Genomic DNA, 288,358 nt, shown 5'->3' with positions numbered 1-288,358 from the left:
TTGTGTCGTATTTATTTTTGTTGCTCCGCAAAATATCCTTCATTATTTTTGGAAGGTTTTTCGCGAATGGGAGCCAGTGAGGGAGATAATAAATATCAGTAGGTATCATTGTAGATAGATAACTATATATATCAGTGTATATAAATAACAGTATAAATAAATATCAGTATAGATAAATAACAATATAAATAAATATCAATATAGATAAATAACAATATAAGTAAATATCAGTATAGATAAATAGCAATATAGATAAATGACAGTATGAATGAATGTCAATATAAATAACAATAACAATATAACTAAATATTAGTATAGATAAGTAACAATACAGAAAAATGACAATATGAATAAATATCAGTATAAATAAATAACAGCATAGATAATAACGACAAATAAATGTCAATATAAATAAATAACAATCTAACAAACCTCAATATAGATAAATAATATAAATAAATATCAGTATAAATAAATAACAATATAACAAAACTCTCCATAGACAAATAACAATATAAGTAAATATCAACATAGATAAATAACAACATAAATAAAAACCGGAATAGATAGATAAGAATATAAATGAACATCAGTATAGATGAATGACAATATAAATGAACATCAGTATTAATAAATAACAATATAAATAGATATCAGTATACATAAACAACTAAGTGAGAAAATAAATATCAATGTCAATGAGCAAATGATGAAAAACACGACGAAAAAAGAAATGAAGATGACCCCTCTTCCAGGAAAGGTCAAAGTAAGGTCATCAGATTACGCGCTATTTTGCTCGTGACCATTAAGTAGTTTCTTTCTGCATTTTTCCTATATATAAAAAAATAGGAAATCAAAGTGATGTTTCTTGAAATTTGAGTATGTGATTTTTCGCTTTTTAGTTTTCTGCAAAACGAATACTACTCTGTCCGTCCGCACTGTATTCTGTCCGTACTTTTTTCTGTCCGCACTTTTTTCTGTCCGCCCTCGGATCTTAAAAACTACTGAGGCTAGAGGGCTGCAAATTGTTGATCATCCACCCTCCAGTCATCAAACATACCAAATTGCAGCCCTCTAGCCTCAGTAGTTTTTATTTTGATTATATAAGGTTAAAGTTAGCCATAGTCGTGCTTCTGGCAACGCAACAACGCAGGCTGAGAGTTTCATGGGCCGCGGCTCATACAGCATTATACCGAGACCACCTAAAGATAAATCTATTTTCGTTGGCCTTGATTATGCGCAGTACAGAAAACTCGATTGCGCCGAAGAAAGTTCGGCGCATTTTTTACTTTTTTCTAATATTTTTGTTTTTTAATCCTTGTATCGGTTTCCGGGCCTCGTTGTGATTCATTTTTTGTATTATTCCAAATCGTACGATACACGTACACGTCGTTACCGGGGTCTAAGGATGTCAGGCAGGGCGGCCGATCGAGGCTGATTCAAAGTTTTGTAATATAAAAATGGGAAAAAGCACGTTAAAACGAAGAAGAAGTTGAGGTTTTGTTCTAAGCTTCTGCGAGATTTGTTAATCTTGTTCGCAAAGAAATAATGTAGAGACAAAAAAAAAAAAAAAAGAAACGGTTTCATGGGGTATCTGATGTCTTCCCTTTATATCCGTGTCATTTAAGATACCATCAGCAACATTAATACCAGTCTCAGTCATGTTGATTCTCCTAATACTTACACCAGATACATTTTCTCCCGGAGACATTTATTGTTTTGTTAAGGCACTTTGGAACAATGGCCACTGCTCGAAAAAGAGGACAAAAGAGGCGATCGTTATCACCCGAAGCTATGAAAGTCACTCTTGCGAAACTGGAGCAGGTTGGCCGTCACGACTGCCGAAAATTGTTGTTGGACATATGCTTAATCCAGTCCGCGATCCCTCTTGTTTGGACAGCTGACTTATCAATATTCCGTAGGAGGCCTTCTCCACTTTCTCTGTCCACTACGAAGGGGGACCAACCTTCGTGACCCCTTGCTCTCTCTCTCTCTCTCTCTCTCTCTCTGTTGTCCATTACTGAAGGGACCAAGCTTTTTAACCTATCCTCTCTCTCTCTCTCTCTCTCTCTCTCTCTCTCTCTCTCTCTCTCTCTCTTCCACTACATAAGGCATAAGGGACCAACTTTCTTCTCTCTCTCTCTCTCTTTGTCCTTTACAAAGGGGACCAATCTTCTTGACCCTTTCTCTCTCTCCGTTGCCCCATCTTCAAAAAAGGGGCTTCTTTGGCAGCTGCGTTCAGCTGGCGATCTTGTCTTTATTTTGGTGTACTCCTTCTTTTGAAGGAGTACACCAAAGTTTTGGCGCGTTCAGTTGACTTTTCGACCGGGCGATCTGCCTCTCGCGTTTCCCAGACAGGTGTGAGGCCACCAATAACTGTTGCTTCTCGAAGGTTGCTTGCGTGGTGTCCTGATCCTCTCACTGACGTAAGACCAGCTGTCTGGTATTCCGTTTGGGTACACTTTATCGCAGATTTGCTCAGTATAAACAGAGTTTTTCGTCCGTCAGTATTTTTGTACCGTTAGGTTTGTAACTGATCGTATAATCCTGACATTGTTAAAATATTTCCTCAGCTTTTTTTTCTGTTCAAATTCCCAAACAGAGAATCTCATCTGCCAATATTTTTTTTTTTACCATTAGGTTTGTAATTGATCGTATATTATTAAATTTTTTTTTAATATTTCGTTAACTTTACCTGTTTCCCTGCCAAATTTCCTTCCTTTTCAAATAACACCAAATTATTTCATCAATTTAATGATAATAATGCTTTGCCAGAATTTCGTGTCAACGTCATTTTCAGCTGTAATTCAGAATTCTGTGACAGAATTGTCTAATGGTGTACAAAATCGGTGATTCATTATTCCTTTTGAATTGATTATTTTTTCAGTTTTGATATCTGCAGTTTTATAACCTTAAGCGTTGCACCAAACTTTGACTCAGTTGAAGGAACTAGCACAGTGAGTACTAACGGGAAGGTGAAGAGATATTTCTCGCTAGTAATTAACAAGAAAACGTGCTTTACGTTAAAACAATTACTCTCTCTCTCTCTCTCTCTCTCTCTCTCTCTCTCTCTCTCTCTCTCTCTCTCTCTCACATAATTATTCTGTTGTACAAAATCAGTGACTCGTTATTCCTTTTGAATTGATTATTTTTTTCAGTTTTGATATCTGCAGTTTTATAACTCTAAGAGTTGCACCAAATTTTGACTCAGTTGAAGGAACTAGCACAGTGAGTACGAACGGAAAGGTGAAGAGATATTTCTCGCTAGTAATTAACAAGAAATTACACTCTCTCTCTCTCTCTCTCTCTCTCTCTCTCTCTCTCTCTCTCTCTCTCTCTCTAACGAAGAGGGTTTCCCCCCTTTAGCTTTTCTTGCTCCATAATCTCTTCATCAGCGTCAACTGTCCTCGCATCCCCTAATCTGATTCTCATGGACCATACCCTCGTCCACCCATTGCAGTTGCCCCTTAGTAGCTAGGGTCAACGACCCTTTTGTTTATTTACCCTGGCAACTTCTGTTTTTCTTTCTTGCGCCCAAAACCCCATTCCTGTTTCTGCGAGGATCCTCACGGGGACACTGTCATCTCCTTGACCTTAATCTTCTTCCCTTTAATGTCTTTCTTTCCGCGTTTTGTGTCATCAAGAGTTGGCCCTATGGGGCGAGGTGCCATTTGATACCCTCGCAGGGACCCTTCCTTTCCCCCTGACCTTATTCTTTCCTCGTTTTCCTCAACGAGAGGGTCACGTGGTGATTGACCTTTCTGGAAAACAAGACGAGAAAGTGAAGAAGAAGAAGAGTTTGTTTTGCTTCTTCGAGGATCTAGGGTAGGAGAAATGACGCAAAGGCACTCAACCGAGGGAAAGTGTCTTATTTTCTTAATATCTGCAGAGAATCTTGACCGAGTAAACGAATGACAGGACTTGGTAAAAAAAACAAGGTCACTGTTGATGCAAGGAAATGTGGATCTCGTGGGAAATGTTTGCTTTCTTAACTGTTCAACGCCCACTTCCAAAATGCTAGCAGTGACACTGATTGCGGGTTACAAATTGCTAACACGGTAGTTTATCGCGTATCTTGACTAGCAAGGAATTAAGAAAATATGAATGAATAAGTGGATGAAAAGCAATAGGCGATAACGCTTGGGCAAGAAGTTTTTATAGCAGTAGTCCTTCAGTGTTTGGGTTCGATGTCCCACACTTGAATTTAGTGTAGGATGTGACCTGTCCTTATATAATAGGAAGGAAAGTAGGATGTAACATTCAGTTTGATATTATTATCGTCAATGAAGTCAGAGGTTCTCTTGCTGTTTAAAAAAAAGTGACATTTTTTAATGGGCGAGAATTTTCAGTTTACAAATTTTACAAAACAAGATGTAATTGTAAGGGACATTTTAGGAAAACGTCATTTTCAGTTGTAAATCAGAATTCTGTGACAGAATTGTCTAATGTTGTACAAAATCAGTGATTCATTATTCCTTTTGAGCTGATTATTTTTTTCAGTTTTGATATCTGCAGTTTTATAACCCTAAGAGTTGCACTAAATTTTGACTCAGTTGAAGGAACTAGCACACTGAGTACGAACGGAAAGGTGAAGAGATATTTCTCTCTAGTAATTAACAAGAAAACGTGCTTTTTACTTTATTACTTTTTTTAGGATGTGGAAAGGGTAAAATTGATCTTCTTTCAAATTTTATTTCTCTAATAGTTTGTCACTGGTTTTTAATAACAATACAGTTGCTGAAGATTTTCATGATTTAATTGCTCCACGTGCCAAAATTTAGGGGCCTATGCAGGCCCCATCCCCTATCCCACCTTGGCTACACCAGTGGTTAACAAGTAACCAATAAGAATCGGTTCATTTATTTTTTTCATTTCTTACCTCTGCTGCGGTGGTAAATGAGAAGCCAAAATCTATTTGAACAGATGAAATGGAATGCCTGTTTCTAATTACTTTGACGGAACGGAAGCTGAAAACGTAAGCTTTTTAATAATGATAAGTTTCACAAAATTAGGTAAGATACTGTATGAATAAAAATGGCTTGATATATCAATAAGATAATTGCTTGATATATGAATAAAAAATTACTTGATATATCAATAAAAGAATTACTTGTTATATCAATAAAAAGTTACTTTATCAATAAAAATTACTTGGTATATCAACAAAAAATGACTATATATCAATAAAAAATTACTTGATATATCAATAAGAATTACTTGATGTATCAGTAAAAAATTACTTGATATATCATTAAAAATGAGTTATACATAAATAAAAAGTGACTTGATATATCAATAAAAATTACCTGATATATCAATAAAAGTGACGATATGCCAATAAAAATTGACTTGATATATCCATAAAAAATTGCTTGATATATCAATAACAGGGACTTGATATATCAATCAAAAAGACTTGATATATCAATAAAAAAGGACTTGATATATCAATAAAATTACGTTATATATCGGTAATTTTATTGATGTATCAAGTCCTTTTTTATTGATATATCAAGTCATTTTTATGATACATCAAGTCTTTTTTAATGATACATCAGGTAACTTTTTACTGATATATAAAGTAATTTTTTAGTCCTATATCAAGTCATTTTACTGAAAATTAAGTAATTTTTTATGATATATCAAGTCATATTAATGATATCAAGTAATTCTTTATTGATATATTAAGTCAGTTTTATTGACATATCAAGTATTTTTATATATCAGTAAAAATTACTTGATATGTCAATAAAAATTACTTAAAATATCAATAAAAAATTACTAGATATCATAAATATGACTTGATAGATCATAAAAAAAATACTTAATATATCAGTGAAATGACTTGATATATATCTAAAAAATTACTTTACATATCAATAAAAAGTTACTTGATATATCAGTAAAAAGACTTGATATATCAATAAAAATGACGATATATCAATAAAAATACTTGATATGTCAATAAAAATTACTTGATATATCAGTAGAAAATATCTTGAAGTATCGATAAAAATTTTTTGATATGTCAATAAATAATTATTAGATATATCAATAAAAATAACTTAATATATCAGTAAAAAATTACTTGAAATGTAAATAAAAAATCACTTGATATATCAATAAAAAAAATGACTTTACATTTCAGTAAAAAATTACTTGATATATCAATTTGAAAATGACTTTATATTTCAGGAAATAACTTACTTGATATACCAATAAGAAAACTTGATATATCAGTACAAAAATGACTTGATATATCAATAAATAAGTACTTGATACATAATAAAAATTACGTAATATATCAGTAAAAAGTTACTTGAAATGTCAATAATAAATTTCTTGATATATCAATAAATAATTACTTTATATATCAGTAAAAAAATGACGATATATAAATTTAAACATTACTTTATATGCCAGTAAATAACTTTCTTGATATATCAATTAGAAAACTTGATATATTCGTACAAAAATTACGTGATATATCAATAAAAATTACATATATATCAGTAAATAAGGGACTTGATATATCAGTAAAAAATGAAAATTCATCAATAAAAAACGACGATATATCGATAAAAATTACTTGATATATCAATAAAAATGACTTGATATATCGATAAAAATGCCTTGATTTGTTATTATATCAATAAAAAATAACTTGATATATCAATAAAAAAGGACTTGACATATCAAGTCATTCTTTATATTGGTCATGAAATTGGGGAATGCAACAGAAATGGGAAAAAAGTGCATTTTTTACGTTAATATTCCTCTCTCTCTCTCTCTCTCTCTCTCTCTCTCTCTCTCTCTCTCTCTCTCTCTCTCTCTCTCTCTCTCTCTCTCTCTCGGCGCTGTGATAAGTGTTCGGCTTATAATCCGAGGAACTTGGTTCAATTCTCAAACCGGAAAAAGGGGACGAATATTCGGTTTCCCTAAAATCCAGTATAATTTTGTAGACCTAAGCTGTTGATTAGGTACCCAGTTGTTGGTCGGCCGTTGGAGAGAGAGAGAGAGAGAGAGAGAGAGAGAGATAAAAATAACAGACGTAAGTCTCCCTCGGCTAGGTAATCCTCACTCTACCTGGGCGAAATCATTCACAAGGCATTTTGATTCTCCACCCATCGATAAGCTTTTTTCGGTTGCATATTCTTCCAGCTAATCAAATCTCTCTCTCTCTCTCTCTCTCTCTCTCTCTCTCTCTCTCTCTCTCTCTCTCTCTCTCTCTCTCTCTCTTTACGAGTAGAACGTTTATTCAGGAAGACAGCTTTAAGGAACGCCGATGATTTAAGAGAGCGACTGCAGAGTGAAGTGCTTATCGGGACGACAGACTGTTTACAGTTCATTAATGTAATAGACATTCACTGTTGTTCTTCATCAGTAGACTCAGGTTTGTCCTTACTTGAGTGAATTGCCTTGATTCCTTTTTATTCATCTTCTTCTTTTTTCTTTTCTCCGACTTATCCTCCTTTTTCCTCTACCTCTTCTTTCTTGTCTTTCTACATTCTTAAACGCCACTGTGATTGCTTCACCCTCCGTGAACTACTGTTCTCATTTCAGTTTTCTGTCAGAGTTTTTTCGGATATTTCTACCCGGGATAAATGGCATGTATTGTTTAAGCAAATTTTCCTTTTGTACATATTTTGCTTATTAAAACGAAAGTTCTCAAGATCTGAAAGGTATAAATCTTAAATATATTTTCCAGGTACTATTTTTCTTCATGAATTTCTCCTTAAACACGCCATCATAACGTCTATTGTTTCTACAAGAACACTAGGTCAAAAGGCCTAACAGACCTGGGCTATAAAGTTCGATCCCATTCCTGTCGTGTTTGTGTGGGGGGTTCAGATGTTTATATTCCGCCCAATCGGTGCACCCCTTGCCTGAATAAAACACACTGCAGTACGAAAAAAACACAATACAATAAACAAATAAACCCGGGGGCATCCGTTTGGCAGCACTCGTACCATACGTAGTTTCTCATTTAACTTTGTTTTGTTAGAGAGCGTCGCAGAAGTGCTGAGGTCACCCAAAGCAATTTTCGTTCCATTTTACGCAGAACAGATGGGAGAGGTGGTTACAAAGTCCGTAGGAGAGAGCCTTATCTCGCGGCACAAGTACAGAATATGAAGCTCTTCTGCGCCGTGCCTTATGCAAATAGCAATCATGTGAAAGTGCAAAATTTTATTTCCCTCCTACGCGCATGAGTGGTATTGCAATGATTCTCTCTTGCTCCTCTTCTTTTCCCACTTCTTCTTCTTCTTCAGAACTACAAAGGGGACTCGATTATCAATGTCCGTCTCCTTCTTCTTCTTCTTCTTCTTCTTCTTCTTCTTCTTCTTCTTCTTCTTCTAAGGACTTGATTATCAGAGTCCGTCTCGTCCTTCATCTTCTTCTTCTTCTTCCTCTTCTTCTTTTTCTTCTTCAAAACTACAAATGACTTGATTATCAATGTCCGTCTCGTTCTTCTTCTTCTTCTTCTTCTTCTTTGCAAGACATTGTCTTTCTTGTGTAAACACAGCAGTCCCTCTTAATCAAACTTGTCGCGTTTTACTTGAGGGTCTTGGGCGTATAAACCCTAATAAACATTGGTGAGCTGATATGCAACATCGTTGTCAGGGCGAGTTCCGAGCTCAAAGTCAAGTAAACAAAGTCCTGATCGTTGGATAGGAGTCAGGTTTTTTTCCGGTCAATTCTTAGAATATATTCTATATTGGACACTTTAAAATACAGAAAAAAGACATTTCAGGAGATTAAGCACTTTAAAATAAAGAAAAAAACATTTCAGGAGATTAGGCACTTTAAAATACAGAAAAAAACATTTCGGGAAATTAGGCACTTTAAAATACAGAAAAAAAATTTCTGGAGATTATGCACTTTTGAGGAAGAATAAGTTGAATGTAATATTTATTAACACTAACAATGTATGGAAAAAACTCTAAGAGTCACAAAGCAATATTCTTAGATCTTTCATTACAAAAAATACAGAAAAAACCTTTCAGGAAATTAGGCACTTTAAAATACAGAAAAAAAACATTTCAGGAGATTAGGCACTTTAAAATCAGAAAAAAAAATTTTTTTCGATTTCAGTAGAATTCATGTATGATTATCATAGGAATTTATACCAGAATTTCCTCACACTAACGAGGCGATAGCTGTCATCTCAGAATGTTGTAGGAAAAATGACAAAGATTGATCTTTGAGATATTTGTCGACATTCCAGCTGGCTGTCCAAAAGCAAATGGTCATCCTCCGTTAATTTGCTTTCTTTCCTTGCAGATAAATGAGAGAAAGAAAACTTCTTTACAGATGCTCGTGCCAAATTCCTTTTATCAGCTAGATAACAGATAACAGAAATTTTCAGTAATGCTATAGAGCACTGATAAAGTAAGTCTGGTTTGATTTTGCACTTTTGGGATCAATGAAATCATGAATTTTAAAAGGGAATAAATCATCAAAAGCCTTTCTTCATATTTTAATTCCGACAGTTAGTTTTACTTTATGTATCAAACAGTTCTGAGAGAATGAATATTTGCATTTTTAAAAAAAAAAAGCGACTTACTCTGTAGAACAAACTACGGCCTTAATGAACAGCTCATTAAGAATGTGCTTTGCAACATTGACACATTGACACCTCATCAAAGGACAGTCATTATAGTACAGAGAATTTTTCATGTAACGTATTCTGTTCTATAAGATTGGTATATTGTCAACTAACAATTATCACAGAATAAATAATTTTCCTTCCATAACCATTCCACTGAAACATTATATGTTTCAGGTCTTTTTTATCTGCATAATTATGGGGTGTTATGGAAGAAACTTGCTGAATTATAAGGAGCCTTTATTCTCTTTTAAGTTGGGCTAATTACATCACATAAGTCTGAGAGAGAGAGAGAGGGGTGGGGGGGGGGATTTTTAATAGAAGAGTTTCTTAGTTTTAGTAAAAAAAATATTTTTCAATAAAAATATTTTCCATATAAACAATTTATAAATGTAAAATTTCACAAAATTAAACATCACGGCGACTATTTCATTTTGAATCATTTCCAGTGTATTTTTACTTGGGCACTTTAAAATACAGAAAAAAACCTTTCAGGAGATTAGGCACTTTAAAAAATACAGAGAAAACCTTTCAGGAGATTAGGCACTTTAAAATACAGAAAAAAACTTTCAGGAGATTAGGCACTTTAAAATACAGAAAAAAAACTTTCAGGAGATTAGGCACTTTAAAATACAGAAAAAAACTTTCAGGAGATTAGGCACTTTAAAATACAGAAAAAACCTTTTAGGAGATTAGTCACTTTAAAAATACAGAAAAAAAACCTTTCAGGAGGTTAGGCACTTTAAAATACAAAAAAACCTTTTAGGAGATTAGGCACTTCAAAATACAGAAAAAAAAACCTTTCAGGAGATTAGGCACTTTAAAATACAGGAAAAACTTCTAGGAGATTAGGCACTTTAAAATACAGAAAAAAACATTTAAGATTAGTCACTTTAAAATACAGAAAGAAAACATTTCAGGAGATTAGGCGCTTTAAAATACAGAAAAAAACATTTCAGGAGATTAGGCACTTTAATATACAGGAAAAAAACATTTCAGGAGATTAGGCACTCTAAGATACGGAAAAACCTTTCAGGAGATTAGGCACTTTAAAATACAGAAAAAAAACATTTCAGATCAGGCACTTTAAAATAAAAAAAAACATTTCAGGAGATTAGGCAACTTAAAATACAGCAAAAAAAAACATTTCAGTAGATTAGGCACTTTAAAATACAGGAAAAAAATTTCAGGAGATTAAAGACTACGTTCGTGACACAGGGTTCCAAAGCTTGTGATGAAAGATAACGCGATTCTGGACACAAAACCATAGAACTATCCACGTATTTTATGAACGTCAGCTTTGATTCTTTGGAAGTCAGTCACCGTGAGACTTGATTGATTTGCCTGGCAGGACACAGACCATCCCCGTAGGTGGGGGGGTAGTGCCATCAGACTATCAGGGGCGTCATTTCAAATTTTTGTTGGGTGGTCAAAGACGATTTGGCGAACGAAGCGAGCCTAATCAGCTGAGGTTTTGATTTTGAGCTATTTTATGTGCTTTTGAAGCACATAAAATAGATCGATAGATATAAGTTAATGTGATAACACATTTTGAATTTTGTGGGAATAATGGAAAACCAGCTGCTGTTACTTCATGGGGCTTGGGGGGTGAGGGAGGGCAAGTTGAGGCTGGGGGGGGGGCAACTTGAGTCTTGGGGGCGACTGTTGCCCCTCCCAGCCCCCTCTAAATGACGCCCCTGCAATCAGTGCACCTCACGCGATGCACTGTAGGCATAATCTAAGGTTATTTGCAGCGTCCCTTCGGCCCCTAGCTGCAACCCTTTTCATTCCTTTTACTGTACCTCCGTTCATATTATCTTTCTTCCATCTTACTTTCCACCCTCCCCTAACAATTTTTTCATAGTGTAACTGGGATATTTTCCTCCTGTTGCATCTTTCAAACCTCCTTTACTCTCAATTCCCTTTCATCGCTGAATGACCTCATAGTGCACAGCGCTTGGCCTTTGGCCTAAATTTTCTAATATTCCAATTCCGATTACAATGACACAAACCAAGGCCCTCGACACCAAAAGATAATGACAGAATTGGCCGGAATAACTCTTCACACTAAAAGAGGAAATCGTGTAGTGTCCACGCGGAGGAAAAAAATGAAACTCCCAAAAATGAACAAAGTGGACAAAAATGGACTAGAGGCAAAATAACAAAAAAAAAAGGGGGGGGAACGTGGGAATCAAGAAGACGGAATAAACGATTGAAACATCTGAGGAAGGGAGGTTCGTATCCGAGCTGAATGACACCCAGCGAAAGATGGAGACAAAATGAGCAATAGTGACGCCGAAAAAACACGCGATTCAGGATGTTGACAGTGTAAACACGGCGCTCGCATTCCACGGTGCCCCTTGGTGATACGTATCCCATGTATCCCCCACGGCACTCGCAGGTTGCTTGAAGGAGGAGCTGTCTGTCCTCTGTGCTCAGCACATCCTTTCAAGTATTCCGGTCTTGTCTCCGCTTCCTTAAGAGGCTTTAAACAGCTGATACAACTCGGGGAGACAACTTACTTAACTTTTACTTGGTATGCTTTGGCCTCTGTGCTTTGCCCTCAGTTAAAATCTGGATTGGGATTATGTAATGATAAGGACCTAAACATATCATTGCATTGACACATTACTGGTAAACAAAACTACGGTGGCAAGTAGAGTTTTATAATATTTATTTCTTTACAATGATTAATCATAAACAAATGATTAATGATAAACAAAGCTGCCTTATGATTGCAACTTTGGACTTGAATCATATTTGAGGCTGAAAGCCTTTTACTGTAATCTAACAGTGTACGATGTAAATAAAAAGGCCTATAAAAAACTATTGCAAGTTGCAACCATATATTTCGGATGTCAAAACTTTTGTATCCCTGATCACTGGTGAAATTTGACAAACTTCCTAATCCCACACCTATAAATGCCATATAAATACTCTTGTCACTGACTAACTGTCCACGTTTCACCATCGATCAGGGATACAGAATTTTGGTATCAGAATATATGGTTGCAACGTGTAACAGAGTTTTATGGGCCTTTTTATTTTCTACTTGATATATATAAATATAAATATATATATATATATATATATATATATATATATATATATATATATATATATATATATATATATGTTGTGTGTGTTCCTTTCCTCGTATCATATTTTAGTATTCCCTTCATCAAATCATATTTTAGGACTGACAGTCTTATAAAGTAGATTTTTGTTTTTATAAATGTGGATTCTGATTCTTTTTTCATGGTGGCCAAGGGGATTATAATATTCCCAGAGTATGTTCTGAAAAAAAGATATCAAAAACTCACATTTGAATCTTGATTTCTCAACTACAAGATTGTCAGTACTTAGGAACTGCTTTCTTGGTTGGCTGTAATCCAATGTTTGATCTTTTTCATGATTTAGAAGGTATTCAGTTATTGTACAAGAGACTGTTTTTCCATATGTGCACATTGTTTTCTTAATTTATGTGAATTTTTCTACACAAACCATTAACAGGAACACTTGAGCAGATGACTGACTCATCTCTCGGCCGATATCCAGGTACAACCTTCAAATCTCCTCGTGTTTGACGAGTACGAAACCAGTAATTCCTAATTAACTGATGTCTCCCTTCCTTCCCAGTACCGGGAGCGACATCTGGACGTATCCGTGGACTGGGAGACAACCGTTCTCCAACTCCTGGAGAAACTGGGTTGCCCTACTGACGAGGAGACGGGCTCCGTCCAGGCACAGGCGAATGAGGTCTATACTTACAGACGAGGTATTGTCGCTGTTGGCTTCGGTTCATTAACATTTTTAATCTAAAGGCCATAAACCAGATTTTCAAAATTTTTCCTTACTGATGTTCTGTACCTTTTTTGTGTACTTAAAAACCTTTTAAGTTTTTTTATTAATCCTGGATGGTGTTAATTATTTAAATGATCTCTAATTGCACTGCATAAACGTTTCATTAAATCTTTAAAAAAAATTTAACCGTAAAGTACCTAAATATGTTTTTGCACTGTCTTTAAAATTAAAGTGAGTAAATATGTAAAGATAATGAGATTAAATTCAAAATAAAACATCCACGGATCAAAGAGTGAAAGTCTCTCAGAAAGACGCCACCGCAAAAATAAATCTATTGTAGTGTTTCATTAATAAATTTTTTGTCTTGGAAAATATCCTCAAGGGTTCGATTTGAATTTTTCAAAATCACAAGCAAGACTGACTTTGCAAAAAAGAATGTAGAATGCAAAATAAATATAAAATCAACTGATTTTGTTGCCAGATCAGTTATTCTGGACGCTGCTGTTCTGAGACACTCTTTGATTTATAAGACTTTACCTCTTCTAACCAATCCGTACTTTATCAATAGCTTTTAAGGTAAAGGAGATCCTTCATTATAAGTGTACCCAAACTGTCTATAGATATTAGGTTAAGAGTCATTCATTATATTTAGATGGACTGCTCTCTTACACTTGATACAGTTTTCCCTTTACTACAATCTTCTGCAGTTACAACCTTTAGAGTGAATTCGAGGTTTTGGAGGTTTCTGTTCGTGCTGTGATTGTATCTAACAAGGACTGGTTGCCTCATAAAACTTGAATTTGTTATACTAACTGGGTTATAAGGTTGATGCATTTCATTGGGTTACGGGTTCATATCATGGATTAAGGTGGATTAAGGTTACCCTCCTTTAGCTTCAACAGTCATTTTTCCTTGATTTGTTTGCTTCCTAAAGGGTAGAACAATTTTAAAGAATCTTGCGGAAGGTGGATTAAAGTTAATGCTTATACAATAGTACCATAGCATCAGCCTCGATAACAAAGTGTGAATATTGAATTTGTACTTAAAAGGTTTTCACTTGACAAGCCCCTGGAACAAGAAGGCCCATCTCACGTCACAGTAAGTGGATGAAATTGACTAGATCCAAGACCCAGTTCTTCCTTACAGACAACTTAATGGTCTTTCAGTGACTTGAAGACCTTTCATTTTGACAATAGATTGATCCATCGTCAGTTTCAGCGACAACTAATTTTCTCTTTCTATCTGTACAGCTGGCTAGTCTTTGCACTATTTTCATTTGAAATTCAGTTCCTTGACGTCTTTATTATACTTGATTTTAGGATAACTGTAAATTAATACCTTTTAGCAGAACAGAAGTTCTGTCATACTGAGGTAGCCTCCAGTCCTATATCGAAAGTCGAAGCTTCAAGAATTCACTATGAGGGTTGTGGAAACCTTATTACCATCTGTCTGGAGTTACATTAAAGGAACCCTTTTTCTTTTTGCATCTTTCATTCTTCCCATATTCTTCACAGTGCATGTTTTTACAATGATTTGCCTGATTTCCCTCATGTACATGACAACGTCACCCAAGATTTCAGTTTTCTTGAAGGCAATGACTGCATCTTTACGAACAACACTTTCTGAATATTTTACCTTCATAACACACTACAAATAAGGTCTTCCATGAGTTCTTTTGGTTTTTCGTAGTATTGAGCCATGCATCTGGCCCCTCATGACGTGTAGTGGCACAGTTATTCTTGCTTAGGTAAGCCATGAATGCCAGCTGTGGCTGCCATCACTACCACAGCCACTCTGAGGTTGCCTCTCCAGTTGTAAAATGTAGGAACATCCACAGTTGTTACATAACCATACTACCACTGTACATGAGCAAATGTGTAACTTCTTAAAACAAAAATACAGTAGTGTTATAGTTGAGGAACTACGCCAAAATGTAGCCATACAGTAGACGGGGCAGAGACAGTCGTTCCTCAGGGTGGTGATGGCTAGTGTGACTGAATCTTCCTTGAGGTGAGACTGGCCGTGACTGAGCCTTCCTCTCTCTCCCTCTCTCCTCCCATCGCCACCCAAAAGCTGTGAGGTGTCAGAACCTACAGTACGGGGAACCTTGTCCCACTTTCACGCAGCCCATCACCCTTCGTGACCGAGGTAAGGCCCAGGCACCAAAGTCTCTCTCTTCCTCTCTCTCTCTGTCTCTCTCTCTCTCTCTCTCTCTGCCTCCGCTTCTCCTGAGGAAGGCCCTAGCGACAGGCTGTCTCCATACCAGTAATGGCTGTACTTGCTAAGTCCAGAAGACTTGCTTCTACCTTATAGAAATTATGTGCACACAGGGTATCAGTCTCGCATGTGACATACCGTATATCTTGCTCACCGAAGTTTCTGTAGCTGTAAACCAAAGGTTAACTGCCAGGTGACATTCAACTGTCTTTGTTTTAAATGTCATTTGAAAATGCTACATTTTACTGTGATGATAATATTATACTTCAGGTTCAGAGTAGTAAGTTGTGTTTCATCTAATTCTTACTATTAACAACTTATTTCAGTTCAAGAGTGAACCAAAATTTCTTGTTAATATTAGTAGAAGCATGAAGCGATTCGTGTGTGATAATCAGTAATTCTTGTAAGATGTTCAAGAGATGAGTTTTTTTTCCAGCATGTGACCCATCAGAGTATAGTATGGGAAACAGTTACACGACCGTTGATTGTATGTAACTGCGGTCTGTTCAAATAACCTTCTTGTTGATCTAAGTAATTGTTTAGCACTGGTTTCATCTACAGTTTAGTTTAATAGCCTAGAAACTCTAAGCATGCAAAAACTAACTTTTTGCCATTTCTTGTCATGGACAATGACTGCATCTAACATCACAACCAATTTATAACTTGCCGAGCCTGATTTTTGTAAAGCGCACCTCCAGTTTTCAGTAGCTTTTGTGTTGTAAGAATGGAAATGGAAACAAGGCATCCATGGAGTGGCCCACGAAAAGTTGAATTGTACCTGCAACAATGAGTAGTTTTATACCTGTGTTATTGGTCTTGAGTAATGCCCGTTTTCTTTAGCACTTCTGTGATGGTTGTGTCCATAAATCTTGAGATGCTTTGCATCGTATGTAATTCTCCCAAGAAGTTTTGATTGTCTGAACTTGTATCTCTTCATTGTTGTTGAAAGTGGTGCTTTGCTGGTAATTTTCAGTGATAAGCTTTATATATCTGTCAGTCTGTACACACATGCATATAAAGTGTTTGAACGTATATGCGCTGTTTATGCGTGTGTGTATCTGAAGAGATGCCAGGTTCAGTAGACTGAACGGTATGAGTTCATGCAAGAAGAAAATGGCGTTTATTTGTACAAGAGCTTAACCTAAGTCTACCACCCAGCCAATTGCACAAAAATGAAAGCTATTCTGCTCTGCACTGATACTGAGATGTCCGCAAAGTAATTGGTTATTGTTTTATATAGTGGCATTCAAAAGAGCTTCAGTGACTATGAAAATTGTGGGACCAGTAGTGAGTAAAAGCACAGCGGCATGATGAGTTCTCGTACCAAGAAACTTTTAATTTCTTGAGGGCGAGCGGGTCCAGAAACCCACCAATCAAGCTCATTAACTTGTTCGAAGCCTTTGGATGACCGAAACTAAATATAAACAGGAACCTTCATTGTTCTTTCACTTCTCAGTAAATGAACTTAAGGAATACATTACACATATGAATAATAATTTCTTGGGATACTTGGCACCTCTTCCTGATCATTGCAAAGATTAAATTCTTCATCCTGAACGAAAATACTTGGACGTTTCAAATCGGATTACAAATCTTTTAACAGTTAATCTAGTTTTTGTGATTTTTGGTTAATTGTTTAGTATTATATTTAATGAAGAACTGGCAGTTGGATGAAAACTCTATACTGAAGAAAAATCGTTTTATTAGTTACAGAAATACGTTGCTAAGAATTACTTCCTACCTTCAGCGGTGGATCTTAATCAAAGACAACTAATAAGAACAGAAATGTCAGAATTCTTCGTACTACGGACAAAACCAAATGCCCTATTATTGTGACACTTATGACAAAGCGGAATACTGTAAATAATAGAAAACAAAACCCCGTAGACTAAACAAGTTAAATATTTGGTCGTATGATTCACTTTGAGCTTGACGTCAGTTGCAAATCTTTAGATAAACTTACGAGATGCGAAGATGTTATCAAAGAACGCATAAGTGAAAATATGGTCATCAAAAGTAACATGACCTGGAGCAACTTAAGGGTTTCTCCCAGATCGTGTTGTTTTTGACTTTACATTGGCCGGAGTAACTAATTACAGGATTAGAAGGATTTTGTCATCCATCAACGCCAGGGTACCCCGTTGGAACCAAGAGGGCGGTTAGTTGCCCTGTTCGTACTCAGCTGTCGAGGACTCCCTTGTCCATTTAGAAGAGGAGTGAATAGTTTGATCCTTTTGATTATATGTACTTATATAAATGTTTATCGTACAAACGCTTACGTAAATATGAGGAAAGGGAGTACCAAGGTCTCACGGTCTTAGTCTTGGGGAGTACCAGCGAAATGACCTTATTCTGCTCGAACGCAGAGCTAAAGACAAATAAGTGAAAGTATTGGGAAAGTTAATGGAGATAATGAATGTAGACTGTCGTAAATAGAAGCAGACTTGTTACATGGTTTGTCCAAGGAGCAAGAGCGTGTGATGACACAAGGCCAGCTTCATCGAACAAAAGCACAATATTTTACGCAAATCAAGAGAATTAAAAGAAACCAAGGCGTTTTAAACGCGGTGAAAAAGAAACAAACGTTCACAGAGCAGATAAACCTGGGAAATACTGTTTCATACATAGCGAACATGGAAGGACCCCACGATGACTCGTGGCAGGAGGCTCTTGATAGCAAACATACCAAAGAAAAGTCTGCAGCAGGGTCTAAACTGAATAGGTCTAAGAAGGGCATTGTGATAGAACGCTGTACTGACCCTAGTACAGAAAGTGACGTTGAACTGCATTTTGTGTTAGTCGGAAAGCATGCAATGAGGAATTACAGTGCTTGAATGTAATAAAGCATGTGAAATGCTAGTATATGAATACAGGGAAACCATGTGACGCGGAATCACATAGCATGTGAATCTGAAAAATGCACGTAACAAGTTAAAGTACAAGGGTTTAGGATGCGTATGCAATAAGGTGATTACTTTGTAGTGTAGGATTTCAGAGCTTTCACTTGAGTTTACTTCGTGACGATGAATGCGTGTCTGCCTGCCTCTGGTGCTGTGCTCGAAGAAAGCTGCCTGCCCAAGCACATTTGATGATGCCTGAAGTAGTAAAACTAAAGCAGTAGAAATGCCAGATGCAATGAAAGCACGTTGTTCATCCAGGGTCATCTGATGAGTCTCTGGAGGCTTCGATGCCATATTCTGCGGAGCATTTCCCCGCCAAAAAATAACCCTGAGGTAGACTTCTGGGGGTGAAACACAAGCGTCAGGCCATGGAATAAAATATTCCCTTAAAACCTTCAAAATAAAAAAAAACAGCTTTAAATCCAGGAGACCAACCTCCGTCCCCATTTTAAATCTGAATGATAAATTGTCATAGCATTAAATCAGAATGTAATGGAAAATGCCTTCATTTATATGGCAAATATAAAAGCATTCTTATGCTTCTGTATCTAACTACAGTCACCTACACTGTCCTGAACTAGTTCAGACTTAATAGACTTTCTGTTATGAAATTAGTCAAAGGCCTGAGGGAGCCATGGATTACTATTTCAAAAAGTGAACACGTTGCTTTGTACAGCAGGTGTTTTGATATATATAAAAAAAGAACTTGATTAGTAAAGTGAGGAAGCAATGGACCACATCACAGTCAGAAATGTTTATCTATCCTTCCAATAGATGGCGGGTCACAGAGGTTTCTAGAGGTTGTAGGACCAAATCAACTTTTCGTGGAATACCCTTCATCAGGTCAGTTTCGTGAGCAAAGGAGAGAAAGAGGGTGATAATAATAGTTAATAAGTTTGTCACTCTCTCTCTCTCTCACTCTTTGCTCAAAGAAAATTAAAAAAAAAAAATCTTCCATGAACAAAAAAAACTTTCATTCCGGTAATCCCTGATGGTGAATGGATGCAAAAAAAATTATTATTGTTTAATCCACATTCTTTTGTTTTAGCCTTGTTTTCTCTTGTTTCGTTTTGTCTAATAATTAGTTTAATGCCTTAGATGGTCTTTAATATAATGGTTAATCAGACTCTGGAATGCGTAGGAAGTATTCCCCCATATATATATATATATATATATATATATATATATATATATATATATATATATATATATATATATATATATATATATATATATTATGTATATGTATATATATGCATGTATGTATATACATATATACATATGCATATACATACACCAAATACTTCTATATATATCATATACTCATATGTATGCTTTATGTATATGAATATATATTTATTGTATGAGCACATACGTCTCTCCATACTTACAATTGCATTCGAAGAAAATACCTCCATAAGCTAATGCACAAATACTTCAAGTGATGTTAAATAACTGTAATTATCAGGTTTCAGAGACGATTTATCTTATCTGGTGTTCCAGCAATCCTTTCTTATTAAAGTAAAATTAATTATCGGTTAATAGACCATTATATTCTTACATGACATCATTAATGGAATAATTATTTTGTCTGCCAGAGAACAGAACAGAACAGGTTACAGGCTGGCCTCTCCAATTTCAAGTACCCATGTTTCTGTAACTTCTTTCAAATGGACACCATATATTCTTTACAAGTTTGAATTTCAAGTCAGTGGCCCCTGTAGGGTTCTTCCATTTGAACAGGGGCGTATCTTTTGAATATAATAATAATAATAATAATAATAATAATAATAATAATAAAAGTTTGTATCCCATGTTTGTTTAAAGTTAATCATTCAGACCGTTTTGTAGAAGGGTCAAACAGCTGATTTTCAGCCGCAAACAGCTCAGGTTTTCGTTCCAGAGTCTTCATGCAATGTTATCGTTCATTACGTTGTGAATAAATGTCGTTTCTAATTATCCAAGAGACCAAGTCACTTCGTACTCTTTAAAAAAAAAAAAATTTACTCTAAGAACTCTCACCTCGCTTCCCAAGTTTTGTAATATGTCCACTGCTGGCTAAAAAAAAAAAAAAATATGTCTTTTTGTCAAGCTTTTTCTAACTCTCTCGTAAACTATTTTATTCTTCCCGCCATGTTTGGTCACTGAAATTCTTCTGACCCTTTCCAGGAGACATACCTATGATGCACGAAGAGGAGACAAGTAAGTATTTCGCATCTTCTTTCCAGGGAAGCTATCCCTTTCACACCACATGGACAGGGGTCCTGTTTAGCACTTTGTTTTGCATGGGTGTTGACATTTAGGGTTTTTTTTTTTTTTATCCATTTGCTAGTGAAATTTTATTATCAGTTTTCTACTACCTCTCTCTCTCTCTCTCTCTCTCTCTCTCTCTCTCTCTCTCTCTCTCTCTCTCTCTCTCTCTCTCTCTCTCCCTTATTTATAGTGCCTTTAAAATTTAACATTAAGCCAAACCAGGGCATTATCTACGTTCTCTCTCTCTCTCTCTCTCTCTCTCTCTCTCTCTCTCTCTCTCTCTCTCTCTCTCTCTCTCAGAATATATATAATATATATATATATATATATATATATATATATATATATATATATATATATATATATATATATATATATATATTTATATATAAATATATATATAAATATATATATATATATATATATAAATGTGAAAATGAACAGGAAATTTATTTTAACCATCAATTTTAACTTATTTTCTTCGGAGGGAGGTAGCTAACAAGATGACACAAACTTCCAAGGTCTTCCACTTACTTTTATGACTAGACTTAGAAATATATTCCTTTTCGTGTGTGTGAGCACCCGTAAAGAATTAACTTACTAATAGGACAATAATATTCATCATTATGTTCTGCTTTGTTTTTTATCTTAACACTTTATTGCAGAATTATTAAAAAAACATTCATCATGCTTAAGTTGTGTGCTTCGTTATAACCGGTAAATTACTTATCAAGTTATTTATATGTAAGATATTGTAGTCTTAGTTTGAAAAATAAGTGTAGATATTTTGATATTTAATTTACCTTCCCCAGTGTAAAATTCTGTTTTTTACAGGTACTTTGTTGGTCAAGACTCTCACTGAGCTCATAGAAACCATAAAAGAGTTACAAGTGGAGATTCAAACACAGGTTTGTTTTTGGACTGTACATTGAGAAGCTTTGGCTAGTCTGTTCCCAATTAAATATTCAGTGATCAGATGCGTCTCCGTTTGCTTAAGTCTGGTAATGTGGAAAGTTTATTGGATAATCCTTTGTACTGCTGTATTTTCTAAAGGTGAATTCTTTGCTTCCACAGCGTGAAGAAACCATCCTCTTGCGCGATGCCATCCTGAACTGCGAAGCTTGCAAACCTGGTAGGAAGAACCTTGTTGGGCGTTAAAGTATTTTGCTTTTTTACCGGTTCAGCTATAGGGTGTCGGCTGGTTTATGGCGGAAAGCAATGTTCATTTAGGGCCAATGAAACTTTTTCTTCGCTCAGAAATGCTCAGAGGGGTTGAATGATAGCTATGAACTGCAATGTCTAAGAAATCTTGCTCTTTGCTAGCTCAGATATGCTTAATGCAGTTCTGTTATTTGAATGCAAAATTTGCTTGCTTGGTTGACTGTTCTCTTAGCAGTACAGTATAATCAGAGACCCTTCATTGTTGAGAATAGGGACTTGTACCCTAGAGAAGTTAGGTTTGAATTAGAAGACATTAGCTGCATAAGAAAATTTGTAATAATCAGAGCTTGCCAGTGCTTTTATTCAAGTCAATCGCTGTGTCTTTCTGTGCAAATTCACGGTAATTAGTTAGGAAGCACTTTGTTTTGGCAGTTTTTCCTGGTGATCAGGAATGTAGTTTGTGTGATGCTTTTAGTATTAGCTCTCATCGGGTAATGATTCGTCTTTCTCTCAAATGGAGATAATCATTAGGTATAAATCTCATCATCAGTTCTGTCGAGTAAAATTAAGGAACAAACTTCTGTTTTCAAAATACCAAGAAGAGATTTTACAGCTAGTTTGTAAGGGAGGACACAATATTTATAAGAGTATCAGTGAAGACTGTACTACCTAATTAGAATAGAATTAAGTTCTCTTTAGACTAAAACACAAGAAAAAAAAAAGACAATCACCAATAAAGACAGACGCTAGGACTGCATGCATTCTTATCTTATAAGAGCCTTGGCTATGGTAATTCTCATGTAATTAACTCCTCAGTCATTTATTTATGATGCTATGTAGGATGATTTGAACCGTAGTAAAGATGTTGAATTTCAATCCTAGTTTCTGTTCAACATCCTCATAGCATAAATCAAGGGTAAACTTAACACATTTGCTACTACTGTCCAAGATTCTTGGAGGGAATACGACTATGACCTTGGCGAATGGGTGCAATACTTCCGTAGGGATCCCCACGAAACTCCTTACAATACCCGCTACAGCTCCCGACACAGTTCGACTCCCACGAGTGTCCGAATGACACAGCGGATGAACTCCTACTTTCGCATGTCTCCAGCTAAGCCCTGGAATAGATACTGGTATCAAGATGCCTGTAAGCGGGGGAAAACAACACGTTTATTGAGCATTACTTCATTTGTCAGATTTCTTCCACCACAACATACCCACCCGAGACTGTGGAATTTGGATTTCCCTGTCACGCAGTATATTTCTCAATCTGTGGAATTTAAAATGGGACATGTCGTAAATATTACTATTATACAGTGGAGTCTTGCTTTTTCATGCTTTTTCTGTTTAGTATTTTGACTGGTAAAAGCCGGATGCCATGATTTTACGGATGTATGTATGTATATAGGTGTGTATGTATGTATATATATACACACCTATATACATACATAGATACATATATATATATATATATATATATATATATATATATATATATATATATATATATATATATATATATATATATATATGTGTGTGTGTGTGTGTATATGTATGTATATATATATATATATATATATATATATATATATATATATATATATATATATATATAATACATATATATATAAAATTATATATATGTATGCTTCTGTGTGTATGTATTTATGTATACATATATGTATACGTGTGTATGAATATGGACATGTTCTTAACCATCCGCAACAAATTGATTGCTGGAAAAAGTGTAGTATAAAAAAATGAAGAACTTGGGAATCTACTTTCACATTAAATAATACGCATAAAATCGGACGAAATACTCTACTAATGATACTAATTTAATAACCTGTGTTATTTTGATGTATATACCGGTTGCAATTATTACGACTTTTATTGCAATGCTGCACCTGCTTATTCTCTTCGCTGACTTCTTTCCAGATGTTTATTTTTATTTTTGAATAATCTTTGCAAACTAGTGTAATGTGTTTTAAGTAGAGCTAACTTGAACATCCCTCTACTGAGTTATCCCCAGCATGAATGTTAGAAGAGCCTTTTGTGGGTTTCTGGTTGCACGAACATCAGTCCTCCCACTTCTAGGAGGAAAAATATTGCTCTGCTAATACAGAGCAAGGGTATGTTGTGTAAACCCTTCAATTAAAATAATACCTGACTGAAGAAGATATTTGCTGGATAAGTGCACCAAATGGCTTCTGATCCAGCCATGTAAAATGATCTCTGTATTGTTTTAGAATATGGTGAGAAGATAAAAATGGTGGTGATGATCGAGTTCTAGGCAATCTTCTTGAATGCTCTCATACTAAAGTGGAAAATAGCGTTTAAACTCCAGGAACTAAAAGTTTTCATGCGGCTGTTTACTCGGCGAAACCGGTCTTACCGTGGACTTGGATTTTTATGGTCTCTGGCATTCAATTTTTCGTCATCCCTTCACTGACCGAAAGACCAGAAGTGCAGAGCTGTCATACTGTTTAGCCACCGACCCTAGTCCTGAAGACCATGGTGGTAAACATTGGCATTGACCAAACAGCGTATACGTCGCCGTAGCGAGAGTGGTATAGCTTAAATTAAGTCATATTTTTTGTCTTCAACAGCAGACAAGTTTCCGTACGAATATTTCACGAAATAGTTACCCATTTTCTACCGGATGATAAAAGCAGACATTTGTTTTTGGAAAATGTGCCTACTGGAATCTCTGCAGCAAACATTCTTTTAATTAATTTTCTCCCACGTAATAATAAGCCTAACATCAATCAAGGACTGAGACGCCTCGCAAATGCTAAGATTTCCAACCTTAAATCTGTCTTTGCTTTCAGTTGTTCACTGTTGCAATCTGAAGCATGCCTAAGGGTAATTGAAAAAAAGGAAAAGTGCACTAAGAATGTTCCCTGTACATCTGTAGTCTCAAGCGTTTCGTCTGGGCTGTCTCCTTGAGCTACCAACCGACACGATTCAAAATTCAAACAGTGATAAATGTTAAATACAATATGTTTACCATAAAGAAACTTTGTTTATTGCAGAATTTGGCAGTTTTAAATGTACAATCAAGCGCCATAAAAACATTTGCTGACCACTCAATAGAAAAATGGCTTTGAGATTTCGATAATCTCCAAGAGGATAACATTTTATTGTGAAGCCTTATGGTCGATTTTAGCTACGTGCGGAGGGAAGGAGAAAAATTAATCAAACAGTACATGAGTCTTTCCATCAAATAGCCCAGCACCGTAGTTGCTCAGAAGGTTATGGTTCATTTCCATGAATACACATTACCATTTTGGAACCTCAGTCTTTGATTAAATTAGTTCTACTTGTTCACTACCTAGAAATACACGCTGCATTGATTTTGATCATTTCATTTATATTAGAAGTTGCTTTAAAAGTTCGCTCTGCATGTATGGTAGGGTATTCACTTTTACCTTTTCTAGATGATGTACTCCTTTGCTTTGTATTAACTTGTTTTTCTGTACTGATAGTCTTCAAGTGCGGCACTGATATCTGCCAAAGTATGACTTTTTTTATGGGAGTGCATACTATCCTTAGTCCATAGCTGTATTGCCTAGTATTAGTAAAACATGATTTCCATCATTAGATAACTATCACTTTGCTATCACTTTACTATTTTTATGGAGTTAGTGATTTCTGCAAAGTGGGTTTGTTTGGGGTAATACAGTGATGACCAAGGAATTATTCAAAACATCAGACAAATACTGAAGTGACATTAGTAGTGTAAACAGAACGAGATTTTTTACATGCTTCTGATTAGAAAGTGATTAGCCGACGACTGATACGTAGATGAAATAATGAGTTATGTTCCTGTTGGAAGATGAAAACTCATATCTGAAAAACGGTCGCAGTACATGGAAAATATACACCTTTTACAAGGACGTTCTTAGTACTGTGTACTTTAAAAGTTATTATTTCTCTATTTACCACAAGACCTACTGAATTCGTAGTAACCACTGACAGATCGTCATGAATTTTGCTTGGGGGTATTATTTCGAAGCCCCATTTCTGCAGTGCCTTTGTAGGGAACAACTCTGTGTCAAAGCAAAGTCTCTTTACAGTTCAATTCAGAAGTGCTGATACTTGTGAACTGTAGCTAGTAATAGTGTCTCATTGCCTCTGAAATATTTACTAGAATCGTAGTCCTTTGATGTTTGTCATTTTCTCTTATGCTGTAGTGAATAATGCATGTGCACGAGTAGTTTTAGTCCTTTTTAATCTTAATGAACGGTTGTGTACAGTAACAAAATAATTTTAGGCCGGTATAGAGCTAGAAATGCAGGTGATCGAGCTCAGAGTTGTCGTAAGTAATTAGAATTTTGGAATGATGCGAGTCAATATTCTGAACATTTTTTATTGTTTTATGACAGTTCGTCAGTCAGTCTCAACGAAGATTAATACATTCCAGTTGCTCACCTTGAGAGAAATTTAGTCTCCAGTAACGTACCTGATTGCTGTTGCTCCATGCAAGCTAACTAACTGATCAAGCCCAACCCATCACCCCCCCCCACAAAAAAAAACTGTAAAAACATTAAAGATAAATAACCCATTATTGTCATTCAAAACTATTTTACCTTTTAGCTTTATATCGGCCTAGTCGTTTAAACATTGTATTTAGAAATGAGTAGTAGAGGAGTGTAGCTTGAGATTTGGTTCCGTCACTGATTTCACTAACACTTGTGATGCTACGACGCAGACAACGACCCCTGTTCGCCTAATCCTTGCTTCCCTGGAGTGGCTTGCACCCCTGGACCAGACGGACCCAGGTGCGATAGCTGTCCGAGAGGATACATAGGCGATGGCAGAGACTGCGTTCCAGGAGTCACTTGCGCGGACCGTCCTTGCGCCAGAGGTAAGGCCTGCTAAGTCAACTCTCTTGTCCTCTTTTATAGATGTCCTCTGTAGTACGATGATTTGTATGCTGAAAACTATATGCTTCTGATATTCATACTCTGTAATGCAGCGATATGTTCGCTGAAAACTAGATGATTCTGATATTCATTCGAGTACATGTGTACCACAAGGTTTTGGAATGACTTTTCTCTACTACTTTTAGGTCATTCTGGTAACGAAGTCTTCTTCCAAAAATTTTGGAGAAATGTGGTCCTTGTGATTTATTAAGTACTGAATTATTAGTTCTTTAAAGGGATCATTCTCCTCAAATCCTTTTCACACTTCATGAAAAAAGACATTATAAAAGTAAAGAAAAAAGTTTTTAATGTGTATTTTAAAGAGTCTGGAAAAGCATATTCTGAATATTTTATGACTTGATTGATAAATACGAGCCTATTGGTTATGGCGCAGGCTAGCCTCGTCTTTGCTTCATTTAGTGTTTAAAAATGCTATTATATATTGTTTATGTTGTATATGTATTTTATAAATTCTTCTTTCCCATATTTACCTTTATGTAAAGTAGCTCTTTATGTATAGCACTTTTGTAGTACTGTTTTTATTCAGAATTATATATTGACCTCATGTTATTAATATACGTAGACAACCACATGAAAGGTGAAAGTTAAAGACCAGGTATTAAGCGCTTTCGTGTATTGCGTACCGAAGCAGTGTACGTAATACACGAAAGTGCTTGGTACCTGGTCTTTAATTTTCGCCTTTCATGTGGTTGTCTACGTATACATTTGTCACGTGCAATTTGGTGACTTATTGCTGAATATTAATATTATGAAATGCAATTGATGCTCACGTAATAATGGACATAAGTCACGTCAATGTGCAGCCGATGACACAAACTTAACCTTCTGCGGCGCTCTTTGAACAGCACACTCACTGTCACCCTTTCTCTCTTTGCTTCTTCCAGCCCACATCATCATTGTGGAAAAAAGACGGAATCTTACACAAACATTCCAAAATCCATTGCTCTTTGAACCGCCTGTTCGAGTCCCGTACTGGACTTTTCCTTGGCCGTAATCCGTTCTCGTTTGCATAATGTTCATCACGCTTCATTTGAATACGCTTGTTCCTCTCTGTTTTTTGCACATTTATTCCAATTCATTCAATTCTTATGGCGAAGCCCAGTCAAACACGCTGGGTTTTCCGATGCAGTACTGTATACTCTGTACAAAACGCAGTATAAAAAGTATGTAATTGTCATTTTTGTTACTGGCATCAGAAGTGAAAAAACAAATTCTAATCGGAGGTCACAGTAATAAACGAACATGTTGTATACAGTACAGTGCTTCCACAGGCGTTATTCCTGATACAACACGATCAGTGCAGGAATATTGTTTTCATTATTCACTCGCCAAATACACTGTGCTGGCAGTCTCCTTACACCCTTGTGATCAAACAAGTACTTCTGTGTCAATTAGCCAAGGACTGGTTAGTTCTGACACGGGGTGTGTCCATTTTTCTTTTATTTTGCAATCATTTTTTCACCTACCACTACTTTGCTTTTCATGCCATTCATTTATATTCAGTCATGTCTTTTTATGCTAAGTCAGTTCCCCTTTCCCACAAGAACCATGGTTTTTCTCAGTTATGCAAGGTGGAACTTAAGATTGCTACTTTACGAGTTCACCTTGCAATGTGAGCTGCTACCTTTAGCGACACCCTTATTTATTAGAGGCAAAATAAATTTCTTTAATGACCTTAAGATGCGCACTGAGTTTACGGGAAAATTAATGTAATGGCCCACTGTTCTAACTTCAATGGCTATTTTTATGGTTCATGTAAGTGCACCGTATTTAAAATCCAAACGAAAAATTACAGGATATATCAGATTAGGATGCTTGATCATCCCAGCTCATGAAAAATCAAATTTTTAATTGAATTGTTACTTTAGCCGTTTTAGAGCATTAACCTTCCGGAAAACTTTTTCTGTTAACTACTGAAAAAATTCAAATTATATCTTTTTGATAACTCCTCTCCGTTTTATCAGTATCACTGATGACGGCACAGAATTTGCAAATAAGTATTACCACTAAGTGTATGTCTGAGTCTCCGTTCCCTTTTAGATAACCTGTGAATCAAGCTGTGTAGATACATTCTTAGCTTTACTCAAGATAGGATTTTATTACCAACTCAAAATTTGTCAGCGGTACATATGAAATCCCAAGAACAATTCTCTGATTATCAACTTCGGGATTCAGATGGCTCCTTTGAATATACATTTTACATGATCAAAAAAAAAAAAAAAGATAAGCAGCTCTTCTGTCCTCATAACTGGGCTATTCACTGTCAGCCATCAACAAAAGCTACATCTGGCTTTCTTCATCAACTGTCCGTCTGTATGTTGTCCGATGCTCTGGGCAAATCCCTTCTCCTGTTCTGTATTCACATCCCTTTTTATGATATCTAACAGTTCAGAATCAAACCACAACACACTCTCCAAATGCCCCCCGTAGGAGTGAGGTGTTACGACACGTCAGACGGGTATCGGTGCGGACCCTGCCCTCCCGGACAGACTGGGGATGGAGAGATATGTAATCCTATCAGTGCATGCGACCCAAATCCTTGCTTCCCTGGGGTCCAGTGCTCCAACACCAACATTGATCCATATTTCCGCTGTGGTCCCTGTCCACCTGGCTTCACCGGTAATGGCTCCACTTGCAGGGATATGGACGAGGTAACTATGCAGAGTAGAATGCTTCCAAATGTACATCTAATGTTGAGCATACTGAAATATCATACTCTCGTAGTTCTGCTTAAAGTACTCTGAACAATTCTCTCGATATCAGCTGTCACAATATTTATGACGAATATTTCCAAACAGTGTGATCTAGCCATGCCATGTGACCAAAGAGTCCGGTGCATCAACATGCAGCCAGGATTCAGATGTGATCCTTGTCCCCCTGGTTTCACCGGATCCCCAGGTCTGCAGGGCATTGGCCTCCAGTTCGCTCAGCAGAATCGACAAACGTGTTACGACATAAATGAATGCGATGACCAAAACAATGGAGGCTGTGTGGCACATTCTCAGTGTCATAACACAGAGGTTTGTAAAAAATCAACAATTCTAAAGATACAAAGTGAAATTTAAGAACTCTGGCATACACTGAATTAATTTTATTGAAGGTTGTATGTGTAACTATTGAAATCTTGTGCCTGATTCTTGCTAAATAATTTCAGGGATCCTACTTTTGTGGAGATTGCATTGATGGATTTGTTGGTAACCAGACAATGGGCTGCCATAATCGACCTGGTCTCTGTCCAGATGGAAGACAGTGTCATATAAATGCTGACTGTATCAAGCCATTTGGACTGAACTCCTACGTTTGCAAGGTATCTTCATAACTCACGCTGCCTGTGACTGTGTATAAAAAATCTGTGATAGTTTTTCAGTAAAATCCGTAAAAAAATTTAAACACAATAGACCAAACTAAATGAATGTATTTTATTCTCAGTGCAAAGTTGGCTGGGCTGGTGATGGGGAAACTTGTGGTCCAGATCGAGATTTGGATGGCTGGCCTGACTTCGACCTAGGTTGCGATGATCCACGTTGCCGTCAAGACAACTGTGTTCAGACTCCAAACTCTGGCCAGGAAGATTCAGATGGAGACAAAATTGGAGATGCTTGTGATGATGATGCTGATAATGATGGTATTCCCAACAGTCCCGTAAGTTATGAATTATTGTTTGTTTATTGAATTTGGGAGTCTTTTAGAAAACACTAAGTAACCTATAGAAATTTTATGTGACCTCACTTGTGTGATGAAACTATGATCGTCCCTGTAAAAACATTGTGGAAACATGTCTGTTACATTTAATTATAACGATGGTTTTTCTTTTTCCAAAAATTGTCTAAGAACTACTTTATATAATCTTGGGCTGATAACTGTGGCTACTGTGATTTTTAAAAAAAATAAGGAAGTGGATATTTTATTTACAAAGTCTAAAATCAGTTGACCCAAAAAATGTCCTTCAGGGTGAAAGCACTCTAACATAACTTGAATAACTTATCTTTCATTATGGTGCTAAAATAACTAGTGTGCAAACTAATGTAGAAACAGTGACCTTATATGATAAAATGATAGGCTTCAACCCAGGACATCAGTGAGTTTTCTCATATTTCCTCACAGAAATACTTTGGTAATGAGATTCTCTGGGATGACTTATAAATTTAGGACATGAAATTTCTGATTAACCAAATTTCCGCTCTGGTACTGTTCTTAAAATCTAGGCGTATGAACTTGAAGATTGCAAAAGTTGAGATTTTTAGCCCTTAGGCTCTAGAGCAGTTGATCCAATGGTAAATAACTTTTAAATTTTCATTCACTGGTGTGCAACTATAGTACTAACTCCAGAATCAGTAGGTTTTAGTTGAATTCTAAGCCAGTGATGGGCAGCTACAGTACTGTTTCCATAATCAATAGGCTTTGGTCACTCGGGACGAGTGATGGTAAATTTTCCAAAAACTAACATTGACAGCTTTCTACTGTCATAGAGTATGCATGTTACCCTGTTATGCCTAAAACTAGCAGATAAATTGCGCTAGTTTCACTATCAGTAATGAATCTTTACCTTTCGACAGGACAACTGCCCTCTGATATCCAACCCAGACCAGAAGGATACTGACCCATCCGGTCCTGACAAGCAGGGAGATGCTTGCGACAATTGTCCTACCATTCCAAATCTTGAACAGGAAGATAACGATAAGGACGGCATTGGTGATGCTTGTGATCCAGATATCGACAACGACGGTAAGTCCTTAGATCTTAATCAAGTTTGTCCATCTAAGCTGGATGAAAGATTAAGACTTCGTAAAATGCTAAGGTGATGTTTCCCTACTGTTCCACGAAGTGGAGTTGATTCCCTAGCTGTATCCTGTAACCATCCGTTTCTTACAGTTTTACTCATGTACGTAATACAAAGTTTCGTCTTATCTTTAGAAATGTCTGTGTTTTATTTACTGTAGACTTTAGACTCTACATGTATCATTCAAATTTAGAGCTTTTAAAATTACCCAGGTTACTTCATGTTATGTTTATTTTATAAATTCACATTACTCTTCTGCTGCTGTCTTGACATTGCCCGCCGTACTTTTCAGGGGTGCCAAACCGTCAGGATAATTGCCCAAAGACTCCAAACCCCGACCAGAAAGACACCGACCGTGACGGTCTGGGAGACGAATGTGATAACTGTCCTGATGTACGCAATCCAAGCCAAGATGATATCGACAAAGACTTGATCGGTGATGCTTGCGATACTGATATTGATCGTGACAGGTGAGACATTCTGGTAGAATTTCGTAATTTAAGCTATAACAATAGCCTGTAGAATAATTTGAAAGAACCCACTGAAGGATCCCTGCACCTACTACATTTGTCTTCTTTTCCCCAGGGATGGCGTCCAAGACGACATGGACAACTGCGTAGACACACCGAACAGTGATCAGCACGACGCTGACAATGACGGCAAAGGTGACCAGTGTGACGCTGACGCAGACAATGATGGCATTCCCAACGAAGCCGACAACTGCTGGCTCATCTACAACCCTGATCAGAAGGACTCTGACAGTGATGGCAAAGGCGATGCTTGTCTCGACGATCAGGATGGAGACGATTTTCTGGACTTCCAAGATAACTGTCCCAACAATTCTAGGATTTATGCGACAGATTTCAGGTAAGGAAGCCTGTTATTTTACTCATAATTCCAGACACTTTTGTTTTTTAAGGCCTCTTAAAATTAATGCAAATGTGCCTTGCTGTCGCTGAAACTAGAGTTGCGTGAAAACTTGAAAAAATTACAATTGTGGACACCTTAAGTTATCTGAAAGACTAAGTAATAAGAATGGGAACTTCTGTGCAAAGAATAAAGAAGAAACACTTTATATTTTTGAATACCTTTAATCTCAAAGGCCTCAGATAATGTTCATCCAATTGGTAATTATATTTTGGTGTCTCATGATAGGTCACTCATTGATTCTGAATGATTATTTCATAAAACAGTACAATTAATGTTCATGAACTACAGGAGCCCATTTTGTTCGTTGGTGCTGTATAGACCTTTCAAGCAAACATTGAACCTTAAGTAATGATATAACTTTATATATAGAAATCCATATAAATATTTTGTTTCATAGCCAAATGAGCTTGAACCATAATAATCACAAGAATGTCAGTATTTTATCAAATTAAGCAACGAGTGGAAACGCTTTCCTGACAATAACACCTTTTCTATTAGATAACTTCTTCCAAAATTACATTCTTCAGGTCACAAGGTATGGAGCAAGGTTTAGAGAATAAGTATGTATGTTCTCTATACTTGGCATGAAGTATATGGGATTACTGTAAATAGAGTTTTGCGATCAGTACCTAACTTCCTGGTAGCAAACATTCAAATGCTCAGAATTGGCAAAGGCAGTGTTTCCAGTATCCTGCTAGTCCTAAGGTGACTGAATGGTATGAGATCGGCTGATCAATAGTCTCAGGAGATACAATTGCCATGCAATGACCTCTTAACTTTTCTAAAGCTCAGATGGGGAAAGTAATAAATTCGTGTAATTTCCCATTAGTTTTCACAAAATGATCTGTAGGAATTAAATCCGGAAATATAAGGAAATGTAAACGTTAAGGATACCAGTTGTATTATCATAGATCTGGCGAATATAATCAGGTTGCCTAGTTAAAGTCCAAGTATCACTCCAGTTTAGCTATTAAGACTATAAGATAAAAATCCCTGTTGCATCGTTTATATTGGAGATAATGAAATGGCGCATCTTTTTCATCAGAACCTATCAAACGGTGGTGCTGGATCCAGAAGGTGATGCTCAAATTGATCCTAACTGGGTTATTTACAACAAGGGAGCTGAAATCGTTCAGACAATGAACTCCGATCCTGGCCTTGCTGTTGGTAAGTAACACTTAATCAAGGAATATTTATGCTTGAGTATACTACTGTCTAAACACTGATTATAATTGCCCACTTGTGCACAACGTGTTGTACATTAGGCTCAGTGATGAAATAAGAATATTGACATAGTTTGTGAAACTTGTAACTAATATTCTTGATACACAAGACATTTTGTGTTATCTTTTTAGGTTACCACATGTTTGGAGGTGTTGACTTCGAAGGTACATTCTTTGTTGATACAGAGATTGACGACGATTACGTAGGCTTTATATTCAGGTAACTGTACTGCACTTTCTTAGAATTTCAATTAATGTAAACTTCTTGGTTTTAGGTGGCCTTGACATCGATATATTCTTATTTTGCAAATGTCTTCCAAAGCAATCCATTGCAGAAAGTAATTTTCTTTTATATTCTTCCACAGTTATCAGGACAATTCGCGTTTCTATACCGTCATGTGGAAGAAAAATACCCAGACCTACTGGCAGGCGACGCCATTCCGAGCTGTTGCTGAACCAGGTATCCAGCTGAAGAGAGTGTCATCTGACACCGGTCCTGGACAGATGATGAGAAATTCACTGTGGCACACGGGAGACACAGAGGATCAGGTATGGGGAATGCAGGAAAATAGCAGAATATACTGCGGAATTCAGTTTGTTTCCCAGCACATATTAATATTAGGTTTCAAAGGCAGAATTTTATATTTATGAGCCTTTGCCCGTCTCTGAATTCATTTTATAGAGTTTCCATGCGTCTCCAAAAAAGCTGTTGTTTCCGCTGTTGGGTATTCAAGATTTTTCGTTGGGAATACCTCATACGCCTATTTTTTTGACAAAACTGGACAAAAAAAAAAGGAAAATGTATTTTCGAACTGGGTTTTTTAATGGCAAATACCATAAATTCCAATATTTTGCATTTTTCACGACTCTAGATGTGTTCCACTACCAACTACTCATGACTAGTTATGAATGCTTTTATTCCGCTTCAAAGGCTTAATAACTGAAACCTAATATTTTAGTTACTCATAAAATAAATTCTCATTTTCTTTATACCTAGCCATTGGTGTTTTAAAGAAAACTACTTTTTCATTAGTATAGCATACCATTAAAAAACTCTTACCATAGCTATCAATGAGTTGTATTGGTAATTCCTCGAATAAATAAGGGTATGTACTAAGCGCCATTGTAAAGTAATGATTGGCCGCGCGTTTAAAAGGCAGATTTTGTGTTTTCAACGAGTGCACGCATTTAAATATTTACTGAAATTTACACCAAGACTAGTACTGTACACCCGTCCTGCGCATAATTATAAACATGGTCACGCATTGCAGTATATTACACAAAGATTTCATGAAGTATAGAGAGCACAATTAACTCTCCTTGCATTGAATAGACACTAGATATTAAAATCTACCCCGTTTTATCCTTGTTTCAGGTGAAACTGTTGTGGAAGGATCCCCGTAACGTTGGCTGGAAGGAAAAGACAGCTTACCGCTGGCTGTTGTTGCATCGACCAAAGATCGGTTTGATTCGACTCAGAATTTTCGAGGGCGAGAATATGGTGGCGGATTCTGGCAACATCTTCGACAACGAGCTTAAAGGAGGCCGTCTAGGTGTCTTCTGCTTCTCACAAGAAATGATCATTTGGTCAGATCTTGTATACCGATGTAATGGTGAGTCTGACTTTCTTCTTTTTGAAACCTTCATCTCGAACTGATTTGTGGAAAAAATATATTTATTTTAACCAGAAGTCTTTAAGCAAGCATGTCAACATCACTTTGTTCAGATTTCAGATTTTTCTAATCGCCTGTCACGCCGAAAAAGAATATTCCTCAAATTAATATAATAAAATGAAGGGAACATTTCTGTAATCTGACCTCCCAAGTAAATTTGCCACGTTTTCATATGTACAAAACATTTTCTTGTCTACCTCGACAGACCACGTTCCTGAGGCCATTTACAAACTACTACCACCACGCCTTCAACGTCTTGTGGAGATTGACGTCAGCAGGCCTGTTCCCAATGGACTGTAGTGCTGGAGACGTGTCAGGAGTCGATCTTTCTTTGTCAGTTTAACATGATTGGGCTTTTTCCTTGCACACAACTAAATGTAAGGAAGTTCCAACTGTCAAAAGATAGAAGGACTGTTCAGTGTGTACTCCTTATCCACCAGCCTAATACACGCAAATAAGTGCAATGTTCCAAAACGTTTGTTTTAAGGGAAAATTAAATTTGATACAAATGTCTTCAAAATATATCTGCATCGTTGTTCTTAAAAACACTGGTAAACTCAAATGTATCATAAATTACACTAAAAACCTAAGACCTCATAAAATACAGCAGATGCTGGATTAAAATATTGTAGTTATTCTAGTAATATATCCCAGTACGAAAAATTATAAGGAAAACGAAATTTCCAGCATCACACATGTAGTACCTTGTTGTACTACAGGATTGGAAATGCTACATCAATACAAACAGAAGGTAGTAAATATGTACATTTTGAGGGTAGGGTTTTCACATGTAAATAGCTTGACTTTCAACCGGTCCTTGAAACAAAATGTATGCTTGCTCTAAAATGTCAGAACCCTCGCTTTTGTATAGTTATTCATGTATCGCTTCGAAACCCCTTTTGATCTGCACAGCATTTCTGATTAAACCTTCGGTATTTCACAAACATTACGATAACCCCGACTTCATCCGATTCATATCATTTGGTACTTAATCATTTTTCTTGTTGCTATCCAATGTACGGTTAATTTGTCAGTTGCTATACTGCGGTAAAATCCACGCTTATGAATGGGTTTATATAATGTGGACGGTTAAAGGAAAGATTTATACCAGTAATAATGCTTTTTCTAGGTGTTGTGAAACTAAAGTTTGACCAGTATTGAGATGGTCAGTGTTTCGTGTACTTCCATTGTCCAGGGATCAGTTGAAGTGATTTAAATGCATTTCTCCTGGATATAGTTTTATTTTACTAACATTGTTCACAAAATTCGTATCGTGCATATTTCATAACTGTCATTAATAGGATATTTGTATAATTTTCCAGGGCATCATGTTAAATGCATGAAAAATTTATTTCGCTGAATGAAATCGGAGAGTTTCGTAATTTCAAAAGTAGATAGTCTGTGTCCTGAAAAAATCAGCTGATTCCTGGACAGTGCTATTGGACAGCAAGTCACTGCCGTGGTAGGTTGCCAAAGATTGCTAGGAGAAGGATTGATAACGTCCTGTATATGATATTCTGTTGTGAAAGAGGATCAGTGCCTCGCGCAGTGGATCAGCCAGGTTATAAATATCTGTAGCTGATATCACTGTAATCAGTGGAGGATGCTGAGCAGCCAGTAACGATTAGCTCCAATGATATTAGCTGCTGATATTTACCGTCAACTACAAAAGAATAGGCAATAGGTAAATCCACTGTTGCATCCATTTTTACAGTTGTAACCTACCTTTACTATAAGAATATCTTGCTATCTTTTTATGAATATAACGACTGTTATTTTTTCCTTTCACGTCTAATCCACAACGTGGTTACGCCACGAAGATTTTTTTTTCTATTTTTCTAGGACATGTATTTATAATAATTTAAAATAGTTGCCAGTTATGTACTGCAAGCACTTTCAAGTGCTCACTGACACGCCATAACAATTCTGTTGCTGTTGCAACGCTTGTCATCTCTTCACTCAGCTTTGTCGTTTACTCATTCTGAACATATTGTCTCTGGTAGCTTGTGACAAATCTTTGTTAACTATTTATGGACGTTTTAGAATAAGTATTAGGTGAATAATTTCACTGGGGAAGTCACTTGACACTCGGTGCGGTACTATTGGTCAGAAAAAGAATCGGTGAGATTTTGGGCTGGAGAACCACTGTAAAGCTTTCGTAAGGTTTTCAGAAATTTTTAGTAAACTGCAAACCCTTTGATCTGAATCGTTATAAGTTTAAATATTTGTTTAGAAGAAAATGTAAATTGTCTGACCTAAAGTGTTTAAAATTATATTCCTCTCAATGCAATAACTATTATTATTATTATTATTATTATTATTATTATTATTATTATTATTATTATTATTATTATTTACCCAGTCTGCGACAAAAGTTTGAAATACAGAACGTCATTATATATATGAACAGGAAGAGTTTAAATATTAAAATTCTTAGTAGGTCATTTATGGTCAAGTAATTTTATGTAGTATGTTTACTGATTTACTTATCTAGTTGGCCGAACTGTAAGGGCAGTAAAAGCATTATGTATGATCTAATCTGAATTATTTTATATATATTAATCACCACATATCAAATTATATAAATAATTCTGCTAACATTCACTAATGTATAAATTTTACTTCGTCCTACACTTACAAAAAACAATAAAATATTAAAGAAGTTGTTTTATTTTACCTTCCGTGAGTTGCACATCTTGAAACCCTCTGTGCATACCTGTTAGGAGTAAGAGTAACATGAAAATAGTAACGGTAGAATCACAAAAATATCTGTATTTCTCAGGTATGTGAGTAAAACTGTAACTTCATGGTAAAGACCGAGATAGAAGAAATGTAAATACTTTAATATGTTGTGGAATTCTCAGATTTTTTATTGATATTGAACTGGGAAAGTTTATAAATAATGATGAACGGTAACAAAGCGCCTGAAGCCTATATCTGAACAATACTGGAGAGGTATTGTAAACCTTAAGATCTGGTAACTTTGGTCAGGGAGGTATACTAAACTTCTGAGTTAGCACGTCCTTGGTAATGGTGTTATATTTTGGAAATACCATCAAGTCTGCTATGTCATATTTTGCGTTATTTTAGACCTCTCTTAATCAAGTAAGTGTTGTAGGAATGGAAATTCTTTTGGTGTAAAGTTTTAAAATATCCATCCCGAAAAGCGTGGTAGAAGTGATGTAAGCAATAGATACTGACAAGGTAAAAGTAGTAATCAAACAGAATGGACCACAATACTTTGTGTGCAATAATAAATAGTGAAGTATATAAGCATCCACCTAAACATTTAAAGACTATTATCTTGCTACTAATTAGGCTGAGGCAGATCTACTGCAACACTCCTGGGACAGGTTAGTTGTAGCCTACTAGTCTTTTGTTGGCGCATTAGAGGATAGGCTAGGCTGGTGTTCTCGTCACTCATTGAGCGAAGGCTCTCCTAGGTCAAGTTAGGCTCGGTTTTATATTTCTTTGTAAAAATTTATTGTGCGACATACTTGAGGGCCGCTTTTTTCCATATTTCAAATATATTGTAATGCAAGTGGTTAACTTGCATTTAGGAGAAAATCAATTTAGGTTTAGGAGTTAGCCCAGTGATGGTTGAACATTGGTTTTATAAAATGTGAAAGACCAAAGTTAAGTATATCTTAGTTTAACCAGACCACTGAGCTGATTAACAGCTCTCCTAGGGCTGTCCCGAAGGATTAGAGACCAAAGTGGTTATCATTTTGGATGGTGAACTGAAGCAGTGTGGTTCGTAACCTAAGGGTAATTGCACGAAGTAATTATTGATACATAACAAAGACGGAAAAGTGTAAGACAAAGCTGTAAATAAATTTTATCATGACTTGTGTAGAGGACACAGTCTGGGTCAGATGTCTTTTTGCTCGGCATGGTTACAAGAATCCTACGTAATTTGCGAATGAAGCATTTAAGGGAGAGCATTAGTATTAAAAATGAGCATTTTGTGGTTCGGAATAATAGTCAGTGAGAGCCTAGACTAGAATGAGATCTGCCGTAAGGGAGGGGCCCTGAGTAAGAGGCGCAAGTTTTAGATCCATCAGTAAAAAAATGGGGGGGTGTGTGTGTGGTTAAGTTGGGTTAACAGAAGTTGGCGGATGAAGAACGCCATTAAGAAAAAACTATATTCTCAGTAAAAAAAAAAAAAAATGCATATTTACGCGAATCTGTTTAATCCAGCTTGTGGGCACATAAAAGGTTTGTGCTGGCATTGTAAATATATGGAAAATTGGCAACTTCTTTCAGTATCATCAGATAATCAGAGACAAGGACCAAGCGAAAGGTAAAACATTTCGGTGATTATAATAAAAGGGAATATATAAAAAAATGTTGCCAGCTAGTTTTGAACCGCGTGTCAAATATGTGCTTGCCATTTGTTATCACAGCCAGGAGTCTTTATAGCGACCGATAGAAGGAATTATTTCATACGTGCCCCAAACTCCCTGGCAACTCTCTCGTGTTCATCCGAATCCACGACCTTTGGCCAGTACAGATGGTCAAGAAAACGACCTAGCCACTCTGCATCTCATGGCTAATGTATCACATATTCAAAGATTTTCTTCAAATTAGGTTGTGAGAATACATTTAAATTGTCTGTTGATTTCCACAATACTTGTCATAAGCAGAAACCCAAAATAAACAATAGATCTATAATTATTAAATAGCCAAACCATGACTAATACTTATCTTCTACTCATTTATTAGTTTCTGGCTTTTATTGAACCTCATTTTTTGGGTTATTTTGCCTTATCTTACGTTTTTGTTAAGGATGTAAATGTTTTCGCTTTATCTGTTTTTTTTAACAGAAAAATGGATTAAACCAGGTTTCGTACAGTACTCTTAAATTATATTAAATTTTTTTTGTATTTCTTAAAAAAAAGAAACCATGGTGAGGTAACGGGAAAACGGTGAATTGTTACTTAAAAGCATTTTGTTATGTCGAATGAAACAAGGTTCTTGTCGCAGTTATTTGAAATGCAAATAAAAAAGCAGAAATTAAATTCGAGGGGATCTATGAATGTGAATCACATACCGATATTCTTTCATCTATACTCGAAAGACTATTAACGACTTAACGTGAAACACCTGCTCATCCTCCTTAACGTTGAGAGATTATTATTATTATTATTATTATTATTATTATTATTATTATTATTATTATTATTATTAGTAGTAGTAGTAGTAGTAGTAGTAGTAGTAGTAGTAGTAGTAGTAGTAGTATTGTTGTTGTTGTTGTTGTTGTTCACTTAAGCATATTATGTTAGCAGCTGCCTCTCGGGCTCGAGATTTCCAAGATAAGCTTTGATTTGTTTCGGGCTACGATAATCTAACTAGCCCTCTTTCTTCCTTTGAGGCTCAAGGCACGGTCCAGATGTTCAACTAAACTTTTTAGTCACTGGCAGTATCGATACGGGAAAAGAAATACCCATCTTATCTCTGATGTTTATGCATCGCGTGAGCGTGTAGTTTGTTTACATGCATTCATTAATGAGGTATAATGTCCACACAGCCAAACAACATAATGATAACGTTTTCAGTAAAGGATTGCCGAGGTAATTTTACTTTAAATTTTGTGATAGTTTATGCGTTTTATATATTCTGTCTCCTTTATTATTGTTATTAGCCTTTCATTTCAGTCTTTTGCTATTTTTCTTGTTTCACTTTGCATTTTGTTCAATCACATTGCTTCAAATCTTATCTGTGAGTGCATCAGTCTAACATATTTTTTAAGTCTTTCGTAGGCCCTAAAGAAGCTTTGTGTCCTTGCTTTAGGTAACTGGTTTTCTTATTCACTGCTAATTAGGTCTATACTTAATATCAAAGGAATCTCTTATAGTAACATGTTTGATGTGTATAATAATTATAAGACTGGTAAAAATATATAATTTTTTGTACTTTCAATGAAAAAGGGATACTGCTGATTCAAGCTGAGGGTTATTATTGTTTGATGAGTAAACTAGATGAGCTATGACGAAAAATTATAGTGAAAAACTATCTTAATTATGCGGACAAGGAGGAAAGATGTATGTAAGTGGGATAGTTTTTTATAGCAATGTATTTGCATAATGAATATACAGGGGCGTGGACTTTATTCACATATTCCAGTGATATTTATGGTAACTTTTATCCAGAGAAATGCATAAATAATATTTCTGCACTTGGCCAAAAATAGGTTATAATTGGTTTGATATCATAAGGTGAATCACTCCCAGCTTTGGACAATATGTTTTGCCCCTACGCAGCTTCTCTCTGGACAGATTTTTTTTCACAATTTCATTATCACTTTAATAAAATCAGAACTCATATCATGCATTATAGCTAAAATAAAGACCAAACAGCTGACAGTACGGTTCTGCTTGGTGTCAACACACTAAAAGGGAGTGTTTATCAATATAAAGGATTAGACATTTGTTGACTGACCAAGATTCTTATGGTAGGTATTGGGTATTCATACAGAAGTATTGTGAACGTATAAGGAGTTAAAAGTTTTATAGAAGTAAAAAATATGTTTAAGAAAAACACTAGCATGATATAAACAAAAATCCGACTTCGATGTTAGGCAGTGAAACTGGCCGGCTTCTCCAAGTTGCCTTTGTATTATATGGCTCTGGGTTGTTTTCCAAAACAATCAGACAGGTGCCCACCCAATAAACACCCTTTTCGAGCCAGCTACTCCCTGAAAGGATTACACTAAGAGAGGGAGAGAAACGGTTAGACGCCTACATTTTGTTACTTCATCCAATTAATTCTATCCTGTCCTTCCTTTATGTCAAATACGTAAAACACTATATAAGATTGTAGGTTATAATTGGAAAACTTAGCAGATATCACACTTAATTTTACAGTCATTTCCAGTGTTATTTTTACCTTGTCATTTCAAAGTTTTAAGTGCAATACCTCATCAGTGTTTGACCGTGAATAATGTTTATAGTGCACTTCCATGCACAAATATGGTGTTAAAATTTTATATATTCCATGATTTTTTAAAACGGAATTGGCATCCATCAGCTTTATTATTCTTGACTGTTTGTGAATCTTACATAATTATCCAGTTGCCCGATTTTACAGTCACATTTCGATTATAAGAAATTACACAGTGTTAAAGGAAATCTACTTATTTAGTTTACTTTTCTGAACCCAGATGAAAGTGTGCCTCCTTTGCAGATGGCGACGTCCGAATTTCATGTTAGTGAGAACTCTAAGAACAATGGGTGATATCGGACCCAACGTCAACGCCATCTATACCCGCAGAGAAGAGAACCGAAACCGAAAATAATATTCACGAATCTATACTGTATTCCACCATACTTTCGCCATTTTCTGGACCTACCTGGAAAATAAAGATTCCAATGACCCTCAGCATCTATGCGTAGGCAATAACTGGTATCACGAGGTGTTAAAATGACTATTCTCCCTAAGAAGAAGCCTCAGCAGGCCTCGTCCGGCGGCGGAGAAGGAGAGACGGTCGAGCCACCGAATTCTGTCCCTCACCAACACCAGTTGCCCATTGGCTCGATTCCTAATCACATTCAGGTAATTACGCACATTGTTTCTCGGTGTATTGTGTTGCGATATTTTTAGGTTGTGATGGAGGCACTTTTCTTGAACGTGGGCACCGTTATACCAAGAATTTTCGTAACCTACGGTAACCTGTAGGCTACCCGAATGTAGACAATGGCAGCCCCGTTAAGGCTAGCCTGTGTTTGCTTAATAGCGTGAAGAATTTATGCAAAGCCCGAGGTGGGCTGATTTTTATGCAGAGTGATGGGTCAGGGCCACTGTAGCAGGCATTTCCGCAGTAGTTATGTCAGAGGGACTATGACGTAACCAGACTCGCCTTTTCCTAACCTGGCCAAGGGTGCTTTGCCCTGCTGGACCCCCCCTTCCCCAAAGAAAGACGTGAACCCTCACTCTACACTCTACCCCTGATGCATAGCTTATCTTTTTCTGTAAGCAGAAGCAGTTTATTTTCTCATTACCTGAAGATTAGCCCAGCTTAAGCAAAACTTTGATAATAGGGAAGCATACATTAAGCCTGAACATGGGTTAAGGTTATTGCTTGCTAATTTAAGCCAGCCCATGAAATTCACAATGTCTGATGGAATTTATTGCAGAGGCTAACCCTCAGTTCCAGGGGTTCTTCATAATTCTGATGATTTGTCTGTGAGAGATTACTGCATTTCTAATTGCATAGTTTATTGTCTTAGATTGCTTACAACATAAGGCTGTTAGCCTGATTAATGCCATTGAATGGGCATTTTGGATTCTTACACAAAGGCAGTTCATTTTAAACAATGTTTTATGTTGGAAACTTGGAGCCAGAAAGCTTTGGGAACTTCATCAAGATAAAAACTTACTTAACTTAGGCTATTCCCTAACAGAAAAACAATAATAGACAGTACAGCATACTGTGCCCATGAAGTAACATAACCCAATCAAACTAGCAACAGTGGACAAGTCATCATATTCCCCTGATATACACTTGAAAAACTGCCGGGATTCCCCTGATATACACTTGAAAAACTGCCGGGATGACCATTATTCAACAATTTATTGTATTAAATTCTTCATTGTTGAGGCAGTAAATTTCCATGGTTTTATCTATGGGGCACACTGTTACCCTATGCTGTCTGGACTCCAGTGGAAAACCATGGGTTTTGGTTGGAGGTAAATTGAAAGGGGTACAAATGTAAATCAGCACACTGGAAGCCTTATGGAGGAAAAAACCCAGTATTAAAACCCCTAATGTCATTGTTTTGCCAAATCAGGAATAGAAATAGACAAAAAAGCTGTTTTCCAGAAAATAGTGGTTCAAACATGCATCATCCTAAACTTCTATCTCAGTCAAAATTAAGCCAAGCAGATGACATTTCTAACATAATATTACAGTATGCTTAATTAGCTGGGACTTTTGCCACAGGACCTCTTATATGGCTCTGGAGATAGTCCCCCAGACCCATGCAGACTTTCACCTGTCTTAATCACAGATGCATTCCAAAACTTAGCCTGGGCCTAGGCCTCCATTCTAATCGGTACATAATCATGATAAAAACAAGTTGTTGAGCGAACCAATTCGGTAAAGGAGAGGACTTTTATTTTTTACAGTGAGTCAAATTATATAATTCTTTCATTCTTGATTTGCTGCTGATATTGAGTTTCTTTTTCATACTGTGAGGAGAAAGAATTATGCAATATTTTAGTCATCACATTTCCTCCTATACCCATGCCAAACTTCAGAACATCCCCAACTTTGTGATTGCTCTTTTTAACGCTGACATAAGCAAGTTGCAGTTCAAACCTCTCGCCATTACCTGATTACTTGGTTTACAGTAGATAGCAGATATTTTAGTAAGTATCAGGTAAGCTTGGATTGATTAGGTGCAGGGGCCGCAGCTTGGCAGTGTGCAAGAGTGAGGGGGGCTAAGAGGATCTTTTGGGTGTTTTTTTCTTAAGTTTCCTTTTCAGTAGCTGTTCTACTTGGGTGTTTTCTGTGTTTAGTCATTTTGTGCATCTGGTGTGATGCCGAGTGCATACGTCCTTTGTAGTTATACTTTATGCTCTGCATAATTAATTATAGGTGTGATACATAATTTTTGGATGTAAAAATCTCATTCTCAACTTTTTGATAACAGGCACTTTTTATTTACATGCATTCTTAGCTTAACCTTAGTGGATTCTGTTGTTATTAGGCTGTAGGCTATTCTAGTGAAGAAAAATGCACTATTGAAAATGCAAGTATTGTAAAGGTTAAAATCAATCTTGAATGGATTTTGGAATACTATTGTAGTTTTCCAGTACTGTAGGAGAATGTGATTCAAAGGTTTTGTTAGCCATTGCTGTTGAATAGCCTAGCTGGATGATTTTGCTTTCATGGATACAGTAGGGCTTACAATTAGTTGTGCTGGATATTACAGTACCCTTTCAGGTGTTAGGCTACTCTGCAATTCAAAATATGCACATGGATGATTTTGCTACACAGTACACAGCATTGAACATGAGATATGTGAATGTATCATCAATGTAGCTTTAGTAAAAATAAACACATGGACCTCATCAGTAGGTTTCCAGTTCTTCATAGAAAAAAGAACATTAGTAATGTCAAGTAGAAATGCAAAATAAAAAAAAAAAATGAAATTGACCTAAACATTAGACATCATATACTCATGAGCCAGACAGCATAGTTCTTAGGCATAATTTTCAACACTCTTCTCAACTAGGAGGTGCATAAAGCTTTATGAAGGCCATTGCAAAAATATATTAAATTTGGTAAAAAAAATTTCTTAACTTAGGAAGCTCACAGACCGACCTTGATATTGCTGTACAGAGAAGCTGTTGTATTATATTGAAGACTTGCCATTGTAGTAGTAATCATAAAATTATTTCCTACAATAGAATAATTTTTTTTTATTGCTTTTTGAAGCCGAGTTGTTATATTCTAGCAACGTACATTGTGCTGTATTTGTGCAGGGTATTACAGGTAAATTAACCCTTTCAGGTATTGGGCTACTATCTAGTTCAAAATGTGCACATGGATGATTTTGCTACATAATACACAGCATCGAACAAGATATGTTGAACATATCAATATTGCTTTAGTGAAAATAAACACATGGGCCTCATTGCTAGGTTCCCAGTTATTCATAGAAAAAGAAAAACAGTAATGTCCTTTAGAAATGTAAAATGTGGAAAAAAATGAAGAAATTGACCTATACATTAGAAATCATATACTCATGAGCCAGACAGCATAGTTCTTAGGCATAATCTTTAACTCATCTAAACTAGAAGGTGCACAAAGCTTATATGAGGGCCAGTGCAAAAATGCATTAAATTTGATTAAGACACTATTTTAAATTAGGGAGCATATAGACCTACCATGACATTGCTGTACAGAGCAGCTGTTATATAGTATTAAAGACTAGCCAATTCTGTCTTAGAGTTTCTCAGATTCTTAGTAATTGATTGGAGCAGTAATCATAAAATTATTTCCTACAGTGGATTATTTTTTTTACTGCCTTTTGAACCTGGATTGTTATATTGTAGCACAGTACACTGTGCTGTAGTATTTGAAAAAGTTTAAGTAATGAAACAAAACTGAAAACAGGTTGTAATTAGCCATGTTTTGAAATACATCACTGCAGCAATACAAAAATTCCTTAGAAACTAATAGGAGATAAGACAGACTAACCTCGAGGAACTTGGATTACTTTTCAGTTGACGTACAATATATAGTTCTTCACTTGGACATAAATTTATTATGCGTTGAAATGAAAGACAGAACATTCAGGATTATCTGTCAGTGTGGAGGTTGAGAAAGGACTAACTGGAGGCTTGATGGCTTCTCCCTACTTCCATCTACTCAGCCCCTCGAAGATGGGCCTTCCCCAGACAAACTACATATGTCATATTTATGCAGCCATGTGCAAGAGTATTTAGGGAATATTGTTTTCTACACAAATGTTGTTGGTATCTGAATAATTGAAATCTGAAAGAGTTGATATGCTTGTATAAGTTTGGTAGGAGGTAGTAACTTTCAAGAAAGATTGTACATATTGTATAATAATAATGAAGGATATCATGTGTTATCCCTTATCATCAGTATACAGCCAACCCCCGGTATTCACGGAGGATGTGTACCACAACACCCCGTGAATACGTGACACCCCTCTAAAAATGCTTATACCTGAGTATTTTAATAGTTTTATCACAAAAAATTCATTTAGTCATGAAAATATGAAAAGACAGTAATTAGTGAATATTTCTCTATGAAAAATACCACAAATAGGTGAATTTGCCGCGAATAGTGTGTATATACGGTCCCCAGAAAAATCGGCGAGGAGGCGGGAGTCCACTGTATTGCTTCATGTAAATTTCACTTATTTTTTTTTCTTTCTTTCTTTTTTAAAGGCTGGTGAAGCATCATCTAGAGGGCCCTTATATCTAGCATCACAGTCACCTACCCCTTGTTGGCCACCACCACCACCTTCAGGTACCACTAGAGAAGAAAAGCGCCCACCTCATACAACTCCATCACATTATGAAGATGCACATGAAAGTGGCCCATCACACAGTAAAAGGCGCTATCGGGCTAGTCCACTTAGGTAAGATTTAACCCAGAATTAAAATTACTTGTACTGACAGGTAAGATTTAACCCAATATTAAAATTACTTGTACTGAGAGCATGTCACCTAGTATTGTAAAATTGTAACTTTTAATTTACTTATGGTAAAGTAATTATAATTGACAAGTAAGTACAGGCAGTCCCCGATTATTGGCTGGGGTTCCGTTCTGAGGGTGTGATGATAACTGAAAATCGGCGATTTTCGGGGCTTCTTGGCACCGAAAAGCGCCGATTTGCGGTTAATGGTGCCTCTGTTAGGCATGTATCGGTGCCAGTACCCAATTATCGGTGCTGATAAGCGGAGATTTGCAATTTTTTGCACCGAAAATTGCCGATTTTCGTCACTAGACAAGCGCTGTAAAGCTGGATCGGCAGTAACCGAGCCCGCCATTAACCGGCGACTGCCTGTACTTATTGATGTATATATGGGGTGAAACCACGGTAAATAATAAAATGACAGATTGCAATAGATATAGTTTTTCTATAGTAAATCAGTGGACATTCAGTAAAATTGTGTATTTGGCATTTAAGCCTTTTTAAAAAGAAAGAGTAGAAAAATTTATGCAAGGTGGCCTAATTGACTTGTTTGTTGACAAACGTTCACACCATAAAATAGAAAAAGGGCCTTATGAATGATTTGTTTAACAGACCTCTGAACCCTTTTATGGTTCTTCTCGGGCTGGGGAAAAAAAGGCGGGGGAAGAATACATAAAAATTAAATAATTAAATAAATAATAAAATATAGGAAAAAATTAAAATAAAATAAAAAAAATTGATGAAAAAAAGAAGAGGGAAAAGGGAGAAAAAAAGAGGGGGAAAATTATATTTTATTTATTAATTTAGTTTTGTTTAAGAAGAGAATGATATTATTAATTGAAAAGTTATTACCTTCAGCTAAAATATCCTTTATTGATTTATTTTGTAAATGAGTATTTCTTTCACATTGCCATCTGGGACAGTCAATCAAGATATGTTTGATTGTTATTGGGATGGTACATCTTTCACAAGTTTTTGGGTTTGTATGCGGAGTTGACATCAGATGACCATGTGTGAGTCTGTAATGTGCTATTCTGAGTCTTGTTAAAATTACTTCATTAATTGTTTGTTTTTGGGTAGAAGAATGCTAGTGCACTATTTGTTAAAGAGGGGACCCACTCTACACCAGAGAGAGGATCTTAGTAATAATGGAAAACTGATAACATGAGAACCACCCCAAAACAAGAAATATATTCTAAGTAGGGAAAAATAAACCCAGTAAAAACTTGAACAAGGGAAGTGAATAATACCATTGTGACTTTAGAATGTTAATTTTTACAGGCATGTTGGATAGTGCCTTTGTGTTTTTGTAGCAGATTGAGTTTTTCTAATTTTTTTACTTTTGTCATATAAATATTTTTACATCGATTTTTATGAAATTTGTAAAATTTCTCCCCTGACATCTTTAGATGTAAGAGAAGTTCTATTAACTATTCGCTGCCATGTACTTGTTCCACCTAAACTTCCATCAGCTCTTGTGCTTTTTCTGATGAAATATACTATGTACTTTATGTTTAATTTTGTATATCTGTAGAAGTGTCCGCCCTAAGCACCGTGACCACAGAGAACATAGAGGAAATACCTCACCTCCGTATCCAAGCACCAGTTCAGGATGGAACGTAACATCAGTCAGTCATACTCACCAGCATCCTCATACTCTGCCAATGTCTACTTCCATCACTCAAACACTGACCCCAGCATTGTCATCTCAAGTAAGTTTTTCTTTAATTAATTTGCAGGGTAGAATTGAATTTTATTTGTTACTCATTTAAGTATTAGTTCATTAGCATATTGTTTTAGGTAGAAAGGGGTATTTATACATTCAACATGTGAAGAAGGAAGTATTATTCATAACTTATTTGCTACTGTAAAGATGTATGAATTTGTAGTTTTTGTGACCCAATATATTTGAAAGCTGGTTGGTAAAACTTTTGTTAGCTTTACAGTAATTTTGTTTTGCTATAAATCATTCATTCATATTCAGTTTAATTAGTTTTTCCTTGGGTAGTATTTTGTATATTCAGTATCAAGTAAATTTCACTGTTGGTGTAAGGAATTTTTTGTTGATAAAAAGTTGTACAGTACTGGTACCACATGAGCTTAAGTATTCCTGTTTAACAGAAAAATAATTACAATGTTATTTGTAATTTTTTCCAGTGTCATTTTCAAGTGGTTATGGTTTTGTTATGTACCATCATGTTATAAGTGCTTCAGGAATACTGCACTGTGAATTGCTGTGTTCCATAATGTTAAAAAATAATTGTCTTTCTAGAAGCTGTATACATTACAGTTTAATTGACCTTACGAAATATTCAAGATGTGTTCTAGAAAAGTTAATTTTTGTGGGAATAAAAAATGAGAGAAGAAATGTCAGAAGATAAAAGTATGGCAGGTAGGGTACTATATAGTCTCATTCAGCTCTCAGCTCTCAGCTAATATGAACAAAATGTGACCTTTAGCAGGCTGGACCTTCACAAGCTCCAGAAGAAGAAGACAATGATCACAGTGGCTACAACAGTGGTGATGAATATGAACCTTGGGGTTGGAATCTTACAGCAGAAGAATGGGAAGAGGTAAGAAATCTTAGTGTAATTATATCTTGTGGCAAGTCACCAAGGAAAGTTTGAGATGAAGTGTATGCTGAATTTTGAAAATTTCACACATACAGTATTGTGTATGTATTTTGCTTACTTTTCTCATCAGTAGTGAAATGCTTTGTTTATATCACACATCTTAATAGACATATCTGGTGCTGAAACAAACACACCAGAACTTGCCTGTCTAACCTTGTAAGCTGGCTTCTTTTGTTTCCAGGGTAACAGACCCTTCATGCCCTGCTCTGTAGTTTCCTCCCATTCTCTTGAACATTTAGCATGTGTTGGTGCATACCTTATAGGCCAGCATTGTTAAAGCTGCGTAAATTAGCTCAGAGGTTTGTTTAAACTGTTTTAATGATATTGCACTTTACGGCAGGTGCTACTGTGTACTCAGCAGGGACATAGAACTTTCAGGCAAAATGGTGAAAATTTTGAGCAGTAGTGACTTCAGAAGTGCTGAGATACATAGCTGGAGTGCATTGGGAGGGTTGAAGGGCAGATGAGGAGAATGCACAGAGATGTAGTGATTTAAAGCTGGGAAGTTGATTGAAATCCTAAAGACTGAGATGGCTTGAGTATGAGATAAAAAGCCAGTAGGAAGCAGTTAGCTGGAAAAGTAGTAGAAATGAAAGCAACAGGATGAAGACTAGTAGGAAAGCTCATGAATTCGCAGAGAAAATTCATAGATGAAGACAGACTACAGAAATTTATGTGGAAAGTGTTCATGATAGAAGAGAGCACAGCAAATCTGTTTTAAGTCAGAGTTTGCACAGAAGTTATCTGTTGAATGTGGACAGTAATAATGGAGCTAAAAGGGTGTTACGTATGCCTGTAGTTCAGGAATTTTTATAGTAACAGTATTTATTTTGCTAAATTTTATCTTTTACACCAAAAGTTGGTTAATATAAAAATTTCTGTGACAGATTTAAACCAGAGCCAAAAGATTCTTGTCAGTTGAAGAGGAGTTTTTTATCCCATCTGTTATTGTGTACAGTGATACAAATAAAAAAAATGGAGTAAAACTGAGAATATGCAAAATCTGTTTCAGCCTAGGCCAGTTGTTTGCAATTCATAATAGGCCATTGACCACCATTCCAATAAGAAATTTCTAAAAATCTAGGACCAGCTCCTCAAGTAATGACAAAAAAAGAGAAGACATTAGAGTGCTATGTGCTGAGTATGAATAATCAACAAAATTATGTTATGATTTGAAAATTTTCTTTAATATGCAATTTTTTGTAATTTTAAGTGTATATTGTATACAGCATACCAATTAACAATTTTGCATGGTCAGTAGACCTCCAAAAAATCATCATGGAACATGAGTTCCACGAACCACCTGTTGAGAACCCCTAGTTTCAGTCCATTGTAGAGGCAAGAGGAGTAATAGTGTCATATACAGTGAAGCTGTTGATTGGGAGAGAGAGTTGGAATAAATAGGATTATTTTGTGTTGGGTAAATACTTCAGCTGCAACCTTTGTTTCAAGAAATTTCTTTGCTGATTAACCTTGCATATTTTGTTTTTGTGAATTATCACTGCCTACCATGAAACTGTTGCATTGGTCTCTCTCTCTCTCTCTCTCTCTCTCTCTCTCTCTCTCTCTCTCTCTCTCGTGTGTGTCTGACACACAATTGGTGTTACTAAAAAATACATCACTTTTGTTTCTCATTTTCAGAAAGAGCGAAGGTTTGAGAAAAAAATGAAAAAGAAAAATCTTATAATTAAAAAAATGAGGGAAGATGGAGCATGCCTGTTTCGTGCCATTGCTGACCAAGTTTATGGTGACCAGGATATGCACAGCTGCGTACGCAAACACTGCATGGACTACATAGTAAGTAACTACATTATACCTGTTCCAAATCTTATTTTAATAGACCATTGTTATTGCAAAACCAACAGCATTTTATTTTCTATCAAGGCAGTGCAGTTATATTGATATTGAACTTATCAAAGTCGTATACGTATACACTTTAATACAGATTGAAGTAATTTATTTGAAACTAAGCCGTATTACTTAGTGAGTTTTTATCTCGGGTTTAAATACAGTGTGTATATATTTTACTATTGAGGCTGTTTTTTTTTATCTAGGCACGGAATGAAGATGCCTTTGCTCCATTTGTATCCGAGAACTTCCAGACTTACGTAGCAAGAAAGCGTCGTGATGACTGTTTTGGGAATCATATTGAACTTGCTGCCATGTCTGAGATGTATAATCGTGTAATTGAAGTGTATTGCTACAGTGTTGGTGAGTATCAGTTACTTATGTACAGTAAAATACAGTGCCTTGTGAAGTGTCATTTTGTGTTAAGTTAGGTACATAAATGACATCAGATGTCTTGTAGAATTTTGATTTTAGATTTGCATTCCCTGTTTTCAGAATTCTGTAGAATCGGAAAAATTTTCATTGTTGATGTGCTCATAAGTTTTTCAAATTAGGAAGTAAATTTAGCTATTATCAGATTGTAGTTTTTTTTTTTTTTTTTAGTAGATCTGTTATATTAAGATTTTTCTAATAATTTGGCACAAGTTCTAGTGCAGTGAGATATTTTTTACATATGGAAGACATTTAATTATTCTAATTATTCCTTGAGCTCAGAAATACTGTGACCAAATTACACACAAGTTTGTGGATGCTTTCATATGTTATGAAAACAATCTGCAATACAGTAACAGTGCCATAGATTCAGGATTGAAGTTGTTAAACTAAGTGTTATGAGATAACAGAGAGAACTACTGACCTATGTGCAGCAGTAAACTGCTCACTAAAAAAAAAAAAAAAAAAAAGTTTTAGTAAATGCACTATTGATGCATAAAGGATTCTGTTCTGCCAAGATTTTACTCGCCTTTACTAATCAAAGGTGCCATACTTACTAGCTTTTAAAGTAGTATACAGTTCATTTTCAATTGCTTAACAACAGGTTACACTGCTGTGTATATTTTAGTACATATGGGGTTTAATTTTTTGTGGATAATTTATCCAGAAGGTTTATTTATTACATAAGTGATGTGAAAGTTGGTTGGTGTTTTAATGCCATTTGGTTTGAATTATTACTGATTAATGGGATCTTTTCCTTTTCAGAACCAATCAATAGTTTTCAAGGTTCTCTACAAACTGACAATGAACCTATTCGTGTAAGTTACCACTTTGGTACTCACTACAATAGCCTGGTTGATCCTTTCAAAGCTACCATTGGTGTAGGACTCGGTCTTCCTGGGTATCAACCTGGACTTGCTGAAAAGAACCTCATGAAAGAAGCTACCAGGCAAAGTGAAAATGTTGTGTTAGAGCAGGTTTGTTATTTAACAAGATTGTTGTGGTAAGACTACATGTAGTACTACAAATTTTACAAAATAAAATTACTAATGTACTCTATCCATAGTATCTGTAAATTATAGCAGTGGAGTGCAAGGAGTTGTTCTTAGTATAAATTCGTTATATGTTAAGAATAATGTGTATAATAGACATCAATATGCTTTAACTTTGGAATTTGGCATTTTGGCTTTCAGGCTATGTTGGAGGACAAAATCAGAGCCACAGATTTTGAAGCTACAAGTGAAGCTATAGAAGAGCAGGTTGCCCATGAGAGTTACCTACAGTGGCTACGTGAAAATGAGAAACGCTCTAAGGGCCAGGTAAGGTATTCATTTGCCTAAATGCATGGCCAGTTATGACCTGGAGTTTGAATAGTTAACCAAACATTTAGTTGTATAAGTAAGTTAGAGAATTTTTTTAGAAAAAAATTTTGGTAACAAAATAAAAGATTGTAATGAACAAGAGTTATGGGGAACTGACAGGTTGACCTTCAAAGTAGCATTAGGAGTATGGAATACAGACTGAGCAAAGACACAGAAGGCTAAGTTGTAGAAGTGTGAGCAAGATTAGAGTTCTGTGAATAATATGCTTTTAATGTTTGTTGGTACTTTGTATAGTTTTATAAATGGCAGAGGTAATGTGTAATGCGAGTCTCAGAAAGGAATGCATAGTTGTTAAAGGTGTGTATAGTTTTATAAATGGCAGAGGTAATGTGTAATGCGAGTCTCAGAAAGGAATGCATAGTTGTTAAAGGTGATAAATATCAGAGAAATGATAGTGTAAAGGTTTAAAATTCATAGATGGACAGTGAAGTTTGACTAATTGTCATAAAAAAGATATGGTATATAAAAGAATTGACCAAGTTAATAAAGAAATTGGGAAGTGAAGGTTATTCAACATTGTGCAAAAAAATAAATTAAAAAGTAAAGACTGAAAAATGGAATTATAAACAGCTTTATAAGTGCAGGAAAATAAAGAGCAACTTAAAAGGCAACAAAAAGAAAGGCTCATTTTAACTGAACAGTTCTGGATCGATTGGGAAGTTACCTTATTCCCACTTATAACGTGTTGCAAATTACATAAATTTTCCAAGTTGTATTCTATCCCAGATTCATCAGTTACAACAGTTAAATTTTGACATCAGTAATTTAAAGTTGCAAATCTTCCTTTCAGCGATCCCCTACCTCACCTTCTGGATCTGGTGCTAGTGACCGGTGCAGCCGTGGCCGATCATCACCTCTTCTTCAGGGCCCACAGCCAGAGTCATCTTCAGATTCCTCTCGCAGCTCCCCAAGATCCAGTGATCTTGCAAGATTATCACCCAGGGGCTCAATGTCTCCCCGGGGATCCTCGTCACCTAGAGGATCAACATCTCCTAGAAGTTCATCATCTCCGAGAGGATCTACTAGTTCAAGTAAATCTTCATCTGGACAGGAAATGGACCCAGCCATTCCTGGATCTTCCAAAGATCCCATGCCCTCATCGTCAGGTTATTCATCCTTAAGTGACTTTGAGTTGAACGAGACTGCTTCTTTTCTTAATCAACTTCCACCAGACATGTTTGGTAAGAATAATGTGAAAGTTTTAATGTCTCATGAGGTGCACAAAGGCTTAAAAAGTTTATCTGTATTGGGAATGCATTAGTTACTTTTATTTTGTGCCAATTTGATTTTATCTTTTTTTAAGAAAAAGTTTTGTTCTTAAGGGAATACAAACCTTTGCTTTCGTAAATGGAGTTTCTCATGTAAGACACACTTGGCTATTATTGATAACAGGAAAAACAAAATCTTGTTGGGTAGGTTTACAAGTCATGTGACCTGAGATGCCCTAGCCTATCCACTGTGTTCTCAGCTGCTTTCTCGACCGGTCATTAATACTTTTAAGCTTCTTGTTTTAAAGTAGTTTTTGTGCTTATTTTCCAGGCATTCCTTATGGAATTTTTTGCATATACAGTGAACCCCCCATATTCGCGGGGGATGCGTCCCACACCCCCCCGTGAATAGCTAAAATCCGCGAATACTTAAAACCCCTCTAAAAACACTTAGAACTGCCCATTTTGATAGTCTAACACAAGAAAAACCCTGTAAAAATGCTTATACCTGAGTATTTTAATAGTTTTATCACAAAAGGTGCATTTATTCATGAAAATTATATGAAAATACAGTAATTAGTGAATATATCCCATTGAAAAATACCGCGATTGGGCGAATTTTCCGCAAATAATTGGTAGATATGTTCCATAGAGAAACCCACGAATGCGTGAGTCCGCAAATCGTGAGAACGCGAATACGGGGGGTTTACTGTAAATGTATATGTAGTATGTTTTAACTAGGTTAATACCAGGCTCAGAGGGATCAGTGCCTTTTATTGGTTACATGTAAAAAGCCTTGAAAGTTTGCTCTCCTGTGAGGTTATAATCACTTACTGCATTTAACTAGCAACAGGTACCATGTCACTGTTAGTCAAAAGTGTGCAGTTTGAACTTAGGGTCATATATAAAGAAAAGATGTGAATTTCAGGGCCAAGTAAAATCTCAGTTTTTATCTCAAAGCTGGAAGAAGAGGTAGTTTTACCTGTTCTCCCTTGTCTTTGTCATGTGTGTGCTGCTATCATAAGTGGTTAGATATTTTCCTGTTCCAGTTTCAGAGCCTTGTGGCAGACTTACTTATAACATGGATTTTCTGGGACAGTATTGTGCATGGTCTTTCTGTCACCCCATCTGCATGGGTGCGTGGTCAAGCAATGGATTGTACTTGTGCCATTGGAACCTATTGTGGAGTGGAAAGTTCCCTTAAAGTAACATGAGAAGGCTACTACTGCCATCTAATAAAGGAAATTATTCCTTTTCAGTGTTGTATGAACTGCTGTTGAAAGTTGCTATCTTTCTCATGTATGTTCCTTGGGGATTATCTCCATAAGAATTGATTTAGGATAGTTAAGTAAAAAGTTGGGTAGCTTCTTGTTTGTAGTATATGCTGATTTGAAGAGCTAAGTTTGTCTCGTGTAAGGATATGGGTTTGTATGCTGAAAATGGGAGGACTCATGAAAACCTCACCTGGAGTACATTGTTATTTATTTAGAAGGGTAAGAGCAGTACTATATAAACATAGCCATGGTTTATGGGTGCTGTAAAACATGGTACTTGTTGTGACCAATTGTAAAAGCATCAGTTTTAAGTTGACTGTTTAGGTCAGAGGTATTTTTGACTAGGATGAAGTAAGGTATTTGAATGTCATAGATACCTATAGCTAGCCATCTTGTTACTGTTAACTTACACACTATTTGTTATTTAGACCTTGTACTTCAGGAGGTAGTTCCTCTTTGGACGGGTCGATATCGTTCTTGGCTAGCACTTTGCTGGGCCTGCATTCGATTCTCCGGCCGGCCAAAGAAGAATTAGAGGAATTCATTTCTGGTGATAGAAATTAATTTCTCGGTATAATGTGGTTCGGATTCCACAATAAGCTGTAGGTCCCGTTGCTAAGTAACCAATTGGTTCTTAGCCACATAAAAAGTCTAATCCTTCGGGCCAGCCCTAGCAGAGCTGTTAATCAGCTGAGTGGTCTGGTTAAACTAGGTATACTACTTACTTCTGGAGGTTTTTAATATTTAACCAAATTACATTAATGTCTGTGTGTATGAAAATGCACTGTGATTAATGACTACCAGAATTATAAATTTTATAAGTCACTCAAGCTTTCACTTATAAACAAGCAGATAGCTTTTATCCGTGAAAAGTGGTAATGTGTATATGCCATGCCTTCAGGGTTGTATTTCATTTCATATTTTGTATGAAATCATTTTACCTTTCTGGCGTTGAAAATTTTGAGACGAGACCATGAACTATTTTTGTTTGATTAGTGAAACATGAAATGAATAAATTTTAATGTGCTTATCTTTTTTTTCCATTGGTAAAGTAAATGAAAATGGCTACAGGAAAATAAATATTGCCTTTTACATTTGCATTAAAAAATAAATAAAAATGGAATGGAGTACAAGGTTTAAAATATGGCAGATAGAAATTACTAATTTTGAAAGATAAAATCTATATGCCTGTTAATTGCTTGTAAAATATATTCTTTTATATTTAACCTTTTTAAGTAATTGATATTGTCAAAAATATTAGTATTGGTAATTCCTCTACGAAAACTTGAATGAGCAGACATTTTTATTGCTTTTATTATACAGTATATTTTTAAATGATATCTTTTACTCCTATACATGAAAGCAAGCCTTTGCAGTTCCATAAATCGGACTTTGTTTTAGAACATGGTATTGTTTGTATATTGCATCAGTGTAGTTCTAAAGATTGAAATTTTGAAGTTCCAAAAAAAGTAAAGTTAATCTCTCAAATGACTTAATATGTTGTAAGTTATTCCATATCCAAAATGACAGTTTTTGATGGCTATGTTCTGAAGATTGAACATAGTTTGTTTTCAGTTCAGAGGAGAGGATTGGGGAAGTTGTGTACAGTTATGGCCATGGTATCACTAGTTGGTCATGTGCACTTAATTGCAATAGTTTTTCATGGCAACATTAGTCTTAAAAAGTAAACCGTGGTTAATTTTTTCATAGTTGACTTCCTCTTAAATATATATACTGTGTTTAGAATATTTTAATATTAGAATATTTTAATATTATTAATGATTAAAATTTACATTTCTGCATAGTTCATTTTTGGTTTTATATTTTCAGGACTAAGTGAATATTCCAATGCAGAGGCCGACATCCTGGCTCAAGTCCTTGCAGCTAGCCAGCAGGAATACTTGGATTCGCTAAAAAATATTAAGGATGAAAATTATGACTCTTCCTCCTCCTCCTAACATTACCATTATTAATAGATTGGTTTAAAAAATGTAGATTCACTTGGCAATTAGCTCATCATATTCTTCAAATGAGTGTAGTTAAGAATATTGATGAGCATGAATATTTTGCACTAAATCTTTTACTATTATTTTGTTGTGATAAATTATGGATAAATATAACCTGAAGTGAGTCTGTATTGTCTTATGCATAAGGTATTTCATCCATTCACTTCTTTTAACCATGCAACTTCAGGACAGTATGCTGCAGATTTTAATGTGGTTTGCCAATTTTTTCAAGTTTAGTTCAAAATTCAGAAGTAACTATACACTAGTAATGTCTGGACAGTACGCTGCATATTGTAATGAGGTTTGCCTTTTTTCAAGTTAGTCCAAAAATACTGTATTAATTTTATTTGATTCAGTCCAGTTCTGCTTTACTATCTGGTATGAATATCAGTCATTTACCAAAATGTTTTGATCGTTGGTAAAGTTAGCATTACTGTAAATAGTCATATCTCATGAATCATACACATACCATATCATTGGAACAAGCTGTCTGATATCAGATAGAAAGGCTTTATAAAGATGTAGTTTTTGCTGCTGCTGTTGTGCTACTGCCAATTTACCTTAACCACTTGTGAAATCAGTATTTTAAGGTTATAAATACCAACTAAAATCTTCAGTTTTGATCAAATATTGGCCATGATCAGTCAAATTATATTAATCAAAGCCTGTATTTACTAAGAAATGTAGCTTGATACGATTTACGATTATCACGGAAATACAGAGGAAGCAGTTATGTCACATGATTTTAATTACCCTATAACTATAACTAGTACAGTACAGTACTTACAGAGATTGCTGGCACTAGTAACAACTTACCTTAATGTTGGAAACGTTGTGCTTCCAGTCAAGTATTCGCATCAATTGCAAGTTGAAAAGTGTGGAGCAAGAAGAACAATCTGCTTCAAGCTAAAATCAATTGGTTACTAAAGTAACTATTTTGTCATTTATTGTATATTAAAAATGACTACAAAGTTGGAAGTACATTAGTATAAAATATAAACTCTTCATCATATATTTTCAAACTCATAATAATAAAGCTGCTTGATATCACAAGGAATGCTATTCGTGTATATTCAACATATAAATTATACTGATCATTTTAGCGCATGAACATAATTACAGCTTAGAACACCTAAAGGCTTAAATTTTAAGAACGGATATAAAGAACAATTGTATTGAAAGTTGTACTGTACAAATCTATGCTGACTATGAAGAATCTGTACACTAACCAGTTTTTAAGTTGTTAAAATTTTTGTAAAGCACTATTCACACTAGGTGAAAGTAAACCATGTTACAGTAATTAAAACAATAACACTAAAAGGAATGTAACTGAAGATAACTGGAATCAAGAAGTTCTTATACTTGAAAGTATTACGAGGTTACGTCATGAATATTGCAAAAAAAAAAAAAAAAAAAAAAAACATTTTCAAAGCAAAATATTTACAAAAACATACACATGACCTTAATTATCAAGTGTCTGAGTAATATTTACCTTAAAGTACATTAGAAAAATTATTGCATTTTTAGTGATACATTCCCTATACATACCAAGTTTATATAAACTGTACGTCATTACAGAAATGCCAGATATGCAGTTACAGTAGGCTTTGAGCATGGGACAATTTACAACTCATGAATACCAATATGACAAAAGCTTAGAATCAGTAACACAACTTGCTTCTAAGGTTTAGTTCAGTTCAATTCCTGGAACTATTTAAATGAAATTAGTTATAATTATAACTGTTATCCCAAAACTTTTTTCCAAGCATTGGTATGACCATGAAAACCTATACCTAACCCTATCACTCTCCCATTTCCTTACTTGGGCTGCTCAAGTGTCCTTGCACTTATATATGGTAAGTATACAAAGTTTAACTTCCTTGACAGCTCTGCCTTTTTTTGGGGAGATGACTGACTTTCAAAAATGGAACTCACTTTGCCTGCACAAAAAAAAAAAAAGCCTGATGATGCAGGTTTAGAGCTGGGAGCCACAAGTATAGGAAAACTGGATAGAAATTTACATCAGTGGTTCACAAGTTTAGGAAAACTGGGTAAAAATTTACATCAGTGGTTTAATCTAATGAAACAACCAGCACCTAGACTGGAATCTTAGTCCAATGAGGATTAGTGCCTTGTGCTTAGTTTAAACTTTCCCATATTTTTCATCCCTAAGTTTTACTGGTACAGCACATTGTCTAGACATAAAATGGTATAAATCAGCCATTACTCGTGTTAATCTTTGAACCACTTGAACTTTGATAAGACATCTGGGGGTTTTGTACTAATTTGGAATGTATGTACCAGCCACAGGTTAAATGTTTTTTTTAATATATTACTTCCTAATAATAATGGGGAGGGGTTTACATACAAAATTTACAACTTCGATATTGACTTACACTTCACACCTCTTGAATCTTTCAGCACAAAAAGAGACTGGTTTTTACTAAATCTCTAAATACTGAGAGTTATGACATACAGTAGAACTGTAGTTGAAGGACACAAGTCTAAATAACTATAAAATACACATGCAGTCTTTTGTCTAGTTTTCAACATGGCATTAATGAAAATGAGAAAAAACAGGACCTTCCTAAAATTGGTATTATGTTCACAAAAACTTCTTATATAAATAATTATCGAACTCATGATGAATAATCACATAATAAACATGCATACAATTAAAAAAATATATCTAGAAATTGTGCAATGTCCACTTTAATCAGTCAAAATCATAATGAATAACTTTTGTATAGTGGCACCAATAATAAATCTATGAAAAATATAAAACATGTAAACAAAATTGTAGAAAAATATATGTTGAAATAAGAAAAATAACGGGAGAATAAAAACACCTCGACTAAAGATGTACAGTGCTGTACAATGAAACTGAAGTATACAAGTGCCAATATTAATTAATATTCAACAGAAAGTTTACTCACTTGCAAAAAGTGTGTCACTTCATATCAAATTTTCAGCTTATTTGGAGAAAGACTAGAGGGAATCAATGTACTGGCAAACTTTACTTATCCTAAAAAAATTTCTGATCGAGTACAGCACACAAATCATCATCAGTCCTACTGGCTAATGAATTCTATTTCTACCTCTGTTTTTCCACTTTCTCTACACAAGCAAATGTTATTCTTCCACTTTATGATAAAGCAAAATCAACATTGGTTATTTTTCCTTAACACCCAGAAACTTGGTTATTTTTTCTTAACACCCAGAAACTCAGATATTTCCTTTCTTTCATCTCAGACATTGCAATTACAATCATACTAGCTTGTAGCTACTGTAATATTTTTAAAATGACACCATATGCAAAACCTCTATTTATCCAAGTGTTCTCTAAAGATAACTTAAAAATACACTATGAAAACAAAAAAGCCCAATGTTTACATTTCAACACCTCACAAAATTTTATCTACATGATTAACAAGGTCTGCCATTTCAGTTTGAATAGATGTTTGAAAACGTTCATAATTAAGGACTGATGAGTAACCATTATATTCAAAAGTTCTACCCAATCACTGGACATAAATGGAAAAGCAAGGTGAATAAACTGAAAATCAAACTGCACTTTCAATGTAAATTTCCCTTTGGCCGATAAATGATACCCAACTACCTTCTAATGATTTTTTGAGCACATTATTAAGGAATCACTTCAGTATGTTATACTACCTCTTAATGGTAGCCCTAACAGCATCTGCCAAAGTAGCACTACTTCCTGCTGTATATTCTCAATTTGCAACAATAAAATATTGTGGTTATGTCAATTGAAAGATAAAACCCAACTCACTTTCACTTAATTGAATGCCCATACCTACCATGTAAAAAAAATTCTTAACAACTAACACATCAAGTACAGTAAGCCTAGCTTTTTCAACAATGAAAAATAAACTTCATCTCAATTATTTCTAACAGTAAAAAATTATTTAAAATTTTCAATTACCTACATCTAAATATACAGTATTGCTATTAACACCTTAATTTTTCTAATTGTTCTGGCCAGCTTTCAATCTAATTTGCCAGTTAATAAATATCTTTAACTGCTTCCTGCTTAAAGCCTTAATCATTCATTCACTGGGTTAATAAATACTCATAAATTACACTTAAAAAGTGAATGTCTTTTGACATCCTATAATCAAAGACCCATGAAACAAAGAATTTACTGCATAAAAAAGACCATCTCCACTGCAAAAGAAATAATTTTTATCAAGGTAGATCTATTACTGAATAAGGGATTCAATCTATCAAAACCTTTAAAAATCAAAAGGTTATACTGTAAACATTATTGCTTTCATTCAAGATGCACATCAAGTGTATTTCAGTAATTTTGAAACGATCTTGCATCATTTTTCATATGGTATCCAAACATTAAAACAATGATTTTTAAAAATATATCGATAAACCAGGTTGGAAACTTCAAGAGCAACGTGCCTGTTCACTATTGTACTTAAAGTGAGAATCTCAAAAATGTGGATAAACAGTTAACACTATGCATATCAGTAATTAAAAAATAAAGCAAATATTAAAAGATATTTTGTTATCAGACACATTTTTGATCGTTCCACTGAAACTCTAATATTGCACTCCCTAACCCCTCTATATTTCATGTAAGCTTGTAGCTCATTTTATAAAATGAAAATTACCACAAAGTCAGTTTTAATTAGTAAACAACAACTGCCTGTAAATCACAAAACTATACAATAGCAATTATGGAACCATTAACATTATTCTTCCCTAAACATTTTTAACACTTGGACTTTGTAAATTATCTCAAGATGAGTCAATGAATATGAACAAAAATTACACAGAATTCTGAAAATATTTAAATATTGTTCAATATAGGTAACAAATATATTCTTAATATCTTTACTCTTTCACAACAAAAAAAGATACAAAATAACTATCCCACTGGTCATCACTTACCTTAGAACTAATAAATAACAAAACAACAAACTATTACTGTACTCATGTAATAACTACTTTCTGATTAATTAATTCTACAAATCTCATGACTTTGTTCATCGCCATCTACAGAAAATACCATCTGATCTACAATTCACAGAAATATTATATAATTTTACCTAAGGTCCCTCACTAGCTTTACTTGCCCTGATTTCAAAAATATAAAATAGACCTCAAATATTCTTGATAATGTAGTCATTTGTACTACCCTATATTCAACACTGAGTACTATACTAAAGAGCAAAGGTACTGTAATTACAGAGAAGTAATTTTGTACTTGGTTCTTATTATGGGAAAGTTTTTAAGTGTTATTGTACTTTAAATCTAAAATTTAATTATAGCACTACGTTCCAAGATGAATACCACAAAAAAAGCAGAAAGGATAAGAGATAGGAATGTTTTACAAATAGCCTAGGTGGGGTGCTTAACAAGCTGGTGCTACAGAAAACTCCTAAAACCATAATTAAGATACTGTCATTTGACCCCACAACAGGAATGAATTATGTACCTCTACATGATCCAAAAGCAAAATACAGTAATGATTGTCTCAGGACATACAGTACTGTACATCCTTTTACTGATTGTAACCTTCAGTAGCATAGAACCACAGAAGCATTGCTACATATACAAGAATGGCAGCTCCCAGGAAGCCACTGACAATCACTTTCACATCCTGAAAAGATAAATAGTACAAAAAATTTACAATAATTTTATTTTACCTTCATTTTAATGCCCAGCAGGCACAAATAACTGTAAGCATACTTCCTACTCGTACCAAGTTTGGTAGACTTGTGCCAGTAAGACCTCCCTCCAACCATCATCCAGCCTCTCCCCATTTCTGACTTTAAGGTGATTATTGTTAAAAATAAGGAAAAGTAAGTATGGACTTACATTAATTTATGCATCTTTGTCAGTCAACAACAAATGTCAAAATGCTGTAAAAACATAAATCAATAAAAAAGAACCAAATCACAGGAAAATAAATGTTCAAATATAATTATATCTGTGATAAAATGTAAAGTACAAAATCAATTAAAAGCTTAAAAATGTTAAAAATATTTTCTTATTTACATGATTTTCGGCTTTACAGTACATATTGTATATTGTACAGTTGTACATATGTACATACTTCCAGCATTCATTCATCAGACACAAAAATGAAAATCAATATATAAGCACCAAATACATAAAAACTTATGTTAAAATATACAAAATAATATACTTGTACCATAATATAATGCATACACAGGAAAACACCACTCAAAATTATTGTCAGCACAAAAAAACAATTTTGAAGAGCTATGCACTTCTCAAGTCACAGAAAATTGCAATTTTCCTTGGTGGCATGTTTTAATCATTTTAACTGCTGACCATATCGCAATACAGTATAAGGAAATGAGAACAGACTTGTTTCATTAGAAGATACTGAAGCAAATCCTACACCAGAGAAAGATAGTGATCCATCTGTACAGCCTGAATAATGTGAGCCTTTGCATCTTATGTTGTTTATGATGTTTAGGGGATATATGCAAAACTTTTGGGTAGATAGCAAAAGTGTGTACAGACGTACTTCATGCTAGTAAAAGTGTGTACAGACGTATAACGCTAGTAAAAGTGTGTACAGACGTACTTAATGCATAACCCAACAAGGAAGAAATTCTAGTTATGGAGGTATTGTTATATTTACATTTAGAACCAGAAAAATTCTGCTAGCGCTAATGGGAGTAGTAGTGGATGACCATTAACAAAAATGTCTCTGTAACTGAAAAGCTCTTTAGCTGGCTAGTCATTTGACTGAGCCTTTATTGTACTTTGTACAGTTACTACAGTTTAATTCTCAGAGAGAGAGAGGAGGTCCACCACTTTCAACTTGTATGGATTGTTTGGGGAGTATTAAAATTCTCCAGTCCTGGTTCTGAGTCCTTCATTGTAAACTAGATCTAAGCTTTTTAATACCAAGTCTCAAGCTGAGCCACATATTTGGTATCCATAACCTAACACAGACAGAACAGTTGCTTTGTAGAGTAACATCAGGGTTCATATGTCAGCCCCCAAGCTATGATAGCCTCCTCATCAGGTTTAATGTACTGTATTTCTGCCTTTGCCTTTTTTTATGCAGTGTGCCTTCCAATTCAACTGTGTATCAAAGATTAAATGTCTTCTAATTCACCTGTGTAGCAAAGATTAAAACTAAGAGCTTTACACTTTGGCAGACAGGAATCAGATTGTTTCTAATTTTTAGTTCAACAATACCAATCTTTTTCCATTGATATTTTTATAAAAGTAGACAATACTTAAGTTTTTTCGGCAGAGAATTGAGAGACTATAGTAGAGACCCAAGTGCAGTATCTGCTTTTGTGATGGCACTGTTACGAATACAATGAACGTGTTATAAGTTTAAAGCACTGAAGAATGTAACAAAGTCATCCATATAGAAACTATTTCTAATTCCACTAGGTAACTGATTATAATGGTTTATTTCAAGGAGGAACAAGGTGCAACTCCAAACACTCACCTGTGGGATACCATTTCCTAATTCATGTATCTTAATAAATGTATTCTATTTGCAGTTGAAACATGAGGTCTGTTAAGAAGTTTTTATGAATAAACGTAAGAAGCTTTATGGTACCATTGTCATATGGTGTTTTCAATATACTGTAGCATATCTCCACGTGGTATCATAAGCCTTTAGGACGTCAACAAATGTTACAGTAGTTATTTGTTTCTGTTCAAATCCTTTTGAAATACAATCTTCCAAGTGACATAGTGGGTGAAGTGTCGATCTATTATCATAAGATCCAAATTGGGTTGGGATGATTGTATTTATATATTTGTTTCCAAGTACTATGTTAACCTTGAATTCATAATTTTTCCATCACTTTGCACAGACAGCAAGTTAAAGATATTGGTCTATAGTTTGATGGATTGCTGGGATGTTTGCCTGGTTTGGTTACTGGTATGATGATGGCATGCTGCCATCAATCTGTAAAGTGTTTCTTAGTCCAAAGTTAGTTGTAAAAATGTAATAAAATTGCTGTGGTGGCTAGATGAAAAACAAAGATTAAACGTAAGCATACAGAACAGTATGGATGCAAATTTACACGATATAAAAACTTCTGAATTATATGGAAGAAACAAATTCTTACCTTGTAAACTTTAGTAGTCTTTCTTTTCATTTCATGTTGCTTTTTAATTTTTTTCACATCCGGTGTTGTATGCTTTCTGTTCTGTTTTCCTGAAATCATGGAAAAACTGATTATTAACAGCTAAATTTCCTTCACACAAAACCAACCATCAATTACCACTGATATACATCCTGTACAAAGATAAATAAAAATGATTTTTTAAAAACGAAATTATTTTTTCAATATACATCCATCATCTGCATTATCCCACATAAGTGGTCTTCTATACGGTCATCTTGCCCAAATGGATCCTCATCTTGCATAGTTGCAGCTTGACATCAGATAAGCAGGGATGGGAGGTGAAATATTTGATGTAAATGATGAGTTTGCACTGAAAAACTTTTTATAATGATATACTGTATCTGTTTCACAACAAACCCAACATTTACATTAATCTGCAATGCAATTTTGGTCAGAGAAACAAGCTGCTGAAGAAAACCCCAAGAAACAGCTAACGGGAATAAAGAGTGAAACCTGGACTTGGAGTTTGAATGCATGTACATATCCCAACAACAATCACTCAACTAGGAGCCAAATGATTTTAGGTTCATAAAGAACCTTTGAAACAAATTTCAAAGCTGATGTATTCGCTATAGAGCAACTAATTATTTCAACCATCCACATTCTGAAGGATTTCATGATGAAACAGAGAGGCAGTTAAAGATGATGAGGGTAGTAAATAATTTTTTTTTTTTTTTTTACAAATGAAGCAGTCCCCGACAACTCACCCATACTACCAGATCAGATGGGCCAAGACCTGGTCATACTCTAGGCTACATTCAGGAAGCCAACACTTCTGTACTACTGTACCAGAGATACAGATCTCAAGGTGTGGCAACTGATAATAGATGCCATGCTGGCCTTCACTTACAAAACGATCTGCTGTATACTATGAGAACTTAATGTTTCTCATGATTTGCAAACACTAATACACTAGGCCATTGTGCATGCCAGCTAGATTAATCTAACCTTACTTTATACAGGACAGCTTCAATAAAGTGGTTGGTCAATGGAACCCAATTAATGTAGGCTGTACAGGCCTGGCCAAGCATTTCATCCAGTGTTACAGAAAATTTAACCTACTTTAATACAAAATAGTAAATGACTAACTTTTTCAGTTACTCTCTATGAAACGCCTCTCAAAATGATAATTTCAACTCACTGGATGCAGAGACTTGCTAAATTTTTTACAACACACAATTTTTGGGAGTAAAATAGTTTATCTATTACTTAGTTGATCGTAGTGCAAATTACCCAGTCAAGTAGCAGATGAGATAGATGACCAGCACATCGCTGTGGCAGAGACAAGTCTTGAAGCAACTGGGCGTGCATTCTAGAACTCACAGCCAAATAGCCATAGAGATACAGTAAAAAATGGGTTCACAGCAAAATAGCCACTGTCTAATTTGCTTTTAAAATTTTTGCGTTCCTCTATAACATGAAAAAAAAGGCTTACACCATTAAATAAGACATGCAAACTGATTTGAGCCAAGACACTTGGTGCCAAGAGATATCCATATGATCCATATGGAGTCTGACCATATTGCATTCTGCATAAGCAATAACCATGAAAGCTTGCTCTACCTGACAATCACTGCATAAGAAAGCTGAATGAAAATAGGATACGTGGATAGAAAAGGCAAAATGATCTATGCAGCTATAAAGTCAATAATGATGAAATTCAGTTTGCATGACAAAAACAGAAAGAAGTGAGGAAACACTCTTAGGACGAGGTGGCATCTAAGCTGCTGATGTTCCTGAAGTAAAGTGCTGTAAGAGAGATTGATAAGACTGAATCCTGTCTCAACGGATTCAAAAGTCTCCAAAATTCATAAACTCTCCTAATGGTTCACAGACATAGATTCTTTGTATTGCATGCCATGAATGCCTGGCACAGGGATATGAGACTAATTAATTTACATATTTAAAACAGCCACAAAGAGGTCTTTTGGTAGCTCTTCTAGTATATAAAGCCCTAGACTTATAATCTGCTCAACTAACATCCTTCCTTTAGGGTAAAGCACCCTAGGGTGTTGGAAGAGGTCTTACATCAATATCAACAGTTTTGGGGAAAAATCTTTTAATAATTTAAGATAAATGCCAGCCATGTTCTTATGTAAGCTAATTAACTGACTTATTCCTTGGACATGCGAAAAACCAAATACTACTGTACCTAACCTTAATTACCAAAACCCAGGATTATTAACCCCCACTGAGCAGCAGACAGGCAGCACAACTGCAACATACCAGACGGTCAAGTAGTCAAAAGATCAAGCAGAACCTGATATACATAAATCGTCAATACAGAAATTCTGATTAAGTTCCATTCCCTCTAACAATGAGGACAATAGTCCTCATGAAGCTTTAAGGATTAGAATATGGTATTGTTTTATCCTTAAAAACAAATGCGCTGGATCTGTCTCGAGGTTAAGTCAAGAACTTCCATTCAGTACCATGGAAACTCCAATTGTGCCACATATTTCAGGGAAAGCTTAAGGAGTAAGATTAAGCTTAAAGTGCATGATTATAAAATACATGTACAGTATACAATAATAATAACTGTATACAGCAGTTATACACCAAGCTTGCTTCTCTAAAGAACCAGTATCTAAAGGAGAAAAACAAGCAAAAAAATTAAAATGCTACATTTTTGGCTATACAGTCTTAATCATGTGTATGAAAAAAAAAACAAAACAAAAGATAAAACTAAACACTGACATACGGTGTACTGTAATAGAAAGACAGTCAAATACAGAAAACCACAAAGCAAATATTGGTGAAACAACCATCACAAACATAAGTAATCTTTGCAAGTGGAAAATACTTAAAATACAACAAAACTAATTTCATAGTTATACCTAGTGTTACAATGTTAAAAAAAAATTCCAATGAAAAGGATAAAAAATTAAAAGGAGAATAACCATTCAATATATATGCCATTTTGTTACATGAAAACAAGGCTGCAAGCAAATACATTTAGCTGGTGAGACAGGGACTTAACCTGGTTGGCATGAGGTCTTACCTAGATTTAATGAACACCTTTCTTATTACAAGTACACAATTAGTATATGTACTCAGTTAACTGCATGTCACTAATAATGCACATAGTGCAAGATATTTCTTCACTGTACTGGTAAAGTTATGCTTTCCTTATACAGGTGATGTCGCATAAACTAACAATCACTACCTTATGTTTTCACTCCTTGAAGAAACTTGAACGATTCACAGTATCTTACAAATCTGACATTCACAAAGAAATTCTTTTATGAAACTCACATGAATGGCACTAATTAAGACTTACTATTCAGACTCTTCATGAGAAAAAAACAATTCATAACACACTGATTTACCTATTTGTTTCCTGTAGTGATCCACTGGCAGTCGAGATGTTTGACAATCTTTCTTGCCCATCTGAAATATATAAAACACCATATCATACAAGATTGGTACTATTTACCCTACGAGATTTTTGAATTTGGAAGTCAGAAAACAGTTAGCCTAAATGCTTTCCTTAGAATATAAAAAACACTACAAAAGGGAAAGCAGTAACATTACGGTCATTTCTATAAACGTACAGTAACGCCACAGACAATCAACACTACACCTTTGGAAAATGGCTGCTAGCTCCTACTGAAATTTATATGTACGCAGAACACCAGTGAATGCTGACAGCTACTCACCACATGTACTGACCAAAAGGAACCATCCTGTTTCTCATTTCTTATATTGTGCAGTATAAGCAAGGATACGCAAATACTGTACCATGGAATGTTGGGATAAGAAACAAGAATGGAACTTTTCTTTGATCTTTAAGAAATTTAAAGTTTGATTTCTGACTGTATGAGCATTAACAAATCAACACTTGAGCTGTAAAAGCGCCTTACAATAATGATATACTAAGTAAAACAGGGCACACCCTATGCATTGTTTTGCACAGGGTGCACGTCCTTTACAATATTTTTTTTATTTCACAACTCTGAAAACAGAAATGAATAAATTCTAAAAGCTTTTCCTCTAACATTTTCATCATGAAAATGACAAGAGGAAAAGCTGTGTTTTATATGCTTAACTGCACACATCTTGTGTTAAGCTTGATGAAGATACTTATAATAGTTGAATGATGCTAAATACTAATACTGTACAGTAAGGAAATCCATTGTCAGCTGTAGATATTCTGTCAGTCAGTGTTCTTGATAAGGGATGGTATCCTTCCTAATAGGCTGAACAGGAAAAAGATGGAAAACACTAACCAGAGAACCTGTGGTTCAAGCACAGAAGGTCTTCTTCAAGGACAAGGCCTATTTTTCTAGTTACAAGAGCCTTCTGATAGCACCCAGGAAACTTGGGAATAGCAGCATGTTTCCTACTTGTACCCAATTAAGAATCTGAAAAGTTACCTTGCCAAGAATCTCTTACTTAGTTCATCCTGATCTCTACGAAGTCAATCCTGATCTGGTTCTGACTACAACTGTGCAACATTTAATCTGGTTCAAGAATGCCTGAATCCAGCATCATTAAATGAATAAATAGCTCCATCAAGTACTATGATCATAGTAAGTGCACAAATTTGTCTCATCAGCAGGCACACAAGACTGCAACTGCCCCACTAGCCCCTCATCTAAACTAGTGACAATCACTTAAAGGCCTCTGGCATGTGCATTTAGACAAAATCTATAGAGACCTTATTTACCATAGTCTATCTAGTTCCCTCCTAGATGAAACCAAAACTTCAGTGGCAATGCAAACCAGGGCAGCTAACCAGTGGGACCACTGGAACTTTTGCTGGGACAGAATTGGAATCCTCTTACACATCCACAACTGTGAATTTTCTTTTGACTGTGATCCTATAGCCTCTGAATAAACTAGTCTTCCACACAGCAGCCATGCTACCTCAAAAGCAAAGGAGGCTTGCCAAACATACACCTTGCATTAGTGATTCACACCTAACAGCAACACAAAGTAACACTATCCTATCCTTGAACATGAACTTTGCGACCTCATACATTTCTTCATGTCCAGCAACAAACAAGTACAGTTCAAGCTAGCTTGTTTGGTTCCTACAGAGGGTTTCTTTGAATAATAATGTAAGCAATCTAGATTGCTTGGTAGTTGACCCACAACAATCTGCAGAGAATTTTATGACTATTAGTCCTTATGGTAAACCGAGGAATGAAGAAATAAATAGAACACCTTTGATGTACAGACAGAAAATGTATTTAAACAGTGCTCCTTCTATGAAAAGGAAGATTTGCTGAAAATTATAATAGGGAGAATATCATGAAGGACTTCCCCTCTGTACAGTACAGTGAAAAGACTCTTAGTTACTTATGTCAAAGATACCAAATCAAATGTACTAGATGCATGGGATTTTTGGGGAGTGAATCCATTAGGTCAACACAAGACCTACCAGCTTTTTGTTGTTATAATACAGTAATAATGTTTAAAGAATCCTGGACATCAGTTCCTTTTTATTAAAATAATCATCAGTAATCTAATTGGAACTTTACTTCAACAGGTAATAGTAATAATGTTTAAAGAATCCTGGACATCAGTTCCTTTTAATTAAAATAATCATTAGTACTCTAATTGGAACTTTACTTCAACAGATAAAGCTGGATTACTTTATTTTCTATTGTGCACTTGGAAAAGGTTTCACTTAATTAGCATTGCTATATATTTTATAAACATTTATAAATAATAAACTGCCAAAACCTCTCACAGACCTATTCTTCAGAGTTACTATCCATGAAAAGGGTGAAGAAAACACTACAGTACTAATACTCCTGTTTTGGAATACTTACAGTTGAGAATGCTAAGCAGAGAAGAATGTCAATAAAAGGTTAACCAGTAACATGAACAAATACAAGAAAAATTGAACAAATGGCGACAATTCTCAATAGATGGCCTGGTAATTGTCATATACAGTATATATATTCTAAAACCCACAAGAATTACCAATTTTATAGTGGCCTGACCCCCAAGGTGCTTTACCTCTACCAGACTACAGTGCAAGTGTTAGCTGTAAATGTACTCCACAACCAATAAACCTAATATGTATAAGAAGCCATGGCCAGACCAGGAAATTTATTCCCCAAAACCACAAGAACTGCCATAAGCATCCTTGTCATCCCCTAGTCACCATACCTCAGTTTCTGTTTACATTTTATTGTTTTGCAAAAACTTTCAAACAACAAAACTTAACATATGCTTATAAAACACTTTCCTTCTACACTTCTTCCCTCCCTGAATTTCAATGTACAGTAATTGTCATAGACACCATCTGCCTTCCTTTAACCTTCGATAAATCAAACCCCTCAATTTCCCCATGAAAGAATATTACTCAAGTCACTTGTACAATCATCTTGGAGATGTGTAATCATTTTAAAACCAAGTGACTACTTCTGTCAATCATAGAACAAGATTGGGATTGCCTGCCTCCTCCACCTTCATTTATGATTCAGATTCAGTTCAACATTCAGCATTTCTGTGCTCTTCGTATGAGTTTATCTAGCTCTCCACTGAGATATTGTTTATTAATTAATTTTTTTGACTAATCAGTATAGAAAAGGGTGTACATGAAGGCAGTAAAGGTAAGATAACTTGAGAAATTTACAAAAAAACAATGGGATAAATTTACCGTCTTTTGTTTTTAATCTTTACACACATCCCTGAGGCGCTCGTACTAAACATGGCATTCTGCAGAATGTTTCTGCATAAAAACATAAACAAAAGATGGTAAATTTCTCACATTATTTTGGTAAATTTCTCAAGTTATCCCACCTGTACTACTTCATATACAGTACACCCTTTTCTATATTGTTCAATAAAAAAATTCCATTAATAAACAATATCGCTATGCAGAGCTCTTCCTTAGAATTACCATAAAAATTTGCACACAAAGATTTCCCTATCCCTAACATTCAAAGGAAGCGCTGTCTGATTTATAGAATATAATAGAATGCAGTATTTTGGCTAAAGGCCAAGCACTGGAACCTGAGGTCATTCAGCACTAAAAGGGAAATTGGGAGTAGATGTAACAGGTGGAAAACCTTGCAATTGCACTATGAAAAAATTGCTTGCAGTGGGTGGAAAGTAAGATGGAAGAAAATATCAACTGAGGTACAGTAGAAAGAATGAAAACGGGTTGCAGATAAGGGCCAAAGGGACGCTGCAAAGAACCTTAAGTAATGCCTACAGTGCACCGCATGAGGTGCACTGACAGCACTACCCCCTTACGGGATATATGATTTACAGAGCTATGGGTCAAGTTAAGTTTGAAGTGATGCCTCCTGGTCAATTTACAACTTACTGCCCCAGATTAACTTAGGTTAGCAAAGGTTAGGTTAGGTTATCATGCATCCTCTTGAAATATGGCTTTTCTGGAGCATTTCAACATGTCTTCAATTGTTTTTGTATTCATTTTCTTTCTGGAAATTCACTGTTTCTTGAGTTATAAGGGTGGGTCTACCTCAATATCTATGGATACTCAATAAAAAAAATATGTCAAATTAATTTGAAACATGATACCAGAAAAAAACCATACGTCAAATTAATTTGAAACAAGATAGCCTACCACATCACAAAAATGTTTCAATCACTTTCCTATTCCTAGTGCAATATTATATGATACAGTACTCACCAACTTCTTTTCTCGCTTTTTGGCTTATTATGAATGATATCTATAGCTAAACTACCTAGGAAGGTCACCTTTTCATTGTTAACTGTAAAGCTACAATGCAGATCGTAGCCTACCTAATGAATAAGCTCGGTCAGGCTAGCTTAAAATGCTTAGCTTACTATAAGCTATGATTTAGATATCGTGAGAAAAAACCTTTCATTTTGTTTAAAATAATCCAGCCATAAGTAGCTTGGGGATACCTTAGGTCATGCTAATGTAACCTTGCCCCAACTTAGACTGGCCTTCAGTCTTGGCTTTAAACTGAAATTCAATCACAACTATGGGCTGGGGTAAGGTACGGCAATCGCCTTAAATATTCCGAAACTTGTGTAATTTGGGGCACCGGTAAGTGGGGTCTGATATAAGAATTAAATGGTTCCCCGACGTAGAACGCCTACGATACTGGGCTACCTCCATATCATAGGCGTTGCTAGGCACAACTTCGCCAATATATTTACCACATAATCCTGCATGTCATTTTATTAACCTTTTCCAAATGATTAACAAAATGACCTACTAGCATTTCTGTATGTAACTTACCTTGTCCGTCTTCGCCAACTGTGTTTAATTTTTATCTATAGTTGATAAACCACCGTATCACATCTTCAGCCGTAGATACTACTTGACACATCACCCAAACACCCACCTACGACGCTACGCTTACGATGACAGCTTTGTTGTCAGTCACGAAGCGCAAAGATGACATGACCTGGAGTCAAGTTTGTGTTTATTGTACGGTAATTACTTTCGTTGTTGGAACACCAATGTGTTTTGTCTCAATATAGACTGAGAGAACCATAGCGAGGGCAGACTTCCTATGTGCAGCATAATTTGGCCGTCATTTTGATTGTGTGTAATTGGAGCTGCAGTGACAGCAAGTTTTGTAAACAAACATGCTCTGCGTGCACTGCAAACAACTGCGGGGCCAACAGTTTGGCTTTATGCTGGAACACAACAAACTGCCATGCTTATTTATTTGACAGCTGTTGAGATATACTGTATGTGTATTAATAAAAATCATTTTAATTTCGTAAACAAAGTGCTTAATATCCCGGTCACATAAAGGTTCTACCAATACAAATGAAATGCTTAAGATACAATTAACACATTTTTTTTTCATATTGTGTAATAAATAACAGGCATAAGCGCTGCCAAGTTCTGTAGCAAAGGCACATGTTTTCGGTGTCCTCTCCAGCAAATGTGAACGAAGATTAAGAAAAGATACAAATTTTGTCGATGATTCTCATTAAAAAAAACCACAGTAATGCAAATTTATACTTTAAAAAGTTGGTACTGCAAAAGGATGATCACTTTTAAGCAACTATACAAGAATTCTTACTAACTCTGCAAATTACATGAAAGCACACAGGGAATAATGAGAAACTGAACTATCATTGTTGATACAAAAATATTTGCTCCATTATCAGAAAAAACGAAACATTTAAAGGACGAAATTAACTAAGTAATCTGAAAAGACTAAACACTTGCAGCTAAACTGCCATACTATCATAACGTCTAGTTAAAATAATTTGTTAATATAATAATGAGCCGAATGAGAAGAAGACACCGTACTGATAAAAACACATTCATATATATATATATATATATATATATATATATATATATATATATATATATATATATATATATATATATATATATATATATATATATATAAAAAATGTGGCAAAAAAGTTGATTATATGGACAAAGTGGACTGTATGCTTAACGTTGTTACTTGGTCAAAAAACCTAAAAGCCTTACGTAACAACACCACGCTCCCTTTGCGGTTTCTAAATTACGGGGAGGTATCTATCAGCCCAGTTCATTACTAACGAGGATAACACACTAATATCATCACTGATTAGTACCACAATTAAGTACTGTTACTTACTGAGCAGTCCCTATAGACATGAACTCAGATCAATCATAAGTTGCTGCGAGATACGACGAGAGGTACGCGCCTCTCTCTCTCTCTCTCTCTCTCTCTCTCTCTCTCTCTCTCTCTCTCTCTCTCTCTCTCTCTCTCTCTCTCTCTCTCTCAAAATCTTACGAGTACTCACGGGTTGATTTTCAGACCTTAGAGGACAGCTACATGTTACCTCGTTTCTATAAGTTACTTGCGTAACCTTAAAGTATGAACACAATACAAGTTAATCAGATCAAATTATATTCACCATTCTTAAAAACTGAAACACAGGAAAATGAAATAAAATGGGGTGATATTGAAACGCATCTGTTGAATTTAAAGTTAAACTAATTTAATAACTAAAGGTTAAACATATCAAAGAGCAATTACATAAGAGACAAATAAAATGAATTACTCAAAAGGGGATTATAATTATAACTCAATGGCACTCAAATGAACCAAGTTACAGCACAGTTCAAAGGATAAGGGCAATCACCCTTTCTAAGTCCACACACACACATCACTACACGACACTAGATATCAGGTCTACTCAAAAGTTGAGCCAAGAAGCTGTACGTTCCGTCCTGCATTCAGGTTTTATTGGGGAATAAGAGACAAGTTATACAATAACCACGAATACAAAACAGACTTACAAAGTTTACATGTACATAAAAAGCTTTAAGACAATTCCCAAGTTCGTTATCAAAAATAAATTCCAAATATGATATTGCGCAATTTCAACATATTGGTTAAATGTAGTGAATTAATTGGTGGTGTGTGACAATACAATTTTGGGCGACGTCACGCCCATACAGTGCACGCACATACGCATGCACGCCCGAAGAGGGGCGCGAAGAGGGGCGATCGGAGGGCGAACAACTACCCTTCCTTTCCCCTCTCCCGAACTCTTGACCTCGGTTAATGGCTTCTCTGGCGAGAGGTACAAACAAGATCTAATAACACCTTCAACTATTACTATACGTGGTGCAGTGCATTCACTAAGAGTTATTTCAAACATAAAAATGATTTATGATAACTAAAACAGTACTCCAGACTTCACGCTAGAATCATAATAAAAATCAGGCAAAATAATGTAAGAGTGTCATGCTCGAATTAGATGTGGTTCTTTCACCCTTATTACGATAAGCAATAGAGACGTAAATATTTCTACAAAATACATAAGCATGCGAATGAATATATTTGGATTTCGCATGAATACAGATACAAATACAGTAACATAGTTCTGTCTGTCGATGACCTGACAGACGGCAATTCACAACGAAAACTCAAATCAATAATTTCTTATGAAACACCCGATCCTAATAACTCTACAATAAGAGATAGATCGCTTGAAAAACAATGAATAAACAAAAACATCAGAAAAATTGTTGTGAGAAGAATTTCTCACAATATATATACAGTATATATATATATATATATATATATATATATATATATATATATATATATATATATATATATATATATATATATATATATATATATATATATATATATATATATACGGAGTAAACTTATTGAAATATAAAGCAAAACACGACTTTAAAGCAGGAATCACAAGCACGCAGCTTTGTTTCCATCGGTCATCGTCATTCAAAATGAAGAAAAGGAAAACAAACTCATTATCAAGACGATGGAAGGTAAATTGAGATGGTGAATTAAGTACAGGGTAGAGAAAACAGCTGCTTTCCGATCAGCGAAGTTAAGCTGCTTTGGGTGTGGTCAGTAACTGGATGGGTGACCGCCACTGAATCACGGTTTTATGCTCTCTCCCGATTTTTAAAATGGGTTCTTTTGTTTCGTTTTGAGAACCTGTTGCATATATGCATCTATATACACAAATAATTTCTAAAATAAAGAATTCAAGAAAAAACTGACGTGCGTGGTGAGAATCGACCTTGACCTGCACTGAAGTCGGCCCTCATGAGCAGGGTTCGAGTCCATGACAGACGTCATTTTTTTTTATTCTTCATTTTATAAACTGTTTACGTGTATATTTACATACATATATATATATATATATATATATATATATATATATATATATATATATATATATATATATATAATAGATTCTGATAGTGTAACAAAAGAACCCGTTTAAAGACCGAGAGAGAGCAGAAGACAAGGATTCGGTGGCGGTCACCCGTGCAATTACTGAACACACCCAAAGCAGCTTAACTTCGCTGATCGCAAAACAGCAGTCGTGTCATCTTAAAACGCAATTTGTATCGCAAAATGAAGGTTATTCTATCAAATAACATATTTATATTATATAACTTTCGTGTGCGGCTGTGAAAAAATTCCGGTTGTATAGGGTTACGCCTTATACAACCAGTATTTCTTTTTTTTGGGGCCTTACTGGTAGAGAGATATGACCACTTGGTTATGCCGCTCTACGAAGGATTCTGTCTTGGAACTTCTACTGTATCTAGAAATTAACCCTATTCCGGGTAACAAGGGCACCAACGCCAAATCAAATCGCCTCAAATTCCAATTATATTACTTCCCGCCAACATTTACTATTTCCAAAACACTTCTGCCACCAACACATCTCTTCTCTTAATAAAATCACGCATAAAATCCACCTCGTATTATATTAATTGCATAGAAAGCATTTCATCAACAAAGCACTTTGCCATCGCCTTAGCGATGCGCTTTTGTTTTTCTTTTCTTCTATGAATGACGAACAAAGATGGCTGCTTGTGATCGCTGTTGCGAGTCCTCTTTGCTTTTCATTTCGATCAATATGCACGACATACTATATTATTTTCATTTTCAGTCTTGCAGTGACCTCAATAAAAATAGCATGAATTATGTAGTTTCATAAAAACGTCTCTTTACAAGCTGTAGATTTCTAAATTGGGAGAGTGTAGAGGGAGTCTGGTGCCCACCCTCGGTATCGTTACACCAAGCTGTCAAAATAAAACAACCACGCTTCCGAGTAAATCGCCCATTTCTTCCATTTTATTCTCGTATATCATATTACCTCTAAACAAACTTCTATTCCTCCAATTATAAGGTTTAACGAACCTTCTTAGGCTGCATTTAGGATGCAAAAAAGATAGAAAACCATCGGGTATAAGTCAAGCACATATACAGTAGTATGAAAGGCAAAAAAACATTAAGCCAGTTTAAAAGACACTATCTTGTCTGCCATTTTTCCTATATAATAGACTAGATTAGGCTAGAAATACTGTACCATTTCTAGAAAGAAAGTTCGTTTTCTAAATTGTAGAAGATATTGGCCTGTACATGCAAGTCTTTATGGAAGTTGAGACTAGCTCATATTGTGGACTCAATAATTATTCGAAACATTGGTTTGTAGGACTATTTGCTTTCATATCTTTGTTTAGTTTTGTTTTAATTCTAATGAATAGTTGATGATACAAGATTCACTTATACGATAATCAAAGCTCAGCAGTTACATAAAATCTTGCGCGTCAAAATTTTGATTTAATTTTTTAGCTCAGTATTGGTCTTTGCATACCATTAAGATTTACGTTTTATTCCCTAAAATAAATAGCTACAATTAGTGTGCAGTTTATGTCCACTGACTAAAGCATATATACTTCAGCTTTGCCCGTTTCTTTTTGTGGTCACTGTTTCATTTCAGCCTGCTCCTCCTCCTGTCCAATGCATCCTGACTTCTCGAACCAACGCAATTTATTTCTCTCCCGCTGCCGAAACCCAAATGTCAACGTTTGCTCATAACCCTCGAGTTCAACATACTTCATGTCAAAAATAAAATGAAAATATTCATTGCCGTTTAAAATTATTCCAAAAATTTCACAATATATCCTGGAAACAAATACTATTGCTGTACTGTTTTTTCCTAACAAAAGACTATATTTTTTGAGGGAGGGGAATGCAGGGGCAACTCAAAAGAGTAGTAACCGCCACAACGCGCCTAACAAAAACAAACACAACCTACGCGGCAGAAGCAATTTACAAATTACTTTTTAATTATTGCTAATTTTGCCATTAAGTTGTGTTTCCTAATGACGTCCTGAATATTATGTCGTGTACTAAAGGTTTGTAGACAATGAGGTCTACAGCTAACAGTAACTTATACGTATACACAGTAAAGTTGTTTTTATGTAAGAACGTCACTACATGAAAACAATAATGGTTTTGTGGAAGACATGAAACAACACTCTTGTAAGAATTGGTTCTGTCTTCGGCAAGGTTGACCATTTCGAGGCCACGTACTTATGTTAAAAAATAAAACATAAAATTCAGTAGCAAGCAAAGAACAATACCGACCTCAAAAATTCAAACAAGATTTTATGTAACTGCTGAAAGATCATTAACATATAAATGAATCTGGTATCATCAACTATTCATTGGAATTAAAACAAAACTAAACAAAAATATTAAAGCAAATAGTCCCACAAAATAAGGTTTCGAATAATTATTCATTGAGTCACAATATCAACTAGTCTCAACTTCTATAAAAGACTTGCATGTACAGGCCAATATCTTGTACAATTTAGAAAATCAACTTCTTCCTAGAAATGGTATAGTATTTCTAGTCTAATCTAGTCTATATATGAGAAAAATGGCAGCCGAGATAGTCTTTTAAACTGTCTTAATGTTTGTTGCTTCTCAAACTATAGGCTATGTGCCTTATACCGATGGTTTTCTATCTTTTGTACATCGTAAATGCAGCCTAAGAAGGCTCGTCAAACCTTATAATTGGAGGAATAGAGGTTTGTTTAGGGGTAATATGATATACGAAAATAAAATATAAGAAAAAAATGAGCTATTCACTCGGAGTCGTTGTTTTATTTTGACAGTTTGGTGTAACATGATAGCGAGGGTTGGCACCAGACTCCTCTACACTCTCCCAATTTAGAAATCTACAGCTTGTAAAGAGACGTTTTTATGAAACTACATAATTCATGCTATTTTTATTGAGGTCACTGCGAGACTGAAATTGAAAATAATATAGTATGTCCTACAAATTGACTGAAATGAAAAGCAAAGAGGACTGGCAACAGCGATCACAAGCACCCATCTTTGTTTCCATTAGGCTTCGACATTCAAGGAGAAAAGAAAAACAAAAGCGCATCGCCAAGGCGATGGCAAAGTGCTTCGTTGATGAAATGCTTTCTATGCAATTAATATAATACGAGGTGGATTTCATGCGTGATTTTATTAAGAGAAGAGATGTATTGGTGGCAGAAGTGCTTTGGAAGTGGCAAATGTTGACGGGAAATAATATAATTTGAATTTAAGGCGATTTGATTTGGCGTTGGTGTCCTTGTTACTCGGAATAGATACAATAGGAGTTCCAAGACAGATTCATTCGTAGAGCGGCATAACCGAGCGGTCATATCTCTCTACCCACTGGACCACAAAACAAAGAAATACTGATCGTATACGGCGTATCCATATACGGTCGGAATTTATGCACAGCCGCACAACAAAGTTACATAATCTGAGTATATTCATTAGATAGAATAACCTTCATTTTGCGACACAAATGGCGTTTTAAGATGACACGACTGCTGTTTTGCGATCAGCGAAGTTAAGCGGCTTTGGGTGTGGTCATTAATGCATGGGTGACCGTCACCAAATCCTTGTCTTCTACTCTCTCCTGGATTTTAAACGGGTTCTTTTGTTTCATTATCAGAATCTATTATATATATGCTATGTAAATATACACGTAAATTAGTTTATAAAATGAAAAATAAAAAAAAAACTACGTCTGTCATGGACTCGAACCCTGCTCATGAGGGCCAACTTCGTGCAAGGGTGAAGGTCGATTATCACCACGCACCTATGGATTTTTGAATTCACCATTTTAGAAATTATTTGTGTATATAGAAATAATGATGGTTCTCAGGATGAAACAAACGAACCCATGCTTAATATCTCGGGACGTCATAAAGCCGTGTTCTTCACCCATCCAAACTGAAATGCAGCTAACTTACAATTAAAAAATTTTTTCTACCCTTGTTAATTCACCATCTTAGCCTAAGCTTCCCATCGTTCTGTGATAATGAGTTTGATTTCGTTCTCTTCATTTTGAACAAATGATTAAGGAAACAAACCTTTGCTTGTTGATTAGTCTACTCATTAAAAAAACACACAGTAATGCAAATTTATATTTAATAAGTTTACTTTGCAAGATATGATCACTTTTATGTATATGTATATATAGATTATTTGCGCGATTATCAGAAAAAATAAACATTAAAATATAAATTATATATAATCTGAAAAAGGTTTATCAGTATGGTGCCTTCTCCTTCTCATTCGGATCATTATTATATTAACAAATTGGTCTAACTAGACGTTATGATAGTATGGCAGTTTGAATGTTTAGACACCAGATTACTTAGTTAATTTCTACTTTTTAATGTTTCTTTTTTCTGATAATCGCGCAAATATTTTTGCATCAACAATGATAGTTCAATTTCTCATCTCCCCTCTCTCTCTCATCTAATTTGCAAAGTCAGTAAGAATTCTCGTATATGATTAAAAGTGATCATCCTTTATATAGTACCAAATTTTTAAAGTATAAATTTGCATTACTGTGTTTCTTTTTTTAATGAGAATCATAAAAAATTTTCTATCGTTCCTTCATCTTTGTTCACATTTGCTGGAGAGGAGAGCGAAATCATAAGTGTCTTTGCTACAGAACTTGGCAGCGCTTGGCCACTGTTATTTATTACACAATATGTCAAAAAAATGTGTTAATTGTATCTTAAGCATTTCATTTGTATTGGTAGGTACCAGCCCTGACTGGGATATTAAAGTGTTTTCCATTCTAGAGTCATCACTGTTTCTGCCTTAATTACAAACTGTGAATTCATCCATAAGGACATAATCGCCTTCACCACTTGCCGATATCAGCGCAGAGATCCAGGGTAGGGACTTTCCCACCACAGACGTAGTTTTTATTCTTTAACTTTTTATATTATAGATAATTTAGGTGTATATATTTATATGCATATATACAGTAGATCCTCGTAATAAAACAAATATATACCATTTTTAAAGCGAGGGAATGCATAAGACAAGGATTCAGAAATTCACCCATTCTGTCTATATTTGTGAAATGCAGCTTAACTTCGCTGATCAGAGCAAACAGCAGTCGTGACATGTTAAAACGCAATTTGTGTCAAAAATAAGGTAAATACAAATAATATTTTGATTTATAACTAAATGTGCGGCTGAATATTCCGAAATATGATTATCTATCCAGTGCTTCTTATTTTGGGGATTCTTACAAGTAAAGAGAAACCCACTTGTGGTTATGCCGCTCTACAAGGAATCTGTTTCTTGGAACTTCTATTGTATCTAAAGATTTTTTTTTTTCGTTGATTACACCAACGCTAAATCAAATCGCCTCAAATTCCAATTATTTTGTTCCCGACATCATATCCCAAGACACTTCTGCCACCAACTTTCTCTTCTTATGTCTTAATAAAAATAAAAGTAAATGAAATCCCTAAGATTATATTAATTACATGAAAAATCATTTCATCAACGATCACCATCTCAAGCACAAGGCGATTCGCTTTTTTTTCTTTCTTCTTGAATACGCTTCAAAGATGGCTGCTTGTGATCTGTAATGTTCTTTGTGATTTCAATCATTTCACCACTGCTTTTATTTTCAGTTTTTCTGTAAATAAAATAGCTACTGAATTATGTAGTCTCATAAAAACGTCTCTTTTCCTGTAGATTTCTAAATCTTAAAAACTAGAGAGAGTCTGAGGCCCATCCACGGTATCATGATCATCCACCCAACTGTCAAAACATAAAACAACTATGCAGCCCTTGCAGTGAATAGCCCATTTCTTTTAATTTTATTCTCATTAATATTACCTCTAAATAAACCTCTATTCCTCCAATTATAACGTTTGAAGTTAGGCTGCATTTAGGATGTGGTTAAGATCATGAACCATCGGCTCATGCTCATTAAGCACGTAGCCTATAGTTTAAGAAGCAACAAACATTAAGATGGTTTAAAAGACACTATCTCTGCTGCCATTTTTCTCATATATAGACTAGATTGCGCCGAAGAAATTCGGTACCATTTCTACTGGTTTTTTGCAGATTAGTGTCAGGATGCTTTGCCAGATATCTTGTCTTTACCTGCCGTTGAGACAACCAGATATTCAATGAATAATTATTCAGAAACAATATGTAATTCCAAAGGTCCTTAATGATTTTTGTTTAGTTTGTTTTAATTCTGGAATAGTTCCCTGATACAAGATTGTGTAAATAATCCCTTCACCAGTTACAATAAATCTTGCGCCTTAAAATTCAATGATTTAATTTTTTAGCTCAGTATTGGTCTTTGCGTGACCTTAAGTTTTTTTATCTAAAATATTTATTGAATTAGTGTGCATGTTTGCTCTTTTCACTGACTAAAGCATATGATAACTGATCTCTTATTTTTGTGTTTCACTGTTTCATTTCATCCTGCTCCTCCTCAGGTCCAATGCATCCTGACTTCTCGAACCAACTAGCAATTTATTTCAGTCCCTGCTGGGATCTTAAACCATATGAACTTGATTTAAATCTTTGCTCAATAATAATAATAACCTCGAAACAATAATAATGTCAATAATAATAATAAAATAATAATAATAATAATTTAAAATAATAAAAAATTCAGTGCTATATCATGGAAACAAATACATTTGCTAATAATAATAATAATAATAATTTTTTGAGGAAAATAATCAAATAATAATAACCGCCGCAACCCGCCTAACAAAAACAAATGACAAAGAAAGAGGAAAAATTGTTACTTTCAAGACCTGAAAATCGAAATAATGGATATGGGATTATGTCGTGTACTAAAGGTTTGTACCAATAATCTACAGCTAACAGTAACTTGTCCCAAGATCCCTGAAAGCTGTTTTTATGAAAACGTCACTGGATGAAAACAATAGCTTTGTGGACTGAAACACCATTCTTGTAAAGTGGTTCTGTTTAGAAGCAAGTTGCATCATTTCGAGAAAAGTGATGGACTATGTTATTAAGAAATAAAACAGGATGCAACAAGAACCCCACACTATAAAAATTCAAGTCAAGAATTTACTGTGATGAAAAATCATTATAATAATAATAATAATAATATCATCAACTAATCATAATAATAAACAAACTAAACAAAATAATAATAGTAGTACAAACCCATTCAAACAATTATTCAGATGTATTTAAGAAACTAGTTGAATCTTAACACTTGCATGTAGTGTGACTGTACAAAAATTAACTGTGAAATAAGTATTTCTTGCCTATATTAATGGCAGTGAGACGGTGTCTAAAAACTTACAAAATTAATAAAACTATATATTTTAAATGCTAGTAAAAGTGGTTTTCTAATGTTCATAAGAGGAGAAAGTTACACAAACCCTATGTGGAGAATAGGAGGTTTATTAGAATGGTAAATGGGAAATGAAAAATAGTCCAAATTGTAGTTTGGGATCATTATTTTAAAAAATATCTTTTCCAAGCAATTTTGTTTGAAATATAATCCCTCTGGATATCCCAATTGAAATCTAGACAATGAAGAACAAAGACACTTTATGAGATGGATATCTCTGAATATCGGGTCACTGCGAGACTGAATCATTATATGTATGTTTTTTTCAAGAGGACTCGTCATATCACAAGCAGCCATCTTTGTTTCCAGATCTCTCTTAAGAAGAAAAGAAAAACAAAAGTACTTCCATGGATCATTAAGAGATATCTGAACGTTGATGAAATGTCTCACCAATTCATATAATATGCTGGATTTCATTTTTTATTAGAAGACATTCAGGTTGGTAGCAAAGTGCTAAGAAATATCGGTAGAACGTAATGTGTTCATGATTTGGCGCTGGTGCAACACACTGGAACATTTCTTTAGACAATGATTCGAAATCATCTACAGCAATGTCTTCCTATTAGTAATTTATAGATCTATGAAGATTAAATTATCACAGAATTCCTTTACAAATTATAGAGATTTGAATATATTTTTATGATTAACAGCTTTTGCGACAGAAAGCACTATTAAAAGCAATTTTTGAAGATGGTTAATCTGCTTGAGTGTGTTCAGTAACTTGTGATTGGAGGAAATTCTATATTTTTAAAAAAATTCTTTTGAAAATATCTAATGTATATAAGCATGGAAATATACACCTAAATTATATAAATAAAAGTTAAAAAAAAACTTTTAAGGTCTGAATCAGAAGCCCTCCCCTGCGCTATCGACAGAGTGGTGAAAACGATTATGTCCTTATGGATAAATTCACAGTTTGTATTAAGGCAGAAACAATGATGACTAAGGAATAACAAATGCTCCTGTAATATCCCCCATTATAAAGCTACCAATATAAAACTGTGCTCACGATGCTTATTTTTCACATATTGTGTAATAAATAACAGTCTAACGTCCAGTCACAAAAAATGATTTCGCTCTACTCTAATCTAAATAAACAATTAAGGAAAGATCAAATTTTTACTGATTCTCATTAAAAAAAACTTTATAATATAAATGAAATCTAAAAGTTGGTAACAATGGTTGATTCATATAAAGTTTCCAATAATTTCTTACTAAATGACAATTTACAATCCCTTTTTTTTTTTAATTCATTTATTTGCGCGATTATCAAAAAAACAGAAACATTAAAAGAGGAGAGGCTGTAATCTCCCAAAGACTAAACACTTGTAGCCAAATCTGCCACCATCCAGCGTCTAGTTAGGCCCCCAATCAGGCCAAAGCGTCGTTCAAGGAAGACACCGTATGCAATAGATGAATTCGAGCTTGTAATTAAAGCAAAACAGTGGTGACTCTTAAGTTTCACTTTGCCTTTTCCTCCTCACCACCTAAATTTTTAAAAATAAAACAACAATTAGCACATTTTTTTCAATATTGTGTAATAAATGGTTATTCATTTTACAAATGTCTTTAGCAAAGAAGTGACAACAATTCCAGTATTGCTAGCAGTTTAACATTTCATGTCCTGTACTGAAAACTCTGCAAGGATATGTTCTCAATATAGTTTTCCATATAAGGTTTTGATTTTTTCCTTTTGAATTTAACAGTCATAATAAAGAACTGCACAATTCTTCATTCATTTGCATTTTACCTCTGGAACACGAACCTGAAGCACGTGAAAAAATAAATATCATAATTACAAGCCGTTACTATTTCAAAGGGACCTTCTGCATGCACATAAATCAGTTGCTGTTTTAGATATGATCTCAAACTTTTTCTATATTCTCAAACTTGTTTTAAGATACTGAGTTACCGAAAGTGATGATCATTTAATTTCAGTACCTTATCTAAGATATGTTTGTACTTATGAAAACTTATTATCATTCTGCAAATGTGGTATATTCTGAGATTCCTTTGATTTTTTTTTTATTTATCACCTTTGTTTATGACTGCTATTCATTACTTTTTCTCTTCGGTTCTACAGTACATTTGCTTCGCAAGCTTAAGACCTTTAGCCTCATTGTATCTGACTGTTTACTTATGAATAATAATTAAGATAACGTATTTTTGTTCTGGGTAATGAGTACTCTGTTTAACAGTAATTCTAAACTCTTCGTTGGCCGATTTGATTGATTTATCTCTGGCCGGTTGATTTCTCCCAATAATTAATTATTTCTGGTGACAGAAATTCAACTATAATGTGGTTCGGATTCCACTAGAAGTTCCCGTTGCTAGGTCTTGGTTCTTAGTAAAATAAGTCTAATCCTTCGGGCCAGCCCTGGAGAGCTGTTAAATCAGCTCTAAATATACTTCATTTTTACAGTAATTCATTATCTCCACAGTCGAGCAAGATCCCCCGCACTTGCAAGTGTCCCTGGAATCGCAACACACAGGAAGTGAGTTGCTGAATGTGGTGGTGGACCTGCCCTGCATAGACTCTGTCTTTACGATTCTCTTCGTCCAAGAGCAGTTCATGGCTGATGTCTACAGTATCACGCCAAGAAGACGAGTGGTAAGGTTCGGGTTTTTGTTGTGCTGTGGTATATTAAAATGTCTTCTTTCTTCCAGTATGACTATATTAATATCAGGATATCCATGATTATAGAAGCCTAATATTCCACAATTATTATATATATATATATATATATATATATATATATATATATATATATATATATATATATATATATATATATATATATAATTTTAACTTTATACTATATTATTATATAAAAGGAAATATTATATATTATTTATTATTATATATATATATATATATATATATATATATATATATATGAAACTTTAAACATTGTTTAAATAAATATATATAAATATATATATAATATATATATGCAAAAGTGAAAAATTTAAATATGTGTTTAAATAAATATTCAAAAATATAATAAATATGCGCTAGTGTTTCTTTTTAAATATGTGTTTAAAATTTAGTATAATCTTACATGTTAGTTTGAAAATACATAAAATAAGTTACAAGAATAAATTATATTTTTACAGCATATGTAACAGTACAAATAAACATATTATGCCTATATATACATACATATATATATATATATATATATATATATATATATATATATATATATATATATATATATATATATATATATATATATATATATATATACATATATATATATATATATATATATATATATATATATATAAATATATATATATATATATATATATATATATATATATATATATATATATATATATATATATATATGCATGTACGTTAAGAAGAAAAAGATGGTCGTCACATATTAAAAATTCTAAAGGGAGTAAATGCAGATCCAAAGTGCTACGAGATATGCTGGTGCTTGTCATGCACTGTTAAAAGCAACTGACATTCACTGATCAGGATAGTTGAAGAGACAACAACAGAACTAGGCTCGATAGGTCATAAAAGCCTCTCTCTCTCTCTCTCTCTCTCTCTCTCTCTCTCTCTCTCTCTCTCTCTCTCTTTTTCTCTCTCTCTCTCTCTCTCTGATCGTCATTTTCCTATAATAAATCATTCCTCCTTTTCTGTGAAAGTGATCCTTATTCTATTTTTAACATCGCCTTGCTGTTGAACGTTAAAAGTCGATAAAGCTCTCTATATGTTCATTGTCATTTTGCCTCTTTGTTTTGGTTCCGAAAGTAATAAATCTATTTTAACAAAAGGAGTCACTGCCTTGAGAAAATAGAGATTATAGAAGAGAAGACCCCCATTTTACTGCTGTTAAACCGTCTCCACTCACGATCACCTCGCAGTTAAATGTCTACGCCCACTAATCAGTCCAGAAAAATTTCATGCTCTTGTCTAGACATCACTTTTCATATACATTAGGGAAAGACGGGGACAAGGATCTCAGATGAAACTGGATGACCATCTAATGGCGTATTTATTCAGAAAAGGTCTCTTTTCACGGAAAACCAGGTAATGATACCATCCGATGACTGATCTCATCAATTCTTTATAGCGCTGTTAAGACAATCACCTCTACTAATGCGCTAGCGGTTCCAGATTTCATGTGTATGTGATAAAGTTAATATATACAAACATACATAAATATATATATATATATATATATATATATATATATATATATATATATATATATATATATATATATATATATATATATATATATATATATATATGTATATTTTATGAATATATACTCATATATACCATCCAGTTTGAATGAGGTCCTGTTATAATTCTACTAATATACAGAACCATTGTGTATGTGATAAATTAATATATTTACATACCCATATATTATATATATATATATATATATATATATATATATATATATATAAATATTTTCCCCCATATATATATTATTTACAGTATATATTTTTTTTTTGGCATTTTTTTTTTTTACATTTTATACTGCATTTCCGCCTTTATGTTGCTACTGAGTCTACGTTTTAGTACGAATGCATGTCTGGGTTTTTGTTAGGATTTTTTCAGTACATCATCGAAGAAGTATCTTAGAGAGACTTTGAAATGAATATCATCTTTGATCAAGTTAGAAAGCATACATAGGCTACATACATAGGCTACATAGATTTCGAACAACTTTATGCTGGTCACATGGTTACATTTATCACTAGAAAAAATTATCTGAAATCAATTATGAATTAGTCATTACTTTAAATTTAATTTTCTAGCCATTTGCGGTCTTGAACTACTATGTACTGCAACTTTCTTTGATTGCAGATTTTATTATTGATTGGATTATTCTAGACGCTGTGTTCAAGCTCGTTCTGTTGTAGTGTCAAACAGCATAAGAACTAACCAATACACTGCACTTTAACTTTAATTTTACCTGCAGTTCAGGGGTTTGAATGCAAGTGCCAGGAAGGATTAAACTTATTTTGTGTCTCACTGATTTTTTTTTGTCTCACTGATTTTTTTTTTTGAAAAAATTTTTTTGTTGAGTCTCACAGATTTTTTTTTTTTTTTCCAGTCTATACCACTTTCAGGGGCGGCGTCTAATTCAGCTCTGGTTTGTTCGCAGATTCTTCTCTCTCAGAGCAGCCCTGATGATGGCTACATCGTTGAGTCCGAAGCGTTAAATTCGGGCATTCCTTACGGAGACGCATTTTACGTCGTCAAACACTTCTGCATTTGCCGACAAGAGAAGACGCCAAGACTGGCGTTGTGTGAGAGAGGCATCAGAGAAGTTCAAGAAAACTATCTATATATATATATATATCATATATATATATAGATATATATATATATATATATATATATTAGATATATATTATATGCTATAGAGGAAATAATCACACATGCGCACCTCTTTCAAACAAATACATCTCTGACTCATCGGGATCGAACCCAGGTCTCTCAAATGAAAGACCAAGGCTTGTCACTTGAGGACATGAGTTCGACCCCGACGTGAGTCAGAAAAAATATGTGTATATATATATATATATATATATATATATATTATATATATATATATATATATATATATAAATGTGTAAATGTATGCATGTATGTATACATATATGTACATGTATATACACACACACACATATATACTGTATATATATATATATATATATATATATATATATATATATATATATATATATATATATATATATATATATATATATATATATATATATATATAATTCAGACACACACACACATATATATATATATATATATATATATATATATATATATATATATATAAATTCCAGAAGAACTTTCTTGAATGAAGTTGCAAGCCCAAACCCTTTATTTACCCTTCCTGCGACCTACCACATTCGGCTAACCACCGGATACCTAATTCACTCCTTAGGTCAACAGAGGTACAACAGATTTTTCAAGCAACGGCCCCAAATATCTCCGGCTGAAGAAGCCAGTTCTTGAATCCCTGAGCTGAGGATAGATACTGAATAAATTATACTGATTTATCATTAAAGAACCACTTCATCACTTACCACAGGTTATTGGACGTTTTGCTCTCTGTTTGTTTTTAGAAACGTGATTCTAAATACTGAGTGGTCTTGCGGATGTGTGACGTATATAGATTTTGTTTGATTGAATTAAGAATCATTAAAATTATTTTACTTTTTTTTAAAAAGTTAGTCAGCACAGTTACAATCAAACCTGTTTTACCTGCAGCCTTCTGGCAAAATAAATTTCATAGTAATTTTTCTCCAATGTTAAGAATCGTTTTAAAAACTATATGATATACTGTATATTGAAAGCAGGCTTAGAAACCTTGCTTGAGAAGGCTGAGTATTCCCATCGAGAGAATTCTGATTCTTTCAAACTTCATATTTGCTCACCTCATCCCTGCCCTCTTATCTTTCACAAAATGACAGAAACTCGTTCTTTTTCATTTAGTTGAGAATTTGGTGCTCATCACGTTCTCCTGGTACATATCATATTTTCAGGACGGCGTATGTAGCTTATCGCTGAGTTGAGGTAAGATAAATTATCAGTACGGGAAATTGGTGTAGCCTAAGTGATTCTGGGAGTTTTCCTCTTTCTGGTAAGAGCAGACATTGACCTGACATATTTTCTTTCAATCGTAGAGATTTACTCAGCATTCTGATGTGTTGATCAACACTCGACTCCGTACTGTTACTCTGATTTCTCTCTCGTACTGATAACCCAGATTTCTCTCTCTGCCCCAAGTCACTGGCTCCGGTACTGATAACTTATCTTGCTTCAACTGTGCGATGAGAAGTGTATGCCATTTTGAAAGCAATGTGTACAAGGAAAATGTGATGAATATTTAACTCTTTAACTAAGCGAAGCATTAAGAGTCTTGTCGGCTCGTGTTAGATAAGAAGACAGAAGAAAAAGTATCATAAGCGATGAGCAGATGAAAATTTGAATAATCTGTGGTAAGCAATAAAGTGATCTCTGTATTGTATGATAAATCCGTATAATTTAGTCACTTTTGACCTAAGGGTAAATTAGGTATCTGGTGATTAATTGCTTATGATTGGTTGCACTAAACAAGTGCTTGGGCTAATAAATTCATTCAAGGAAGATTTGTTTGAATATATATAAATGCATATATATATATATATATATATATATATATATATATATATATATATATATATATATATATATATATATATATATATATATATATATATATTATATAACATATATATCACTGGAAATATGGAAATTATTTGCAAGCAGGACATACACAACCCTCTGGAACACATACTGCAATGCCGCATATACGCTCATCTGGACAATGACCCCTTGGACAACAAAAACCATAATAAGTGCAGCGTTTGAGAGAAGAGAATCCAACATCTTATGGAAAGATAGCTGGCAAACACAATCTGGATCTTCTCCCCCTGCCCCCCCCACCATTGTCTAGGTTATTTTTTTACCGTATTGGTTCCTGAAGGAAAAATCTTATATTGCAGCCATGATCGAAAAGAATACGTGCTCCGGGATAGAAGGCGTGATGCAAGAACTGGCATCCAGGCTCACCGCTGAGGCTGAGAAAATCAACAATCCAGGCCTCGTTCGAAAGCGCAGAAGGGCGGCTGGAGCATCGTCACCAAGGGCGAGGTCACGTAGCCCTTCAAAAGCACGAGGAAGCAAAAAGGCTCACAAACAAGGTTGGGAAATTGTTTGCTCTCATTCTTGAAGGGTAAATGAAGCATATTTTAATGCCCTGTCTTTTCATTTGATTTCTACTTTTGACTATACCAGAGGTTCCTCGTTAACCCATTCCAGTGGTTTTCCTTCTATTACTTTTCTGTCTCAAGTTTTTCTCATTCATTTTGTACCTACAGTAGGTTCCTGTGTAAGGAAAACTGAGTGAGCAAGTCACACTTGTTAGCTCAAGTTTTCATTTTGGTAATAGCGGCGGCTCCACCGGCCTCTTTTTAGTTTTTTGTAAAAGAAAACTGTTGTGCTGGCTTTGTCTGTCCATCCGCACTTTATTCTGCCAGCACTTTTTCTGTTCGCCCTCGGATCTTAAGGGGAGCGCTGACTGCATAAGGCCCCATTGTGCTTATAACTACCTTATGAATGAAGAGATTCGCTTCAAATTTTTACCACTATTCTTCAATTAATAATGAAAATTGTCATCGTGGGAAATTTAGAAAATCGAATTTTGCATTTGATAAAAAGATTTTAAAACTTTTTAAAAATAATATGCAAAAAACAGTTTCACTCAAAAATTATATAATTTCCCACTTACAAAATCAAGATATAAAGTTATATTACACTCTATAACAGTTTCAAACTTGGTTGTCTCCTTGGAGTTATAAGCTTTTATTTTGAAAAAAAAAAAAAAAACTAAGGTTTGAAAAATGAAAAAAAAATGGTTATTTTGCAATAACTATGAAACTATGACAGTTAGAAGGATGATTTTTGCACAAAAACTATTTTGTCATATAAGAAATATGCCCCTCAAATTTACAATATAATCAAATGAATAGAAATGTGCTCTCTCTCTTGATTTATATGCATATACCTAAAATTTGCTTATATAATATATATATATATATATATATATATATATATATATATATATATATATATATATATATATATATATATATATATATATATATATATATATATATATATAAAATATATATATTACACACACAAATATATATATATATATATATATATATATATATATATGAAGATAAAATTTGCACACCCATAATATATATATATATATTATATATGCAACCATATATATATATATATATATATATATTTATATATATATATATCTATATATATATATATATATATATATAACAAGTAAATATATATTCATATATATATATATATGAAGATAAAAAAGAAAGCCATATAAATACTATTTATTATTGCAACCATATATTTTTACGGCCATCTTCATCAGCTGACCTTCTGTAACCATGTTCTCTGGTAAATATGTATACATATATATATATATGTATATAGGTATATATATATATATATATATATATACTGTGTATATATCGTCTCCCCAATCGAAAATATTTTACCAGTGAACATCAGTGCAAGTTTTTCACCACAACATAAAAAATTCGTTAAACGACTATATAAATCAATATAATTTTTCTCAAAATTTCTTCAAAAAATAGTATTTATGGGTATAAAATAAATTAAATCTTCTATTATACTGTTGTATTTTCAGTAAAAATAATAAAAATAAATGCCCATATATATTATATATACATGGTATTATATAAATATTTATTCCATCGTTTTACATACTCCCCATATATATTCTTCATAACCTATAAAAATATATTTTATCAATATAAATTTTCTATCAGTAGCAAAGTTTTTATATAATATAAATTTTTAATTCAATATTATATACTATCAATACTGATGTTTTAAACTCCATAATCTATAATAAATAAACGCTAAACAACAACGCCTATAAAAAATCATTAGGTCTATATACAACTCATCAGTAAAATCAAATTTTTCAGAACTATATTATAATTTATAATCAAAAAATAAATGCCCTAATGAGGTTAGGACAGGACATGGTATTCTAGAAAAGGTTTGTTCCTAAATGCCCTACTCGTTTGGCGCTGCACTCAATTAACTGTAATTAACTTCATAACCTATAAAATATTTGCTATCAATATAAATTTTCACAAGACATAGCCTATATACGTTTTTGGTTGCCGTACATGTTTTCCGTTCAGATTTCATATAAGACTTGAGCTCAGATACTGGAATCAAATAAACAAACAACTGCGAGGGACATTCCATTTAACAACAAACGCTGAACAACCACTCAGTATTATGAAGTACACAAAAAACCAGTTGAAAGACAAACACGCGGTAAAATCAACCTTTGCCTTATACAATTATTATAATATTATGAAAAATAATAACCACTAATTAGAATATCACTAATACAGGAAAACAAATCCCTTACTTAGATATGGGCGTTCTGGTGTTGCTGCTAATCCCATGGAGGCTTGACAATGCCAGTTTGCTTCGTCCCTCTTGTAACAAACTTACGAGACGCAATCGTTCAAATTTCTCCCTCATAAGGGCGGTGCTTCTTTTGCTTATGGCAATGGAATTACGTGAATGCACTAGACGGTAAGAAAATCCGAAAAGGAAATGCATCACAAAGCACTAACTAGGTCACCGACTGCATCAGAACCACAGTTACCACACACAAATCGGGACGGTTGATTGGTAAAACTCGACTCTCTGTTTGGAACTGTTACGTACTTATATAATTTCATGTTTCCGACAATACGCAGTAAAAATATGTCAAGAAATATAAAATATTATATGTATACTAGTTGTCATGGTACATCTATGATATGACTATGACGAATTCAAAAATATCGATACATAGATATATATTTACTTGATTATTTTAATATTTTTCTTAGAGAACGAACAAGCTCTTATCGTAGAAAATGGGCAGTTTTAGTAGGTAACTGAAGTAAATTTCTCGCTTTCTACAGTAGGCTACTATCCAGAATTGGCAAATCATACGGACATTGTGCAACAATTTGTCGCTCAGTGTCGCTCATACAGATAAATATTTACTCTGATATTAATTTTTTTTGAGAGAGCCAGTTTTCATCATAGATAATGTGTATTTTAGTTGGAAAGTAAAGTATATTTCTCACTTCCACCTATAAAGTCATAATAAATGTTTGCGACAATTTTTCGCTCAATGCCGGTAAATGCAGCGAACAAAAATGTAAAAAAACACACTTAAAAATTTTTGTAGCAATAACATTTCAGGACATGTATATTTAGATATATACAAGTCCAAAACTGTAAAAAACTAAAAGTCGATAATTCCTCGAAATTCGGCGATCAGCGCTTGTAAATAAAATAACAAAGTACTGAGGCTGAGAGGCTGCAAACTGGTATTTTGATCATCCACCCTCCAATCATCAAACAAACCAAATTTCAGCCCTCTAGCCTCAGTAATTTCTATTTTATTTAAGGTTAAAGTTACCCATAATCGTGCTTCTGGCAACGATATAGGATAGACCTCCACCGGGCCGTAGTTAAAGTTTCATGGGCCACGGCTCATGCAGCATTATACCGAGATCACCGAAAGATAGATCTTTTTTTCGGTGGCCTTGATTATACGCTGTAGCGGTTGTACAGAAAATTCGATTGCGCCGAAAGAAACTTCGGCGCATTTTTTGACTGTTTTCTTTCGTTTCAGATGTCACTGAAAGTAGGAGTAACCAATGGACAGTTGTAGTCATGATGATAGCCCTGGTTACCCTAGTCACAGGAAATATAGTTCTATACAGAAGACTCTTCTACCTGGGATAAATTGCAGCGCTTGTCAATTCTTCAGTACATATTATACCCTTTCCGAGGTAAGCAGTATCGATCCTGTAAACTCTCTGTTTAGCTATCAAACTTTCGTGAGAATCATTTGAAGAAAAGATTTTAATTCCTTTTGTATACTTATATCCAACTTGCTGCCATTATGTAATAACAATTCTTTTGGCATAGCAGCACAAAAATTGGACAGTTTTGTATCAATGAGTTTTGAAAGATTTTTGATAATTAATGATAATAGGCATAATCTATAATAATAAAATCCGATGGATCTTGTTTGTCCCCAACCCAGGGTGACAGTAGGGAGAAGTGACACATACCCACCCACAAACCAACTTGTCTGGGCCCGCCCCAGGAAGGAATGGGAGGGTGGGGAGACATCCACCCCCTCATGCAAACCACTGCCCCGGGTGGGGTGGGGTAGTTAGGGAACAGGAGGGTAAATCCGCCACGGGTGGAGGCAGGGTAGGTAGGGAAGAGGGTAAAGGCGCTAAAAACTCGTTTTGTTAATAATAACGATAACTAACAAGAACAACAGCAATAATAGTTACAGTAACAATAAGCACCTCGATAACAACATATTTAATGAAGTCCGGAGAACACTTATATTTCCCAACTCTTAAAAAAACATCAATTGAAAACCATTTCAGTAACCAGGAACATTTAAAACGTTAGTACATTGTGACATTTTTCTATAGATTCGCCGTCCTAAGGGACACTTCGTCAGCATTAAATCTATCTTAAAGGAAGAAAGTATAAATAACAGCTTCCTCGACAATGAAAAAAACCCCATCTAAAAAAAACCATAACAATGAAGTATAAAGCTAAAAGCATTGTTGTCAGGTTGTTAGTTGGTTGTTTCCTACCAAATGACATTCACTGCAGCAACAGGATTTGGTGCTTTAGCTGCCACGCAAGAATGACTTCAGTAGAGTCATGCATTATTTCTACATTTCACATTTCTTACCAATTTAAGTTTCTAGTCCAATCAAGAGCGAAAGTGATAAATGAATATAACAAACATTCAGATTAAAAACCAAGATATTCACTTTTTCTCATTGCATAATTATTTTTGTTCTCATTTCATGAAATCTTCAAAATCTTGATTTTTCTTACATTTCTGTCAGAAGCTAATGAATACAGTACAATACCTACAGTCCCCAATGCCAGCATAACTTCATGAAGGAAATGTTAACATGATACATAACAGCAACAATTCTATTAATAATGCCCAGAAAACCTTTTTGAAGTCTCTTATGCTATCATTGTAAGTGAGGCTAGCGTGTTTATATAAAAGACAAACACAAGGATTACTGTGTCTTTTTAAGGATTTTGAAGGAAGGAACGATACAAATCGCAGCTTGAATAGACAAAGAAAGATAATAGGAATGCTATGAAGGTAAAACAGTGATTTTGGTCAAAATCCGTACAAATTCTTTTAATCAAATTGATACCTTCCATGTCTTTAGAAAACCAAACTGGTTCTACTGGTTAAAATTATATCGCCTACGTCTAGAGTAGGTCCAGATGTTCATCTGCCTTACCAGTTGGTTCTAACATGTTCAGCCCTCTCTCTAGGAGAGCTGTTACTCAGCTCAGTGGTCTGGTTAAACTAAGATGCACTTAACTTTTTTTCCCATCTGCCTTACCAACAGCCATAAGAAGTTTTCTGCTTCATAACAGGGAATATACTGGCCGGTAAGACCATTCATCTTAAAATCTAAAACCAAGAGTAAAGGTAATTCAGTTGTTCTCTTGAAGGTGGTTTTGGTGGGTCCTCTTCAGAAATGAATAATCAATCTCGAGGGTCGTTCGTGCATTTCCATCTGAACTCTTGTCTCAATTCGTGAATCCACAAATTGGCAACTGAAAGTGAAAAAAAAATCGTTAGGCAATGAAAATATTTCAGTGTCAAACCTACAATTATTATTATTATTATTTGTCGTCAGATTGATGTATGTTTCTCTCTCTTGGGGGAGGCAAAGTTTGCCCCTGTTAAGGGCGATAAGCTTGCGCAATAACACTTCCCGAGCAGCAGAACATCATTAACTGCCTGAAGAGGATGGAGGAGAAGGATGCCCTTCGTAGGAGACGCACTATATTATTATTATTATTATTATTATTATTATTATTATTATTATTATTATTATTAGGATTTATTGACAGAAATTTACGTCAAATGGGGATATCATATACTAACAAATAACAATATATTCTATTCAATATACATAATACAGTATATTTTTTCGGTCAATAATACAAATTATTTGTTTCAGTAAAAGTTAGAAAACTTTTGAACAATTCTAAGATGCACGCCATTATAAGAAAAAAAAACATACCTGATAGGTTACATTCTTGATCCGAGCATCCCTGATTTCTAAAAAATCCTGCAATTGTCCCGATAATGCAATGATAACCCCTTGTACTTACAAAAAGTACACCCGTTTTTGCTATAAGCAAGTGGCGTTAGAGTACCTTAAAATGTTCCCCAAAATTCTGATTTAGATAGCTGTCAAAAAATAGATCATGAAACGTGAAATGTCATGAAAAAAGACTACTAGGACAAAATGCTCACTCGATTTTTCTCCAAGAAGCACAGGACAGGAAGCGCGGACAGTTCTGTAGTCGCCCTCGCCGCTCCTTTTCAGACTGAACCAAAACAGAGCAGACCCTCGGCCTCGTCTTGGCGGAACCGCAACACCAAGAGTTTGGGGAAACAGTCGATCCGCCTGCTTTCACATCATTCAGCTGAAACACAAAAGAGGAATTTAAAGCAACTAAGAGCAGTCTAAACTTATCCTATGAGTGATGAAGACTTTTAATGAAATATTTCGTTGTACGAGTTCACTGAGCATGATTATCCATTCGCCGAAAATATTTACAGTAAGATTCAGTACAAATCTGGGAAAATCATTTCACGACGCCTCCTCAGGAAATCATGCTTTAGATTTTCTGGAGATCCTTATCCAGGTCCGGAAGGAACTGATTAAAATAGCTGTGATGTGTTTTATCCCTATTGCTCTTCACTAATGAAATATAGCTAGATATTAAAGTTAAAGTTCGTTTACTCCAGAATTTCTATTGAAACACGACCACTGCTCACTCCTAAGTGACGTGAAAATAATGAAAATATAAAAAAAAAAAAAATATTTAAAAGTTTACTAATTTTCTCAAGAATAACAGTAATTGGGGGCAGGGGGGAAGGTCGAGACGGCAGGTTTTGCCCTAGGGACATTAAGTTTCTGAATTTGGGCCAAGGAGAAAGGCTGGACGTTAGCAATCGGAAACGTGTAATTCATTATCAATGGACTATCGTTGTTACACACAAGAAAAACATATTTTCATACATATAAAAATGGGAAAAAGCACGTTAAAACAGAAAATTCATGCGATTTACTTCTATTTATCTAACCAATCTACTAACTTAGCTCCTCATATATTTATTAGTTTTACAGTCTCTCTCTCTCTCTCTCTCTCTCTCTGTATACCTTAAAGAGACTTGATTCTTAACAATGGAAGAAAGTTAAGTATACCTAAGTTTATGAGCTGATTAACATCTCTCTAGGGCTGCCTGAAGGATTAGACTTATTTTTAATTTAAGAACCAATTGGTTACCTAGCAACGGGGTCTACAGCTTACTGTGGAATCCGAATCAAATTATAGCGAGAACCAACAATGAAAGAAGAATTGAAAAGCTAAGAACCCTACTCACCAGTCAATTCCTGAACAACCTTCGTACCCATTGTCTCCTTCCACGAATACCGGAATAATGGGTAGATACATTCCACAGAAATCCCCGAATATGAGTCCGCGCGGGGTTCCTGTCAGGCCCAGGCCGTACGTGTCCTGAAGGCGGACCAAGGCATACGCTGCCCCGTTGACGTCAGCTTCCACAGGAACATCGACGCTCTCTCGAAGAAGGGTGATGTTTGCTCGGACCGCTGCGAAAATTCGACAGTCTAAGTTCAGTAGGAGAATAGGTACCAGCCCTCGGGCTGGGGAGTTAAACAGTGGGCCTAGCGACGTACTGGCCACGTGCCATAGGCATTGGGACTCGTCCCCCACTGGCTGTCGGCCTAAGAAACAGGAGATCAGCGCCTGCCCTAAGAGCCTACAGAGGCCCAGGAGAACTTTAACTTTAATTGAGTAGCATTAAAAATATTTCAACTTGGGTTCTTAAAAGAAAGTAACTGGTAACTGATGTAATATTTCCTAAATAAAGAATGAAAGTTAAAAGAAGTCAAGAATGAGTTTGTATTAAGGATACAAAGAGGAAGAATTGTTATTTTTTTCCTTTATAAAATAAGAGCCTATGGAACATGTATTCTAACGAATTTAAGTAGCTCAGAAGTCAGTTTATCTGCAAGTTCCTCTCAGGACTTGTAGAATATGAGGGGCCACTTGCAGTGCCGGTCATCGGGTTCCCAAGAATCTCAGGGGTTTGACTACAATATATGGAATAGCATAGAAATAGAGATGGACACAGAAGGAAGATTGAGAGCCCTGGAATCACTTAGAGAATACGAGGCTGAAGAAAATGATCTTTTCATTCTTCAGGGCAGAATATCGCCAAAAGTTCGGTCTGCATTTGCAGAGATATTTATTACCAAAAGGCCAGAACTTTACAAGGTGGGTTAAAAGATTAATTATTAGAACAAAACAACATTTTTCCATGACGTAAGATACAATATAAAGATATAAAGAAAGTTATTTTTAATAAAGTTTTTTCATAAGTGGTGCACTACAATGATTTCTATGGTGATGATGACAAAGGTGGGTATTTACATCCCTAGCACCTGATAATATCAGCAGTAGCATGACGTTTGCAACCGTCAGCTATTAACTGGTTTTAATAGGAATCTACATAAACAGCATTTTGTATTTTGTATGTAGTCGTCATTTAAGGCAGGTTTTCTGAGACTAAGTAATTTGGAAACATTCGTTTTTTATTCCGGAATCTCCACCACACCGTTAATTATCCCAGCTCATTTTCCTCCACACGCTTTGAGCTTTGACATGACACGAGCTGAAATGACAGACTAACGTTCTTCTTCTTCGTTTAACGTGCTTTTTCCCATTTTTCATATGGGGTAAGCACGATGTCTTCTTTGAAGGACTTTGATCTGGCGTTGGGGTAGGCCGTAGCCTCGATCGGCTGCCCTGCCTGACATCATTTGACCCCGGTAGCACATGTGTATATGTATCGTGCCAAATCCCCAGCTCCCTTTCTCCCAGCAGCGAAGAGACGTGAGCGGTTTAGGCCGACAGTTCGAGACGTGTAAGGTGGACAGACTAACGTTCTAGTAGTATCAAAAGTAGTTTAACCAGACTACTGAGCTGGCTTTCAGCTCTTAAAGGGCTGGTCAAAATTCTGATAAAGAAAAACGAGAAGAAAAATATCAACAGAGAGCAAATTATTAGCTTATCGGCACAATAGGGCCAATAAGCACGGGATCTACAATAAGCAAATTACTGTTATGTCCGGTAATCTGGTTGAGCTGATCGGTGCAATTCAGGTCTGCGTGGGAGTCATTGTCATGTAATTCGTCTTGACCCATCTCATTTTGGGACAAACGATGTGGAAGAGGGGTTTATGTTGCTTGTGCGAAAACTGCAAATGGCCCTAATCATAATCTGCAATGTAGGTTTTTAGAAGTTAGTAGCCCTGGCATATATTTTTATCATGTTAAACCTACCAATGCAGTAGAAGAAAGATTACGTTCAGCTTAAGTAATGATTTAAAAACAGGAGCATAATTTCATCGTATACTCATAGTAGGGTATGATAATATGTCTTTAATTTTGCTAACACGCGCATATACCTACTGCCTAATAAAAATGGCATTTAGTAAGAAAAATACAAAAGTCATTTTTTGGCAGGAAAATAAGTTACATTAATTTGATGAGCATCTCTGCCCATCTCCTTTAGAAAATAGCACAAGACTGAACGCGATAGGTTTTAGGCTATAAAAAACAAACGCACAAACAAAAAGATGATTAGCATTTACAACATATAAAATACAAGGTATATTAACATGGATGAGATGAACTGATTAAAAACTGGTCAGTCTATCTTATAAGATGAAGCAACCAAACCTGTGATTCCATTTTCCATTTTATATCGATGCTAACTACCAGTGTCTTTTGAGAAATTTGAATTGTGCAATGTTCGACTCGAACGTAAAGAAACAAGTAAAAATTGCGCCGAAGTTTCTTTGGCGCAATCTAGTTTTCTGTACAGCGTGTAATGCTGTATGATTCTCTCGATGTGCTACAGTGCGAAACTCTCAGCCACGACCGGGCAGCGCTCAGTTGCTCCCCAGATGGGGTCAAGTGGAGATACGTCGGCGGCTGGCACCCCTAACGGAGCCAGATGCACGATCCATGGCTAAACTTAACCTTAAATAAAATAAAAACTACTGATGCCAGAGGGCTGCAATTTGGCATGTTTGATGATTGGAAAGTGGATGATAAACATAGCAATTTGCAGCCCTCTAGCCTCAGTAGTTTTTTAGGATCTTGAGGGCGGACGGACAGACAAAGCCATCTGAATAGTTGTCTTTTGCAGAAAACTAAAAATCCATAAATTTCTATTTAAATAAACCATTTTTAGGAAATGGTAATATTCTGTCTAGTGGGGTCATTCGTTCCTTTCAAAACTTTTCACATTTGTAAACAAATCATCACGGTTAGATTTTGCTAGTTTAAAATACATGGGATAGACAAGTGTAGGAAAATGCTCTGATCAGAGCATCTCAGAAAATCAGTGTTAATGGCCAAAATGAATTCACACCAGAGAAAGTTTGATTTGAACAGTAAAAAGATCGTTTGCTATGTATAATATATTGGCTAGAAGCTAAACTGGCTAACAAACATGGAAGCATAACGATGCTGAAATACAAATTAAACTCCCGCTGTCTGCACAGGTTGTCCACAGAGAGGAAACCCATTCATATTCTGACAAGATGAGAGACAGGTAAATAAACAATAAAAACCCGAGTCATCTTGCTAGATGCGCAATCATCCCTCAACCAGAACCTGGAGAATTTCCTGTCAAAGTCAATGCTCTGCAAAAGAAAAAAAAAATGAAAAATGAGCACTGAGACACATAACAAAGTCATGTGAGGACTTTCATGTTATCTCAGCGTCATGGCAAACTTTTCAAATCAGTAATACCTCTACCAGGAGAAACCCTTGATTTTATTTTATGGCGATTGTTTGTTATATCTGGAGAGAGAGAGAGAGAGAGAGAGAGAGAGAGTCGAGGGAGAGAGAAGAAAAATCTGAAATTTTTTGATGAATTAGAAATATAAATAGACGTAAACGTCTTTAATTTTTACACCTCAAAAACTTACACAGAAAGGTCCATCGCGGATAAAGTATCAATGCGCTACAAAAGAAAAAAAATGAAAAATGAGCACTGAGACACACATAACAAAGTCATGTGAGGACTTTCATGTTACCTCAGTATCAAGACAACTTTTCAAATCAGTAATACCACTCTACCCGGGAGAAATTGCCGGAGCCCCCGACGCTGTCTCTTCCAAACACGTGTGTGTTCGTGTGTTCGTCGATCGTCATCATCAGGTCGACAGGACAAAACAGGAGCATCTCGTCTTCTTTCTCTACAGGAACGCGATTTCAACCATACAATATTTCCGTCTGTTTCTCCTTAAGCATTGTTGTCTTAATGTATGTACAATCACCACTACTTGCATTGCCATGCAAACATTCTAATCATGTACTCATAATGTTCCAACGAATCTTCTGTATCAAACTGTGTGTATGTTTCTGTTTGTGAAGATGCCAAAGGTCTCTCCATTTCACATTTATTATGCTGTGCATTGTATCCATTAATCTGTCTTGAATCTCATGCAATTGGCCATATGTAGAATTTCCTGACCCTTCCACTGATGTATGTTTCATCACCGTATGTTAATCATGTCTCTTGATATCGCCATCTGTTTGTCTGCCGACAAACACAGATGTCTGAACCTTTATGTCCGTTTTACCTGTCTGTGTGGGACGCTACATTACCGCTCGCACGTCAATAACATCTTCAAGATTCTGTACATTTATCTCAGTAAGGAACAACCAATAAAACCAGTTAACACCCAGCCAGTATGTCGCTCATAACCCAGTCCTTACACTGGTGACCCCGGGTGACTCGAAGGACCCAACCGACCCAGATGACGACCCCACGCGCCGATTGACCCTTCGCCGCCTCGCTGTTTCCCGCCGTTCCTGAGTTCTCAGTATTAGTCCGACCCTCCGAGATGACCAACTCCACCACCGGAACTGGATACCTCCTCCAGGAAACCTGAAGCCGCCCCGCACTCGTACTGGACGAGCTGACCAACGAAGGACCAGCCACGTCATCCTTCAGCCTGCTGCCGCCCCTCTCGAGCTGGCTGCCAGGATCAGCCGCCGTCATCCTTCAGCCCTCGAGCCGGCCACCGAAGGATCATCCGACGTCACCCTTCAACCAGCTCCCGTCCTCCTCGAGCTCCTGCTGGTCGGTGCCGCCCTTCACCTCCTACCCGCCCTAGCCCAAGCCCTTCGAGCCAACTACAATTGTCGCCAAGACAATTTCCGCATCGATGCCTCGCTTGTGGGGGAACATTAGAAATTATTCGCCCCCGACGCCGTCTCTTCAAACAATCAGACGTTACACACGTCTTGGGGAAGTAATAAAGAGCCCCGACGCTGTCTCTTCCAAACACGTGTGTGTTCGTGTGTTCGTCGATCGTCATCATCGGAGTCGACAGGACAAAACAGGAGCATCTCGTCTTCTTTCTCTACAGGAACGCGATTTCAACCATACAATATTTCCGTCTGTTTCTCCTTGAGCATTGTTGTCTTAATGTATGTACAATCACCACTACTTGCATTGCCATGCAAGCATTCTAATCATGTACTCATAATGTTCCAACGAATCTTCTGTATCAAACTGTGTGTATGTTTCTGTTTGTGAAGATGCCAAAGGTCTCTCCATTTCACATTTATTATGCTATTGCATTGTATCCATTAATCTGTCTTGAATCTCATGCAATTGGCCATATGTAGAATTTCCTGACCCTTCCACTGATGTATGTTTCATCACCGTATGTTAATCATGTCTCTTGATATCGCCATCTGTTTGTCTGCCGACAAACACAGATATCTGAACCTTTATGTCCGTTTTACCTGTCTGTGTGTAGACGCTACATTACCGCTCGCACACGTCAATAACATCTTCCAAGATTCTGTACATTTATCTCAGTAAGGAACAACCAATAAACCAGTTAACACCCAGCCAGTATGTCGCTCATAACCCAGTCCTTACAAAATCCTTGATTTTATTTTATGGCGAGTGTTTGTATGAGAGAGAGAAGAAAAATCTACTTTTCATGACTTAGAAATATAAATAGACGTAAACGTCTTTAATTTTCACCTCGCAAACTTACACAGAAAGGTCCATTGCGGATAAAGTAATCGGTTAAGTTACCCTAGTAGATACAGTAGTGAAAACTATCATTAGGTTGATTTCTTCAACACGAACACTTCAGATTAACACGCCACAGACTCTACGAAAAGCTCACCTCTGGTTGTCGTCACGTCGTGTCATGGGAGCATTTTTAACCGGGCTGTAGTCGTGGATGAGCCGACGCAGGAAGTGGTAACTGTTAATCGGTTTGTTTACAAAGTCGGCGTCTTCTCCTCCCCAGCTCTCAACGTACCTGCAAGAGTGATCACGAACCAAGCAATGACGTCACACATGATGATTCCCCCTGGCGTCATCCCGGGTTCAAGAGAATTGGGTGGGTTAAGATGTCTGTCAATCGGAATAAACCGTAAATGGAAGTCTGCAGCCTTGACTGAAAATCGTAATTTGGTGTTGTGGATTCATTTCATGAATTTCCTTATATTATTGCGTTTACTTATATTATTTTTAAATCAGACTTCGTGGCAGCTGCCTTCATATATACATTAATCACGTTCCATACATTCGGATTCAGTTATACATACATGCATACATACAGTACACACACACACATGCATACATTATATATATATATATATATATATATATATATATATATATATATATATATATATATATATATATATATATATACTAGGTGTCCTCTGGTAATAACAACGAAAGCGCTTGGTACTTATTTAATTTCTCTGTAGTCCTAGCTAAATGTATTGTCACACGCTATTAAGTGACACAAACGTGTGTGTGTATATATATATATATATATATATATATATATATATATATATATATATATATATGTTGTATATATGTATGTATAAAATATATATATATATATATATATATATATATATATATATATATATTGTCTGTATTGAAAATGTTTAGATTCATGACCCGAGTATCAGTCAAATCGCTTGATACATTCCTTCCTCCGTAATTTCCACAACACAGATTAAGACATAACTTGCAATAGTCCAATAAAAAAGGTTCTGCCTCCTCTAATAAATAAATAGAAAGAGAGAGAAACTACTGTATCCATACCAAACATTTTAACAAGAAACACAGAGTACCATCTATTCTTTCAAAGGAAGCTTACTCATGGTACTTTAAACATTTATGACCGCTTGAAGCACATGCCAGCTTTCTTTGATATGAAAAGCATGTATTAAAATAATACTGGCCACGAAAGGACGCTTGACATGGCCTAGTTCGGATTCGCTACACACATTCGAACACAACTGTCTTCTAAAATATCCCTAGACTGTGCCGTGCAGAAAATGTAATTTTGTAACCTTCTTTTGCAAAAGAAAATGTTCGTTACATTTGCCTTGGCAAATGATGGGAGAACTATATGCATACCTCTTTCTGTCAATTATTAGTCTTCTGCATTTCCATGCGTAACTTTGAGACTCGTAAGTTGCTTTATTAGCATAAACCGGGATCGAAATTCGAATCCCAGGCAAAAGACGGTTTACTCTTTCCCTGTGAGACTGGAAGTCAGAGAGAACCATAGGGAGGGCCGACTTCCTATGTGCAACGTAATTTGGCCGTCATTTTCATTGTGTGTAACTGGAGCTGCAGTGACAGCAACGTTTTGTAAACAAACATGCTCTGAGTGCACTGCAACCCACTGTGGGGCCAACAGTTTGTCTTTATGCTGGAACACAACAAACTGCCAATGTTTATTTATTTGACAGCTGTTAAGATTGTTCATTTTATGGACGTATATCAGAAAATATTGGTACAAATAGGCCTATATAAGTATGTAACAGTAAGATGATCACTCAGATACATCACAGCCAAATGTGACTAGATCAGCAGAACAGACTTTGCTCCAAATAATACCTATTTAGGTAATTCCTTAGTGGGATAAAAATTTTATTCTTCTCAGATATTCTTACAGACATGTAGTCCTGTGTGGTATATTTATAAACAAAAATAACCCATAAATGTTTAAACAGTTTTATTCAAAGTTCTGTAAAATAAAATAAAAATAACCCTTGGAAAAATGTTTAACAATTTTATTCAAAGTTCTGTAAAATAAAATAATACATATTTTCAAACATTTAGGCTATGTAAAATTACCTGTAAAAGGACTGCATCTGGAAAAGTAATTATTGTACTTCAGTGTCATTAAATGATGGCAGATATAATAGGCCCTAGGAGAAGAACATGCTAGCAAAATGTCAAGCCTTCGCAAATACCATGCCTTGGCAAAATATGCACAAAATGCTATGCCTGTACACAACCTACTGGAAATACTGTAGGTAGTATTTAATTACTAATCACGTACCACCACCAAAGGCATCAACACATACACATAGCACACATCGTTTAGCATTAAAATCACCACCAGTCCACCACCAAAAGCATTAACACACAGCAAGCTTAATCAAGTTAGACAGGGCTATACTTATCTGTCAGTGTGAAGACCTGTTAATGAAATACACACTGGATTAATATGAATTCATTTATGGGAAATTTTCAAGTTTTCTGTTTTTACGTAATTTCTTTTCTTTGGATGCTTTATTCTTGATTTTCAATTGATATTTTAGTCTCATTGTAACATACAATTGCTTCATAAACTGTACACTTTGAGAACATGAAGGTGTACACAAAAGATCACAGTTGACATTGCGTCTCTAGCAACCTTAAGTTACACACAATCAAATTGCCGCCGGCACTCAGCCAATTACAATGCAGCGCATTAGGAAGTCGGCCCTATCTGTGGTTCTGTCTGGTATAGATGGTATTTTTCTAATTGTTAAAATTATATATATATATGATATACATGTGTATATATATATATATATATATATATATATATATATATATATATATATATATGCAGTATATATATATATATATATATATATATATATATATATATATATATATATATATATATATATATATATATATATATATATAGAACGCTCTTCTTCTTCCCAGCTTGTTCCCATTTTTAATGGGGTCGCCGTGATGCCTTCTTTTTGAAGGACTTTGATTTGGCTTTTGGGTAAACTTTGTGATCCTGATCATTGACATATATATATATATATATATATATATATATATATATATATATATATATATATATATATATATATATATATCATATACATATATTAAGACAAGCTGAATTGTGAATCTCCTGTGCAAGCAAATTTATACAACATTAGCCCCTCATACATATACAAGCAGCTTACTACCTGCATCAACCCCTCTTCACAAGTGTCACATTCAGATCTCTCTTACAAGTTCTTGCTTTTTCTTGGTTATTAATGACCTCCGTTTCCACCATATTTATTCAGCACTACGTATGTCTCTTCCATCCTTCTAACACTTGTGAATAATGTTCTCTTTTCACCAGCTTATCCTCCTCCAATCTTTTTGTATCACCAAACCTTCTCAATAACAACTCTGATCCACACAACTACATATGTCCACATTTCTCACCCTTCCAAATCTTCATATGCAACACATTGTACACAAACAGTTTTTCTCAACAACCCCAACCTTTTTCTCTTCCATTGACATTTGCACATTTCACTTCCACTTAGGAGAGCTGTCCCAGCAATCTCTTCAAGCTTTCACGTCTTGACTGCCATGCAGTAATCAAAGTCCCTTCCCCGTCTTTTCCACACAACCTATCCCTTCCTTGCTTCGACTAGTCTGTGAATTGCCTCTTCTTTCATCCATTATTCATTCTAGTTACTTTCAAATGCAGTAAATATATAAAGTGACCAGTTGCATTCTTCCACATTAAGATTCATTACTCCCTCTTCCTGCCCTCCATTTACCCACATAAACTTACTTTTGCACACATATACTCTAAACTTTCTCCCCTTGCAAATACTTCTAAAACTTTCATCTTTTTCCTAAGCTTCACTTCAGCATCTTAAATCAGTAGCTTATCATCTGCTAGAATCCGCAATTCCACATAACATCTCGACCTGTATTCTTTTAACACAAATTTCCACATCTACCTCCCATTCTCTTTATTCTCACTTCATTCTTTTCATAAAGGTATTAAACAGCAGGGAGACATAACACACTCATGTATATGATCTTTTAGACCAAACCACCTATTTTTCTAACTTCCCTCAGTATCCTCTAAACTGCTTCCCTCTGAATTCTATTAAAAGCCTTTTCTGGGGCCACAAATGCAATGTAAAGCTTTTTTTTTTTATTAATTTCAAACTCCTCACATAAAGACTTCATAATAAGCACAATACCAACACACTCCTTGCCTAAACTCACAATGTTCTGTCATATACAGTTTTTTACTTTATCAAAATCTCACCATATACCTTGCAAGTGACACTGAACTTTACCAATTATCTAAGCCTGTGCATAGGTAAGACCAATGTTATCAATTATTTAGGTCAGTGCTTTTCTAAATGTGGAGTTTTCAACTGAATAAAAAATAGGAGAGTTCAACACACTGAAAGAACCACTGGTATATACAATGTTTCCAGCAGTGCTGGAGTCAGAATCATTTAAAGTTCCCCTTTCAGACCAAAACAAAACTTAGCTTCAGCTGTGTCTACATCATGCCTTGTGCAGATGCTGAAGCAGGAGTGGTGACAAACTATACCTAGACTGTTCATAATGCCCAATTCATTACATTCATTTAACTTCTTCCATCACAGCAACAAGTGGTTCTTTATTAGAATCACTCACTACTTCAAGAAGAATATTGACTCGAATACAAAGCACTCATGAGATGGGCCAAAGTTTCTGTAAATCCACACATGAGGTACAGGTATAGTTTCTGTATTGCTGTTAGCTGAGCAGCCACCTACGACGATCTATCTACGATGTCCTGTAATATATAAAAATGTTCATTTGCTTTGTTCCATTTTCCCTACCAGTGTACCATAAGTAATACTCAGGATTACAAAATAAGTATGAAAAAATATTTTCATGCCCAAAACACAAAATGGCAAATGTGAAAGAGGGGGAGGTGAAGCATCATTTAGTAGATAGACAGGTTCTAGAAGAGTAAAACATTTATTTTAGCATGTGAACACATTAAGATATAGATTAGGTATTGAGAGGATAGTTAAATAAAAAATAAAACAGCCTGATGAAGTGGTAGTGATTGCTAGAACACTGTATATAAAAATGCCTAATTAGTACACAAGGCAAAGCCTATAATGGTATGGCCTCTACTGCTTCATGCAGCATAATAGGCACTGACAAAAAAATTGCATTTGCAAGTGCAAGATAATTTTATGAGTGAGGAAGTGATGAAGAGATGTACCTAGCAGCCAGAAAACCAGACTGGGATCTCAGACTGACATGGTTTGGACACATGATGAGAGGGGATAAGAACCAGTTTGTCAAACAAGCACCTTCAAAATCAACAAAGGTCTTTCCTGCACTAAATAAGAAAAAATATAACCAACAGATTTCTGCCAAGTCAAGGGCATTTTCTGTGAATATTACTATTTTACACACATGAATAATTACTCCAAAAATAATAATAAGCAACCTATAAGCTATAATATTCTGAACAAAAAATATTGTAATTGAAGAGCAAAAAATAATAATCATGAAATTATTAATCTAGCACACCAAAGTGAAAACATCAATAAAGACACTAAAACTTACATAATGAATCCAAAACCAATAACGTAATGGCTACAAATAACACCAGAACCACAACATAAAATATAATATGATACCTGTGAGTGCAAACTGGAGTAGCTCACCTACATACTAAGTGTTGGTACCCTAACTTGAGTCCATAGCGGATGGCCTACTTACCACTGACTAAAAGCTAATAAAACACTCACCATACATTATGTGACCATGTGCAGCAATATATCTTCTCTTTGGTACTGTCAATGAAATTACTACCAAATGTATAATACCTTTATTCTTATATACATTTTCATTTACAGAAATGACTACATTACACTGTACAGTAAACTCCATTGATTTACAATGAGCAAATACCCTCTTCATAACTGCATGTACCTTAACACTAAAATAAATAGTTTGAATTGCACAAGTTGCATGCTTAAGAGTAGAGTAAGTTTTCCTTGAATTCAAAGTGAACACTCATTACTTTGTTGTACTAACTACCAAAATCTCAAATAACTATTCAACACAAAACACTTATGGTATTCAGTCGGCTAAGGATTAAACCTCACAAAAGATGAACTTAAGACCATTCCATTACATCCATGATAACTTTCCACTTAATTTTATCTATTACATTTGTTATTCAGCTGCCTTTTCTCCTTTAAAATCCAGTAACAATAATATCAGAAAAGTCATATCAGTCTTATATGAACATTCTGCATTATATGGTTTTGTCATAATAATAATAATAATAATAATAATAATAATAATAATAATAATAATAATAATAACATCTATACATAGATGTCAACATTAAAATCTTCATATCTAAGGGGATCAAGAGCCACTGTTAGTAGCAGATGTCTCATTTGATCTCCAAACAATGTTATGGTAGATAGTAAATAAAATTTCTATTGAACATTTTGAGAGAACCATTACTTTTTAAAATTCAAATGAACAAACACAGTACCCTGGTCTTGAAATCATGGTAAAATACCAAATTTCAATATGCTGTATTAATGAACATCTATTCTTAATGCTGATCTGGACTGAAAAGAAAAAATTAAGGACTAACAGCACTATGAAAATTAGTTATTTACTAAAGTTAATTTTTTTGCAAACTAATTACTTTAATAAGGTAAACCCTTGAATATGCAAATAAAGCTGACGTAGTTACAGTACAAAGACAAGAATCACAAAAAACTAGACACGTAAAAACAAATTATACTACATTTCTTAAACACTATATCAGGAAATAAAACTGTCCCCTCAAAAGTAATGGTAAGTTGCTCTTGAAAGTATGATTCAAGGATACTTTATTTATGCTTCAGTAAAAGTCCCTAGGCACTGAAAAAAGTGTGTGTTAAAACATTAGGTAGACAAAATGGGTAACTATGAAACCCATGCTAATTTCAGTTCCCCTGACAGACATCATAGCCTAACCTATCTGTATAAAATATGTATACCCTTCTTTTAAAAGCATAGTATCACAACATTTCCAACAATTCCAAATCTTCCCAGATACTATACTGAAAAACTTTCCCCACAACCACAAGTGCCTTTGATGTTGGGGTTATTGAAAACAAACTCTGAGGAGAGCTTGGATTCTACAAAATCCATCTCCGTTCCCAGTAATGTTAGCTGAGCTTTCTTATCGATGATAACTCGGACACCTGCAAAACAAAGTTTCCATGAACCTCCACACAAAATCAGTCAAAGGGTAAGATAATTTAATGGCGTGCATTAATTCTTAATTTAATAACTGCCAATGTTCTACAGAGTTGTCCAGTTAGTTTAGAATGTACTTATAAAAGAGCAACTAGTAAAGAATGTTTTCATTCCTTTCGATGAACACAACCTGAACCATGAGCATTTTTTTAATGTAACAACCAGAAGAGTAGTAAGATACACAGATCCACCTAATTACTGCAAGTGTGATTAAAATCAACGAGTTCATTCTCTTGACAACAATAAAACTGACCACAGTATATAAGGAGCTTTAATACCCATCAAAGATTAACTAAGATTGTTGTTTCATACACACAACTACAGTATCTTAATTATTCAGTAGCCCAGGAAGGATGGATAAACATGGGCTGTTCATTTATAAACCACAGACGCAGTTACAAAGTAGTTGGTGTAAAAAGAACGTGTGTGTGTGCATGTGTTGTTGCTGATTACGTAGTAGAAGTAAAAAAAAATTATGTCGTGAACTTTGAAAAACTAATCTTGATCAGATTTGCCTTGTTCTACTGGTAAAAAATGATGCCGACTGTCAGTATTTCTTTTACTTAGCTAGTTGAGGAGGTTGACACATCTGAAACATTTGGGTGTGTACTTTTTGGTATAGTCCTCATGAGTAGCTACTGTTTTTAAAAGTTACCTACCATGATCTTCAGACTAAGCTTGGAGGTCTCATTTTCTGTGATGGACAAGAAAGGCAGAACTTGGGGTCTCAAAAGCAGTTTTCTCAACAGCCCTGTTACATGTTACTTTGTCCCCTACCAAACAACTGTCCTCCCCAGTAGACTAGCATTTTCTGATAATCTCTTGTATCTGCAATGTTTACTATTTAAAATTTTCCTCTCTCTAAATTTTTTAAAGCAGAAATAACTTACTAATCTTCTCACTGTTAGCAGTTCCTGCATAATACAGCTGATTTTCACCTACTTTGGATGGTTTACAGAGAATTCACAGCAGTTTACAGGAAAGGATAACACAAAAAACTTCCATGTCTGGGTGATTCTGAGTAGCAAATAACAAAATTTTCAACCTTTGGCAAATATTCCTCAACCCCACAGCCAACAATTTCACCTTCTAAAAAACTATAGGTTCCTAGTTTGGGAAAATCTGTAAGTACAGTATTACCCTAATACGAACTGATATGGTAATGATACACTGCCATGAGCCAACCACCCCACGGGGGTTACCACTTGAAGTGAACACTAGAAATTACTCAAGATTCTTTGCAGCATCCACCAACCCCAGTTGCAATGCTTCCTTCCTTTCATTTTCCATCCATTCCCTTTTTTTTTTTTTATCTAACTGTCCAATTACTTTAAACTTCCAATGTTGTTCAATTTTCAACTCTGATTGAAAAACAAATCCCTGGGCAAACTCTGAGCGTAGAAACATGACCCAGCATTCTCCTTATAACAATGAGCCAGCCAAGTCAATGAAGAGGGAAACCAATAGAAGGTCTGGCATTCGAAGTACAAGTAAGTGGAATGATAGGTCAATACATGTATAATAAAGTACATGTACAGTACAAATGACACACTCCCTCTATTCATATTCCTATAATACAAAAAGAACAGATACCAATACTGATATAATACCAAGACCAATGGGACAGGAAACCACGTCCTTAGCAAGTCCAGATCCTACGAGAAAAAAAAAAATGGGAAGTTAAGCATGGGACTCAAACCTGAAGGAAGTGACATACCAGACTTGAAAAGTGAAAGGGTCAAGCAGATCAGAGGAAAATAAACGCTAGGAAAGTTTCAAAGTGTGGAAGTGGAGGAAATGAATACAATCACTGAACTGTACATTTCACGAATTACTGTAGTCTGAAGTAATCATGGCAAGACGTGGCCTTACTGGTACTAGAGGCAGTTATCGAGACGGAGGAACATTCTCATTTACTTCAGTGGAATAGTAATGTAGCCAATGTAACCGTACAAAAAATCTTTGAAGCCCCCAGATGGCTAAGAAAAAGAGAATCAAGAGAAGAGATAAGAGCTCAGTCACTGATCTGACAAAACTGAATTTCATTAAATAGTATCAAGGAGAAAGACAAAAGAACTCCCCATATATGAAAGAATCATTCAAAACATGGAAAAATAAGGTCAACACAAAGTTTTAATAGTTGGACTATACTAGAAAAAAGAAATAATGGAATTTTCAAACGCAATCCTTTATTAGTATATTCAGTGCTCTATGACAAGTTTGAAGTATCCTGAACACTGAAAATGAGGATAGAAAATGATATTTTAATGATAAAATAAAGTTTGTTCATACTTACCTGGCAGATATATATATAGCTGTATTCTCTGTTAGTCCGACAGAATTTCAAAACTTCGACACACGCGGTGGGAGATCAGGTGGTTAGTACCCATTCCGCCGCTGGGGCGGGTATCAGGAACCATTCCCATTTTCTATTCAGATTTTCTAGTGCCACTGTCTCCTGAGGGGAGGTGGGCGGGCACTATGAATATATATATATCTGCCAGAGTAAGTATGAACAAACTTTATTTTATCATTAAAATTTCATTTTGTTCATGAGACTTACCTATCAGATATATATATAGCTGAATACCACCATTGGAGGTGGGTACAGACAGAATAGGTTTTGGAAAAACACACTACATGTAGGTGAAAGATACTTTGGTTCCTTACCTGTTAGCATAGCTGACTTCGTGATTACTGTCACCCAAGTCCGCTTCTGTAACTAGAGTCTCAACAAGGTGTGACCTGTATAGCTGGTGAGTTCTAGATGATCTGTCAGGGGCGTGACCACAATGTGACAAGACCATATTGACCATACAATGAGGGCAAACGAAGTAAAACCAACCACCTGACCAAGCCTAACTAAGTTGGGATAAACGCAACTAAAGCTAACGATTGGGAAGTCATACAGAGCAGTCACCCAACAACCATAAAACACTATCCAACCATTTTCTATAGGATAGGATGAGTGTCATCCCCTGCCCCCAGGAAAGTATCTGCGAAACGTATGGTCCTAGCGAGAAACTGTTCTCATATGTCGTCTTCACATCTCTCAGGTAGTGTGTGGCAGACACAGAGTTGCTCCAAAATGTGGCACCCAGAATGTTACTGAGTGACATATTCTTCTGAAAAACCACTGAAGTCGAACAGCCCTCACCTCGTGAGCATTGACTTTCAAGTTTAAAATCAGTGTCTTGACAGCATGAATGGAGCTTCTTTAATCGTATCCCTCAGAAAAGAAAGCCAGAGCATTCTTTGACATAGGTAAGTCCAGTCTCTTTAATGGAACACCATAAACTATCTGAGGACCTCGACTCCAGCTTCGTCTTGTCTAAGTAGACTTTGAGAGCCTAACAGGGCAAAGGACTCTCTCTGGCTCTTGAATTAGGTTTCAGCCATACCCTTGATTTCGAAGCTCTTGGGCCAAGGGGTTAGACGGACTTTCATTTTTAGCTAAAAGGAAGGGCTTAAAGAACAAACGCGTTATGCCCTTTAAAGCCTATATGTCTACTAAAGGCTTGCAGTTCACTAACCCTCTTTGCAGTTGCTAGAAGCGGTTAGAAAAATAGTCTTCCTAGTAATGTTCCTCAATGGCGCAGAACGAAGAGTTCAAACGAACTGGACATTAGGAACCGTGGCACAACATCCAAATTCCAAGAAGGAGTCCTTAGCCGAGGCACCTTCGAGGTTTCGAAGGATCTGAATAGATCGTGAAGGTCTCTGTTGTTAGACAGATCCAAGTCTCTATGCCTAAAAACAGATGATAGCATACTTCTATACCCCTTGATAGTCGAGACTGCAAGTTTCACATCACTCCTCAGAAATAAGAGGAAGTCTGCTATCTGGCTCACAGAGGTCGTGGTGGAGGAAATGCCCTTCTTTCTACACCATCTCCTAAAGACGGTCCGCCGATTGGTACAAATTGCTGGAAGAAGTCTTCGCTCTGGCAATAGCTTTCGCCACTGGTCTAGAAAAACCTCTCGCTCTGGCCAGCTTCTCGATAGTCTGAATGCAGTCAGACACAGAGCGGGAGGTTTTGTGGTACCTCTCGAAGTGGGGTTGTCTGAGTAGATCGACTCTCATGGGCAGAGATCTCAGAAAGTCTACTAGGAAGGACATGACCTCTGTGAACCATTCCCTCGAAGGCCAAAATGGGGCGATCAACGTCATCCTCGTCCCTTCCGACGACGCAAACTTTCTGATGACTTCTCCGATGATCTTATGCGGGGAAAGGCATACGTCCATCCCGACCAATCCCAAAGAAGAGCGTCCACTGAGAGAGCTCCTGGGTCGAGAACAGGGGAGCAGTAAAGAGAAGTCTCTTCGTCTTGGAGGTTGCGAAGAGATCTACCAAGGACGTCCCCAAAGCTTCCACAGTCCTTGACACACCTCTTGGTGTAGGATCCATTGGTCGGGAGCAGTTGTCGCTGCCGACTTAGAAGATCCTGCGGACGTTCTCGCCTGCAACAAACCTGCGTGAGGATCGTAATATTTCAGGCCTGAGCCCCAGAAGGATGTCCTTTGCTAAGGCGAACAGGGACCGAGTGAGTTCCTCCCTGTTTCTTGAGGTATGAAAGGGCCGTGGTGTTGTCGAGTTGATCTGGACAACTTTCGGTTTAAATGACTTCGCCCCTCGAAGAAAAGAAGGGCCAGCTGAATACCCCAATTCTTTGAGGTTTATGTGCCAGGACACCTGTTCCCCTCTCCAGGTGCCCGACACTTCTTCCCTCCCCAGTGTTGCTCCCCACCCGAAATGGGCCGCGTCGGAAAACAACACTAGGTCGGGGTTCTGAAGTTTGAGAGAAAGGCCTTCTGCCAACTTGATGGATCGAGCCACCACCGAGGTGATTCTTTTACCTTTGGCGAGATGCTCAGAGAAGCTTCAGATTCTCCTTGTCGTGCCAGTTCTCTGCAGGAAGAATTGAAGCGGTCTGAGGTGCAGTCTCCCCAGGGAAACAAACTTCTCCAGTGATGAAATGGTCCCCAGCAGACTCATCCATTCCTCACGAGCATGTTTCTTTCCTCAGGAAGGCTGAAACTTTTTCTAAACACTGAAGTTGTCTTTCTTGAGACGGAAATGCTCGAAAAGCCACTGAATCCATCTGAATCCCAGATAAACGATGGACTGAGTCGAGGTCAGATGGGACTTTTTGAAATTCACCAGAAGTCCCAGGGACTTGGAAGTCAAGGTCAAAGAAGTCGTGTGGAGATCCTCCAGACACCTTGTCGTGACGAGGCTCGAATGACCAATCGTCCAAATAAAGAGAGACTCTTACTCCTCCAAAGTGACCATCTCATAACATTCCTCATTAAGATCGTGAAGACCATAGGAGCTGTGCTGAGCCCGAAGCAAAGGGCCCTGAACTGGAATACCTGTCCCGCAGGGACAAATCTCAGGTATTTCCTCGATAGAGGATGTATAGGGACGTGAAAATAGGCGTCCTGGAGATCGAGAGAAACCATCCAGTCGCCTGGTCTTAGGGCTCCCCATGACCGACTGGGGCGTCTCCATTACTAACTTTTCCTTCAGAACGAAATGGTTCAACTTGCTGACGTCCAGAACTGGTCTCCATCCCCTGACTGCTTCGGAACCAGAAACAGCCTGTTGTAAAAAGCGGGGATTGTAAATCCGAGACTTGCTCCACAGCTCTCTTCTCGAGCATTTGCTCGAGCAGGTCGAAGAGATCTGCTGTTTCTCCTGATGATAGGATGGCGACAGATCTATGGGAATCGTACTTAATGGAGGCAATCTGAGGAATGGGATCTTGTATCCCTTTTACGATGACTTGGAGGGACCAGCTGTCCGTCCTCTCTCTCTCCAGGCTCTTGCAAAGAAAGGAGCCTGGCTCCTACAGTGTCTGAAGGTCTCTGAGTCATTTCTTGCCCCTGGTCTTAGAAGGGCTCTACCTCTTGAGGACCTCTTCCTCAAAGGCGATCTAGAGGAGGGTCCTCCACAGAAAGGGCTTCTGAATCTTGGAAGCCTGCCCAGGAAGAAGTCGAAGGGGCTGCAGGACGTCTGAAGACTGGGCCAGGAGGTCTGAGTAGCCTTCTCTTGCAATGTGGGCCATATCCTTGACTAAGGGTTGGGGAAAAGATGGCTAGAAAGCGGAGCCGAACAACAATTCTGCCTTCTGAGTAGGAGAGACCGACCCGACTTCGCCTGTGAAGTTGCAGTAAATGGCTCTCTTCTTTAAAAGCCCCGTACAGAAATGGGCAGCCAGTTCTTGGAGCCATCCCCTAACCGCCTTGTCCATACAGGATAGGACACTAAACAAATCTCCCAGGCTAATGGAGTCAGGGCTACGAGCCTGCAAGTCCAGGACTCCCAGGCACCAGTCCAAAAGTTAAAAACTTCTAAAGACCTGAATAGGCCTTTCAGATGGTGATCGGTCTCAGATAAAGACCAGGACACCTTAGCTGAAGAAAGGAGAGACCTTCTGGGAGCGTCCACAAGGCTGGCAAAATCCCTTGGGAAGAGGAAGGAACTCTCCAACCAACCTCCTCTCCTGTCTCGTGCCAAATTCCTGCTTTTCCACTCAATCTTGATGGAGGCAGGGCGAAAGAAGTCTTGCACTGAGCCTTCCTGAGTCCATCCACTCCTGAACCTTGTTAAGGCCCTCTTCGTGAGAGACGTCGCCATCTTCACAAAACCAGAAGACTTTGTGACTTAGAGCGAGGTTAGCTGCGGGGAGGCGAGAAACAGAGGTTGAAACTTGTCCCCAAACAAGTCTTTCAGCAGCCTAGTTAAGAACAGTAGTCTGCAGAAGCTGAAGAAGAAGAGGACTGATCCTCAACTGCAGGATCCGAGCGCAAGAAAGCTCTCCTTCTTCCACAGGAGCAACTGAAGGGGCAGGAGAAGGGCCGGGAGGACAGAAATCCTTGCAGACCAACATGCAAAGGACTTCTGCTTGGAAGAAGTCCGAGAGGGAAGTCGCGAAAAGTCTCGAGCAGAAGAGTCAAAATGAGAGTCCGGCTGGCGTCTGGCGAGAATCGGCGACTTCTTGGCGAAGCGATCCGGCGAAGTCCTGGTGAGCGAGCAGCGAGGGAGGCGTCATGCCTCGCGGCAAGAGCGTCGTGCCCGAGCAGCAAGGCGTCTTGGCGAACTGCAAGGGGCGTCCTGTCGGCAGCCAGGGCGTCATGGCGAGCAGCAAGGGCGTCATGTCGAGCAGCAGCAAGGGGCGTCCTGCGCGAGCAGCATGAGCGTCACGCTTAGCAGCATGAGAGCGTCATGACGAAACAGAGGGTGCGTAAATAGGGGCGTCAAGCCTGGCAGCATGAAGGCGCATCAGGCGGAAGTGCGATCCCTGTCAAGACCAGTAAAGCGGCTGAGCAACAGGACTTCTAGGCGGGCGAAGCATGAGGGGCGACTGACGAGCGAGCGTGGAGGAGAAGGGAAGGTTTGAACCTCTTGATCGGCGGCGAGGAATCGCTTCGGCGACGACGCATCAGTCTCCTTCTGGGCCGTGCGAAGCCAATTGCTCCTGCATGCCTGGGAGCAGCTTACGGTGGAGAAGATTCCTCCTCAGGAGAAGGACTGATCCTATGAGGAAGAAGAGGAGCGAGGACGCCTTCTTCCTTCTCGCAGGGGAAGCAACAGCCTTCTTTCTGGAAGCGGCGGGCGCTCAAAAGCGTCATCGTCCGATGGCGTCCGGTCCTCTTCTGCGGTGGGATGGCGTCAAAATCCTCCGGAGAAGCGGCGTCACGAGAAAGGGGCGTGGCGTCCCCAACTTTGAAGCTTCTCTTCAGGGCGAGAATCGAGATTTCCATTCCCGGCGGGGAGGAGAATCGGGGAAGAGCAATCCTTGGGATTACGTGCCGAGCACGATCCTTGGCAGCCTGAAGCGTCATCAGGACATGCGAAGGGGCGCCAGATCGGTGCAGGGGTCGCGTAACCCTCTTGCGGCTTCGACTTGCCCACTCCCTGAGTCATGGGAGTCCGACAGATGTCTGACCTAGAGGCGTTATCGGCCGATCTAGCGCCCCCTCCACAACACTAGGGGGACGGACACTATCACTGCACTTCACAGCACTTTGAAGGCGAGCATATTAACTTCAGGTACGAATGGAAGACATAATAATAACCAGGGCATCACCATCATAGACACAACCCCAGGGTTGAGGCAACACCACAGGGTTAGGAAGAGCTATCTGGGAGGTTAACAGGTGGCACACACTACCCTGACTCCTACCACTTCTGGAGGAAGCCTGATCTATCTTAAACTCTAGCTTTCTCACATAAGTCATAAGTCCTCCAACTAGCATCAGACAAAGATTCACTCCTTGCATCGGTCATTCAACAAACAAACATGTCCTCTACAGCCGAGCATACAGTGTGAGGATCTACCGAAAATTTTAGGGTAGCCTCACCTTACCAGTCTTGCACCACGGCAAACTCGATAACTAGAAGAACTAGATTCAGACATCTTAATCCCAGGAAAAAACAAAGCAAATCAAAACAAACCACAATAGCGTATGCCTAGCCACAAGTCCAAGTCAAAAAACCAAAAATCAAACAAATACTCAGAGTGACAACCAAGTTTAAGCGAAATCCAAGGCGGAGTACTGAAAACAAGTGTTGACAGTACGGCGACAGAAAAATCTGAATAGAAAATGGGAATGGTTCTGATACCCGCCTCCCAGCGGCGGGAATGAGTACTAACCACCTGATCTCCCACTGCGTGTCGTAAGTTTTGAAATTCTGTCGGACTAACAGAGAATACAGCTATATATATCTGACAGGGTAAGTCTCATGAACAAATTGGGGTTCAATGACATTTTCATCAAAAAGACTCAAGGATCTCCTCTTATATATATCTGTAATACTAGGTTTGATAAATGAAAAAAGCAAATTTCCATGTTCATAGCAAATAACCGTAGGGCTGGGAGACAAAGGTAGGAAAAATGTGTACGGTTAACTCCTTAGCATAAAGTAAGAATAGGAGAAGATCAAGACCAAAAATTTTATACAAAGACGATAAAAAGTGTAGGCAAAAGCAAATAATGACAGAACACCAAAAGAGAAGGGAAAGGAAGCAGATGTGCTGCTAACAACAACAGATGTAAAGCAGCTATACTATACAGTAAGACATATAAGATCCTCCAGAATCATGCTGAAAGATGACCAAACATCTGTGAAATAGATGTTCCCGATACATTCTGTCCTATAAAATATAGTGCTAGTAATCAGAAAGAAGAGGTGGATTCAAGATATTTCAGAGTATAATTTTTTACACTACAGTAGAACTCCAGACCTCGAAATGTGATTCAGTTGAGATCCAAATAAATTTTTTCCACAAGAAATAACTGAAAATGGATTAATCCATTCTTGACCACCAGTTATTACCCTAACCTTCCCTTTTCATACAAAACATTACATATAAATTACAATTAAACAAGTTCCAAGTTAAATAACAAACTGTATTTTATGAACTTTTTTATTTTAAAATGTATACTGTATGAAAAAAAACGCCCTGTGTCCAATACAGCTGTATTACCGATGGGAGACCAAGCGCTGAGCGCAATAGGCTGGGCTAGGCACTGTACTGGTAGGCACAAAATTGTTGTTAACAAAAAAACACTGAAAAATAACCCTAATTATTTCAGTGTATATGAATAAAATATTAAAAAATAAGCCAAATTATGTCTGTTATCATAAGCTTAAGAAAAATTGCTTAATGATAAAGCTGCAGCTTGCCTTTCAGCCGTTTGCCACGAGCAGATGTAAACAAAGCTTAGCGCCGCCTGGTAGCCTATCGTGGTAACACACAGACATTTACAACAGTTTATTTATGTAAATTTCATACTGAGTCTACTGGAATGTACTATAATACTCTCACAATAAGGTACTGTACACAATCCTTTATCCGAAATCCTCAGGGCCAAATGTGTTTTGGTTTTTGGAATTTTTCAGATTTTGGAACTGTGGGGTCAGGAGCATAATCAAACATCACTACTGCAGCAAAACTACTGCAGCAAAAACGTATTTTTCCCGTTTCATGTATTTTCATTACAGTTATTTATTCATTATACAGGCAGTCCCCGAGTTACAACGGGTCCAGCTTACGACGTTCTGAGGTTACAATGCTTTTCAAACATATTCACCAGAAATTATTTCCTGGTTTAAGGCAGAACGGCTGATCAACAGAAGAAATAGGGCAGAATAAAAATTTGGAGGTTTTTTCTCTCAATAAAATTACGTTTACATCGTTTTTTCAATGTTTTCATTAAAGTAAGGTTTTCTTAGGATTTTTGATGATATCTGATGACTTTTCGGCTTACGACCGGGCGTGGGAATGGAACCCCCGCAGTAAACCAGAGACTGCCTGTAGTTTATTATTATTTATATTAATATAATGTTAAACGAATGTGAGATAATTAAGATCATCAATAATAAAACAGTGGGACAATTAGGACAATATGTTCGCTAACATTTTTCAACAAAAACATTCAGTAAAATGCAAAAATATACATTAGAATAATTGTAATTCAATTTGTGAATTTTAACAATAAGTACGACTATAAAATACATTTCATTTTATCGATCTTGGAGAGGATTGTTCTTTATTGTTACTGTAGTAACGTCGTCGTCAGTTTGCAGTCGGAAATTTGAGGTAAGTCTGGGAATAGGATTTGCAAGTGATGACACATCATTACGACAGAATGTCGAGGGATTTTTCATACCACTATATTAAAATTAAAAATACTGTTAAATTCTTGTTTTCTTGAAGAAATAAGTTTATATAAAGCAAATTACTGAGTAATTTTTCCAAGCTTCAGTCAAATAATTACGATCAAGCAACATTCAAACTTAATGCCTTACAATTTGTGATTGAAATGTCTAAAAATAGAACATAAGTAGAGGGCTGTTACTTGCTAACAGTTCTCCATGTCAACCAGCCGGCCAATCCGGTTTTAGTTGTACAGTATTCTGTCTGAGAAAGAATGTTTCACTCATGTGATGATGACGTAAGTACGTGTGTTTTAAATATACAGTAGTGCGTAGTTTTAAATAAAGATGTATTACCTGTACTATACATTTTTTAAAACATTATGAATACACACACAGTGTGTGAATATGTGCTCATATCTTTAGAGAGACTCAAATTAGCAGTATCTTTTCTTGAGAGAGAGAGAGAGAGATCTCTCGAGATGTTAATCCATTTCTGTTTCCTGTTTCACACTTACTGGCAAATAAATAAAATTAATATTTTTTTGTCTTCAAAGGATATGTCTTTTAAAACATGAAAAGATATATTACTTGCTTAGCAGTATCTTTTAAAACATGAACACACACTGTGTATACCCACTGGATAAAGACTCAAATTAGAGTATCTTTTGAGAGAGAGAGATTATTCAGGATTCTACGGCTTGGCAGATGTACAATTATTTTATTATCTTGGGATTTTCTAAGGTCAACTCTTGAGATTTTGTAAGAAAAATAATTTGACTAACAGCACACACCCTGTAGCACACCAGACCACCAGCCTTATGAATTGACGTTCTACTTTCAATTTTAGATGTTTTCAGTTTTTAGAATTTTGGATAAAGGATTGTGTACTTGTATTTCATGCACAGAATCATACATTTTTCCCTACAAAATCACTTTAAAATATCTTCCAATAAATGTTATGATACTAAAATTGTTTTTTCCACAAAATATCCTTGTAAAATAGGGGTGTGTTATATCTCGTATGCAAAGAAGCACGTGTCTTCTACGTCGGCAAATACAGTACTGCCTCCGAAACACTATCACCTGCAATCTGTTTTTGCATTTATCCATACTAACAACAATTTTTCTATTTCATCTATCATGGGAGGCCTCTGTTTGTCAAACTCATAACCCCTTAGCAATACCGATAATGTACTTTTTGTCTCTTTGTGCTATATAAATGTACTACAGTAATCTTGGTAGCTTAAACTGAGATGCTAAATCAGTCACAAGAATGCCTCTTTCATACTTTTCAATACAATAATCTCTTTTTTAAGTTCAATTGTGGTTCTTACCGTTTTCCTTTTCTGCTTGTCTGCAATGGCTTTCTTGGGACCAATGTTTTTATGACAATACAGTACAAAAAGCCACAAAAACTGAGGAAATAGATAAAAATACTGAAGCACAGCCAAGTCAGGTTTAATCAACACCTGGGAACAATGGCAACTAGCGCCAACTGACTGAAACACAAAACACTGTTTACAAATATCACTTGGTTTATCGGGTTGGAGCCTGGTTCTTGTTCGAGCCCCAAAGCAAAATTTACTCAAAATTTTGAGTCGAAATCCGATTATGTCGAGTTCTGACACGGTCAAGGACCAGAGTTCTACTGTATTGTGATAGTGCGAAGTAAACATCAAAACAGCATTTTGTAGGAGTTTAACAACCACCTTTCTTAGGTATGGGCTGAACTAGTGCATGTTTTCAGGAGGAAGGATTAGGTCAAGATTAAAAGATCCAGCAAGAAAAGATGACAGCAAACCATAGTTGCAAGTTCAACAGTAATCTCCATAAGGAATAATGCAAGAAGAATGATACAAGTACATGTCAAAATGAAAATTAAGCAGTAACAACCAATGAACAAAATACGTAACAGCATTTCCTGACATATCAATAAAAGAAGGGATTCAATCAAGACATACAGAACAAATTCCATGAGGGCGTCACATGCAGCAGATTATACCAAAGGTCCCTACTTCATTAATAACACCAAGGATTTATATAAACAAAAATTAGTTCAAATAATCCCTAATCATACTCACCATCCTGAATAACTTCTTCATCAAATTTCCCTTTTTCTGTTGCATAATTCAAGGTATAGCTTAAACCATTGCAACCACGCTGACGGACACCAACTTTCAATCCCATCTGTGAAAGCAATCATCATTAACAGGTGGCAAGCTGACATTTTAAGACATACGGAAGTAAAATAAAGTAAGAAAATTCCACTTAACTTTAAATGGTTCTATGACAATGTACACTTGATTGTGACCTAAAAAGGACACAGAACAGTACTTAATTTCTATTTTCAAAGAACTACAAATTCATAACAATATGCATTTGATCTACACTTTACAACACAATCATACTTACAGCATCTGGCTGCTTTTCTAATAACTGCTTCACCTTCTTTACAGCATTCGGAGTCTGTAAATATGTTAAAAAAAAAACCATTAAAGACCTACACACTTGTGCATACAAAGACACAAAATTATTCTTGAATAAGAATACAGTACTGCTTACGTCAACTGACACAGAACATTCTACAGCACACATAACAAGAAACATTCTATCACACCAATAACAAGTGTTCCAGATATATTCTGATTTTCTTCTTAGAGCCTAATCTGTGCAAACAAGATAAAATTCAACTGTAATTTCTGAAATATAGGAAGTAATCCGGCATAGGCTACACAGCTTGGCATAAAACATCAAATTATTTAGATTTAGGAAAATTGTACAATGCTTTAATAAGAATCTTAAAAACACAACTCAGTCATAAAAATTTATCAAAACAGTACAAGACAATTACAAAGGAAATTAGAGTACAAAATGTGCCTAGGACCAGGGACAGAGATACATCTTAACCTAAACTAGGGCACAAAATGAGGGGGTTTCCTTTATCATTCCTAGAGACCCCATCCTACCTTGACCTACAGTTGTTACCATAATTTATTGATATTGGTCTGGTGCTAGTGCATATTTACAGTAATTAAAATATAAATAAAAAAGTCCAATTCCTCAATGATAGGGCTACCACCCAGTTTTCCCAAATCACAGCTAGGCTGTTGGATTTGTAATTAATTTGTAAAATAATTGAAGAATTTATTGGACTTTGTGATCCAAGGCCAAAGTTTTTCAGTGTAGTGAAAGTGACATGTCAAGTGTTAAGGGGATTCTCTCTTTACCTATAAAGAGGATAAACCATAAAAAAACAGAGTTTCTTTACATTTTGCTGTTCCCCTTAAAAAGTCTTTCCAACTTTGCATAGATTTTACCATTCTTATTTCAAAATGACAAATTTCTTAAGTATGTAATTTGTATTTTTCCTAATATACACACACCTGAATTCTTTACATAGGGGATTTACTTTCAGCGCAAGCTGGATCCAATTGTTCAACTTAAAACAAAGTGGATATTGGTAGTTGGCTACCAACAGAAGAGGAGGAACCCCCTTCATCCTTTTGTCCCAGGAACCAGAATGAGGGGTGGCTAGAGGTGGGTTTGTATGTTAGAAAAATACAAATTACTTTAAAAATTTGTCATTTGTTCCTACATGTACAGTATACAAACCCTCGGTCTTTACATAGGGGAGACTTACTCCTTGGTGGGAGGATTCTGAGCAAATCTCTGAACTGACTGACAGTTTGCCTCACCTGGGGCCTCTTTCTTGGTCATGTAGATCAAAAGAAGGGGATCCATGCCTCTGATCTGTTGAGCATATGTGATGTTCAACTGTCAGACTTCTGGGCCTTCGAATAAATGGAAGGTAACTTCATTGATTCGAAGATAGGCTTGGATGAACCCATACTGTCAAGGACAATAAAGCTGAAGATTACCAACAGTTCTGTTAATTGTTATTCCCTCTCTTCCCTTGCTGGAGAGAGGGTAGGAGTTGCATCTATTAATCCAAAAAGAGCTAGATTATAAACAAGATACTCAGTCATCTAGAACACCTGCATGCACGCCCGTCCAGCACGTGACAATTTGCTAACCGTCCCTAAGAAGCGTATAAAAGTGAAGGTAGGAGGCCAGTCCCACACACACACACCCTCTTTTACAGCCGTATACTCAGGCGAGATGCTACCTGTCCTCAAGAGCTGGGTGATCTACATGACTTTTGAGCAGCCACTATAGAACCCAAGGAAAAAGAGTCTGAGGATCTATGGGCAACGTCCCAAAGGTAAAAGGAGGCACCACTTCTTGACCAAGCCAGAACCAAAAACAAGTTGTCGGCACTAAGTTTGGAGGTGAAATCCTAAGTGGTAATGCAAAAGGCCTCTGGGCACTTCGTACCCTTTAGGGTCTTTAGAAACATAATGCTTAGAAACATAATGCTTATAAACTGGTGATCACCCGACGAATCAGGCAGAACAACAGGAAGTCGTAAGCCCATGACTTAAATCCTGGATGTGAAAGATGTCTCCTAGACGCTAATAGCATCTGGAATTCCTAGGAGGTCACTTATCCAAGTAATGACTAGCCCCAACATTTCTAACCATAAATGCCAAATATGTCTCCTGAACGTCAACAGCATTTTGCGTTCCTAAGAGGTCGCCTATCCAAGTACTGACCAGATCCAATTGTTGCTAAATTCACTGACCGGACGAGGAGCAGAAAATACTGTTTGTAATGGTTAGGGATAGATAAACTTGAGGTTAAGATGAATTTCTGTAATTCACTTGAATGATTTAAGATGCCTAAGTTATGTTAAGTGGGAGGGCCTAAGCTGCTGGCCACGTAAGGCCAGTCACCTTACGTTAAATTAGGATAAATTCTTTATTTTACCCTGACTTTTATGGCACTCTTGGTTTGGCTGGGGAAAAGGAGGGGGGTGGGGGGAGTCCTAGCCATCCAGGCAAGGACCCAGCACCCTAAATTAAGTTAGGTTGGGAAAGTTTGGGTTAAGATGGATTACTGTAACTGTCCATGCTGTTTTCTGGCTTTCTTAATTTTGGAGGGACTGTTACTGTCGATACACATGGATTAAGTGTTTCATGATTGTGATTTATGCAATTCCTGCCTTTCTGATTGCATGGCACTTTTTTTTTCAGTTCAATGTTATCGAGAAACCCATTTCCCAGTAGACTAAGAACTAAAATAATAGTTGGATATAAGGGGCAGGAAAAATGCTCCACCCCCCAAAAAATAAAAAAAGCATTTTGAAATGACAAAGATGTCAAAAATATATAAAACACAAGATAGGCCTCGGCTAACGAATGGAAAAAATGCAAGGTTTTTGTATCTGGCCATGAATAGGCTACAGTAATTCTTTCATCTTCACTTCAAAGGCTATTTCACAAGGAAAAACAAAAAATTACCATCACTAGACCATCTGTTCTATTCAACTGGGTTATGGCGAAAGAGTAACCTTCCCTTGAATAGCAACTAACCTAACGTCTGGCCTACCCCTCGTCAATGGCATGCTTAAAGGTCTGGCCAGCCCTGCTAAGCTAAACAGTCACAAATGTAATAAAACAAGTTAGAACGATTGACCTACACCTTTATTACGCTGCTCGAGCTACTACGAGCGATCTGTGAAAGTGCAGTAGTATCCAGCTTTAGATTTGGCTTAGGGTACTTGGGTACGATGCGCTACACTTGATTTTGGCTGGCAGTCTACCCTAATCTTAGATTCCCTTCACTTACCAAGACTAAAGCTGCTCTGGTAGGTATTAATCTTCTGGCCTTTACTGCTCTGACAGTAGCTGACGCCACTGAAGCCATTGTTTGAGGTAAAGAACTCTACGTTCCTCCAGGGTTTACCTATCAGTCACTGTTTACATAAATGCTACTGAGAATTTTTGAGGACTACGAGCCTACACTATTTAACGTCTGAGTTGTTGCATCATTGCATGACGTAAGAGATTTCAACCTTATGGAGAACTTTTTAAAATGTTCTGCCTAACTATATTAACCAGTGATTTAAGGCTTGTTCTAATATATAAAGAGGATGTTAAGTAAGCGATAACTATTAAAATGTCGTTAGTTTTATTTTAGACTAACTTTACGAGAATCAATTATCACATAACCGGAAGGCTACGACCAATATTTTCAATCTTTGCAACGGCGCACACAAAATCTGCGCAATTGGCGTTTCTTTGGTCGTGACAGTTACGTTTGAGTTGCATAAAGGCAACATTCCTCAGAGAGGTGCCTGATTGCTTTCATTAATTATGATAAACTGTTGAAAATAACAACTTAATACAATAGTGGAGATAAAAGGGACATTAAAACTAGATAAGAAATATACCTCATTTCTGAAATCTATTGTTATGCCTGTGATTCGTAACTATAAAGGCTGTTTCAAAGGCAGGTACGCTAACTGGACTACAAAAATATAGCGGTCAAATGTATAAAAAAAAACATGGCATTAATATCACTGTATAAAATATATAGTTTAGTTTTCTGCATGAAAGACAGAATTAAAACAAAGCGTCAGCTTTGTCACCTTATCTCGAGAGTTTTTACAAGTTGCAAATCTTGAAATGAAAAGGCGCAGTGCCTAAACCTCCTTGATTCCTTAAGAAGGAATTAAAAGGTAATAAGGCTCATGAGAGAGAATGATACTCACGCTATTATATTCAGACATTCGGCAGTAAACGGTTTCTTTTAAGGTCAAACACTCAATATCTGAAGGTTTTATTGTAGACTAAAAACTTACCGTAGACAAAACTTAAGTGGTCTAGTGCACGTAAGTTTCTACATTTCTTCCCACTCAATTCGTCACGCCTAACGTGCCAGGTCACGCATTTTCTACCATTTCAACTTTATATGTATTTGTCCAACTGTCATAAATCATGCATCGTATGTTTCTTTATTCGCAGGCATCAAGACTGTGTCCATATTGAAGCTGTATACGTTTTTGTATTGTAAATTGTACTTGTTCGCCGAATATTATTGTTAATAATTGTTTTTTACCTCAGGTCACGCTCAATGTCATTGTCTTCCGCGGTTCGGCGCCAGTCGGCCGCTATATAAACTGCCTGAATCTGTAATAAACCAGCAGTAACTTTTACCTGCTCGTTTCTTTTGCACCTCTTACCGAGGTAGCAGAAATAGTATTCGTAATGAGCTTAGTGAGTTAATAAGTGAAAAAAAAATTAGAAAATTGGAATTAAACTAAATCACAATGCTGAAGTCTTTTTTTGCTTCAAAATATATTTTGTCCAAGTTATTGTTCCCTTTTTTTTATTCTTCAATGCTACGTTTCATTTAAGCCCTTATTAGTTTTTTTCAGTATGACTGTCTTATTCAGTCAGAAGTTACTTCATTTGAATGCTTTGCTTGAGTAGTGAGTCTTTCTCAATTCTGTTGCCTGTTTACATACTTAAGAAGAGGGTTTGTTGATGTGCTTAAAAGTGATACAAAGAATATGTCGCTCTCGTAGGCCATTATAGACTTTTATGAGTTCTCGTTTATCGTATTTTATGGTAATTCATTGTGGATTTCAGGCACGTGACACTGTAGCTATTAATTTAACGCTTACAAGTAATTTCGCATTTCCCTTTGTGATACTGTTATAAATAGTAATTTCACATTTCCTTTTGTGATACTGTCAGAAAAAACAAGTAATTTCAAATTTCCCTTTGTAATACTGTTAGAAAAACAAGTAATTTCACATTTCCTTTAGTGATACTGTTAGAAAAACAAGTAATTTCACATTTCCCTTTGTAATACTGTTAGAAAAATGTTTTTAATCGTTTAAGAAATTTGTATATGTAATCGCGTTTGACATTTATTGACTATGTCGTGCTCTGTTGTACATGTTCTTTATACATTTTAGTATGTTATTCCTACGAATATTTTTTCTGATTTATAAATTAACAACTTCTATTTTCCTTTTAATAAAGCTGTTGAGCTAGGAAATATCTTTTATCAGAGAACTTAAAATTTGGTTTTTCGCTGATGATAAAGGAAAGTCTTATACAAGTGCCACAAAATTCATAGGGAAAGTTATACTGTATTGTGCACAAGTACCAATTATAAGTCATTTACATTGTTTAAAAAAATTGCACTCAACTAAAACTGTAGTTAAATCTTGAATTTTTCAAATTATTTTCATGATCCTTTCATACAAGGAAAAAGGAAAAGCTGAGAAATAGCGATTATTCAAAATTTCGAACCTCGGCAGATAATTTTCTGCATAGTGCAGGGAAATAACCTCAAAACATTGTAAATTTTAGGTAGTTGGCAGGACAGACTGAAAAGTTAAAGGTAATGAGAAATTTTCTGCGGCTTGATACGGTTGTACTGTATATCTGATTTTACCTGTCATTGGTGATAAGACATGCTATAAGCTTACTTTAGTTGCCGAAGTGTATTTTATATACATAATCCTTCAAGGTAGCTGATGCCCTTCCAATATTTTGTGATGTAACTTCCACCACACATCGAGAAGAAAATTGCTTGGAGGTGTTTGGCAATCTTATTTAAAGCTACTAGAATTCAAGTTAAAAAAATTTGTTTAGCTTGCATTAAGTTAAATAAATAGGTAACGTTATGTAATATCACGTCAATTATCTTATATCTCAGGTGCAGATTGCTGCCGGTGTGTAAGTTCTGAATGGTTGTGAACATTGGGTTTGCAGGCTCCTCAGCTTAGGAAAATAGTTTCATTATCACTGTGTAACTCATTTCCATGTAGCACAGAGTTCGAGATGAGATAATGAGCGGTTTAGAACGCGTCCTTGAGGAATAAGTAGGCAAGATATGAGTTTGATGGTGCAGTATGAAATATACAGAAATCCAGTGTGTTACTTATCAAGGTTCCCTCAGGGGGTAATGCCATCAGTGCAACTCATGCGGTGTACTGTCTGCAGTGTCCCCACCCATTTCATTCCTTTTACTGAACCTCCATTCATATTCTCTTTCTTCCATCTTCGTTTCCACCATCTCCTAACAATTAAGTCATAGTGCAACCACGTGATCTTCTTCCTGTTACACCTTGCAAACATTTTTATTGTCAATTTCCGTTTCAGCGCCGAATGACCATAAAGGCCCCAGCGCTCGGCCTAAATCCTAAATTCTATCTATCTATTTATTAAGGCGATTTAAACTATTGGAGAAATAATTATATACCAGCAAGATGCTGTTATTTGTTTGCTGGGCTTTCCTACCTTACTGATTGTCAGTGTACCTTATGGAAATATTTTACATGCTATAGCAGAAAGTGACTAAAGTACTGAATTTGGTAGACCTATGTGGGTGTCCCAGCTGGAGAGAGGACCGCATTGTGAAAGTCAAAACTGGCCAGGATAAAGAGGATCTGTGTAGACACGGGCACTGTGGCACCAAAGAGGAAGAGGTGGTGTGAGGAAGAACAACTTGAGTAGTAGTGGGTCTTGTAGAGACATTTATGGGCAATACGGGACACATCATTATAGAGCACTTATCAGTGTTGTGTTGGCATTTGGAATTTTAAAAAATTAAGATTCTTAAACTCAAGAATCTTAAAGTTATTCTTTAGTTTTTTTAAACAATTATCAGCTATTATGGAACTATCTTCATACAAATGATAGCAATTTTTTAGTTTTCTGTAAAAGGAAACTATTGAGATGGCTATTTGTCTGTCTATCCACACTTCTTCTGTTCCCTCAGATCTTAAAAACCACTAAGGGGCTAGAGGGCTGCAAATTGGTATGTTGATCATCCACCCTCCAATCATCAAACATACCAAATTGCAGCTCTCTAGTCTCAGTAGTTTTTATTTTATCTAAGGTTAAAGTTAGCCATGATCGTGCGTCTGGCACAGCTATAGGTACCAACAACACAGCCCGTGGCTGAGAGTTTAATACAGCATTATACGTTGTACAGGAAACTCGATTGCGCCGAAGAAACGTCGGCGCATTTTTTACTTGTTTTTTCAGGTTTTTAGTGAGGACACTGTTTCTTTTCTATGGCAAAGTAACTGACAGACTCGAGCGAGAAGGAAGTAGCGTCTTCTTAAACCTAGAAAACACACAGGAAGGAGAAATGATTTTCTGCTGTATATGATAGAAAGAGAGAGAGAGAGAGAGAGAGAGAGAGAGAGAGAGAGAGAGAGAGAGAGAGAGAGAGAGCTCTGCATGAAAGCGTATTGAGATTTTTTGTTGCAATTAGTGAAAAATTTTCAGCAGTTGGTAAAGCAGGAATGAGTTAACACAAAATGGATTCCAGCTGTAGTTATTTTCATGATTTCTTAATTTAGGTTGCCTGTACTTTGCAGGTAGTTGGCTGTACTTACAGGTTTAATTGTCCAAAAATTGTAAACATTACTTCTAGAACTTGATACATAAGTGGAAATTCATAAAAATTTGTTTTTGATACTAGGTGTAAGTTAGGATGAATAAATGACTTAATTGGAAATTTTACTGAAATTTTATCATTATAATTATAACGCTTAAAAATTTCTCAATTTTAAAATATTTTTTAAAGAATTTACAAAATATATCTTATAAAAACCTTGTTTTACATGACTACATTATACCTCATTAAAGTAAAGAAAAAGTATTAAGCTTCATCATCCTACTAGTTGAATTGAACTCAGTACAGAATTTAGGCCAAAGGCCAATCACTGGGACCTATGAGGTCATTCCGCCCTGGAACGGAAATTGACAATAAAAAGGTTTGAAAGGTATAACAGGAGGAAAACCTCGCAGTTGCACTATGAATCAACTGTTAGGAGAGGGTGAGAGTAGGCTAATATGGAAGAAAGAGAATATGAAGGGGGCCGAAGGAACGCTGCAAAGATCCTTAAGTAATGCCTACAGTGCGCCACATGAGGTGCACTGACGGGGCCGTAGTTCTTAGGGATACCTCATGGATAATGGTATTTGTATCAAGAAAGCATGGGGTCCAAATAAAAACTAGGCAGTTTAATTTTTTTTAGTTCTCTACAAACACATAATAGATAATCTTAATCAACGATGCCAACGAGAGAGGTTAGAGGGGGCCCGTGACGGGTGTCAGGAGACGGGATCGAACCCACGACCTTTCGGTTGGCAAGGCGACGCTTTAACAAATGAGCTGAAAAGAGGTAGCACTCCATGGCAGGGTTGACAAGCCTTCCTTCCTTCCTGGTGTCTGGCGGTGCACCCTTCTGATTCCTCTGCGTTTGCAGAGCAAATGCAGTAGAGGCGTGGGCTCACCACCTCCAGGTCGCAAGGCTTGGAGAAGGGAAGCAAGCAACGGCGCGGCGTTACAGTACATGGCCAACCTAAGTGTAAACACTAGGCGCTGAAAGGGCCTAATGACTCGCAAGAGCCTCGGATTGACTCCCTACCCAAGTCCGGACGGATCGGACTTAAATAAGGTCTAAAAAAGTATACTTTAGTTTAACCAGACCACTGAGCTGATTAACAGCTCTCCTAGGGCTGGCCCGCAGGATTAGACTTATTTTACGTGGCTAAGAACCAATTGGTTACCTAGCAACGGGGCCTACAGCTTATTGTGGAATCTGAACCACATTATACCGAAAAATGAATTTCTATCACCAGAAATAAATTCCTCTAGTTCTTCTAAGGTCTAACGCCCCGCTGCCCCCGGGGGGGAAATGTAAATTGACTTTCAAGTCAATGTTTTAAATTGAAAGTCAATTTTTTTTTATTTTGAAATCCAGCTTTTTTAAATTGGTCAACATTTTTAATTTGAACTTCAAATTTTTTAAATTTGGAAGTCAACTTTTTTTTAATAAGAAAGTCAACTTTTCTAATATGAAGTTCAATTTTTTTTAATATGAAAGTCAACTTTTTTTTAAAATGAAGTTCAATTATTTTAGTCTGAGGGTGAAAAGGTGTAGTATTCTTAAAAATTAAAGTAGTCTTCTCGTGAAATTTGCACCTTGAGCAACAGACGGTAGCAGCAGCTACAAAATGCTACAGTATCTGAAACTACATCACAACCTGTTACACTGCCGTACTTGTTGAAAGAGAGAGAGAGAGAGAGAGCGTCGAGGAAGGGAAAAATCTATTTAACTGTTTAGGAGCAATTACTGTTCAGACGTGAGAACAATCTACACAGTTCAGAAGAAAAAAATTCAGCCTATGGAAAATACGATCAAATCCTGTCCAAGGACCAAAATGTCTCCATCTTACGTTAAAGCAAATTTAGTCTTCAAACACCAAAAAATAAATTGAAAAATATAAATGAACTAAAAAAAAAAGAAGTTATCTCATTACACAGGTTACTGTCATTTCGATAGCTCACACCTCTGCCGCCCTGCAAAATTAGAAATTTTATCAGTCACTTTGCAAATACTCACGTCTCCTTCAAGACTCATGCTGCCATGCCAATCCCATCCTACCGACTTTTTTTTTATTGGCCAAGGATATACAATACTAGCGTAATTCAGAAAACTCATTCCAATCTATCTTACCTCTATGACAAAAATATACAAACCATTGAACCGCATATTAGGGGCTACACCATAGCCTTGAAAATATTACCCTTAGAAGTTAACTTTCCATTAAGCATAAATTTAAGTATTTTAAGTAACTATTCAATCAGAATTAAGGATTTTTTGTCATCAATTCAGCAAAAATGGCCAAGACATCCGCCATTTAATTCGAAAAACCAAAACCATATTCCAGGAAGCATTCAAATCGATAAACCTCAGCGAACGCTTTAAAGCATTCAGTAATAACAGTGAGACTAATTATTAAAGAAACTAATTCTCCATTTTTCTCTTTCAGCAGTTCATGTGATACCAAATTTACGTTAAGCCAATCACTATACACAAAGCCAAACCTATGATCATTGTTACATTAGTTGCGTGGTTACACTTCAAAGTTTGTGGTTACCACAATATCAGTTTGACACGCAGAATCTAGGGACCTGTAAAATGAACAATCTTTGGATTCTGTTTCTTGCTAGTCCGGGAATATCTTTTAATCCATACTAACCCTGTTAAATATCATTTAGCAGAAACTGATCTACCTAAGGCTATATTCACTTTCATGAAATACAGAATATGCTGAAAATAGTTCATACAAAGGATTATCACTGTATAAAATGAACTATACGTGGATATTAAATTCTCCGCAGGTAAAGGATTTAGCTAGGTCTAAATGTCGTGAACACACTTTCCTATGACGCTGAACTAATTCGAGCCTGCTTGCGAGGTAACTTTAAACCAGGCTCCAGAAAACACTAATACTGTAAAGTATATTTATCAAACTACATGATGAAGCTTCAGTTTCAGGGTTGAGAAAGTTTACAAACGAGGAAACCGCATTCGGGTCGTTTCGGCCGTAAGTACGTTTACGTGCAAAATGGCGCCGTGTGAGACCTACCAGCCCATTCAGGGATGTTGACGTAAAACATGAAAAAATAATGGTAAATACCCATAAACATAAGAGGTAAATAAGAAAGATAAACATAAAAGTCTTACATTGTTTTGGATGTTACGGCCTTGAGCGACTTACGGCCGGAACGACCAGGACCGGAGGAAACCTCACCTATTCAAAAAAACATCCCGTTACAAAGTTTTAAACTTAAGAAATAGTGATGTCAAGCCTTAATTGAATTGAACTGAATATAGAATTTTGAATTACAAGGCCATCAGCTGGGACCTATGATTCTTCATTCAGCGCTGAAAAATCGGAAATTGAAAGCAAAAAGCTTTGAAAGGTGTAACAAAAAAAAACCTCGCAGTTGCACCAAATGAATCAGTTGTTAGGAGAGAGAAAGAGAGGCAGAAGAAAGAGAATATGAAAGGGGGTACAGTAAAAGGAACGAAAACAGGGGTTGCAGATGTCTAAATCACGGCCCAAGGCATGCTGGCAAACAGAGCCTCCAGTATTGCTCCAGTGCACCGCATGAGGTGCATTATACTAACAGCATATACTATATATATTATACATACAGGGTAACTGAATTATTGTGAGGTATTATTGTGTCGTCACTTAGTATTCAAAAACATCTCGTTACAAAGTGCAGCCATTTAAACTTAACGAGGAAGAAATTTTACCGAAATAATGGCAAGCCTTTAATTGACTTAAATCACCACTTTACATTTGCTTTCGCAATAGTTCATTTTGAATTACAATGGGAAACCACGCTTAAGCAGCCTACTAATATACTATATTCTTTCAGAACACCATTCTCTCAGAAATCCTAAAAAATCTCAGACGATTATCACTAAAAACAATAATGATGACTGTCTGAATTTAAATGGAAACCATGAACCAGGGCTATTTAAAAAAAAAATTAACTTTGACGTTCATGTAAAAATTCTGGAATAGAAATTCCTTTAGAACCTCTAGAGTGTTGCCTGAGAGAGAGAGAGAGAGAGATGGGAGAGAGAGATTGTTGCCAGAAAAGAGAGAACCCAGAATTATAAATATCTACCATAAAACACAGCACCAATATGTTGGAAAACAGAATGTGCATAATATTCTTGGCAAATTTACGTTGATGTCACGTTGCTGAAATCACGTCTCGATTTTAAAGGCCTCCTTTTCCCATTTGCCCCTGGAGACTAGTCAATGAACAAAGGGTTTGTTAATGTCTCCAGGGACCTCCCTTTTGGCCCTATTGCCTTGACACTCATTCGAAAATTTATAAATTCAGGTTATATTTATATATATAATCTATATATATTATCTCATACACTGGACATATACATTTAATTTACTTATTATAATATATATATATATACATATATATATATATATATATATATATATATATATATATATATATGTTTATATTAAATGTAAACACGATGTGAGTAACTTAGTAGCAGTAATTTGGCCAAGAAATGCTCATGAACAAAAAGGCTGCTGCGGTTTAGTCACAACAAAATCACGCGAAAAACCCAATCCAGACAAAATTTCAACTCAGTTTGTCGAAAAGACGACATGACATTTTTCTGGATTCAGATAACTTCTTTTCTGAAGACTTGTCATTCTTAAACCGAATATTTTTGTTTTTTTTTTTGTTTTTGTATCAGTTTTTATCGTTAAACCAAAACCGGTAAACCTTTACAAAATGACCAACGTATTTCTGATTCAGCACCATTGTGTTTATTTTGATTCAGAAATTCACTTAAAAAATGCTCTTGTCTTTTGACAACTGATCATCGGTTTCGTTTGATGCACAGCAATTCCAGGAAAATTGCTATGCCGCATCTGAATTTTATGAAAGTTGCAAACCCAATCTTCGAACGATTGTTCATTTCCAAAACCTCATTTTTATTTAAGAATTTTTGAATTTCTCTGGATGCAAATTGTCATTCGTATTTTTCTTTTATTATTAACTTCATAATAAAATGTAAACCATAATGGAATTAAATTACGTTGTCGTTTTCATAAACTTTCGATGTGCTCATCCGTGACGTAGCTCAGTCAGTTATGGGTAGTGTAGGATAGCTTGTTGCCACGTTCGGGGAAAGCTTTTGGGTAACACCCATGAATAAATATGTTGTTTTATTGTTGCTAAATGCTAAAAAACGAGGGCCATAAAACCATTACACCCCCTGCAATTTCATGTTGGAAGAATATCATTAGCAAAAGAAACCTTAATAAAAGAAAACATTTCTAGACAAAGTCGCTAATGGACTAATAGCAACGAAAAAATATTTGGAACCACTTCGGCATCATGTTTGAATATTTGGCCTTTGAATGCTTCGATGTCAACTAGCAGGTAAGCACCTCCATAATTAAAGCTCATGGGTGTTGATATACTGTAGCACTTAGATAAAATCGAGCCGTTCATGAAGTCATTCAAATATCGTTTGTATACTGAAAATAAACTAGAACCGTTCACTTTACAGTATCTGCATGCTACAATTCCAGTCCCCTTGGGTAGATATTAGGGACTTGTATGATTGGGCTTTGAGGATCTGGGATATTCCACAGTTCCAATAAAAAAAAAAAAAAATTGACAAGTGAAAGAAGATCAAACAAACAGAAACCATTTTCGTTCTCTCTTGCGAGGATTTGAACAAAACCGAAGGTAAAATCAATCAAGTAAAAAAGGCGCCGCAGTTTCCTCGGCGCAATCGAGTTTTTTGCACATCGTATAATCAAGGCCACCGAAAATAGATCGATCTTTCGGTGGTCTCGGCGTACGACTGTATGAGCCGCGGCCCATGAAATTTTAACTACGGGCCGGTGGTGGCCTATCCTATATCGTTGCCAGAAGCATGATTATGGCTAACTTCAACCTCAAATAAAATTAAAAACTACTGAGGCTAGAGGGCTGCAATTTGGTATGTTTGATTGGAGGGTGGATGATCGACGTACCAATTTGCAGCCCTCTGGGCCTCAGCAGTTTTTAAGATCTGAGGGTGGGCAGAAAAAACTGAAAGTAACATAAACTCATTCAATGCTTGCCAGTCTTTTTCCAGAACTGAGACTGGCACAATAGTCCTCTCACAAATGATTAGATGTTTATTTCCCTCTGAAACGAAGGTCGGGTTGTTTACCATCCCCAATGGAGGTAGGTTAATTTCCCTCTCAAACGGAGAAAGCTTTATTTTTATCACACATGTAGCTAGCTGTTTCCCCTCAGACGGGAAGCAAGTCTCTTTCCCTCTCAAGCGGGAGGCAAGTTTATTTTCCCCTCAAGCGGGAGGCAAGTTTTTTCCCCTCAAGCGGGAGGCAAGTTTATTTTCCCCTCAAGCGGGAAGCAAGTTTATTTTCCCATCAAGCTTGAGGCAAGTTTATTTTCCTCTCAAGCGGGAGGCAAGTTTCTTTCCTCAAACGGGAGGGAAGTTTATTTCCCTTTCAAACGGGAAGCAAGTTTATTTCCCTCTCAAACGGGAGGCGAGATTATTTCCCTCTCAATCAGGAGGCAAGTGTATTTCCCTCTCAAACGGGAAGCAAGTTCATTTACCTCTCAAACGGGAGGCAAAGTTTCTTTCCCTCTCAGGTGAGAGACAAGCTTCTCCTCTCAAACGGGTAGCAAGTTTATTTACTTCTCAAAACGGAAGGCTACATCATAATGTTTTGGTTAAAATCTAAAGAACATTATTTACTGACAGATTCAGATGAGTGAGAAATTCTTAATTCACTAAAAACTAAAGAATTTCGAAATATTACTGAAAACTTTGAAAATCATAATTAAATGGTCCAGTAGCCGAATAATGTATCTGAAAGGATTAACTATGTGCGTGGCAAAAGAAAACGTGGACATCAAAGGAGAATTCAATAGAATTTGGAAAGTGAATAAAGGAAATAAATAACGACACTGCGACTCAGTTCATTACTGGAGATGGAGTACGAGCTGTGCGTCATCAATATAAATTTAAACAGCTCAGTCACTGGTGCCGGGGGACGAAAATGCTTGACATGGACTTCAAGGGTTTGCTTTTAGTAGGCTAACGATCGCTTCCGTACCTTCAATGAATCGCGCGAAAATACCGTTAAAATACGACTTCCAGAAAACTTTCGCGATCGCAAAAGAAACTTGAGTTTAGGCGTTAACGTGGTGTGCAGTCGGTCTGACAGGTAGGCGTAGGTAGGTAGACAGATAAATAGCTAATTCCCTTTACAAACCAGAAATAAACGGACGCAGGAATCCCTGATGATACGTATCCCGTAATTCTTTTTCATTTACATTTTCACTTACTGGTCAATGATCTTTTTGAAGCATATAATAATGTCTACACACTCACATTAAATTGTAATTAATCAAGAGATATTCCTGTAAGTACAAGGACATCCTGCTATTTAAAACGAAAGCTTTCCCTGTATTCATTTAGTCTCGTTAACTGTTATGGCAATTTGACCTAACATTAAGTCTACTTGATCAACATTTTCACTGAAAATGACAGGTAATTAGTGAAACAATGAATATTCTTGACGTTGAATACATAAACTCATGAAGAGATTAAAGGCTTAAAAGTGCATCATTTATTAACATTGTCTTTGTCAGCCTCCTTTTTCAGTCGAATCATTCAGAATTTTTATGTTTGTTTCCTAACTCCGGAGTGAGAGAGAGAGAGAGAGAATCATTAAAATCACTAAAAGATTTCTTAACCGATATTTCTTGACCAACACGTGAAAGAGCTTAATAGCATTAAGGTATCGATAAGCACTTCCATTTACAGCGCGATTTCTGAACACGTAAGGTTGGGGTTCCATTAAGGCTTAATTGAAACCATAATCTTCGATTAGCTCAAAGGCAACACTCCACTGGGAACGTGGGAACCGAAACTCTTACTCGCGTCGTGATCTGAGAAGAAATACTTAATCAAACGATTCTAGTTTATATATATATAGTTCTTCATTGGATGGGTCGATGTCGTACTCGCCTAGCACTCCCCTAGGCCCGCGTTCGATTCTCCGACCGGCTACTGAAGAATCAGAGGAATTTATTTATGATGTTAGAAATATCATTTCTTCGGTTGGTAATGTGGTTCGGATTTCACAATAAGCTGTAGGTCCCGTTATATAGGTAACCAATTGGTCCTTAGCCACGTAAAAATAAGTCTAATTGGATGGGTCGATATGGTATTCTCTCTAGGCCAGCCCGCGTTCGATTCTCCGAGGAGAGCTGTTAATCAGCTTTCGGTGGTCTGCTAAACCGTTGCTAGGTATACTTAACTTAAAATATATATATATATATATATATAATATATATATATATATATATATATATATATATACATACACATATATATATACACACACACACACACACATATATATATATATACACATATATATATATATATATATATATATATATATATACACACATCAAACGGGAAGGCGGACAGGAACACTCTTGAATAGTCATTTGATTACATGCTTATTCCCAACGTTTCATAATCCATGATTACATCATCAGGGGTTCCAGAATTAAAAAAAAAAGCACTGACAATAAAATCTTCTTAGACACGAAGATACGTTATTCAGCTGTATTCCACATAGGAAAATGAAAGATGTTTTGGTTAGAATATGTCCAACAGTTTCGTCCTCCTATGGACCTCTTCTTGGAGCTTTGATTAATACAATTATATATATATATATATATATATATATATATATATATATATATATATATATATATATATATATATATATATATATATATATATGTACATATATATATATGTCTTTCTTTGTTAAACTACTTTTTAGGAACTTCAAGTTTTGCTTTTAAGTTGTCCTTTTAATAATGTTAAATTTTAAACTTATAGCCTTTTTTGTAATTTATATTATTCATTTTGTACAGCCCTCGAAAATGTAATGAAGATATTACGAAATGTCGGGAATAAATTGACCCTTTTGGCAACAAGTCTTTGTGTCCTCCCCTCATTGGTGTATATCCGGCTGTGGCCACTGCTGTTTGGATATATATATATATATATATATATATATATATATATATATATATATATATATATATATATATATATATATATATATATATATATATATATATGTATATAAAGATTAAAAATATATATGTATATGTGATTATACTGTATATAAAGACAAAAATCCAAGGACGAGAAACACTGGAGTGCTGCAAACCTTTTGACTGACGTCCTTTAGTAAAGGACGACAGTCTAAAGGCCTCACAGCACTCCAGTGATTCTTTTCCTTCGTGGATTTTGTCTTTATTTATATGTTCATCACGTTCCATATTTTCGTGATTCAATTACACATACACATACACACACACACACACACATATATATATATATATATATATATATATATATATATATATATATATATATATATATATATATATATATATATATATATATATATATATATATATATATATATATATATATATATATATATATATATATATATTATATATATACATACTTTTTGGGCAAAGTCTTGCCCGAAAGCAGTTCGTATTATATGCTGATGCACATGTGGTATCCATTGCTTTAGGACTCTTTTCTAATCTGAATCTATTCCTGTCCTTAGGACTTAATGATGAAAATCATTTCTGTATTGTTTAATTTTTTCTCTTCTGCTGGCCATCGTCAGTGCCACAAGAGAACCATAATGGAACCACACTAATATATTATAGCTCAGAATGGTATAAATGGCAAAGATTAACACAAAACCGAAATAAAATGAAAAATCAACAAGGGAAGCAAGATAGATGAGGCAATAAATATTCATCTGGATAGTGGAAGAATGGATGCAGTTGATTCGTCTAGGTATTTGGAGGTAAATGTAATGGATAATGAAAGGGTGAGTCACAGAATGAGAGGTGACCGGGTGTGTGTCAAATTTTGGAAGAAACTTGGGGTGTCCCAATGTGGGAATGTATGAAGGGATTGCTGAGCCAACTCTCCTTTATGAAAGTGAAGTGTGGATGTTGAATGAAAATGGTAGATTTTGAATGAATATCTTTTTTACGGCCTGTTTGTGTAATATATGCACAACCGGATGAGTGGGAATACATAGAAGAGGTAAAAAAAGTTGGTGTTGGCAAAAATTTGCAGCAGAGTGTTTTGCGATGCTTTGGTCACATGGAAAGAATGGAGGAGGATAATAGATTGTTGAAAAGACTGGATAATTAAAGAAGTGTTATGAGGGAGGAGGAGAGGAAGACATAGTGAGTAATCAATAGGTACTGTGAACGATTTTGTATAGAATAGAAGGTTTGAAAACCAGGGATTGTGTACAAGATAACAAGTGATGTAGTGTGTGTAGTGTTTTCGACACACAGCTGGTGAACCTTCAGTGTGAGTAAACGAAACTGATGATGTTGTGGAACATAATATCTTCACATGAAATTCATCCACGGTTCCGAAGTTAGTTTGCAATATAATTGTGGTAGTAAAAGTTGTGTTGATTTTTATTAGGGAGAGAGAGAGACAGGGTATTGAGGTAGTTTACTTTTAAGCAGTGAGACTTCTGAAGACTGTCCTGAACTTATTACCTTAGAAATTATCTCTTCAGTCTTTGCTTGTCATGTTAACGTCTGAATTACATGAAGCACCATGAGTCGTCAGCATGGAAGGCATAATGCCTTATGCCTGAATCATGAATAAAACATGTATGAGCATCATTTATTTGTGGTTAAGTATATTTTAATGGAAAGAGGACAATGAAGATGTTTTGTGTGTGTGTGTGAGAGAGAGAGAGAGAGGATCAGAAGTAACAGGTACAGTACGTTATGGCCGATTTGCCAGGGTGGGGTAGTTACAAGGAGATCGTTACTACTAAGGGATTCAGAGCCGATGAAACACGGTTTTTCGGCTACCACTTTTACCAAAGCATTGCATAAAGGTGAAAGTTGGCAAGTGTATATTTTACAACCCTACCTAATTTTTCCACGCATCATTTAGTACCAAAGTTCGATAGTTTTGACATTTATAGAGTAAAATTAAGTCGCTGATGCCGGAGCCGAGAAAATTACAGACAATGATCCTAAAACAATTCGTAACGTAAACGTAATATGACGTAATGGCCAGCAGGATATGGAATTGTCCCAGTGGTTGCAAGACTGCATTTGAGCTTAAGCTTGCCGCTTTCTATACAAGCGAGAAGACCCGTGGCAAGATTTACTATAGCATGAACAGGTAATAATTTCTATAGTGGGTAATAGTTACTTGGCCACCCCAGAAGTGTAGGCAGGAGCTGTTGTTAGACAATCCTGACCTCTTCGTCGAGAGTGACGATGAAGACGTTTTGTAAATAAATTATGTATAGTGTTAGACATTTTATTTGTACATCTAAAACATATTTATTAAAACAATATGTCCCTCATTCAAACTGATTCCAGTATATTTTCCTTTCCATTCATATCAATATAAATCGTGTTACATTTGATTGATATTAAGTAGGTAAATAATAGCTTGCCCCCATAATCCTGACTCCTTTTATTTGCAGCGAGTAGGCTATACGAGCGCTGTTTAGGGTGCTGTATGATATAAATAAAAGAAAAAGAAAGAAAATAGCAATGGGTTACATTAACTAAAATAAAACAATGGCGTTGACCTTTACACCTCTAACCATTAAGGGAAATGAGGTATCATAGCTTTTCATTTGAATTCTACTTCTAGTGACCGCTCCTGACTTGCTGCAAATAGAAGGCTATAGTGTCGAAACCTGAGGTAAAACAAAACGGATTGTCTTTTTGTATTCCTGCCCTGAATAAATATAGATCGAACAAATGAGCTATAGACTGGTTCATTATGTGGATGAATTACATACATTGAATTATTTGTAAAGCAGAAACAATACGAATATCAAGAAAATGGAAGAATTTCAAGCTAACAACTTAGTCCCAACAACTGCTGTGGAAGTTGCGATGAAACTTCCACAAAATAATAATAATAAAATTATTGAGAAAGCTCGCTATCATTGATATCGCTGAAACCTAAGATGGGTACTGATATTAATTAGTGAGTATGTCATCAGCAAGTGGGCAGAGCCACAGTGAAGAGACGTTTTCCCCATATGTAAACTTCTCTTCACTGTGGGTGGAACCTCATGACGTCATATGTTAACGTCTTTATTGTGTTCAAAACCCTTACCTGCGATTTTGATGGCTCTGGCATAGAAAACACACTTACTCTGATAAGTACCAGAACTGTTGAACTTAGGTACTAAATAATACTTGTAAAAATTAGTTAGGGTTATAAAATATACACTTGCCAACTTTCACCTTTATCCGATGCTTTGGTAAATAGATATTGCCGAAAAACCGTGTTTCATCGGCTCTGCATCCCTTTAGTAGTCTTTTGTTATTATGGGACGGTTGTTAAGCCGTTGCCTGGGACGATGAGGGGGCGACTATAAAGTCGGGGCACTGTCGGAGTGTTGCTCACTGAGTGACTCGGGCCGCTCGGGCGCCAACAGTCAGTTGCGTTTCAGTTCCGGAGAGTAACTGAGTGTTAATGTGATCCTACTAGGAAGTTGGCCACTCTTGTTTTAAGTTGAATTACTCTCGTACTCCTCATCATTTGAAAAGCAGAACTACCAGTATATTATGCCTTGGCTGACGCTGGTGGCGCTCCTTCTTCCTGGTAACTATCACCAAAAGTTTTAATTGACTTTTGAAGTTTGTAACTGAATTGGGTCGTGGATTTTAATGGGAAAATTTCTTTTTCCAATTAGAGGTTTGAAACTAAAATTCTGGCACAGAAAGTTTCAGGGCTTGAGATTTTCACAATCTTTGGTTAACAACAGTCTTCACGAATAACATTTTCTCATAATTCCCATTCGTTAGCTGTACTTAGAAGACATTTAAAAGACTTCGTTATACACATTCCCATTTTGTCCTTGTTCATGGAGCGCAAAACGAACAGCGGTAATGAAGCTAGGTTCCAAGAAGCCAGGTAAAACTGCGAGACATTTTTTAGCCTACTTCAAAAGTCTTTTCCATTATACTGTCTACAAGAGTCCACGGAAGCCTTAAGTATTGTTGTAAGGCTTTTAAAAATGAAATGCGTTCAAATATTCGAATTGTATCCTTAAAAACAGTATAAGCTTGCTCATATTCAGACATCTGATCAGTAGCTGTTCAAGCTCAGTCACCCTTCCAGCGGGTATTTGATTAGAACTGTATTGATTCTAATTTTATTAGCACTTTGAGGAAATTTAATGTATATATATGTGCATATATATATACTAATTGGTGTGAAATCAAGGCTATTCCTCAGCAAAATAGCAAGAAGGCACTAGCAGACAGCTTGACATGGTTTTCTCTTTATTCAGGTTTATGGCCTACGTTTCGAGATCCTGTCTCATCCTCAAGGCTAAAAATACAAAGTAAAATATACAAATACAGCAAAGAAGATTTTAGATATATGCACAAATAAAATATGATAAAGTAAAACATCAGTAAAAAAGGTAAACCTAAAATAAAATTGTTAAAAAAAGAGAGAAAGAAATAGAAAATTTTAACTAACAGACCTTCTTCCTCGAAGTTCAGTTGGTGTATGAAAACAATAAACATAAGGTAGGTGTGGTTTGTTATATACAGGGGCGTGGATTTAGGAATGATTGTTCAAAGAGGAACAAGCTTTTGATCGCAACGATTCAAGAATAGGAGGTGGTGTTCGTGTTGACTGGTTAGTATAATCTTAAAATCATTATAGTTTATTTTACTTTTGCATAGTTTTATGTGGTTTCTAATATTGGATGTTTCGGGATTAGACAACTTGCACTGAACCAGTCAACATGAACACCACCTCCCTATTCTTGAATCGTTAGCGATCAAAAAACTTGTTCCCTCTTTGAACAATCATTCCTCGTCCACGCCCCTGTATATAGCTTAAAACCACACCCCACCTTATGTTTATTGTTTTTCATACAGCAACTGAACTTCGAGGAAGAAGGTCTGTTAGTTAAAATTTTCTATTTCTTTCTCTTTTTTTTTTTTTTAACAATTTTATTTTTAGGTTTACCTTTTTACTGATGTTTTACTTTATCATATTTTATTTGTACATATATCCTAAATCTTCTTGCTGTATTTGTATATTTTACTTTGTATTTTTAGCCTTGAGGATGAGACAAGGATCTCGAAACGTAGGCCGCCCTGAATAAAGGAAAACCATTGTACCAAGCTGTCTGCTTTAGTGCCTTCTTGCTATATATATACTGCATATTATATATATATATATGTGTATATATTATATATATATATATATATATATATATATATATATATATATATATATATATATATATATATATATATATATAAAGTATGTGTGTATGTAATGATTGTATCTGTGTATGAATCTAAATTAAAGGATGAGATGAGACTCCAGCACTAAATTGCCGACGTTATTACACTTCATGATGTACAATTTCTTCGTTTAATTTTTGAATTCGGATTCAAGGTTTTAAATGGACAATGTGTCCAAACGCTATTAGAGAATCAGGAAGTTAAAAGTCCACTATATAGTAAAGGCTATTTTAGTTTTCTGAAAAGAAAACTATTGTGCCGGCTTTGTCTGTCCGTCTGCACTTTATTCTGTCAACACTTTTCTGTCCGCCCTCAGATCTAAAAACTACTGAGGCTAGAGGGCTGCAAATTGGTATGTCGATCATCCACCCTCCAGTCATCAAACACCAAAATTGCAGCCCTCTAGCCTCAGTAGTTTTTATTTTATTTAAGGTTAAAGTTAGCCATAATCGTGCTTCTGGCAACGATATAGGACAGGCCACCACGGCCGGCAGAGAGTTTCATGGGCCGCGGCTAGTACAGCGTTACACCGAAAGGTAGATCTATTTTCGGTGGCCTTGATTATACGCTGTACGGAAAACTCGATTGCGCCGAAGAACTTCCGCGCATTTTTTTAAACTTATTTCTGGTTTTACTGGCTGCTGATATTGGCAGGAGTCTGTAACGGCAGAAGGCAGGCCTAATCTAATAACAACAACAATAATATTGCAGGCTTTAAACTGAGACTTAATGACTTTTCACTAAAATGCGAGTTGCAGAGGCCCCAACATTTTGAACTCCCTTTCATGCCTCTCACCTGCATAAGTCTGTGCCTCAGAGTTAAGGGTGATTGTCAGTATAAAATGCTCTGCAGATCAGTCGAGATGGTCGCAGACCTTCCCAAGCATTGTGGGATAGTTTTAGGAGTAACTGTACAGAATCCTCAACATAAGATGTTAACTCTAATCAAATTAGATAAAGCTCCCGGGAGACTGCGTATTCCCAAAAACTGTAAAGTATTGTGAGGTCAAAGAAGACAGAACTGGGTACTGATTGATTTATTACCCGGGCATAAGGTATAAATAGCAGTGTGCGGACGGAAACGTGGTGCCTGACCCTAGGTCTCAGTGACCTGCGCGCTGAGTGAGAGCAATTTGTGTTTGTTAACAGTCAATCAGACAACAATAACAAGATGAAATATATATTGGCGAAAAGGCAAGGAAATTCTACATATACAGATATACAGGGTATACATGAGATTCTTGCTGCGTTGACAGATGCGATACATGATCGTAATTAATGGGTAAAGAACGGCTTTACAGTATAAACATCGAGGTCGATGAGCATGTCTCACATTCGAGCTGAAGAAAGCTCAGCTACTGAAATGCAGTTCTAGGAATCACAATTATAGGTTAATGTTCTAGCAAAGAATAATGTGTATTGAGAGAGAGAGAAAGAGAAATAAGAGAAAATTAGCTATTTTGGAGGAAGAACAGAGAAGTTGGTCATAACTGGAAATGAAAACTGTTGAATCTTTTGAGCTGGTGTGCAAAAGTGGGCCATCTCTAAGTACCATTGAGCAAGCAGGCTAACGTACATCCGTTGTTAACTCTGTCCTTATCTTTACTGTGATCACTCCGTAGAACAAGAATTCTTGCTTCGTTAGAATTTTACATGAATAATTCTTCATCCAGACTAAGCTTTGAGGAGAAAGCTGGATTAACCCTGCCCACACAGACAATTATGGGGTCATCTAGTATTGAAACTATGAAAGAGCAAAGTATTAAGAGAAATTATGTGCTCTGTTCAGGATTAAAAATGGGGAAGTTGAAGATCCCATATCTGGGAGAACTGGATTAAACGGAAAATATCATCTGATCTCAGGTCTACATTTTATTTTGACTGCCTTTTGATAATAACCCATGAGGCAACCTGAAGGTGATATGATAAGCGACTTGATAACAAAAGCCTCAAGAAGATCAGACGACAAAATAAAAGCAGTGGAACTGAAAGTGCAAGGTTCCAGTGCAGTGAATTAGGAGGTACTCTTAAAGGAATATACAGCCACGAAAAGTAGCTCACCTTTTCAAGACCTATTGACAACAAAGCCTCAGAAGGCTCAGACGACAAGGTAAAAGCAGTGTGACTGAAAGTGCAAAGTTCCAGTGCAGTGAATTAGGAGTTAGCTCTTAAAAGAAGATACAGCCATGAAAAGTAGCTCACCTTTTCAAGACCCATCTAACCAGTTCCCCGACCATAGTGAAGTGTGAGAGTTCAAACTCAGACATGTTGCTGGCGAAATAAATGAATTGAGCCAGTCTGATTAGTTCATTGCACCAGCTCGTGGAGGGAGCATTAGTAGTCAATCTTTGAGTTCCCAAATGTATATTTTTTCCTTAGGGATCAAATTTAGCATTTACCAGCTGCCTAAATTATATGCATTAAAATTTGTCAAAGCACATTGTGTAGGTTATCGTGAAACTAGGACAAGATAGATCTTAGTAGATGATCAGTGCATTTTAGGCAATAGCCTTTAGATGAGAAATTTTAAGTAAAATTGATCGAGTAAAAGTTCCTTTTAAGACTGTTATTCTTTGCCTACCTGTGAAGTTCCTTTTATTTAAGGTTGATGTGCCTTTTTTATACTGTCATTAGCATAGGTTCTTGATATTTAACGTGATTTTTTTTAAACCTGCGATTTTATAAATATTACCTGTCATAAACTGCATGTTTACCGAAGCCATTTTTAAACTCACTACTTATTTCCAGGATTAATGGGAGAAGTGAGTGCCCAGTGCTCTCAACCTTCAGCTGTAGGTTATTTTCAGTGGGTAACTACTGGTTCAACAGGAATCCTGAGCTGTTTTGGAAACATGCATGATGGTTTTGGATACATTCCTAATTACCGTGCTGTCATCATGGAGTGTTATAATGGAGCTTGGAATACCTACCCATACCCAGGTGTAACAACTTCTTGCAGTATTCCAAAATTAGGTAAGGAGTGCATGGTGGATTTTCTCTGAGTGATATTTGCTGTTACAGTGTTGTGCAATATACACCATCTCTGTCGATAGAATGTATGATTTTTCGTCATAGCTTTACTACTTGCACATATATTACCCTCCAGTCGTTAAACATTCTCTTATAATCACTGGGAATGATTTGAAAACTAATGAATTGGGTTTTGCGCGTGATCCTTAAAACATATGCTACTGATATCCTGTTCAGGTGACTCTGTCACTGATGAATGCACTATATTTACTGAACAATGAGACAAATAATACTGTAGTGTTCTTTAGTATAGTATTTGTTCATTTTTGTCCATTAATAAGTCTGTAAAGAAAAGTGCACTGTGAATTAACAAAGTGGAGGATTTGTTTAGAAAAAAAATGCAAAGCTGGCAGAATTGAATTCACATAAGAAAATGTTCATTTTATGAAATTATGCATTGTGGCACAAAGCCACTCAGCTTCCATTGGCAAAACTTTTGAGTCTACACTTACCTTCGGAAGCCCAAATATCTGTCAAAAATGAAACATAAAAACGCCCATTAAGGCACCTCAGAGAGTTCTCTGACGTGCTATTCACATGAAGAAATCCTGTAAGCTACTATAATTGTATAATTGTTTTTTTGGTCTTTTTGAGAACTCTACTTCCTGATTATTTTGAACCAAAGAAATATAATTGTTCAGACTGGCTATGGTATCCTATGTATTTCAAAGATATTCTGTGAATGGACAGAACAGTACTGCGCCCTAACCTACAACGTACTGAGCATGTCCTGAGTTAGATTAACCTTAAGTAGTTTTAAAGATAGATTGCTCCATTTTGGGGGTGGGGGGTTCAGAAATTATTTGGGTTATGGCACTTCTGTGTTCCAGACTAGACCATGTCACACATTCGCTTTAGGCTAGCTTCATTCTGTAGGATATCCTTTTATTCTGATTAATTGGATTTTACACTACTCTCGTTTTCTTTGAGTTTTTTCTTATCTGAGATCCTGGGCCATTAATTGGCAATGCTATAATTACATCTTGCGTATCTAGGATAATGTGGAAGAATAGGAAGGGAACCCCGACCAAATAAGGATTTTCTCATTTGGTTGGAATCTACAGTTTCCAGTGTTAATGCGTATCACATGCTGTTTCTGTTTTGGAGGATTTACTGTTCCCTTCACAGTCTTTTGGGAGCTTGAAAGACACTTGCCCAGAAACCCCCTTTAGTTTTTAATGCTGTTTGTCAGTCTGAAAAGGACAGACCCTAATAATCTGGTGCACCAGCAGTCAAGTTCTCGACGTTTGGCCATTTATTTTGCCATATTTTATTTTACTGCTTGTTTTTTGCTTGTCATTGCACATTATCAAATGGGCTGCCCGAGAGAAAGCGCCCGTTATGGCATATGGACAGCTGAAACTAGAACGAACAATTGAAGGTTTATATGGCCCATGAGACTGAAACTCGCGAAATTTCTCCAGTCTAACAACATTAATATAGTTTTAGATGCATTGTTTATGGAATTTTTATAAATTTTTGTATTTCGGCAAGTGAGGGAATTTTAGAATGTTTACATTATGTGCATGCTTGGGGTGATCCAAGAAAAACTAAAGGGAATGATCAACTTGCTATCGGATAAGATTACCAGCGGAACTCACACAAGCATCTGTAGACTGAAACTTGAGAAGACTAACTCGTACAAACATCTGATAACGGAAACTTAAACTTATGACTACTCACTCTTATACAAACATCAGTTGACGAAGACTAAAATTTCATAAGATTAACTCACTTATACAAACATTTGTTGACAGGCTTAAACTAAATACTAACTCAATTTTTCAAACAGGCCCTGGTAATGACTGCGGTACTTACACGCCACCAGCTGGTACATCTGCGTTTTCCATAGATGACGTAGCTGTAAAATATTTGCTTTGTAACGACGGAAAGGCCTGGCTCTCGAACCTCCCTTTTCAAATAGTTATGTGCGTTCGTGGAAACTGGACTCAAGTACTCGATGTTTGCCTTGATAGTGAGTAAACTGTGTTGCTGTTGTCACCACCAGAAATGCTGGGAAATCTTGCGCAGCTAGTCCTCTACACACAAATCAGTTCTGTTCAGAGAGCTGGTTTTTGAGTTGATTTGGTTTTCAAATTAAACAAAGTTAACCTAGGCATCCACAGTGCTATATGCCTACTACGGCGTATAGCAATGTGCTGTTATATTAACACAATTTTATCTTTGTACTTAAAATTAAGTGTATAATTAAATTACAAAATCTTTACTCATTTCTTGAAAGGTGGCAATGAAACACATGAAATACAGTTTATATATCCCACATATCATGCGAACATGTATTTTCGAAAGTTTGTATGTAGAGGACTACATGTACTATAATGTATTATGTTACTGGTGTTAAAAAGTCTGTTGGTCATAAATCATTGGTCCACTTCAGGCCTCATAGCCATTCAACACTTTGCTCTAACGTTAGTTATGCGAAATATAATAACACCTTTATGAAAGCCATCCAAACTCACCTGAGTGCTGGAAGTGAGTTTCTATTTGTATGGGACACGGAAGGCGTAAGTGTATGAAATTTATGTTCTACCTTTACTTCGGCCAAGTAATGATTAGCTACACTTCTAGTCTTGTTTCTTTGACGTGATAGGCACGGGCAAAATCTAGATAAGATCAGGCATCTCGGATTTCTATTATGAAATTATGAACACTGAATTTATTTGACAATGTGTTACCTAAAAATGAGGCTCCTTACAGAACCCATCTTCGTTAGAGTCCCTTTTCCCACCAAACTGTTTTGATCGCTTAATTTTGTGTTCATTTTAGTTAGGACTACCATCTGTGAGTTGTGAGCTTAGACAATATTTTGTTTGACAAAAAAAGTTAGCTGATTTTATAGTAGGCTATTGTTGGTCCTTCCGTAACCAAATTGATGTTTCTCGTATTAAACTTCCAATTTCCGTGCGGATTTTGATATCTGTTAACTTAATATTTGTACCTTTAGTAATTTAAATAGGATTTTTTTTTAGTATTCCATGATAGGTAGGCAATCAATTATTTAATGGGTCCTACTTTCCCTTTATTGAAACTGACATTCGTTTCTATAAAGAAAATAACTGATGATTGTTTTGCTTTGCATTAACAGCAACATCTTGATATCATATACATTTTAATGGTAAAATTTGTTTTAAGAAATTATAAATGGTGTATTGACAGGAACATTCCTCACCAAAACGTTTCTGATGCGTTGTTGATAACGTGACCATTCATTACCTTCCGCAGCTGGAGACTTTCCCCGGGACTGTTCAGTTTTGGCCGAGAAAGGAGTTACGAACGCCACAAGTGCTAATATCGCACCATCTGGAAGCATTTTACAGGGATGCATTTTGGTAAGAAAAACAATATTATATTCCGCTGTCTAGGATACGACTTTTCCTTGCATAACACAAGTCTGCACTTAACCGTACTCGGCATTTATATGAATGACAAAAAAATGCATTTGAGATAGACTAATTTGTTAGGGTAGTAAATTGTGGTTATCGAAGGTTCTTTGTTATTTCCTGAAACATGTAGAATGCTTTTGATTATGAAGGTGTTACTATGACTGACAGGTAATAACTTTGGCAGTAAAATATTACTGTAAGTTTATCAAGTGAAAGTGAGAGCGTATGATATACCGCATTCAATCTGAATATTTGGGCCGTATTATCTTCATTTTTCAAATGTAATGTAGACTTTAAAAAGGCGTGCAGAATTAATAAGTGTGGCTAGTGGAAGTGACATTAATAAACATCATCACGTCAGCGAGTCTCCACACTTTTAGTGATTTCCTTCGTGTTAAACATACTGTGAAATACTTCAATGGCCTTGATACCTTGACTTATGATGACCCTTCCTACCATTTCTCTACCTAACTACACTTCCTGCAAAAATGTATGCATCATTTAAAGTGAAGTAACGATAATTTCATTTTTTAAAGAACATCTGAACATCAGTGGTCAACTTTGCCTGCTCCTTTATGAATTGTGTAAATTACTGCCTCCAGGCAGTCTCTGCCTGCCCTTAACTTATATAATCACAGCAAATGCTTAGGCCATCGTGGTTTTTTTTTTTCTATCACGATTTGCCTGAGGTGTAAATATTACTATACTTATTACTGTGGAGACCAGTAATAAATATAACGTTAAGAAAGTACTACTGTCGTAAAAAAATCGCTCGTTTCTGAGTTTCTGATGAGAATATCCTGTGTAGTTTGGCCTACATGAAAATTAATTTTTTGATAATGATATTAGACCGCGATGACTATTGGTGCTTTATTGCTTACATAAAAAAATCAATCGTCCAAAAGTGAATATGGAATAGGCTTAAGACCGGAGTCACCGGATTATTCTAGATGCATGTTAGGCCTTTCTCTGCTCCTGGCATGGACCCTGAACAGCCGTCCACATGTCCGGATGATTACGATGGTTCAAGCCAGGTTTGATTTCATAAAAGGCTTTGTATACATGCTCAGCTCTGCTGTAACTTTAGCAGGCGTGGTTGGTATTGGGGTGAGTTTCAGACTATTTCTTCTTGATTTTAAACACCAAAAGGTTAAAGGTGGAGAAGGTTAAGTCTGTAAGTTTGGACCCTGCTGCCTTATTTTCAGATTTTTTTTTCATTAAATCTAGTCATTCTTTGTTCAGTTTTTCAGTGAATTGACGTTTTATAAGAACTTCGTAGAGAAGATCAGTTTCATTTCGACATTACTCTTTATGTTACATAAATGACTGATTATTATGGCCACCTGTTTCGATTGTAAGTAAAAGTAGGCCTAAACTTTTGTAGTACAGTACTATAAACCATAATCGGATTTCGTTGTTGAAAATATGATTCTTGTAGGTAGTAGTCTATTTTACTCTAAAAACTATTGCATGGTGGACTTGAAAATAAATTTACCAGTGATTTAATGCGTCTTTTGAACGTTTCTGGTAATCGTTTCCTGTAACAAGTGGACACGTAAGAGATAGTGGACCCTGATGTTATTTTCGCACAATTCCGGGAACAGTGCGAAAGTTTTTTTTTTTTTGTGAGAGAAGACAAAACTGGCCCTCATTCAGATTATTAGCTAATATTATGCACAGGTAAGGACCAGGTACTTAAGGTTAGATTAGGCGTGGTCGGTTAGGTCATATTTTAATGAAATGAGTATCAGAAACATTCAGAGCATCCTGAAACATAGGAAAATGATGGTTTAAAGTCCAAAATGCGTTAGTGGTTTAAAGTAAAAATTTACCCTGTCTTTTAATATGTGCTTTGAGCATTTATGAGATTTTCTTCATTAGCATGTAATTAGGCTACTTGTAGAGGTACTGGACCCTGCCGCCCCTCATATCCTACAATATGGGTGACATTAGTGGGAAGGCTGGATTTTTGTGTGAGGGAGAAAACAAGTGAAATACAAAGTTAAATTTAACCTAATCCAACCTGGGGGCTGACCCCTTACCTAACTGGGGAGCTTGGACCCCTCTCCACCTTACCTAGCTGTGAGGGCTTAGCTCCCCTATCTAACCTAACCTATGCTGTGTGGACCTTCTGTAGTCGGGAGATTTCCCTCGGGACCCCTGCCTAACATAACCTAAGGTTCTGTAAATTAAGTAAATGGTAGGGGTGTGACCTAACCTACCCACCCTAACCTAACCAAATCTAAGGTGCAAGGTCCTCACATGCCCCACCAAGGTTATCGAGTCATTTCCTAGTGAGTGATGTCACAGTAAAAATCTTCAGTAAACCCTACCATAAAATCTTTGCCAAAACCTACCTAGTGTATAATGACACTTTAAAAACAATAAATAAATACATCCTTGTCTTTCACTATTTTGTATCCCCCCCCCTCAAAAAAATGTTTCATACTGGTTCCAGGGGTATCATTTCAGTAAAGACGGTTTGGCGAGCGAAGCGAGCCTAATCAGCTGGGTTTTTTTTATTTTGAGTTATTTTATGTGCTTTTTGAAGCACACAAAAGATAGATAGATATAACCTAATGTGATGACGCACTTGAATTTCAGTGGGAATAATGGAAAACCAGCTGCTGTTACTTCTTGGGGCTTGTGGGGGTGAGAGGGGCAAGTTGAGCTGGGGGGGGGCAACTTGAGTCTTGGGGACAGTTGCCCCCAGCCCCTAAATGATGCCCCTGACTGGTTTCCATAATTGCAGAATATAAGAGAAGGTCAGTACAATATGGCATCTCTAAAACTAGGCATAGCCGAAATATTCACAACACACACCAAAACATAGTAAGTTATTTTCAACACCAGAATATAATTATGGTTTACAGTAAAAATTTACCAAACTATGAAGGGTTACCTACCTTACTCAGAACTAGATCTCGCAGTAGTAGAATACATCCAGTCAATTCACTTGTTTTGTCTTTTCCTCCCCCTAAAAGCCTCAGCTTCTCACAGTGGCCTTCAGTAATTATAAGACTGCTTGTTTGTTTTAGATTAAGCCAGTCCTGTCCTGGCACAGGCTTTTGCAGCCTGTAAAATTATAGGGTATGAGGAGTTTCATTATCTTCAAACTACTATACTGTAAATGTTACCAGGCTTCAGCGACCATTTCTGCTTGTGCTGAGAAATAACCCAATTTGAAAGGCTTTGTTGGTATACATAGGGAAAAGAGAAATTACTTTGCAAGTTTGATATTTGTTTGCCTATGCTGTAGTGTTTATTTTTGTGATTTTGAACATCCAGTTGATGCAATTCATTCGTTTTCTATATCCCTCCACCCAGAAAGTTTCCCATTGTGGACCCTAATAATTGATAGGGCAGTAGGGGTATTGATAACTATTGTTTACTATACAGGTACTTCCAAATTAATTATTATGATTGCACAACACATAACAATGGCAATCTGATGAGTAAATGTTTGTTTTGACAAAAACATTTATCTGAGTATAGTAAAATAAGTACATGTGAAAGATTTGGAACTCTCTATTAGCAACACCTAGGCATGATAGGCAATTACATTTTACCTTCTTTCCATTTAGATAAATGTGAGTGAGTATATACCTTTCAACATCAGTATTATAAAGTTTATATATAAAGAGTGCACCTTGATCAGTTTGAACTAGTCTGGCCTTATATTCTTAGTGAAGACTGTTTTGCAAATAACCATTTGGATCTGACAGTGCATCCCAAATGTGTTATTCAGCATAATTACTGTCAGAAAGCAAATTTCTCAACTCCAAGCACAGTACTGTACATTACAGTACTTGTATAAAGCCAAGATTTTCATTAACCTTAGAGATCTCTGGAAGAATGGAGACAGACGTATTGTTGCAGTCAGCATGTATGTACTGCTTTTAAAACAGTCACAAAAATAGGTAAAAGCCCATCTGAATTGTTTTCCGACTGTTAAGAAAGTTTAGCATAATTCTGATGTCTCTGATCGAGATATCTTGTACAGTCATACTCAAATGTGACATTACGTGATTCTTTTTATGTCATCCAGAATCTCAGATAACATAATGGTGCATTGTAGTGTTACACTTTTTTTTTCTTTTCATTTCATTGACATTTTATGGGTTGACACAGTAATGCAAATTGACGTGAAGCTGAATGCCATTTTCCATTGCCTAGGTGAATATACAAGCTTGATAAAGTAGCAGTTTTAGTTTGGGTCACACAGTAAGGCCGCCACTATGTGAAGTGAATGATTTTTTTTTATACATTGCCTAGCTGAAAGCATGCTGTGATAAAACTGAACCCACTAACGTTCACTTTGCCTTCACATGCATAATTGCGCAAAGGCCGCTGACTAATACCCTGTTTTGCCTGCACAGGCCGACTGCCTGAGCAGTTACGCCTGCACAGTCAGCCTGTGCAGGAAAACTGAACCCACTAACGTTCAGTTTTGCCTGCAGAGGCATAACTGCGCACGTATAACTGAGCGTTAGGGGGTTCAGTTTTGCTTGCACAGGCCGACTGTGCAGGCATAACTGGCAGGTATAACTGAGCGTTAGTGGCGGCCTTAACTTCCACCAGAAGTGGTCATTGTAAATATCTCGACAGCATATGACAGTAGACCAACAAACTGAACAGTCATAACAAAATTTTCAAAATAGGAATATGAACTTCAAAAGTTTTCCATGGATTCTGAACTTTTAGGCTATTTTCAAACTGCCTGTAAGTTGCAAAATGATTTACAGACTTTGCAAAAATAATTTAAGTCTTCTGAGATGTAACCTTGTTTGGTGAAGGATTTGTTTGTAAGAGATCACCTGTTCTTGAAGAATAAAAAACAATGATGATTTAGATTATTTAGGAAAGATAGCTATTAATCTGAATATTTATTAGTATTAAACCAAGGGCTGTGCAACCCTTTTGTGTATAATTAATTCATACATAAGGTAACTTGAAGTGCAAAAATGTGTAGGTAACTGCGTATGTTTTCTGGCCAGAAATTAATACAGTATAGAAATGTGAATTCCAGGTGTAATGTACTTTTAGCAAGTAAAGAAAACTGACATGCCTAGGCCTAGGAACAAAATTCTGGAGTTAAACAAGTGTAATTGCATAGGCTAATATGTGCTTGGAAACCATTATTTTTGAAGTGGTAAAGAAATATACAGTGTTGTTAATTTTATTTTTTATGAAAATACAATTATTCCTATAACAAATATAAAATAAATATTTTCAAGATCATTTTCATTGTCTACACATCGCAGACCTTATGTTACATTTGGTTCATGTTGCTGCCAATCAAATGGTTGTCTCACACAGGCCACGACCACCCATTGATATTGGTGGATGTGTTTTAACTACCCTGCAGTATAGTACTTTATTTATATTTTTCCAGTGTTGAGGTATAAAAATAATCAAATAGAACTATTTAAAACTTTATAGTTGCCATGTAAGCAATATCAATTTTTATCAACATTCTTTTAATTTTTTTATTTTAACTTTTGAATTTAGGTTTGATGAAGATTTTTTTTTTTTTTCTTAATTCTTTGGTGCTGGATGAATGAAAGTTCAGGAATTGTTTTGTCACTGTTTTTCCGAAATTTTATTACTGTACACATGATGTTTGTTTTCTTAGAGTTTTGATATGACAGATTTCACTCTTATGAAACGTATCATGGCCTTATTTTATAAAATAATCGTGCTTTTGCTTCTAAAGAAGAGGGAAATATGCTGCATGTTAGGTTGCTAGTTAGTGATTTTTAACAAAATCGTATACAGTTATGTAGTGTCACTTTTGAGCATAGGTGTACTAGCAAAGCTGTTTGGCATCAGAGGTCTTGTGGAGTAACACTGATTTGTTTTGTAGTACTGTGTATGTTTCTCATTATAAGTTAATCAAAGAAGTTATTAATATTACTGTACATTAGATCCAAATGTGGATAATTTTGATTATAAATACAAGAGATGAGGTAGTTAATTGATGCAGTGTGCTTTAAACATGAAGCAGTTATTTGGTGCAGTGTGGTTTGTAAAGTGTTAATAGATGTTCTCTCTGCAGCTTTGTAAGCCAACATTGATTTGCAGTAACTCAGCAAAGCTCTGGTACATGTAAAAGACTAGGAGCCACTATCTCCTCATTTGTTGAACTTTGGTATGCCTGCCTATTTGAATCATCTGTCTAAAATTTTTGCTAGTGTCAGTAAGGTTGAATAAGGTAAAGCTTTTGTTGGAATAATCGGAATAATAATCAAGGTGTTGATGGAATGAGAGCTAGCAGTGGTTTCAATCACTTTTATCGCAGCTCAGTGTGAGTTGATGGAATGCGAGCTAGCAATAGTTTCAGTGACTCTTATGGCAGCCCAGTATGATAAGTTCAGTGGGTTTCCTATTTTTCCATTTTCTGGGGATTTACCAGTCATTGTCCGTGGGTGGGTAGTGCTGGCAGGGCACCTCATACTGTGCACTTTAGGTATTACTTAAGGTTCTTTGCAGCATCCCTTGGGCCCCTAGCTGCAACCTGTTTCATTCCTTTTACTGTACCTCCAATCATATTCTCTTTCTTCCATCTTGCTATCCACCCTCTCCTAACAATTGTTCCAAAGTGCAAACATCATTTTATCATAAAAATGTCATTTTTCTTCTTGTTACACCTTTCAAACCTTTGTCCTTTGTTTCCCTTTCAGCTCTGAATGACCTCATAGGTCCCAGCGCTAGGCCTCTGGCCTAAATTCTATATTCCATTCCATTCCGTACCAGTTGACCAATGCCTGTTGCTATAGCACATTAGTCAGAGATACCAAACATTGGTTTCAGTTATGGCAGAAACTTCAGTACAAGAACTGAAAAATGTGTAGGCTAGCTTTTTGGCTGGAGGCCATCTGTAGGTTGGCAAAATTGCAAAGATCTACCATGTTGTTCAGGAACATTGAGTGAAGGTGGCCCCTGTACATGTACTTAGCCCTCAAGTCAGCAGAGATCACAAAAGATGCCCTTAGGTCAAGGGGATTTTGCCACACGCATTATCCTGAAACAGGCAATAAAATCATTTATATCCATTAGGGTTGTTATTGATTTGAAGATATTTGTTGAAAACTGGGGAATTAAATCCCAGTCATCTCTTCCAATAAACCAGGAATAAATAGAAACTCTGCCCTTCAGTAAACAGCCATACATATACTGTATACTTTGTTCAGTTGCAATGCTGCAGTGGTTGTTTTAAGTAGGCTTGTTTAGACACAGAACGAAGTCAGATGATTTATCTATATAGATTCAAATTAATTGTTTAAAGCTTCATGTAGATTAATTTGCGAATGAATGAAGCTACAACAGCCATCACCTCATACATCATTTTGGTTTATTGTGAAAGAAACCATAATTTGTAAACATAAACAATTGTGGTAAATCAGTCTATTAGTTTTCAAATGGTAGGTAATTTATCTTTTTTCTTACCTGCTAATTGCCACATAGGCCTAATTGCATTGCAAATTGTGATGATACGACTTGCTCCAGTTTGTTAGAAGACATAAAAAGAAAACAAGTAAAGAGAACCTTGTATCCTGTTGGTAACCTGTTTGAATTATTTGAGTACCTTATAGTTCTAATGTATCATAGCTGCATGAAATGTGGGAAGTGTTTTACCATTTCCTGATGAAAAAATACATGTAATAGTGTCAGTGATGTATACTGTACAGTATGGAATTGTCTTTACTTTTTTTAGGCTTTAGAACTGTTATTTTTGCTGGATGAAAGTTCAAAAAAAAGTTCTGCAATGTACAGTAGTACTGTTTATTTTAATTTTGCAGAAGTATGCACCTCAAATTATTTGTTTATATGCTTAATTGCAGGCTACATGTTCATTGTCTACACAAATAGATGATAGTGGTTGGACATTGGCCATGAGTTACGCATCAGGAACTTACACAGAGCAAGAATTTTTAAATGGTTCTGCATTATCAACAAAATATTTCTTAGGTAAGATAAAATGTAATTGTTAAAATTTTTTATGAATGTAAATTTGGTATTAAATGTTGTTTCAGTGAGGTAAATAAATAAAAATAGTTCCACCCTTATTGCTGCTAAAGTATTACTGGACAGAAATTTTTCTAAAGAAATACAGTATAGACTTTTGGTATAGTACCAGTTATGAATTTAAGGGTGGAGATATCCCTAGATATCCCTGTGGTATCTAGTGCAGGTTGTACTCTTCCAACACTACTGTCTGTGTTGACATGTTTTGTAATATAGCTAAGGAGAGTAAGACTCGTGGACATAGTTGCTTTAACGTTTGCGGACTCAATGGGAAAATTCGGATCCTCATGAGAAATATTCACTAATTACTGTATTTTCATCTAATAAATGCAGGTTTTTTAGGGTGGTGGACAAATCCAGTTCTGTGTTTTTAGAGGGTTTTACTGTCATCAATATTACATGCCATATGAACCCTTGGACGGATCCCTCATTCTAAAACAGGTTTTGTGGTGGAGCTGGAAAAGAGTTTCCATCACACTTCAGTGGCCCATAAATGAATAGTGGCAACCAAAGAATTCAGCTCAACTCAGTCGTGGACATCTCAGGCAGATTAGTATTGTTCTTGACTTGAAGGGGAATGTCTTGCTCCTCTCTCTCCCCTGATGTCTTTGTATTTAATTACTCATAAATATACCCAGGGATTGCTTTTGGTTTTGATTCCTATCTTTTATGATATGATGTCAGTTATACTGTAATTGTAGTTTTGCAAAGAAATATTAGAAAAAACATGTATACCTCCAAAGAAGTTACCGTATAAATTTACGTAAATATTCAACAAATATACTTAGTAAATTTTATCTGTTATGATAAATATCAAAATAAAATAAAATAAATTATTAGAAAAAAATGTATAACTTGGTAAAATTTACGAGTCTATTGTAAAAGAGGCCCCTCACAGGGTTGTAAATAGTCACTTTCAACTAACTGTGGAAGGTAGGGAAAATTTTTTAGAATTTTTTCCTACACCATCTGCATTTGCATATCTTCTGCTTTCCATTGATGTGTTTTTTCTTAAATTGGCCAAGCTTAAAGTTTGCCTGGTCGGGGGTTGCATGATATATAATTAGCCCGTCCCTTAAGGGTTAAGAAATGCGAGTGTTTACAGTATCATCATCATCCTTCTCCTCCTTTTACTTATAATTGTTTGCTTCTTATTTATATGACAAGTATAAGAGGAGGTCTTATACTTTGAGTGAACACCTCTCTTCTTCAGGGTTGGCAACAGCATTCACTACCTTGTGGGTGAGATGTCTGCCATCAGTTGAGTTGACTTTAGGTTTTTTTTAGTGTGCTCATGAGCCTGTCTCCCCCTGTTTATTTCCAAAACATGAAGAATATCCTGGATTCCTCTTGTTCGTACTTCTGTGAAGGTACGCCGAGAAGAGTTGGCACTACCTTTTGTCTGGAGTGTGTGGATGATCCCTGGATCATCCACACACTGCAGACCAAAGGTTCATGTACAACAGGGTGCTGATGTATAGTACTGCTGGGTCTTTTATATATGATCCTCAAACTGTGCATGTGCAATGGTTTATGGGTGGAAGGGGTCACTCTATTGCAATGCCGCTGAGTATTGTGGTGAGCCACGTACACTTGATTGTTTTGATACCTCTGAGTATTGTGGCAAGTCATGTGCATGTGATCTTAGTAACACTCAAGATGTAACTGGTTTGTCCAAGACTCGTGATATGTGTATGCACAGTAGTGCATGTGAGCACTCGTCCATAGCTTCTTGTCCAGTTTTGACTGATCGTATGGAAGTCTACAAGAATGTGGCCCTCAATTTTGAGCAATTATCAGTCAACCTCGACTTGTTATTATACGAAAGTGTACAGCAGTGTGAGTGATTTTGAGTGATTATTTAGCTATTGGTGCTGTAAGATCCAATTGTTAGTTTCCTTATTCAGAACATGTTTACCAAGGCAGGCTGTTGTATCAGCTTCTGTTTTGGGTGAGGGTCCAGCTCATGCTTTGTGGAATCTGTTAAGACATGAAGGTTCTTCTTCAGAATCCTTTCTTGCAGAGTTGGAACAGTGATCACTTGGCTCATTGTGAGCTTAAGGGGTGCGCTGACTGCCAAATTTCAAGGAATTATCGATTTTTATTTTTACAGTTTTGGACTGGTATATGTCTAAATAAACATGTCCTGAAATATTATTGCTAAAAAAAAATTTTTAAGTGGATTTTTTTACATTTTTGTTCACCACATTTACTGGCATTTGAGCGGCATTGAGCAAAAAATTGTCGCAAAATTTCTATATGAATTTTTAGGTGGAAGTGAGAAATATACTTTATTATTTTCCCCCGTGTCACCTAAAATTCTTACACATTTCTAGGTATAAAACCAGAGAAAAAGCTCAGGAATGCTGGAGTTACTCTCAAAAAAGCATATAATATCAGAGTGAAGGATATCACAACCACAGAGCCACTCGACATCCCTCTGTCAACATCCCCGAGAAGCAACATTAAGCAACAAATTGTCGTAGCAATCTCTGTTCCATTTCTAGCACTTGATTTTTGCCCACGGTGTTTGGTTAGCCTGTGTTTTTTCAGCTTATAGTAGAAACCATGAGAAATTCTTCTTTTGGGGTTGTCTTAGTTTGTTGGCTCTTAAAACTATTCCTTTTTTCTATGTTGTCAAGAGGCTTGTTCTGTTTGGGTTTTTCCTGTTCTTCTTCCCCAAAATATCAAATTGTTCGGTATTTTAATATATATTTTGGTCCGTATTCCCGTCGATTTTCTCACCGGGATTTTGAACTTATATTTTTATTCATTATTGTGGGCCTCGACATCATATCACATATGTCAGGCTCATCCTGCCAACTAGTAAACACGGTAATATTTTATAATTTTAATTGGTTATTTTGTTAGCCTTTCTTGGGCTATTTTTCCCCTTGAGTTAGGTTAGTGAGAGGTTTGGGTCAAAGGATTTGAAATTTCCTGTCCGTTGTTTGGGTGTGGAGTGAGTCCCCAGTTCCTTCTTTAAAGGGGTTGAGCTCTAGGGTATTTCTCCTCCACGGTATTCCTCCCAAAAACAATGGTGGGTCTTCATCTCAGAAATTTCTCTGTTGTTCCCTTTTTCTCTCTTTTCCTTCTCTTCCCCCTCCTTTTTCATAGGCTCCTATGTTTTTAGGGAGATGAGGTCTGGTTTCTTCCCCTAGGTGTAGGCCATGATTTTTGGTACATGCAGTCGAGCGGGTGAGTTTCTCCCAGTCTCCTGTTCGCCTTTCTGGCTTACCACCTTCCCTGTCCACTTCCACCCCCTCCCCTACCCTGTTTTGGGTCCGCTTCATGTCGTACTCTCACCCCATGTTGTGAATCTTTCTGGTTGAGGGATTCCATCCCTCCCAGAACTGGTTCCAGGTGACTCGAGAAGGGCTCATGTTTCTGTTCACCCGCTCTCCTTTGAGGGAGAACATCTCAGGGTTTTCTTCTCGACCTTGTTCATTGTTCGTAAGTTTGTTAAAAGAGAGTTGGATGGAAGCAATCTGCCCCGGTGGATCGGGACTTGTCTCTTCGATAAAGGTCCTTGCCTGGGTGGTTCGGACTCAAGTAACAATGCCCAATTATCTTACCATCTTATTGTGTTTTGTTTCCCGGCGTCATCCTGCCTGGGACTTTGTGTTTTTATGTCCCGGCGGTTTACCCGCTGGTAGCTGTTTATTAGTTTGATTTCCCACGGTTCACCCGCTGGCTGTTGATGGTTCACCCGCTGTTGACAGAAATATTTAAATTATTATTATTATTTTATGATGGTCATATCCGGTGATTTCACCCTGGTTTCGATTAGTTCTGTTCCGGCATTCCTGGCGGTGAAGGTCCCCATCGAGTGAGTTTACTTTTTTATACCCAGCTTACATTAAATTATTATTTTTAGTAGGCCCGTCTCTGACGTGGTTTTTCAGGAAGCAAGCGGAATTGTCTCGGCCTTGCCTTGGATAGCAACAATGCCCAGTAAGATTTGTTTTCCTTCTAACTGTAGTGATTTTTCTAATTAGTGATTTATTGATTACTATTTTTCTTAATATTATAAGGATCTAAGTTTACCTTCAACTTGATTTTTGTTTTTGGAATTATGGATTTACCTTCAATTTTTGTCACACGAATGTAATTAACCCTGAAGTAACCCCCGAAGTCCATCCGAAGGGGTTTCCATATGCAATCTTCATGAGACAGCACGGGTACGTCTGTTTCAAACGGTTCATATCCCGTCCGGCAAGTGTAATAACTTGTTAACATATGGGTACCGCCCCCCCTGGGCCAGTACTAAACATGGTTAAGGGACATTCCATTTGGCCGACAGCAAACAAATGCACCGCCAGTATCAGAAGCCCTAAAAGTGTAGAAAAAAACCAGTTTCCAAGGTAAAAAGAGACGTGGAGCTAATACTTAGAATTACCTATTATAATAATTATATAAGACTACAAAGCATGATTTTACTGCAATGAGCTGTCATCTGACTCGTGACTTGTGCAGGCTTGGTTGTTCAGCGTTTGTTTACTTTATCTTCGCAGATCAGGATCTCACACTCAAGACTGTCTTAGATTAGCTTTAGTTGATGAAGTGTATCTGGGAATTACACAAACTATCCCCTCTAGTCTGATTCTTGGGGATGTGTGGTTCTCACTTTTTCTCATGTCCCTGAGTATGTGGTGATCACTCAGAACCCCTCAATACCGGATGGGAGATATGTGATTTTTTCGATTCCCTCATTCCAAGACTGCTGCTAGTGACTTGGATGAAATGCTTTCATGCCTGGTGTGAGCCATAAGTACTATTTGCAAAGTACTTGTTCTTTTAGGCTAGTTTTGGAGGCTTCCATTAGTACTGTACTGGCAAGTCCAAGAACACCCTTTCTTTCTGGCTCTAGTGACGATGCTAGTTGTTTAGTCTTCATGAGCCCACAAAGTCAGGGCCATGGGACTGTCCCTTGCCTTTCAGTTGAATTTTTCTTGTTTTTAGGTAATGAAGACAGGTGTCTGGAAGTGTCAGAAAACCTTCACCTCAATCAACATTTTTCTTGGGACCTGTTGTGGCTGCTCAACAAGCTCTTTTTAGATGAAAAAATATCTCAGGTACTTAACTTAGTGTAAGACTGGGGTATATGAATGTAAACCTGCTGGTCTCTCCTTTCTACCTCCCTTCTCCCATAGCAAAGCAGCAAATAAGGCCAGGTGTTCACTGATCAGAGCTTCCAGTCTAGAGCTTCATCTTTAGAAATGTCTCCCTCTGCTCTCCCATTTTAACATAGGTGTGGAGGCTCAATGGTGGAGCTATACTCTGAACCAGATCACTCTGTATTAGCCAGGTATAGATGCCTGCCAACTGGTATATTATTATGGGAATGTTACTTGGTTCCCTGTACCTTCTGTACTCTAGCAAGGCTCTACACCCTCTCCTGGGCCTTGGGTCCTACTGGCCTGGCTTCCTTATGCCAGACCAAGTTGGAGATTAGGGGAGTCAGTGACTCCCCTTTACTCGCTTTTGCAACTGGGGTCATGGTATTTCCGGTGGGTGGTCGAGTATCCAGTGTATTGATGGAGACAACCTCCCACTTAATGAACAATTGCTCAATATGAAAGGCAATGGTTTGTATTTCCACTGGAACAAATGACAGATTTTTTAAGTGATTTGTGGTTTTCTTAGGTATACTGTGCAAACCAGAGCCTTTCATCAAAGTGCCCACCTTGGTCACCCTGAGTTGTCCCAGAGGTCGAAGGAAAAGTGCTTGGTGATGGGAGATGAGTGAGGGGTGTTCCCTCTCCCACTCCTCATAATCACCAGTTAAATACCTTTGTTAACAAGTTCAATGATTTTTTCCAGCCTATGGTAAAGGCAAAACAAATTATGTACTTTGTGAAATCTAAAAAGCTGGAGCAAACCTAAAAGGTAGTCTCAAGTGTGCACGTACATACTATCAGTTTGAGCTCTTCTGCCTCTTTGATCTTTGAAGACTTCAGAACTGGCTTGTCTGAAACTTTTATTTAAACAGTTTTAATGAATGGGACAAACAACAGTTTGAGTATGAAGGTGGATGATAAAAGAAGGTGGTAAGGTTGAAGTGCCTTAAGAGAATTTGGAATTGTAATCAGAAAATGGTGTGATTCTTTGAAGTTTTCAAAGAAGAATTTGGGAAGGAGAAAATAATGAGGGGAAAGGCTTGTTAGACTAGGTGTAAATACATAGATTTTATGGTGGCATGAGGAGTAGCCGGGATTCTCTCTTGATCATCACAAAATATGTTTGGAGCAAAAATTAAAATAGAAGGTTTTAGTAAACATGGAGTGTTTCAGAATGGGACTCTTAAATTTAATTAAGGTGGCGAGTTTGAAGAATAGGGAAGAATGACAGTTGAGTTTGAGGACGAGGGAAGAATGAGAGTGGAGTTAGAGGAGGAGGTAAGAATAACATGAGGAAATGAATGTAAATATGCTAGAGCTAGAGATACTATGTTGTACTAATGCAAAAAGTGTTTTATGTAAATAGCTGCAGTGTCTCATTAGTTTATTGAGTGAATTATAAATACCCCTGTATACTATAATTCGCTAATATCAAATGCCATTTATTTCAGGGGTAAAGACGCTGCAGGTGCTCACCTCATACCGTCCCTTTACCTTCAAGGTAAGTGTTGCACATTTTTTTCTGAACTGCTTGTGTATTTTGAATTTGTAAAATAGTACATTATTAGAAAATTGATCAGTTGTGAATTGGTATTATAGAGCAGTTTTGTTGACACAGTAGTTTTTCCCAGATGAGATTTCCTATGACATTCCTGTTGAATATGTAAATCAAGTTGAAATTATCACTGAAAGAAGTAGATGCAAAGTTAATGTTGATGGACCATTTGTCAAGTGAATTTTTTTATGCTTTAACAGTTCATTATAGTTGCTGCCGGTTATGAATATGCCACGGCTTATGGGAGTGTGGTTATTGAAAACGGGACTTATTCTATCACACAGCTTGGTGGAATCCATGGTATAGCCGGTGAGTAATTTAATTGTAAATCAAAATGGAAAATTTTGTTTAGCCTGGTTGTTTTGTCCTCTACCAGGCCAGGGCAAAACAGACAGTCTAGCTAAACTTTCAGTATTTTCTTCATACCTTCCTTCATATAGATTGATTTTACATATCTCCTGTGCTCATGAAGATTATCCATCCCCATTACTTGTAATGAAACTCTATTTTTGTGGTCTATGAAATCCCAGACACATCTGCCTTTTCTTTTGATAAACAAAAGACAGGCAGTACTTGGTAGGAAGCCCTGTGCATCCACCTTTGGTTCTATAAGTCCCCATTAGTTGAATGACTTGTGTATCTCACTTTTTTATATCTGTTGAACTGTTAAATTCTCACTGAGATTCCAGACTTTTCGTAGAATCTACAACAGTTGCCTTGATTCATTGTCATTGTCGTAATGTCATTATTTGTTTTCGGTTTCTCTCTTGTCTTTTATCTTACTCTTTAAGGATTCTTCGTGACAATGATGATAATCTTCAGTATTGTGCTGTGTACCTTTGTTGGTTGAAGGTTTTGACTTCCATTATGAAGGGTATTATTGAAGATATATGGGATATTTTTTGAAGACCTTTTGTGAATACATCGTTGGCTGTTTTTTCGTGGATTATGCTCTTTATTATTCTGTAAATATAAATCTGACTGTTTAGTTTTTGCTTTTTGGCCTTCATACGTCTTATTTTTTAAGCTAATATTTAGTGCTTCATGCAATACTGCCATGGGAGCCAATCACACTCAATTGTTGAGGGTAGACTTAGAATTTATTCTACCCAAATTGACTTAAGAATTTATTCTATCCAAATTGACTTAAGGAAGCAAAGTACATTATTTTCATCTGCAGAAGGAGCTTTTAGATCTCTGATTTGAAAGCATGTTGAATGCTTGTGAAATTCCTCTCAAGCTTTATATGGAAACTTTTCTGGTCCAAAGCTAGATTGGTTTCCAAAGACTACTTGATTGATAATCTAATAGTGTATTAAGACGGGAATTGAAAAGTTTTAAGCTTACTACTGAGACCATCCTAACATGTCACAGCCATTTCCTTTCAGAACACTGGAGTCTGTTGGGAAATTAAACACATGTATATCTTTAATAATGCCATACAAGTATTCATCTGTTCCTTTTTGGGGACTACTGAACGCACATATTTGTAATTATTGTAATGTGTTCTGAAATTGTTCCAAGAAGGAATGTGTTTAACATTTTCAAATATGCTTCGTGCCATACAAACCACATTCCCATTCTTACTGATAGTTGCAAATCCAGTGCTGTCATTGTCTCCCACTAATCCCCTCCAGCCGTCAGTTAACCACCTTTGGTAGCAAATTCAGCCACTGTTTCCAACTTGCACTGATATTCCTAATTAAAAGGCAATTTTGTATACCTAGGAGAAATACAACTTACATCTAGAATTTGTTACTTTGCTTTGAAAGATGGTCTTACCAGATTGAATGTTTTTACTTTATTGTATTTTTGTCTTTCTTAACCTTTCAAAATTATTTTTAAAAAGTAATTTTTAACGCTAGTAACCTTACTGAATTTATTTATAAATACAGGGTGTGTATAGAATGCATGATTGTTGTTTGGTTTAAAGTATATATAGTAAACCCCCCCGTATTCGCAGGGGATGCGTACTGAACCCCCCGCAAATAGCTAAAATCCACGAATACTTAAAGCCCCTGTAAAAACACTTAGAACTGCCCATTTTGATAGTTTAAACAAAAAAAAAAACACTCAAAAATACTTATGCCTGAGTGTTTTAATAGTTTTATCACAAAAAGTGCATTTAGTCATGAAAATTATATGAAAATACAGTAATTAGTGAATATTTCTCAGTGAAAAATACCACGAATGGGCGAATTTTCTGCATACATGAGTCCGTGAATAGTGAGAATGTGAATATGGGGTGGGGTTTACTGTATATTGTGCTGTAGTTTTCAAAGAAACTTATAAATTTATGTAATACAAAATATAAATCATATGTTGCCATACTTACAGTGAAATTCCAGTGGTACCACCTTGTAATTTTAAAATGATTGAATTTTTATATAAACCTATTACTAATCATTAGTTGATTTTGTGATAATACAGTGAGCTTATTACTATTTCTGTAAAGGGTTTTTTGTAAAATATATTGATTAATCAGTCCATCATTGTATCGTTCATCAGTAGTGCCATAGCCTCGGTTGTGGCTATAAAATTTAGTCTGCACTTGCTTTTGAATTCTATCTTTTCAGTTGGCCAGCTCAGTGAGAGTTGAGATTTTTATCCCAGTGGTCCGGTTAAACAATGATTTTGAGTCTTATACAGGAGCATTGAATTTTACGCTATAATAATGGTCTTTTTGGATATCCAGTGTTAGAGACTGTTTTCATTGCATGAGGATGATGATTCTGAAGCCGTAACTAGTTCGAGACAGTGTTTTCATTGCATGAGGAGGATGATTCTGAAGCCGTAACTAGATACTCTACTAGATTTGGGCTTTCTTTTATGTAAACAACTCTCTGTATGGAAATAAACGTGTGTTCCCCTCGCCAGAAGAAGATTAATTGATCATTTTGCATGATTTTAGTAATTGTCCCATGTTGTGCTTTAAATGGATGTCATATGTAAAGCTAATTCCATTGTATATTTAGAAGGCATCATATATTGCATTTGTCATAAATGTAGACATCTAGTGTATATAGTATTATCTGTGCATCGTGCAATTTCTTTGGAACTAACTTTTCTGCAATTGCTCCACAGGTGACTCATTCAGCCAGTATTTACAGCAGCCTCTCGATTGTACTGCACTTTTGTGCTGGTGGACATCAGCTTCCACTAATGCTAGTCTAAAGGCAAGCCAGTTCAGTTTAATTTCTCAGATTATAATTCATGATAGTTTTTGTGGTTGTTACTTTGTAATTTTAATGTAGCATGTATTTTTGAATAATTCTATAGTTATGAAAATTTACTTAGAAATGCAGATTGAAGATGTTATATGTGCAAAACCTTGCACAGCTTGAGAACGCAGAGAAAAACAAACAACAATAGACAACTATGCAATGTATCTAAAAGAAAAAAAAAGGCAACAGCTATTGGAAATGAGAATATCATATGCAGTTAACTGGGTAAAATTTAACTGTTGACAAATAGTCTTTGCTTTCAAAATCCAGGTTCAATGACCAGACCACATGACCAGACTGTCTGGGAGACTTAGTTTGTTGGCAGACAAAATCTGTAAACAAAGTCTGTTCCACACAGCCTTTTCTGGCCAAAGGCTGGGTGGTGGTGACCACAGTATGACAATTGCAACTTGACTCATAGCCAGAAGAATGGAAAATGGCTGGCACTCTGTGTCTTATTAGCTCATTGGATCCACTTGTTGAGAGTCCATGGACAGGTTACTGTTAGCTTTGTTTCAACAACTCGAGACAGATTCATATTGGCATTAATTTTGTAATATGAATAAAGTAATAATAACTAATGGTATCTTTTTTGTGTGAAAATGGCAAGTAGAAAGTGTCATCAGACTGAATTGGACTGTGTTTTCATTTATGTTGTTAATTAGGTAGAACTGAAAACAATTAAAAAACCAGCCCTACAACCCCCACAGTTGATTTTACATTTTTAAAGTTTATATTATTATTATTATTATTATATTATTATTATTATTATTATTAATAGTAGAGCAAACTCCTGTAGACTCAAGGGTGCAGAAAGAGAAAGTGTTCCAGTGATAACAAAAAGTAACAGAAAGGGAAGCAAATGTAAATATGAAAAAAATGAATTTATATTAAATAAGATAATGCTTGAAGATTAAGGACACTATACATCATGATTTCATTCAACAAATAACCTTACATATAGATTAAACACATACTGTATTGTATACAGTAACTAACATTTAAAATAGAAAATTATAAGAAAATATTCACTTGGAAGTCAAGTTATATTTGATTTGAATGACATATTATAATACTCATGTTCACAGTCTCTGTATTATCCAGTAAATATTTTCATTCATTTACAGTATTATATATAATTACTTCAGCAATATAAAAATGATTTTCTGGGCTCGACCTGTGTCACCCAGTGAAATGGTTCCAATAGATTTTTCCTTTGTCAAAATCCCTTTTTTATGCTTTTCAAACACAGCACCTTTTTCTTATAATAAATCTAATGCCTTGGCTCTTTGAATCAATCTTTGTCACAGGTGTATGCCTGGCAGTCATGTACGTTACTCATTACAGACAGAGTCTGGTGCCTTTGCTCAAAGCACTCTACATACACTTTGGCGATGCGTATGATGAACAGAGGTCTTGCTTGTCGACTGACAAAGTCTTTTGTGTGGATGGGGCTTTAGACAGTTAATTTTGGGAGTCTTTTACACATAGTAAAGCCAAACCTACCCTAATTCATCCTTTCTTTTGTAGTAAATGCAAATAAATCCTGTGAGGAGTGTGTGATCATCAAAGTTTATAATCATCACCCACTATGTCAGCAAAACAGTGAACCTAAGAGGAAAACTGAACAATGGAATTGAATTTTTCAACAGATGGCCAAAGCTACTGGAATTAATTGGCCTGCCTTAGGTTCAGCAGGTATGCCTCCAAGTAAAATAAAGATTCTTGTACGTCCTGAACAGTTTGATCTGGGTAAGTGTTTTCCTTTGTTTTATTTTGTATGTCTCTTGATAGTAATTGATATTCTTTTTTAGTAATTGCAAAATATTCAGTAGTTTACAAATAATTATAAGGTGGGATTCATATTTAGAGAGCCTTGAAAACACTACATATTTTTATGGCAGCTTTATATTGCTTTCTAAATGTTGCAGAAGTAAAGATTTAAGTTGAAGGAAACCAGAAGCTGTGCCAAGAATTCAAAAAGATCAAGTTCTCTGTCATTATATACAATGATCCTTAAGTTGAAGCATGGTACAATATCAGCTAATCAGCAGAGTTATTGTTACTAAAGTTTAGCAAACCAAAGTTACCATTCACTAATCTGTTCAAAATGTTTGTGGTGGCCAGCAGCAATGTAATTGCTCTACTATCTTAACCTTGTAAGATGTGGACTTAAAAGAACAAAGGTCACAGAACACTACATTGAAACACCACCTACTTAAGAGACTGAATGGTATGAAGTGTGAGTACAGTATGCAGTCCCTGATGGCTCGGTAGCAAAATTAATATATAAGAGCCTTCCATTTCACTAAGTCAAAAGCACCATAAAAATCCTTTGAACGAGTCATTGTTTCCCGTAATAATTCTTGCCATCAGCAAGCAAGTAAATAAATTGTTGTTACTAGTATAAAGAGCTTAAATTTCAGATTTTTAGCAAATATAGAGCAATAGAAAAAATGGCAACTGACTGTAATTGTTTTATTCAGAACTTATGCTTTGTCCTTATGGTTGTTTACAACTGTTTACCATTGTAATGAATGTACTGGATTTCAGATCATTTTATCATTGATAGCCTCATCTTTGGTGAACCAAGTTAAGATCCTTCTAGTTATTTTTTAAAGTTTGATTTTCAGATTATAGCATTGTAATTGGTATTCGGAGAAAGGAAGTATAACAAGCTGAGTCAAGTCACAAAAGCACGAATTTTGCCTATAGAACATTATCCCTCCAGTTTAATAAATAGCAACAGCAAAACATTCTCTGCTGTCCCATAAGAAAGATAACTAAAACTGAAGGATGGAATATCCAAATATCTCTGAAGTAGCAAAGATGAGAATTCATTTTTGCTCTTTGTTATATTTCAAATATGGAAGTGTACAGTATATGTATATGTGTGCCTATGCATGGCCAGTAACCAAGATGAATTTGCTCACACATAAAACAATGGAAAATATATATCAAACAGTGTGAGTTTACAATAATTTATACAAGTATTGTACATGAAATTTTCAGCTATTATAATTGTCATATTCTGTACAGTAGTTTATTGGCTACAGTCCTGCATTAGGTTGCCCATCAGCCAACCACAATAAATGTCATTATTTGCGGCAGTAGCAATTGGAACAACATCCCTTGAGGAGTAGTGTTGTCAGAGCACCTCACATGGTGCACTGTAGGCACTACTAAAGGGTGTTGACAGAGTCCCTTCAGCCATTATTTTTTTGATTTACCCTTACTATCCAACTTCTCTTACCATTACTTCTTAGTACAGCTGGGGATTTCTCCTAGTTTCAACTTTGGATCCTTGTTCATCATTGTTTGCTGGACCCCTTAATCTTACTGTCCAAACACTCAGCTCCCTCTTGTAACAGTCTTTAATGCTGAACAGTCAAAAGTGTGCCATTGCTTGTCTTGACAGCCTAAATCTCATAAAAATTGAAGCAATATCTGCCAGGGTTACTCCCAGTGAACACATGCAAATAGGAGAGACAAGATGTTAGATAACTAATGTTCAGTAGCATTTTCTTTATTCCAAAGGAGTATCTGTAATGTCATCTAAAATTAATTTGTTTTGTAAGCAGTGAAGTTCAGAATTATTTCAGTATTTCATATTTTCTTTAATTATAGAGACTATTGTATACAGTATATTGTAGAGAGGGGCTCATTCATGTTCTTGTGATTGTCATGTATGATCAGAAAGTAGATGCTATTGTCAGCAATTATTGCACACAAGTTTTTAAGGAAAATTTATCTGTTCTAATCAGCAATATATTGATTTTTATACAGCATACAACTGCCCACCATTCCAAGTTACACCTTTAGGCGATGATCACACAACAGCATTCTCAACTGTAAGAAGAGCTGTTGGTTTTGAAGTTAACTTTACTTGCTCAGGATCTCTTTATTATGAAATTCAAGAAAATGGAGTGCTTTCAACAACAGGAAGTTCATCCTGTCAGTTGATTGGAGGAGTTTTGAATTGGACGAGAAGATTTGTACTTCCATGCAAAAGTAAGTTAATGTTGGAATGATATTTATGCTCTGTACTATGTATATGTACTGTATGTATATGCACATTGTATCCAAAGAAAAATAATCATAAGTGTACTGTTGAAAGAGAGTGCTGTGTTGAAGATTTTCTTAGATTATGTTTCAGAACAGATTAGATTGAAGAGGAGACTGTAGGTATTTTTGATCATTGATTAATGCAAAAGTCAAGATGGATAGAAGTGTCAGTTGGAGAGAAAGGAGTGAAATTGTGTCTTTTTAAGATGAATGAATTGCTAGGATTAAAGAAATTGTAGTTGAAGGGTATATGAGCAGTTTATAAAATTCCAGGAATGGTTCATTGAGTCAGGAAGTTGTAGCTTGGTGGCATAGAGGGTTGTAAGAGGAAATATGATAAACAGTGAGTGGTCATGAGGACTTGAGAGGTTTATTGAAAGGAAAGAAGTATATTTGCAGATCAGTGGCATGATAGAAGAAAAAATTATTCAATGTAGAAAAAGGAAAATTGCAGGTGAAAGGGTATAGAGGGTTGTAAGAGGAAATATGATAAACAGTGAGTGGTCATGAGGACTTGAGAAGTTTAATGAAAGGAAAGAAGTATATTTGCAAATCAGTTGCATGACAGAAGAGAAAAATTATTCAATGTATAAAAATGAAAATTGCAGGTGAAAAAAGAGTGGAAGAGCAGAATAATCTACTTATGAAGGCTGTGGATCATATCTGAAAACTAAAGGCAAGGGTAAACTAATGTAAAATTTTTAATTCAGAAAAAGAGTACAAACTGACTATCTTTAACACAACCTATTTGGTCACCTGTGCAAATCTTAAAACGTTAAAGAAGACCTGCTGCCTTCAGTAGGTTGGTGCATGCACATCTGGTTCCCCTATGTCTCCTGTGGTGAGTGAACTTGTTTCTTTTGTAGTCAGGGCTATGGGTCGGGTAAATACTGTAGGTGAAAGTACAACTGTGTTGTTTTGAAAAACCGAGCTGCTGACACTTCTGAAGGTTGAAGATCAATGGGAAACAACCAATTAGACCTCCTGAGGGAGAGTATATAAGAATCCAAAGCTCCAGAGCACAACATGAGGCTAGGAATTGTAATGGGAAACTTTTAATTAAAAAATAGGATTTGAATTTTTTTAATAATGAGGTGATGAACAGGTTTGCGTAACAGGATGGCTAATGAGGTGATGAGGATGAATCCACAAACCAGTTGCTAAAGTGGGAAGAGTCTGGCCTGCTCTGATCAGACCTAAGGAATCAAAGTCAGTTCCTTGTCATGAAATGGCACAGGGGACATGGCTTGTTAAGAGACATGCATACTAAGCCTTGGAATTCCTGAGTAGGATGGCTGACTTATTTCTCCCCTCCTCTGCCTTTGACTGCCAGCTAAGCATTGGCAACTTGGTTGAATGAGTGAACAGTGATTGGGAATGGAACCCTAGACTTTGCAAATATTTGTAAGTGTTCTACCTGGGGGTCAAACATCTCTTAAAAAAAAACCTCTGATAAAAAGTAGCAAAAGCAGATTTGATCTCTGAGAGCCAGCCTTTAAAACCATGTTGATGTCCAAGTCTATTCCAGAAAGCAAGGAAGTTGCAAATACTGTACTGTGATTTCATGTGCCTGATTAGCTTGGAATATATATTTTCAGTGTGTGCATATACGTATAAGCATATACACATGCACCATGTTATGCTAAGTACAAGAGAGATACATTCTGAAGCAAAGACTTGAGAGAGAGAGATATGGTGGGGGGAGGGGGCGCCACAGTAAGTTTGAAGTATTTTGTAACCTACATTCAAACAGACAAAAATGTTTATGGCTTTTTTTTTTATATTGCATGATTTTGTGTATTTCACTTATCATGTAACCACACCTAGTAAGTTACGTTTTTGTTAGGCTAAACTGTACAGTACTGTATTTTATGTTTTTTGTTAGGCTAAACTGTACAGTACTGTATTTTATGTATTTTTGGAAGTAATTCTTTTGAAAAATATTCCATGAAAATAAAAGATACAGTATTTCCAAAGAAAGCCAGTGATGTGCTCCCTCTCCAGACATGATTTTCTTAAGGAAGGCGTGGGGGTCTGCCTTTTTGAAGAGGGACAGTAAAATGATTTTCAGTCCTTGCAGTGACAGCAGCTTGTTAGCAGTAGGGTTTAAGAAAATAGGACCATCTGGGATGTAAGCCATAACTTCTAGGTGAAAATGGAGTTCAGGCATAATATTCAGTATTGCTGAGTACCTGCAGAAGAATAGGGATTTCATCTTTAATGGGTCCTCATTCTTCGCCAGGAATGATGGGCAAGTGACTGCTAGGTTTGTGGATAATGAAGTGTTGTTCCTGACTAAGAGAGCTGAGTTCGTTGATCCGAACTCGTAATGGCAAGTGGTCAAGAAGACCACATTTTGATGCATGTGGGCTATGGTCTCATTGGAACCTTTGAATAAAGGAGATGACAGGAGTCCTAGGACCTTATTCAAGGACCAAGTAACAGGAGCCCTTGCAGAAGTGGGTCTATGCTAAACCCATAGAGCTGACAGAGCAGCCTCATACTTCATAACTGTTGAGGTGGTAAGGTGCTTGCCTTCAGACAGATGGATCGGAAAATTCAAAATGGTTTCAGTCATAATTTCAACTGGGCTATCCATGTGGAGGTAGTCTAAACACACTTGCCATACTGATTGGTATTGTCAGACAGATGAATTCGTATCACATACCTAGTAGTATTAGATGAATAATCTTCACAGTAGACCAAATTTAGGAAATCATCACTTGAAGGTTGTGACTTACAAAGGAGACTGCTAAGAAAACTTTCCATCTTACTGTCAGGGATAAACAGTGGATACCAATGGGACTGATTTCATTGCCCATTGCTGGAGCAGAATGAACCAGTATAAAGGTAGGCACAAGTAAAAGGAATCACAGTCACATAAAATCACAGTTATTATGAAATTGTTACTATGAATTAGAGGAAGGCAAACAGAGCTGAGGAAACAAACTGCCCCAATGGTTCAATGGATAAACAAATTACACCACCAAGGCCTAGAGTAAAGGTAAAAAGTTACTCTACACAGCTTATTACAATTGGGAGAAGAAACCATAATCAAGAATTCATAATGAATGAAATCATAAAAAAGTATGTTGTAGTATTGTAATAATTAAGAATATAACTCTATTTAAAACTTTGGACAAAAGAACAATTAGGACAAAAGAACAATACAGTGCTTGAGTATCATGAGACATTCTTAGTTATTGAATTTGCTCTTGGTAAATTGCATTGTGTTATTAAAGAATTTTCTTTTTCTTTGTAACTCATATATTAAATGATAAAACTCCATTTATAAGTTTTATCTCTAACTTTATTTTTGTGTACTTTTGGTGTTCAGACTCTTTAATTAGAAACTTTCTCTTTCAAGTAATCTTTGAATTGTTCTATATGTTTCTTTTTGTGTTAGTTTTGAATTGCTCATGAATATGGTGATTTAAAATTAATGCTATTATCATGTAATACTTTTTCTTTGTTGTCAGGTTTGCCTGCCCCTTCCAACTTCGTCTTATCAGATCAGCAAGATCGACATTACAATTTCTCAGTGACACCAGCAGCTTCATTTTTTGATGCATCTGAAAGGTAAAGCCCTGTAATGTTCTAATTATTTTCTTGTTTGTAGACTGGTAAATTCACCTGATATGATTTCTTAGGTCATTCTTGATCAAGGAAGTTTCTAAATCTATCGATACATACATTGTTTGTACTTTGGTTCCTTTTCTTCTACCTTCTTTGTTGGTAGAGAGCAAATAGACAAGACTTTTAGTGAAACTTTAAGTACAGGCAGTCCCCGGGTTACGACAGGCTTGGCTTATGACGTTCCGAGCTTATGGCGCTCTTCAAATATATACATAAAAAGTTATTTCTTGGTTTACAGCGCATGTTCCGGGTTTATGTCGCCAATCCAGTGGAAGAAATATGGCTCCAAAAGGGCAGAATTGTTAAAATTTGGAGGGTTTTTTTATGAAAAACTCAATAAGAATGCAGTTTACATTGTTTACAAGACATCTGAATTATTAAAAGTAAGGTTTTATATAAGTAACTTATCAAGTAATTACATAGCTATTGGTTCCCTAACCTACAGCAGCTTAGTAGTTAAAAATTTGAGCAGTGACGCTACTATTGTTAGTGTGTAGGTGACAAGGTCCCACTCACTATCCGGGACTCAAGGAAACAACTTAGCAGAGAGCTCAATTTGTTTCCTGCCAGCTTCCAGTCAACATCAGAAGTTTTACACAGCTGCTTCTTCGCTTTTCGCCTAGTTATTTGCCCGAATTACTTTTGTTAACGATGTCGGATTCCAGTTCATCCAGTGTTCGCTTCTGTTCTGAGGGTTGTAGAACTAGGCTAACTGAGTTTTCATACAATTCTCATACAAAATGCACTAAATGTAGGGGACAAGAATGTAGTAGAGATAATACATGCATAGAGTGTCAGGATTGGGAGGATAAGAAATGAAAAACCTTGAAATCTCATCTAAAAAAATTAGAAAGAGATAGGAAGAGGAAAGCAGCCATTAGGGCTGAGAATAGGGCCAGTGCAGATGCCATTCCTTTGGAAAATGTAGGGGATGATAGAACTACCACTCCTCCAATCCCTCCTCCTTCTCTTATCCTAAGTCCTCCTACTTTACCATCTACTCGTGTACCAGGTTCCCATGATTCTGCTCTTAGTGCCATTGCCAGCCTCAAATCAAGGTTCGATCAGAAGTTTAGAGTATTATCTAATACAATTAAGGAAATGGGATCAGCTATTAGATCTCTAATGGAGAAAAATGTAAGTATTGACATTGCAGTGAGAAGTGAGAGTGCTTTGAAGGTTGAGGAGGTGGCTGTCCATCCCACCAGTGCTCCTAGACAAAGGTCACTGTTCCACTCCCCTGCACCAGGGAAAAGACATACCGGAGGTCCAAGGGAGGCTGGCTTCAACTAAACACCATTGGGAAGGCATTCAAGTGCATCAGCTTTCTTCGGATTCGGAAACTTCCAGTCTGCGCAAGAAGCTCCCATATTGCTACTCTGTTTCTTTGTGCCTGCTCAAGAGACATGCGGGTCTTGCCGACACCTCTCCCCTGGCTGTCAAGAGGTACAGGGAGGCTAGCCCACAACCTTCCTGCAGATTTCAAGTCCAGCCTGATTCTCCTGCTCATCGTCTTCATTCATTGAGAGACAGTCCTGAGCGTTTTAAGCACCCGACTTCTTCCGAGCGCCTGACTTCTTCCAAGCGCCTGACTTCTTCTGAGTGCCTGACTCCTTCTGAGCGCCCAGCGCCCACTGACTCACACCAGACTTTTGCTGATGAGCGCCTGGCACCTGCCGTCTCGCACCAGACTTCCGCTCTTGAGCGCCTGGTGCCAACTCCCGAACTTCCGATGCCAATAGCCGAATGCCCAGCTTCTGCATCTGGAATCCATGCACCTTCTTCTATTAATCCGTCTTCTTCATCGGTTCAGGAAGATTCTTTAGCCCCACTCAAGCGTCAGTTGACTGAGCTTATGGGTTTTTTGAAGAAATCCTCCTCTGCTCCAGAGTCTAAGGATAAATCCTTGTCTCATCTCTTCAGAGGAGGAAGAGGTTGTCCAGGATATGGCTCCCTCTTCTGCTTACTCGTATCTTCTGCGTTTCCTCCTGGATAATTTTCCTGATTTCTTCATGCCTGCTTCGCCTACTTCTCCAGCTTCTACCTTCCTCATGAAAAAGCATTTGTCATAAGGTACAGTATCAGGATACCCAAGCCAGTTCTTTCCTCCTCCTCGAAGAAGACTCTCAAAGAAGTTCATGTCTTGCTGGCCACTAAGAAAGAACAGGGCAAAGTGACATTTGCTTTTCCACCCAGCAAATTGTTAAAGATGAGGAACTCTTACTATGCCACTGGGGAAGCTCCTTCCTTGGGAGTTTCTGCCTCCTCCCAAGGGGACTTCTCTGGTCTGGTGGATTTGACTCGTAGAATGGCCTTTTCTACGGCCGAGATATTGTTTTCCTCAGCTGAACTGGAGCACATTATCAAGAATATTTTTAAGGTGTTTGAGATATTTAGTTTCCTCAATTGGGCCATCGGGGTGCTAGTGAGGAAGATTGAAGACTGTCCTGATCTAGCTGAAGACTTTGCCTCCGATTGGCTGGGAGTTCTTTCATGCTCAGAAAGGGCAATTAGAGATGGCTCTTTAGAATTTTCCTCCCTCTTTTCTATGGGAGTCCTTAAGAAGAGGGAGCTCTGGTGTTCTTTCACCTCGAAAGAATTCTCCCTGACACAGAAGTCAGCTCTACTCTTGGCTCCTTTAGATAGGTCTCGCCTCTTTCCTCAGATCACGGTGAGTGAGATTCTTTCGGACTTGCAGAATAAGTCTACCACTTATTTGTTGGCTCAGTCCATTAGACATCCGAGGGAGCCTGTGCCTTCCACATCAAGATAATTCTCCCCTCTACAGTCTCAACCCTTTTGTGGAGGGAAGGCTAAAACCCAGCCTCGACCTAGATCAAACATACGACCTCCTACGAAGTCCATTAAGAGGTCTTCCTTTCAAGTTCAGCCCTAAGAAGTGAGAAGTTAGTCCTCCTCACCCAAGTAGGAGCCAGACTTCTACATTATTGGAAAGAATGGGAGCACAGAGGAGCAGATCCTTTGGTGATCAAGGTTCTCAAGGAAGGTTACTCCATTCCTTTCGTAGACTCCTCCTTTAGTTACATCTCCAATCACCTTGACAGCATATTCAAAGGTTCCATGAAGTTTTTGGCCCTCTCTCAAGAAGTCAAATCCCTGCTTTCCAAAGGAGCAGTGGAAGAAGTACTAGATCCCCACTCAGAAGGTTTTTACAATTGCCTTTTCGTGGTTCCAAAGCCCTCAGAGGGCTGGAGGCCCGTTCTGGATGTCAGCGCCTTGAATGTGTTCATACTGAAGAGGAAGTTTCGTATGAAGACCATTCACTCAGTCATGTCCTTAGTACAACAGGGGGACTGGATGGTCACCCTGGATATGCAGGATGCGTATTTTCACATCCCTGTTCATCTAGACTCACGGAAATTTCTATGCTTCGTTTTTCAGGACAGAATACTATGGTTTCGGGGGTTTATCGACGGCCCCTCAAGTTTTCACATGAATCCTTGCTCCTTTAGGGACCTTCTGGGAATCAACATCAGCTTCTGTCTATACGATTGGCTTCTCCACGTGTCGGAGGAGGAAAAGTGTGCGGAGAACTTGAGAAGAATTCTTCGCCTGACACAGGAGTTAGGCATTCTCATAAACGAAAAGAAATCCCTCATGACACCGACTTAGGAGATTCCCTATTTAGGGATGATACTGAACTCTCAGACTTTTCAGGCTTTTCTGTTGCCAAAAAGAGTCGAAAACTGCCTTCAGACGGTCAGTTGGTTCCTTGCTCTTCCTTTCTGCTCGGCAGTGCAGTGAATGAGTCTTCTGGGGACCCTCACTGCAGTAGAGCAGTATGTAAAATTAGGCAGACTGCACATGAGACCCCTTTCGTTTTTCCTCAAAGCGAACTGGTGCAGAAAGACCCAACCAGATTCTTTCATCTTCCCGATTACGTCGGAAATCGGGGAGGATCTCCAGTGGTGGTCATGCAGAGAAAGACTTCAGGAAGGGAAGTCTCTTCTCCCAGTGCGCCCAGACCTTCAATTTTATTCAGATGCCTCCGACCTAGGCTGGGGCGCTCCTCTGGACGGCTGGGAAGTCTCCAGAACATAGACTACAGTACAACAGAATTCTCACATCAATGGAAAGGAACTGAGAGCAATTCACCTGGGCCTTCAGTCCTTCTCAGATCTTGTCTGCGGCAAGAAGATTGCAGTGCATGTGGACAACACCACAGCACTTGCTTACATTCGCAGACAGGGGGGCACTCATTCCTTCTCACTGTATGAGACAGCAAGGGATCTCCTTCTGTGGGCGGAGAACCAAGTCACTCTTGTCACCCGGTTCATTCAAGGGGGAATGAAAATGATTGCAAACGAATTAAGCCGACTCAAACAGGTCCTTCCAACCGAATGGACCTTAGACCTGTTAGTCTGCGACAACCTGAGGAAACTATGGGGCAAGCCCACAGTGGATCTTTTCGCAATGTTGAGAAACCACCATCTTCCACTCTTTTGCTTGCTGGTCCCAGATCCTCAAGCATGGGGCATGGACGCCATGCTTTTGGACTGGACAGGCTTAGATGTGTACGCCTTCCCTCCCTTTGGAATGATCAGGGAAGTGATCGACAAGCTGTCGATATATCAGAACACCTCCATGACCCTAGTAGCTCCATTTTGGCCGAACAAGGGATGGTTTCCAGACTTGATTTGACTCCTGACTCCTTCCACAAAAATGGTCTTTGCTCAGACAACCCCACTTTCTCAGATTCCACCAAGGGTTTTCCAGTCTGGCCCTGACAGGCTTCAGACTGTCAAGCGCCTCATCAGAGCAAAAGGTTTTTTGAGACAGGCTGCAGAGGCAATTGCAAGATGCAGGCGAGCTTCTTCTACAAAGCTCTACCAATCAAAATGGGCAGTCTTCAGAAGGTGGTGCAGCCACTATAACATCTCTTCTTCTGAGACATCTATAAGTCAAATAGCCGATTGTTTGATATTCCTGAACTCTTGTCAGGAAGCTATTGACCCTCTACCATCAAAGGGTATAGGTCGATGCTCGCTCAGTTTTTAAGCACAGAGGAGTGGATCTGTCTTCTAATCAAGATATCAGCGACTTGATCAAATCTTTCGATACGTCTAAGAAAGAAAGTTCTTCCAACGTCTCTTGGAACTTAGACGTTGTACTGAAATGGCTTTCAGGTCCTCAATTCGAACCTCTCCATTCTGTTTCTCTCAGGAATCTTACGAAAAAGACTCTTTTTAGTGGCTCTCGCTACTGCCAAACAGATTAGCGAGTTACAGGCAATAGATAAGAGAATAGGGTTTGCACAAAGGAATGCAGTCTGCTCTCTTTCTCTTGGTTTCCTCGCAAAGAATGAGGACCCTTCTAAACCCTGGCCTAGATCCTTCATCATCAAGAACCTTATGGATATCTTAGGACCTGAGTAAGAAGAAAGACTCCCCTGTCCAGTGAGGTGTCTCAGGTACTACCTTCATAGGATGGAAAAGATTAGAGGACCTTCGAGCAAACTCTGGTGCTCTGTAAGAAACCTAGTTCACCCGCTCTCCAAAAATGCCATATCCTTTTTTCTGAGAGAATTAATATTAGAAGCCCACTCTCAGATCCAGGAAGAAGCCTTTCCGTTACTTAAGGTTAAGGCTCACAAAATTAGGGCAGTCGCAACTTCCCTTGCTTTTAGACATAGCTTGTCTCTTTCCATGATCTTACAGTCGATGTTCTGGAGATGAAAGTCCATACTCACCTCACACTACCTCAAGGACAGAGAGACCATGTTTGAAAACTGCAACACTTTAAGACTTTATCCGTGGCTGGCATGGTGCTAGGAGAGGAAGCATAGGGAAACTCTGTTCCATTGCTATCCACTTGCCTTGACTTAAGGTTTTGAGTCGATGGGAAGCCTGGGGGTACATTGCACTTGGAGTAATTGAGTTCTCTGCTAATTTGTTTCCTTGAGTCCCGGATGGTGGGCAGGACCTTGTCACCTACACACTAATGATAGTAGTGCCACCGCGCAAATTTTGAATTTTTAAGTTCCTGTAGGTTAGGGAGCCAATAGTTATGTAATTACTTGGTAAGTATATATAAAACTTTATTTTTATATATGTAACTTACCAAATAATTACATAGCTATTGTTTCTACTTTTCGCGGCAGCTCAAAATTTAAAATTCACAGTAGCGCTTGTTTGTTAAAGGTGTAGTTATACTGCCCCACCTACTTTCGGGGAAGGATAGGTACAACACATCTAAAGAGCTCAGTTCATTTCTGCCGGTTAATGACTGAACTTGGTCATAAGCAGCTCTGAATTCGTTCTTTTTCACCGGGTGGTTAGTGTTATCCTTCATTTGGTGAAGTACTTTGTTCTTTTTTGTAGCTCAGTCCTGTTAATTAGCTTAGCTAATTTAGACTTCTCTTGTGACTTCCTGATTTTGACTTATTAATCATGTCAGATGCTAGCCTTTCTTGTATAAGGTATTATAGTAAGGGCTGTAAGAATAGATTGACTTCAGCCAAATATGACAATCATACTGTTTGTAGTTTGTAGTTTGTGCAGGGAACAAGTTCGCTCTCCCGAACACTGCTTTGACAAGTTAAAAGACTGGGATAAGGGGAAGTGGAAGAAGATTCTTTATGCATACTTAGACAAATTACAGCATGACAGAATTAGGAAAGCGACTGTTAGGGCTGAATCGAAGGCTTCCACTAGACAGGCCTTGTTTCTGGGGGTTGATGTGACTCCTTTACATATTCCTCTAATATCTGGAACTGCTTTTTCCCGTATCTCAAGTCCTCCGATTTTCCCCGCAACTCCAATCCCTGGCTCTCATTTCTTTGACCCCAACGCCATTGCTAGCGTAGTAGCGTGTGTGAACAAGAAATTTGATTTACAGTATTAGTGAACAGTTTCCCAGATTGGGAATTCAATGCGTGTCCTCATGGGCAAATTCAAGAGTGTAACTGCAGTATCAGGTGCAGTGTCAGTGGAGGGGCCGGCTACTCGTCCCACCAATGCTCGTACACCAAGGTCCCTGCTAAACTCCCCTTGCTCACCTGGGAGGAAGCAAACTGGCAGTCCAAGGGAGGTTGGTGGGGTTTCCCCACGAGTAGTCGTTACCTCGCCCAAGCCTGTTGTCTGCCTGTCCCAGGTCTCAGAGGATCGCCATTGGAAAGGCATCCGAATGGACGTACTGTATATGTGCTATCTTGTAGTGACTGGCACTCATAAGCGTGGTCTTGGATAGGGCTCATAGTCCTCAGCCCTCCTGTAGTTTTTGGGAGTCTCCTCAAGCTTTTCGCTCCCTTTCATGGACATCGAGTGCCACAAAGTGTGTAAAGAAGTGTCTGTTGGTCCAACGTATGATTATCGTGAGTCCGAACGTCCAGAGTCCGAGAGTGTAATGCCCGATTGTGAGAAATCAGTGTCTTAGTGGCATTCATTGGAGCATCCATTATCCGCGCGACCAACAAGTGGATGTCCAGTGTCCGTTCGTTCCGAGAGTGATCGTGTTTTGTCAGATCGTTCTGCGCTTGGACATCAAGTGTCCATGTGTCCATCTTATGGACACCCAACTTCCAAGTGTCCTCCCTTTAGAAGCATAGTGTCCGAATTGCAGACTTCAGATCTGTCCACCGGATCAGTGAGCGGACGTCCAGGGATCAAGCGGCCAGTGTTGATGTTTGTCCACCTTCCAGCGTCCATCTGGTGCTGCAGGTGGGACTTGCTGTCTCTGGTGCGACTCGTGCCGATCCCCTTGCAGTTCAGGATCCTTCCCTAGTCCCTATTCATCGATGCTTAGATAATATCTTGAACTTGTTGCAGAACCCATCTACCCATCTACAACCGCTCAAGCGCCTTCGGATCCTCCGATTTCCCCATATTTCTTTCGAAGAGGAACCTGTAGAGGGCAACACTCCTACTTTGAACTTTGCAGTTTTTGAGGTTCTGAGTTTCCTCAGTTGGACCGTTGGTGTGGTAGCAAAGAAGATCCAAGACTGCACATCACTTAAAGAGAATTTTGCTTTGGACTGGCTGAGGGTTCTGGCCTGTGCAGACGTGCAGTGAGCGACGGCACCCATGAACTAGCCACCATTTTCACTACTGTTGTACTGAAGAAACGAGACTTATGGTGCTTGTTAACCTCTAAGGGAGTCACTCCTCAACATTCTTCCCTTCTGTTCGCTCCCTTGGACAGCAACGGCTTATTTCCTTAAGAGACTTTAGAACGGGTGCAGAAGAAATCCACCCAAGATTTACTTGCTTAGTCCACCAAGAGGACTAGGATCTCGACACGTCCTTCTTCCACCGCAGTTCCTCTGACCAGGAATACTCCTTTCCGTCCAAGAACTAATATGCATCCAGAGCAACTCAACAAACAACCCTCTAACAAAACCACTCTCACAAGTGAGCTACTTGTCCTCTGTGCTCCAGTGGGAGCAAGACTACTTTTTTGGAACAGATGGGAATCAAGGAAAGTACTGTAGATCCTTGGGTGCTTCAAGTCTTGAAAGAGGGCTACTCGATCCCCTTCAAGGGGAAACCTCCCGTAGTAACCTCTCCCGTCAAATTGACAGCCTACTCTGTAGGCTCAGAGAGGTTTTCAGCCCTGTCTCGAGGTGTCAGCTCTTCTTGAGAAACAGGCAGTGGAGGAAGTCAAAAACACGAGCACAGACTGATTTTATAACTACCTCTTCGTAGTCCCCAAGTCATCACGGGGATGGAGACTTGTCCTGGACGTCACTGCTCTGAACTTCTTTGTCCAATCTACGAAGTTCAAGATGGAAACGAGTCAATCAGTCCTGTCAGCCATTCATCAGGGGGATTGGATGGTGACAATAGATATGGAGGATGCTTATTTCCACATTCCAGTTCACCAGGATCCCAGGAAGTATCAGATTTGTGTTCCAGGACGTGGTCTTCCAGTTTCAGGCCCTGTGCTTCGGCCTCTCCATGGCACCTCAAGTTCTCACCCGGGTTCTTGCTCCTTTAGCGAAGTGGCTACACCTTATAGGAATCAACGTTTCCTTATACCTGGACGATTGGCGCGTACGCTCCCATCAGAAGCCCAATGCACGTAGGACCTTCAGAAGACCCTTCAACTTGTGTAAGACCTAGGATTGTTGATAAACTTCTAGAAATCACAATTAATCCCCACACAGTTGATTCTTTATTTGGGGATAGTGATAAATTCTCTGAATTTTTGGGCTTTTCCATCCCAACAAAGGATTTACAACTGTTTTGCGAAAGTTCGAGAATTCATGTCTCCTCCATCCTGCTTGGCCAATGCATGGATGAGCCTTGTGGGAACTGTATCATCGTTGAGAAGTTTGTACCTCTGGGCAGACTACACATCAGACCCCTTCAGTTTTATCTCAAAACTAACTGGAGGAGAGAGATATTTCCAGATTCGTTCATCTTCAAAATCACCCCCGAAATCAAGGAGGACCTTTGGTGGTGGCTGGTGGAGGACAGATTCGAGACAGGGATGTCACTGTCTCCTGCGAACCCCAACCTAATGTTGTACTCCGACGCGTCGGATCTGGGTTGGGGAGCCCTTCTCAACAGCTTGGAAGTATCAGGTTTATGGTCCTCAACTGAAAAAGATTTGCACATAAATGTAAAAGAATTGAGGGCGATACACCTGGCCCTTCAGTTTTTTGTGACAAAGACCTTCAGGAAAACAGTGGCAGTACATTCAGACAGCACGACCGCACTGGCCTATGTAAAGAAACAAGGGAGAACCCACTCTTTTTCGGTATGCGAAGCAGCCAAGGACTTTCTTCCATGGGCACAGAACAGCAGGACCATCGTTCTGACCCGCTTTGTCCAGGGCAAAATGAATGTTCTCGTGGCCGAACTAAGTTGCGGCAAACAGGTTCTACCGACGGAATGGACACTCAACCCACAGGTGTACACCGACCTGTGGAAAAGGTGGGGAAAGCCGATGGTAGACCTGTTTGCAACGTCAAGAAACCACCGTCTCCCTCTGTACTCTTCCCTGACTCCAGATCCGCAAGCGTGGGCGACGGATGCCTTGTTGCAAGATTGGTCGGGTTTCGACGTTTTCGCCTTTCCTCCCTTCAACATGGTAAGAGAAGTGCTGAGGAAGTTCAACACCCACAGTAGTGTATCAATGACCCTAGTGGCTCAGTTTTCGCCACACAAGGAGTGGTTCCTGGACCCTCTAAGCCTACTAGTAGACTATCCAAGGCTCTTACCTCAGAAGAAGAATCTTCTCAGACATCCCCATTTTCTTCGTTTTCACCGAGGCTTACCCACTCTCGCTTTGACAGGATTCAGACTGTCATGAAACTTGACAGAGTGAAAGGGTTTTCAAGGAAGGCTGCAGAAGCTATTGCAGGGTGTAGGCGACAATCTTCTGCTGCAGTCTACCAATCGAAGTGGACAGTCTTTCGGAGCTGGTGCTGAGACAAAAATATATCCTCTACTCAAACGACTGTAGCTCAGATCATAGATTTTTTGCTGTTCCTCAGATCCTCGAAAGGTCTAGCCACATCAACCATCAAGGGATACAGATCTATGTTGAAGTCTGTCTTCAAGCACAGAGGAATAGACCTTGTATTAAACCAGGACTTTAAGTAATTTAATAAAGTCCCTGAATACTACTAAGCAAGATAGAAGACCGGCTCTTGCATGGAATTTGGATATCGTCCTCAAATGGCTTTCGGGTCCTCCCTTTGAGCTCCTAGAATCCTCCTCTCTTAAAGATCTGACAAGAAAGACGCTTCTTCTTTTGGCCTTAGCGATGGTGAAGAGGGATAGCGAGCTACATGCCTTTGATAAGAGAGTAGGCTTCTTGCAAGGTGATGTCTTCTCCTTGACCTTAGGTTTTATGGTGAAGAACGAAGACCCCTCTAGTTCTGTGTTGTTCAGTTAAAAACCCCAGTCGGCTGTTATCCAAGAATGCCTTAACATTCTTTTTAAGAACTATGATTTCTGAATCACACTCCAAGATCCAGGAGGATGTTTTTCCTTTATACAAGGTGAAAGCACATGAAATTAGAGCAGTAGCGACATCCTTGGCCTTCAAGCGCAATCTGTCGTTGTCTTCTCTCCTGCAATCCACGCATTGGAGGTGCAAATCAGTTTTTGCAATGTTCTACCTGCGTGATGTGGAAACAACTTATGAAAATTGCAGTACTGTAAGCCCGTTTTTTGCAGCTGGCGTGGTGTTGGGTGAAGAGGGCATAGGAGGAATCCCTTATTTTTCCTCTCCTTGAATGAGGATTGGTGTTTTCTTGGGAAGCCTGATTGGTACTGTGTCATGAGTACCATCAGTTGGTTTGATTTTTAACAAGTTTTTGGTGTAGGTTTTAAAATTCTGGTCATATTTTGTACTGCACCCAGGGCAAGGGCACACACACATTTCAATGTGTCTTGTTTGGATTGTTAGCTTTGGCAACCTGCGATTATGGCTCTCTACCGCCACGCCACTACAGGTTGAGAGGAGCTCCGACCAGAGGCAGTGCCCACCTGCCGTAGCTCCCTCACCAGGTAAGGTTACAACAAGCGTTTCACGATCCTAGCAAAATTTTCTATTTCAAATTCATCTATATCTCTGAGTGTTTTTGAGTAGTTTTGTCCATGTTCCCACCTCCTGTCAATGTGAGATTCAGCTATGTAATTATTTAGTAAGTTATGTATATAAAAATGACATTTTCAATAAAATCAAGTTTTATATATACTTATCAAATAATTACATGATCAGACCCCTCCCTCCTCCCCTCTCATGGACATAGAGCATAAACAAACAGCATTTTAGCTGTGTTGTACCTATCCTTCCCCGAAAGTGGGCGGGGCAGTATTACTACACCTTTAACAAACGAGTGCTATTGCGAATTTTAAATTTTGAACTGCTGCGCAAAGTAGAAATAATAGCTATGTAATTATTTGGTAAGGATATGCAAACTTTAATTTATTATAAAAATGTCATTTTATCATAAAAATGTCATTTTTCTTACGATTTTCGACGATATTTCAGGTTACAACGATTTTCGGCTTACAATGCAGCGTCAGAACGGAACCCGTTGTAAACCGGGGACTGCCTGTATATCAGACATACTATGTATATCTTATGTTTAACTGACGTGGAAGAATAGCATAAGGTGAAACTAAAAGTCATAAGAAAAGTCGGTATTAATTAAGTTAACACTAATATATGTGTCATCTGTTGTTATCTTTTACAGCTGGGGGGTCGGTATCTTGGCACGTTAAAGATGTACGCCGTATGGCTTGCATATATGGCATGTGATTCGAAAATGCAAAGAAAAATCCTAACAAAACAAAAAAGAAATTATATATATATATATATATATATATATATATATATATATATATATATATATATATATATATATATATATATATATATATATATATATTATATATATAATATATATATATATATATATATATATATATATATATAGTCTCGTAATTAGGTGACTACTTGAAATCTTAGCTTAATGATAAATAATATTGCTAAGACCAGGAAGAACATTCTTATTACAAGCTTTCGAGTATAAAACTCATCATCAGGCTGAAAAACCAACAAGGATGAGAATCAATAAAATTACAATAAAATGAATTGTCATAATAAATCTTCAGCAAAAATACTAACGAAATATATAAAATGAACAAGTAAATACAAACTAAAAGGGTGAGACGTAAAATAACGAAAAAATTAAAAACACAAACATAAAAAATATGAAAATAAAACTAAAGTGAAAAAAACAAACTACCACTCACAAAGTAATTTCACAGTAGGTACTCAATTAGGTCGTTAAATATTTTACTTTGTGAGTGGTAGTTTGTTTACATTTCACTTTAGTTTTATTTTCATATTTTTATGTTTGTGTTTTTAATTTTTCGTTATTTACGTCTCTCACCCTTTTAGTTTGTATTTACTTGTTCATTTATATATTTCGTTAGTATTTTTGCTGAAGATTTATTATGACAATTCATTTTATTGTAATTTTATTGATTCTCATCCTTGTCGGGTTTTTTTCAGCCTGATGATGAGGTTTTATACCTCGAAAGCTTGTAATAAAGAATGTTCTTCCTGGTCTTGGCAATATTATTTATCATTAAGCTATATATATATATATATATATATATATATATATATATAGAGAGAGAGAGAGAGAGAGAGAGAGAGAGAGAGAGAGAGAGAGAGAGAGAGAGAGAGAGAGAGAGAGAGAGAGAGAGAGAATATGTATTGTGCATTATTATTCTTATCTATATGGTTTATTTCCTTTCAAATCATATGATTAAAAAGTAATTTTTTCTATGATACATGAATTAAAACAAAACGTTTCATATTCATGATGAGGGTACGGTACATGATTGCATCGAGATGTAGGCTGGACGAGATGTAGGCTAGACGAGTATGATACATGAATTGTAACAAAAACGTTTCATACTCATCACGATGAGGGGTGCGTGATTGCATCGTACTCTGCTGTTTTCAGTTACTCTTTAGCCACCTTACTTAACACCTTCCCAGTTTAATTGTCGCCATGGCTACTGCGAAAAAGTCAAAAGCTTGATGTCCGATCATTTCAGTCGTCATGGACAAATGACTTTGGATTTATTCAGCAGAATGACCCGTGCTGTGTGTGCTCTCTGCTCACGAGAATAAATAAGTATGCACATCAAGTGTTAAAAGACATTTCGAAACAAAGCACGAAAAAGACTTTCAAGGATAGTGCTGACAAAGCTGAGGCGATCAAGAAAGCAGTATCCCGCTATGGAAAACAGAGTAATGTGTTTAAAAACTTGAGTGCTAGCAAAAGTAATGAAACTGAGGCCAGTTACAAACTAGCTCTGTGTATTGCTAAGCATGGAAAGCCTTTTACTGATGGAGATTTTATAAAAGCAGCTTTCTAGAGTGCTCTGAAGTATTATTCGATGGAATAACAAACAAAACGTGATTATCTCAAGGATAAAAGACATGCCTGTCTCAGCTAGGACCGTGGAGAGACGTGTTTCTGAAATGGCTGATAATGTAACCCAGCAGCAAACGGTTGCTTTAACAATACACCTGTGTTCAGTGTTGCCCTGGACGAAAGCGTGGATATAAATGACATTCCCGCTTGGCTGTTTTTGCCAGGTATAGTGACACAGAGGTACACGAGGAACTGTGCTGTCTTAAACCTATGTATGGAACCACCAAGGAGAAGACATACTGAAGGCATTCACTGACCATTTTGAGAACAGAGGGGTAGACATAGGAAAGATTTTTGCAATTACAACGGATGGTGCTCCTTCTATGGTAGGGAAAAACAAGGGTTTTTACGAAGTTGGTTGAGAGAAAATTGGGCACCCCATTCTGAAATTGCACTGCATAATTCACCAAGAAAATTTATGTGCCAAGATCTCGAGCTTTGTTCTCAAGAAGGTGATGACCACTGTCACAAAATAGTGAATTTTGTTTTGTTCACACTCTCCTCTTATGCACAGGCAGTTTCAAGCTTTTCTTGAAGAGGTGGACAGTGTGTACAAAGATATACCTTTGCATTGCAGTGTTAGGTGGTTAAGTTGTGGGAAGGTATTGGAGAGATTTGTTGCTTTGATGAAATCAAGGTTTTCTTTTATCAGAAAAAGGCCAAGACTATCCTGAGTTGGAAGACGGAGATTGGATTGTGAAACTTATGTTTCTCTCAGACATCACCAAACATCTAAATGAGTTCAATCTTCTCTCCTGCAAGGTGCAGGAAAAACGGCATTGAGTTGTACGATAATTGGAAAGCATTTGTTGCAAAGCTTGCAATCTACTCAACAGATGTGGAAACCGGCTTCTTATTTCAAAATCTGAAAAACTTATCTTCAATGCATCCAGTCAACACTTCTGATCTACAACTGTACATGCAAGAATTCAGAATTCTCAATCAGGTTTCAAGATTTTCAACACATGGGCCCAGTGTTTCATTTTTAATCAGACCGACACCTTTAAATACAGTGACTTGGACACGACTCTCTTTGAGTGGATGGAAACTGAGGAATTAGAAATGCAGAATCGACTTTCAGGCCTCAACATTGTGGCTCAGCTAAATTCAAAGATCTTTAGAAATACTGAAAGCAGTAAGAATGATCATGCAACATCCATCTTAAGGTCTTGGGCATCACTACCTGATAAATTCAATTGCATGAAGAAAGTAGCTTTTGCACTGCTATCAGCGTATGGATCCACATATCAATGTGAGCAGATATTTTCACAATGAAGACATCCTCAGCCCTCATCGCAGCAGGCTTACAAATCACTCTGAGGGTTGCGTGAAACTCAAGGTGTCGAAATATTCACCTGAAATTTCAACTTTGGTCAAAGGAAGCAAGGGCAAGGATCACATTACTAAGTGTATAAACTTCAAACCTAAAATAGTTTTTGTTACAGACAATAATAGATGCAGAAAATAAATAAATAAAAATTATATTTGAATTACATTTATTGTATGCATGTTCAGGAAAATACAATATAATTACAATGGCTATTACAGTACAATTATGATTTTAATTTTCCTATCCCCAGGATATATGTATATTATCTATAATAGTGCTTGAAAAATAGCACCTGGCACGCAAGGTACTTAAAAAAAATGTATTAATTATTAACTGGCACAGAGTGTTCAAAGTTGCCTGTTTTTACAGTATATATCCTGTATAGTAAATTGAATTGGGTTTTTTTACTGAAAATAGTTTTGTATGCAGTCTATTTACACTTAACTGTAAGTACTATATAATATTGGAATTCCTTCTAGGGACTAGAATTGTTGTTGTTGTTTTTTTTTCTAAGTATTATTGATGTCATAACTGGTGGTTGAGTTCAGAACCTGAAATACTATAGTAGTCAAAAGATACAAGATGCATAAATATAACCTTATATTCCAGAATTGGAAGGAAGCACTTTTATCCGGTATTATTTGTTGGCTTCTCAATTAAAGTTAATAGATAATCCTTTTTTATAAGTAACTTACCTAGTAATTACTTAGCTAAGAGTCTACATGATGGCAGCTTAAATTTTGAAATTTGCGATAGTGACACACTTTTGTTTATGTAGGTGACTAGTCCCCGCTAACTTTCAGGGTAAGAGAGGAACAACTCGACCAAGAGCTCTGTTTGTTTCTGCCAGCTTAAGACCACACATGGTGTTAGGAAGCGCAGGTGAATTTGAATTGTTTGAGATTTTCCCCTTTGGTGAAGTATTTTTGGCTCGGTAGTGTTCGACATTGATTATTTAGATAGGTTTTCAGTGCAACCATTATTCATGACTTAATTCTCTAAGGAGATTTACTGATTTTTTACTTATTCTGATAGTTGGCCATGTCGGACACTAGTTCTAGTTTTTGGTTTTGCAGCAAAGGCTGCAATACTTGATTGACAAAAGCTAACTATGACTCTCATACCTTGTGTACTGCATGTAGAGGACAGGCATGTTCTATTGATTTGACATGCTAGGAGTGTAGAGAGTGGGATGAGAAAAAATGGAAGATTATGGCTTCTCACCTTTCTAAGTTCGAGACTGTAAGAGGAAAGCGGCTTCTAGAGCCGAAGTAAAATCTTTAGCTAGCCAAGGTACGAATCTTGCGTCTAGTAATGTTGACGTTCCTGTTGCCTCTTCTGCTAAATTAATCTCTCCCATTTTCAGCCCTCCAAATCCACCTACTTCTCCTGGCTCCCACACTTAACGATCTGGGTTGCTGTGCCAGCCTCGAGTTGAAGTTTGACCGTAAGTTTGGTCTTCTTGCCAACACAGTAGCCCAGATGGGTGAATCAATGCATTTTCTCATGGAAAAGTTTAGTGAAAAAAATGCAAGTGACGTGATAGTGGAGGTGGCGGCTGCCCATCCCACCAACTCTCTTAGGCGAAGGTCACAGCCATACTCACCCAACAGGAGGAGGCATACCGGAGGCACAAGGGAGGTCGGTGGGGTCTGTCCATGGGCAGTTGCCCCACATTTGCACCTGTTGTGTCCCAGGTTGCGACAAAAGACAACCGTTGGAAAGGCATCTTGGAGGTTTAACATCTTTCATCGAGCCCAGGAGACTCAGGTCCCAGTAAGGGGCGCCATTGGCATTTCTCAGACGAGTTGTGCCCTCTGAAAAAGCGTTCTACGTTCAGGGATCAGTCCCCTCCGCTACGCAGCAAAAGGCATAGGGAGTCTTCCTGTAGCCCCCAGCCTTCATGCAGTGCTCGGGATAGTTCTGAGCGCTTTTCTCAATTGGAGCACCAATCAGTGGTGCCAGAACTCACATGGACTTTTGAGCATAAACAAATTGAGCTCTTTGTTGAGTTATTCCTCTCTTACCATGAAAGTGGGTGGAGGCTAGTCACGTACCTAAACAAAAGCGTGCTGCTACTGCGAATTTCAAAAATTAAGCTGCCGTCAAGTAGAAACTCTTAGCTAAGTAATTACTTAGTAAGTATATATAAAACTTTATTTTATCATAAAAATGTCATTTTTGGTGATTATGTTCTACAGTAAACCCCCCGTATTTGCGTTCTCACAATTTGCGGACTCATGTATTCGTGGATTTCTCTGTAGAACATATCTACCCATTATTCGCAGAAAATTCGCCCATTCGCAGTATTTTTCACTGAGAAATATTCATTTGTAATCTTAGCAACATTCTTGTTAGGCTAACATAATTATTCAAGAACTGAACGTTGTATATTATTATGAAACTTATGATATTGATGAATCAGTATATGATCTGCCAGCTGGTTTAAGTTACCGTAGCTTTCTTTACCATGCTTTTTAACTGTTTATGTTATGAAATATATTTCTTCATTTACAGTATACTGTATACCATTGACGTATTTGACCTTACAAAAAAATACAGTTAATAACTAAAAAAGCATATGTGTTGTCTTTCAAAGACTGCCTTAAATTCTTTTACTTGATTTGCCCCTTAGCCTGTTATTGAATTTTGCTCCAATATTCCTTTTTATTTTTTTCCACTTGTGCATATACATTGTGCTGGTTATATGTATCACATACACTTTGTTCACATTTTTTTTCAGGTGCAATGCAATGGGTGCATCACTAGCAACTATAGATTACATTAGCAACATGAAAAGGGCTTTACCTGGCATCTTGTATTTTACTGCACATAACATGAGGTAAGATATAGACCGAAATATTTGGCACTTTTTCTCATTGCTTTTTTACACACACCGTGTTGTACTGTACCTGTGTGAGGCTTTTGTATATCTAAATTAAAATGTTTTCTTCTCTTTAATGTCCTTACTTTCCCTCCGTTCCTTCCCTTTTTTCTTTTTTCCTTACCCTGCCTTTTTCTCTCTTGAAGACTCTATTAAATATCACTTTCCACTCTACTTCCATTCACTTCTTCCTTTTTCTTTCTCTCTTGCCCTTCAAGTTCCAGAAAAACAGCCCCTTCTCCAAAAACACCCTTGAACCTTTTCATCATGTGAACACTTTTCATCATTTTCCAACTTTTATCCATCCTCTCTTCCATTCACTCTTCTGACTCTTTCATCTCCCCTTTCATTTCTTCTTTTGCACTTCTAGCATTCTCTGAAACAACTGATGGAGAATCTCTCATTCTCACCCCTCAACCAGCTGTATTCTCCTCTTAAAAACCAGTTCCTGATCCATCCTTCTCTTCAGTCACAGGTTAGAATGCACTTGCAGCTGTATAGCTGCAGTCATTACAAATATTATGTGGCGGGAATTAAACCTAAAACACAACAACACTCACCCTAATCTTGGTTTGGAAAAATTTTAATCACAGCACACAGAAACCACAAAAACAAAATTTCAAACAAACCCTCCACCAACAACGAACAGAAAAAAAATGCACCATCAATATCGGGGTCAAAACAAAAGCCAGACAAACTCCCGTTCACTTTCAAGATTGGACCTCAATGCCCAAGACTTCCCCAAAACCGAAAAACTCCCGACAGACAGACAGACAGCGCCATTTTGAACTCCAACAAACTGTTTTGTGTACCAAGGAACATAGCTTTGTGCTTTCTCTCTCTAAATGATCTCTCTCAAAGCTCTCTCTCAGTGGCTCTCTCTCTCTCTCTCTCTCTCTCTCTCTCAACTCTCAGCATTGGGAAATGCTAAATACAAACAAATTTATTCATCCCTCTATATGGAGCATTACAGTACAGTACAGTATTTGTTAATCCTCTTCCTTTTAGAATTTGTGTTCTTTTTGGTAATGAGCAATATCTACTGCAATAAATAATTTCATCAAAGCCTGTATAAACTCTCATTATCTTTTCCAGAGAAGTCATAAGTTTTTGTAAACACATTATCCTAAGGTTTTTCAGCTATGAAATTATAATTTTTTAATTTCTTTTATTGAAATGTACAGTCAGTCCCCGGGTTACGAGGGGCTCGGCTTACGAAGTTCCGAACTTACAACGCCCTTCAAATATATTCATAAAAAATTATTTCCTGGGTTACAGTGCATGTTTTGGGGTTATGATGCCAATCCAACGGAAGAAATATGGCTCAAAATGGCAGAATGGTAAGAATTTGGAGGGTTTTTTTTATGAAAAACTCAAGAAAAAATGTAGGCTACATCATTTTCAAGACACCCAAAGGATTAAAGTGAGGGTTTCTTAATATTTTCAACAATATTTCCGGTTACGACAATTTTCAGCTTACAACGCGGCATCAGAACGGAATCCCCCATCGCAAACCGGGGACTGTCTGTATAGTACTGTAATCTGAATTCTCATACTTTAATTTTTTGGTAATGAAAGATAATTTGTACTCTGATACTGTATTTGTTTATTGAATACAGGTAATTGAAGATTATAAATTGTGTTGTATAATAATGTCTGTTTCTGTTCTAAATTGTATAGAGTCACGGATATAATAGACCCGCCCATAACAGTTGCTTCAGAATGCGTCAAGAAAAATGCATGCAAGGTAATTATAATACTGTAACTTTTATATATGTCAGAAGCCATGGCAGATAAGATATGTTTTGTATTCACAGAAATCATACTGTACTGGCCAGATTTATTCAGTGAGGGTCATTTCCTTTGTATTAATTTTTATTTTTAGTGGCTTCCATTTTTTGGTGCATTACAGGCATTTACACTATATCTACAGGAGATTTAAATTTCATTGTATTAAATCATTTAGCCTAGAAACCTGTCATTGGATGAGATAACTGAAAAAATTGATTAATTTTCATTTTCAAAAATAAAAATCAAAAGGTATGGATGAATTAGACTGTACTTGTAAGAAATTACAAATAAAAACCTATTCTTAAGGCAACTGGCATTCTTTAACCAAGAATAATCACTATAGTTTCAAACCACACTCAAAACATGGGAAGTAATGAGAGAGTCAAGTTTATATCACCTATCATTCAGATTCATATTGAGATTTGCTTTAATTTAACCAGATTCTGCATTTTTTCATTTCTGAATAGATTTTTTTTGTACAGGATTTCAAATTTATTCCAATGGACCCATGAATGAATAAAGCATTAAGGTATTTGTATTGCCATTTGATTGATCTCGTGTTCAGTCTGATGCCTATACGCTGAATAACTTGATTCCCCCATGTGATCAAGAGAACAATTATTACGAGGAATGAAACAAAGCTGAAAATGATGCCTTACGAATGGCTTTATATGTATCAGAAGATGAAATTGAGCAGATAATTTGTATTTTGAGCAGTTGTTTTTTATTTTGAGCGTCAAGTAAAGAAACTACGTTCTAGTAGATGGTGGGCAAGTCAAATAGTTTTTTGCGTATGGTAGTTTAATATACCTCTCTATATATGAGATGATTTTGGGTAAAAAATTAATGTATCCTAACCAGTTTGTATAGTTTATTATCTCAAGATGGGCTGCCACCTCTGTACTGGAAGACCTAGATTCATATGCAGTTTTTCCAGTATATCTTGGAATTACTGTGGAAAGATTGTCTAATAGTCACCTGACTTGCCCCCTCCACGGTTCAGTACTGGCCTTGGAAGTACAGTGCTGTGACTATAGAGTTCATATGCTGTAAGATGTGAATTTGTAAATATTTTCCTATGCCACAATAACAGGAATTTCACATTTCACTAGGAGAACTTCTAAATCCTACTGCTTGTTTTGGGCTTAAAAGGGTGTTGAGGTTATGATTTGGTATATGGCATGTAGTTTATGTGCTCATCTGCAAAGCTGGTAAAAATGGGTAAAATTTTAGTGGACTCTACAGTTATAATGTTACTTGATTTGACTGATAAAGTAGTTTATTACTATAGATATAATGCTAGGTATTTTTGTTTCCAGCGAAAGGAAGACAACCATTGCATTGTGCTTATTGACACAGGAGAACATTATGCAGAGAGTTGTTTCAACAACACGTTCCATTACATCTGTATGATACCAGGTAGGTCAACACTGCATTATCAGATTTAAAGGTGAACAATCTTATTTTGAAGTGAAATTTTGTCACTTTCCCTGAACAATTTTCTTTCGTTTTATGTGTTTTGCTCTCTTCATTTAACAAATTTTATTTTTGACACTTATTTTATGACACTATAAGCTATGAATATATACAGATAGTCCCTCATTTATCTGAATTAATAGAGCTAAGGGTCTGTCAGATAAACACCTAATATTCTTATAAACAACAACCATCACACTTCAAACTGAAAAAAATATGCAAAAAGCAATTATCTACCTTATTTTCCCATATAGTATATGTAACAAAATAAACTCCATAAAAAAAGCAGCCCTCTTTTTTTTCCTGTAATTCTGTAGGGTACACATTTTTCATTTGCAGCCATAAACACTAAATATGCTTATAAACAACAACCATCACACTTTAAACTGGAAAATTTATGCAAAAAGTTATTATTTACCTTATTTTCCCATATTTGTAACAAAATAAACTGGATAAATTACAATACACACACAAAAAAATCCTTTTTTTCTCCTATGCAGCACATAGTTTGGTAGGCTACAAGATGTTCATTTACTGTAAAATACATTGTATTGTTCACAAAAAAGTAAACCCCTTTTTCTCTCATATGCAATGCAGAATGTTGATTTACAAAATAGCAATTCTAATTCTTTCTTGCTTAAGATGGCTGGATGTCTTAAAAACTTGTGAGGAGGTTTACTAGTCCTCCTCTACTCCATTCCCCTCTTCCTCCACCAGCTCAACTGAATCATCGAGACTGGCATCTTATGTTTCTTCCTCTGCCGTACTCCATCCTCTCAAAAAAGGGATTTTGACAAAGGAAAAATCTATTTCTGAGGAAGGTCCCGTGTCACCCGGTGAAATTCCATTACAGCACGAATTTCTAGGTATAATATGCTAGATATACCAGAGAAAAAAGAGCTTTCAGGAAAGCTGGGGTTACTACCCCCAGTTCGAGCGTCTTCTCCAGGGAAGACGTCGGTATAACGAAGGGTGAGTGAAAGATCACTACCACGGAGACTTACTCGAAAGATCTCTCCCTATCAAAACCCCCGGAATAGAGCGGTGAGCCGTTACAGCCCCTACGCCCAACACCCGCCAGGACGGCGACACCAGCGCCACCTACCTCATTCCATGCTAGCACTAACCCCAGACTTGGCATGTGCAAGAAAGGGGGGGGGAGCAATAGGTGAGTCAGGGAGGGTCACCGGGTGACACGGGACCTTCCTCAGAAATAGATTTTTCCTTTGTCAAAATCCCTTTTCTGAGTCCAGTCCCGTGTCAGCCGGTGAAATAGTGACAGAGAATCATGCCAAGGCTGCAAACTACTAGGAAACAAGGTAATCTGAAGAAAAAACATAAATTACAAAAGCAGTTTTAATGAGGGAATCTCTTACATGTGTGAAGAACACTAAACCTAAGGCACATCAAAGACTTAAAATTACAAAAGAGTGGGGGAAGTCCCCGGCACGACGGGGAAGGGGCCCCCAAAAACACTTAATACTACAAAAGCATAATGTCATACGAAAATTGCATAGGTTCAATGACACATACAATCTTAATTGGCATACACAATCTTAAAGCTACACACGTAAACTTAAGCTAAACACGTAAGAGATCAAATCAAATGGTAAACAAAATACACAGTGCATATACATATATCTGGGGTACATGGAGCAAAATAAAAACCGCCCAGTACCCCACAAGAAAATACAATCGTAACATGTCAGATTACAGTTTCCACTCAACAGAGACAAGGTACATCAATATGAGGAGCAAGGCAGTGAGGCATGATCAACCAGGAGGATAAGCAGAGAAGTAAATGAGGCAGGCGCGCGGGGGTGAAAGGAGGATAAGGATATGATTGGTTAAGGTGGGGAGATGACACTTCCCACAGCTATGGTAGAAAATTTCAGGGCTTCGAGCGATTTTAAATAGTGGTGTTTAAACACTAGAGGTGATTTCCAACCCGTGTATTTAGATAGTTCTGAGAAATCCATATTATGAAAGTAATTAATGGAAGTAGCAACTGCTCGAATATCATGAACCTTAGGAACTGAATCTGGGTTGGCCTGTTTAATAAAATACAGAAATTTGTTGTCTTATAGCATTCAGTGAAAGAGTACCACCTTTCTCCCTGATAAAAAGAGGACCCGACTTACTCTGTGGAGTTCTTAAAAGGTAAGATTTAATTGTATAAACTGGACATAAAGACTGGTCTTGTGGAAGGGCACCACCTTCCAAGGAGACCACCTGTCTTGTGGGTCTTCGTTTTTAGCTAAGAATCTAGGGTCAGGGAAAGGAGGACCTCTCTGGACGGGAGGAAGTTCACAAAATTATCACCTCTAGTGAGAGCCGACAGCTCTGAGATTCTAGCACCTGAAGCCAAGCTAATCAGAAATAAGGTCTTCCTTAACAGATCCTGATAAGAGCATTGAAAGTTGTCTATCTCTGATGCTAACTTAAGGACGTCATTGAGAAACCACGTAACGGAATGTGGGCGTGATACGGGTCTCAGACGAGCGCATGCTCTGGGGATGGATGAAAATAGGAATCTGTAAGGTCGATTTTAAAGCCGTATGAAATACTTTCTTCAGGGCTGACTTGACTGTGGTAATAGTGGCCGGAGCAAGGCCTTTCTCAAACAGTGAAAGAAAGACTCCTAAATTAGTCGTCATGATTTTGGCTTCAGATGCTTTCAGGAAGGAGGCTAACTTTTTGACTGCTGAGTCATACTGTCTAAGAGTAGAATCTCTTTTATCTGATTCAAGAAACAGAGTGTTGACAGGGTCAATGTTTGCTCCTTTTGGGCTGCGAATTTTATAAAGTCCATAAAACTAGGGCATTCTGAATTCTTGAGGAAGCTGACACAGTCTTGGTTTGTACTGCCTGGGTCAGTATGGGCTTGGGAACCGAAGACTCCGCAATCCCAGTTCCTGAAGAAGAGGGAACCAATTGCTCTTCGGCCAATAGGGGGCTACTAGGGCTGGTTGACCTTTGAATGTCCTGAGTTTGTGTAATACTTTCAGCAGTAAATTTATTGGAGGAACAGATAAATTTTCTCCCAATTGTTCCAATCTATTGTCATTATGTCCGTGGCTTACGCCTGAGGGTCAGGTTGGGGCCACATAACAGGGGAGCTTGAAGTTGCTCTCCGTCGCGAACAGATCCACTTGGAGACCGGAACCCGGCGGCAAATCCATTTGAAAGATTCCGCGTCCAGGGACCACTCTGTCTCCAACGGAGTAGCCCTGGACAGGAATCCGCCACCACGTTCCGTGCCCCGCTAGGTGGGTGGCTGACAGGTGCCAGCCGTGCTTGTTCGCCAGGGAGAAGATAGCAACCATTACTTGGTTTACTCGACCTGATTTGGAGCCGCCCTGTTGATGCAATGAACTACCACTGCGCTGTCAATACCAGCCTGATATGAATCCGGTTGGGGGCGGATTTTCTTTAAAGTTAGAAAGACCGCCATAGCTTCCAGGGTGTTTATATGGAACTGCTGAAACATTGTGGGCCACGTTCCTTGTACTTTTTATTTTGAGAATATCCCCAGCCGCTTAGGGAAGCATCTGTGTGGACAACTAGTGCCGAGAGGAAATTGAAGCGGAACTGACTTGGACAGGCCTGACTGACTGTGGCCCAAGGCCGCAGTCTTGTTTTTAAGATTCGAGGATAGAGGAGACCTTGTCTCTGAGCTTGACATTGGCTCGACTCCGCCACACACTCTGTTTATGTCTTTTAGTTTCGCTTTTAAGAGCAGGTCTGTCACTGAGGCAAATTGAAGGACCGAGGACCCTTTCTTGGGATCGGCGGGATGCCGATTGATTTTTGAGAAATTTCCTGGTGAGAGATGCTATCTCTTTCCTCTTGGGAGGCGGGAGAGATAACGTGTGAGAGGACAGATCCCACTGGAGGCCCAGCCACTGAAACCGGGACTCCGGAGTCAGGCGGGACTTTTCTCTGTTCAGTTGAAAACCTAACGACTCCAGGAAGTTGATGACTATGGACGTAGCCTTCTGACACTCCAGAACTGTTGGTGCCCAAATTATCCAATCGCCTGGGCATGCTGCTAGGGATATCCCTCGGGACCGGAGTTGTTGAACTACCGTGTCCGCCAGCTTGGTGAATACCCTGGGCGCAATGTTTAGACCGAAGGGCATGACCCTGAACGAGTAGGCTTGATTCCCGGAGTCTGAAACCGAGGAACTGAGAGAAGTTCCGCGCAATCGGGACGTGATAATAAGCGTCTGAAAGATCGATAGAGGTGGTGACGGCTCCACGCGGAAGTAGAGTCCGTGCCTGAGCTACTGTAAGCATGCGAAATTTGTCGCATTTTATGTAGAGATTTAGACGCGACAGATCCAGGATCACTCTTTGCTGATCTGAGTCTTTTTGGGAACTGTGAATAACCTGCCTTGAAACTTTAGGTGCCTTACTTTCTTTATTGCTTGTTTGTTGAGCAATTCTGCCACGTAATCCTGTAGGATTGATGAGGGTGGCTGGTAAAACCTGTTTGGAGGAGGAGGGTCCTGATCCAGCTCCATCCTAGACCTTTGGACACAATACTGTGTGCCCAAGGGCTGAAGGTCCATTGGTCCCTGAACCAATACAGGCGACTGCCTACCTGTGTTCTCTCAGTGGGAGGAAGCGGGTTTGTTCCCTCTACCACGTCCAGGTTTTCCTCTTGGGGTGGTGTTTGCCTTTCCTCTGTGAGGGGCCTGCCTCTTCCCCCTTGCATCCTGTTAAGGCCGTGAAAGAATCCACGGCCCTCATGGTGGGGTTGTATGCTGGTGAAGCAACATACGAGGGCGCAGCAGGGAATGAGCTGGTTGGACCAGCACATATTGTTGGGGTGAGCTTTTGAGGTGGAGGGCTGTGCCACTGCCGAGACCGGGACGGCTTGAACTACCGCCTGATGGAGGGGCCTCTTATACCTCCTAAAACGTTTGCCTCCTCTCGTCTGGGGGCCGCCAGATTCTGGGGTCTTGCGCTTGTAGGCAGAGATGCCCCAGCCAGAGCGCAGACTCTGGTTGGCCCTGTAGCCTCAGTCATAACATTCGTAACCTCTTCTTCTGGGAAGAGGTTAGCCCCAGATCGAGCTCTTTACGAGCTTGTTAGGCTCGTGACGGATAGTAGCACTGGCAAAGATAAACTTTCTGCATTCCAGTCTGGCCATGATGAACTCAAAAGGTCAGACTGAAAGCCAGCTAGCAGGGACTTAGCCAAGACTTGGAAAAATGGCTCGTCCGCGCAGGAGACGGCAGTGGTTTCCGTGAGGCAGACGGAGTTCAGGGACCGGGCTAGCTTAGTCCGGGCATCAAACTCCGCCTTTAGCAAAGATTCCGGCAGCTTGGGAGTTCCTCACTAAACTGTGAGGAAGCACAGAAGGGGTCCAACTTCCCGACCGTGAAAGTGGACGGAGCATCCATCCAGAACTCATCACTTCCGGGAACACCAGGGAAGTGGGGTCTGTTCCCTCAGCTGCGGTAACGGATTACCTTCAAAGCACGCTCGGGCCGTAGCCAGAGCGACTTTGTTCAAACAGGGAGTTGGTAGGTTGTCTCCCAGGGCAAACATGGTAAAGTTGCCCTTGAAAGGAGTCAACTTTGTGTTGTCTGCCTGCCACTCCGTCAGAGTGCGCAGGAGAGACGACTGAGCTTGGTCCCTAGGGATGATGACAGTCTCCCTGGGAACCTTATCAGAACGTATCCATGCTTCCTCTGTCAATCTTACGAAGCCTGGATATGGGGGCAAGAGATCGGCGGGGAAGAATTCTAACTCCTCCAACCGTCTCGTGCCAAGACCTTCAACAGTAAGTTTGCCATCGTGTTGGATGGCCCGGAGGGCGAAATGCCAAGGGTTACCGACATCGAAAGGCGGGAGGTCCGCTGTGTCGGGAATGACATACTGGGGTACAGCTGGGGGTGGTTTAGACATTCCCGCCAGCATGTTGTCATAAGTGGCAAACTTTTCAGATATCTTATTGAATTTTTGGTTGATATCCTCTGTGAATCTCTGAAACATCTGGTTCGCAAATGCCTCCGCGTCAAAGGCAGGTTGGCGAGGAGGGCTTGGTTTTGCCGCCCTCTTACTCGCGCCTTTGCCGGGAGGAACCAGACTTGCTCCTGGAGGCTACAGGTGCTGAGACCTTAGCCTTCGACGGGGGAAAGGCGATGCTTTCTTGGAGGACGAGGACTTATAGCCTTCGCCTTCCATGAAGTCTTCAACTTCAACTTGGGGATAGCTGATGGAGCTCTATCACCCAAGGAGGAAGACTTCCCAAAACCTGAAAAGGAAGAGATAGAAGAAGCTGGGGAGTCAAAGGGGGCCCGCCCCAACAACCTCACCTACCTCCCGCTACTTACCACCTGGTCCTGTTCAGTAGCCATAGGTTCCAGGTCTAAGTCCAAGGCGCGGCGTCCTCTGAAACCTCAGCGTAGAGGATATCCACTTGGGGTGGCTGGGTCGCATCCCGGATCTGCTGGATGATGGGGTGGCAAGATCTTCTGGCACTGCGCCGCCACCCGTGCGCCAGGGTAGAGCAGGTCCTCAACTTCAGCGTCGAGGGCGTAGGGCTTCCCCGACGGAACATTCCTACAAACCCAGCCACCCAGGCCGGAGAGATTCCAAGGCTGACTTCTGGGAGGACTCGTCCGCCTGAAAGAAAGCCAGCAATTAGCTAAGGACGAAAAAACAGTCCGGGAACCACGTAAACAATATTCAAAATGAGGAGCGTAAACGGAGGAAGATTGTCACTTACCGACTCATCCTGGATGGTTGCGCACAAGGCGAAGCAAACCTCACAACCATCGGGGTGCCACACTACCAGATCGTCGAGCCGGACCGCACAACCAGCGTGGGTCCGGCACACTACGTGACCATAAGGTTGTTGGAGTGAAGCGGTACACCCCGGCTCCTCACAGCGAACAGTCTGTAAGTGGAAAATGTACATGAACCTACCACTCTAAGCAATCTAAAGCCGGCAAGGCCGGGAATTTCAACTGCAACCGGAATACTCCGGTGGGGAAGAAATCCCTTATCATAAACTAGGCCAATAAGCTCCAAAATACACAGAGTGGGAGGTAAAGGCTTCCAGACCCTGGAATACTACGGGGAATGAAAGGAATGAGACAACAAGAACTCACCGCAGGGGTTGCCAGTAAAAATAACGGCGGAACCCCCGGGTGTAGAACCGGACTCACGTTATAAATAAGGAGAGTACTCCGTTAGATAACACAGTTATTTAAATACGTATATTCATGAACAATAACATATTACAAGTGACGGTATAAAGGGCAAATGCTCTGGAGACCGGAGGGATCCGCTCCCCTATATATAAATAAATCCTTCTTCACATACTTCCCGCCAAAGAAACAAGGTGGGCAAGATGCTCGTATATTCATAACATAAGCCGAGCAAGTATAATAACCCAGCCGAGTAACCCGGCGGGAGAAAGAAGTGCGGGATAGAGTGTTCAACACGTTCGAGCTACGAGTGAACGAACCACCAACACCAACACAGCGATGCTAGGGACTGTATGGGAGGGAGCGAATCCCTCTACCAAATGGAGAAGTCCCTGAATTGGAGAAAACGCCATCTAGCGTCACCCGCACGAGTAGAGCAAGGCTGGAAGGGTGGGGAGGGGGTGGAGTAGGGGAGAATGGTAGGCTACGAAGAAAGAGAACAGGAGACGGGGGAAACATATAACCCGCTCAACTGCACACATACACCACTCCAAGAAAAATGAAACTTAGGAGGGTGGCCTACTACTAAGGGAGGGAAGCGACCAAGCCTCGATGCCCGACTCCTGCCCAGGCAAAGCCTAATAGGACCTAACCTAGTATAGGCTAGGAAAATGGAAGGAGTGCGGAGGAGGAGGAAAAAGAAACTGGAGAGAAATTTTGTGCCGAGAACCAACCGGGATCGAGAAGAGGGGCAAGAAGGCGAATAGCCTGAGGAGACACATCCAAAGAACTCTATTCCCCAAAGGAAGGAAGAGAACTAAGGGGCTCACTCTGCCCACCAAAAACGACCCCGGAGGAAACAGCAACAAAACTCCCTCAACCTGATGGACCTCCACGCCGAGGGCAAGGGGATGGAAGCAAATAAGCCTACTCCACTAAAAACCATCACACATAAACATGGAAACAAAAATGTGCTCAATAGAAGAATAATTCAGCCTACCTCGGGAACGGTTAGATCTGAGGCTGCGCTACCACGAGGAGGTAAACAATGGTAAAATAAATGAACAGAGAGCACTATCGCCAAGAATAAAATAAATAAATAAATAGCCTAATACAGACTAAAATAATAAGGAACCCAACCTGGGGGGGGGGTACCTGGACGGGGCATCACCTTCAAAAGGGCCGTAGGCCAAAAATATGTAAATTTCGAAAAAAGGGGGGCCACCGCAGGAAACCCGCCAGGAGGAGAACCATGGGGCAAAAAATAACATCTATAACGACAAGGAGACAACCCCAACAGAAAAGAACTGATGGGGTCGCCTTGCGGTCGACATGGCTGGCGGGGGATGCCGTGGCGTCATAATAAGATCTCAATATATATATAAAGACGAGACCAAAACAGCCAAAATATAGAACGAAAACCCCACAATAAGATGGTACTTAACTTGGAGATAGTAAAGCTGCTCGATGACATGGCGAAAGATGAATAAATCCACAAAAAGGCACGAGCACACAAAAAGAAAAGGTAGCGATCACGTGCTAGAAAATGGAATGAGGTAGGTGGCGCTGGTGTCGCCGTCCTGGCGGGTGTTGGGCGTAGGGGCTGTAACGGCTCACCGCTCTATTCCGGGGGTTTTGATAGGGAGAGATCTTTCGAGTAAGTCTCCGTGGTAGTGATCTTTCACTCACCCTTCGTTATACTGACGTCTTCCCTGGAGAAGACGCTCGAACTGGGGGTAGTAACCCCAGCTTTCCTGAAAGCTCTTTTTTCTCTGGTATATCTAGCATATTATACCTAGAAATTCGTGCTGTAATGGAATTTCACCGGCTGACACGGGACTGGACTCAGAAATATCCAATTCTTGTTTAAGGGTCAATCCCTTCCTTGCCCTCTTAGGACGAGGTTTGGCCATACATACAATCAGTAGCACAAGACACAACAAAGCATGACCTGGATGCTACAGGCACTGCTAAGAATGTCACATGCTCTATAATATGCATATTGAATGCAGTCCGGTCTAAATTAGTTTATAAATGGCGACTGATCAAGCATGCAGAGGGAAAACAGTCTGTTACTGAGTGCACTGAATTTCAGGGATGTAACCAGTTAGCATACGATATGTCTATGACGCTATGTCTATTGCCATTCAAAATAAAAAAAACAACGATGATATAGTACTTGTCCGCCCATGCACTTTCTATAATTCACTCCTAAACTGATGATGTCTAGGAGAGCTGTTAATCAGCTCAGTGGTCTGGTAAAACTAAGGTATACTTAACTTTTTTATCCATATCAGCCAGTAACAAACGATAAACAACTTGACATTTCATGATGTGTTAAGTGACATCAAGCTTTTAAGCCAGTAGCCATTGTGAAAGCTAACTCTTTTCCTCTACCTCTTTTGCTCTTCATGTTTGTGAGTTTCTTTCTTAGCACACTACTTTACCATGTTACCATTTTTTTTTTTTTTACCTTGCTTGATTTAATGTACTGTATTTCATTACAAGTTTATTGACTATGATTATCACACATATCATAACAGTACACAAGAAAATATTTTATCACTTGATATTTCATCTCTAATCACTTTAAAAATATTTAGAAGCGCATTTCATATGTAGGCAAGAGAACACCAAACTGGCTATAGCAAGTTTGCCCACACCACGGAGTAAGTGTGTACATATGTGTTGCCTTTTTTTTTCTTTTTGCATTGCTCAGTTTAATTTACCATACTTCATTACAAGTTTAGTTGATGTTAAGTATGAATGTCACACACAAAAGTACACAAGGGAATAATTTATCTCTGTTAATATTTCATCTGGGCTCTCTCTCTCTCTCTCTCTCTCTCTCTCTCTCTCTCTCTCTCTCTCTCTCTCTCTCTCTCTCTCTCTCTCTCTCTGCACATGATTGCATTTATCTTTGGTTTGAAAGGATAACAAATGATAAGGTTCAGTAAAAATATAAACGACAATACTGTAGCATAAAATATAAATAAAAAGTAAAGGAGTGTGTGTGTTACTGTACTTAGTCTGTGATGTAAACATACCTTGGTTCTCTCTCTCTCTCTCTCTCTCTCTCTCTCTCTCTCTCTCTCTCTCTACCATATCTCAGTACTGTACATATCCTGTAACAAAATGTAAATTAGTACATTGTAAGCATAACAACAAGAAACCAACAAGCTGTGTCAAGTCAGGTCTACCTAGCCCACTTTAACAACACATCCCCACCCCCTCCCAGCCATAGAAACTGCTCCCCAGCTCCACCCACCTTCCAAAACAACACCTTTGAGCCTTCCTCTCTACCCAGCCTTACTGACTCTTCTCTCTGATGGTGCCAAGCACTCCAGAAAACAAAAAAACCCACCACTACCACCATGGAAACTTCTCGAGGTCTCCCTCACCCCCCAAAACCCTTTTCCAGTAAGTCCAAATGTCAGTAGTGTTACCAACATTTTCTTGAGGCCGCACAGCGGTTTTTAAACATTTTTAAAAATATTTATATCTATATCTTTGAGGCCTTGATCCCTGGCCCTGATGTGTTGGATATAATGTCAAATTCTGGATAATGACAATCCAGATAATTGAGGGATTACTGTATGCATATATTTTCAGCAGTCACAATGACTTCTTTTGTGTTCTTGATTTATCATACTTTTTTCAATACTCTTACCACTGCAGCTTACCACTGCAGGCTTTTAATCTGAGTGAGAAATAAATGAAAATGCCCTACCTTTTAAAGGGTGAATATAATAGGCCATACCTTCTCTGATGGGGTTTGAACCCACAAGTTGTAGAGTAAAATAAGGCTTTAAAATATATAAATATATATGTACAGTCAACCCCTGCTATATTGTGGTTCAGCATTCAGATTTTTCTGTGGAACATATCTCCAAGTATATAGCAGCAAACTCACTAATTCACAGATTTTTTCGTAGAGCAATATTCACTAATTATTATATTTTCATTTTATTTTTGTGACTACATTTTTGATAGTGTAGTCATTTGTTTCATCATCAAGGAGTTACTCTTCCACGGTCGTCCAGAGCTCCCTGTTGACTAGACTAATATCAAAGAATTCTCTTTTAGCTGGTCTTGTAGCCTGGTATTGTGTTGTAATGTTAAACACCATAACACGTGACGGAGTATGTAATGGACTCAAAGATAAGAGGGCATTTTCCCTCATCTTTAGTGAAGCTGACCCTGTTTTCCAACACCAAAACCTGAAAGAAGTAGAAGTGACTATTGCGCATGCACGTCCGCCACATTGTCTAAAAATGGACCAGCAAGAGACCAGGGAACCATCACTCTCTTGGTCAAGTGAGAAGTAAGTTCACTGAAAGCCAGCGCTCCGTATTTCAGCTTTGTGGTTCTCTGTTTTCACTAGCAAGGATCATAGAAACATCTAAAATCAAAAGTTGAAAATTTCAGTTTTAAACTGTGGAAATGGTAATTAATTTGTGTGAAAGCCGGAAACTGGCGTTTATTGCAAGCACATGGTCAGCGCTTATTTCCGATTGGTGATCACTTATTGTAAAAAGCGCAAATTTTTTTAAGAATTTGTCATTTTGTTTAGATGTTTTAACTAAAAGAAATGTTCCACAATTTATCATTAATGTAGATAATCCTGTCAGATAATGATGTCTACAATAGTCTGGGCAGTAGCCTACACGAGATTCAAAGAGAATAATTTGTACTAGATTAAACCTTAATGGACGGGTGCCATCATATGAGTATCCATGACAGGTTTTGATTGATGGACGGGCTAACTCATGAGAGTATTATGCGCCATACGATTTGGATGAATTTAACGAGAAAGATGTTCATATCACTTCAGTGTCGATAAATGACTTATGGCAACTGTAGTAGCTCAGCAGAGGACAGAGGGAGATCTGTCTGCCTTAAGACTTGATGGGAGAAAGTATTGCCCCTCTCTATCCCAAGACGTCTTTTTATTTATTTACTCATAAATACTACCTGGGATTGCTGTTGGTTTTAGTTCTTATCTTATATGGTAGTATGTCAGCTATAATTGGAATTTTGCAAATAAAAGTGCAAAAATATCAGAAAAAACATGTATACCTCATAAAAAGTTACTGCATCTCCCCATCTCAGTAAATCTCATAAATATTTTACAACAAATATACTCAAAATTTGTCACTGATTTTAGTTCTTATTTGTTATGATATTGGGTGAGCTGTAATTATAATTTAATAAAATAAAATAAATTATTAGAAAAACATGTATAACTTTGTAAAATTAGCATACTTTTACAAGTGTCTTGTAAAGAGGGTCCCACCCAGGGCTATAAATAGTCAGCTTTCAACTTCCTGTGGAAAGTAGGGAAAAATTTTTAGAATTTTTTTCCTTACACCATGTGCGTTTGCATATCTTCCTCTGCCCATTTATGTGTTTTTTTTTTTAAATTGGGCAACCTTAAAGTTTGCCCAGTTGGGGGGTGTGTTTAATATATATGTAGTCCATCCCTTAAGGGTTAATAGTGGATGTTGTATGTAGCCTATAATCTAGGATTACATATCCTTAAGTGTGAACTAAATAACCTGGATTAGGTAGTAACCTAAATGAAGGTAAGTTAGAGCCTTGTAAGACATTCTCTGTTATGGGCCTAGGCAGCAGCCTAGTTTACACCAGGGACCCTAGGATTAGATAATAACAGGCTACAAAATTTTTGCCCTTTATATATCCTGTACACTTAGCATGATCTGAATAATCCAGGACTAGGCAGTACCTTATGTTAGGTTAAGTGGTAACTTTATGAAGCATCCCATTATTGAGGGCTAGGTGAAATAGTAATCTGTGATAGATGAGATGGTAGCCTACTTTAAGGCTACATATTAAGGTAGTTGTGTTTTATGTAAAGACCACTGGTTAAACCCATACCCTTAAGGGTGAATTAAATAATCTGGATTAGACAGTATCCTAGATTAGGTAAGTGATAGCCTAACTATAAGGTTACACATCAGTGAGTTACTGTTTTAGACCAAATAGCCTAGGACTAGATATAAACAATAACCTGGGTTAGATAAAAATGGTAGCCTAACTATAAGGTTACACATTAGTAAGTTTCTGTTTTTATATAGCTTATACATTTAAGAGTGATCAAAAATAATATGGACTAGGCACTACCGTAGGCTAGGCTAAGAGACAATTTAGGAAATATCCTGTTACATATTGGTCTAAGGGGTAGTGTAGACCAAATAGCCTAGGATTAGAAATAAACAGTATCCGTGGCTGAGTAAAATGATAACATAGTTTTTACGGCTGTAGGCTGTCTATAAGGCTACTTATTAGTGGAGTTCTTATGTAGCCTATATTCTTAAAGGTGATATAAACCTGATCAGACAGTAGCCTGACCAGATTAAGTAGGAACCCCTTTTTAAGGGAATATCCTACTATTAGCCTAATAGAGCAGTGGCCGAATATCAGATAAAAGGGTAGTCTTGGCCACATAAAACAGAAAACCAGATTATAAGAGGGTTCTTTTCTGTATAGATTATATCCTTAAGTTTTAAATACTGTAAATCTAGAATAGGCAGTGACTAGAATAGGTGAAGGGAGAACCTCTAAGAAATCTTCTATTCTTAGCTTAACGTAGATTATACTAGAAGTATTAACTTAAGGGGTAGTGTTTGACAAAAAAATCGAAGTATCCAAATTTTTCCTGATATTTCACATACAGACTCTTACACCTCTTGACTATATTCTCAGAAAATTTTATTAAAAAATTCGCAATAGTTTTGGAGTTATAAGCCAAAACTGTAACCCTACTATCACTGAGAAAATTAAATTTTTCCTATAATGTAATGATAACTTCAGTATATCGGTAGTAATTTCAATTTAGCTATCAAAGAAGAATATCTAAATGCTGTATATGGCAACTATATCCTACGCAAGTGTGTAGAGGCTCTGTTGGGTGAAGGAGTGTACCCACTTGGGCAATCAGTGGCAGCTCAGCTCTCGACGAAGCAAGACGTCGCGCTGCCCAACCTTGCCCGTGTTTTGACACACTTTTCATTCAGCGCACTTATATTACTTTGCAAGTCAATTTTTTTTATTCCTCCTGGCTTTGCAAATACTTCTTTGTTCAGAAGAAACCATGCCGAGACCAAGAAAATTTAAACAACATCTATGTTCCATAAGAGAAAGGAAGAAACGACGTCATGAAGAGGGAGGCATCCAAGAGAGAGGAAAGAGGGACCAGGAGCCTAAATATATATAAAATATAATTCAATATACTGTACATAAAATAATCACAGATAACACCAATATGATATAACATATCAAATTTGTCATAAAAATCTCAAAGTGTGAGACAACAAGCAAATAAATGGACAGACAAGCAAAAAATGTCATCATAAAACTTTGGAGGCCGATATCTCAAAACTAAAGTTATCGACCTTCAAATGGAAACTCAGATGTAACGAATTCACCTCTCAATGAAACAAAAAGCAAATGAAAGCTAAATAAGTTGTCTACGAAACTATAGAGTTTTTTTTATTTTGACCCAAAAATATTTTTGGGATTTATTTTTCCACGAAATCGATCTAAGGTTTTTCAAAAATCGAAAAATATTTGTAAAAAAAAAAAAATTTAAAAAACACTCTATTACATTATTCTAATCTATAATACCTGTCTACCACGTAAATTTCAGCTCTTAGGTTGCAATAGTTATGGCTGAGTTTTTTTTTTAAGAATTTTGGGGGGGTGGAGGTACCAGTAAATGGGGGAGGCGAGAAGGAAAATATGAATACTGACCTTTTCGCTATACATAAACTAACGAATGCCCCAAATTTCAAACAGATTCATGCAAAAAAACCAGAGTTATTAAGAAAAAACAATTTTTTCAAACACCCCCTTAAGCCATATAAAACATTAGCTTGTGTTAGTTAACAAATAGTTCAAAGCAGTTAGCCTGAACGGCATGACAATTAGAATTAAAATTTCACATAGCCATTACAAAAGGACTAACAGTGTATAAGTAAAATACAGCCATATACGGGTGTCAAGTCTAACCTAAATCTTAGAGGGTTTAAGTTAACATAGATATTTAATAATATGTATTAACTACACACTTGTAACCAAGTTAACCTGTAAGATGGTATATTTTAACTATATGAGGAACTACGGAAGTGCCCCTCTTTAAAAACAATACTAGCTAGTTTCTAATAACTTGTTTTATATCCGTAGCAAATTGCTCAGTTCGCTTTTTGCCAGTGGGTACGGCCCATACTACCTGCCTTGAGCTTAGTTCTTGTAAAAAACAAGGAAAATTTGCTTGGTCACCAGGTACAGTATGCTCCTGGCATCAAGTTTTAAGGACGAAACAGCTCGTTTTAAGCTGTCTCGATGGGTCCTAGGGTGCAGTAGGGGTAAGGAAGGGGGAGATTATATCTTTCTGGCAGAACTCCAGCAGCAGATATTAACCCTTTCTCAGAACAAGATCTATATTTGGGCCAAAACCCAGTAACATCAGTCCCCTGTACCTCCCAGGTTAACCCCGCATAGGAAGTAGAGGAATCTTCACATGGGACTGATATTCTTACAAAGGAATAGGAAGTAGACATTGCCAATGAAATGACATTGCTGAACCCAGAAGGATCAGGGACACAAATTTCAGTTAACCATGGGAGAAACCTTCCAGAAGGAATTCTATTCCCCATGCAGCTATCAGAGGCTGAACAGGATCCTTCCCCCAAAAGCGATACTAGGATCCACCTAACTCCAATGTAAATTACTACATTTTTGGAGGCATATAGTAACTCGCCCAGAACTTCTGCCCCCTGGGTAACAGGCAGTTACAGTTCAGTCACTGATGCTCAGTCAGATTATACAAGCTTCCCAAAAGGGATACAAAGTTTGCTGCATTTGATCAGTTCCATAAGAAAATTATGAGTAACATCAAAGATGTCCTTGCCACAGAACGGCAGTATATAATGGACATAATACATGATTCCGAACAGGAAATTAAGGCAATGAAGTCTTCCATGTACACTCTAAAGTGCAAAAGTACTGCATCCTGTAACCAAAAAGTGAGAGTGGATACAAATTCTGCCCAAACAAGGTCTAATGTTAGAATTCCAAGTGGAATTAGTAAAATGGCCAGTTCAGACTACAAAACTTCAGATCAGAATGTAATAGGGGCTTCAATACACACCCCTGATGATACTGATAATCCTTGGCGGGATGCCTTAGTGTGTATTTTCTCTCCCGATGGTAAGTATCTAATTAATGAGGGAAAAACCATAATCGAAGGTGTACATGTAGAGTTTAGAGACAGGTCAGCATTCCCTAATACAGAATGGCACTTGGCACCACCTTCACCAGACAAGGAGACACCACTGAAAGAAACGGTTTTCTTACCTGTGTCTGTAGCATTAAAATCTATAGAAGACATCCTTTACCAAGTCAGTGGAAAGTGGATCTCTACTTCCATTCTGAATAAAACCCAAATTGCTCATCAAGTAGCCCCAGCCTTCTTTCCCATCACTGAAAATAATTAACCATGTGAAGACAGATTTTCAGAACTTTATAATGACTAGAAAATGAGAGTCATTGGCAGAATTAAAGCCATTTGCTAAGGTCATCCTAGTTTTAAAAAATTCCCCCAAGGAATGAGCAACGCTTTAACTCCCTTTTGAAAGGAAAAAGCTCCCTTTAGATATAGCTACTCAGCAGGTTGGGAACCCATGAGTAGAATCTTAGAGGGGACAGCCTCATCAGAATTTCATGCTAGGCTCCACCTTCTTAGTATTGTACTGTAACCTCTACCACCTTGCTGGAAGTTGTCACAAAAAGGCTTCCAGAAGATTCCAGGACAATTTTTGTTGTTGTGGTCAAAAGTCTTATGAGAACCCTATGGGAAGCACTCTGTGACTTTCTAGATTGGTGCATAAAAGCGCAGATGGAAACATTGGAGGGCTCCAACAAGTCACTCCTCAATGTGACTGCGTCATTGCATTCTAACCCCTTCTGTAAGGACCTGTTGGAGGAGTCTGTGGTGGCTCAACTCAACAAGCAAGCCTGCCAACAGAATTCTACAGTGTACACTCTTCTGGGGAAAGAGAGTTCAGGAAATAAAAAACCCAAAATTTCACTTTACCCAACCCAATAAAAGACTCACTTTGATAAAAAAAAAATCATATAAGCCTTCAGTCACCGCCAAATGTTTTCCTCAAAAACAGGTAGGTGGTCAGAAGGGATAATTCCCTACAAAGGGACAACAACAACAACAACAGCAAGGACATCCTTTTTACAAGGTCCAAAAACCTTCTTGTAAGGAAAAAGGAAAACCAATACCTGGAATGCCTATCAAGGTTAAAGCCAGAGGAAGAGGCAGATACCAATAGGAATTGTATGATTGGGGGTCAGCTTTGACAACACCACAGGCAATGGAGGTCTTCCCTTTTTGGGGGTACAGCATTATTTTCAGTGGGCTGGGGTGGAAATGGTCGTATCCCCACCTCCTTTCAAAGGGGTTCTTCCAAAAACCAGACCCCTCTCTGGAAGATTACATGCAGAAGGCCCTGTTAAAGGGAGGCATAGAGAAACATGCATATATTCTCCACCAAGCATGCCTCTTCAGTGTCCCCAAAAAGGATTCCTCCGAACAAAGAGTGATCCTCAACCGATCGACTTTGAACAAGCACATTGTTTGCCAAAAATTTTGGATGACTACTGTTGCCCAAGCACGTTCAGTCATTCCAAAAGGGCCTTAGACAGCTTCTATAGATTTGAGAGATGCTTATTGGCATGCCCCAGTTGCCGTTCCCTTCCACCCCTTCCTAGGGTTATGGATAGAGAAAGACACGTACAGGTTCAAAGTCATGCCTTTTGGGCTAAACATTGCCATAAGAGTTTTTACAAAATTAGCAACAGTAGTTCGAGAACTCAGAAAAGAAGGAATACATCTAATAGCCTACCTAGACGACTGGTTAATCTGGGGGCCCACGAGGAGAGTGCTTGAAAAACCTAAAAGCAGTGGTCAACACACTCTAGTCAAAAGGTTTTATGAGAAATTAGAAAAAATCCCATCTCATGCCCAGCAGATGCTTTCAGTGGCTGGGACTGTGATGGGATACTCTTTGCGGCCTGTTGTCTCTCCCCATCAATACTCAAAACAGAATGAGGAAAAACCTCAAAACGTTCTTTGCACAGCCCAGAGTTTCCAGACAGCAATTAGAACGTATGATGGGCCTGCTGCTGTTCGCATCAGTAATAGCTCCAATACTCAGATTGCAACTAAAAAAATCTGAATAAATTAGGCTATTGCCCACAAGAAAAAAGTTGGGGAAATACTTCTGCCTTGGACCCGGAAGGAATCTCTGGTGAAACAGGTCACCCTGACTCCTCCATCTGTATGAGTGACAATACACACAGATGCCTCGTTGACAGGTTGGGGAGGACACATCAGGTGGCAGGGAGGTGGTTAACAACTCTGAGGAATTGTCATATCAATTTCCTGGAGCTGATGGCTGTCTTTTTGTGTCTAAAAAAACTCAAACCTCTAGAAGAGACACATTTTGTTGGTTCTAGACAACATGATTGCAATGTCCTGCATTAAGAGGTAGGGATCATGTTCACCCCCTCTCAGTATCAAGGAAAACGACAGCCTCAACGGAGTGGATGGTGGGCAACCACTCTTTTCAAACAATAGCCAACATGCTTCCACAAGTGGAAGTGGATCTGTTTGCCACATACGAGAATCACAAACTCCCAGTATATGTTTCTTTGAACTTGGACAGTCAGGCAACAGCAAGAGATGCCTTCCAACAAGACTGGAACAAATGGAGGATGATAGTTTTTCCTCTATTGTCCCAGATTTTGGAGGTTTTGAGCAAGCTTCTAACCTTCAAAGGAACAGCTTACTTAATAGCCCCAAATTGGCCAAACAGGCATTGGTTCCTATTACTTCAACAACGGACGAAGAGATCAATTCCACTACCGTCCACTGTTCTGTCCCTCCTGAGCCAAGACTTTCATGCATGGATTTTTAAATATCTACCATAAAAATAACTCACCCAACATTGCTAGGTACCTAGTGCAAAAACTACGGACATCATCTATCTGACAATACCAGTCTGTGTGGAAGCTATGGTTAGATTATATCCATACTGAGAACCCAGTTGGGATTTCTGTGAAAACACTTAAATTTTCTTACATACCTTTTTGAAGACAAACGCTTTGCAGTTACAGCAATCATGACATACAAGGCAGCATTAATGGATCCCTTGCTTTATGGATTCGTTATTGACTCTCGTACAAAAATTGTCACTTCCTTTCTGTGGTCCTTTGCACTACAAAGACCTGCTCCTGAAAGGCTTCCAATTACTTGGTCCCTGAACAAGGTGCGTAGACCTCTGTCACCCCCTCAGTTCAGTGGGCCCAATACAACCACAACTCTTACACTGCCAAAGGCGATCTTATTGATTGCATTAGCATCAGTAACTCGTATTAGTAAACTGGGCTCTATTAGATGTATTAGTGAACTGGGCTCTCTTAGACGGACACGATACATCACACAAACAGCTGACCATCAATTATTATTGTCCCATGGCCCATAATTCCTGGCCAAGAATGAGAATCCTTTAAGAAGGAAATCTATTCTGATAAGAACACTCAATTTAGGAGACAAAACATTATGCCCAGTTCAAGCTCTTAAGTTTTACCTAAATGTCATGGGAAACATCCCAGAAGGTCCGATTTTCCTACACCCTAGCATAAATAAACCGCTCTCTACAAGGGCTGAGAATAATTTTAGTGTCCCTCATTAAAAAGGCAAACCCACACTCCTTTCCTAGGTCACATATTAGGAAAGTAGTCAGTATGTTGCTGGCCTTCAGAAATGTCTCTTTCGAAGAAGTCTCTGAAGTTACAGTAGAGGGTGATCATCAGAGACAGTATTCTTGAAACATTACTGCCACGAGCTCGAACAAATTTGACTACACTGTGTATCAGTAGGTGGTATGGTTAGTCCTGAAGTCTCTGAAGGTACAATAGAGGGTGGTCATCAGAGACAGTATTCTTGAAACATTACTGCCACGAGCTTGAACAAATTTGACTACACTGTGTATCGGTAGGTGGTATGGTTAGTCCTGAACCCATAGGCACTACAGCGGAAAACCAGGGTCTTCCTAACAGGTGGGTGTATAGATATCAAATATCATTAGTGTTGCATAGTACATACATTATGTACAGCTTATATGCATCCATGTACATTTACTGGATTATTGTGTTACAGGAGAATTACGTTTACATTATCATTTATCCCTCATAACCATTATACTTATTGTAAGACCACTAGCTTGATTATGCATCATGGCAATGTTGCAATTATATATGACAACATTGCTCATTTCCCACCATGTGTGATGCATAAGCAGTTGCAGTTGAGTGGCAGCTGAAGCTTGACAAGCATGGGATTTCCTTCCACCATAACGTTAGTGCCTGTCTGTCATTAATATATGGGAGAACCTCACTTTAATTCATCGCCCTTCATTCCTTTGCCTATATGGACATATGTGGCAGGGTTACATACTGCAGATACAGTGGGTATGCTGACTATCGCAGGGAAAAGTGTGACAATACTACAACCATATCCAGCATGCTTAGGTAAGTCACTACAGAACTTCACCCTAAAAACATGAGTTCGTGTTTAGTTTCTTGTTGTTTGTTACCAAAACGTGAGGGGTATTTAGAATAAAGAATGGGGCTTGAAACTTGTGACTTGACCTCGGACCAAAAATGTTTTTTCTTTGGGTTGTTGGGATTAAATTTGAGAGCTTAAGCTTTTTGTCACCTGTCAGTTTCTTTGTAAAGCTCCTTGAGGACAAAACAAGTGATTGCACTGTCAAAAAACAGGTTTTGACATGGGAAAAACCTTTTTTGGTGTCGCTGTTGAGTCCTCAAAACCCTCCCACTTCCCTGACAAAAGGCATGGGACTTGGGTGAGGGATCATCTTCCATTGACCAACAGAGAGTAATGGTTCCCTGGTCTCGTGCCAGTTCGTTTGTAGACAATATGGCAGATGCGCATGTGCAATAGTCACTTCTTGCAAGTTTTGATGTTGGAAAACTGGGTCAGCTTCACTGAAGAAAGGGAAAATGCCCTCTTATCTTTGAGTCCATTACATACTCCATCACTTGTTATATTGTTTATCATTACGACACAATACCCGGCTACAAGACTGGCTAAAAGAGAATTCTTTGATATTAGTCTGGTCACCATGGAGCTCTGGGAGACCATGGAAGGGTAACTCCTTGAGGACTCAACACCGACAACCAAAAATAGGTTGATTGTAGGTCAAAACCTATTTTTTTAATGATAAAATGATATACAGTACAGTACAGTATTCACTAATTGTTGTATTTTAATTGTATTTTCATGACTAAATATACATTTTTATGATAAAATAATGATTTACAGTACTGTACTAATTTTCGAATATTATTATTAAGATTACATACGTCATATGGGCACTCACCAGTGATGAATGTTGATTAAGAATGATGGTGATGATCAATTAGTTGTGCAGTCTGATGAATGACGTTCAAGATATGACTGCACAGCAAAGAGAAGAGTTACATCTCCTCTGGGGGCTCCTCCTCTTCTTCAGGCACTTTGTCCACCAATTGCACTTTTTCAGGGGCTCAGGGAGGCTTTGGAGGGTGCTTCTTCATGGTAATAGGCAGCTGCTGTTGCTGCTTCATCATGCTGACGAGAAGGTTATTATAGGGCCCCAAAATCCCATCAAGGCCATATGACAAGTCTTGGCCATCCTCACAAGTCAGGACGGACATTCCAAAGACAGGCCCTCATCCTCCTGGTTGTCCCCTGAACCTGGTGGATCTTCTTTCTCTCTGGCAGACTTAGTCACTTCTTCCAGATCCTGGGCTGTCAGGGGATCAGAGTGGGCATCAATGAGGGTGCCGACTTCATCTCCATGAAGGATCCTCACAAGTAGCATTCTACCCTCATCCTCTTCTTTCTTGATGTACCATAATGGGTGGCTATTGCTGCATAACTTTTCCCTTCCCTCAACATTTCCAGAAGTGCTACCTTCTCCTGGAGCGTCATGACTTTCCTCTGGCGCTTAGGCTCTTTGCCAGAAGCCTTAGGAGGAACAGGGTGTTTAGGAGGCATCTTAGGGCACGATTACACAGATTAACACTGCGAACAAAGATGCAGAAAGTACACAGATACACAGTGAATTGCTTGAACAGTAGAGGCATACACAGTGAACTGGGAATCTGGGATGAGATGCTGGGTTATTTGTGCATTGTATACAGTACAGGGTACTGCACAATATTGATATTTTTTGCATCATATACTGCACATACTGTACATTTTATTGATATTTTACTGTTTTTGTAAGATGATTTTGAAATATTAAAGTGTTTTAGGATGATAGTAGAGTGCATCTAAAATACGAGTGTAGTTTGTAGAACAATGGGATGACCTCTGAATGAAATGTTATGTTTGTTTATGTCTGCAGAACCTGTCCCGTCGTTCTACAGTATTTTCATTTTACTATATTTTCATGACATTTTTTATGATAAAAAAATTATTTACTAATTTTCAAATAACATTAATGTAAACACAGCAAAGTATCAATAAAATGTTTGCCCCAAAACCACCCTGTATGAAAGAAAATGTGTGCTTGAATACATATAGGGATAACTTGATTAGTTTTTGCCTCGGTAAGAGTACGGTAACAGTTGTAGGAGTGTTTTAGGATGATAGTTTAAGGTATATTTGGTGTTTGAACTATTAACCCTTAAACGCCGAGCCTCTATTTACAAAAACGTCTCCTGTATGCCGCGGCGTTCAGTGAGTTAAGCGCCCGACGGAAAAAAGTTTTTCAAAAATCACAGCACGCTTAGTTTTTAAGATTAAGAGTTCATTTTTGGCTCCTTTTTTTGTCATTGCCTGAAGTTTAGTATGCAACCATCAGAAATGAAAAAAAAAATATCATATCATAAAAATATTGGAATATATGACAGTGAAAAAAAAACCTCATATAATTGTATACAAATCGCTGTAAAGCTAAAGCTAATGAGTTAATTTTTTTAGTTGTATTGTACACTAAATTGCAATGATTTTGGTATATAACAAATTGTAAAACGATCAAAGCAACACAGAGAAAATATTATCACAAATGATGCATGAATTAAATAACGCGCGGACGTAAAAAAATGTTTTTAAAAATTCACCATATAAATCGAAATATTGTGCTAGAGACTTCCCGTTTGTTGAAAAATGAAGCTAATTGATTGAATATTACTAGACTGTACGTGTTTTAGCTTACAATTGCAGTTTTCGACCATTTCGGTCGAGTTAAAGTTGACCGAAAGTCAAATTTTTTTTTCTGTTTATCGTGATTTATATGAAAATATTTCAAAACTGATAAAAGCTACAACCATGAGTTATTTTCTGTTGTATTGTACATGAAATTGCGCACATTTTCATATATAAAACTTTATGTAACTACTAATATAAAACGGTGCAAATATTATGACAACGAGACAGAAAGAATTTCTGAGATGTTCGGCCGACTTACCGCAAGACGTGGAAAATGTTTTTTCAAAATTCACCATAAATCAAAATATTGTGCTGAGACTTCCAATTTATTGCAAAATGAAGGTAAACGATTGAATATTACTAGAATGTAAGAGTTTTAGCTTACAATTGCGTTTTTTTACCATTTCGGTCGAGTTAAAGTTGACTGAAGGTTGAAATTTTTGGCAGTTATCGTGATTTGTGAAAATATTTCAAAACTGATAAAAGTTACAACCATGAGCTATCATCTGTTGTATTCTACATGAAATTGCGCACATTTTCATATATAAAAGTTTATGTAACGACTAATGTAGAACGATGCAAACATTACGACAACATGACGAAAGAATTTCTGAGATGTTCGGCGAGTTACACAGCAGACGTAAGGGAAAAAGTTTTTTTCAGAAATTCACTGTAAATCGAAATATTGTGCTAGAGACTTCCAGTTTGTTGCAAAATGAAGGTACATGATTGAATATTACTAGAATGTAAGAGTTTTAGCTTATAATTGCGTTTTTTACCATTTCGGTCGAGTTAAAGTTGACCGAAGGTTGAAATCTTGGCAGTTATCGTGATTTATATGAAAATATTTCAAAATTGATAAAAGCTACAACCATGAGTTATTTTCTGTTGTATTCTACATGAAATTGCGCACATTTCCATATATAAAACTTTATGTAACGACTAATATAAAACAGTGCAAACATTATGACAACGTGACGAAAAGAATTTCTGGCGGACGTAAGAAAAAGTTTTTTTTTAAAATTCACCATAAATCGAAATATTGTGCTAGAGACTTCCAATTGGTTGCAAAATGTAGGTAAATGATTGAATATTACTAGAATGTAAGATTTTACCTTACAATTGCGTTTTTACCATTTCGGTCGAGTCAAAGTTGACCGAAGGTTGAAATTTTGGCAGTTATCGTGATTTATATGAAAATATTTCAAAACTGATAAAAGCTACAACCATGAGTTATTTTCTGTTGTATTGTACATGAAATTGCACATTTTCATATATAAAACTTTATGTAACGGCTAATATAGAACAGTGCAAAATTACGACAAAATGACGAAAGAATTTCTGAAATTTTCAGCCGAGTTACAGCGGGCATAAGAAAAAGTTTTTTTTAAAATTCACCATAAATCGAAATATTGTGCTAGAGACTTCCAATTTGTTGCAAAATGAAGGTACATGATTGAATATTACAAGAATGTAAGAGTTTTAGCTTACAATTGCGTTTTTCGACCATTTCGGTCGAGTGAAGTTGACTGAAGGTTGAAATTTTTGTAGTCGACGTCTTGGTACGTCCACTTGGCACCCAACAGACAATTTTAGTCAACTTATGATACGTCAGTAGGCATTTAAGGGTTAAAATAGGCAGTTATAAGCATTTCTAGAAGGGGGATTTCAACTTATTATGGGTGGCTGTGGTCTAACCCCTGTGAATATCGGGTCAACTTTTATTTTATATATATATATATATATATATATATATATATATATATATATATATATATATATATATATATATATATATATATATATATATATATATATATATATATATATATATATATATATATATATATATATATATATATATATATACACATACATGCATACATACTGGACACTAGCTGACCAACCCAGCACTGCCGGGATAACTCTGAATGACAACTGATAAACTCTCTCTCTCTCTCTCTCTCTCTCTCTCTCTCTCTCTCTCTCTCTCTCTCTCTCTCTCTCTCTCTCTCTCTCTCTCTCTCTTCTTTCCCAACCCCTACCCCTTTTGGCGCCATTGATGTCTTACCCCCACAGTATTCTTTTCCAGATAGTAAGTCACATGTACACTGAAATTAGGTATGATAAATTCATAAAGTTACTAAGTCTGTGGGCATAACCAGCCCCGTTTCAGGAAGCCTCCCCTCCCATTGGTGCCCTTTGGTCCCAGTGATGTCTTACCCCCAAAGTGCTGATTTCTAGATAGTAAGTCATATGTATACCAAGTTTTGTTGAAATTGCTCAGTGTGTTTCAGAGTATGTAATTGTGGCACACACATGCACACACATCCATACATCCATTTATATATATATATATATATATTATACAGGTTGACCATCACTAATCCGGCAATCAGTAGTCCGGAACAATAAGTAATTCGGCACAAATTTCGGCTACAGTTATTTCTAATGTTTCCACACTAATTTTCAAATTTCGGTCGCTGTGCTTAACTCGCTCATGGCCTTCTTGATTTGGTGGCCCTGTGTGCTGCATCGACAAACTAGAGGTGTTTGTAAATCCAAGCATGCTTTTGCTGTTCCATTTTTTACATTTATTATTGTCTTTTGGCCTATGCTAGGTATATCGTATAGGCTACCATATTACCGCAGCTGTAGCCTACATTATACTGAACTCTATTCACATATCAACATAACGAAATTGCATCTTTTTCATGGATCTTTTAAAAAGTTATGCTTTACTACTACGTGCATTGTCAAATGGCGTATATTCTCATATTGTTTTTGTATTATAAATTGGGATCAATGTTTTGTTTTGGAATCGATAACGCTTTTCTTTGCTTCTAGTAAGCGTAAATGAATATAGATACTTTATTTATTTGGGACAAGGATATTTTCGTTATATTTAAGTGTTTTAAGTCGAAATATAACTTAAATCGTCTACGTTGTGAAATTAATTTAGCTATTTTTTCGTCAATATATGACGTTCGCGGAATCGCGGCTGGCCGTTTACAGGGTATGTTTGTTTTGTGTAAAAAAAAATTAAGATTCCGTTCGCTATTTTCTCTTGATTTCATCATAATACGAGCTTTACATATTTGTTTTTTATCGGCGTGAAAACAGCAGTAATTTGTATTCTTTCATGCCCAGTAGTTTTGAAGTACAACCTCTCCAATTTTATTTACGGTCGCGTTTCATCCATGTTACCGATGCACGATAATTTATAGTCATTAGCTGCTGAACATTGTTTTCTCAGCTTCAGCTACAACTTGCAGCTTAAAGTTACTGAAGCAGTATATTTCCTTGCGATCTTTTCTCCCAGCGAATAAGGTTATAGTGTAAAAATATATCAGTCTATTGTACAGTACTTAACGTCATTTGTAACATAACGACAGTAATTGTTTGACCGCACGATGGTTGAAATACAAGCAAAACAGTTGTTATCCGATACGATTAGTAGCAAAAAAAGTTTCCTGTTCAGTTGTTTATGGCTGCAATGTATTTACGCAACAGTATAACGTTACTGACAATAATTTTATCATTCTCTTTTACTTTTTAACTAGCAGATGGAATAAAGAGATGGAGGAAAAGAAGTTGGTCTATTGTAAGTTGGTCTCTCGCTGCTTTGCGCTCTGCTGCGAAATCTAAAAAATATTTCTAAATATTTTCGTATCTGTATAATTGCTAACCCCATCGTAAAACTTCCGAAATATCGTGAATTTGAGCACTACCTGTATTTGATACATAATTGTCTTTTCTTTATTAACCAACTTGTACTGATTTATGGGATATTTTAATTGTAAGATGAGGTGCTTAGCTGCTGGGTTTCGTGTATTCTAGCCTAATACAGTAAATGGATTAGTGATGGTCAACCTGTATATTAGTGTTGACCCGGTCCCCGTATTTGTGGGAATGTATACCACTACTCCCATATATAAAGCTCAAATATGTATGAATACTTAAAACCCCTTGAAAAATGCATACACCTGAGTATTTTTATAGTTTTATCACAAAAAATGCATTTAGTCATGCAAATTATGTGAAAATTCAGTAATTTGTGAATACAGTCAGCCCCTAGTATTTGCGGGGATGTGTATCACAACCCCCCAGCGAATAGCTAAAATCTGCAAATACTTAAAAATTGTCTAAAAATGTGTAGAACTGCCTATTTTGATAGTTCAAACCCAAAAAACCCTCTCAAAATGCTTATATGTGAGTATTTTAATAATTTTATCACAAAATGTGCATTTAGTCCTGAAAATGATATGAAAATACAGTAATTAGTGAATATTTCTCAGTGAGAAATACCGTGAATAGGCAAATTTTCTTTGAATAATGTGTATACATGTTCCACAGAAATCCGCGAATAGGTGAGTCCAGAAATCCAGAACAGTGAATAGGCGGGAGTCGACTGTATTTCCTATGAAAAATATCACAAATAAATTAATTTAACATGAATAATGTGTATATATGTTCCACAGAGAAATCTGAATCCAGAACATGAATATGCAGGGTAATATATATATATATATATATATATATATATATATATATATATATATATATATATATATATATATATATATATATATATATATATATATATATATATATATATATATATATATATATATATATATATATATATATATATATATATATATATATGTATATATATATATATATATATATATATATATACATATATATATATATATATATATATATATATATATATATATATATATATATATATATATATATATATATATATATATATATATATATATATATATATATACACATATACAGTGTATATATATATATATATATATATATATATATATATATATATATATATATATATATATATATATACATACATACAGTATATATACACACTCAGTATATATATATTTTTTATTTTCTCTCTCTCTCTCTCTATTCCTTTTCAGGCTATTGCCCTGATGGTTACACAGAAGTCAAGGGAAGCTGTTACAAAGCTGTAAATTTTATTGGTTCGCCCCTAGATTCTTACAGTAATTGCAGTGGTTATGATTCTGGGCTAATGCATCCATATAGTGACACTGATATATATGGATTGCTGCAAGTAAGTAGGAAACCATTTATTATTTATATTTAGTATTGGTTCTACTGATATTTTTTTGGGCACTATTATATTACTAAAATGTTCTTGGTTACAGAACAACTTTTTCCAAGTTCACTTTGCTATAAGTCTTACTTAAGACACTGTTCCTTTTTAGAGGTCATCACCAGGTACGGTATTATGCATTTGTTTCTTCTGTACTGTATATATAACTTTGTTCTTAGTTAAACAGTTTTTAAATTCCCAGATTTTGTGCCAAGTCAATAGTCTTTTTACTTTGTGCTTCAGACTCGAGTTTTGAAATATTAAGCAAATGTTTGCTTATAATACTTCTAGGATTTAAAGATGCTTACCAAGTCAGATGTTTGGTAAATTTTTCAATATGCAGAAATGTAAAAAGTAGCACTTCAACTTAACAGCCCTTTTGGGAGGCTCTTGAATCTTTTCTAAACAACTTATAGCTAACAGCAATTCCACATAAATTTTTGCCATTGGTCCAGGTCTGATAAAATCTGTATTAACTAAAGAAACAAAACATTGTTTAACAAATGTCGTTCAGCATTTAACAGTAATAAAATTGTTAATTTATTATCTTTCTCTCTCCCATGCTCTCTATTTATGCCAAGTGTTCTGAAGTCCGGAATTACATGTATTCAAGATTTAGTCAACTTTATTAGCTTTCTAGAATTTGTACTTTCGTAATGTATACATAACATGTTTAATGAATTAGTTTTTCTTTTTTCTTTCTTTTTGCTAATGAATTCATTTTTCTTTCTTTCTGCTTCACCTATATTTGTTCTTTTTTAAATGTTCTCAATATATATTCACATTCCAAACTCACTCTCTCTCTCTCTCTCTCTCTCTCTCTCTCTCTCTCTCTCTCTCTCTCTCTCTCTCTCTCTCTCTCTCTCTCTCTCTGGCAGTGGCATTATTATGCAAAATGACCATAATTGGCATCAGCCATAATTATCACAGCATCAGAGAAGCCTCACTTGAGCAGGTGTAACCCAGAGCTTGTGCATGACTCTAAGAAACAAAATGATAATAAAATTACACTGTCATTTCACGGATGCTATTAGATAATGTTTTTGTGAATATCCCTAGTCACAACTGTATTTTGCCCCTGGAACCTGGCTCAGAGTGGTATTTTATCTGTATGTTTCATTGTTTTATTTATCTGCTCAGTTAAGAAGATAAGTTGAAATTTATTAACTCAGTTCGAGAAAGAATGTCTTGAATACTTCCAAATATAGTATTAGTATTAGTAAATCTTTATTAACTCAGTTCTAGAAAGAATGCCTTGAATATTTACAAATATAATATTAGTATTAGGAACTATTTTGTTTTATTTTAAATGGCATCAGTGCATTTGCAGTAATTAATTTTGCATACAAATTCTTCATATTTTTATTTTTAGACATCTGATCACTTATCAGTGACTTTTAGGAAGATTAACAACAGTATTTTTTTCCCTCAAGAAAGGAGCCATACAGCGTAATGTGGTCTACACCACAGCCCTACGTACATGGTGAGTGCAGTTGTACAGTTTCCGTGAGGTTTCTTTCTATTAGAGTTATAGTATTACACTATTTCATTTCAGGACCTACCTTAGAGATGATATTAAGCTTTTCTTAGAATTTCCATATACAGTACTCTATGTTATGTTGCATGCTTAGATTTTATAAATATATTTTACAGTGTGACTTCTGAGTTATGGTATTGTGTTCAGAATTAGTTTCCTTAGATTTTTAGTATCATCAAGTCATGGGATATTCTGTTTTTTTTTTTTTTAGAATGTACCTTCCATGAATTTTTAACGGTATTTGAATTCATTACAATACTATAGAGGGTATTTCCTAGGTGAATTGATGTCAGTTGCTTAGATGGGAATGTTTTAGTGATAGAGTTTTCTTTGGTATTTTTACGGTTCAATAAGGAAAAATTGTAGACACTATCTTTTTATGAGTTTGCCCAAATACCTTATAGCATAAGTTTCATTAGCTAATATTTTGTACATTATTTAGTTTCATATTACAGCTTTATTACTTGTGTAGAATTGGATGAAATTGAATACACAATTTTTAAGGAATTAATCCATTACTCAACTCTTCCATTTTCTTTCATTTGTCACCACAAAGCAAATCAAAAGTATAACACACACACACACAGAACAAGGTATATAACCTATATATATATATTCTGGTATATAAATATATAATTTCTTCATATTCTTCCATTTGTATATATGTATATATATATATATCAAGAAGGTAGAGGGCATTATTATTTTATATATATATATATATATATATATATATATATATATATATATATATATATATATATATATATATATATATATATATTATATTATATATATATATATATATAATTGAATGGTAATAAAACACTATTTTGCAGATACATTTGTAATTGTAATAGTACAAAAATAAAAACATGTCCTCTTTGCTGGTACCAACCTATAGAAGGGAGAAGGAGGGCTCTTCCATTTCTTCACATGTTTTGGGTATACCTTTGTTTGATAATTAACATTCAAAGCCTCAAATCAAAAGGAAGGTATGAAAAATTTCTGATGTCCTTTGCAGTATTCGCTCTGATCCAGAGTATCAGAACAAGGTCGCATTATTAACCTAACCAAGAGTGGGAGGCATTAATAAAGAACCTTTTCAGTTCTGGATACTCTGGACCATAATGCCTAGAAAATCAAATGTACTGGAACACTGGCATAGACTGTCAGAATTTGTACTTTGGCATATTCTTCCATTTGTAAGTTTGATGGAAAATTTGTAGTGAAAAACAATGTAAAAATTGTATTTCCTTATTAAAAACATGCCAGTTCGAGGAAAATATGTGAAGAAAAAATTAAAAAAGCAGCTACTATAAAAGTTGGATCTAAACCAGTAAAAGGGGTTTCCTCCAAACACTCGTGTTAAAAACAGTCTGATTCTCGTGAAACTGAGACATCTAAAAAGGATAACTTATTACAACTGTTCCCAAATATATATATATATATATGATAAAACTTTAGCCATATATATATTTCTATATGGAGCCCGTCAAAATTAATAATAAAGAATATAAATTGGTTCTTTATTCAGTATTAAAGACCGTTTGCGATATATATATATATATGATTGTCCTCGGTGTTCTCGATTATATATATATATATGTGATATATAAACTAATCCTGAATTTTCAAATATCAGGAGCATGCCAAAAATGTATACATTGATATAATAAAATCATATAGGGCCTCTTCCGAGCTATACATACATACCATTGTTGAAATACATACATACATACATATACCCCAGCAACGCATGAACTATGGTTATGTACAAATGTTTTTAAAGAGATTTTTGTATACATACAATATTTATTCTTTTATTGCAGCAAAATGAGACTAGTTGTCTTGAACGCCGTCGGCAAAAATATGTTTTTATATCTGTTTCCACTGCCCTCAATATATACTGATTTGCTGTCCTGCCTGTATATATATATATATATATATATATATATAATATATAATTGCTGACTTATGACCTGTGCGACCTGCGCCCACACACCTACGACTGAAATAGAGAAAAAAAGACTATAATTAACTTTTATGCGAGTGATACTCTCCTAATGATTTGTAACTAGATCTTAATTTCCTCATAAGAATCATTGATAATAAGAAGAGTATTTTGTGAACATCATTAATAACACCGAACACTAAACTCAAGTTTTCACTGTCTTATCATTACCACCTTTCCCAATGCTTCCCTTCTGTTTAGTGCTACTTGTTCATGGGATAGCTCCACATTTCCCCATATGAACATGAATACACACACACATTATTGCACATTATTATAAAATGTGAATATTTTGATCATACTCCATTTGTGTTCTGGTAGTCTTTACATTCTCAAAGTTATCAGCTAACTGCATAGTACAGAACACACACAAAATTACGATCATGTGCTATTTGCATTCTGGTAATGTTTACATTCTTAAATTCATCAGTTTACCGAGTTCCACTCGGCATCATTATGAGACACACACAACCTTAAAAACAAGTTTTTGCTGTCCAACATGACTGCCTTTCCCATTGCTTCCCTTCCAACTCGTGTTGCTGGTTTAGGCGATAACTCCACATCATTCACATCGTGGACCTTGATTTACATTCTGGTAATGTTTCATCGACATCATCATTGCCAAGAATGATTTCTACCAATATCCCTCGGCCATTGGTTACTAAGTTGAACGTAATTGAAAGCTACTTTTTTTTGTAAATAAATAAAGCTTGGTTTAAAATGTGGATTACCTTTTTAATGAATGCAGTAAATTTTAAAAGAAGTAAAGTTGTGATTTTGTCAGTTTCAGACTATACTTGCGCCTATTCCTAAATGTTTGGCATCTTGCACATTTCTTAATTTCATTGGCCTTGGGTATTGAGAATTAGAGTGTTTTAACAAATTGGTAACTGAATCATTTCACATGCTTGGTGATGTAACGTTTTCCCATAGTCTCGCCTGCAAAGGCCATGAGAACAGGTCTGCAGTTTTATGTCTGTTGGATCTTGATTGTGAAGCCTAAGATGTCTGGCAGAAGGGAAATGCCTTTTTCAACAAACAAGACCGGGGAAGAAGGAAAGGAAGATGTTAAACCTTTCCCTTACAATCCCGAGTACACTGTACTCGTGAACAATGTTCGTGTATTTTTTTTTTTCACAATCATGAGAATACTTGTTCAGTACCCAAAAATACCTTTGCTTATTTTTATGATACTGATTTTACTCGTTCTTGGATGCATTCCCGTTTCCTATCCTTCCTCTCCCGTTTAGTTTTCATTTTCCTTAACAGGTGGCGGTGTGTTTTGTTTGCTTTTATGATGGAGCTTTAGGAATTATTCATGGACCTTGGGAGTAATATGCTCTGAATGCTCGCCAAAATTCACTCTTTATTTTAGTTATTTCAATACCCTCCACAATCAGAATAAATGTGAAAAAGCTAATAGTAATAATCGTGAAGACATAATGAATATAGGAGATGAAAGTCACAAAAATATATTTCAGATTCTGAGAAAAGTTGAAAATTAACGCAGTTACCTTTGGAATGCTGAGAGCATTGAAATATTTGATAATATCATACATAACAAAGTATATGAAATATACCTATGATTTTGAGCTTTATTCCTCACCAGTATATGAAAGAAAATTTTACAGTATGAAGAAAGATTCCTAAAAGATACAATGTATGAGTAATGAAATGATAAAAAATTTTAAGTAATCTCTCTCTCTCTCTCTCTCTCTCTCTCTCTCTCTCTCTCTCTCTCTCTCTCTCTCTCTCTCTCTCTCTCTCTCTCTCTCTCTCTCTCTCTCTCTCTCCAGTATGTATGTATATAGTCAAATACTATGTTTCTCTTAATGTTCCTTTTTACAATTTGGCCTTGTCAGGATTGTTTTTATAGTACTTCTTAATGACTTATTTTTTACTTGCTTCTAATAATTGCAGTTTTAAATGGTTTCCTTTATGAAGAATAAGGATTCTTTACTCGTCTTCATTGTATTATTTGCTAATTTTTTTTTTCTTAGGCATGTTGGAGGATTGGATACTGTGGATCCCAACTTAGCAGCCCAGTTGCCATCATCTCCTGATGATCAGTGGTTCCGCTTTACCATTAGTGATAATGATACAATAACCTACATCGGTGGCCCAGTAGATGGAGGTGTTGCTGGTACTGCCATTTGCCTCTACCCAAGATATACAAGTTAGTGAAAGTATTCTATTCCCTTTACACAAGAGTAATGAGAAGCTTGTTGATATGTTGTTTCATCTTTGATATTTGTATGATTCTTATGTGTATACAGCTTGAGAGAGTGGGAGAGAGAGAGAGAGAGAGAGAGGGTAGTATGAAGTATAACTTTGCATGTGCAGTGTTGTACTATGAAGACAGGGCATCCATCATGTCTTTATCTGAGCCTAGTACTTGATGTACAGTACTTTTACCGACAGAACCTTACAACTTTTGTCCTTTTCTAATGTATAACAGGGATGGAAAAGTGCCTCGATAAGCAACTTGTGCTAGAGATTCAAATGATCTTTGGTGTTACTGTTAATCATACGAGGTTAATCTTATGAGAATCAGTTAGAATATAAGGTGGTGATGTCCAAATACAGGAAAATGATAATAGCGTATGGTGGCATAGCACTTACAGAAAAGCTAACCCAGTATTCATGAGTTGCTAAAAGTAATAAATGACATTAACCAGAAAGGAAACTAGGCCAGTATTCATGAGTTTGAAGTAGTGAATGACATTAAGCAATTGGGTGTCTAGTTAATCACAAATAACAGCTACTGCTTTCTCGTACTGTAGTTCTTCAGTAAACTGATGAGTAACTCCTCTAGTCTGGCTTGATGAAAACCCTGTTCAGGTGATGTTTTAATAAGCCAGAACAGCTTGAGCTGTCGCTTGCAAATCTTGGGTTAAAGAAGTGTAGTGGAATAGGACACCAAATGGCAGTGAAAGGAGTTTTAAAGGTACTGGAACAGATCTGTTAAGTATTCTTAGAAAGAGGGCACCAGGATTTTGAATGGATGTTGATAAGAAATTGATTCCATGTGATACCGTAATTTTATGACAGAATTCACAGAGAAGTGATACATTATCATGGATTTACTTTACTTAACCATTGCTATTACAGCTAGAAAGCAGTAGGATCTTAGCATATTCTTCAATAAGACTTTTTAACGGGTCCTAGAAGGAAACCACAAAGTTCTTACTCTGACTGTATGGTCATACTATTTTACTATAAAGTATGTACATGTACCCCTGATACCTTGACCTGGATGAGTAGTAATTTATTACCTTAGATGTAGCAATTACCCCAAAAGGTCATGCATGGTAGTGACTTTCTTATACAGTTTATGATTAGTAGTCAAATTCAGTACCTCCAAGATAGTTCCTATGTATTTTACTGTTAGATCTGTCATTCAGCTCTTGCATGATAGTTCCTATGTATTTTACTTTTGGATCTCTCATTCAGCTCTTGCATTCTGTCCTATGAAAATGTTAGTCATCCTATCACTACAATTTGGGTATTCCTCAGATTTGTATGGAGATATCACATTTCACATTGCTAAGGGTGATCCTTGTTGGTTTGACTTTTTTGATGCAATATTTTGGGTGTGTACTTTTGCATCAGTATTGTGTACGAAGCATTCTCTATACACCTAAGCTAAATAAATTAATACCACAAAATGAATTATTTGTAGGTTAGTGTTGTGTTCATGATAGTTGATGAAGAGTAGGAGATGAAAGCAGGATATTATGTTAGTACAAATGATTGATGAAGAATAATAAAATGTTGAGGTGGATGAATGGATTTTTTACAAATAAATTATGAAAGAAACATGGGAAAGGGTAAAGTAGGCATAGAAGCCCAAAAGAAATACCTTGTCTTGTTGAAGATTGAGAGATGAAAATAGGTTTGCTGTGGGAAAAATTTCATGGAAAAGGATTATTGGCTGTTGATGATGGAATAAAAGTGTTTTAGAGGGCATCTGGTATCACAAGCATAGATATTATTCCAAAATAACAACGAAAATTGTGTGGATCTGAGAGACAGGGAGCATGAGAGTTAAAAAGACAGGAAGTGTATAAATATGATTACAAATGAGGCATCTTTGTTTTGAGATTAGTTTCCATCTTAGGACTTGAGTAGATTGAGTCAATTTAGTTTGAAAGATCATTGGTGTGAAATGCAGAGAGAATTGTTTGTGGTTTAGCATAAAGGGAAAGATGTTGGGTGAGTCCTTACTAAGTTACCAGCATTCTGAGTGGTCTTAAACCTCATGGAATGACCTTTGCTAGGTTCTTACTGAATGTGAAAAGAACTGCAAACCTGTAAGCAAGGATAATGGATTATGTGATGATTGTATTAAGAATGCATCTATTCAGAATTAACTTCTGTGAACATCAATTATCAGGTAGTTGTGAAAACATATTTTGTAACAAATGATCATTAACACTCTTGAAATTTATTTGAGTATTGCCAAACAAATTTATTATAACAAAATTCTTAATTCATTTCCCCATGAAGCACTTTTACTTAAGGATACAGTTAGAAGCAGTTACTGCATCTGTTGGTATTTATATCCAGTATTGTATATAAATTTGATTTGGTATACACTTGACAAGAACTGTTTTAATTTAATTATTAAATTTAACAATATTTATTTTTCTACCTTGCCAGAAATTGTTACAGAACTTAACTATATAGTAATACAGTGGGTCCCTGGTAATTGCGTGAGTTAGGGACCACAACCACCCGCGTTAAGCAAAAATCTGCGTTAAGTTAAAACAACCCTCTAAAAATGCTTATAACTGACTGCTTCAGTAGTTCAAATACTGTACAGTATTTAGGCACTCTCATTTTCTTTCTTACTATTCATGCTATCCTGTTTTCTTTTACAAGGGAAACATTGGTAATTCGTGAGAGAGAGAGAGAGAAAAAAATATTTAGATTATGTAAATCATATGGGTACTCGCCAGTTATCATTGTTGATTGAAGATAATGATGAAATAACTGTGCAGTCCAATGAATGAATGATATGACTGTACAGCAAAGCAGAGGAGTTACATCTCCTCTGGGGGTGCCTCTTCCCCTTCTTCACACAACCTCGTTGGGTGAGCGGGTTCCGCTCTCAGCTACCACTCTGTTGGCTGCGAGTTCGAATCTCCGGCCGGCCAATGAAGAATAAGAGGAATTTATTTCTGGTGATAGAAATTCATTTCTCGCTATAATGTGGTTCGGATTCCACAATAAGCTGTAGGTCCTGTTGCTAGGTAACCAATTGGTTCTTAGCCACGTAAAATAAATCTAATCCTTCGGGCCAGCCCTAGGAGAGCTGTTAATCAGCTCAGTGGTCTGGTTAAACTAAGATATATTTAACTTCTTCACACAACACAATGTATCATTAACCTTCCTCTCACGTTTAGGCTCCTTCCTGTAAGCCGTGAAGAAGCAGGGCATTTAGGAGGCATCTTACGGTGGTACGATCCACGAAGATAAGTTACATGTACGTACGCACAATTTAAACGTCGCTGCAAACACTACACTTTAAGCCTAAACAGAGAACTGTGTGAGAGTCGGGCCAACTGTGCATCATGCACTGCAAAACTGTGCATTTTATTGATTTTTTTGTGTTTTGTAAGATGGTTTTGAAATATTACAGTATATTAAAGTGTTTTAGGATGAGTTTAGAACATATCTAAAATACGTGGGTAGTTTGTAGAACGACGTAACTACTGTAGTACTGTACAATATGAATGTACGAACGAAGTGGTAGGTTTGTTTACGTAACGTCGATTTATGTATTTTCTTGTTAGTATTTTTGCGAATGAATACATTTATGATAGAAAATTATTTACTGTACTAATTTTCAAATTAGTACCATACTATAATAATATTGTAAACACAGCAAAATACAGTTATCAGTATGTACTGTAAAGTGTATTTTTTCTTTTGAAAAATGTTCGTCCTAAGCTCAACAAACTCACAGTTCATGGAACAAAGCATCTTCATCAGCATCGTCTTCATGCAACATTGATCACTGCTGAGTACCAATATGATTTACTCTACTGTGTTGTACTTTTATCTTAATCATAAACTTTGAAGTGATATTACCATAAAGTGTTTCAGTAATATTCAAGTGTTTGAAATTATATACTGTACCTGCACTGTAAAGTGTTTCAGTGATATTCAAATGTTTGAAATTATAGTATACAGTAAAGTGTTTCAGCAATATTAAAATGTTTGAAATTTATTATACTGCGCAGTGTGTCAATGATTTTCAGGTGTTTGAAATGATATCACTAAAGCGTTTCAGTGATATTATTGTAAAGTGGTTCAATATCTGCGAAGTGGTTAATTTTCCATGATATACTTGGATGAATAACGCAGACAAATCCACGAAGTGGTGAATTATCCGCGATATATTCAGAGATGTGGTCCACAGAAAAACCTGCGACTAACTGAAGCCGCGATTATTGATCCGCGAGTAAGTGGCGACCCACTGTATTAGAATAGCGTTAATGTAGACTTTTTTTTTTCTTTCTTTTTCATCATATTTATCAGACACCATTTCTCAAACTCTTGATGTTATTTCTTAGTATCTTGTGGAACTAGCCCTAGACTTGCATTGGGCAACGTGTCATGGACATGGACAAGTAACTTAGTCGGAGCTGTAGCTGTTTATAGGTAAGTAAAAGCATAAATTAGATAAATATTTTGAAGGCCATATTGATATATCTTTTATAGCCTTATTGCTAATACTGTACCATTTTCTGTGAGTTTTTATTTTGTTCATAGTATGATAGCTCCCAGGTTGCTTATGTATAACTGCTTTTTGGATACTGTATAATATAGCACAGTATTTATTTTTAGACTGCTTAGCAACTGTACATGCAATACTAATTTTTTTAAATGACATCAACAGAAGGAAGAATTAAGTTTTTTAAATGACATCAATAGAAGGAAGCATTTAGGACTGATGAGAATATAGGTCTAGTCTCTCTCTTCACAAACGACTTTACAAAATATTAGTAGAGTAAAAAAGGAAAAACAGTCTGTTAAAAAAGAACATATTTCCCATTGCTGACAGCTTCATTTAATGAAATGTAAGGTTTCTGTATGGGTGATGAAAACAGTGCACAAAAGATTTAGGAATCTTAATCTCGAATAATATTCCTACAGTACAGTACAAGAAAACCTCAAAGACTAATACTATGAACTAATCAACATGAATTATTAGTCATTCATTTTTAAATGTTTCAGTTGTTCTTATGGTTGGTTTGCTGGTGGCAATATACCTGTAGCAGTGCAGAATATAAAATGCCTTGGGCAGCTTGGGGAATGGTACCCAGATGTTCAAGACTGTATTCATATTCAAGGTAAGTAATGCTTGCAGCTTGGTTTTGTAAATTATTTTTTTGCAAGATTAGCTCATGAATTTATTATTTGCAAATGCTATACTAATATTCTAATTGTAGTGCAATTGAATTTGATAATAGGTTTGTAAATGAACAAGTTTCACACACTAAGCCATGGTGGGGAAGTGTGACAACTTGGAAACAGTACAGTGCTGTAGTATGAAGTACCTGGGCAGCATTCAATAATGAATTTTCTGCTGGTGACACATTTCATTACCAGATTGTAAATTACATGAAAAGGTTATGGTTGTAGGATTGTCAACAAGGGCTCAACTGTATCTAGGCTGGTAAGTATATTGATTTTTATAGGTCTTATCACGAATGATGTAACTAACATCACCATTTCTAAAGTCTTGAAGCTATGAAGAGAATACTGTACTGTAATCTCAATTGTTCAAGGTACTGTAATTGGATTGAAGATTATAGATAAGTAGGACAGTTAGGTTGGTATTAAGAGGGCATTGACAAAATAAATAGCAGCATCCTGGATGAAGAAGAACGATGATAAAATTGTTGAGAGATGTGTAGTCCTGAAGCTGGAATTCAGAACAAGGTGGTTTTTGCACATTATTGAAAAGGGATAAAAGTAGGCAGTCAGAAAATAGTACAGTAGATCTGGAACTGACAGGTCAAAGACCTGCTGGAAGGCCCAGAAAAGCATGGCGAGTTGACATACTTGAAATGTGGATGTAGTAGAAAGTTACAAGACTAATTGAGGGAGAAAATTATTTTTAAACAAAACAAAAATTAATATTTTTATACAACCCCATCACTGTATGACTGCCTTTAGATGTTTCATCTCTTTTTGCAGAGATGCTTAAAAAAAATGAGAAAAATCCAGCTTTATATCTGTACATCTGGGTTCCCAAGTCCTTCTGTTATCATACTAGTCAACCAGTTGTGTAGGGTTGGGAAGAGAGCAGAACTTGAAAAGTGCAAAAAATAAATTTTAAAAAACTACTTTTTTAGTACAAAATTCCATTATTTTACATCTGCATGAGTTATTTTGTTAGAATTAGTTTTGCTTTTATTCAGACACTAATTTCCAGGGACTTGGAGCCAGTAACTGCTGAGCTGTCTGGAAGTCTAAGAGTTCTGATGGCTAGAAAGGGTCTTGAAATGGGCTAGTTGAGTGTTAGTAAAATGATCTGTAATGCAGAAGGATTTAGCTGGTGGCAGACCAGAGCACTTAATCTTAATCTGCAGCATTGAAACAAGTACCCCAGCTGTCCATGCAGAATGACTGAATGACTTAAGATTAGGAGGATGAGAAAGAAGTGTTATTATCAGGAAAATCCTCTCCTTTTTGAGAACTAATAATCTGGATAGGAGCTAAGAGGGTCAGTTGAGAATAATTCAAAGGATTTGTGAGTCATATCCCAAATGGAAAATCTTTTAAAAGTATTTGGAGACTGCCACAAATCAGAATTGATGATAGAAGAATTTCCTTTTTTTTTTCAAGGCTAGAGATGTAGACTTAGTCATGATATCTTGATTGACTTTTAAGCTGGATTCTACAAGTTTAAAAGTACTGTATTAACATAAGTTCTTAATGTGACTTTATATAACCAGAATTAAATGGTGTTTTAGGCACTCATGTTTTACACATTCCAGTGGATAGAAAGTCTGCCCCCCCCCATCAGAAAGTTTTAAGTTTCATGAGGTCAAATCTTGATGGTTCTTCAGGGCAAAGAAGTGGACAGCCTTGTTCCCATTGCTGACCAGACATGGATGTAATGACGAAGTAAAGGTGCAGAGGGAGGTTGGGAGGAATTTGCTTGCATTCCCTCTTTTATGTATGAGAAGCTTGGCAAGAGAGGGCATTTAACTTATAATATTTTGCCTAGGTATGGCCAGAGCTACTAAAACAGAGAAGTAGTCCTTGATGGCAAAAACAAACAGACAATTTCCTTGAACCCTGCATGAAAAGTACAAAGTCTTCTACTAGCAGAATAGAGCAAACTAGATCCTGCCCCTTCCTACTAAACCAGCTGCAGAACATTGCCCATGTGGTCTGGTGTATCCTGGTTATAGATAGTTATGATTGAGATAACCAGCCTGGCACAAATAAACTTCTGGTGAGGCTGTGATTGATAGCCTTGTGAAGATGGAGGAGGTTGTGATTCTGGCAGTATTTCCAAAAGTGAGACTAACAAAGAAGCTGCTTCCATTTCAAAAGGACACTCGTGGGAGGTCCACCAGAAGAGTAAGATGGTCCGGTAACAAGGCTGGCTGGGGCCAGAGTGGGATTAAGAGGCCCAAGTGGGGATTACTGGACTGCTGCAGTGTGTCCAACACTGGCGTAATTAAGATTAACCATAGAGATGTTCCTTGCATATGCTGCCTCGTCTAACAGGACTGAGGAGTAGTTTAGGAGCTTTTGATTGAGCTTGTCAGAGGACATGTCAGAGGATCCTTACAGGGGAAAAAAGGACTCTTTATCTGGTAGAGTACTAGTGACTCCTGTGACTGAGTTGAAAGTCCATAACCAACAGTCCAAAACTAAAGACAACTACCCCCTTCATATATGAAGGTGTGCTCCTATCAACCAATGTGTTCTTTCATGCTCCCAAATTCAGTAGCAGGATTATTATTATTAGCATTATTCTAAGTGTTCCATGAAATTTTTCATTGAAGAAAAGTTAAATTTAGATTGCTGACTTTAGATAATCTAGTGACATTGTTAAGGGAGGGGAAACAAGATTCCATAGAATAATAAGAATGTGTACTGTGCTGTGTATTGGCTAGACTTTTAAATAATTATACAAGCAGCAAAGACAATTAATAAACTTGGAGTCAAATGCCCTCATGACAAAATAGAGAGTTTTCCACAGGTGTTCCAGAATTATTGGAAATATAATTTTTATGGATTTTCAGGTATAGTCCACAAGAAGCCAAATAGAGACAGAAGTAAGTCTCAGGATGGAAAACTCAGCTGACTTGTTTTTGATGTATCACATTCCAAGAAATAAAACTTTCTTTATAACACAATACAAGTATTGGTTTTCCCCTTTACTAATTACTGCTCAGGAAATGTAGCATCTAGGGATTCACTTGGACACATGAATAGATTGTGTTAATGAGTTTGTATGGAAAAATTGTTTGCATGCACTGCATTGAATTTTTGTCTTGGGAGAAGTGAGAAAAAGGAGCTGTAGAATATGTTGGCAATACTTGTATCATTTCATACCTCTGTATATTTACAATTTTTTTGTACTTGGTGGTAATCTTTTTTACTGTCACCGAGTCTTTTTCAAGTAAAGAAAAAATTAATTATATTGACATTTGCTAGTTAAAGATTTAATTAAGTTACACTTAAAATCTTAAATATGAATCTAATATGTGGTGTTTATCTCTTCCTATTTTGTAGTGTGTAATGAAACGCTCACTGCTCCTTCTAACCTCATGACTAACATCAGTGAATCAGGCATGCGATACTTAGGTGGCGAAATTGTGTTTTATTGTCCAGAAAACATGAGTACTCCGTCAGATCTTACACAGCAGACACTTACCTGCAGCAACATTTCAGATACAGAATTTAGATTCCTGCCCACTGTGATTGAAGACTGCACTGGTAAGATATCAGATAAATAAAAAATTGAATAGTAATGTAAATTAATAAACATAAAATTTTGCACTTATATGTGAACCACATTATAACAGTGAATGAGATCGAAAGTATCTAATCTTCGAGTAATGTTGCTGAAGGATTTTTATTGAGGCAATGAAAATTAATGCTTGTAAATAGATTTTATTTTGAAATATGTTTATGTAAATAGTTTAAGTACCTGAATGTCCAAGAAATATGCTTATCAGTTATTTTCTAAGTTGGTTTAAAAATTCACTTGAGTGCTTTATCTTTGACCTGCAGTATGCCTTGGAACGCCATTAGTTACCCAAGGGACCTCCAGCTTAGGACAAGGTCCATTTACTGTGGGCACAAAAGCTTCTGCAATTTGCAATGAAAATTACCTCTTTGCTCTTAATGTCACCCAGAAGGATTTAGTGTGTACTCTCACAGGGTGGCAGAATGCATCGTGTTACGAAGGTATTCTGAAATACTGTACTGTGCATTGTATACAGAAGAAAAAGATGTATAGTATGTCATATTTTCTTCAGGCCAGTCTTATATTGAATAGCGTATGACATGTTGACTTGGATAACATTCACTTCGTACGACTTGGAATAAGTATAAATTCATGAAAAACAATGAATATACTCACATACTGTATTAGTCTAATGCTGTTCATGCAAGCTTGGTTTTAAGAGACAATTGTAAATGATAATCAAACCTGCACTAAACTAAATGATTATGAGCTGGTAACTGTAACCACTACACAGCCATTATGAATCATAATTAATTTTAGTTCCTTTTTTATATTTGTGTTTATTATATGAAATCCATTAATCATATTTAACTTGTATTCCATGTGAGGGCAGACACAGTCACATGAATTTGAAGGTTAACCAGTGCCTCTCGTTTTTTTGTGTGATTCCTGTGGAGTTGGTAGTATGCAGTGCTTCCAGGATTTACACTTGAGTTTTTTTAGTCATCATGCTGTTTATTCATTGAATATGTATGCTTTTTGATGTTCAAGAATACAGTATTCAGTAGTTCACAAATGAATACTTTTACCATCTTAGATGTGTTGTAAGTGTTCCATGAGTGTTTGTTTTTCCCGCCTTTTTGCTCTTGCAGTCACCAGCACGTTACTGTGAGTATGCACTTCTCTTTTTGTATATACAAGTTCTTTTCCTTTTGATTCAGTTTGTACCCTTGCTGCTTGGATTGTCATTTTCCCAGTTTTTTCAGTGTGTGTGGAGAATTTTTGCCTTTGCTTAACCCTTACTCCAATTTTAGTAATTTTATTAATGCATGTAGTATCTCCCTTGTTAAAGATTTTGAACATGAACAACCTCACCATGTTCACTTATGCATTCGAACTGTAAGCATGGATTTTCAGAGATTAGTCTTTTTGCATATCTGCAGCGAGTTCTTTCAGCTTATTAACATGTATTTTTGCTCTGTTTGTGGAAATGGTTGCATTGCTCTCTGTTTCTGCCTTTATATTAATGTTTTTTAATGTTTTCACTTAGACTATTTTAGTTAATGTTGTTTTATTTGTGCACTTCTCTTCACTTCAGTTAACCTTTGGTAGATTATGTGAATTAATGTTTTTCTTAATTTCTGAGCTTCCCCTCACTTGTGCTAACCTTTTGGAAATATTATTGTACCTTAATCATGCTTCAGTGTTCTCTTTTAACAGAATACAGTAGTAGTTCCTGCAGTTCTTTCAGGTTGCCCATGATCCTGTTCTCATGTAAAGATCATCAGTATTCTTCGCACAGCCAGTAGTGTAGGTGTAACATCATGTTTGGTTCTTGCAGCCTTTTCGAATTCACTATTGCAGCTTGCCTCGTCTGTGTATCTCTAGTCTTGTCCAAGGAGTCCTCTGGTCCCCAGTGACACCTACACCCCATGCTCCTCAAAAAGTTCTTGTCATCACTGGGAATGATGCTTGAGTCTCATCATATATTGTACTACTCACTTCTCATCTGATTATCCTAGCTTTGAGTCAGACAACATTGGAACAGCTTAGCTGTACTTTTTTTTCAACGATGAGTTTTCCTTTTAGGTTTAAGGACTTTCCCTGTTCAAGCTTAGTCAGATATTTCTCAGTAGGACCTCACTCAGTTGGTTCAACACCCTTGATGTCTAAGTATTCCTTTTTTTTTTGCTCCATAGTATTACCAAGAGTTCTCTGTTATTTTTAGAGCTGGCCTTTGGCCTTGCTTATTTTCTGTGTTATGCTTTCATTATTGTTTGTACCACAGTATCTGTGGATGTCTCTCATTGAGTCTAATCATCATGATGAGTCATGCTACAGGTCAGGATTCACTAGATATTCATCCTCTTCATAATGTCATCACCCTTCCATTTAGCACATGTTAAGGTGTTTTTCTTGAAGAACACACCTTTACACCTCAGGTACTGGGTGTGTGTACATCTGGGGTTGCATCCATTGAATCCTTTACTTCAGAAACTACTGTACCTAGATTTTTTATGTCAGCATTGCTACCACTTTGTGCCATCTACAGGAATTAGACTTATTGTATCTTGGCCTTCAAAGAGTAAAATTCAGTTCAGGAGAGTCATCCTACCTCCTAAATTTTATTTCTGGCTGTTTATGATTAACAAGTACATGTCATATATCAAAGAAAGCTTTTGCTATAAAACAAGCTTTCATGCCAACCCGTTAATCATGATCTTCAGAGGCCTCCTCACCTTCCCCTCATAGGGCTTCTATTTTCACCTTTTAAGTTGGTTTGACTGGGTCTGTTTTCACACAGAAGAAAGGCTAATTATGATTAATGTGTTTGTATAAAAACTGTATTGTAAAAACAGCTTGTACCTTTTTAATGTTAGAAATACAATGTAGTACAGTACAAATTGCTACTATCTGCTAATATGCCCTAGTAATGTGCACATAGTGAGTTGCATTTTTTGCAAAGTTTTCATTCATATAATTTTAAAATATTGGCAACAATGAATTTGATCAGAAATAAGAATATAAGTAAATGAGCCTTTGTTGCAGATATTCCATAGCCTACTAAGGGATTCATAGCCGATGAAACGGTTTTTCGGCAACATCTTTTTATCAAAGCATCAGATAAAGGCGAAAGTTGGGAAGTGTATACTTTATAACCCTACCTAATTTTTGCCAGTATTATTTAGAACCTAAGTTAAATAGTTCTGGTACTTATCAGAGTAAAAGTGTGTTTTCTATGCCAGCACCATCAAAATCGCAGGTATGGGTTTTGAACACAGTCGTGACGTTAACCTATGAAGTCATGAGGCTCCACCCACTGTGCAGAAAAGTTTACATATTGGGAAACGTCTTTTCACTGTGGCTCTGCCCACTTGCCGATGACATATTCACTAATTGATATTAGTACCCATCCTGGGCTTCAGCGATATCAATGACGTCCCATTCTGAATAATTTTATTATTATTATTATTATTATTATTATTGTTATTTTGTGGAGGTTTCATCGCAACTTCCACAGCAGTTGTTGGGGCTAAGTTGTTAGCTTGGAATTCTTCCATTTTCTTGATATTTGTATTGTGTCTACTTTACAAATAATTCAGAGTATGTAATTCAACTACATAATGAACTAGTCTATAGCTCATTTGTTAGATCTACATCTATTCAGGGCAGGAATACAAAAAGACAGTCCATTTTGTTTTACTTCAGGTTTCTGCACTTATATCCTTCTATTTGCAGCAAGTCAAGAGTGGTCACTAGTAGAATTCAAATGAAAAGCAGTGATACTTCATTCCCCTCTATTGTTAGAGGTGTAAAGGTCAGCGCCTTTGTTCTATTTCAGTTAATGTAACCCATTGCTATTTTTCTTTGTTTTATTTTTATTTATATCATACAGCACCCTAAACAGTGCTCGTATACTCGCTGAATATAAAAGGTAATAGTAGGAGTCAATCAAATGTAACACGATTTACTGTATATTGATATGCATAGAAAGGAAAATATATTAAAATCAGTCTGAATGAGGAACATATTGTTATAATCATTGTGTTTTAATAAGTATGTGTTAGATGTACAAATAAAACATCTAACATTATACATAATTTATTTACAAAAGTCTTCATCATCACTCTTGAGGAAGAGGTCATCATCCCCGTCCTCATTGTCGCCAGCGATGTCAGTGATGACTGGTTCCACGCTCTCATGGATATTGTCCGACTTCCAGTACAGTACTCGTCCTCAAAGTGAAGGGATTGTCTAACAGCTCATGCCCACACTTCTGGGGTGGCCAAGTAACTGCTACCCACTATAGAAATAATTACCTATTCACGCTGTAGTAAATCTTGCCATGGGTCTTCTCGCTTGCATACAATGTGGCAAGCCGTAGCACAAATGCAGTCTTGCAACCAATGGGACAACTCCATATCCTGCTGGTCATTATCGAATTTGTTGAAACCTAGACTGTGTAAGTATATCCATTCGCTGCCTACCTGGTGAATGGGCAGAGCCTCATGACGTCATGTTATGTTTACGTCACGAATTGTTTTAGCCTTGTCTGTGATTTTCTCTGTTCCAGCATCGGTGACTTCATTTGACTCTATAATTATCAAAGCTATCGAACTTAGGTACTAAATAATACTTACAAAAATTAGGTAGGGTTATAAAATATACACTTACCAACTTTCACCCTTACCCGATGCTTTGATAAAAAAGTGTTGCTGAAAAAGCGTGTTTCACCAGTTCTGAATCCCTTAGTAGTACGTGAAAATCATGTTTAACTATTGTGACTAATGTGTTGTAAAGATACCTGGGTAATAATGGATATTTTTAAATTACAGCTTGTACAGACCCTCCGCCTTTACCTGGTGCTAATATGATAAGTCAGGAGAATACAGTAGCATCAGTAGGGTCTACTTTGTGGTACAATTGTACTGTTGATAGGTTATACATCCAGACACCATCTGTAAGTTGCTTGATTTTCAGCTGAGATCTGTGTCATTTTTTAAAACAATTTCTTCATACAAACTCATTACCTGCAGTAGCCTAAATTGTCAACAAATAACCCTTTGGATACTTTGGTGTGAAGCAGCCAGTTAGTCCTTTTAAATGTTGTGTATTTTAATGATATATGGGAGGAAGAAACATATTTTATATTTGTAGAACCTATATTGCATCATGTAAACAGTAATCCAGTTTATATTGGTGGCTCCAAATCCAGTGCTGGTTTATTTTTGGGGGGATGGTCTTCCCTGAAATTAAACACAGTAGTTCCTTAATTGTTTGGTGCTAAATTTTCATTGCTGGACACTGACATTATCATGTGTACACATAAATCTTAATCTGTGATTACAGAAATAACAAAAATCTTAATCTATGATGGCAGAAATGCTGTTATTTACAGTAATTCCTTGAGTGCACTCCAATCACTGGAGGTTCATTCCAAATTCCCACTGGTTTTCAAAGTTTGGCTCAATCAAAGTAAGGGTTGCTGGGAGTGAAAGGTTGATAGACAGGCAGAGGGTACAGTTATGGATGGCACACATCAATTCCTCTGCCACATAGTGACTTTTTCCCTAATACAAAAGAGTTTGAGAGGCTTAGTAGCCTGATTGATGGTAACCAGACTCTGGTCCTATTTATGAAATATGGTCTTTTCTAATACTGTAGCAGTAAAATGTTAATTTTTATTGGTGTAACATCTGGGTATGATCCTTAAGTACAAATGCATTTATATCTCCCTTACTTAGATATCTTACAGTGTTACAAATTGAGATCATAGATCCTTCAGACTCTCATACCAAAGTACAGTAGAACTCCGGTCCTCGACCGTACTAGAACTCGACATAATCGGATTTCGACACGAAATGTTGAGTAAATTTTGCGTCGGAGCTCGAACAACAAACCAGAATCCGACCCGATGAATCATATGATGATTGTAGAAAAGAGTTTCGGGCGGCTGCCGCTAATTGGCGTTGTTGGTGGCATTCTTCCCATGCTATTTAAAAGCATTTAAAGCCCACACACGCTGCTGCTGCTGCTGTTTGGAGAAGTACACCTTGTACAGGTATATATATTTTTTGGCTTTCTACACTGAATTTCCATCCAATCATGGGTCCCAATATGTTAGGGTATCATAATATTTACTGAAAGATGTTTTACAGTGATTGTGTACACTATTCCAGTAGACTGTATGAAATTTACCATAAATACTGAACGTAATGTTTATGTAATTAGTACCGCGATACACCATCAGGGTGGCGCTTTTGGTTTGTTTACACCTGCTCATGCCACAAGCTGCCGAGTTCCGACGTAATTTAGGATTTTTCTTAGTTTTATGATAACAGACATACAGTAATTCGGCTTGTAAATACTGTATTATTAATTTACTGTGATAATTAGGCTTGTTTTTCAATGTTATCATTATTAACAACAGTTTTCGTGTGTACCCGTTACAGTACATTCTGGTAGTGCCTATAGGCGACCTAGCCTAGCCTATAGCGCTCGGTCTACCATCGGTAATACGGCTGCATTGGTCGCAGGCCAATTTTTTTTATACAGTATGCATTTAAAAATGTAAAAAGTGCTTCTGATACAGTAAGTTATTCAACTCTGAACTTATTTAATTGTAATTTGTGTAATGTTTTGTATAAAAAGGCAAGGTTGGGGTAATGACTGTTGGTCAGAAATGGATTAATCCATTCTCAGTTATTTCTTATGGGAGAAGTTAATTCAGAATTCGACTAAATCGAATCTCAACACTTCTTCTGGAACAATTAGCGTCGAGGACCGGGGGTTCTACTGTATGTATATATATATATATATATATATATATATATATATATATATATATATATATATATATATATATATATATATATATATATATATATATATATATATATATATATATATATATATATATTATATATATATATAATGGTACTAAATATTTTTTTGCTAATATTGTCATCAATCCATACTCCTAACTATAAATTAGCCAAATATTTAGTACTGTACCATTATGTACTAGAACTGTTTACTTCTAACCAGCACACTTTAAAAAACACTGAAGAGTTCAAATCATATATTTTATGCCAAGACTGTTTTGTATACGACCAGTTATGATGTTCAGTCATTATTTACAAAGTGGAGGAAACAGTGGAGACTATTTTAGATAAAATTTTGATTGAACCAAATGACACTTGTTTTAATTATGATCGCTGTCTTTTTAAGAAATTGTTGGAGTTAGCAGTGCTGGACACTGCTTTTATTTTTAATGGTTGTTTGTACAAACAGATTGATGGGATGGCGATGGGATCACCTCTTGGCCCCATGTTTTCCAACATTTCCATGTCCTCCCTGGAGGAAAGTATGTTGGAAAATTGCCCCCTTGGCTTTTATCCTCTTGTATATAAACGGTTTGTCGATGACACCTTCGTTCTTTTCAAATCAACCTTTCATGCTGATCAGTTCCTCTCGTACATTAATGAAGTACATCCTAATATTAAGTTTACATTAGAAAGAGAGGATAAAGATCAATTACCATTCGTGGATGTTTTGTTGTTCCGACATAATGACGGTTTTAACACTTCCGTTTTTAGAAAAAAAGACTTTTACTGGTCTGGGTTTGAACTTTTATAGTGCTTGTTTTATAATTCTAAACTAAATTCAGTTTTTACTCTCCTCCACCAGGCTTATACTCTAACCTCTTCATGGGACTCTTATCATAAAGAATTAGTGTTCTTGCACAAATATTTTACTGATAATTGGTTTCCATCTCATAATTTCTTTAAACAATGTAAGAATTTCTTAAATAAAAATCTATCTGACTCGGTTGTTATAAGTACAGCACCTTGGAAGAAACTCTGTGCAAGTATCCCATACATCCAAGACAATAAATTTAGAAGTAATCTGAAGTCTTCATTAGAAAAAAATTTCAATATGTTGCAAGTCATTCTAATGGCAAAAAATCCACTTACAATAGGGTCTCTTTTTAAATTTAAGGATAGAATCTCCCCAATAATGCAGTCCTCAGTTGTATATAAATATATTTGCCCCAGATGTAATTTGGGGACGTACGTGGGATCGACTAAATGATTGCTGAGGGTCAGATCAGATTCACATAAAGGTGCTAGTCATCGTACTGGTTGCAGATTGTCCAGTCCAGAATTTTCTAATATTAGAAATCATTCAAATATATGTAATACAAGTATTAATTATTCTGACCTCTCTGTTTTGGGCCAAACAAATCTACACAGACTGCTTAATTTTAGAATCATTATTTATTAAGCAGCTAGTTCGTAAGTTGAACTCACACACCACCTCTGTACAGTTGTATCTGGCTTGAGCCAGTTTTCTTTGCCGCTTTCCTTTTCCCTTTCAGTCATTCAATCCTCAACTTCTAGTCTAGCAGGTGCTTTTTCTGAATTGTCTTGTTTTAAAGTATATTTATTTAGCATGTTGAGACTCTTTCAAGTCATTAGTTTTATTCCATGTATTTTAATTTGTGCATTTTCTTTTTTAGCCTTCATGATGTAGCTATGTTACAAAACAGACCAGCAAATAAATATCACCTACTGTACACAGTGAACCTCCCCTATTCGTGGGGGATGTGTACCGCACCCCCCCCCCCCTGCAAATAATTAAAAACCCTCTAAAAACACTTAGAACTGCCCATTTGGATAGTTTAAACACAAGAAAAACCCTGTAAAACTGCTTATACCTCAGTATTTTAATAGATTTATCACAAAAAGTGATTTTATGAAAATTTAGTGAATATATGTCAGTGAAAAATACCGAAAATGGGCAATTTTCCGCGAATAATGGGTTGATATGTTCCACAGAGAAACCTGTGAATGCATGAGTCAGCAAACCGTGAGAACACGAATACAGGGGGTTTCCTGTAGATTACTGACTGTCTCCTTGTCACCTGTCCTGATCTATGATATATATATATATATATATATATATATATATATATATATATATATATATATATATATATATATATATATATATATATATATATATAGATATATATAGATACATAGAGAGAGAGAGAGAGAGAGAGAGAGAGAGAATACGTAGATATAGATATATATATATTTATAAATATCCTGCTGTTTGCCCTCTCTGCATTACTTAGTAAGAATATCATTCTAACAAAGACAGGAAGGCATCTTTGTTAACACCAAGGGCAAAGGTGGGCTGTGCTTTAAAAAAAAAAAAAATGTCTTTAGCAGGGATATTAGGGGCCCAACCCATAGGGAGGGTTTTATCAAGTAACCTCCAGTGAAGGTGATCTTAAGCTTCCTTTTGCTCTGTCCTATGCATTCGGCGATGTCTCTGTCAATTTTTCAGACTGCTTGGGGCTATGGACTGCAGTTTTGCCCTGACCTGGCCTGACGCCAGGAGAGACTTGAAGCCGCGTAAATTACACACATTGTGTGTAACTAATTGTTTGTGCTTGCCCTCTTACTGTTTAATTGGTACTAGTGAGGCGTCAAACGGGTCTTTTCAAGACTTCTGATCGTCAGGTGCATGCACAAGCAACCTACGTCAACGGTAAGTCACAAATTTGACAGTTTCTTCGTCGATTTACTAGTATTCTTCCACTGTATTTCATCCTTTCCCTTTGTTTTCACCACTTCGCCACCATCCACAAGAACCTGGTATAATCAATTTTCTTTTATGAAGTCTAGTGTAAGAATAATTAATATTGCCTAGTGAATTTGCATAAGCTATTCCCGTGCAATAAGTAGGAATTAGGGAAAGTTAAGAAGTAAATTTCAGGCAGCCTTGTGTCTCAATCCCATGGTTTGGAAGAGAAATAGCCTTTACCAATACGAAACTGCATACAGTATTTACCAGTATAGACCCTCGTTGGGTTATATTTTTTTACTTGAAGAAAGGAGGGAATTGACGGTGTCAGACACTGACTAATTGTTCATGTTATTTCCTCGCTGTCACTGCACATTCTTTCTTTGTTGGGACTAATTGGAAAGTAAAGGGGTTTGATGTAATCCATTTGTTGCAGAGTAATCCATTATCCCATACGTTTCCCAGCTGGCAACCGAATTCAATTAAGTAATTGTCTGTCTTTGAGGTTAACTTTAACTTTAATTGACAGGTTACATGTGTCATTGGCGAAGCAGGGCCCCATAAATTACATTAATTAATTAAACTCATCAATAAGCATTATATATAATTATATATATATATATATATATATATATATATATATATATATATATATATATATATATATATATATATATATATATATATATATATATATATATATATATATATATATATATATATATATATATATATATATATATATATATATATATATATATATATATATATATATATATATATATATATATATATCTTATATACATATATATATATATCTTATATACATATATATATGAATATATACTATATATATAATGTAATTGTAATAGCCCAATGCCCTCTTAATTTTCTCGAATTCTCCACGCTTTTTTGGATAGGCTTGTCACTACAAAGCCTCAAGATCCAAGTGCAAGACATATGAAGAAATTCTGATGTGCGTGGCGGAAACGAGCAGATCTGCTAATCAGAACGAGTACCATTGTCACGTTCTGATTAGCAGACCGGTTCGTTTCCACTAAGCCAAAATCAGAATTTCTTCATATGTCTTGCACTTGGATCTTGAGGCTTTGTAGTGACAAGGCATATCAAAAAAAAAGCGTGAAGAATTCGAGAAAGTTAAGAGGGCATTGTGGCTATTACAATCACATAAGTATCTGGTATAAAGTGACCAGTAGATTCTATATATATATATATATATATATTATATATTATATATATATATTATATTATATATATATATATATTATATATATATATACAGGCGGTCCCCAGTTTACAACGGGGTTCCGTTCTTGCGCTGTAACCGAAAAATCGTCGTAAGTTATCGTCGAAAATCGTCAAAAATCATAAGAAAACCTTACTTTTAATGCTCTGGGTGCATTGAAAATGATATAAACTGCATTATTATTGAGTTTAAAAAAACCTTCAAATTATGATTATTCTGCCATTTTGGGGCCATATTTCTTCCGTCGGATCGGCGTATGACGCGTCGTAACCCGGAACATGCGTCGTAAGCCAGAAATAATTTCTGATGAATATATTTGAAAAGCGTCGTAACCTCGAACGTCGTAAGTAACCGTCAGAAACCGGGGACTGCCTGTATATATATATATATATATATATATATATATATATATATATATACACACACACACAGTGGAACCCTGCTATATTGCAGTTCAGCATTCGCAGCTTCAGTTAGTTGTGGATTTTTCTGTGGAACGTAAATCCAAATAAATAGCGAAAAATTCACTAATTTGCTGATTTTTCCGTGGATCAAGATTCGCTAATTATGTGACTAATTCCTTTATATAATAAATGATTTACTAATTTTTAGATAGTAATATTAATGTAAACACAGCAAAATATCAGTAAAATGTACAGTATTTTTTTTTTTTTTTTTTTTTTTTTTTTTTTTTTCTTAAAAGTAAATCCTCAAAATCACAAAACAGCTGTGTTTCCTGATTGGTTTTACTGATGTAACCATACCTCAGTTCTCTCTCTCTCTCTCTCTCTCTCTCTCTCTCTCTCTCTCTCTCTCTCTCTCTCTCTCTCTCTCTCTCTCTCAGTGCTGTACATATCCTTTAATGAAAAATGAATTACAGTAGAACCCCGGTCCTCGACTGTACTAGAACTCGAAATAATCGGATTTCAACACGAAATGTTGAGTAAATTTTGCATCGGAGTTCAAACAACAAACCGGAATCCGACCCGATGAATCATATGGTGTTTGTAGAAAAAAAGAGTTTCGGGCGGCTGCCGCTAGTTGGCGTTGTTGGTGGCGTTCTTCCCATGCTTATTTAAAAGCATTTAAAGCCCACACATGCTGCTGCTGCTGCTGTTGAAAAACAAGCCATATTATCACATTAAATTAATAATACAGTATTTATAAACCGAATTACTGTATGTCTGTTATCATAAAATTAAGAAAAATTTCCGAAATTACGTCGGAACTCGGCAGCCTGTGTTAATTTTATGATAACAGACATACAGTAATTCGGTTTATAAATACTGTATTATTAATTTCATGTGATAATATGGCTTGTTTTTCAATGTTATCATTATTAACAACAGTTTTCATGTGTACCTGTTACAGTACATTCTGGTAGTGCCTATAAGGCTACTTAGCCTAGCCTATGGCTCTCGGTACATCATAGGTAATACGGCCGCATTGGTCATAGGCCAACTTTTTTGATACATTATGCATTTAAAAATGTAAAAAGTGCTTCTGATACGGTAAGTTATTCAATTCTGAACCTATTTAATTGTAATTTGTGTAAAGTTTTGTATAAAAAGGCAAGGTTGGGGTAATGACTGGTGGTCAGGAATGGATTAATCCATTTTCAGTTATTTCTTATGGGAAAAATTTACTCAGAATTCGACAAAATTGAATCTCGACGCTTCTTCTGGAACGAATTAGCGTCGAGAACCAAGGTTCTACTGTACTTGAACTGTATCATAAACATAAAAATACGAAACTAAAGCTCCGTAAAGTTCACGATGCATACGAATGAGTGTGTGCATACATATGTACATGTTACAATGATTTACTAATTTTCAAATATTAATATTAATGTAAACACAGCAAAATATCAGTAAAATGATATTTCATGATATTTCACTTATAGAATCCATTTATACTGCATTAGTATATGGATCTGTTATCATCGTAATATATATATAAACAAACTATCGTCTTGACATTTGTAATGTTTACATTTCTCAGAATCTGCTATCATAAACATAAAACTACGAAACTACAGTAATACCTGGAGCTTAGGCGCTTTAAGTTATGTGAATTCACATACACACAAACTTTTCATTAGAACCTACTAATTGGCATGCGCGATTTTTTCCACAGACACGCGATATTTGCAAAGTCCTCGAGAAACCCTGCAGAAGTGGTTATGTTTAATTTTTTAAGTAATTTAAAAGTTTTCATGCTTTTATGTGTAAAATTGCAATGAAAAATTGTATTATTTTTATTTTTGTACGTAAATACTGTATGATGCAAAAGTTAATTAGCACACTTTACATTAAAATAAAATCACTCAAAATCACATAACAGTTGTCGATGTCTCTCTCTCTCTCTCTCTCTCTCTCTCTCTCTCTCTCTCTCTCTCTCTCTCTCTCTCTCTCTCTCTCTCTCTCTCTCTCTCTCTCTGAGATAAGAGAGAGATTTTTTATACATATGTAACATGTTTATTTGTTTTGTATAGAGTGCTACCCTGCTTTTTCTTTGCTTCATTTTGTTGCGGATTTTTGTGGAACACATTACTGTGTTCACTTTTCCGCAGGAGAATTTTCACTAATTCGCAGATTTTGAAGATAACATTACTACAATGTTAGTACATGTAAATTATTTTTATCATAAAAATCTGTATGTAGTCATGAACACAATATGAAAAAATACAGTAATTAGTGAATAAACAGTGCTGCTCTATGAAAAGAGGCAAATTAGTGATTTTAATCGCTTGACCATAATACTATGAAAGAAATCAGCTATGCTTATGTATACAGGGGTAACTTGATTAGTTGTCAGATGTTCTGTAAGACAGGTTTATTTCATTAGTAGTAAAGATTTATTTAATTTGTATTTAACATTTTATAGATATTTTGCTGTTTACAATAATAATATCTTAAAATTAGTAAATCATTGTTATAAGCATTTTAGAGGGCGTGTATACATACAAGTAACAGTTGTAAAAGAGTACTAATCAAATGACTTAGGGTGTTTTGGGATGATGGTTTGGGGTATATTTTTGTTTGAATTGATATTAAATTGTTTTAGTATGATAATTTAAGGTATTTTTGTTTTGGGATGATGGTTTGGGGTATATTTTTGTTTGAATTGATATTAAATTGTTCTAGTACTGTATGATAATTTAAGGTATATTTTTGCTTGAACTACTAAATTAGGCGGTGAACTTTTAAAATAGACAGTCATAAGCGTTTAACACCTCTCTCTCTCTCTCTCTCTCTCTCTCTCTCTCTCTCTCTCTCTCTCTCTCTCTCTATAAATCATGAATGTCCATGTATTGATATTTAATGTAAAAATAATCTCTCTCTCTCTCTCTCTCTCTCTCTCTCTCTCTCTCTCTCTCTCTCTCTCTCTCTCTCTCATAATTCATAAATAATTTCACTCTTGATATTTAACATAAAGATAACCCCCATTTCTCTCTCTCTCTCTCTCTCTCTCTCTCTCTCTCTCTCGGTACTCTAATGAAATATGAATTACAGTACGGTATTAAATTAACTTTTAAATGAAATCAAAGTGCTTTGGGAATATGATTTTGTCATAATTAGGGTTTAAACTCAAGAAATAAGCATTTACTGTATGTAGTAGCATTTTTAGTGACCTATCAAACGTACGCGAATCATCGCCTTACATAAGGGGTTCTAGAACCTAACCTCGCGTAAGACTCCAAGAAATTTGTAATGTATACGAATGAGTGCGTGCATATGTATGTACATGGTACAATTTATTTTTCTTTGCTTGAGTTACTGTACTGTTTTTATTACAAGTTTAGTTGATTTTAAGTATGATTAACGCACACAACAGTACACAAGAGAATATATTATCACATTTGATTAAATTGATGTCTTGGTATTTTTTTCCATGCATATTTAAATATTTAGGTGCAGTACTTAACTCTACTTGTGAATTCCCAGTGATTTCCCCATCTACTTTAAAAAGAAAACAAGACGGCTTGAATACTGTATGAGAGAAAATGGCTGTGCCTGAATATAGGGGAACTTGGTTAGTTTTCACACTTAGCTGTAAGCCATATATTTTTAAGGGTAATGTTGTAAGATGACTTTGAAATGGTATTAAAGTGTTTTAGGATGATTGTTTAAGGTATATTTGGTGTAGGATAATAGTTTAAGGTATGCTTGGTGTTTGAACTATTAAAATAGGCAGTTATAAGAATTTTTAGAGGGGAGAGGGATACCAACTTATCACGGATTTCAGCCTATTACGGGTGGTTGTGGTCCCTAACCCCTGCTAATACCAGGGGTTGACTATATGGATGCATGTATATATATGTGTGTGTGTGTGTGTATGTACATTTGTTTATAAAATACATATATGGGTATACAGTCTTTCAGAAGAAAACAGAAACAAAATGATGTACATAATGGTAATCATATTCCTGTTTTAGGGTGCAGTTGCTAGTATGCAGATTACATGTGGACCTGATCATTTATGGTCACCGAATGATCTTGTCATGGACTGTGTTGAAGGTATGAAAATTTTTGATGGTTAATCAGATACTTGTACTGTAAATGTAATATGTTACCTTTCAGATAAGTTTCACTATTTCCTTGCTTAACATTCTTATATTCTAATCTGTAATTTTATTTTTGGCTTTTATTACAGTGTGCCTAGATGACCCCCCACTTGTAGCACTTCCAGTCATTTCTTCATGGAATATTGTGACCAGAGCTGTTGGTACTAAGGTCAGTGTCCAGCAAGCATAGTCTTTTAAAGTAATACCTTCAGAGAGATTATGATAAATATTAGTTTCACCCATTCTTATATAGTAATCATACACAGTTATCCTATCTGTAATAATCTTACATTGTAACTAGAGTTTTCTTCAGGCTCCTCTTTTTTACTTAAGCTGAACAAGTATTTTGTATACCACAAATTCAGGTAATTGTAAGTCTTTTCAGTTTCATGGTGTTTGATTCCCTTGAATTTTACATTTTATTATTATGCCTTGCTTCCAGTTTTAGCCCAGGCTTTGTATGTGGTTAATGTAAAAAAAAAAAAAAATTCATCAACATGAGAATGTCATGCCTGGAAAATATGAATTGATGCTTTTAAGTTGAATTTATAAGTAAGAAGATTTTATCATTCATCCAAGCATTGGCATTGCAAAATATGAGGTAAGTAAAGAGAATAAAAACAGTGTTAATGAAATCTTCATGTAAAATCGTATGGCATTGGATATTTTATTAAGCAAGAGAGCAGTATGCAAAATCAAAATGTTGGTAAAGAACTTGTAGTGAATGCCATAATCCAGTAAATTTTACAATCTCATTATACTGATGACTGATGAGAGGCTCAAGACCTTTTGTTGTCTTGTCAGTTATACAAATAAAAAAAAATGTTTTTGGAACATGCACAGGGAAACCAAAGTAGCCTAACTAGAGGATAATCAGTGATAGAGAAATTATGATGGACATATTTCTATTTGTTAAGTTTTCCTTAAGCAAGGTTAGTCATTCAATACTGTATCATCAAAAGTAAAACAATCATTGTTAATACAGTATAATTATTAAAGACAAAACAAATGTCAATAAACCGTAATGCCTTGTTAGATCTAAAGTGAGCTGCAAGCCAGGGGCAATTAAGAGAGCTAGCAATTAATGAAGATTGAGCTGCTGTTTTCTGACATAATGATTAGTTTCGGTGCTCGAGATAGGAAAATTCTTCATAAAATTGATCAGTCCATTTTAAATTCTAGGTGTTATTCCTGAACATTCTTCTTGAAATGTATCACTCCTTGTACAATTGTAGGTGTCATTCTTGATTGCAAATTCACTTTTAACAAATGTAGCTAGCCCATCTCATTTTCAGTTTCACTGAAGTTTGTACACTAAAAAAGTCTTTCAAGACTCGCGAAACTTGTCTGTCTTGAGGAGATATCTTGATTCTTCTCCTCTTCCATATTTTGAATGTTTTCCCCATGCTTGGTCTACAGCATCTGACTTGCTTCTGAAATTGTTAGACAGAAGGATGTTCTATGAAATTTTTAGCCCTGATCTTGGTATTAATCTTTGGCACTGTTTCAGTTAGCTTATTGAATAAAATTTTTTATATAGTTTAGATCATCCTTTGCATTCAGATCTTCTAAGACTATATCAACACCATTTAGTATTAGATGTGCATTTAATTCAGTTGCTTGCTTTTTCAAGGCTCCCTATGGAATTTGATACTTCTTGACAGTGGGATTTCATAGACTGTCATTATTATAATTCGGTATGAGTACACATTCACAACAGTAAGTGGAATTTCCTAGACTGTCATTATTATAATTGAGTATGAACACACATTCACAGCAATTCTAATATTTTGATCTGAATGTTTGGAATCTTGCTAAACAAGTTTCTAACATGTGGAAGAGAGGAAACTGGCAAAATATTGTAGATGGGGACTTGGCTCTTGGTAAATATGACTTTGTATTTAAAAGATTCCTTCTAGTACTTTGTTGTAATCTTTAAAATAGCATAGCATTTCAGGAAATTATTGTATTACATAACTAACTACCAGATATCTTATTGCTTTATCTCGCATTTTTTTATGAATTGTATATGTTTTATGGAGGGGTATTACACATATTTTTTAAAAAACAACTCTTATTTTTTCTTTCATGTCAGATTGACTACACATGTCCCACAGACCATTTCTTGGCTAACAGAGAGCTAAATGCATCGGTAACATGCAAACCTGATAAAGTTTGGACAGATATAGATGTAACTATTCTTCAGTGTTTGCAAGGTAAGAAGGTAATAATAGATACAGTTGTACTAATACAACTATTGTGACTGACTGACAGACAGGTAGTCAGACAGACAGGTCTTTTGCTCTCAGTTTTGTTTCTGTCATTGTAGTAAGGGGACCAGTGGACAGTGTGTTGTTAAATTTTTTTTTTTTTTTTTTTTTTTTTTTTTTTTGCTGAACTGGATCATTTTGGTTTGATATAGATTGGCTTTGTTGGCTATTTAGAATGTCTGCTAAAGAAGACATTGATGAATCATTTAGGGTTTGTAAGCTAAGTGGGTTTAGCACCAGAGTTTACTCGTTGGCTGACAATGGGTCACAAACTTTGCATTAGGTGCAGGAGTAACGATTGTTCATTCAACGACCTGTGTATTGTGTTAATTGGCCAGTTACTATCATGAATAGATAGTTGAAATATAAGAAGATGCAAGAAGGTGATAGCAATAGGAAATGTTAGTAAAGGAAGTCTTCTAAAACTAAAATAATAAGCAATAGGGATAAGTGCCGTTCTAGTATTCAGTACCAGTCAGAAAGTTTCTCTCCTCCTCCTCTTTATTGTGTACATAACATTCCTTCCCCCTCAGGTTTTATCTCCCCATCTCATTATTCAAGATATAAGGGTTGGAAAGCTGGAATACAAGATGGTTAGTCTTAGGACTGCAGTTTAAAAGATTATGTACTTTACAAAGCTACTTTAGCTTTGTTGGAGCAAAGGTAGAGCCGTATTCACCCTCCTAGGTAGCCATACATGCATGTTGTTCAAGTCCTGGGACTCTCCTCCTAGTAGTTTGTGCCCATTGTTCTTCCTCTGACTGACTTGGCGCAAGTTGCTTGCAGGTTGTTGTTAGGCCTCTTTCACGCTTTTGGTGCATCAACAAAGTTTAGCTGCAGTTCAGTGACTCACAAAGTGGTTGACTTATACATTTTATGCAGTCATTCACAGCAAGTTGTTGCTGTAATGTGGCATAACATGCAGGGTACCACCAGGCATATGCAGTGTTGCAAATGTATTTGATTGCAGTACTGTCATGTTTATTTCCACATTTTCACATCTTGCAGTTTCATATGTACCTAGTAGCATGTAGAACTAAACAGCCATCTCTGAACATGGAGGAAATCCAAAGGATCAAAAAGGGCAAGTAGGTAATGGAGGCTCATCAAACTCCCAGACATGAGAAATGCATATAGTGAAGATTTCACAACACTGCCTAAATTTCAGTATCTTATTTTCATCAGTTTCAGATTTGCACAGTAAATAACAGTTGTATAGTAACACAAGCAAAAAGTGTATTAGTGACAGGCATGTAATTTGCTCTTGCTAAATAACATGTTTAATGATTAAATTAGAGTGTCAGTTATTTTCTTGTTGAACTGCTCATATTTAGAATACATGTATAGATGAAAAATATGTATGATGGTTACCTGGTAGTCTTTGTACTGTTGAAATGGAGTCTCAGAGTCACATTTTGCTGAAGCAGCTGTCATACTTGCTGTAGCAATCCTCCAAATGATGCTCAAGACATATAGAAGTAATTGAAAGACTTGTTGGCATGCCATTTTAGATCTTCAAATAAATACAGCTTGGCAAAACATACACATTCTATGCCCATTCACGGTATTTTTCACAGAGAAATATCCCTACTGTATTTTCATATAATTTTCATGAATAAATGCATTCAAAAATACTCAGGTATAAGCATTTTTACAGGGTTTTTCTTGGTTTGCCCATTGAAGAGGGGTTCAGCACTGACTTGACTTCTTTTTTCACTTCTTTTACTGATAAAGAACAATTGGAACAAACAATTCATCCTTTCTCTTATCCAATCTGGTTGACCATACAGATTACTCTAGACTTAGTATAAAATATGTCGAGTATTTTACAATTCTGCAGGACAGGGCTGTGTGGCATGTAAAAAAACGACTGGATAGCTGTGTTGCATTGAATGCATCAAATTGCATAGTGTGAAAGAAGCCATAGGTTGCTGAAATATGCACATTATAGAGTAAATGGCAGCGCAGGTAGATAAGGTTGCAGGTGTAGGTAGAGAGCAGCAAGCTTGCTCTAGGTCTGAGAAATCTTCCAGGAGGCCACTAACTCCAGAATCTCTCTCTTCAGCTAATAGCACTTGATGGTGCCGCGATTTTCCTCTTTTGGCATGAATTGCACTTGCCCGTCGTCTTGGTCTCTCAGATGTGACAGTTATACCAACGTGTCTTCTCTAATGAAATTAGTAAATATCCCTGGGGAAGATTATAAAATTTGAGAAGTAATACCAGACTGCAGCTGAAGTATTGTGTGTCTAGGAATGAACGTGGATACCAGAATTTCATGGCTTCTCCAAAGAAGAATTACGTAGACACCTTTTTGTCAGTCTTGGGAGAATTTCTGTTCTTTGCTTCCTTTTCAACCAAAGAAATGGCTCTCTCCCCTAGGTCACATGGCTTCCCAGGAAAAGCTGGTGACTAAGAGCTAGGTTAAGGATGAAACTCATCGGATTTTATCTCAAGCAGCATTGGGACATGGGTGCTTCTAGATTCCATCCAGGTCTAAATGCCCAAAGATATGGAGGAACATCTAAGGTGGTAGGCCCTTACAAGGAGTCTACCTTCAACTCAAGATTCATCAACCAAAAGCTAGGGAGCAGTTGTGGCTGACCAACATATAGCAGGAGTGTGGTCTGTGGAGGAGCAGGAGCTCCATATAAATCAGCTAGAGATGTTGGCGTACTGAAAGCTCTTGTGGTTCTGGAAGAGTTAATTTGGGGCAGGAAGGTGGCATTGTTCTTGGACAGAACCACATCATTAGCTTACTTGAGAAATCAAGAAGGCATGAAGTTGGAGCCCTTGTTTTTCATTTCAAGCAAGATACTTTCCTTCCATACTTCATACCTGGGAGGCTGAATATTGTGGCAGACCAGCTTAGGAGGCAGGATCAGGTGCTCTCTGCAGAGTGGACGTTGCACCCTCAAGTCTGCAAGGACCTTTGGAGGTTGCAGAGTACACCCCTTCTGGATCTGTTCACCCTGTGTCCAGTCAGAGTACTCTCACTTAATATGCTAAGGACTAGGAATCTCAGACGTAATGTCAAGAACATTTTCCGTAGCTCCAGGAGGCCATATGTCCCAATGCCTGTAAATGCAATGACTTTCTTCCTCAAGGACTTGGTTAAGGAGGCACACACCAATCTAGACCCCTTTCTTTTTACCTCTATTGAATGTCAAGTTCCACAACATAACAGCTGTGGCAACCTGTTAGTTTCTTTAAAACCTCTCTCTGGAGAAGGCTGTACTGTAAATGCAGTGCAGTGGAGATTGGCTCAGTATTTGCCTCATCATTCTTGCGGGATGTAGAAATTCTGTATGAAGATTCCAGAGCTCTGTTGCCCCATGTTTTAGCAGGGGAACTCATATCCTGAATGATTTGGTTAGTTCTAATGTAATTTTTATATCTAGTGTTGTAGTATGGGAGGATGAAGGTGTCTAGCTTTGGGTTAGGCAAAGGCCTTTTCTTTTACCATTGTTGCTTTACAATCCTAGGCACAGGTCCTTTGTTCCTTTGTCATTAAACTGAGAGTAGTATCTCTTGCAAGGAACATCTACCAATTTTCAGAGGTCCTTGTGGCCTAATGAATTAGTCCTTGACAGGTGGCAGCACCAGTGAATGTTTTCTGATCGTGAGGTAAGCCACATCTCATTCCAGATGGATTTATTTTGTTCTCTTGGAGATTCATTTCAAAAATATAAATTTTATAGTAAAATTTAATTATTAAATACTTGCCTCTCTATTATGATGAATCCCCCCCCAACTTCTTACTCATATGGACAGAAACAAAACTGAGAACAATGGATGCATGAACTATGGTTCACCCTGAAAGGGAGGTCAGTGGATGATATACCTATACAATCTAAGAAAAGATTTGTGTATATATTCTGTTGTCCCCGCTGACACCGGACTTTATTGCTATCATAATAGAGAAGTATTTTAAAAATAAATTTTATTACAAAAATTTCTATTTCCAGGATGGATGGCTAAAAATGTTTTAATTAATTTAAATTTAAGATAGCTCATACCATCCAAAACTTAATTTCATTGATAAGATGTTTAGCTCATACCATCCAAAACTTAATTTCATTGATAAGATGTTTTGATTAAATTTTCTAATATCCAAAATTTAGTATTCCCATAGTCTTTTATATTTTTTGTATACAGTATATGTAAATACTTATATAACTACCTTAACTATTATAACTTTATATATTATGAAGGTACATTAGGCATCTGAAGTTTAACAATATAGTGATTATGATAGTATTAGTTTATTATGTACTGTATATTTTATTAGAAAATGCATATATTTTGTGTTATATGGTATTTATATTTTTTATGTAATAATTTTATATGTACTGCAAGGAGCTGTGGACTTGAGGGTATTAAAAGAGAACACGATGATTGGTACAAGAATTGTATAAATACATTATATATGCACCTCTTTTAGGTTTATGTTGCCCATCATTGACTTTACTTTTAAACTGTTACTTTCACTGTTAAACAGAAAAACTCACAAGCTTCATGAAAAGTATGTACAGTAGTAGCGATGGTTTTGTTTAATTAAAAGTTAGTTTTACACTACTACCGAGTCCCAAGCCCAGGTCTGCAAACATCTGTGGTTGCTTGGGTATTTTTGTTACAGTATGCTGTTACCGTCTAAATAATTTCTGTTAAATGTATTTACCTTACCTCTTACATTTTGTCTGATCTATTTACATATTTTCTTTGCAGTTGTCCCAGTTTCACCTCCTCTTCCTCCTGGCAATTACTCAGTAGATGGAAATATTGTTCCTTATCTCGTCAACCAAACTATATATTTTACGTGCCCAGCAGGTCAGTTTACTAAAGCAGGCAAAATTTCCACTTCCATTACTGGTACTGCAACAGGGTGGACTACACTAGATCCAGATTTTATCTGCATGGATGGTGAGTTTCACTTTTTTCACTTATATTGTGCTGTTCACTTGTAATGTACTGTTATAAAAAAATACTCCTAGTTTCAGGCAGCTCTGTATCACCTGCAAATGATTAATTGCCCATATTTATCATGATGATGTCAGCAAACTGTGGATTTCTTATTTCAGTGAATATGAGTTTGAAAATCTCTTCCACCTTGAGTTCCCCCCCAAAAAAAAATATCCTTTCTTTGAAGAGGCTGGCCTAACTGCTCCTTCCTGGTTGACCTTTCTCATTTCCTCTCTAATTCTGTCTTTTTTAGGTAAAGAATATTCCATTAAATTGGCTCAGTCTCTAAAAAAAAATTAAAAAGTCTCAGGTACAGTAATGTGCAAATCTTGTATACTGTACTGTACTCAGAAGTGTACAGTATACAGTATTCACTTATGAACTACAAGATCATTATTTTTTTCCCTTCATTTTGCTTTTCACCATAGTATGTAAAGAAGACCCCACCATCCCTGACTTAGCTTCCAATGTCTTATCATCATGGGATGGAGTGGACAAGACAGTTGGGGCAGTGGTAAGTTGATCAGTACTGAATTTTGTTTCCATTTTGGGTTTGGTCAAGTATTAAACTAATTACTATCATTACTCAGAACTTTCCTTTTAAAAATCAGTGACAAGGACTCCATTAATTGTGGGTTTGAAATTTTTGTACACTAAAGAAAGAATCTTTAACAGTAAAGATTGTTATTGATCTCTGTCTAGTCAGGATGCTGAAATATTTGTATAAATGTTGTAATATTGTCTTTGATATTTAAAGAAGTTGGAAGGAATTATTCTTGGCTAAAGTTCGTGTTGAGCTCCAACAACTTGCTAAGTCTGAAAAATTGTTATTGTTTATTCATGGAGATTGTATACTTAAAAGAGTGCATGCCCTTCAAGTTGGTAAGCTTATATGTTATTTTTCCTTGTTCTTAAGAGGATGGCTTATATATTGTTTTTCTTTGTTCTTAACAGAATGACTTACTGTATTTGTTATTTTTCTTTGTTCTTAAGAGGATGACTTCAGCCACTTGTAAGCTTAAAATGTTTCTCCTATTTTCAAGGTGAACTACACATGCCCCGAAAATTACCTTTTCCTAAACAAAAATGAAACATTGACTACTACTTGTATGAAAAATTTTACATGGACAAATGCACATGAAGATAGTCTAATTTGCATAGAAGGTACGTAAACTATTTGTCTGTCATACTGTTACAAGACTGAGATATAACTTGTAGAATCAGAATGCTTGTTTATGAATTCTTTGTTGTCATCTTTGTTTTAATTGTGGTGGTGATTTTTATATAAAGTTACAGGGTTAAAATAGAACTTGAGTTTTTCCTAAGATGAATCTGTACTGAAGGTAATTCATCAAAGCAGTTGAAGCTTTTATTGGAAAGACATGTATACAAGGCATGGAGAAATTCAAGCAGTGTGGCCCATGGTCCAAAATGGGAAGCATAGATTGGTCTCAAAAATTACCTAAAGCATTTTGAGACATCCAGAATTTTCACTTACATATTTTCTATATCCAAATAGTTTTTAGTAGATACACTTAGATTATTGAACTATTTTTTTATAAAGTACAAATTTTAATTGTGAATTCATTACTGCATTGTGTTTTGGAGAGTTTAATATACAGTGAGATGGTAGAACAACTGTAACAATAAAAGGTACGTGCAGTTTGTATAATGGGTATTTTAAAAATTAAACTAGCCCTTTGCCAGCTTGGTTACTTGGTCAGTAAATATAAAGAAAAGTGGTTCATTAGGCCTTAGAGGTAAGGAGCAGTACATTGTTAAATTTTGATATGAATGGATGACAAAACTTACTTCCTTAACAGAGGAAAGGTAGAATTTTAGCTAAGAGGAAACCAGTTGGAAGCTGCAAGATTGTAGCTTCAAGCCAAGAGAGTCAATAGCTTAAAGTTTATGCTGTCAGCAGCAAGTAGAAAATTTTTGATAGAAAAGTCAGATTCAGTGTCAAAGAAGTATAAACCGATTCCACATCCTGATCTTTACCCAGTGCTATCATTGGAAGGCTTTGGAGGATGGCATCTAAGAGGCAATGTCCCAATGCTTTTCTGACATCAGACTATCTGAGCCCTGGAAGCTTTGCACCTCAGCTGCTGACCTAAATAATTATAGTCAGTAATTTTTCTTCTCGTAGTAAATATTTTGTTTTTCTTTTTTATCAACACAGACTTTATGACAGACACAAAATGATGTGGACAATGGAAAATTCTACTTTGGAAACTTTGATGGAGGGTGGAGTTGGATGGCATGCCTCTCCAACCAATGTGGAGTACTGTATGTGGCAGAGTTTTGTCAAACCTTGCCCTCAGTGCTGGGTTCAGTCTTGATGGACTGACAACCCTTGAGACACTGAGGGTAAGGTGCATATTCAAGTGGGTCTTCCAGGGCAACTGTTTTTAAAGGTAGCAAAATGTTCCTCCCCTTGTAGGGCCCCTGGAATCCATCCAGAATGAAATTAATACTTTTCATCTCATGCATATGAATCTTCAGCCATTGACCTCTGGTACACCCTTGACTCTCCCTTTGGATACTTTCAGTCAGTTGAAAATAAAGAAATAGAAATGATAATATTAAAACTTTTTAGAGGTAACTAAAACAAGAACTAAATTGAAACAGGATCCAACCCTGACCCATTTTGACTCTTTGCTTGAAACAAGAATTGGCCAGGGTTCTTAGTACTAGAAAATTAACACCAAATATCACCACTAAGATTTCAAGATTACTTGTTCAATAAACACTCAATAGCTGAAATAACTTTTAGACAAATTAAAAACAAAATAAGGTTGGGTAAAGCAACTTCCAAGTCAGAATTACCTTGCAATGCAGCCTATAGGTAACTCAAAGTACTGAAACATGATACAATGAAGAGTGTACAGGGAACAGTCATATTACCCAAGAATGAAGGTGACCCAGTTGAAAAAAACATCTTGTTAGACTCTCTTAAAGGTACACAATACGTAATGTGCCAGACTGCAAAATCTATAATAACCCAAGCAGGAAGAGTAAAGAACCCTCTCTGAAAATAGCAAAAATAAAATTTAAAGGACATGATCTTACTGTGAAAATCAAAATTTTAAAACAATAGAGAAGTAAGACCATATGTACCTAAACCCTTACAATAAACAATTACTGTATAGTAAATATGGACACGGCAGAATAAATGCCATTGCACATCATATATACAGCACAACAAAAATGTTTTAATTTTGAATGGGAATGTCTTTAGAATACAGTAATTTGGAACTCAAATTAAAAGGAATTAATGATCCAGCAAAAACTGTATATACAGTACAAAATTGTAGCCAGAATCAAACTAATCATATAATAGATAGAATATTAGAATAAAGATTAGGTAGATGAAGGAAACACAATCTAAAAGGAATAATGCATTTAAGATCCAAACCAACATGACACACGCAAATGGAATGCATGCTTTAAAAAGAATAAAATGAAAGGGAACCTAATAAACACAGTAATGTAGAAAGAAAGAAACAACTGACATAAAAACTCATGAAAAAGGATGTATCAACCATTTGATATACTAAAAAGAAAAATACAAGTGTTATAGATAAAGTATTATTAAGATTCAAATGAAAGATAAAGAAATTAGTAATGGAGTGGTTAAACATAAGAATACTAACTCATTTACAAGAAATCAACAACTAAAATATAACTTCAGTTATAATGTGATAAATAATAAAACATCAACTTTTGTATACCATAAAAATCTCACCACTCACATACAATACCTATATAATCCAGATGAGTGTAAATTGTCTTAAAACCAGATTACACCTAGTAGAGTTTTTATGCCTCAAAGACTGAACCAGTACCATTCAGTTTTAATGCCCCTAACCCTATTAGAGGTTGCAATTTATATCACTAGATCTAGCAAGAAATGTAACAGAACAATTCATAAATTCAAATAACCTTTTCTGTCTCAGGGACAATAAAACAAACACTTATTAATCAAAAACACCTGGGATTTTCTCATCAGTGGATGTCACATTTTGCTCATCCAGCACAATAGACATTTGAATGGATCACGTGTGGTGACCTATATACCAGTGGTCATTGTTCAGTTTTAATTTTACTTATATGAAATAAACATATTCCTAACTACAATATTTGTAAAGCTGATGGGAAATACACTATTACACAAATGGTAAATCCGTCCGTTTGAAAATCTTGGAGACTACAACAAAACTAATCATTTTATTACAAAGTATATTAAAAAAAAAAAGCCACAGATGAAGCCTTACCCCATTCTAAACCAATCCTAACAAACACTCTCAGAATAAGTAAAACAAAAACATTCAGCTGGAGGAAGATTGGACAATATTAATGAAAGGTACCACAAAAATGATAAATGACAACATTTATAAGATGCAAATTTACTGAAAATTATAGTAATAGAAATTTATACACTGACACTGATATACAACAAACTCTGCAAAGTTCAGAAAATAATTTATACAAGGAAAGACAATATGAGACCATGGAGACAATATATACTAGACTTCTGCAGCAATACTCCTATTTGGAAATTATAACAGCAATAAAGGAAAATGGAACATTTGTCAAATCACCAAGGCATGGTGTTCAGTATTTAGAAATGGAAACCAAGATGTTACCCCCAAGAAATAAATACGCAACATACAGTGTTAGGAGAGTATTTTGTAGGCATAAGCAGCAACAAGAGTGTAGATGAACATTTTCGTAAAATAAATACCAGAGCTGAGTCAAACCAATTAAATTTTGATGTGATAAAAGATATACTGTACTGTATTATAAGAGAAAATTTATTAGGGAAGAATTAGATTATGCCCATGCACATTGTAACAAATCTGCTCCAGGGAGAGGTGAAATTTTTGAAATTATGAATTATCTAGCACCAGTAACTCATCATCATCATCATCCAGGTGCCATATCCCCAAGGACGTCGGCAATCATGACTTGCCACTCCTCTCTATTTTCGGCTCTCTGTAGCAACTGAGCTGCAGACATTCTTCCTCCAGTCATTCTCACCAGTAACTAACTCATACATTTTACAGTTTCTTAATATCTGTATTTAATGCTCAGAAATTTGCTCTCTGAAGAGTGGCGTAATGCCGTAATTACATATTCCCATCTCCAAATATGGAAAAGACCCAAGTAATGTACTGTAAACAAGTTAAGACTAATTTCCCTAACAAGTTGCTTATGCAAATTGTTCGAGAAAATGGTGAATGCAAGACTCATTTCATATGGCACATACATAAAAAATAAGATATTATGCCTACGCAGTTTGGATCACAGTACAGTACACTAGATGTACTATATAAACACTGTCGTATCTCAAGGCCACATCCGTAGAGGGTTTGGATGCAAACAAATAATAGCGATTTTCTTTGATATATAAAAACCTATGATATCACATGGAAATACTCAATATAAAAAATATATTGAAGACTTCTGAAATGGTACCTTTCAAGTAAAAATTTATATTTAGTTAAAGACTTTCCCAGTTATAAAACAGCTCCACAGTGAAGTTTCTTAGTACTAGTACTCTCTTTGCTTTGCTGGTTGTAATAAAAAATATTTCCATGGATGATTTTACTATATACAGTACTAAACAGTGGCATTGAATGTAAGACATGCCTAGCATACTGTCAAAACCATTGTAGTAAAAATTGTCTCACCCGTCCTGAGAATGACCACCGGGCTGATCAGAACATTGATGACAAAAGAAACTCTGAAAGGAATACCTGAAGTATCCAGAATCCTTCGGCTGGAAATTCTACAAATTTATCCACCCAGCATTTCACTACCTTCCCTTGTATAGAGAAGAAAAACTTCTTTATAAATGCTGTTGATATATTTCTCTTTACCAAAGTATGAACACTGGCCAGTTATTGTCCAGTATTAAAGTAGAAGAGAAGAGAATTATAAGGAAAATTGAGAAGACTCAGTGTAAAATGAATTCGCATGATTCAGCCATAGTTTTAACAGGACATTTTTAAGAGAGGAACTACTTTTTCTTAATAATAGTAATAGTAGTCAAGAGATATAAAGCTGTACAATATAAAAAAACTCCATAATACAGGCTTACATTATTCTTGATAAAAAATGGAGTATGCTTTAACAATCTAGATAATAATTACATACTCTGCCATAAGTAATAACTGTAGTTGGTCAAAATCATGGAATAGTTGTCTACAGTATTTAATTTTTAAAGCTTATTAGAAATTTTGTATTTCTGTGCTTATACACTGAAAAATTTGCCAGTGGTTTCTTTCCATTTTAATTTGTTGTATACTGTATAACCAAACATTAAATTGTTCTTAAAATACTTTATAAATATAAAATTTATTCAGAGATTATGTATACAAAAGCACATATACAATATATTAGGTATATGCTTGTATGTAGGTATAAAGCTTGAGTGTGAATAATTTTCCTTTTCAGTTGTGGAAGTTGAGCCAGATCTTGGACCGGTAGGTGAGAATATGACGATAACTGGAAATGTAAAGCCTTACTTTGTTGGTCAAGTGGTGACGTTTCATTGCCCGGAAGGCCAGTTTTCACTTGCAGGCACCAATCAAACTGAAGTTATTGCTACTTCTGGAGGCTGGATACAGACTGACCCAGATTTTATTTGTTTGGATGGTACGTATATCAGTAAAAAATTACTGTAGACATGCACTCAGTGTATAAAAGATTTCAGATAAATTATCTGATGGGATCACAGACTTAGTTCATTATGAATTAAGACTTCAACTTTGAATCTTCCACAAAAATTGCTCAGCAATATCTGACAGTTAATGGGAGGTAAAACTGAAATTTCAGTGTAAGTTATGTTGTCCAAAAATGCAAAATTATGAAGAGTAACTACAGTAAATGTGCAGTTTCCTTATAGGTACTTATTTTTTGCAGAAATAGGGCCACCACCTCCTCCAAGCTATAACCTGATTCTTGAACCAAATAGAACAGTTTATGTACCTGGAAATCAGGTTAATTACTCCTGCATGGAAGGATTTTTGCCAGTTATCAATAGAGATTTTGTTACTTTGACTGCAATGATTGATGGCTGGGAGCCAGATTATCCACCTTTAACTTTCTTTTGCATAGGTAAGTCATACACACGTCACTGTTCTGCATTCTGATTTTGTTCTTACTAAAGTACTAAAGCTGCTTAGTTGCCTGAATGTCAGGAGTTATGGCTGAGACATTAATATTTTATAAACCTGAAATACATTTATGGTTAAAGTAGCCTGCTTCCTGTCATGGAGTATCTTTTATGCAAAAGAGTGAATAATAATTCTTTCTTCTGATATATCAAGATCAGACAGATTCAGTAAGATTTTGCAGTTACCACTATTTTGAAATACTGTATACCAAGTTTAATTGAGAAAATATTGTGTAATTGATATTTAACTGAGAAAATATTAATTTGTAATTGATATCTTACTTCCTTATCTTTGCAATAATCAAAGCTGTAGTTTTTTAAAGTTTTTGTTCTCAGTACTGTATATGTTCTTGGATGACCCATAAGAGGGGGTTGGGGTTTGTGCAACCTTGAAACGTAGGTTCGTAGTAGGTTTGGGAAAATACTGTGCCTTCACGAAACTTGATAATCTTTGTTTAATGATGAGCAATTCTTTCTGTCAACTGATGATGACCAGTGTAAGAAAACAGATTTTTCCTGAGCCATCTTCTCAGGAACTAAATGAAAGCAAAATTTCGTATCAAGCACTAGAGCTCCAGGAGATACACAATAGGGCATGAAGCTAGATACCCTTACATCTTCCCATACAATAAATAAAAGCAAAATCTCATATCAAACCCCAGAGCTATATGAGATACACAAAAGAATATGGAGCTAGATACTCCTACATCTTCCCATAAAACTAAATAAAAGCAAAATCTCATCTCAGATACTAGAGGTGTATGAGATTCACAAAAGGACATGATGCTAGGTACTCCCACATCTTCCCATAAACTACATAAAAGGAAAATCTCATAGAAAAAACCAGAGCTATGAGGTACAAAAGAGACAAAGAAAAAGTCACACCTCCTCTGACCTTGATTCATTTTGACTCCCACGGTGGGAGAGATGACTGGTCAAGGTTGTAGATATTGAAAACTGTCTCAATGATAACATCAGAAAGTAGAAAACTACTCCTTATGAGGATACCATGTAAAGGATGTCTCACTGACAGTTGAGTAAAATAAGTGGATGGTGGCAACCATCAAATAGATTTACAGGTATTGCCCTACTTATGATGGGGTTAGGTTCCAAAAAACCCATCGTTTGTTGAAAAAATCGTATCTCGAATATAGCCTAGCAACACTACACAGTATACTCTATACACATACGGTATAGTAATTGTTAGTGTCAGCTAATTCTGCAGGTTCAATGCAGATTGACTCATGATAACTCAGTATAAAGAGAAATTGAATAACAAACAAGGCTTAGCCTACACTATGGTATATCGTATACATATACGGTAGCCTAGCCTACATTATACCGTACTCTATATTCACATATTAACATCGTATTATACAAACATCAACATAACGAATGTGCATCTTTTCCATGGATCTTTGAAAAAGTTATGCTTTACTACACTATCCAATAATATCGATTACGTGGTAAGTTTATTTCACCGCATTTAACTCGGTTCAGAGTGCTTTTCTTGCTTCTAGTTGGCGTAAATGAACCTCTAGATACTTTATTTGTATGGGACAGGGATATTTTGCGTTATGGGAAGTGTTTTTAAGTCGAAATATAACTTAAATACGTCGCTTTATGAAATTAATTTAGATATTTTTTTTCATTAATAGATGATGTTGGTGGCTGGCCGTTTGGTGGCATGTTTGTTTTGTGTAAAAAAAAATCAAGATTCCATCTACTACTGTATTTTCTCTTGATTTCATCATAATATGAGCTTTACATATTTATATTGTATCGGCGTGAAAACAGCAGTAATATCTGTTCTTTCATGCCCAGTAGTTTTGATTTAAAATACTTTCTCTCCAATTTTATTTTCAGTTGAGTTTCATCCATGTTGCCGATGCACAATAATTTATAGTCATTAGCAGCTTGAACATTGTTTTTTCAGCTTCAGCTACAACTTGCAGCTTAAATTTAGCAGTATATTTCCTTGCCAATCTTTTCTCCAAAGCAAATGTAAAGGTATATTAGTCATATATTGTACTTAATGTCATTTGTAACATAGCTATAGTAATTGTTTAACCGTACGATGGTTGAAATACAAACAAAACGTTTGTTGTTATCAGATTCGGTTATTAGCAAAACAATAGTTTTTCGTTTGGTCATTTATGGCTGTACACATTTATGTAAGAGTATAACGTTACAAACAATACTTTTATCATTATCTTTTACTTTTTTAACTAGAAGATGGAATAAAGAGATGGAGGAAAAGAAGTTGGTCTATTGTAAGTTGATCTCCCTCTCTCATTGCCTGATTGTACACTGCTGCCTGCGCCCACACGAAATTTAAAAATATTTTTTAAATATTGTCGTATCGGTATTAATTGCTAACCCCATCGCAAAATCGAAATATCGTAAGGCGAATTATTGTAACTCAAGCACTACCTTATATAGAGAACTCTATGAGTTACCAAAATTGATAATACAGTAGAAACAGTGCTATACACAACACTATGAATACTGTACAAAGAACAGTGGTACTACCAAAAGATGAAGCACAAACTAACAAGATTAATAATACTGGGCTCTTCAAATACAATAAAGGCTACAATAACATCAAAAACAGATTTATGACTAACCATATAAGAAAAATAGTAACTTCCCTCAAGTTGTCAAAAATAAAAATCTGTGAGCAGAACCGAGACAACAGAACTTACCATAAGTATTTGTCTTAATTTTGATCAAAGTTAAATATTAAGAGTAATTGTAAAAATAAAACGAGATTTACACAATAAAGGCCTGGTATGTTTATAGCTGGAAAATATCATTTCAGTTTATGGTGTAACATTAAAAGCACAAGTTCTTGATACAGCAGTCAATATAATAGTTGATGTATTTTAATCTTGGTATAATATCAGTGAGGTATGAATCATCATGATTAGGCCACCTCAATGAGAGGAAAGTATTTTAGATTAATGGTCTGATTAAAGTACAAGATCCTTATTAACATATTTGTCAGGTTTTCCATTCTCAGGAGTAGATCTGAATTCTCTTCACTCTACTGTACCTTCCCATCTGGCATGGGTCTTCATCAGTGGCCCTTTCAATTTCCAGGCCTTCCTGCTAGTCTTCATCCTTTCACTTTATCTACTGCTTTTCTGACTTAACTTTACTTACTGTCTCTTCACATGTCTTAAACTATTTCAGTCTGTGAGGTCTGTTTTCTAACAATTGTGCACTTTATCCATCTGCATATCCTCATTTATAATGTCTTCGTACCCTACTCTAGGTGATTCTTAAGCACGGTTTACACACTACGATAAATTGTAGCGATTTATTGTAATGAGGTTGTTACAATTTGTCGTTATTGTAAAACAGGAGATCGCTACAATAAATTGCTACGATCTCCTGTTTACACGTAACACAAATTGTAACAAACTTTTCATTACAATAAATCGCTACAATTTATCGTAGCATGTAAACCGTGCTTTAGAATTCTTTTGTCACCTGTCTTTAAAATCTCTTCCATTTTTTTTAGTGTGATGTTTCTGCAGCATCAAGTAGCGGAGGCCTTAATTCATGCATAATATATTTTTGCTTTGTTTACTAATGGAAAATTTGTTTACCAGTTTCATAAGTGTCTTAATGCTTCACTGGGCAGTTATTATTTGCTTTCTTAATACCCTTTCTGTACCTGCTTCATGTGGTTTTCCTTATTTGTTTCTTCCCCATTCATTCATACTTTTAAAAATTAAAAATCTCTTGCTCCATTTATGTTTTGCTTTCTTAGGAATCTATTGTGACATCACTTGCCACTTCACCCTGATTACCTTTTCCTTCATGTTCTTTCTAGTCACTGTATGCTTTGTTTTGTTTACATAAATTGCAGTTCCACTCTTTTGTGATCACACCTGAAGATTCAAGTACAGCTGATAACTGTGGCTATCTTGTTTGACACACAATGACCTTTGGCATTACATGTAGGTACTCTATTTTAGAACCACTAAATAACTGATATATGAAGCTACCTACTAACAGTAGTAATTATTTTCTTTCACATAAAGAATATACTTTCTTCCTTATTTGGATTCTGTACATTAATTTGATTTGAAAACTTTGAATTCCTGAAGGAAGTATTCTAAGCAGCACCCTTCCCCATTAGTAATGAATAATATTACCTGTCAGTTACGTTCTTGTATATTCGTAACACTAATATAGTAAAATGAAAAAATATACAGTATTATACCTGGATTTCATTAGTAGGATGTCAGTTGTGTTAAATGGAAAAAAGATTTTTGCCCAATATCATATGCGTGACTGCTTCTTTTTACCTATATTTGTAAACTGATTTGTATTTTCATAAAACACATCAAAATGTTTTGCTGAAGTTTTTGTAGAATACATTATGGGCAATGCAAAACTTTTAAAGATGCATCAGGCAGTCATCACCTGCCTGGAAGCAACCCACTATTTTCATGGAGAACAAATAGTTTACCCTATGATGTACCATACTGAATGAATTTTCAGTGAAGCAGCACCTTTAAAGCATATCTTTACTTTGCCTGCTACTGAAAAGACATTGCTTTCCCACTGGTTACTTAATTAAATATGTACAGGTTGGCCATCACTAATCCGGCATCATTGGGACCTAGAGGGTGCCGGATTAGCCATTTATTAGGCTAGAATACACGAAACCCAGTAGCTAAGCACCTCATCCTAGAATTAAAATATCCTATAAATCAGTACAAGTTGGTTAATAAAGAAAAGACAATTATCAAATACAGGTAGTGCTCGAGTTACGATAATTCGACTTACGATATTTCGAGTTTACGATGGGGTTAGCAATTAATACCGATACGAAAATATTTAGGAAATATTTTTAGATTTTGCGCAGGCAGCGAGAGAGACCAACTTCTTTTCCTCCATCTCTTTATTCCATCTGCTAGTTAAAAAGGTAAAAGAGAATGATAAAAGTATTGTTAGTAACGTTATACTCTTGCGTACAGCCATAAACAACCAAATGGGAAACTGTTGTTTTGCTAATAATCGTCCCGCATAACAACTGTTATGCTTGTATTTCAAGCATCGTACGGTTAAACAATTACTGTAGTTATGTTACAAATGACGTTAAGTACAGTACAATAGGACTGATATATTTTTTACACTATACCCTCATTCGCTTTGGAGAAAAGATCGGCAAGGAAATATACTGCTGCAGTAACTTTATGCTGCAATTTGTAGCTGAAGCTGAGGAAGCAATGTTCAAGCTGCTAGTGACTATAGATTATCGTGCATCGGCAACATGGATGAAACTTGACTGTAAATAAAATTGCAGAGAATGTATTTTAATCAAAACTACTGGGCATGAAAGAATACAAATTACTGCTGTTTTTCACCGATAAAAGATAAATACGTAAAGCTCATATTATGATGAAATCAAGAGAAAATAGCGAACGGAATCTTGATTTTTCTTACACAAAACAAACATGCCCCAAAACGGCCAGCCCGCGATTCCCGCGAACGTCACATATTAACGAAAAAAATAGCTAAATTAATTTCACAACGAAACGTATTAAAGTTATATTTCAATTTAAAAACATTTCGTATAATGAAAAATATCCTTGTCCCAAATAAAAAAGTATCTATTCATTTACACTTACTAGAAGCAAGAAAAGCTCTCTGAACTGAGTTAAATGCGGCGAAATAAACACCGCGTTATCGATTCCAAAAACAAAACATGATCGCAATTTATAATAAAAAAGCAATATGAGAATATACGCAATTGGATACAATGTAGTAAAGCATAACTTTTTAAAAGATCCATGAAAAATATGCACATTCATTATGTTGATGTTTGTATAATACTGTTCATATGTAAATAGAGTTTAGTATAATGTAGGCTAGGCCACCGTATATGTAGCCTATACGATGTACCATAGAGTAGGCCAAAAGACAATAATAAATGTAAAAAATGGAACAGCAAAAGCATGCCTGTGTTTACAAACACCTCCAGTTTGTTGAGGCAGCACACTGCGCCACCAAATCGAAGCGGCCAGCGAGCGAGTTAGCGCAGCGACCTGGGAAATTTGAAAATTAGTGCGGAAACAGAAATTACTGCAGCCGAAATTTGTGCCGGATCACTGATTGTTCCGGGCTACTGATTGCCGGATTAGTGATGGTCAACCTGTAGTGTGTTTTTTACAGGCTATGATTCTTCATATTCTTATTAAGACTAAACTTATGTGAAGTACGTATAAGTGATCCCTCAGTTATCTGGACCGACATTATCTGACACCCGGACCAGGGATGAAGGTCCCAAAGATATGATATATATAAATTTCAAAAAATTTTTATAAAACCACCCTCTGATGGCTGGCATTGCTCTGCAGCCTTAAGAAAATGTTGGTAACATTACCTATGCAATACTTGGACTGACTAAAAAAGGGTTTTGGGGGTTGGGAAGGCCTTGAGAAACTCCCATGGTTGGGGGGGGCCGGTTAGGATGGCTTGGTGCCACTAGAGAGGAGAGGGCAGTACGGCTGTGTAGAGAAAGGCTCAGAGAAGGGGATTGTTTTGGAAGGTCGGTGGAGCTGGGGAGCAGTTTTTATGGCTGGGAGGGGGTAGGGGATGCAGTGTTCGATGGGTGAAGAGGGCTAGGTAGACCTGACTGGATAGAGCTTGTTTGGTTGTGTGTTTTTATGTTTATGATACAGTATTTCACATTATATTAAAAAGGTATGTTTACCTCAAAGTCTAAGTACAGTAACCCACACACTCCTTCAATTTTTTATTCATTTTTTATGCTCCAGTAGTCTCATTTATATTTTACTGTACTTTTTTTTTTTTTTTTTTTTTCAAACCAAAAGATAAACGCAATTGTGTGTAGGGTACATAAGTTTCCACCACTAATTCCATACCCTCGGTGAACTTGTACAGCCTCTTTGGTTTTGTCTTGCCTACATATGAAATTCACATTTTAAATATTTTTACGGTGATCAGAGATGAAATACCAACTGTGATAAAATATTCTCTTGGGTAGAGAGAGAGAACTTAGCTGTACTTACACTGGTAAACAAACAAATCTGGAAACAGCTCTTTTGCAAATTTGAGGGATTCTACTTTAACGTAAAGTACGTTAGTTTACCTTTTTATATACCCATTTTACATTTATGTATTCCATTAATACATTAATTTCTTGTAGCAACTAAAAAATTATTCATCTAATTCTTTCCCTAGTAGGCTCAGCTGATTCAGAGAATGTAAACATTGCAAATGGTGGGACAGTCATTTTTTGTATGTATTATGATGATGATATATCAGTTTAATAATAGTGTAAATGGATTCTGCAAGTAAAATAAGTTTCATTACCATTACCTCCATCTTCAGTACAGTTGTAAATAGCCTATTTGACTCTTGCAATTGGATACTATTAGTGTAAAACCTGGGCTAGCTTAGGTCTATAGTTCACACATAGGCTACACATTTTTATCTTGTGTATGGTAATACAATATGGTAAAAACTGCTAAAAAAGTTACCGTATAAAAATACATTAATAGTCATAAAACCATGGTAGGCTGTAGGTAAACACAGGTTGGCTACCTGCCTACTGAACTGTGTCGCATTTACTAGAGAGAGAAAAAGAAGGGGTTGCTCTTTTTTTTTTCAATGTATTTATGCAGTATATTTTGTGACAGATATGAGAAAAAGAGATAATTGCCTTTCGCATAAAGTTTTCAGTTTAAAGTTTGATGGTTGTTTATAAGCATACCAAGTGTTTTAGAGTTACAGTATGTGGTATTGACAAGGTTAGGTGAGGGAGGGTATGGAGTTGCCCTTGAACACCCTAGATTTTTTTTTACTCGCCATCATTCTGATTTCACCATTATCCAACAACCCTTGACTCTATTAATCTGGATAATTGAAGGATTATTTGTACATGTGGTTCCTCTCTTTTTCTTAAGCTACTTAGCATTAAATATAATTACACATTTTTATACTCCGAACATCCTTTTATATGTAATTTGTATCTCTTAATTCATAAATATAACAAGGACTGATATATGTTGCATATGTAAATGGATTTATATATTGTGTATTTTTTCAGTGTATGCATGCCTTAACAGCAAATAACATAGTTTCCCTTTTTTAGATTACGGAGTCAGGATTGCTTTAATCATTGGTTGTTAAAAGAGTAAGTGGTTTGGATGTTGCATGACTGTTTCTTATTTTTGAATATGTGAAAATTTGTTATAAGCTGATGAAATACATTAAGGATTGCTATACTGAACATATACAAGGTGTTTAATTTTTCCTAAACAACTAAATTTAATACAATATTGACTGTGTGATGCAGTACTGGGTTTTTAAACAATTGTAAAAATACAGTATTGACCGAATAATTAATGCAGTAGAAACCTTAAATATAGTCCAAAGCTGATGCACATGTAACGTGCTTGTCAAGCATCTTTTTAGGAGCACTATTATATCTGCAGCATCTAAATTAGCAGTGTAATAATTTTTATAACTATATTCTGGGGCACCTTTTACATCAAAACAGTGATCTTAAAACAAGTTTCTGTACATATTCATCAATCATAAATAGTCTCTTTTTCATGTAAAATGGACTCTGTCTCACTGACTTCAAGTATTGAAAGAAAAATCTTACCCCTCAAGCCCAGCTCCCACTCTACTGTCTGAGTAATTGTTCTCATTCCTTTGTGCCAGCCCTGGTCTGGAAGAAAGTAAGGGAGGAGGGTGCTAAAGATTATGATTAATTAATGAGTTTTTATAAATTCTTGTTCTACTGTAAAATCATCATTTCTTATACAAACTCTGAATTGCAATATAAGAGGAAGACAAAGCTGATGAGCCTCTGCAGAGAAAGTAGTCAGAGTAGCAAAAACTACAACTCTGTAAACAACACGCATTGAAGAATGATGACCTCGGAAATCTGGTTAGCTTCTGTATGCAATGGGAGCAACAGGAGACTTAACACCAGACAGTACATGCACAAAAAATCTGAGTAAAGGAAGGTATTTCAAGAAAAACATGCCTCCATGAGTACTTAAGGGATGAAGTCACAGAGGAAGATAATGAATGGCAATAATTCTTTAACCTGTATTGCATAACCTGTCACATCAACCAAACATCATCTGTATCAGACACAACAACAAGTAGGCAAAAATAATTCATCAACAAAGGCCTGCTCTAAGTAAAGCACATCTCAGCAGCACTGATCTTGAGCTGTGCAAGGGCCTCCTGACAGATATCAAACTACACTAAACCAGAAACCTCCTAAAATTGACATGAAATTAATGTCGAGAGAGAAGCTGATTCTTAGACTTTCAAAGAGGGGTGGGCAAGAGTGAGAGGGTTGGAAAGAGCAATGACACAAGAACAGCTGAAAAAGCCAGAGGATGCATGAAACGAAGTTAACAGAAACTGCAGACTACTAAGTGGAGGCAGAAAGGATTCCAGGGACCACTGAGAATCCACAGTGAGGGCAACCAAGGACAGTAGAAGTGGATGAGTACTTGGGGGCTGCCAAATACACAGAATGAGAGCACAGAGGCAGGTGAGTGTGCACAAGGAGTCAACATACAGAACAATCATCCAAGCCCATTAGATACAGGGGACCCACAAAGGAAGGGAAACAGGCAGATGTCATAAACAGCAGAATGTTACTGAAGGAGAAACCACCAACTAGTAATGAGACACTTGGCTGACGAGGAGGACCAGAGAAATCATGAAAAGAAAAAAATTCCATTGAAGAGAAACATGTGTTCATACCATTCTCAGATGATCTGGCTCAGGGATTGAACATTAATCAAGTGAGACGGGAAAGCATTATTCCCCCATGCCAAGAGGGCAGCTCAGGAAGTTACGAGCAGCAGACAGACATACTGACAATAACTTCTGGTAGAAGCTTCTTTGCAAGGGAAGGCAGCATCTGGACACAGAAATCTCCCTAGATTGAGACTTGAAACTGCTTAGGTTGCTTTGCTGTCAAAGAGGAAAAATCCAATGTGGTGGATTGATCTGGAAAATCTGAACAAGGATAACATAATGAATTTAGTTTCACACTGCCAGGACATAAAAAATTATAAGTTCCTTACGGAGATAAAAACAACTTAATTTTTCTTGAAGTGCTTAACATGAAGTTTTACAAATCAGTATCCAATGCTGTGCCAGTTACAGCAACCCTTCCGCATTCATTTCTTACACCCTTAATATGGAGTATGAAATAAATAGAAATTTAAATATTTCCCTTTCAACACAGGCTTATCATTGCAATATTTCTGTAGATAAGAGCAAAAATATCTACATATGGAAACAAAAAATATAATAAACATTGGGTTATATATTTATGAGAACAAATCGATCATTATAATTAAATTCATTTATTATACAAAGTTCATGTTAATTCTAACAATAATAATAGTGAGTGAAATTGGAAACATTATCACAAATGTAACTAGCTATATGCTACACCAAATAAAAACCATGCTGAGGAGGCACCTGTAGCTGTAAAACTCATGCCTGTCTTGTATAATGAAACCTCTGAGTAGTTTATAATTTGTTTTTGTCAAAGGTATATGTGTTTGCATAGCATCAGTGGTCGTAGCCCAAAAATGTCTTCTGTGGGAGAAAAAATTTCACACCTGTGCAAAAAAATTTTTCACTCAAAAGGTGTAAAATGAAAGATTACACCATATATGGTATATCTATTTGAGGATACTATAATTCTCTTTACAAAATCAGATCAAAGATATAAATCTTACAAATATGTAACAAAGCTACTTAACCCTATTGCCTTATACTGAAATTAAACAGAAAATAACTGCACTTCATGAGATTTACATATATACAACATGCACTTTCAATACAATTTCACACACTGTACAGTTCAGGTATACCAATGAGTTTTCCCTGGTAGTGGACTTCTGTACTAACAATACATAGGTTCCTTTAATCCCCCTTGCAATAATGATCCAGCAAAAACAGAAAGCTTGAAAAAAATTAAAATCAATTAGTAGTTGTACAATAATTCCTCCTTACTTTCAGGAGTTACAGAGGTGCCATAAGACTAGTATACTTTCAGGAGTTACAGAGGTGCCATAAGACTAGTACAATTTTTAGCATTCTTGCAGTGGCTCCACATTTTAAGGTATTAATCTAGTAAGATTTCTTGTAAGCTTTCAGAGTATTTTCTGGTAATTTTTACAAGTACTCTATAATAATAAGGTTAACTCCCATACACATACATAGTGAAGTTATATCTGAAAATGAAAGTAGATCAGCTCTGAGCCATTTGCTGCTCATCACAGCAATGAAGTGGCTAGAAATGTAGGGCCATGAGAACTGCTTTATGCAGGTGACCTGATGTTAGCAACAGAATCAGAAAGGGTGGTAAAACTGTATTAAAGATGGAAGAGTGAAATGATGAAACAATGAAAATAAATTTAAGCAAAGTGAAGCAAGCATAAAGTAACTCCAAAAAAAAGCAAAGGCAAAGTATGTCAAGAAAAGTGACCATGTAGACATTACTGGAAATGTCTGAGGATGAACTTTTACTGTACCAAATGAACAAAATGTGTTTGTCTGTAAAATATGCATGGAGTAAGAATAAGATTTCCAGTACTCAAAGTATGATGAGCAAAGAGGAGGAGAGGGAAATGAAGGACTATTTTGTGGTAAAAAGGCAAACCTGAGAAGTGGCAGAACATTTGTGTTACCTTGAGGACAAACTGGACTGAAGTTGGTATGGAGAAGGCAATAGGTACAGGGTATTAATAGTCTGCGTGAAGAGGAAAGAGAATGTTAGATTACTGGTATTTGTAGCAAAGAAAAGGTGATTGGATAAAACCTGTACTACCCATTCTGCAGAAACCTGGGCACTGACAAAAATATTTTAAAAAGTTGAGACTGTTGATTGTTAAGATTCCTGGCCATTGTGCAGTAGAATGATCATGTGGCGAACAGGGAAGTGGTGAACATACATAATGTACACCATGAAAGACTGATATCTTAACTTTTGAATTAGTTTGGATGCATGATGTCAAAGTGGAAAAAGGATTAGAAATGGAAGTAGCGAGGCAAAGACATGTAGGAAGGCCTGGGAATGATGGAGCAGGGCATAAAGACCTAGACTGAAAAACTCCATTAAGGGAAAAGGTTGATGTTAAAATGTTGGTGATGAAAGTAGATGAGCCCAAAATGTAATGAAACACATGGCAGCTAATGCTTGGTAAGAATACAATTGTGAGTAAGTGAACAGGGATCAAGATAAAATATGACATATAAAAAATGAATTGTTATAATAAAGTACAAAAGACCTATACTTAATCAAAAAAGTTGAAATCAGACAAAGTACTTGACGGGTGAAATCAGCACGACAAAAGTAGAGGTATAGTAACTAATTCTAAAAAATAAAGTGAAATGAGACAAATAATTTTCATTTTCTAAGTCAGGGTATTGAAAATCTGACTTTTCAATACAGTACACAAACCTGCAAAAATGACTGGAAATTCTTAGGATTTTTGTATTCATTTTCTTATACTGTACTGTACTTTAATTCTATGACTAAATCTTCATCCATACAGGAAATAACACTATCTTCCATACTGAGTCACAGTTTACTGAAAATTAACCTGAAAATTTTTATATTTCTATATAGGACCTGAATAACTTGAGCTGAAAATTCTTTTGAAATTTTTTCTCAAGTATCCTTTCCTTTCATTTAATGATTAAATCTTCATATCTTGACTTATATGCCTCAAGA

General features: G+C 36.5%; 5 protein-coding genes across 11 annotated transcripts in view; 3 read left to right on the top strand and 2 right to left on the bottom strand.

Annotated features, from left to right (window-relative positions):
* Tsp (Thrombospondin) overlaps positions 1 to 38,162 on the top strand; it is a 102,929-nt gene extending 64,767 nt beyond the window's left edge. Inside the window, exons 4-21 of one of the 3 annotated variants that reach the window (XM_067094944.1) lie at positions 13,247 to 13,385; positions 15,485 to 15,559; positions 20,698 to 20,730; positions 21,616 to 21,689; positions 21,856 to 21,913; positions 26,660 to 26,815; positions 29,325 to 29,545; positions 29,693 to 29,914; positions 30,049 to 30,201; positions 30,324 to 30,536; positions 31,451 to 31,619; positions 31,967 to 32,144; positions 32,260 to 32,541; positions 33,650 to 33,771; positions 33,960 to 34,047; positions 34,193 to 34,376; positions 35,203 to 35,440; positions 35,706 to 37,367. In XM_067094944.1, the coding sequence (XP_066951045.1) occupies positions 13,247 to 13,385; positions 15,485 to 15,559; positions 20,698 to 20,730; positions 21,616 to 21,689; positions 21,856 to 21,913; positions 26,660 to 26,815; positions 29,325 to 29,545; positions 29,693 to 29,914; positions 30,049 to 30,201; positions 30,324 to 30,536; positions 31,451 to 31,619; positions 31,967 to 32,144; positions 32,260 to 32,541; positions 33,650 to 33,771; positions 33,960 to 34,047; positions 34,193 to 34,376; positions 35,203 to 35,440; positions 35,706 to 35,800 (2,700 nt within the window). In that variant the 3' untranslated portion in view covers positions 35,801 to 37,367. Of the gene's footprint in view, positions 1 to 13,246; positions 13,386 to 15,484; positions 15,560 to 20,697; positions 20,731 to 21,615; positions 21,690 to 21,855; positions 21,914 to 26,659; positions 26,816 to 29,324; positions 29,546 to 29,692; positions 29,915 to 30,048; positions 30,202 to 30,323; positions 30,537 to 31,450; positions 31,620 to 31,966; positions 32,145 to 32,259; positions 32,542 to 33,649; positions 33,772 to 33,959; positions 34,048 to 34,192; positions 34,377 to 35,202; positions 35,441 to 35,705 lie in introns of all 3 variants that reach the window. The other 2 variants (XM_067094945.1, XM_067094946.1) reach the window with 2 other exon arrangements.
* A 307-nt stretch (positions 38,163 to 38,469) lies between these two features.
* On the top strand, positions 38,470 to 59,197 carry LOC136833180 (OTU domain-containing protein 5-B-like). Of its 3 annotated transcripts, none has more exons than XM_067094939.1 (11): positions 38,470 to 38,605; positions 42,686 to 43,054; positions 47,426 to 47,619; positions 49,211 to 49,388; positions 50,136 to 50,249; positions 51,951 to 52,106; positions 52,364 to 52,520; positions 53,355 to 53,566; positions 53,783 to 53,908; positions 54,762 to 55,152; positions 58,284 to 59,197. In XM_067094939.1, the coding sequence occupies exons 2-11, from the start codon at positions 42,923 to 42,925 to the stop codon at positions 58,409 to 58,411; spliced, it is 1,788 nt and encodes a 595-aa protein (XP_066951040.1). In that variant the 5' UTR covers positions 38,470 to 38,605; positions 42,686 to 42,922; the 3' UTR covers positions 58,412 to 59,197. The 3 variants fall into 3 exon arrangements, with proteins under 3 accessions (XP_066951040.1, XP_066951042.1, XP_066951041.1); XM_067094941.1 differs by having other exon boundaries at positions 38,491 to 38,605; positions 50,139 to 50,249; XM_067094940.1 differs by lacking the exon at positions 38,470 to 38,605 and adding an exon at positions 42,235 to 42,318.
* A 197-nt stretch (positions 59,198 to 59,394) lies between these two features.
* Positions 59,395 to 75,198, bottom strand: LOC136833181 (triple QxxK/R motif-containing protein-like). The gene is made up of 4 exons (XM_067094943.1): positions 74,828 to 75,198; positions 69,960 to 70,020; positions 66,571 to 66,659; positions 59,395 to 64,097 (listed from the first exon to the last, which is right to left on the bottom strand). The coding sequence occupies exons 2-4, from the start codon at positions 70,018 to 70,020 to the stop codon at positions 63,999 to 64,001; spliced, it is 249 nt and encodes an 82-aa protein (XP_066951044.1). The 5' UTR covers positions 74,828 to 75,198; the 3' UTR covers positions 59,395 to 63,998.
* A 37,169-nt stretch (positions 75,199 to 112,367) lies between these two features.
* On the bottom strand, positions 112,368 to 130,636 carry MagR (Iron-sulfur cluster assembly 1 homolog MagR). Its single transcript, XM_067094938.1, has 4 exons — positions 130,179 to 130,636; positions 126,903 to 126,956; positions 126,572 to 126,677; positions 112,368 to 113,766 (listed from the first exon to the last, which is right to left on the bottom strand). Exons 1-4 carry the CDS (start codon positions 130,254 to 130,256, stop codon positions 113,618 to 113,620), a joined length of 387 nt encoding a protein of 128 aa, XP_066951039.1. The 5' UTR covers positions 130,257 to 130,636; the 3' UTR covers positions 112,368 to 113,617.
* Positions 130,637 to 147,273: 16,637 nt separating this feature from the next.
* Positions 147,274 to 283,866, top strand: LOC136833177 (sushi, von Willebrand factor type A, EGF and pentraxin domain-containing protein 1-like). 3 transcript variants are annotated; one of them, XM_067094933.1, is made up of 31 exons: positions 147,274 to 147,468; positions 151,884 to 152,108; positions 153,958 to 154,140; positions 155,409 to 155,515; positions 163,414 to 163,540; positions 170,169 to 170,218; positions 170,473 to 170,581; positions 173,357 to 173,448; positions 175,149 to 175,248; positions 177,283 to 177,507; positions 181,041 to 181,140; positions 199,204 to 199,302; positions 201,025 to 201,091; positions 202,455 to 202,554; positions 231,048 to 231,202; positions 232,678 to 232,727; positions 236,796 to 236,971; positions 241,377 to 241,464; positions 242,041 to 242,156; positions 245,566 to 245,769; positions 246,067 to 246,243; positions 250,579 to 250,703; positions 261,046 to 261,127; positions 261,264 to 261,343; positions 263,270 to 263,390; positions 268,173 to 268,367; positions 268,835 to 268,920; positions 269,450 to 269,570; positions 274,869 to 275,069; positions 275,337 to 275,531; positions 283,727 to 283,866. In XM_067094933.1, exons 1-31 carry the CDS (start codon positions 147,432 to 147,434, stop codon positions 283,762 to 283,764), a joined length of 3,831 nt encoding a protein of 1,276 aa, XP_066951034.1. In that variant the 5' UTR covers positions 147,274 to 147,431; the 3' UTR covers positions 283,765 to 283,866. The 3 variants fall into 3 exon arrangements, with proteins under 3 accessions (XP_066951034.1, XP_066951035.1, XP_066951036.1); XM_067094934.1 differs by lacking the exon at positions 283,727 to 283,866 and having other exon boundaries at positions 275,337 to 276,227; XM_067094935.1 differs by lacking the exons at positions 147,274 to 147,468; positions 151,884 to 152,108; positions 153,958 to 154,140; positions 155,409 to 155,515 and adding an exon at positions 157,116 to 157,249.
* Positions 283,867 to 288,358: the final 4,492 nt, after the last annotated feature.

Source organism: Macrobrachium rosenbergii, chromosome 51 (assembly GCF_040412425.1).
Source record: "Macrobrachium rosenbergii isolate ZJJX-2024 chromosome 51, ASM4041242v1, whole genome shotgun sequence".
Lineage (NCBI taxonomy): Eukaryota > Metazoa > Arthropoda > Malacostraca > Decapoda > Palaemonidae > Macrobrachium > Macrobrachium rosenbergii.
This window is presented reverse-complemented; position numbering and strand designations above follow the sequence as displayed.

Bases quoted from the DNA above. Each gene is read 5' to 3' on its own strand.
- LOC136833180 (XM_067094939.1), top strand. From the start codon at position 42,923: ATGACTATTCTCCCTAAGAAGAAGCCTCAGCAGGCCTCGTCCGGCGGC. The intron at 52,107-52,363 runs GTAAGTAACTAC...TTTTTTATCTAG, and splicing joins AACACTGCATGGACTACATA to GCACGGAATGAAGATGCCTT. The intron at 55,153-58,283 runs GTAAGAATAATG...TTATATTTTCAG, and splicing joins ACTTCCACCAGACATGTTTG to GACTAAGTGAATATTCCAAT.
- LOC136833181 (XM_067094943.1), bottom strand. From the start codon at position 70,020: ATGGGCAAGAAAGATTGTCAAACATCTCGACTGCCAGTGGATCACTAC. The intron at 66,660-69,959 runs GTAAATCAGTGT...CCATGATTTCAG, and splicing joins TCACTACAGGAAACAAATAG to GAAAACAGAACAGAAAGCAT. The intron at 64,098-66,570 runs GTAAGAATTTGT...TTATCTTTTCAG, and splicing joins AGACTACTAAAGTTTACAAG to GATGTGAAAGTGATTGTCAG.
- MagR (XM_067094938.1), bottom strand. From the start codon at position 130,256: ATGGCTTCAGTGGCGTCAGCTACTGTCAGAGCAGTAAAGGCCAGAAGA. The intron at 126,957-130,178 runs GTAAGTGAAGGG...ACATATTTACAG, and splicing joins CCAGAGCAGCTTTAGTCTTG to ACTCCGAATGCTGTAAAGAA. The intron at 113,767-126,571 runs GTGAGTATGATT...TTTGTTTTGCAG, and splicing joins TGAAGAAGTTATTCAGGATG to GTGTCCGAGTTATCATCGAT.
- LOC136833177 (XM_067094933.1), top strand. From the start codon at position 147,432: ATGCCTTGGCTGACGCTGGTGGCGCTCCTTCTTCCTG. The intron at 246,244-250,578 runs GTATTCTGAAAT...TTTAAATTACAG, and splicing joins GAATGCATCGTGTTACGAAG to CTTGTACAGACCCTCCGCCT. The intron at 261,128-261,263 runs GTATGAAAATTT...CTTTTATTACAG, and splicing joins TGTCATGGACTGTGTTGAAG to TGTGCCTAGATGACCCCCCA.